The 279,904-nt window shown below is 48.9% G+C and overlaps 15 protein-coding genes and 2 pseudogenes across 23 annotated transcripts; 10 read left to right on the forward strand and 7 right to left on the reverse strand.

Annotated features, from left to right (window-relative positions):
* The first annotated feature begins 2,580 nt into the window (after positions 1-2,580).
* LOC308438618 (cyclin-dependent kinases regulatory subunit 2-like) lies at positions 2,581-2,809 on the forward strand (annotated as a pseudogene). Its single transcript has one exon. The product of its transcript is annotated as a cyclin-dependent kinases regulatory subunit 2-like (transcript).
* Positions 2,810-30,935: 28,126 nt separating this feature from the next.
* MSMP (microseminoprotein, prostate associated) lies at positions 30,936-34,750 on the forward strand. The gene is made up of 3 exons (XM_080940122.1): positions 30,936-33,927; positions 34,138-34,246; positions 34,565-34,750. Exons 1-3 carry the CDS (start codon positions 33,798-33,800, stop codon positions 34,743-34,745), a joined length of 420 nt encoding a protein of 139 aa, XP_080796248.1. The 5' UTR covers positions 30,936-33,797; the 3' UTR covers positions 34,746-34,750.
* A 15-nt stretch (positions 34,751-34,765) lies between these two features.
* Positions 34,766-38,878, reverse strand: RGP1 (RGP1 homolog, RAB6A GEF complex partner 1). Its single transcript, XM_080940120.1, has 9 exons — positions 38,788-38,878; positions 38,300-38,434; positions 37,798-37,934; positions 37,476-37,559; positions 37,229-37,378; positions 36,922-37,068; positions 36,675-36,802; positions 36,317-36,506; positions 34,766-35,182 (listed from the first exon to the last, which is right to left on the reverse strand). The coding sequence occupies exons 2-9, from the start codon at positions 38,413-38,415 to the stop codon at positions 34,959-34,961; spliced, it is 1,176 nt and encodes a 391-aa protein (XP_080796246.1). The 5' UTR covers positions 38,416-38,434; positions 38,788-38,878; the 3' UTR covers positions 34,766-34,958.
* Positions 38,879-38,925: 47 nt separating this feature from the next.
* Positions 38,926-50,105, forward strand: GBA2 (glucosylceramidase beta 2). Its single transcript, XM_080940119.1, has 17 exons — positions 38,926-39,762; positions 43,316-43,407; positions 43,511-43,626; positions 45,883-46,101; positions 46,401-46,640; positions 46,863-46,965; positions 47,109-47,262; positions 47,345-47,470; positions 47,654-47,826; positions 48,029-48,133; positions 48,319-48,426; positions 48,521-48,672; positions 48,789-48,895; positions 48,992-49,134; positions 49,207-49,322; positions 49,405-49,596; positions 49,847-50,105. The coding sequence occupies exons 1-17, from the start codon at positions 39,431-39,433 to the stop codon at positions 50,078-50,080; spliced, it is 2,712 nt and encodes a 903-aa protein (XP_080796245.1). The 5' UTR covers positions 38,926-39,430; the 3' UTR covers positions 50,081-50,105.
* Positions 50,106-50,112: 7 nt separating this feature from the next.
* CREB3 (cAMP responsive element binding protein 3) lies at positions 50,113-54,623 on the reverse strand. Its single transcript, XM_080940121.1, has 9 exons — positions 54,336-54,623; positions 54,094-54,253; positions 53,947-54,017; positions 53,768-53,857; positions 51,871-51,977; positions 51,706-51,774; positions 51,060-51,144; positions 50,888-50,972; positions 50,113-50,801 (listed from the first exon to the last, which is right to left on the reverse strand). The coding sequence occupies exons 1-9, from the start codon at positions 54,480-54,482 to the stop codon at positions 50,479-50,481; spliced, it is 1,137 nt and encodes a 378-aa protein (XP_080796247.1). The 5' UTR covers positions 54,483-54,623; the 3' UTR covers positions 50,113-50,478.
* Positions 54,624-54,901: 278 nt separating this feature from the next.
* TLN1 (talin 1) lies at positions 54,902-84,439 on the forward strand. The gene is made up of 57 exons (XM_080940114.1): positions 54,902-55,144; positions 60,341-60,503; positions 60,729-60,826; positions 61,128-61,257; positions 61,358-61,510; positions 61,692-61,834; positions 61,926-62,053; positions 62,712-62,772; positions 63,454-63,558; positions 63,829-63,984; positions 65,462-65,563; positions 65,708-65,784; positions 66,324-66,504; positions 66,630-66,743; positions 66,850-66,958; positions 67,143-67,351; positions 67,471-67,569; positions 68,495-68,662; positions 68,819-69,113; positions 69,664-69,830; positions 70,540-70,668; positions 70,765-70,881; positions 70,967-71,080; positions 71,262-71,396; positions 71,543-71,671; positions 71,825-71,927; positions 72,039-72,247; positions 72,570-72,689; positions 72,845-73,042; positions 73,195-73,334; positions 73,492-73,585; positions 73,664-73,753; positions 73,856-73,978; positions 75,339-75,482; positions 75,879-76,040; positions 76,231-76,371; positions 76,462-76,643; positions 76,797-76,929; positions 77,205-77,306; positions 77,379-77,549; positions 77,634-77,783; positions 77,882-77,983; positions 78,060-78,179; positions 79,082-79,228; positions 79,328-79,494; positions 79,575-79,758; positions 79,847-79,972; positions 80,060-80,176; positions 80,865-81,050; positions 81,134-81,241; positions 81,631-81,736; positions 81,902-82,026; positions 82,128-82,253; positions 82,363-82,425; positions 82,520-82,702; positions 83,172-83,300; positions 83,405-84,439. The coding sequence occupies exons 2-57, from the start codon at positions 60,374-60,376 to the stop codon at positions 83,528-83,530; spliced, it is 7,626 nt and encodes a 2,541-aa protein (XP_080796240.1). The 5' UTR covers positions 54,902-55,144; positions 60,341-60,373; the 3' UTR covers positions 83,531-84,439.
* Positions 84,440-90,978: 6,539 nt separating this feature from the next.
* TPM2 (tropomyosin 2) lies at positions 90,979-99,216 on the forward strand. 2 transcript variants are annotated; one of them, XM_080940221.1, is made up of 9 exons: positions 90,979-91,215; positions 91,567-91,692; positions 94,489-94,622; positions 94,721-94,838; positions 94,922-94,992; positions 95,491-95,566; positions 95,703-95,765; positions 95,883-95,952; positions 99,066-99,216. In XM_080940221.1, the coding sequence occupies exons 1-9, from the start codon at positions 91,102-91,104 to the stop codon at positions 99,146-99,148; spliced, it is 855 nt and encodes a 284-aa protein (XP_080796347.1). In that variant the 5' UTR covers positions 90,979-91,101; the 3' UTR covers positions 99,149-99,216. The 2 variants fall into 2 exon arrangements, with proteins under 2 accessions (XP_080796347.1, XP_080796346.1); XM_080940220.1 differs by lacking the exon at positions 99,066-99,216 and adding an exon at positions 98,076-98,392 and having other exon boundaries at positions 90,981-91,215.
* A 1,432-nt stretch (positions 99,217-100,648) lies between these two features.
* On the reverse strand, positions 100,649-106,196 carry CA9 (carbonic anhydrase 9; the record flags this gene model as incomplete). The annotated part of the gene is made up of 11 exons (XM_080940073.1): positions 105,872-106,196; positions 105,057-105,086; positions 104,686-104,856; positions 104,436-104,578; positions 104,262-104,354; positions 103,331-103,397; positions 101,747-101,904; positions 101,459-101,594; positions 101,326-101,352; positions 100,828-100,909; positions 100,649-100,715 (listed from the first exon to the last, which is right to left on the reverse strand). Exons 1-11 carry the CDS (start codon positions 106,179-106,181, stop codon positions 100,649-100,651), a joined length of 1,284 nt encoding a protein of 427 aa, XP_080796199.1. The 5' UTR covers positions 106,182-106,196.
* A 7,588-nt stretch (positions 106,197-113,784) lies between these two features.
* On the forward strand, positions 113,785-116,666 carry ARHGEF39 (Rho guanine nucleotide exchange factor 39; the record flags this gene model as incomplete). Its single annotated transcript, XM_080940004.1, has 9 exons — positions 113,785-113,922; positions 114,059-114,153; positions 114,380-114,500; positions 114,683-114,801; positions 115,328-115,398; positions 115,625-115,753; positions 116,024-116,250; positions 116,443-116,531; positions 116,624-116,666. The coding sequence occupies 9 exons, from the start codon at positions 113,785-113,787 to the stop codon at positions 116,664-116,666; spliced, it is 1,032 nt and encodes a 343-aa protein (XP_080796130.1).
* An 837-nt stretch (positions 116,667-117,503) lies between these two features.
* CCDC107 (coiled-coil domain containing 107) lies at positions 117,504-119,892 on the reverse strand (the record flags this gene model as incomplete). Its single annotated transcript, XM_080940350.1, has 6 exons — positions 119,738-119,892; positions 119,515-119,666; positions 118,134-118,197; positions 117,964-118,054; positions 117,775-117,887; positions 117,504-117,697 (listed from the first exon to the last, which is right to left on the reverse strand). Exons 1-6 carry the CDS (start codon positions 119,841-119,843, stop codon positions 117,504-117,506), a joined length of 720 nt encoding a protein of 239 aa, XP_080796476.1. The 5' UTR covers positions 119,844-119,892.
* A 5,998-nt stretch (positions 119,893-125,890) lies between these two features.
* On the forward strand, positions 125,891-126,814 carry SIT1 (signaling threshold regulating transmembrane adaptor 1; the record flags this gene model as incomplete). Its single annotated transcript, XM_080940296.1, has 5 exons — positions 125,891-125,936; positions 126,019-126,160; positions 126,251-126,309; positions 126,429-126,490; positions 126,581-126,814. The coding sequence occupies 5 exons, from the start codon at positions 125,891-125,893 to the stop codon at positions 126,812-126,814; spliced, it is 543 nt and encodes a 180-aa protein (XP_080796422.1).
* An 18,116-nt stretch (positions 126,815-144,930) lies between these two features.
* Positions 144,931-149,934, forward strand: CD72 (CD72 molecule; the record flags this gene model as incomplete). The annotated part of the gene is made up of 7 exons (XM_080940351.1): positions 144,931-145,012; positions 145,099-145,206; positions 145,777-145,848; positions 146,291-146,380; positions 146,809-147,141; positions 149,154-149,305; positions 149,830-149,934. The coding sequence occupies 7 exons, from the start codon at positions 144,931-144,933 to the stop codon at positions 149,932-149,934; spliced, it is 942 nt and encodes a 313-aa protein (XP_080796477.1).
* Positions 149,935-151,342: 1,408 nt separating this feature from the next.
* Positions 151,343-156,376, reverse strand: TESK1 (testis associated actin remodelling kinase 1). The gene is made up of 10 exons (XM_080940022.1): positions 155,476-156,376; positions 155,220-155,341; positions 155,041-155,089; positions 154,401-154,547; positions 154,014-154,096; positions 153,775-153,865; positions 153,558-153,641; positions 153,347-153,436; positions 153,098-153,227; positions 151,343-152,534 (listed from the first exon to the last, which is right to left on the reverse strand). Exons 1-10 carry the CDS (start codon positions 155,677-155,679, stop codon positions 151,648-151,650), a joined length of 1,887 nt encoding a protein of 628 aa, XP_080796148.1. The 5' UTR covers positions 155,680-156,376; the 3' UTR covers positions 151,343-151,647.
* An 11,814-nt stretch (positions 156,377-168,190) lies between these two features.
* On the forward strand, positions 168,191-170,034 carry CIMIP2B (ciliary microtubule inner protein 2B; the record flags this gene model as incomplete). Its single annotated transcript, XM_080940035.1, has 6 exons — positions 168,191-168,246; positions 168,807-169,030; positions 169,099-169,295; positions 169,381-169,432; positions 169,515-169,712; positions 169,946-170,034. 6 exons carry the CDS (start codon positions 168,191-168,193, stop codon positions 170,032-170,034), a joined length of 816 nt encoding a protein of 271 aa, XP_080796161.1.
* Positions 170,035-170,118: 84 nt separating this feature from the next.
* RUSC2 (RUN and SH3 domain containing 2) lies at positions 170,119-212,534 on the reverse strand. 6 transcript variants are annotated; one of them, XM_080940148.1, is made up of 12 exons: positions 212,420-212,534; positions 179,898-181,985; positions 174,796-175,440; positions 174,454-174,639; positions 174,225-174,365; positions 173,420-173,496; positions 173,094-173,268; positions 172,900-173,005; positions 172,258-172,304; positions 171,120-171,933; positions 170,893-171,030; positions 170,119-170,810 (listed from the first exon to the last, which is right to left on the reverse strand). In XM_080940148.1, exons 2-12 carry the CDS (start codon positions 181,915-181,917, stop codon positions 170,609-170,611), a joined length of 4,551 nt encoding a protein of 1,516 aa, XP_080796274.1. In that variant the 5' UTR covers positions 181,918-181,985; positions 212,420-212,534; the 3' UTR covers positions 170,119-170,608. The 6 variants fall into 6 exon arrangements, with proteins under 6 accessions (XP_080796274.1, XP_080796275.1, XP_080796276.1 ...); XM_080940149.1 differs by lacking the exon at positions 212,420-212,534 and adding an exon at positions 210,883-210,981; XM_080940150.1 differs by lacking the exon at positions 212,420-212,534 and adding an exon at positions 195,168-195,285.
* An 8,712-nt stretch (positions 212,535-221,246) lies between these two features.
* LOC308438840 (phospholipid-transporting ATPase FetA-like) lies at positions 221,247-274,489 on the reverse strand (the record flags this gene model as incomplete). The annotated part of the gene is made up of 22 exons (XM_080940352.1): positions 221,247-221,432; positions 221,534-221,664; positions 222,867-223,410; positions 224,743-224,826; positions 226,244-226,467; positions 227,867-228,050; positions 228,527-228,674; positions 229,024-229,129; positions 230,912-231,023; positions 233,475-233,639; positions 237,052-237,167; positions 238,380-238,568; positions 239,646-239,808; positions 245,180-245,223; positions 246,628-246,836; positions 251,801-251,997; positions 262,092-262,180; positions 263,309-263,467; positions 264,322-264,404; positions 272,930-273,000; positions 273,333-273,455; positions 274,358-274,489. The coding sequence occupies 22 exons, from the start codon at positions 274,487-274,489 to the stop codon at positions 221,247-221,249; spliced, it is 3,459 nt and encodes a 1,152-aa protein (XP_080796478.1).
* A 326-nt stretch (positions 274,490-274,815) lies between these two features.
* LOC308438841 (eIF5-mimic protein 2-like) lies at positions 274,816-276,674 on the forward strand (annotated as a pseudogene). Its single transcript has 3 exons — positions 274,816-274,824; positions 275,479-276,270; positions 276,461-276,674. The product of its transcript is annotated as an eIF5-mimic protein 2-like (transcript).
* The last annotated feature ends 3,230 nt before the right edge of the window (positions 276,675-279,904 follow it).

Genomic DNA, 279,904 nt, shown 5'->3' on the forward strand with positions numbered 1-279,904 from the left:
TGGAGGGGCCACAGAGATTGTAACACAGGAAGCCTGTGTTCTACCTAAGGTCCTGACACCACCATTTCTGACAGAGTCTCTAATTTTGATTCTCTTCTACCTAGACTCCGAAGTGTGTCCAGATGCCAAAGTAATCTTTGAAACAAAACCTAATTATGACATTGTCCTGTTTAAAATCTTTCCATGGCTCACCCAAAGAAAAGCTGTTCTTCAGCCTTTTGGGGTTTTTTTTGTTTGTTTGTTTGTTTGTTTGTTTTGCAGCAAAACCCTGCCTTTAAATGAAACAAACAAACAAGCAGAAATAACATAAAATAAACAACTAAATCAGCAAGTCCAAGAACTCCATATGGGCGACAAGAGCCCCAGAGCCCCTTACCCTTCCAACCTTCTCAGACAAGGACTCTCCAGGAACTTCGTGTAAACACAGTGCGTAAAGACGGTCTTAATGAGCCTTTGCTGTATGCTTCCCCAAAGCCATCTGTCTGACAATGAAATGCATTCACACTTCCCCATCATTTCTTTAAAAAAAAAAAAAAAAAAAAAGACATGATCTGGGCCTTGAGGGCGCAGGAAGCTAAGGATGAAGAACCCTGGCAAGTTCAGGGACAACCAGTACAACACCCCACCCTGCCCCTGCAACACCACCCTGCCCCCCCTTCACACACACCCCAAAGTCGGAATCAGAATCATCATCATTAGTTTGTGACTAAACTGCAACAAGAGGAAAGAGAGAAACCATACACACACACACACACACACACACACACACACACACACACACACACACACGTCTTGCCATAACTCACGGTGTTGACCTAAGAAGAATCGTGTGATCAGAACAAAGTCAAAGACAAGCACTAGCGGAGGGACAATGCTCGTGCGTGAGAAAACCTGATGATTTTTTAACCCACCCCAAACCAGCGGATCAATCACCTGCAAGGTCCCAGAAGACCTTTTACGAAATACAAGCTGATTGGATATTTCATGTGGGACAGAAGTGTGCAAGAACGTTGAAAGGGGCTGGCGGGGATTAGGGCTGGTGCACAGCAGCTTAAAGCTGTTCGTTTACTGTAAGGTGACCACCGTAGTTAAAACAGTGTAGTGTGAGGACCGGGGAAGGGACTTCTTTAGAGCGGACCACTGTGTCCAACCCCGCCCCTCCACCCAACCCCGCCCCTCCACCCAACCCCGCCCCTCCACCCAACCCCGCCCCTCCACCCAACCCCGCCCCTCCACCCAACCCCGCCCCTCCACCCAACCCCGCCCCTCCACCCAACCCCGCCCCTCCACCCAACCCCGCCCCTCCACCCACGCCCACTGGTCCCTATCTCTTCCCCACCTCTCCACCCCCCACTCACCCCTACCCCGCCCCTCCACCCCACCATTCCACCACCTCCACCCCACCTCAGCCCCTCCCCCGAAATAAAACAAAGAAATGGAGAAAAGCATCCTCAACCTCACAGAGACCCACCTGCCTCTGCTCCCCGAGTTCTAGGGCTAAAGAATTGGGGCGCCGTGTCTGTCCCTGGCTCTGTTTTACTTAAAAGGTTAATGTGTATATTTTGGTGTGGTTTTTATTTCTGTTTTTATTTGGCTTTTACTGTTATCTGATTACTTGATTTTAGAAAGAAAAGTCTGTTTTGTGCACTGCAAGAGTATCGAGCCCGGCAGTAACAAAATAATTACCTGCAGCCTTGTTTTCTTTGATGTTTTCATTAACATTTCTTCAATTATATGTGTATGCATGTTTTGCCTGCAAGTATGATGTACACCACGTGTGTGCCTAGAGCCCTCGGGTGTCAGGAGGGGGCGCTGGGTCCTCAGATTACTGTGAGCCAGACCTGGGTCTTTGATAAGGGTAACAAGTGCCCTTTACTAATGAGTCCCCTCCTCCTCTTCCTCCTTCTCTTCTTCCTCCTCTTTCTTGTCTTTCTTCTCCTTCTTTTCCTCTTCCTCTTCTCTTCCTTCTCTTCCTCTTCTAAGACAAGGTCATATTATGCAGCCCTGCCTGGCCTGTAACTTACTGGTGACCTTCTGCCTCGGCTCCTCAGTTAGCCGCACTAGCAGGCCGCACTAGCACACCTGATCTCAGTGAGGAGTCTAAAATGAATGGAGCAAAAGAGAACACACTAGTGACACATTTTCTACTAACTCCAGAGCACGGCAGGGTACAGCTCACCAGTGCAGCACCTGGCTAGCACGCTCAGAGCCCTGGATAGCATGCTCAGAGCCCTGGATAGCATGCTCAGAGTCCTGGATAGCATGCTCAGAGCTCTGGATAGCATGCTCAGAGCCCTGGATAGCATGCTCAGAGCCCTTGGTTTGACTCATGCACCAAGAAGAAAGGAACAGAACAACCAAAAACAAAACCAGCTTCTGACCCAGGCACCTGCCTGAGACTCAACACTAAAAACAGTGGTAAGTAGTGATCCTCAGTGCTCCCTCTCCACAAGCAGATTTACTAACCTAAAATAAAATTACGAGATGACACACCCGGAGTCTTCGCGCTGGCCCTAGGTGGACGTGGAGCTTCTTGCACCCTGTTTCCTGTTCCCGTTTTCTCCTCCAAGCGCCGGCAGGATGGCTCACAAGCAGATATACTACTCACACAAGTATTTCGACGAGTACCGGCATGTTGTGTTACTCAGAGATCTCTCTAAACAAGTACCCAAAACTCATCTGATGTCCAAGGGGAGTGGAGGAGACTTGGTGTCCAACAGAGACTAGGATGGGTTCATTCCATGATTCAAGAGCCAGAACCCACATTCTTCTCCTTAGACGACCTCTTCCAAGAGAACAACAGAAATGAAGTGCAGCTGGGATTGTCAAACCTTTGTCAAACCTAATGTATGTGTGTATATGGGGCAGTATTCAGTGAGGACTTGGAAATGTGCAAATCTTTCATTTGTACCTGTACGTGAGCTGTATGTATTCTTCACAGCAAGAGAGCTCAGTTAAATGCAACTGCAAGTAGGTTATTTTAAGTTGGTACAGATCAATTTTCTTGTAGTTTTTTTCTTAATATAAATGCCTGTTTTACTTTACCTGTTTTGTAAAAAAAAAAAAAGAGAGAGAGAGAGAGAGAAAAGAAAAGAAAAGAAAAAAAAAAACCTATCTATACATATAATTCCCATAAGATGACCTGAAGTGTGGCATGGAAGAAATAGGGCTGAGGGAGAGTGGGGTGCAGGAACGCTCTCCTAGCCTGTGCAGGGTTCTCCATCTGAGCCTCAGCACCACAAAAGCCCCACAAATAAGACACAGAGAGATAAAGACATTACACAGTGATGGGTACTGCAGTGTCTACGCGTCAGACAGCGATTCTCAACCTGAGGGGCTCCATCCTTTGGGGGTTGAATGACCCTTTCACAGGGGTTGCCTAAGACCGTCAGAAAACACAGATGTTAAAATTATGATTCATAACAGTACCAAAATGACAGTTGCGAAGTAGCAGTGAGAATAATTATATGGTCAGTCAGCACGGCATGGCGAACTACGCTGAAGGGTCACAGCACTAGGAAGACTGAGAACCGCTTTCACCTTAAGGAATAAATAAGAGAATCCGAGAGAAATATGATCCAAAGCCATTCCATAACAAAGGCTACTAGATTGTCATGGTGTTTGGATAGCAGAGATTTATTTATAAAGCCCTACATAACTGTTCAGTAGAACATGCCAAGATCTTTGCAAAACTCGGATAGCTAATCATACAAAGTGCAGGATTTTTTAATATCTAAAAGGTCAACATAAAAATCATCCTTTTGATGCATTCTTTTAAAAGAAGACTTGTTTGTTTTTGTGTATGCACATCTGTACCCTCAGAGGCGAAGTAAGTGGGCATCAGGTTCCCTGGAACTAGACATTTCTCCAGACCAGTGTTAGTTCCGGGAACCCAGCCCTGGTCCTCTGGAAGAGAAGAACGTGCTGCCGGCCTCTGAGCCATCCATGCGATACACTCTGAATTCTGAAGACTGACATTCAGAGTCCGAGCTACTGAACTTCCTGTGGCACCCACTTATGTCAGATTCATTAGGCAGGTGGCGCCCAGTGCATGGGAGGCTTCGGTGACTGGAAGAATCTGATTATGTTTCGTGTCAGCACTGGTGACACAAATTTAGATGTCAGATAACCGCTTCTGTTGGATAAACAAGGGTGCAGATGAAGGGATCCCGTTAAAGGAAAAGCAGTAACTCCCCTGAGACAGCAGGGCAGCAGGGGAGGATGTGTGATAAGTAAATATATATATTGAACATTACACTCAGTCTTGTGTATAAATACAATCATAGACTTCACCTACGCCATGACAGAAGTCTCAAGTGCATCTCTCCAAAGCCTCACAAACAGGAGCCACCACACTGCGGCCTGGCGTGCCGACAAACCCAGCCCAGTCAGAAGAGAAGCTTCCTTCTCAGGTTCAATGCAGAAATTGCTTCCTTTCCTCAGCCAGATCAGATGGAGCCACACCTGAAGGAGCCCAGTCTACCTTCCCCTCACCTAGTCTCTGGAAGGTTCTCGAGAAGGGCTCTCGGTTTTCAACAGCTGGAAATTTCAAGAATATTGGAGGTGGAGATGGAGACCGTGTGACCCGGATCAAGGCAAACTACAGCTTGCTGAGCACAAGAAACAACTTCAGTTTGTTTGGCAGATGTCAAAACGCTGGCTCTTCTGGGAAATTTCAGAAGGTACGGCGGGGCCTCTCCATTGTGTTGTGCCCTAATATAAAAAGTTTTGATCCAACTCTCTCTGTGTATGTGTGTGTCCAAGGTTGCAAGCCACTGAGCCCAGGGCCTGCTGCTCATGAGGCAAGTTCTCTGTTACCGAACTACATCCTGCTACACCCTATCCTTCCTTAAATTTTGCCTTGTTTTGTTTTTGAGACTGTCTCTCTCTGTAGCCCAAGTTGGCCTCCAACTGTCTAACTCAGCCTCCCAAATGCTGGGCTGATAGACACAAGCCACTATCCTTGGCTTTGTTTGCTTTTTTGAGGGTCCCAGCTGGCTTTGGACTAACCATGATTTGGTGCCATTGTTGGTTGGGTCTTTTTTTTTTTTTTTTTTTTTAATCACCATTTTTAGCTGGGAGCAAAGACTCTTACCTTTAATTCCAGCACTAATGAAGTGGAATCAGGAAGAACAGGAGTTCAAATCCAACTTGGGCTACATGAAAACTCATCTGGAGGGAGGGAGGAGAGAGGGAGGGAGAGAGAGAGGGAGGGAGAGGGGGAGAGAGAGAGAGAGAGAGAGAGAGAGGGAGGGAGAGAGGGAGGGAGAGAGAGGGAGGGAAGGGGGAGAGAGAGAGGGAGAGAGAGAGGGAGGGAGGGAGAAAGGGAGAGAGAGAGGGAGGGAGAGAGAGAGAGTGAGGGAAGGAGGGAGGGAGGCCTGGAGAAATAGCTCAGTTTGTACCATGCATAATATATGTGGGTGAGTATGAGGGGCTGAACCTTAGAACCCACATAAACATGAAGAGCTCATACCTGGCAGCACACATCCAATCCCAGTACTGAGAAGGGCTGATGAGCAGTCATGACGGGCAGACAACCTACTTGGGAAGCTCTAGGGCAGTGACCAACACACTCACACACACACATTCACACACACACACACACACTCTCACACACACACATACTCTCTCACACACACTCACACACACACACTCACACACACACACACTCACACACACACTCACACACACTCACACACACACTCACTCACACACACATACACACACACACTCACACACACACTCTCTCACACACACACATACACACACACACACACACACACACACACACACACGACAGCACCTGAGAAACAACTCTGAAATTCGGATTGTTTTGGAAACATGGTCTCACCTCACACCCCAAGCTGGCCTCAAGATCCCTGTGTAGCCCAGGCTGGCCTTGATTTCTTCTGTTCCTGCCTCCCAAGCACTGGGACCACAGAAAGGATTAGCCTTCCTGGATCCACACATGGGTCGTGGTAACAATTATCTAGGTTACTTTTGAGCGACCTGAAGGCCATTTTGTGTGGAAGCCACCACATTTGGGTCAGCTCAGGTGTTTGACATCAGAAGATCATATGCTATTTTTAAAGTGTACTAAAGGCCCTACTTTCTAGACATGCATCTTGTGAAGAGCCCTAAAAACTGCTTATGTGTGCATTTCCCACGATTATGTGACCTCTGACGGCCTTTCACTACATATTACAGACTCCACTTCTCCATCCCATAGAGATCTAAACCTTCGGTCAGGGAAACAGACTGGATACGTCTATGTTTGGTTCTTTAAGAACAACCTCTCATCTTTCAGGGACTGGCATACCGTGTGACACTCTGTGGTGCGCAAGATGAGCTTAGTTAAGAAATAAAAGCTCTAATAGGAAGATTAGACCCAGTTATAGGTTCGGGTGACATCAAACTAAAGGGGCTTTTCTGAAAACCAATCATTTGGGGTAAAAGATATTAACGAAACATCACAGAGAGTGTAATCTAAAATCAGTAGATGTAAAGAAGAATCAGGACCAAAATGTTCTATATAAAATAGATATTCCCCAGAAGTCACTGAACATGGTTTACACCGTTTCATATATAATACAGTAAGAACAAAACTGCAGCCAAGTGTCGTGGTGCACACTGTTAATCCCAGCACTTGAGAGGCAGAGACCGTTGGATTTCTAGGGGTTTGAGGCCAGCCTGGTCTACAGATCGAGTTCTACTCCAGCTATGACTGCATAGTGAGACTTTTCTCAAAATAACAACAGGGCTGGAGAGATTGCTCAGTGGTTAGAGCACTGGCTGCTCTTCCAGAGGTCCTGAGTTCAATTCCCAGCAACCACATGGCTCACAACCATCTGTAATGGGATCTGATGCCCTCTTCTGGTGTGTCTGAAGACAGCTACAGTACTCACATACATTAAATAAATGATTTTTTTAAAGCCTAAGTGTTTTCTCCTTTAAATCTGGTCTTTTAAATTAAGCTGACACAGATGAAGTAAATAGTTTCCCAGGAACCAGAAGGTGAGATCTTATATTTATAATAAAATACACGTAAGAGCATAGCACATATTGAATGCCATTATTTGAACGCTATTTGTGGTAACTATAATGGGTCTTCCTTGTAGAAAACTTAGGCAGATTCTACCATCAGCACTTGGGAGCAAAATCTATATCGAAGAGATGCTTGTTTGTTTGTTCGCTTGTCTGTTTGTTTTTTAAGGATTTTCAAGCTTTGATCCAAAGGTAACTTTCAGGGGCTTGGCCAATGTGTGTGAGGCTCTGGTTTCTGCCTTCAGTACCACTTGAAAAAGGAAAAAAAAAAAAACAGGGAATTTTAATGTTTTTATGTTAGTATCTAAACATTTTCGAAATTCCCATCTTTTCAGCTTTTCTATGATCGCTCCTGCTGGTAAATCCCTTTCCAGAGGCTGAGGCAGGAGAGCTGTGTAACCATGAGCTTTTCTACCCGGCCTCTTTGTTTCCAAAATAACGACTTAGACTTAATGATTTCTGAATACACGCCTAGGCTATGACTAGCCTGTGGCTTATGTAACCATTACTCTAACCCATGTCTGTCACATGGCTAGTTCTCAGTTCCATTCATATGTCTCCTGAGTCTGGGGCAAAATCTCCAATACTTGATTCTTTCCCAGAATTCCTCTTCCCACCCCTCTCTGGCAGATATCCCACCTCCTTTTTTTTTTAAATCATTTTTATTGAATATTTTATGTGTTCATGATGTCCCACCTCCTAATCCTGCCTCAGCTCATTGGCCATCAGCTGTTTATTGACAGGTGATCTTCCCCACAGTGCATAAGAGATCGTCTCTACAGGGTTACCTTAAGGCCAGTCTAAATCACAAAGAAAGACTCCACTGCAAGAAACACCCTACCCTGAGGAAAACCAGAAGTTCAGAACCAGCCACCATCCTCGGCTACATAGTGGTTGTATGTGCGTGAGCAAGCATGCATGCACTTGTGTGTGATGCACGTGTGCCCCTCCCCTCAGTGCACGGAAGTCAGAGGACCCCCTTAGGTGTCAGACTCACCTCCCACCTTGCTTGCAACAAAGTCTTTTTAAATGTTTTCTGTTGTGTGCCCTGGCTAGACGGCCTGAAAGCTTCTGAACTTTTGTTTTAGATTTTTTTATTTGTTGTTTGGTTAGTTGGTTTCTGCCCCCCATCTTCACATAGAAATGCTGAGATTACAGGTGCTGGAACTTCTGATTTTCCTGCCTCTACCTCCTGAATGCTGGGATTGCAGGCCCTGGAAGCTAGCTTCCTAAAGAATGAAAAAAGACTGTCTTTGAGAGAAGGGAATATCATAAGGTGAAAACTATACTTTAAAGGGATAATTTAAAGAAAGATATAGTAGGTTTAACCTGGAATACACTTATCAGAATACTTTTCAAAATAACAGAAAATAGGGGTGAGGGTTTGGCTTAGTAGTAACATGTTTGATTAGCTGGTACAAAGCCCTAGGCTCTATCCCCATCACCACAAAAATCCTGTATGAGGGCTGATGTGTAGCTTAGAGGTGAGTACTTGACTAGCTGAAGCCCTGGGTTTGATCTCCAGCAGCACATAAACCAGGCATGGTCACCCATCCATGGAATCCCAGAAACTGGACATTAGGGGCAGAAAGGCTACCAGGATCAAATTAAAGATCGTCTTTGGCTACACCGTGAGTTCAAAGCCAGCCTGGGATTCATGAGACCCTGTCTCTAAATAAATACATAAGAAAACATTAGAAAATAACTAAAAGTCTAACACTAGATCGTTATAGGCTTAAATCACTATATCTATATGTTCAAATCAAAACGCCCCATTAATCATTGTTTCAGTGAGCAAAGATTTCTTACTGTGCATCCAAGTCAAAAATGAAAGGTTGAAAATGAGCTGGGGACAGGGTGCATGCCTTAGATCCCAACAAAAAGATCTCAAGGAGCTGAGGCAGAAGTGAGTAGAATCTGAAACAAAATGAACACTTATCTCAAAAGAGAAAGGTTGTGTAGAACAAGTCCATTCTTGTTGTGAACACAACATACATATAGAAACCCAAACAATATGAATTAAAATGTTCCTAAGCTGTATTGAGTATTCCTAGAATGTGTGTGTGTGTGTGTGTGTGTGTGTGTGTGTGTGTGTGTGTGCTCCTCTAATAGGAAAATGCACATTTTTGAGAGCCAGGTATAGAGGTGCACTTGTTAAATCCCAGCATTCGGAGTATTTGGAGGCAGAAACAGCCTCTGTGAGTTTGAATCCAGCCTGTCTACATAGCAAGTTCCAGTTCAGTTGGGGCTATAGAGTGGGACCTTGTCTCAAGATTATAAGGAAGAAAAGAAAGAAGGAAGGAAGGAGGGAGGGAGGAAAGGAAGGAAGGGGGAGGGGAGGGAGGAAAAGGAAAGTCTGAGCTTAGCCATTAAGACTCTCGCACAGGACCCAAGTTCCATCCCCAGTACTCACACGGGATGGCTCACAGCCACCCGTGCCTCTGGCTCCAGGGGATCCAATGCCTCCTTCTGGCCTCTGCACTCCTTACTCGAGAGGCAGATCTCTGAGTTTAAGGTCATCTTGGTCTACATAGTGAGTTCCAAGTTAGCCAAGGTTGTATTGTGAGTCCCTGTCTAAAGGAAGAGAGGAGGGGGAAAGGGAAAGGGGAAGGGAGGGAGGACCTTTAATAAGAGTTTTTTTTTTTTTTTTTAGATTTATTTAATTATTTTATAAGTACACTGTAGCTGTCTTCAGACACACCAGAAGAGAGCGTCAGATTCCCATTACAGATGGTTGTGAGCCACCATGTGGTTGCTGGGGATTGAACTCAGGACCTCTGGAAGAGTAGTCAGTGCTCTTAACCACTGAGCCATCTCTCCAGCCCTTAATAAGTTAATAAGACCAAAAAGGTCACTCTATGATGAATTGCCCAAGACTATCACTGATGGGTGGGTTCTGAGAAAACCAGGAACTTGGTTTCTTATCTCTGTTCTCTGGCCCTCTCTTCCTTTTATTTCCCTGCCCTTCTCTCTCTTTTTCTTTCTGATATTCTGCCATGAGATGATGCAGAAAGGCTCCTTTCTGGACCCTTGACCCTTTGACCTCTTATTTCCCAGCTTTTGAAACTGCAGCTCTTTATAAACATCATAGTTTCAGGTATTCTGTGATAGCAGCAGAAAGAGAACTAAAATCTACCAGTTTAAAAAAAAAAAAAAAAAACAACAAACAAAAACCGGGGGCAGGAGAGATGGCTCAGAGGTTAAGAGCACTGACTTTCTTTCAGGTCCTGAGTTCAAATCCCAGCAACCACATGGTGGCTCGCAACCATCTGTAATGAGATCAGATGCCCTCTTTGGTCTGTCTGAAAACAGCCACAGTGTACTCACATAAAAATAAATAAGTCTTTAAACAAACAAGCAACCTGATATTGGGGCTGGAGAGTTGGGAGTGGTGATTAAAAGTGCTCCATGCTCTGAGGACTAGAGTTCAAATCTTAGCACCTACACTGAGCAGTTCACAGCTGCTTGTAACTCCGGCTCTGTGGGGGCTCCTGGCCTCAGTGAGTTCCCTCACATACACATAAAGCAATGACAAAACCCTGGTGAATCTTTTAAGGCCAGATTCATAGACTTATTCACAGGGACGTGGTACTTTACAATCCAACTTCATGGCCTCTGGTGGAACCCCACCGCTGTTTATATTAACTGACTAGATACTTGTTGAGGGTGGGTGTGACGGTACCTGTCAGTAATCCAAGATCCTCCAGTGATTGAGGCGGGAGATCCTGAAGTTCAAAGCCAGTTTGGACTACAGAGCAAGTTTACGGATAGCCTGAGCAATGTGAAGTGATCCTATCCCAAGATTTAAAAAATAAAAAGATGTTTTGAAGGAGCAGGCATGGTGGCCTGGTGGCTCATACTTGTAATCTTAGGACATGGAAGGCCAACACAGGAGGACTGCCCACAAGTCAAAGCCAAGCTACAGAGTAAGAAAAGAAAAGCAAAATAGATAAATAATTAAATACTTGACTAGGATTGGTTTGTCTAATATAGTTTTTTTTGTCTTTTTTTTTTTTTTTAAGATACTCTGTATTTACATTTGAGATGTTATCCCTTTACCCCACCCCGCTTTCATCCCTCCTTCCCCTAATGTGTTATTTTTACAAATGATCTAGGTCAGTGGTCCTCAACCTTCCTAGTACTGTAACCCTTTAATACATTTCTCCATGTTTCAGTGACCCCTGCCTCCAATCATAGAATTATTTTTGTTGCTACCTTATGACAGTAGTTTTGTTACAATTATAAACCATAATGTTAATATCTATATTTCCTTATGGTCTTAAATGACCATGCTATAGGGGTCACAAGCCACCTGTTGAGAACCCCTGAACTAGGTGAAGAATTCTATGAGTTGCTACCTTACAGATGACAGTCGGTCTCTGACACTGAACTCACATTTGGCCTTGTTGGTCGTCACTTCCTTCCTGAAACTCTTATCATGGCTTTTCCAGTAGCTCATGCCCCTGGTCACCTCTCCACCCCGAGTCCAGCTTATCTGTCACTACAGAATTCTTCCTCCTCAGACGTGGCTTCTCCCACAGACTTCTGTGTTTGGCTTTCTGCATCTTTGTGTCCGGGCTTACATCCCTGGTGAGTTCACTCACAGTCACCGTCACCTCACACAAACCTTCCGCCATGACTTGCTTCACTGGGTGTGAACAGACATCTGTTATTGCCTCGTAGATAAGGTATTTCGAGATTGCTGACTAGTGCTTATGTGTAGCAACTTCCTCCCGGAGGGAAGGGGCAGCCTCCTGAGACTCAGAAGTCCGGGGACTTCCAAGGCTTACAAAGCTTTAACCTTAAGATTCCAGAGGCCCCTCCCTAAGCTTCTGGATGAGCTGCCAGCAGGTTGTGCTAGAAGACATAGGGATGCAGCTGCCATGCGTCAACACAGTAGCCGGTGATGTGGATTCTGACTCACCTGCACTCTGTAACTAACCTCTCACCTAGACGCCAAGTAACCCCAGGAAACTCACTTGTTTATCTGGCTGCACCTGTATAGAACCCTCGCTTTGTTCAGTCTCTGGTCTTCTCTGGGCTGAACACATGTCAGTTCACATGGCCCCAGAAAAAGCCACAGGACAAAGGGTTAGATTTTACAGTCTTGACTCCACAAAGAAAAAAAGGCCACCTGGAGGAGGTGAGGAAAAGCTGACTTCAACGGCAATGAATTTATTTCCTTCCTCCCCATGAAGCAAATCAAATAAAAATAAGACATAAATAGAAAAGTCAGCAAAGTGTGTTTTTAAAAATTCTTGGGTTAAAAGGGCTAAAGATGTGTCACATACTTTGTTTGGGTCAGAAAAAAATAAATACATTTAATAATTAGCCAAAGGAAACAATAAATTAGACTTCAGAATTTTAAAACTTTGGCTCCTCAAAAGATGCCATTAAATATAGTTTTAAAAAACAATTTAAGGGCTGGACAAGTTGGCTCACACCTGTAAACCCAAAACAAATGAGGCTGAAGAAGGAGGACAGTGAGTTCTGGGGCTAGCCTAGACCACATGGGGGACTCTGTCTCTAAATAAATGAACAAATATGAGTAAAAGCTGAGCTGGCTGGAGAGATGGCTCAGTGGTTAGAGCACTGACTGCTCTTCCAGAGGTTCTGAGTTCAATTCCCAGCAACCAGTGGCTCACAACCATCTGTAATGGGATCCGATGCCCTCTTCTGGTGTGTCTGAAAATAGCTACAGTATATCACATACATAAAATGAATAAATCTTTTTTTTTTTAAAGCCGAGGAAATATTCTTTTTGGGGAAATGGGGTTGTTTCTCTATATAGGGTTTCTTTATGTAACCCTGGCTATCTTGGAACTCATCCTGTAGACCAGGCTGGCCTTGAACTCAGAATTCAGCCTGCCTCTACCTCTGCCTCCCAGGTGCTGGGATTAAAGGTATACACCCCCACTACCTGGCCTGAAATAGTCTTAATTTAAATACCCACAAAAGCCTTACAGAGTGAGTAAAAAACATTTTACAGAAGTTTTTAAATTTCATGAGGTCGCATTTATTAATTGTTGCTCTTAGTACCTAGGCTATTGGTGTTCTGCAGGAAGTTGCCCCTGTGCCCATGTGTTTCAGGCTCTTCCCCACTTTCTCTTCTATTAGATCAGTGTACCTGGTTTCATGTTGAGGTCTTTGAGCCACTTGGACTTGGATTTTGTGCAGGTTGATAAATATTCTGCATGCTGACATCCAGTTTAAACAGCACCATTTGTTGAAGATGCTTTCCTTTTTCTGTCGTATAGTTTTGGCTTCTTTGTCAAAAATCAAGTGTCCATAGGTGTGTGGGTTTATTCCTAGGTCTTCAGTTCTATTCCATGGATCAACCTGTCTGTTTTTATGCTGAAACCATGCAGGTTTTATCATTATTGCTCTGTGACACAGCTTGAAATCAGGGATGGTGATACTCCCAGAAGTTCTTCTATTGCACAGGATTGTTCTAGCTATTTTGGGTTTTTTGCTTTGCCATATGAAGTTGGGAATGAATCTTTCAAGTTTTATGAAAAATTGTAATTTTAATGAGAATTACATTTAATCTACAGGCCGCTTTTGATAAAAAAATTTTACTATGTTAATCCCACTGATCCATGAGCACAGGAGATTGTTTTTCTTCTTCTGATATCTTCCTTAATTTTTTTTGGCAGCTTACAGAAAGAGATCTTCATCAACCCTAATCTGACAGAGGACTAATATCCAAAATATATTTAAAAATCAAGAAATTAGACACCATCAAACCAAATTAAAAAATAGATTACAGAGCTAAACAGAATTCTCAACAGAGGAATAATGGCTGAGAAGCACTTAAGAAATGTTCCGTGTCCTTAGTCATCAGGGAAATGCAAATCCAAACAACTCTGTGATTCCATCTCACACCAATCAGAATGGTTAAGATCAAAAACTCAAGTGACAGCAGAGGTTGGCGAGGCTGTAGAGCAAGGTCAACACTCTTCCATTGCTGGTAGGAGTGCGAACTTGTACAATCACTTTGGAAACCACGTTGGTGGTTTCTCAAGATTGGGAAAGTTTCTACCTCAAGACCCAGCTATACTACTCCTGGGCATACACCCAAAAGATGCTTCACCATATCACAAGGACACATGCTCAACTATGGTCATAGCAACTTTATTCATTACAGTCAGAAACTGGAAACAACCAAGATGTTCCTCACCTGAAGAATGGATAAAGAAAATGTGGTTCATTTACACAATGGAATACTACTCGCCTGTTAAAAATAAGCAGATCATAAATTTTGCAGGCAACTGGATGGGTCTAGAAAATATCATTCTAAGTGAGGTAACCCGGACCCATAAAGACATGCATGACATGAACTCACTGATAAGTTCAGGATAACCATGCCACAATCTATACCAAAGAAGCTAAAAGGGCCCAAGGGAGAATGCTCTAATCTCACTCGGAAGGGGTTATAAAAATAGACACTGGAGGTGGAAGGAGGGAACAGGGTGAGAGAGGGGGTAGTGAGAGATGGGATCAGGTATGGGGGGCACAGGTGGCAGAAGAGGGAGTGGAAATTGGTGGAGGGAGCATCTCTGGGATGACTAGGAGACCCAGGACAGGGGCGGCTCCTGGTAGTCTATGGGGTAACTCTAGCTGAGACTCTGATCAGCTAGGGATGTGGAGACTTGAGTGGCCACATCCTCTATCGAGGAGGGACTTCCAGTGGAGGGAGGGGACGTCAATCCATTCACAAAACCTTCTATCCAAAAACTGTCCTGCCTGCAAGATGTGCATGGGTAAAGACTGGGAAGAGACTGAGGGAAAGGCCAACCAACGGCTGGCCCAACCGGAGAGAGACATCCCCTGACTGTTCATGAGACTCTGCTATGCTTGCAGACAGGAGCCCAGCCTAGCTGTCCTTTGAGGGGCTTCACCCAGCAGCCAAAGGAAACAGATGCTGAGACCATGGCCACACATCAGGCAGAGCTGGGGGACTCTTGTGGAAGAGTGGGGGACAAGAGTGAGTGAGTCAGAGGGGCCAAGGACACCACCAGAAAACCTATAGAATCAACTAGACTGGCCTGCAGGGGCTCACAGAGACTATACACCAACCAAAGAGCGCACAGGGGCTGGACCTCGGCCCCCTACACATTCGTAGCAGATGTACAGCTTGGTCTTCCTGTCAGCCCCCAAACAACTGAAGCAGAAGTTGTCTCTGACTCTGTTGCCTGACATTGGATCCCTTTCCCCCAGCTGGACTGCCTGGTCTGGCCTCAGTGGGAGAAGTCATAATCCTGTTATGACTTGATGTGTCCGGAACCGGTTGGTACCCATAGGGGTCTTCCTCTTCTCTGAGAAGAAGGGGAGGGGGGAGTCAGTGGAAGAGTATGCGAGGGTAGGTCTGGGAGGAGGGTTGCTGTGATGGGGTTGAAAAGTGAATTTACAAATAAATTAGTGGAAAAAAGAACATTTAACAGTCAATGGTAACTAAGCATTTGTGTTGTTAATGAGAAAAAGATTTCAATACACTTGAGTTTCTCAATTCTAAGGTTGTGGTAGTGGATAGGCCATGTGGAAAAATATATATATCACTGACCACTTAGGAAAGTCACAAAGAAAGCCTGCAGTGTCCCCAGTCCCTTGCTAAAACAACTTTTAACAACAAACAAACCTGATTAACACTGTGTTGAGGTGCAGAATGACTGCCCTAGCAAGCACTTTTAGAGCACCGACTGCTCTTCCAAAGGTCCTGAGTTCAAATCCCAGCAACCACATGGTGACTCACGACCATCTGTAATGGGATCTAACGCCCTCTTCTGGTGTGTCTGAAGACAGCTACAGTGTACTCACATAAATAAAAATAAACCTAAGGGGGGGGGGAAAGAACAGCAAGTTATTTGTTTATTTTGTTCTGTTTGTTTGTTTTTTTAAGACAGACTCTCAGTGTAGCCCTGGCAGGCCTGGAAACTGCTTTACAGGCCAGGCTGACCATGAGTTTGTGGAGATGCTCTTACCTCTGTCTCCTGAGTGCTGGGATCATGTGTGTGTATCACCAATTGTTTTGTTACACGCACACACACACACACACACACACACGCACAAATGAACAACAGGGTCTCATACAGCCTAGACTGGCTTTCAGTCATGCTGTACAGCCAAGGCAGTTCCTCCTACATCTCCTATTCCAGTGCTGGGAGCTTCTATTCTTTGCCAAGCAAACGCCTCCAACACTTTCTACAAGATTGTGGGTACAAAGTCTTCCACAAATCAAAAGCAGCTTCTAGAACGTGGCAGTGACCCGCATCACCGTAAAGAGCTGAGAGGAGAAACGAATCCTGGAGAAGTGTGCTCTCGCAGTCTAACTGCCCATCAACGTGGATAAGAAGAGAAGCTGCTGACATTCGCAAAGGCGTGAGGAGATGTGAGAACATACTCTGCTGAATTAAAGAAATCAGAAGCAGGTTGGATCTCCATGGCTTCGTTTATACGAAGGTCAACAACGGGAGAGTGGGGGTGAACCAGTGAGCCTCGTGGAAGAGGATGACTCTGACGGTAAGTATGGAGCTGGTACAGTGGCCCACACCTGTAGTCCACAAAAAAAAAAAAAAAAAAAGGCTGAGGCAGGAGGAATGCTTGAGTTTGGGCAACGTGTCAAGATTCCATCATACACACCAAAGGGAAGGCTGGTTAAGAATGCGTATTGCTCTTACAGAGCTCCCAAGTTCAGTTTCAAACACTCACATTGGACAGTTCTCCGGGGCATCTGATACCTTCTTCGGGCCTCCAGACAAACCTGCACCCACATACTCGTACCCACACACAGGAGGTGCACACATAATTAAAAATAAATTAATCTTTTAGAGAGAGAGAGAGACAGTGCTGGCATAGGACTTTAATCCCAGTACTTAGAATAGGTGTACTACTGTGTGTGGCGCCCATCCCTGCAATCCCAGCACACAGGGGCTAAGCACAGAAGGCCCGCTGAGTCTGAGACCAGCCAAGACATATAGTGGGTTCCATACCAGCCTGGATAACAGAGTGGGTGTTGCCTCAAGTCTCCCATAATGGGCAAAGTGTAAACTGTGTATCAATACAGTTTTGTTTTTAAGAATTCTAAGCTGTTAAAGAGTTACTTTTAAGTCATTGCTGTTACTCATTGTAGCTGGCCAAAGAACCCAGGAAATTGGAACGGTTGGCTCAGTGAGAACAATAGGTCAGGGGAATGAGTGGTAAGCCCTCTCAGAGTTGTATTTATTCATTTACCTACTTCTTTAGACCGAGTTTCCAGGCTTGCTCTGAACTCAGATGCCCATGGTTCCGCTCCCAGACTGCTGGGTCCACTGGCTTAAGCCATCAGATCGGGCTTTTTTCTAAAGACTATCCCCAAGCTTCAATGAGTGGGAATGAGACACCATCAGAACCGTCTGCCAGATGTAGAAGGAGACGGGCTTGAGTCTGCACAGTCACTAAGGCGCAGGGAAGAGCTGTTCGCCACTGGAGTGCAGTTGTTAGAACAGCTGGATGGATGTGGGGTTTCTTTGTAACTTAGCCAACTGTGACTGCCTGGCACTGAAAGGACCCAGGAAAGGAAAAGTGAAGGTTAATCTCCTCCCTCCCCAACCACTCGCTCACGTTCCTCGCTCATGTCCTTTCCCTTGCTGTTCTCAACCCTCAACACCACACCAGGGGGGCTCCGGCTAGACTAGAGTTTACAATAGAAAAAGCCTAGAAGGCACGGAGATAAGAAAGGGGAGTGGATGGGGTACAGTGTACTGGACACACCTGTCATTTTACATCACAACATGGAGGCCACCTTTCTGTGCCCTCCCCAGCAATTTCCTCCCCTTCTATGTACTATCCTTCTTGAAAGAGTGAAATTCTTGGCTCTCCCTCTGTCAGAACATGAGGACGCCCTGTGGTTCCTGTCAGTTTGTACTCTTCTTTTAAAAACATCTAGCATTTGTGTGTGTGTGTGTGTGTGTGTGTGTGTGTGGTGTGAGGGCGGGTATGTGTGTGCTGGCGCCCACAGATGTTTGAAGAGGGTGTTGGATCCCCTGGAGCTGGAGCTGCAGACAGATGTGAGCAGCTGGATGCTTCTATTTACATTACTGTTCCAGATGTGGGTGCTGGGAACTCCATGGCAGCAGCACATGTCACACTAAGCCAGCCCTCCCACAGGGTGGCATCTACCCACATCACCTGCTGGCATTTCAGGTTTCCCCCAGATAGAAAAATCCAGGCAAAAGTCAACAGTAGCAGGAGCCTGCCAGGCTACTAAGGACCCTGTTGTCCAGCTTCTTGGTCAGTCCTATGTCTGGCTCCTTAGGTCCTTCACGCTCTAAGGTAGTATCATGAATGCCTTAGGGCTGGAGACCTGGCTCAAAGGTGGAGTGCTTACCAGGCCCTTGGGTTCAATTTGTACCTGTAAAGACGACAATTTGAGGGCCCTGAGAGATGTCCAGCAGGTAAAGACACTTGTCCTGCAAGTCTGGCCACCCAAGTTTCATTCCTGAAACCAACTCCACATGGCACACTGTGGCATACAACCCTCCCCTGTAAATGACATATGCCACCTTACACACAGTAGCACTAATAAAATACTCCCAAATCTCCTTCTTTTATCTGCCCCCCCCCCATATTTTCTCTCACAAGAATTGATATCTGTGTTCGGTTTAATGTGTTCTCTTCCAGATAATTTTATGTCTCTGTGTTTGAAATGCATGTATGTTTGATGTGAGGAGAGCTAGTGATACACATTGTCCTGCAGCCTGTTATGAGTCATGATACTCATTTGCTCCGTTGGGGGTTGAGACAAGGCCTTGCTCTGTAGCTTTAGCTGGTCTCCTTATTTAGACCGCGCTGCCTTGGCCTCTTGCATTCTGGGACCATGGTCGTGTAACCATCAGATCTGGCTTATTTCCTATCTTCCTGTCGAATCGGAACAAAAACCACACATTGTACCCAAGGGACTGGAGATAGAGGTCAGTGATAAAGCTCTTGTCTAGCATGAATGAGACCCTCGTTAATCTCACTACTATACAGCCCATTGATTCATACCAGGATGGATTTTGGCTCACATTCAGCCAACAAGGAGCATTCTAAAGAATGCCAGGTAGGAGATGAGGTAGGGATGTGTGGCTTCAAGGCAGACAGAAATCTCAGGACTAGTTAGTAGTAAAGCTGAAGGTGGATAACTATATCTATATCTATAATGTATATCTATATCTATATCATATATCTGTCTATCTATATCAGTCTCATCTATATCTGTATCTACATCTACATCAATATTGGTATCAACATATCAATACCAATAATATCTCCATATAGATATTGATGGGGGTTTTCTCTGTAGCCCTGGCTGTCCTGGAACTTGCTCTCTAGATTAGGCTGGACTCGTGTTTAGATATCTGTATGCAGCACCATACCTGCCCTTAATAAAGATATTTCAATATAGATTTAATCATAGGGTTAAAAGGAAAGAACGTAGAAAGGTAAGACAGAGCTGTTCAAATAGGTATGGGCTGTGCTGAGTCACACAACTGCCTTCAACAGTCCCATACCCAGATCATATAGAGACCTTAAGCTTGATTCATTGCTACTTTAAAATTAAATATGGCTGGTAAGATGGCTTAGTGGGTAAAGGCACTTGTCTCTAAGCCTGATGACCTGGAACCCGCATGATAAAAGGGAAGAAGTGACTCCTCCAAGTCATCTTCTGGCCTCCACATGGGCTGCAGCTTGTGCATGCACACGAATGCACACTCTCACACACAACACACACATACACACTCACCCACACACACTAGACAAATTCATGTGACTTTAAAACTTTTTAAAGAACGTATTTATACAAAAATGTTATTTTTCTGTTGGCAGCCTATACCATAAAGGTCAACTGTACTCGTCAGCTAATCCTTGTCAGCTAATGGGAGGCTGGAGGGAGACTCCAGAGGGAAAGGCTTACTTTCCTTTCTATTCTGCCTCACTATAGACAGCTTTGCTACATTGTATCGTCATATTATTGTGAATTGCACGGGTACATGACAGGGGACACAAAGTGGCCCATGTGAAGTGGGGGGGGGATTAACTGCACACATCTTTAATTAACAAAAATTATCAAAGTAAAACATACAATAAACAACAGGGACCAAAGGGTTCCCAGAAATAACCTCATGATAAGTAGGGTTGGGCAAAGTCCGTGACAACAAATTTGGCAACAACACAGTATCTGGGGGGGGGGGGGATGTGCAATCTAGAGGCCTTGAACGCAGAACTAGTCCTGGGATACAAATATTTGTGTCTACATAGATCTTCAAAGCTGCAGCTCTTAAGGGAGCTCGGGCTGCTGATGGCCCTGTGAAGGGACAGGGAACTAGAGCGTTGGCTGGGCTGAGTCTTATCTCTGGAGCTGACTCTGATGTGTCTTCAGCTGCTACAGATTGAACTGGGTCCATGGATTTTGTTGATGAAAATGGGCCAGTGGTTGCTGTAGTCTGGGTACAGACAGCCAGCAGCACACCCAGAATGTTCCCCAGGCCTGATCAAGACTGGAGAAGGGGTGTGAAGATACCAGAGGAGTTGGGGACACAGGATCACCAATGGCTCCAGCATTAATGGGGACATGACTTCTGTGCTGGTGCAGTGAGCGTGGGATCTCCCACCTCGATGCCCGGGTGTTCCTAGACGTTCTTCAGGATGCCCCCTGAAGTATCCAGACCTCCGGTTCTTAAACGATATCCAGATCTGGTATTCCATCACAGAAATCTTTCCGGATGTGGTTCTTAAGCAAAGGACTCCCAGGTGAGGCAAAGTTTCAAGAACTACAACAGTAGCAGAGACTGAGGACCTGACATCCAAGCTCTGCGAACAGAGGCAGCAGGGCAGGAGGCCAGCCATCCTCACAGATACACAGTGACCTGCTTCAAAACGTGCAAAACAAAGATGGCGACAGTAGCTGTAATACAGACCAGAGGAGGTTGGATAGCAAGGACACCGGCTAGAGACTCTATTCCAATAAACAAACAACAGATCAGAAGGAAATACTTGTAGATTGCAGTGGCGGGCAGCAAACCTGTGAGTCATAAGGTAAACTAGTAAAATGAAAGAGGCGCTCTCTAATTAGAAGAGCTGAGGACTCGGGACACAGTTTAGTGGCAGAGCACTTGGCTAGCTATCATCTCCACAATCCCACAATCCTCAGCACTACCAAGAAAATGAAATAGGGTGAGACTTGAAGGCCACTTGTAAAATTTATTGGCTGGGTGGCTTTGGAGATAGAGTTTCCCTGTTCCATATCTCAGTTGGTCAATAAAATTATATTACAATATCAGAGGCTTTGACTTGTATTTTAACAGCCCCCCTTTTTTTTGGAAAAAAAAAAGTCTTGAAAGAAATATAATTTGTAAAACAAATAGGCCCAGTGAGACACTAGCTTGGTTAGTTAATTTAATCCGCAGACCCCACTAAGGGCAGGAGAGAACTGAGTATAGAAAGTTGTCCTTTGACCTCCATATGTGCACTGTGGTTCCCACACCCATGCAGCACAGAGATACACAATAAAAAATAAAATAGAGGCAAGATTGTTTTAGTTGGAGCAAGGGTAAATGCCCCAGAGCTTTATCCCACACCTCTCTGGCACTTCTAAGGCACTCTTGACCCATTAGGCAGCCTGGGGTGGGGTGGGGGATGGGGGAAAAGCTTAAGAAATCTCTAAAGACCTTTTCAGCTTGATTAGTCAATGGCCCCAGGAGCAATTTTGAAAGGGATACCTAGAAAAAAATGATTTGAGTGCTACTTGGCTCTGAATGCTTGAAAATATAGAATTGAAGCTGAACATGATAGTGCATGCCTTTAGTCTCAGCATCTCTGCAGGGGCAGGGTAGGGGTGGGGCAGGGGTGGGGGGAGGGGCCTGGCCTACCTAGTGAATCCCAGGTGAGACAGGGTTACATAGTGAGACCCTGTCTAAATAAATAAATAAATAAATTTAAATAGTTGATAAAGTCATATACTAGAAAAGATGAGTTGAGTTTTATTAAATTTGCCTGACTCTCTTTGTAACAATTTAATGCCCCCAAACTACTGAACCCAAGCAAATGCAAACTTTTTTATAAGCCACAATCTAATCTGCATATGTGGCCCACATAATCACTTCCTAATAATCTTACTCATTCTAACCTAGCATCCTTGTTCAGAAGGTCTTCCTTAGCAAGCCAAAATTCCTCCTCTTCACTGTCATTCACACACACACATACACACACACACACACACACACACACACACACACACATACACACACACCACACACATACACACACATACACACACATACACACACATACACACATACCACACACACACACACACACCACACACATACACACACATACACACACATACACACACACACCACACACATACACACACATACACACACACCACACACACACACACACACACACCACACAGACACACCACACATACAGAGACACACACACACACACACACACAGTGCTCTTGTTTTACTGTCTCTGGAGCTAAAACAAGAAAATCCACCCCATCCCGCATGCCTTCTCCGGAAGAGCGCCATCAGGTCTGCCGTACTTTTCTTCTCCATTGCCCCTTCCTGCTTTGAACAGTCCATGACAATCAACCTCCGATTTTTCATTTCAGATCCTTCAATCCACCCCTTCTTCACCCGCACACTAGGGTCTTACTCTAGTCCAGGCTGTTCTGGGATCCACTGGTTTTAAAGACACAGTGATCCTTCTCCCTCAGCCTCCTGAGTGAGTGCTGGGATTCCACGCATGAGCAGACCCAGCCTCACTTCAACATTTTCATGCATTTAAGTACAAGGAGATGTTCATTTTACCCGTGGCTTTGAAAGAACTTAAGCTCTTTAATGACCAACTCTGATAAGGATCTGTAAATAGAAGTCACATTTTATTATCTGGCAACTGTTCTTTTCAGGCTAAGCATTAGCTTCTCTCTGTGTATCAGAAGTAGACAGCAAAACTTTTGGGTCCAACGCAAATTATGAAAACATCTGAGTGGGGTGGGGTATGAAAAAAATGTTCAAGATCCAATGAAATAGGAATCAGTCATGTAGACAGAAGCATCGCGACTTCCAACTTGTGTTCTGAGCAGACTCTAGGGAAATACAACCCTTATCACTCCAAAATCTGATTGCTATCAAGGCAGCAGTGTTAGGACAACAGCTTCACTCACGGTCCCTCACCAGACCTGTTAAGTCCCACCACCTCAGGAAGGCAGGGTGTGGTGTAGGCTGAGGTACCCTCTAGCCTCGGGACTTAAGGAGACAGGGTGTAAGAGGCACAGCTTAGTCTCTAAGAAAAAAGCATAGTCATTGGCCATGATGCTTGTGGGACTGGGAACCTTTATGGTTTCCTGTGCTTTGGTTGTCTTGGTAACCTGAGGCCTCCTTATTTGCATTGGCATGGGAGGCCAAGAGCGGAAGAGAAGCTGGAGTACCAGGAAGATGTGCGGGGAAAATGTGGGCAGTGTAACAGTCATGCCACAGGAGGGTCAAGCCTAGGACAGAATCGCTTGGTTGAGGATCGAAGGGGGTGCCATATAAAATTCAGACCTGTGGATTTTACCTCTAGCCTTCTGACTGAGAACAAGCTCACGAGGTAATCACCTTCCAAGTATGTCAGAGACACTAGTTCCTTTTGTCTTATTTTAGACAGTGTCTGACTATATTACAATGACAGGTACTTACCATATAACCTAGGCTGGGTGAAACTGAGGCAACCCTCTTGCCTCAGCCTTCCAAGCACTGGGATTAGACAGTGTCTATCGCTGGCCTGGAGACTATTCGAGCAATTCTAACAATTTCTCTTCATTCCAGATCCTAAAGCTTAGACACACCCTGAAGCTACATCTATAGACAGTTTTTAATCTGTTGTGAGCTTTGCATTTTAAAAATTTTTTTAACATATGTATTTATTTAATATATGTGAATACACTGTCTCTCCCTTCAGACACACCAGAAGAGGGCATCAGATCCCATTACAGATGGTTGTGAGCCACCATGTGGTTGCTGGGATTTGAACTCAGGACCTCTGGGAGAGCAGTCAGTGCTCTTAACCACTGGGCCATCTCCCCAGCCCGAGCTTTGCATTTTTAAAAAAGGTTTCTTTTTATTTCATGTGCTGGAGAGTTTGCCTGTGTGTATACATATGCCTCATCCATGTACAGTGCCCACGGAGGTCAAGAGGGGATCTGAGCCCGTCCAACTGGAGTTACAGATGGTTGTGAGCTGCCACATGGTACTGGGAACAAAGTCAGGGTCCTTTGCGAGAGCACTCGGTGCTCCTGACTGCTCCTGAGTGCTGAGTCATCTCTCTGGCCCCTAAGTTTTCATTCTTCAACTCTGTCAGAGGTCTATCATCCCGTTGCTGGTCTTCTAAGTATGTGTGCTCTACCCACTGAGGACACAACAGTAATGTCCCTATGTGTCACCAAGTGTCTCATCCTCCCTTGATTCATTTTGTCTCACTGTCATCGTCTGACTCACGTCCCTCACATCTGCTTCCGAGGCCCTTTAAAGAAATTCACAAACAGTTTCTGGGGGGTTAGAGAGGTGACTGAGCTGCTAAGAGCACTGGCTACTCTGCCAGAGAACTCGAATTTGATTCCCAGCACCCACGTGGGTGCTGCCATCTCTAACCCAGTCCCAGGGCGTCCCACAGTCTCTTCTGGCCTCTGTGGACACTAGGCCCGAGTGTGGTGCACAGCTATACGGTTAGGCCAAAAACAACAACAACAACAAACGCCTATACATATGCAATAAAAAATTAAAATCTAGCTTTAAAAGGTAGATTTTATCTAATATTGTCTGGATTGGGAAGACAGCTTAGTGGGTAAAGTGCTTGCTAGACAAGTGTGGGGGTCCACATTCAGCTCCCCCCAGTACACTTGTAAAAGCGAGTTGTGATGGTGTGCACCTGTAACCCAGCCCTGGGGGGATGAGAACAGGTGAATCAATCCAGTCAGTCTAGCAGAAGCCCTGCAGAGAGAGACTCTGTCTCAAAAGTCAGCGATGCCTGGCATAGCACACACCTGTTAACTATAAAACCCCAGCCCTGGGGACAGAGACCAGGTGGAGGTCTGTGAGTTCACGGCCAGTCTGGTCAGTACAGAGGTTCTCAGCCTACACTGGGAGGCTGTCTCAAAACAAAACAAGATTACCACAAAAACAGCCACAGAAGCCATCATGTTGTAAAAATAATTCTCCCAAATTGTTTCCAAAAGAACTAAAGAGAAAAATGTAGAGATGAGCAAAACCAGACAGACTGGTATAGCAACAAAAGCTCTGTGCTGCAGCAGGGGACCTTGGCAGGAAACAGCCCTCCCGTGTAGAAGACAGCCCAGTGAACTGTTACCAGCAGTGAAGAGAATCATAAATCAAACAAAAGACTGGAAGCCTTCTTAATAATCTAGTTTTAAGTCTATTTTAAGAAATGGGGATGGGGTAGATCTGGAGGAGTTAGGGAAGGAGTGGAGGGGAAATGATCAAAATATATTGTATGCATATGTAAAATTCTCAAAGAATAAAAATAGAAGCAATTTACATACGTGATCGGCAACCTACAGATTGGGAAAAAATACTCACTAACCCTGCATCTAATAGAGTGCTAATATCCAAAATATATAAAGAACTCAAGAAGCTAACCTCCAAAAAAACCCAAACAACCCAGTTTTAAAAATGGGGTATAGAGCTAAACAGAGAATTCACAACAGAGGAATACCAAATAGCTGAGAAGCACCTAAAGAAATGTTCAACGCCCTTAGGCATCAAGGAAATGGAAACCAAAATGACCATGAGATTCCACCTCACACCAATCAGAATGGATAGGATCAAAAACTCAGGTGGTTCCTCAGAAAATTGGAATTCTACCTGAGGCATATACCCAAAAGACACTCCAACATATAACATGGGCACATGATCTACTATGTTCATAGCAGCCTTATTTATAATAGCCAGAAGCTGGAAAGAACCCAGATGTCCTTCAACAGAGGAATGGATACAGAAACTGTGGTACATTTTCACAACTTACTCAGCTATTAAAAATAATAACTTCAATGACTTCGCAGGCAAATGGATGGAACAAGAAAATATCCTGAGTAAGGTAACCCAGTCGTGAAAGAATACATGTGGTATGTATTCACTGATAAGCGGATGTTAGCCACCTCCCCCCCCAAAGCTCAGAACACCCACCACACAACTCACAGATCATATGAAACCAAGAAGAAAGAAGACCACACCAAAGTGTGGATGCTTCAGTCCTACTCAGAAGGAGGAAGAAAATAATCTCAGGAGGTAGAGGGAGAGAGGGATCTTTGAGAGAGAGGAAGGGAAGGAAAGGGGGGCAGTTCAGATACAAAGGAGATGAGGGAGAAATGCAGAGGGTCAGGAATTTGAAAGGACACTTCCTTTCAATGGGGGAGGAGGGACTGGGGGTAGCCACTAGAAAGTCCCAGATGCCAGGGACCCAAGAGTTTCCCAGGACCCAACAGGGAAGACCTTAGCTGAAATACCTAAGGGCTCTTGAAACCTGAGGCTCCAGCTGGATTTTTAGCAGAGGATTGCCTTATCTGGCATTAATGGGAGGGGAGCCCCTTGGTCCTGTGAAGGCTCCATGACCCAGTGTAGTGGAATGCTGGAGTGCTGAGGCGGGAGTGGGTATGTGGGTGGGGAGCACCCTCATAGAGGCAGGAGGCGGGGGGGGGGGGGGGGGAGGATGAAGGTTTGTGGAGGGGAAACTGGGAATGGGGATAACATTGGAATGTAAATCAATAAAATAACCAAAGAGAGAGAGAAACACATCAAAAAAAAAAAAAAAAAAAAAAAAAAAAAAAAAGAAAGAAAGAAAGAAAGAAAGAAAAAAGAAAGAGAAAAAAGACAGAAGGAAGTTGGAAATACATCTATCTGAAGACCCAGCTACCACTCTTGGGCATATACCCAAAAGATGCATAACACCACAGGGGCACGTACTTTACTATGTTCACAGCAGCCTTATCTGTGATAGCCAGAAGCTGGAAACAATCCAGATGTCCCACAACGGAAGAATGGATACAGAAAATGTGGTTCATTAAGAACTAGACATCAAAGTTTTGTAGGACTATAAGTTTTGCAGGCAAATAGATGGAACTAGAAAATATCACCCAGAGTGAGGTAACTCTGACCCAAAAGGACATGTACTAACATCACTAACAAGTGGATATTAGCCAAGAAAGTATAGAATACCCCGGGTACAACCCACAGAACTTGAGAACATTAACAAGCCAAAGGGCCCAAGTGAGGATGCCTCAATCCCACTTGGGAGGGAGAAGAAAGCAAGGGGGGGGTGCAGAGGGAGGGCAGGGCCTGGGGGGAGAAGGGATAGGGAAAGGAAAAAGAAAACAGAACTAGGTATTGGGGGTGGGGCAGAGACTAGGACTGAAGCCCTGAGGGCCAGCAGAAAGATTGAAAAACTAGCAGCTGTGGGAGGTAGGAGGTGGGGGGACCCTCCAGAATGTCCCCAGACTGGGAGGTAAGAGACTCTCAGGACTCAAAGGGAGGGGCCTTAGATGAAATGCCCAGCAGTGGGGAGAGGGAACTTGTAGAGCCCACCTCCAATAGAAAGACAGGGCATCAAGTGGAGGGATGGGGTTGCCATTCCACAGTCAAAAACTCTGACCCAGAATTGCTCCTGTCTGAAAGAACTGCAGGACGAACATGGAGAAGAGACTGAGGGAAAGGAGGTTCAGTGAACTGGCCCAATGTGGGATCCATCTCATGGGGAGGCCCCAAGGCCTGACACTATTACTGATGCTATGGTGTGCTTACAGTCAGGAGTCTAACATGGCTGTCCTCTGAGAGGCCCAACAAGCAGCTGACTGAGACAGACACAGAAACTTACACCCAACCATTGGGCGGTAGTCAGGGACCCCTGAGGCTGAATTAGGGAAAGGCAGGAAGAAGCTGAGAAGAAGGGTAACCCCATAGGAAGACCAGCAATCTAAACTAACACTGATCGGAGATCTCTTAGACACTGAGCCACCAACCAGACAGCACACAGGAGCTGGTCCGAGGCCCCCGACCCATCTACAGCAGAGGACTGCTGTCTGGTCTCAGTGTTAGAAGATTCACCTAACCCTTGAGAGACTCAATGCTCCATGGAGTGGGGCGGCCTGTGGCGGGGCATACTTTTGGAGATGGGGGAAAAGGAATGAGATGGGGAACTATGGGAGGGCATACTGGGAGAGAGGCAACAACTGGACTGTAAAAAAATAAAATAGTAATAATAATAGTAGTAGTACTGGCAAGTGGGGTTTTAAGTCTTTATTATTACAATCAGATTATGCAGCAGGGTAGAAAAACAGATAAGAAGAGGAGTTAATAAAGGCTAATGCTGGTTAGTTATTAGTGAAAATAATAATAATAATAATAATAATAATAATAATAATAATAATAATCAAAGGTGATTAATTACTGGCGTAGGGACTACTAAGAATGTAATAACTTACCAGCGGAAAGAAATAATGTAAATCCTGATAAGAAAGGCTCCAACGGCACAGAGACAGGAGGTAAATTTCCATGAGGACTTTTGTTTGGAGACAGGATCTCACGCTACAGCTCGGGCTGGCCTCAGACTTGTAGCAATCCTCCGGTTGTAGCTCTCATCACAGCCAGCTTCAGCGAGTCTGAACAGACAGATCATAGTTACAGTCGGGGCTGCGAGAGGATCTTCCACAGTCAGTCAGAACGATGGGCTGTTTGGAGATACCAATCATCCACCCTTACAAGCCGGTGTCCACCTCCGGGGTCCCTCCTTCACCACAGCCTTAGTAGCCATCTTACCTGAAACAGCCTCCTCAGGGAAGTTCACGGGAATGAATGACTTCTCTTACCTTTCTCAGGGCTTAGGACAGAACACCAAGTAGCTTGCTGCTAAATTTGTAACTATAAATTTAGCCAATGTCATTCCCCCATTCCCCAAATGTATTTTGTTTGACTTTAATGTGATATACTAAATACACATATTTTAATATATTCGCTTTGGGGCTGTTGTGTATTTGCACACAAAAGTGTTCACGCACATAAAGGTGGCATTTAGGATCCAACACAATTATGGACTCTCTACATAGTGCCAACTTCAAAGGCCCATCTTTTAACTGTCACTTGTGAGCTTTACTGTACCTGGGGACATGTGGCGTTGACAGTTTAGAAGAAATGTGGCTCTTAAAATGTCCTTTTTTTCTTTTGAGACAAGGTTTTACTAATCTAAGCAGTAGATGGAGAGATGAGGATGAACTTAAAACATCTGACCACCTGCTTCCCTGGATTACAGGCATGTACCACCAAGCCCAGGTGCTACCGGAGGAGCCTGAACCGGGGCCTTGTGCATGTTAGGCAATCATGTTGTTAGCAAATGAGCTGTATCTCCAGCCACTGAGAACTTTTAAAAATAATAATAATAGAAGAAAAGAAACACAAACATCTTTTACGGTATTTGGAGGCACAATTTTAATCACAGGGAGAAGTTACAGCTGTGGTAAAAAAAAAAAAAAAAAAAAAAAAGCAGTTTAGAAATGCTCTAGAATGAAAAAGGAAAACGGGGATCAGAGAGGAAGGAAGGCAGAAATGGACCATGCAGAATAAATAACCAAAGCGTAGCCTTTCAGAGACCAAAGGACACATCAAAGAAAAACAGAGCGTTTCAACAAGGGTGTTAAATATGGAAAAGAGCCAAAGAGGGCCGTGGGCTTTTAAAAAAAAAAAAAAAAAAAAAGGAAGGGGTTGCTAAGTAGTGGTGTATGTTGGCAAAAGGAAGAGATGAGGAAGGAGAAAATTTACAGCAGAGGAAGTTGGTGTGGAGTTTTCTTCTCAAGATTTCCAGCCAAGCAACCAAAGCACAGGCCACTGGGAAGGAGGCAGGGCTGGGGTTAGAACACCATGGACAAAGCCACGGGCCCAAAGAGGGGCATTTTCTTTTTTCCATTAACTGCCCCAGATTTTCTGGTTTGGAACCAAAGACAACTGCAGAATTAAACCACAAAGATCCCAACCCTTGCGATGGATGGCCTTTGGCGTGAGGTATCAGGAATGATAAGGCTCGTGGTAGAATTCCTGTCAGTTTCCGAGACAGCACAAACAACTCCCACTTTAGAAATCAGAGTGAGTGACCGTGTTGTAGGAGTACCGTTGGAGTTAGTCAGCTCATCACCACAGAGCAGACAGAAAGACATGGTTCCGTACCAGCCCACCTCAGACAGTCGGTAAGCCAGCAGTAGGGTTGTGACCTGCTTTTCTCTGCATACAGGGAACCAATGCCCCCCATCCCTTTTACTTAAGTCAGGATACACAGGACCGGCTAAAGGCTTGTGGAGCAAAAGTTAAAGCTAAAAATAAAGACAATTAAATAAAGGAAAGGGAAGCAGAAATGTCCTGCTGATAAGAACCAAAGCCTGGGAGCTAAACTCAGCAAAGGGAAAGACTCGACACAGCAGAGCCAGTTCTCCCTCAGTCTGCTCTGGCCCATGTGAGTTTCCCCCCTCAGCCTCCTAGCCCATGGGCTGAGATTACAGGCATGAGCCACTATGTTTGGCCACATAACCAATCTCTTAAAATGTCTTACGGTTACTCATGTGTCTAAGTGTTTACATCTGTGTATCTGTATACACCACGTGTGTGCTAGGTGCCCCAGAACAGGAAAGGTATCAAGACACCCTGGTACTGGATAGACGGTTAGAGACAGCCATGAGTTGTTCCAGGGGTATTGCTGGGAGTCAAACTCAAGCCTTCTGCAAACACAAGTGCTCTTAAACCCAAACTTGCCTTTCCAACCCCCATAAAGCTAATCTTAGTGACCTAAGTTTGAGTTTTAAATTAAACACTTAACACTGATTTTCAACCTTTATTCAAGACTTTAAGATTTAGTAAGAACAAAAAATAGGGGCTCACTCTGTAGCCCAAGCCGGTCCTCATACCAGGGGCAGCCTCCTGTCTCTGTGTCGGAATGGTTATATGGAAACATCCCTATCAGCCTTCCTCTGGGGGCCTGGTGGCAGGTTGGGTACCATGGGAGGCAGTGAACTCTGTTCCTACATCATCCACTATCTTTGCGGTCATGGGCCAACATGGTTCCAGTTTACCTGAGAAATCCAAATAACCATCCCAGCACAGAAAGCCTCTTCAAAACCAGAAACTACTGCAAAGATCCAAATAGTTTAACCCTTGCTACTCCCTGGACACTTCACAGGCCCTGGGCAGACCCTGCTGTCATACCTTCTCACTTGGATGGACGGTGGCCTCCTTATTCTCAGAAGCCTCAGCATGAGCCTCACCATCTGCCTCTGCTTCCCTGGATCCTCCACCCCAAGATTCTGTAGGGTCTTTCCTCCGCCCTTCCTCTCAGCTCTAACCTGCCTCGCTGTCTACTCAGTCACAAGCGATGAATCCAGGGGCTTTGCCTCTGCTGCCCACTGGGCGGAAAGCAGTCCATCCCATGATTCCCTTGGGCTCTTTCAAGACCTTTCCCTCCCCAGGCTCCTGTCCCCAAGTCTCCCTGAGCCACCATCTCCCATTTGGGCAGAGCAGGCAGAGCTGGGGTGACTCAGCCCCGGAATGTGCTCACTTCCTCACCATGCGCACCTGCCTGCTCTGCTGGAACACAGCCTGGCCCAGCTCTGCCGGATGTTTTCCTTGTCCCTGCATAGGTGGCCTATGCCAACCCCTCACCCCATCCCTGTCCTGCCCCTGGCCCCAAAGGTTACTCCCCTGGGACTCGGTGGGGCTGGGCTCTAAGCACTGATGCCCTACACACTCCAGTGCCCAGGCCACCAGCCAGTTCCCTGCTGCCCTGTCACCTCAGGAGGAAATTCTGCTCAGCTAGAAGTCCCCATAGACGCGCACCTCCACCTGCATCTCAGGCTAGTCCTCACTTTGCAGTTTGGTGTGGTCAGACACGAAAGTTCACCAGGTCCCATTTCCAGCACCTCCTCTGCTCCCAGGATTTCTAGCCTCACTTGCACCGACTCTGGTTACCACAGAAAATGGTCTATGCTCAGCTTTCAGGTGGGTTCCCCCAAAGGCAGTGGTAGAGCTACTAAGCAGACTTCTAAGCTTGATCCTTTCTAATCCCTTCTCCAGCCAAGTCAGCAAGGACTCAAGGCCATGTTCTCCCCTCCACGCCCCCAGAAGCCTACCTACGTGTTTCCTGCTAAGTTTTCCTTGTTTTTATCTTGATATCCATCTGAAAAAAAAATCTTTTCTTCCACTCAATTTTGGGGGGTGTTTGGGATGAAACTTGAGACACCAAGATGGTAAGTAAACACTCTCTCGCTGAACTACATCCCTAGCCAAGGCAAAGGTAACATGAAGGCAGCTGAATGAAGGCAGGGGGCTCCTGAGAAAGCCTGCCATTAGTACGTCGTATCTGCTGTGCTTGGGGAGTAAAGGAGACTTGGAGTCTACGTGAGGGGGGGAGGGGAAAGCCAGAATCCAAGAAAGAAAAAGCAGAGTCGTAAAGTTAGCTGAAAAGAGGGTAAGGCATGATCCCTCGTCCCAAGGTACGAAAGTGGGAAAAGCAGCTTCATCAGCACCACCGTCCAACCCAGATGTCAGGGACTGAAAGGGGCAGTAGGGCACCTGGGAACATACATGTGGGAGGCAGAAGCTGGCCCGGAGAGTCCACAACAGAAGCCCTCAGCTGTGCAGACACTTCCGGTTGTCTAGAGGATAGAGCACCACTTTTGTCTCTGAGCTTTAGCTCAGTAAGTGGCTGCCTTCCTCAGGCCATGGGCCCACGGTGGCTCCAAGAGCATCCATCCCATGTGCTGTCTGTCCCACGAGCTGGCTCTACTCTCCATATACAGGGGAGGAAGTAGGGTATCAGGTGAAGACCTGTGCAAGGTCAGCTAGCCAGCGAGTAGTCATGTGAATCCCAGCACCCATGCAGAATCTACACTCAGACCTCAGGAAGCTTTGTTCCATCATGAGGAAAGACGGGGCATCTCTGTGAAACTGGGGTAACTTCTGTTAGGGTATTTGGAGATGCTTCTCTTTGAGAGAGGTCAGAAACATTGCCAGGAATGGGGCAACCTTGCATCCGCTGTCCACTTGGCATAAAATAACGGTTACCTTTGGAGTTCTGAGGGCATTTTTCAGATGCATCAGGGAAACCTGCCCTAGGATCTGAAGGACACATTCTCCCAGATGCCTGCCTGCTCTCCTGGAGACTGGCAGCTGCACCCTTCTGGAGCTCCTTGGTTTGGCTGGGGCACAGGATTAGCTATCCCCAGGAAATGCCTCCCTCCGGTCTAGGCAGGGATCCCAGCACACACCCCTGCTGCTGGTGGAAGGAGGGTTGATGGAATGCTTCCTCTCTCTCTCTCTCTCTCTGCAGGTCAAGGAGATCTGGGGACCACCTGGGGCCTTCAACCCACCCCCTCCTGCTGTGGAAATGCCCAGTCCAGTGCCCCTTCCATAGCCACCTCCCTCCCCCTAGCTGTGTGGGGCATGAATCAGCTCTCACAGCTTGTTAAAGGCTGGACCTCTTGTTTTCATGCCCTCACCTCAGGAAATAGAGTTACAGCCAGTCCAGTTCTGCTCAGCAGGGGGCCAGGGTCCTCACTTTATAAACATGCCCAGCCTGTAGGAGCAGCGGGCACTGTCATGGTAAGAGACTGGAGCCCAAGGAGAGAGGCAGGAAGAGCAAGGGCTAAGAGCAGAGGAGTCTGAACAGACGCTGAGAGGTCTGAGAGCTGAGCTGCAGGAATGGCTCTAAGGATGCTCTGGGCTGGACAGGCCAAGGGGATCCTGCGAGGCTGGAGGATCATCTGCTTGGTGGTGTCTCTGTGCCTACAGCACCCAGGAGTGAACAGCAAGTGCTACTTCCAAGCTCAAGGTAAGGTGGACTGATGCTAAGGAGATGAGGGCAGTGATGAAGGCTCGGAGGTGCCTGACCCTGTGTCGGAATATCCACCTTCAACCTGTCAAACAGGGAGGTTCTACGGCGGGGCGGTGCGCGTGGATTCTCTCCCTCCCCAGACCAGAGGAGACTGATGCACGCGCTCCCAATTCTCATCTGCTGACAGCAGTTCTAATCCTCCCCTAGCCCCCTGCCACTACGAGGGCAAACACTTCACTCTGGGTGAATCTTGGCTCCGCAAGGACTGTTTCCATTGTACCTGTCTGCATCCTGTTGGTGTGGGCTGCTGTGACACGTGAGTAGCCAAGACTGACCAGAGGGGCCGTCTCTGGTGTGCCTAAGGGACGGCCAGGGAGCCCCTAGATTTCTGTGGGGCAAGAGTAAACAGAAGGCCATCACGAGACTGCAGGTGTGAAGACACCAACAAGAGGGGAGTCGAGGTAGATCTGCAGGGAAGTTCCTGCTTGGGAACACTACAATGTCCTTATGTGGGAGTAGAGAGCTTAGCAGGGGAGCTGGGACGCTAAGGCAGGGTGTGGGAGGATGGCTGAGTGGAAAGGGCAGGCCCTTAGTGGCTTTTTGCTGTACTGACTCCCAGTCTTTGGTTTGCTAGGTCTCAGCATCTCATCGACTTCCCTGCTGACTGCGAAGTGCTACAGGAGGCAGGGACCTGTCAGTTTTCCCTGGTGCAAAAAGCTGACCCTCGGCTGCCCTGCAAAGGGGGAGGGCCCGACTTAGAATGGGGCTCCGCTAATACTCCTGCTTCTGGGTCCCCTGCCCACCACTCCAGCTAAAGGCTGGCCCATCTGCTGACTGCTCACTGCTGCTGCCACTCCCAGGGAAACCACTAGGAGCTGCCAACTTCCTCCAAATAAATAAATTAACGCTACAGCTGAAAGCCCGGTTCTCATTGCCTGTGCTACAGGGCCCCAGGTGGGAAAAGTGGGCCCCACGAGTCCAGGTGTTGAGTTCTCAGTTTCTTGCCATGGTGGGCATGTGAGCCACTTTCAGATTGTTATGCTGCTGGTGCTAGGGCCTGGGGCAGCGTATGAGACCAGGGTGGGGCTTGTAGGAAGCACTTTGATGGGGAGGTCCCAGCTGAAGGTGTCTACAGGCACCTGTTCCGGTCCTGTCCAGGTCGCAGGCTCAGGCTGTTCCAATGGAGGCAGAAGTACCAATCCTGGTTCTCGGGATGTTACAAATTCAAAATGTAATCGCCACTTCAAGGACACTGCGAAAGAAAAGGACAGGCAAATGCTCTAAAACCAGGTTCTGAACCTGTGGGTTGTAACCCCTGGCAGTCAGACGACATTGGAAAACACATTAAGGTTATGATCCATGGCAGTAGCAAAGTTACAGTTATGAAGTCTCAGCAAAGATAATTTATGGTTGGGGGTCAGCACAACATGAGGAACGGTACTAAAGAGTCACAGCGTTAGGCAGGCTGAGAACCACTGCTCTAGAATTAAGAAAAGGCCGGGTTTGGTGGCATATGCCTATCCGCCAAGCCTGATGATCCGAATCAGGACCCAGGTGGTGTAAAGAACCAACTCCAGGAAGCTGTCCTCTGACTGAACACATATGGCAATGCATGTGCCCCGATCCACATGAAATAAAATGAGTGTGCACTGAAAACTCTCTGACCAGCGCTCTGGGAAAGGAGGCAGAGCAAGTGGGTCTCTCTGTGTTTGAATCCAGCCTGGTTTACATAGGAACTCCAGGTAAGCCAGGGCCACGTACACAGTGACAGATCCTGTCTTAAAAACAAACACAAAATAGTTTTTTAGAAGAACCAAACAAATCGTATCAATAAGAAGTGAAGGCACAGGTCAGAGAGCTTTGATCGAATCCTGTATCTAAGAAACCTGGTGGAGGCTGGAGAGATGGCTCAGTGGTTAAGAGCACTGACTGCTCTTTCAGAGGTCCTGAGTTCAAATCCCAGCAACCACATGGTGGCTCACAACCATCTGTAATGAGATCTGATGCCCTCCTCTAGTGTGTCTGAAGACAGCTGTTACAGTGTACTCATAAAATAAATAAGCAAATCTTAAAAAGGAAGAAAGAAACTTGGTGTTAACATGTTAACCAGAGATGCTATTAAGAATAGCGACTTAACCACCCAGTAACCAAGGATCAGGACAGTCACAAGGTGGTAGCCTGAGGTGAATGTGCATCACAGGGCAGGGACAGTATCTAGAGGTGGGCACGTCTAAGAAACAGGGCCCTGGAAAGATGTAGAGAATGCAGAGGATGGGACTAGATGTGGGTGTCCAGGATGCTTTCTGGATCAAGGCCCACTACACCCCTACCTAAGCCCAGCATTTACTTCCCCCTCTTCTCACTCCAGGAGTGGTCGGTTTCTCACCAATGGCAGTGCAGAAGCCAGGGGTAGAGCAGAGAGGGATGGGGAGAGAGAAGCTTGTTCTGGTAGTGTGTAGGCAGGACTCCTGGTGCCAGGCGTGAGTCACGTGGGACACTGAAGGGGCAACCCCGGTGCCGCGGCGGCGCTGGTATTCCGGCTGTACCCGCTCTTCGGTCTGCAAGCTTACTGAAAACTGGGAGCAAGAAGAGAGATGCATACCAGCAGCCCCAAAATGTGGACTGTAGGTTAGAGGTGGTTCTGAGGAACCCCGGTTTCCACTTCTACAAAGCACCGCTCTTTACACGGGCCCCCTTTCCCCCCTCACCCCTCGGGCTGAACACAATAAAGGTGCTTTCCTTACCTGCAGACAAGCCACAGTTCCTTCCCCTAAGTTTAAGGTCCCCACCACGTCCTCGCCAAGTCTGTACACAGACTTGAAGATACCGAATGTCCCAACTTTCCCTCGGCCATCACTGATACTGTACAGATCTAGGGAGAATGAGATACGAAAGGCTACAGTTTATACTGGGGAATATACAGGACTGAGTCTCAAAGGTCAGACAGGAATACATGGGGGGGACACAGGGCAATTCTGAAAGGCTTCTCACGGAGGCTGCGGCAGGATGTAGCAGCCATGAGGCGCTCCCCGGCTAGCTCAGCTAGCCATGAGTCCTTCTTCCCACCGTCATCCTCCTCTAAGAACGGACTGGAAGGAGCCACAGCCTCATCCTGGGGGAAGCGGACATCTTGAAGACCTAGAATGAGCGAGCGGAGAACCAGAGATGGAAAGAGGCTGAAGAGCTCTACATCGTAACTTACTCCCTATCTCTCGTCCCCCGGCACTGTCTCTTAAAACCGGGTCCTCTCGGCCCAGGCTTAGTGAGCCTACCCCATCCCTCCAGGAACCTAACTTACCAGTCAGCACGAGAACTCTCAGAGGGACTCGGAGTAAAGTGATTGGCGAGTTCACCCGCTGGCAGCCAATGGTTAGTTTGTAGACATACTTGACCGACTGACCCCGAAAGGAAGGCGGCCCCTCCGTGGGCAGCACTTCACTGTAGGAGTCTGGTTGGGAAACAGTAGTCAGAGCAGCTAGAGGCAGCCAGGGTCCTCCCTCCAGGAGACTTAGAAGGCAATCGGAGGTTAGGAGACACTCACTCACATGATTTGGACTCTCCAGGGTCTAGCCTCAGGTCGCAAAACAGAATTTTTGGTGGAGTAGAAAGGATACACTGGCCTCTCTCACCTGTGAAAAGTCAGAAAGGCTGCAATGAAATGACTCCATTGTCCATTACTGACCTGGGTCACACAGCAAGTAGAAGCAGGGGAAACCACCAACTCTTTCTGTTGTAATAGGGAAGTCTTATAACCCCAAATCAAGCTCCCTTCTCTCCACCACCGACATGTTGGTGACCATGTCATACAAGAACTTAACTTTACCCTTGGGTGGCAATGACTCTCCCCGCCATGACAAACACTCTAACCTCGGTGCGGCAGGAAGACGGTCTGGCTGTCAGGCTGGACATCCGGCTGACTAGAGTCAGGGGGTGGTAGTGCCACTCGACTCTCACTGGCATGGAACTGGCAGTGGATCTGAGCACTGGCCCAGGCCAGAGCCTCACTGTGGAAAAGGGATGAGGAGCTAGTTCCTGATTCACCAATGCGTTCTCTAGCATATTATCTAAGAGATCACCAAGGTTAGATGACTATCTTGGTGATGAGGGAATCCAGGACCCCGAAATAAAACTGTTACACAACGAGAAATATACTGAGTTCAAAAAGGAGCGTCACTGGGAGAAGCAAAGGAGGGTAAGGGGTCTTGTCATCCACATCTTTTGCTAAAAAGCCCTTCATTACAGTGAGAGCACAATGATCGAGAAGGTGGTGATGGTAGTGTAGTTACAGAACAACCAAAGCTCTTATTTAGAATGAGTGTATCAGGCTTCCTCCCGGAAGGGCCACCACCTCAGTACCAAGCATCCCCACCTGGATGCAGAAGTGGCGGTCGGAGGCAGGGGATTAGTGACAGTCACCACGCATTCCAGAGCTTCCCCCGCCAAAAATACAGGACCCCGGCTCAGCTCAGCTACCACTTCAATCATGGTAGATCCAGAACCAAATCTAGAAGGAAACAGAGTGTCAGAAGTCAGTACAGGGGGTTGGAGGAAGGAGTGTTTAAGAACTAGGGTTATGTCTAGACCTGGGTCGCAGGGGGCAAGAAGTGGGGTTTTGTCAAGTTTCGGTGAAGGTGGGAAGCACTGGGATTTGGGGAGCTGGTAGGAGGACGATGCTGACTCCGTACCGCCTGCGGGGGGCATCGCTTTAGCTTCAGACCCCGCCGCGCCCAGGGTTAGGCCCCCTTGCGCCGCCTCCCAGGCCTGCCTCTGTCCCCGCTTCCCTCGAGGCTAGCCCAGGACAGCGCCGCGCTTCACGATCCAAACTCAGACTTTCTCACACTCGGAGGTCGTCCTCACCTGCCCGCCCCTGCGAGACCGGCTCGGAGCTGGGTTGCATCCGCGGAGTCTGTCGCGCGGCGGAGGCGGGACTTCCTCTGTCACATCTCAGGGTTGAAGCGCCCCTTCCGGTCCGACCTGCGAGGTGCTTCCGGCCGGAAAGGGATCGGGTGGTCCCGGGGCTGCGGGTCACCTTCCCAGCGGTGGCACCGGAGCGCGGGCGGCGGGGATCCCGGCTGGACGTACCCGGTACCCAGCCCCGGAGACCCTGGAGCCGGGGCGGGGCCGAGGGTTGCCGTGCGCTCCCGGGCGGGTCCCAGGGGCGGTGCTTCGCGGGCAGGTACCGCGGCTCCGCCCCCGTCCGTGGCCCTCGGCTGGGCGAGCTAATCACCGCGACCCAATGACAACCAGGCCCAGCCCTTCCCGCCTTGGATCTAGAGACTGGACCCAAGGAGAGCCCGCAGCGACTTTATTGCTGTTGCCACTGCGGCTGCAGCCTGAGCTCTCTGACTTTGCCCAGATCCCAGCTTCCCACGCCTTTCCCCAGCATCGGGCCCTCCCGGACTGAACCTAACTGCTACTGACGCCGGCGTTTCGAAAGGTCGGGAGCGTGTCAGAGGGAACCGAGGCCACCGGGGTCGTGAGGACCCAGGATCTGGTGAACATGGTAACCTGCGTACCAGCCTCCGAACAGATCGGCTGCACCGAAAGAGATTCACAAGTTTATTGTGAAGATACTGGAGGCACTGAGGCTGTGCGGGTTACAGACTGCGACAGCCCCGAGGACAGTGGACCTCAGAATGAGCCAGGCTACTGCAATTCAGAGGACTCTGGACACCTGATGGCCTCTTACGAGGGTAAAGCTAAGGGCTACCAGGTGCCTCCTTTTGGCTGGCGGATCTGCTTGGCTCACGAGTTTGCAGAAAAGAGGAAACCTTTTCAGGCTAACAACGTCTCTCTTAGTAATTTGGTAAAGCATTTCGGTATGGGCTTGAGGTGAGTAGATTTCGTTGCCTAGAATGCCTTAACTCCTTTGTTCCCATTCAGACTTTCCTGCCTAAGTGGGAAAGGGTAGGCAAGCAGGTGGGCACCCGATTCCAGTCAAGGTTGCATATCCCCTGCATTCTTCAGCCCTGCAGAGTTTGAGAGTGGAGCTGAAGAACGTTTTTTTCCCATCCCTCTTTCCCTAGTATCTTGTCTTCTCGGCCGGAAAAAGAAAGCGTTTAGTCCTGAAGTCAGTCTTTCTTATAGGGTCCTCCCCCCTCACGCACTTCCTCTTTCCCAGGCTTCCCTTTGAGAATAGCTATGCTTTGTGACAATGTCAGAGAAGTCCAGTGTCTGTTGTGCTTGATACAGTGTTTTGTTTTTTGAGCAGGAGGTTCTCCAGTCTACACTACCCTCAGCAGCTGAGACACTCTGTGCACCTTATTTAAACGGACGCTTCTTCAGTCCCAGAATTCCTCTCTTTCTTCTTCAGTCCCAGAATTCCCCTCCTTCTATCCTCAAGCTCTGATTCTGGAATAGTTGAGTCTGGCTAATGTCAACCCTAAAGAGATGGTGAGAGGTTCACTGTGTTCTGTGACAGATGGCTTTGATACAAAAAAGCAAAATCGGAATTGGGCAAAGTCCTAGAGTGCCACCTACTTGGGAGGCTGAGACAGGAGGATAATTTGAGCCTTAGAGTTGAGGGCAAACTTAAGCACCCTCAAGTAACAAGTATGGGAGAGCTAGGGCTAAAGCTCAGTAGCAGAGAACATGCATTGTACCACGAACTACTTCCCACACCTCTAAGGATGACATTAGCCAGCAATGTTTTTCCTGGTCTTCCAGAGCCAGCCTCAGCTTTTCCTCCAGAGCAGGTACTATAGAAGCTTCTGGATTCCCCACTGAGTTCAAAGACTAGCGATGAAGATCCATTCCTATTAAAGGAACAGACTGATGTAAATACGGACAGAGAGCATCATTCTGAGTCACTACACACATAAACACAGTCCTGGGGAGGGAAGCATAAATGTTGCCAAACTCAGCCGGGAAAGCTTCTAAAGTAAGGAGCCCTCCTCTGGAACTGTGGTGGGCAGGCCACTTACCTAACCCTAGCCCTAGGCAATGAGGAGGGCCCTGTGCTGCCTGGACATTTGGCTCCTGTGGGTGGCCCATCTCAGAGAATCATCCCTCCAAGGTCTTTTAAGAAACTAGCTGTCTAGACCAGACAAAAGTAACTTAAGGAAGAGTTTATTTTGGCTCTCAGAGAACTAATGGTGGTGGTCACATGGTGTCACAGCCAGGAGCAGAGAGCAATGGGTGTGACAACCAGTCCAGGACTCTAGCCCAGGGAACGGTGTCATCCACAGTTAAGGTGCATCTTCCCATTTCAATCAGTCTACTGTAACCATTCCTCACAGGCTGGCCCAAAGGCTTATCTCTTTGGTGATTCTAGATCTGGCCAAGTGGTAAGAGAGAATTAACAACCATATTGTTCCAGCCAAACTCTTCAGTCCCAAAGCCCTTTGTGTCCACGTGGGATCTGACTACTGAGATGGGCGCCGTGGATCACATGTGATCAGGTCAGGAACAGGTATACATTCATCCAGGCCTCTTAGCCACTAAGTATGAGCTGAGTCACAGAGGCCCCAAGCTCTTGCTCAGCCCCTTGGACCTTGGCTTCCCATACGAGGCTAGGGTGGGAATGGGATGGCGTCCTACACTGAGGAGAAAGCAGAGGTGAGGATTCAGACTGATCATTTTTGAGCCGGAATTTTGGGGAAAAAAACAATATATCACAGATGACCAGAGTTGAACTGAGGGGCTCCCTGATGGGGTGCTGGCAGGGTAGTTGTTGGACTCTTAGCTTGAGCTCAGTTTTGATTGCCCTTCCTTTTGCCAGAGTCAGATCACTTAATATTTACTGCCAGAGAGTCCTTTGCTCTGCCTATTTTTGTGTCTTGTCATTCGTCTCTGATCCTCTCTGGCTTCCCACTGCTGTCCTACCTCCTCTAAATTGTCAGAGGGCCTTCAGCCTTGCTCCCACCCTGTCCTCCGGTTTCCTAGCCATTTGCCCGGCCCCCAGAATGTGCCACTCCTATTTGTTTTTAACAAATTTCTTCCCCTCCCCCAACTCCCAACCCAGTCTGTCTTTCACTTCGGTTTGTACATCCGTTCGTGTGTAAATTCATCAAATCTTGTGGGATGCAGGCTCTATACCTTGCTCTGTGCTTAGAGCTGTGGGTGACATTACTGGTCATTGTCCCTTAACCCAGGGAACTTAAAAATTTGTCATACTCACGAGAGGAACACTGACGTAACAAGGCAGCGTCTAATTAGGAACGGAGACTGTGTATGGCAATAGTCATATACCTGGCACAGAGGTTCCAGTTTATGACTTTCTTATCTGTTAGGCTATTTGATCTTTCCATGATTACACGAGGTAGCTCTGGCATAAGTTATCCCCATTTTGTAGACGAGGAAACAAAAACGAGGCTGTCATAATCTAATTACTTGTTTGGGTGTTGGACATAAAATGATTGGTTAAAGAGGAGAGTGGGCGTGGAAAGACTGGTGGGCAGGGCTCGACTAGTAACCCATTCTGAATGAGAATGGCTAAGGAATAAGATTAGAAAGCGGGCGAGGCTGATGTCCTGGCCTTGAAAATACAGACTCCTACTTCTGTGTGACATCCTGATCATTTTCCTATTGGCTGTAGAGCAGGGAGCAAGATCAGGAAAACACGGATTTTTAAGGATGCTTTACAATAGTAGATATTCTGACTTTGTTTTGTTGAGAAAGGTTCTCACTTTGATACCCAGGTTGTCCTGGAACTCATTACATAGCCCAGGTTAGCCTCAACCCCAAGTGTTGGTGTAACAGGTGTGAGCCATCATGACCAGTTAATTTATTGGGTATTTTGGAAGAACAAATCTGAAAACTGAAAATTAAATGAAGCAGGGATGAGTCTCAAGAGGAAATGGTCCAGGATAGATAAACACCAGTTATCTTCCGCTGAGATGGTTTCCCTTCTATCTGACATATTTTCCAATTTTTCACCTTTCATAATCATAAATGCAATTTTTTTAAAAAGAGGAAGTCCTTTTGGCAATTAGGGGATGTTTGTTTGGAGATTAGGGGATGTATGAAGGAGGATGTAGCTAGGGAAGACAACTGGCCCTTTCAACACAGACAAAAGCTCTGGGGTTTGGGCTAAAACATGGGTCGGGTAGTTAGAAGAATCACTTCTCTCTCACAGTGGAGAAATAAGGCATCCTACACTAGCACTTGGGCAACTGGGAAGATACAGGACCTTGAAATGGTGTAACTGGGAAGACAGCTTGGAAGATAATAGTGATGGTCCTCAGTTGTGTCTCACACAGTCTCACCAAGTAGCCCATGCTGGCCTCAAACTTGTAATCCCTCTGTCTCAGCTTTCAGGAATGTTCATGGAGCTGGGGACACTGAGTTGGAGATCACACTGAAGTGACAAGGGAAAGGACAGTGAGTCCAGCTTTTAAGAAACAGCCCACTCTCACCTCACACTCGCCTCACACTTGCTCCTCAGGTACTTGAAGTGGTGGTACCGGAAGACCCAGGTGGAAAAGAAGACCCCCTTCATTGACATGTTCAATTCTGTGCCCCTGCGACAGATCTACGGTGAGTCTCAGCTCAGCGCCCTTTTCAGAGAGGGTCCGAAGCTATGCTTCTGCAGAGCCAGGCAAAAAAGGCTTCTCCGCGAGCCATCCGATTCTCTTTCTAGGTTGTCCCTTGGGTGGCATTGGAGGAGGCACTATCACCCGGGGCTGGAGAGGCCAGTTCTGTCGATGGCAGCTTAACCCTGGCATGTACCAGCACCAGACAGTCATTGCAGACCAAGTAAGAAAGAGGGTGGGCAGGTGGAGGAGTGATTCTTGGCTAGCGTAGAAGGTGACAGTTCAATGAATGCTTTCAGGAGGCTATGTGCCCCATCCAGTCCTAAGATGAACACAGAACCCATGTTCCTTGAAAGAGTAAACAGCCGGGCTAAGTCTCGTGGTCATGTCTCCTGCCTCATCTTTTGAGCATCTAGCTCGGCCAGTACCCACCAAAGACTAGAAATTCCCGGATCATTTAAACTGGGAAGCAAATGTAAAAGGATCAGGAGTTCAAGGCTAGCCTGGGCTACTTAAGATAAAACAAAGGTGGTAGGCAGTGAGATGGCTCAATGGGTAAAGCCACACAGGTCTGACAACCTGCATTCTGTCCCTGGACCCACAGGATAGGAGGAGAGAACCAGGCCCTACAAATTATCTTTGATGCTTCATGCATAACTTCACTGTGGCATCTGCATGCTGAGCATTGGTGTGAGGTCAGAAAACAGCCTGTAGGAAGGGGTGGGTTCTCACCTACCATGTGGGCTTGGGTTGTTAGGCTTGGGGACAAGTGCCTTTACTTGCTTGAGGTATCTTGGCTGGCCCTCAATTATTTATTTTTTTTAAAGAACACTTGAAAAGACTGGAAGAGAAAAAAATAAAACCTAAAAAGTCATGGTGGAAAAAGGTGCCCAGCGCTGCGTCTCCTTACCTAGACTAACACTTTAGCCGAAGGTCAGTCCCCTGCTGCACATCTCTGATGGTCTGCCCAGGACTCTCTTTACCCCTTCTCTCTAGCCTTCCTCGCTTTTCTCAAGCTTCGGGTTTTTCATTTCTGTTTCTATATCATATCTAGGACTTAATTGACAGTATATGACCCATCCTTCACCATAGCTCTCAAACGACCTCCCCTTCTGAGTTAGGAAGTTCCTCTTTCCTGAGGGACACCTCCATCTTCCAGTTTGCCTCCAAAGGAGAGAAGACTGGCAGATCTCAGACCCATGATGACTGTTCTTCTCAGTTCAAGTTTAGTGGCTGTGCTCAAGATCCACCCTCCACCCAGGTCCATGCCTCAACCCTTCTGTAGTGCAAGCCATGTCTGGAAGCATGGGTCTGCCTGCGGTCATTATTGTAGTATATACTGTGTAAATACACTGTGTAGGCTTTGGGGATATTTATACTTAAAACAATACTACAAAGTACAGTTACCATTTTTTTACAGATGAGGAAACAGGATCCAGGGGGGCATTAGTAATCTGCTCAAAGCAACATGGCAGTCTTTTTTTTTTTTTTTAAGATTTGTTTATTCACTATATATATATAAATACACTGTAGCTGTTTTTAGACACACCAGAGGGCACCAGATCTCATTACAGATGGTTGTGAGCCACCATGTGGTTGCTGGGATTTGAACTCAGGACCTCTGGAAGAGCAGTCAGTTCTCTTAACCACTGAGCCATCTCTCCAGCCCAAGACTTGGTGGTCTTACCCATTTGTACTTTACCAAAAATATGAAAAATTATTTTATGGCTGGGCCCAACATTTGTAATCCCAGCACTGAGGCAGGAGAATCACAAGTTCAAGGCCAGCCTGAGTTACAGAACAAGACACTATCTCAAAAGACATAGGAGAAAGGGAAAGAAACCTTTTTATCAGTAAAAACACCAAGCATGGTTTGGAGTAACAGAAGAGTTTAAGCCTTCAGCACTCCTCCTCCTGAGAGCCTAAGGTTTTACTGGAGAAATAAGACTTGGGGAAAATGGAGACTGCCCCCGGGAGGTGGCATTCAGGAGACTGAAGGAACAGACAGTACCGCAGTCTTTGCTCGCATGGCAGCTCTGTGAGGTCCACCTCAGTAAGCTAGAAATGACCCCTGCCTTCAGTGAACCACGGTGACACAATTCACCAAATGTTAAAGAGGAACAGGGCATAATAGAGTGGCTTCCTGCTGGAGAGGAGGACGCGGTGTCTGACTGGATGGAGATGGGCAAGCACATGAAGAGGAAGTGAGGGATGCTCACAGGCTAGAGAATATGGCGTCACTAAAACACGCTAGCACAGAGGCAGAGAGAGTGAAAGTCTAAGGTATTGAGATCAGGCATAAAGGGAGGAGGACTAGGAACTGGCTGGAGGGGAAGAAGCGGGTGAAGCTGCTGGCTCACTGTGCTGGGAGGAAGGCTGGGAGACAACCTAAGCTGGTGGCGACAGGGTCTGGAAAGGAGTGCTTGGGGAAGGGGACCAAAAGCACTGTCTGCCCAGCCTGTCTGCTCTCTCCATCAAGTTTATAGTATGCTTGCGTCGAGACGGGCGGACTGTGTATCAGCAAGTTCTGTCCTTGGAGCTTCCGAGTGTCCTGCGCAGCTGGAACTGGGGCCTGTGTGGTTACTTTGCTTTTTACCACGCCCTCTATCCCCGAGCCTGGACAGTCTATCAGCTTCCTGGCCAGAATGTCACCCTCACCTGTCGCCAGATCACACCTATCTTGCCTCATGACTACCAGGTGAGGATTCCTCCTGTTTCCTCTGCTCCCCTCCCCTCCCCTCCCCTCCCCTCCCCAGACCCACTGCTGCTAACATGTTACAACCTATGAAAGGGAGAGGCTAGAGCGATCATCACACTGCTTCCCAGGCCATCCTACCCATCTAGACCTCCGGGTAGGCTCTTTTCCTGGGAATGGAGAAGATGCAGAGAACCTAGAAGGGAGTGTAGTGGGAATGTTTGAGGAGGTTCTCTGGCCAGTCCTGAGGAGTGGAGCCAAGCATGGGTACACTGAGCCTGAGTCGGGTCTCTTGTCCCCAGGACAGCAGTCTCCCTGTAGGCGTCTTTGTGTGGGATGTGGAGAATGAAGGAGATGAGACTCTGGATGTGTCCATCATGTTCTCCATGCGGAATGGCCTAGGAGGTGAAGACGATGCTGCCGGAGGTCTGTGGAATGAGCCCTTCCGTCTGCAGCAGGACGGGACGACCGTACAGGGGTTACTCCTGCACCATCCAACCCCTCCGAACCCCTACACCATGGCTGTGGCTGCACGGTGCACGGTAAGGGAAGTCCCCTATACCTCTCCCTGTGAGCCCCTGCCCTCACAGCCTGACCCAAACCTTCTTTACCCCTCATGGTCTCCATGTCATCAACTTCCAAGTCCCATCCTCATCACAGCCCTCAGCCTCTAGAACTTGGAGGTGGCCGTTTGTAAGGCGTAGACGAGCTACTCGGACTCCAGTGTGCCTGGACTTCCTTTACAGTCTTTGGCTTCTTAACAGGCAGATACTACTGTAACCTACACCACAGCCTTTGACCCTGACAGCACTGGGCAGCAGGTGTGGCAGGACCTACTTCAGGACGGACAGCTGGACTCCCCTGCTGGTGATGAGGGGCTGGACTGGGAGGTGTTGGGAAGAAAGGCTCTGTCTGTCTTAGGACCCGAAAATAGACCTTGTCTTCAAATTAAGAGTCCCTAGCTTTGGGGCTCAAGGTGGTGCCTGTGCTGACTCTTCTGTGTTCCTTAGGCCAAAGCACCCCAACACAAAAAGGAGAGGGTACCGCTGGGGCTGTGTGCATCTCTAGCAAGCTGCTACCACGAGGCCGGTGCTGCTTGGAGTTTTCGCTGGCTTGGGATATGCCTAGGATCGTGTTTGGAGCCAAAGGCCAAGTTCACTACAGGTAAATGCAGGGATCCAAAGGCACGGGGTGGGGGTGGGGGGAGCCTGGAGCTTCCATTCTTATGCCTTTCTTTCTATCCTAGGCGGTATACACGGTTCTTTGGTTCAGATGGTGATGTGGCGCCTGCCCTGAGCCACTATGCACTGTGTCAATATGCAGACTGGGAGAAGAGAATTTCAGCGTGGCAGAACCCAGTACTGGATGACAGGTGCCAGTAGCACCCTCGTGTAGTTTTCCCCAGGCACTTACTGCAAATAGGACTTGACCTATCTCCCCAGCAGTCAGTAGGGCAGTGCTGGCATTCACACAGTGCCCCTACACCGTTCAGCTCTAGAATCCCTTCTATCTTGGGAGGCTCATAAAGATCTAGTCCTTCCTTTTGGCTTCCCAGATCCTTGCCTGCCTGGTACAAATCTGCACTGTTCAATGAGTTGTACTTCCTGGCTGATGGAGGCACAGTATGGCTGGAAGTTCCTGAAGACTCCCTACCCGAGGAGCTGGGAGGGAGTATGTGTCAGCTTCGCCCTACTCTGCAGGACTATGGGCGATTTGGCTATCTTGAAGGTACAGTGCTGGTGGACAGGCGTGGGCCAGGCTTGCTAGTGTCCTCCGTAATGTAGGATGGCAGACTTTGCCTAGCCTGAGATACCAACAGGATAAGGATGACTTGGAAATACGGGAAGATGGCTGTGCCCTACTTGCAACTTTTGAAAAACTACTGGTGGAAGCTGGGATTCTGGCAACAGTGTCTCTCTCGTCCCTCCAGGCCAGGAGTACCGCATGTACAACACATACGACGTCCACTTTTATGCCTCTTTTGCCCTCGTCATGCTGTGGCCCAAACTTGAGCTCAGTCTTCAGTATGATATGGGTAACTTCTCGTAGTTTCCTCTTCCCTTGAACCTTTACTGTCTCTGATACTCTGTCCTCCCCTTCCTCCTGAGCAAGCCTGCATTTTGCTTGTTAGTTCTCTGGGGTCACACACAGCACCGTGCCCCACCCCAAGCCTGCCCATGCCCTGCTTTCCCTCATGCACTTGTGTCTCTGCTTCCCCAGCTCTGGCAACGTTCAAGGAGGACCTGACGCGGCGACGGTACCTGATGAGTGGGGTGGTTGCGCCTGTGAAGAGGAGGAACGTCATCCCTCATGATATTGGGGATCCAGGTAAGGCTCCACTCCCCAAGATCAAACTGTCAGTTTCTATACCCTCTAACCTGTCCACCGATGCAGATAAACCAGGTCCCCTCCCCTCCGACAGATGATGAGCCATGGCTCCGGGTCAACGCGTATCTGATTCATGATACTGCCGACTGGAAGGACCTGAACCTGAAGTTTGTGCTGCAAGTTTATCGGGACTATTACCTGACAGGTGACCAAGGCTTCCTGAAGGACATGTGGCCTGTGTGTCTGGTAAGGACTGAGAATGGTGCCCAGTGTACCAGGGCCGTGGCTGGAGTCTTGGGAGAACCCAGATGGCTAGTATCTTTCTTAGAACCTAGGTCTTCCATGTCTTGATCCCGCTCTAGGCTGTGATGGAGTCTGAAATGAAGTTTGATAAGGACCAAGATGGGCTCATTGAGAATGGAGGCTACGCAGACCAGACCTATGACGGATGGGTCACCACAGGCCCCAGGTCTGGGGGTTGGGGTTTGCAGGTCTGAGGTGGGGACCCAGCACATTGGGAGGGACTGGAGCTGCCAGTGTCACTGTAGCTGCTATCCCTCACCAGTGCTTACTGCGGAGGGCTGTGGCTGGCAGCTGTGGCTGTGATGGTTCAGATGGCTGCTCTGTGTGGGGCCCAGGATGTCCAGGATAAGTTTTCTTCCATCCTCTGCCGAGGCCGGGAAGCTTATGAGAGACTGCTCTGGAATGGTGAGTAAAAGCCACCGGGGGCATCTTAAGCCCAACCGTAGGATACAAGCGACTCTCCCTTCTCTATTCCAGGACGCTATTACAACTACGATAGCGGCTCCCAGCCTCAGTCCCGCAGCGTCATGTCTGACCAGTGTGCTGGGCAGTGGTTCCTGAGGGCCTGTGGCCTGGGAGAAGGAGACACTGAAGTGAGAGACTAGAACAGCCAGAAGTGTGGGCTTCCCTGGAGGTGGGAAACAAGTCTGAGACTCTGCCTTTGCTCCCCCCCAGGTATTCCCTACCCTGCATGTGGTCCGCGCTCTCCAAACCATCTTTGAGCTCAACGTCCAAGCCTTTGCAGGAGGAGCCATGGGGGCCGTGAATGGGATGCAGCCGCATGGTGTCCCTGATAGATCCAGTGTACAGTCTGATGAAGTTTGGGTGGGTGTGGTCTATGGGCTGGCAGCCACCATGATCCAAGAGGTAATGTATTCTCTTCCCATCCCTTCACCATTTGTACTTTAGTCCAGAAAACCTCCTCAGCATTGCATTTATTCCAAGAACACCCTTATGCCTTCTTCTCTGTTCAGAGAGCCCCTTTCCCGGATTTGAGTTCCACCTTCGGCCTTTAAGTTCTTGCCTTAAGGGCAAACGGCCTACTGTCTTATCTGCTCAGCTAAGGTAATTGTGCCAGGAGCCAGTTATTATGTGTGGCTTCTGCCTCTCCCCACAGGGCCTGACTTCAGAAGGGTTCCGGACGGCTGAAGGCTGCTACCGCACTGTATGGGAGCGCTTGGGCCTGGCTTTCCAGACCCCAGAGGCGTACTGCCAGCATCGGGTGTTCCGCTCCCTGGCCTACATGCGGCCACTGAGCATCTGGGCCATGCAGCTGGCCCTGCAACAGCAGCAGCATAAAAAGACCAGCAGGCCAGCAGTCACACAAGGCACAGGACTAAGCTCAACCTGAATGTGGACCACAGAGATCCCCCTGAGCTGTGGGGGCCCAGCCTCCACACTGGGCTTCCCTCCTTCCTCCCACAAGTCCTGCAGCCCTGAGCCAATAGGACAATCGTGCCCCTTCTCTTCCTACCCAACTGTGCCAGTAAAAAGGGGCTGAGGAACCACTTATTTATTTCTTACCCTACCGTTCCTTCCATGGATGAAGTATTTAAGGCTAGAAAATTTCTCCAAATCTATTCATGGGACAATAGATACACATTAAAATACTCATAAAACTAGTTAGTGTGGTGTGTGAGTTGTTGGATACCCTAACGGGGCACACGAGCAAAGGCCAGCTCTCCCTACTCCTTTCTACCTGAATACAGACAGGCGCCCTCAGGCTGAGGACTCCTCATATCCTCATACCTAACCTGAATACCTGCCCTGCAAGATGACAGAAGGGCTGTGGGTAGGTAGCCATCCCCCACTCTCTGAAAGATTTGCTTGCAGGAGAAGGTTGGAGCCTGAGAAGGGCATCTCTGAAGAAAGATCAAGGACTGGCCCATGCAGGAGCTGCTCTGCCTGAGGCACGTGGTACAGTAGGCAGGAAAAGTTGCCGGAGGCCGAGAACGTATGTTCTGAGCTATCCAGCTGGTCTGTGCTGCCCATCGGCAGCTCCGCCTGTAGTGCAGACAGCTGTGACTGATGCTGGTCCTCGCTGGGGAGGGCACGAAGCTTGCGGTGCAGCACTGAAGAGACAAAGACTGGTCAGGAGACAACACAGAAGAGGTCCTCTACCACAGCCCTCGCCTGAAGGTGGCCTGAAGCCTCTTACCAACATACTCAGCTGGCACATTCCCCTTCGCATCAGAGGAGTACATAGCAGGTACCAGAAGAAGGCAGAAAGAAAATAGCAGGACCTAGAACACAGGGAAAGGGAGATGAAGGGCTCTGGGTCACACACCCTGTCCCTGCCAAAGAAAGGATCTATTGCCCACCCTTCTCACCAGAACACAAGTGCTGCCGCTGCTGGTTTTGTTTGCTATCTCAGTCACCATGGCCTGAAGTTTCCTCAGTTGATCTAGCAGAGACCTAAGAGAGGAAACAGTAGTGGGCATGCTCCGGCCTAGCATCCAAGTCACAATGAAACCCTCCTGTTTAAGCCACCCTCTCCACTGATACTGTGGATCCAGTATCAACTAACTTCCTTGCCATTTTTTTCACTATATGACTTTATTGTGCACAAATGCCTGTGATTCCTTAAGAAATAAATAAAATTTCTCAAAAAAAAAAAAAAAACAAAAAACCCTGCCTTGACTTAAACAAACACCTTCGAGACAAATTCTCTAATACCTGCTCAACTATGCTTGTAATTCTCACAGTACTGTGTTCTCTACCTTCTGGGCCAACACCCCAGAGCTACACGGATCCAGCTAAGCACAGAAATTCTCTCCTCCCGGCCCCATCCCCGCAACTGCAACTGCTCTGCATTCAGTCTTTTCTTACTTCTTTATCTTGGTACTTAACTACTTGTAAGTTTATTCTCCATCACTCTGATGTCTGCATTTAAGGGCTATCCAGTTAGAAGTCGCGAGGAACAGAAGAAAGAGTGAGAAAACATTAAAAAGTGAGTGACTTCAAATGGCTGCTTACAGATTTTGTTCCTCTAGATGCTGCACCTTGTTCTGTAGCTCCTGATTCTGGGCTGTGTATTTCAAGACCCTAGAGGACGATATGGGTACAAGGACACGTGGATATAAAATCTGTGTCCTCCCTTCAAAACCTTAAGGTTTCTAGCTTTCCCAGGTCCGTTCCTACCTGCTCTCCAGCCCCACGACATACACCTTCTTCTTCTTGCGGCTTTCTTGAGCTGCTCTCTTGTTACGAATCTTCCTCCGTACTCGCTTTAGAACTTGTTCCTCCACCTAAGAGAAGACGGAGAAAAGGTGGCCCATGGTATATTATTATATTATTATTAATATACATATTACATAGGTGTGTTGGAAGGCAGCTAACCCTCCCAATCAAATATTCTCCACAGCTTCTCTGTCCATAGGCATTCACCTTCTGTGTGAGTATCTCCACAGAACAGGTGTCCCAACACTTAAAAGCCAGACTTTTTTATTATTATTTTTATGTGTATGGGTGTTTTGCCTGTATGTCTGTATAATGTATATGTATAATGTGTATGCCTGGTGCCCGCATAGGCTAGAAGAGGGTGTCAGATCTGGGACTGAAGTTACAGACCATTGTTAGCTGCCACGTGGGTGCCTGGACTCAAACTCATGCCCCATGAAAAAGCAGAAAGTGCTCTAAACCACTGAGCCATCTTTACAGCCTCTAATTAATTTTTAAAAATTCCTCTTGAGCTAGGTGTGGTTATACATGCCTGTAATATCAGTACTTGGGGGGTAGAGGAAAGAGGTCAGGATTTCAAGACCATCCTTGGCTAGGGTAGTTTTGAGGACAGACCATGAGCTACAGAAGACCATGTCTCAAAATTAAAAACAACAGTGACCATCCTTATCCTAAATCAACATCAATCTTCTTATAATTTCCATCCATTGGATTTTCTTAGACTCTCTAGAATAATATAGAATATATCTTTATCTTAAGGTACTTTAAACCTTTTTTTTTTCAAAAGTTACAACTGAATAAAGTTAACTCTTATATTCTCTGATAATAATGCCTGTCAAGCTTGGACAGTAGCCAGGAGTGACATCATACACTTGTAATCTAGTCCTAGGGAGCCAGAAGCAGGAGACTCAGGAATTCAAAGGCATTCTTTACCTACTACACAGTTTGAGGCCAGCCCAGCCCAGCAGTAGAGCACTTGATGAGTATTCATAACTCCCAGTGGATAGGGGAGTTATGTATGGTATGTTCTGGTTAGTGTAAAGGAAGACAAGACAGTTACTGTCCTGGGGCAGAGCCTCTACTGGTAATTTCCAAATTCTGTTTTCTGTCCTACTAACTAATACATTGCTCATTCACCTTGCAATGATAGTAGAGGGATAGGAGACGGTTTCTCATGTAGCTGAGAAGCTAAGTCTGACCTTTATTTAACTCCTGATCCACCTGCCCCCAAATAAGTAAATATCTGCGTAACAAAAGTAAGACAATATTAAAACATTCAACATAAAACTAGATGTCTGTAATCCCAGCATTCAGAGTGCTAGGGTTATAGAAGTGTAAGACATAGCGCCCAGCTTTGATGACTGTTGCCATTTGGCTGATTTGGACTCTCAAGCATTTCTGTCACTGAACAAGAAGCAAGGTCCCATGACAACAACTAAACCTGTCAATGCCCTTCATCAAAGTCATTTTCAAAGGCTCCATACTAAAGTTACTTGACATTTAAAAAATTATCGTTTGTACGCGGCTCTGTGCTTGTTTGGACAGGAGAGAACTTGTAGAAGTTGGTTTTCTCCATCATGTGGGTCCTGGGGCCTATGCAAGGACCTTTTCCTACTAAGCCATTCACTGATAATTTTGAAAGGAACACCAAAATGTATGTAAGACCACAAGATCAGGATCTATCTACCCTGGTATCTAGCCTACTATCTGTCCAAGGTTCCCATTCCCACAAATCAGCTTCCATTCTGACCTCAGTCCTTTTGCAAGTGATTTCTATGAAATAAACTGAATTTGCCTACTCAGGTTACACAATCCCTCCCCTCCCCACCAGCTTTTGCTCTACCAAGAGGAGCCTTACCTTAGTGAGAGGAAGTGTTGAGGGCAGAGTGAGCCCCTCCTTCTCCAAAAGCCTTTTCTCTTCCTCAGTCAGTATCAGCCTAGAAATTTCCTAAGGTTGGAGGAAACGGATGTCAGAGCAGTATGGGGGATTCTTGGCCGCTGAAAAACGAGGTAATCCTGAAAAATCAAGTCCAGTACCTGCTCTGCTGCTGTTTCCTCCACACGCAATGAAGTCACGCAGAACGCCTCCTTTTCAAAGCTCCCAGTATCTGCACAAGTGAAAGGAGGAGTAGCTAGCCCAGTGAGCTCTCTCTCCTCCCCCATAACTTAACATTTCACACTCACCTAGATCTATGGAGACGTGCTCAGGCGGAAGGGAGTAGTTGTGATCATGGAGAATAGAAGAAGAGCTGGAAGAACTGAGAACATCTCGCGGTGCCGAGGGACTGAGCAGAGAGCTCAGTAAATCCTCTACCTCCCAGTCGCTCAGTTCTTGCACGGAGTTCTGACAAATTCAAAGGCCTTGATTTATCTCCGTACTTGGGGTCTCGCGGACATCGCCAGCTAACCCCATTCAGAATACCCACCTCGGAAGGCGACAGCTCCAAGTCCTGGGGAGCCTCCACGTCCGGTTCAGTCCCAGCCCACAAATCCTCATTTTCCTCTAGCAGGAAGCTCAGCAGGTCCTGATCACCAGGATCCAAAGGTAGCAGGTCCTGACTATCAAGATCCATTTGGAATATCTATGGATAGAAATCCCTCCCCGAACCTTAGGCACGACCCCTCAGACCGTCAAATAGGCTCGACTTAACCTTAGTCACTCCCGGACGAGGGCCCAGCTGTCACCCTATACCACACCCGCCTCTCAGCTTCTATTATCCTCAGCTTCCAACACAACGGAAGTGATGCACATAGCCCCGCGGAATCCTGGGACTTGGAGTTCTCTCCAACTCGGAAGTGGCTCGCGTATTGAGCCACGTCCCGGGGGCTATGCAAATTATGGGGACGTCCCTTCAGCTTCCCACACCCCAGGGCGGGGATTCTAAGGATCCGGATCCGCCTTCGCCGGGAGCTATTAAAAAAAAAAAAAAACTGTCTAAAAGGAACTCCAGCCTCGTTCGGGCGTTCTCTCCAGAGCTCTGCACCCTCGCTTCCTGCCGGGGAGGGGCGGCCAGGCTTCGCCGGAGCCCGAGCATCGAGAGCCACGGCCAGACCAACTTCCTGCAGTCTCCGCGACCATAGAGCGCGGGCCCAGGGCGCCGCCGGCGGGTGGGGGACGTTTCCAGGACGGAAGTGGACGAGAGAGTCGAAGGGAGGGCGAGGCCGGAGCCCCAAAGCGACCGGGAGAACGAGCGGGTAGCGGGCCCAGGGCGGGGCGCAGAGTCGGGCAGCGCAGGTAGGCCGGACGGGCTGGGCCGAGCTTCTAGGTGGGGCTGCGGGATCGGGCCGGCCCGGGAAGCGGCGGGCGGGGCCCCCAATCCTGCACATCCTGTGTGAGGGAGGTCAGGGTCCAGTACCTTTCGATCTGGGTCTGGAATTAAGCTAGTCGTGTTGCGAGAGGCAGTTCCTTTTCGCGGGAGTAGACAGTTCTCTGTCTCGGCTGGGTTTGGGGACGGGTGAGAAATGGAGTGGCTAGAGGCACTGGGCGGGGACGGGCTTTGGTGTTAGCCGATAGTGAATATGTGGTTAGGAAAACTTCGGGTGAGTTTGGGTTAGGTGCGGTCGGGTTTAGGAGGCAAGGATCCCTTTAGAAGTTAAGAAACTGGGCTACATTTTAAACATTGATTGCACGAGTCAAGTCTGTTTCCTGCATGTGACATTTAAACTGAGGTCATTATTTTCTGGAATGACCAGCATAAGTCAGAGTACAGAATCAAGTTAAGGATCAACAACGGGAATTGGCTTAAAAGCCCGTTTTAGGGTTTAAAGGCCATGGTCATGGTCAGTATTAAGAACAAACAGTGAAAAGGTGAATTAAGAACCAAGGACTGGAGTGGGGGCAGCATTTAGGGTTAAAATTGGGGGATCTGGGTCTGATGAGTATGGGTGTCCACTAGGAAAAGGTGAATGTCAAAGTATAGGGAATTAGGAAACAAAGTCAGGACTGACGTTAGGAATTGGTGAGAGCATTAGAGGTTGAGCCACAGCTGAGCAGGTAAAATGTAAGAAGTGGGCAGCAAGTAGCTGTCTTTGTTTTGTAGTGTTTTTCTCTTATTCCTGTGTAGTCACAGGCTTCTCTTACCCAAAGAGGTGACAGAGCTCGACCTCAGCTAGAACTGCCAACATTTGGGACTCCTTCCACTTTATTCTACAGCCTAAGCCCAGGACTTCCCAAGGCCACCATCACTGGGGGGGGGGGGGTCAGGAGTTTCTGGGCAGTTTTACTAGGTGGAGGTGAGAAATGGAAAGAGATCCAGGAGTCAGACAAGGTCATGTGGGGAATAGGAAGAGGAGGCCTGTGACAGAGGGGAAGCTGACCAACTGAATGGTGACAGTTTTACCCTCCAGCCTCCCTCGTTCTCCACACACTGCCTTCTCTCCGTGTCTCTGCCCTCCCTGGTCCTACATTGCACACCCTTATACTTCCTCATAGATACTTCTGTGGTCTTTTGCTCTTCATCTGAACCATTTCCCATCCTCTTTCTCCATCTCTTTGTCACTCAAACCTGAGCTTTCCCATCATCGGAAAGCACTTTTCTCATGCTTGCATACCACCTGGTCAACTGCTGAGTACCCCCCCCCCCGCCACCCCAACCCCCACTCGCTCTTCCTATGTGTACCCCTGGTTTCTGAGCCTCCTTCAACTTCTAGGTCCAGTTGTAGATCCCCTTCCCCCACCCCCCAACAGAAAAGAGGAAATGATACCCAAAGAGGAAACTTGGTCTTACTGATCCCACGCCCAGCCAGGCCACTGACCACACCCCCATGTCACTCCCAGCTTGACCCTGCCATTGACCACAACACTGTCCTCTCCCCAGCCTGTTTGAGCCACTGACTCTACCCCATGCTGCCCCTCCTCCCAACCCAGTGTCGCTTAGACACCATCAGCATCCTCTTGCTCTCCCTCCCAGCCTAATTTAGCTGCTTACCACACCCCTAGCTCTTCTGAAGCTCCGACCCAGCCTCTGACCTCACTCTGTCACCCCCAGTTTAGTCAGCACCCACGGACTCACCACCCGGTTCAGTCACTCATCACGTGTCTGTTTCCCACCATCACCCTCCTGGTCTTTTCTTTCCTACACCCTGATATCCACGGTGACCCCACCTCTGTGCTCCTGCCTGCAAATACTTCATGTCACATCCCTTCCCCCACAGCTTCATCGCACATCCTAACTTAATCCCTGCCCCGTCCCTGGCTGTATTAAACTGAAGCTGTCATGGTTTCCTGGGATCTGACAGAAGATTCTCGTTTGTCAGCTCTGCTTCTCAGTGGCAGCTTCCTCCCCACGCAACTGTAACTGGCTTTGTTATCTCTTGTACTAATACAGTGTCCTCCTCACTTGGCACTAAAGTTGCCCTAAAAGTTCTGGGGATGTCCCTGTTGGAGGCCTCCTTGGCCTCCTGTTCTCCTCATACTCCTCTCTCCACTTTTGCCTTTCCATCTTAACCCTGACTCCCCACCGCTGCTCCCTTGCAGGTGCCCTGTGCCTCAGCCAGCTTGCCTGCTCACTTTCCTGGGTGTTCCTCCACGATCTCCTGCCTCTCCACCTTTGCTAATGCTATTCTCTGAGCCTGGGACGGTCCCTTTGACTCATCTTCGGCTGACCTAATGGAGAGAGCTTGGGCTTTGGAGGCAGAGAGACCTGGGTTCGGATTTTATTCGGACAAGTACTTTGGAAAAGTATTTAACGTTCTGGAGCCTCGGTTTCCTAATCTGTAACGATGGAGACAATGACACCTACCTTGCAGGGTTGTTGTAAGGATTAACTGGAATTATGTATATAATGCAATTAACATAGTCAATAAATGACACATCGCTGTTACTTCTTATTAGCTTCATGTTTTTAAAATTCTTAACTTCAGGTGATAGCTTTCATGGAGCCGTTGCTACCGTTTCCCCAGCCTACAGGGACCCCTTTTCTGAGTGCACACATTTTGGCTCCCTTCACAACCTGCCCACTGGTGTAGCTCTGTGTTTAGCTTTTCCACCCACCTAGAAGGCTGGCCACTTACAGAAAGCGAGGTCTAGGACTTGCTCATCAGGCTTCCTGGCCTGGGGCCTCCCCCACCCCCATCCCCGTGGCCATACAGAGGCATGGAGGGAGAGATGCTGGGAGCCAGCTGGGTAGGGGCTGGTGCACTGGTGGGGAAGCTTTGTGCAGGTGGGCCACCTACAAAGAGTTAGATCTGTGTAGGGGAAACTGAGGCCGGGAAACCCAGGCCAGATCCATACAGGGACAGCACAGGGAGTTTCGTGGGAACAAGTCCTATGTGTAAGCTCAGGGCCTTGGTGAAGAAGACATGTATGGGTATGAAGACAAACCCAGTGCTGGAGGCAGTCAGATCCAGCCTTCAGCTGCCCAGTCCAGCCCGAAATGAGCCTCCAGCAGCCTGAGGCCGGATATGTCAGTCTCACCCACAAACCCCTCCCCCTCCCAGCGGTTGAGGACTCAGAGGCCAAATTTGGTAACAGACTTAGTGCTATTCCCCCAACCCTCTTACATTCTGATTCTGCCTTCAGCTTTCTCTCTCCCTTTGTCCCCTGTAACTCCCTGTCTTTCTGTAGTCCCACTTGTAGGTACCTACACCCATGATATTCTCCATGTGCCCCAAGATTCCTTAGCCCTAGTATACGTGCATTCCATTCCTTGCTGGGATTTGACCTCCTGTCCTCCACACCCCCCTCCAATTGCCCAACGCCTCTGGAATGCATCTCAGGAATGTATTGAGGGAGGAGGAGTTCTCTGGGAAGGGGACATGGAAGGGGTGTTGTTGCTCTTCAAAAAACATGATAAAGAGGCACCAGGGTTCTCAGATCCAGACAGGAAACAGGTAGCTTCTACTCATAGTCCCAGGGTTCTTGTTCTTTGTCACTGCTAGTCCTGACTCGGTATCTTAATTCCTTGACTCCCTTCACTCCCAGTTAACTATATAGATAGCTACTCAGCCTGGAGGAGGACAGGCATGACTCAACTCTCTTATCGGGATCTCACCAGAGGAAGAAGTGGGTATCCATATGTCCGGAGGAAATGGGGTGGAGGGGCACACATGCCGTTTCAGCTTAGGCTGAAGTCCTTCAGTCCTGCTCTGGTTCCCTGGACTTGTCCTTCTCTGATCAGCCTTCACTCTCTACAGCCAGGTCTGTCCCACTGATGGAAAGGTTTCCTAGGAGTAAGGAGAAGGCAGAGAGCTGGGACTGAGGAGACTGGGAGGTGCTTTCATTTGGGGTATAGACGGAGAGCAAGCTACGCTTCTTTTCTCTGTAATCCTGAGCTGTGTGTATGGTCAGAAATGTCCTAGTCAGTGACCCTGGTATTTCCTACATCTGCTCTGCTCTCTCTAAAGGTTCCTGCTCTCCCACTCCATCTTTCCCAGTCTCTTTTTTCCTCTGCCCCCTCCTAATTTACCTGGTTCTCAAATGCCTTCTGTATTGTGATACCTGCCTGTTTCCTAGTCCTTCCCCAGTCCTGTTGACCCCCTTGAACCAGCGGTTTGTCAGGTTGGGAGTGGGGAGGCTGCATTCCCTCCCTGTTTAGTTAAGAGGCACCTTGTCCCATACCACACTGGGTCACATCATCAGCTGCTGGGCAGACCTGTTGTCTTGAGCCTGTATACCACCTGCTGCCTCTGGAGGCTGAAAGGTAGAGAGCAATGGGTTTGGCTTTGCAAATGCTGAAAGCGTCATCTGGGTACCTAGTTAAGGTGGGGGGCAGTCTAGGGCGTACTCGATGAAGAAGAGTGCAAGAGACTGCAGTGAGGCTCTTGGGCTGTTTGTCTTTCTTGCGTTGAAACTTTCTCCTCTCCAAGAAGTATTGGCTAGGTCATTTCTGAGGTTTCTGGACAGAGAATCATAATTGTACCGTGACTGCACAGCTCATTGGGAGGCCCTGCATGTACCATTCAGGTTGGAAGAAAGCAGGAACAAAAGTAGGTCTCCCTGACACGCTAGCCACAGGCAGTTTGCAGATTCAGGAGCCCTGGGACGCTGCGTTTTGCCAAGAAGAAGGCAAGAGCTGTGAGGGGGAAGGTCACATGATGGTCAGGGCAGTGCTCTAAAATCCCAGGACAGAATGGCAGACAAAGAAAAGGAAAACCTGACCCCGGAAAAGTAAAAATCAGGCAGAGGCGGGGCTGGGCAAAGAGGTGAGCAGAAACAAGAGGCACAAATTCCAGTGGTGCAGGCAGGACAGCATCCTCAGGTGACACTGCATTTCAGGCCTTCTGTTGTACTCTAGAGACCAGCTTCTCTCTGGGATGTCTTAAATGGTCTAGACTGGTCCATTTGATGTAAGTAATCTTTCACCTTTTGAAATTATTAAATAGGGCAAAACAACTTACTATTATTTTCCGTCATGGTGGTTGCCTTTAAAATCCTCTCTGGGACTCTGAGGCACTCCAGGGTGCATTCTAATGCTCTGATACCACTGGCCAGGCATCGCCAGGCTGAAGAGCAGAAGCTGCCGTCATGGTTGCGCTTTCGCTGAGGATCAGCATTGGGAATGTGGTGAAGACGATGCAGTTTGAGCCGTCTACCATGGTGTACGATGCCTGCCGCATGATTCGGGAGCGGATCCCAGAGGCCCTGGCTGGCCCTCGTGAGTCTGACTTCTGAGGGGGTGGGGGCAGGAATCCTCCGTCCCTTACTCTCTTGGTCCTAAGCAGTGTCCCCAAGTTTCTCATCTCTCAGGCCTGTGCTCCAAGGTTTCCTTTCTTCTTTAAGTCCAAGGTCATGGGAGAAAATAATATACAAAGCCAGAGGTATAGCTGTTTGGCCACAGTGAAGGTTTTATAAGTCTAAGGTGATCTACCATCTCTTTTAGCCAGCGACTTTGGGCTATTTCTGTCAGATGACGACCCCAAAAAAGGTATCTGGCTAGAGGCTGGGAAAGCTTTGGACTACTACATGCTCCGAAATGGGGTGAGTAACTCCATCATTGAACGCCCACTTGCTCTGCCTGCTGTCTCCCTTGTTTCCAGCCCCATGCTGGTGTCCGCTCCTCCTCTCTTCCTTCCTCATACGAGTTCTTTTCCCAAGCCCTAGGCCTTTCACATCCCAGGCCAGCGCACCCCTGTGTGCCCATGTGGTTCTCTGACACAGGCAGTCAAAATGTCCTCCTTTTGGATGAGCCACGATAGTCTTCCACTTAGTAATCTACCGTCTTTCTCCTTGTCTGGGAACTAGTTTAATAGGCCTCAACCCCCTCTCCCTGCCCCAACAGGACACCATGGAGTACAGAAAGAAACAGAGACCCCTGAAGATCCGGATGTTAGATGGAACTGTGAAGACTATCATGGTGGATGACTCCAAGACTGTCACAGACATGCTCATGACTATCTGTGCCCGAATTGGTAAGGGGTCTTGGTAAGGCAAAGGCCTGGGCCAGGAGGGTCCAACTCTGTCAAAAGACTTTTATGGTCAGGGAATTTCCAAACCTCCCCTTTTCCTTAGGTATTACCAACCATGATGAGTATTCACTGGTTCGAGAGCTGATGGAAGAAAAGAAGGATGAGGGGACAGGGACGCTAAGAAAAGACAAGACCCTGCTGCGAGATGAGAAGAAGATGGAGAAGCTAAAGCAGAAGCTGCACACGGACGATGAGTGTAAGTGGTAGACGCGTCCTGGAGGTGGAGGGAGGAAGGGCAGCCATTTATTTCCTGTTTACCCTGAATCATGGAACTTACACTTCTCCGAGGGAAGGCAGGCGGTGAAGAAGTAAAAACCCAGACACTAGGCAGCAGGGGGCCATGTGAGGTTGTGCAAAGGTCCTACGCTCTGTTCCAGTGAACTGGCTGGACCATGGGCGGACACTGAGGGAACAGGGAGTGGAAGAGCAGGAAACACTGCTGCTGCGGAGAAAGTTCTTCTACTCAGACCAGAATGTGGATTCCCGAGACCCTGTGCAGCTGAACCTTCTGTATGTGCAGGTAAGGAAGGTTGGCTGAGTGACGTGGGGGCAGGGCACAGTTAACACGGATATCCCTGCTCCCCATACACTGTTCCTTCTGTGTTCTCCAGGCACGAGATGACATCCTGAATGGCTCCCACCCTGTCTCCTTTGACAAGGCCTGTGAGTTTGCAGGTTTCCAATGCCAGATCCAGTTTGGACCTCACAATGAGCAGAAGCACAAGGCTGGCTTCCTTGAGTAAGTGACCCACGTCCCACATTCTGTTATAGCTTGGGACCCCTTACCACTGTGACCCAGTGGCCCCGTCTGCACCCCAAGCCTTCCTCTCCTCTTTCCTCTGCCAAGGTTTGAGGGTTGACACCCATGGGTCACCACCTTCCAGACACCATTGTGCTCTGTCAGAGTGGGAATGTTCAGAATCTGCACTTCCCCTGTAACTTGTTTGTGTTTGTTTTAGATTCTCTGAGGAATTTGTTCTATTAGCCAAAGGAAAATAGGACATCTTCCTTGTGGGAACCATTAAATCCAAAGGATCCCCAAATCTCATTCACTGCTATTTCTCAGGATTCAAAGACATTAATGAGACTTTCTTAGTTTTCCAAGGGCATGGTCCATCCTTATAGGGAGCTTCCTTTCTTCTTGGCTTCCTCTCTTCCTCAGAAAACTAAGCCTCCAATTTAAGTTTCCTCAGTCCCCTTCCCACAGAAAGCACAGGTCACTCAGGAGCTCATGTTGAGTTCCCACTCTTTCAGAAGCCAGTGCAGACCAGTTCCCTCAGTCTTTCTCAGAGATGACACTGTCCTAGGCATTTCCTCAGACCTCTAGACCCCACAGTTCATGGCCCACATGCCCCACTGCTGTCCACTCCATGCTGACCCTCCCTTTTCTGGTGTAGCCTGAAGGACTTCCTGCCCAAGGAGTATGTGAAGCAGAAGGGAGAGCGTAAGATCTTCCAGGTGAATGGGGCAGGGGAGTGTCTGGGATGGCCTGGGAGCTTGGCTGCTTGACTCTTCTGGCTGAGTGGACCCTACCTCCTCCATCTCTGCCCCTTGCTTCTGCCCTCCCAGCTCTTCTCTGCCTGTCTTGTGCAAAGGAAGCAGAAGATCCGAATGTTAGTCCCAGCTCGTCAGCAAGTTTGCTGTGCAATTTCCATCACTTTGAGGCCCATGCTGGCCTCTAGTGCGTAGTAGTCCTCTTAGCTCAGCCTCTTAAGACTTGGGATTGTGAATGTGTTACCACGCTTCGCTCAACCTAATGTTTTCCTTGCCTTTACTCTGTGGAAGCCAGATAGGAACATTTACACCTGAAATTGCTGTGAAATGTAACCTTTGTCCACATGTAAAGTGTTGTTCCCATTCTGAGCACTCAGCACCACAGGCGTCCTCTTTTGAGCTCTGATGGTCCTGACTCTCCTACTTAACTCTCTAGTCCCATCTGCAGAACATCTTCAAGTTCCTTTACTGAATTTCTTACGTTGTTGCTTCTGCTCGTTAGCCAGCCCACGTTGCATCTCGTCTCGTGCCTTCCTGAACCCTTCTGTGTACCAGTAACACTCTGTCGCTATAGTTGGCACCCTAGCGTGGCTCCTGCAGTGCACGGCTACCCCACATGGCTAACGTTCCCTCTCCTACTTGAAGGCACACAAGAACTGTGGGCAGATGAGTGAGATTGAGGCCAAGGTACGCTATGTGAAGCTGGCCCGTTCCCTCAAGACTTACGGTGTCTCCTTCTTCCTAGTGAAGGTGAGTTCTGACCCTTCTTGTTGTCTTCCTTCTGTCTAATTCTTGCTTTTGTCTCCCTGAGCTCCTCGGCTCGCTTCCATCTTTTCCATCATGGCTTCCTTTGACCATGTACATCTTGTCTCTTGTCAGTCCTCCATCGCCATTGCTCTGTTCCTAGCAGAGCTTTGTCCTGGCCACCTCAGCATCTCCTTGTGGTTTAGAGCTGATCTGAGAATTTGCCTTACATTTGACCTTTAACCTATGACACCAATTCCAACCTCTCTCTTGCAGGAGAAGATGAAGGGGAAGAATAAACTAGTGCCCAGGCTGTTGGGCATCACTAAGGAATGTGTGATGCGTGTGGATGAGAAGACCAAGGAGGTAATCCAGGAATGGAGCCTCACCAACATCAAACGCTGGGCTGCCTCTCCCAAGAGCTTCACTCTGGTGGGTGCTGGGATCCCAATGGGGAAGGGCTTTGGGGTTGTTCAAGAAGAGCAAGTACAAAGGTCTTTCGCCCTCCTTTCGGGTATGTGCATTGGATATGACTTCAGAACAGAGTCAGCTCTTGTGGGAAGGAGAGGACACCGGAAGCTCTTACAGAATGAGTGGCCTGTAGACAGTCAGGTGCAGAGCCTGGAGAGTTTCCTTCCTATTTATGACAGAACGACATGACCAGGCAGCTCACAGATGAGGGTTATGATTGTAGTGGATGGGAGCCTATCACCATCACCGTGGCAGTGGGGAAGCAGGCAGGCCTGGAGGCAGGAGCAGCTGAGGGCTCCCATCTTAAACTGCAAGTAGGAAGCAGGGAGCAAGCTGGGAATGCTTAGTCCTGAGTTTTCAAAGCCTGCCCCCAGTGGCATACTTTCTCCAGCAAGGACATACCTTCTAAGCACCCCCAAATAGTACAGCCAAGTGTTCAGATGCCTTGACTGTGGAGTGAGGTACCTCATTCAAACTACCTCAGAGGGTTGTATCCTCAGTGATAAAGCACTTGCCTAGCATAGGTAAAGGTGGAAGTTCAGTCCCTGGTCCACAAAATAAGTAAAACTATTTAAAAAAAAGAGAGAGAAAGAAAAGAAAAGCAAGTTGGGCATAGTTATGTGTCTAGTCCCAGCACTTAGCACTCTGAGGCAAAGGAGTTTGCTGTGCATTAGACCGTACTGAATAGTGAGAAGCAGACCATCCAGGGCTATTTAGGGTCAAAAAGACACAATGTAAGCAGCAAGCTGAGGCCTCAGGAATTGTAAGGAAAAGCTAACAGAAAGACAAGCCTCCCTTCTTTCCGAACCAGCTGCTTATAGCTGTTCTTTTCCTCCTTTTTTAGTTCTGAGGTTATGAATTGAAAATTGATACCGGCTTGATAGAGTGCCAGATAATGAAAATAGAAATGTTGATGCTGTTTTTCCACTTTGTATCTTTTTGCCAGTCTGCAAGGATGGTCATTTAATAAATGCTGATGTCTTCCCAATTGTATCCTCTGGGGGGGAGTAAAGAGTCTAAAGGACATGTATATGAAACTGTAGCAGAAAGGCCACTACTCAGAAATTACTCCCTCTAAAGAGGGAGGTAAACCAATGGTTGGGCTGGAGAGATGGCTCAGTGGTTAAGAACACTGACTGCTCTTCCAGAGGTCCTGAGTTCAAATCCCAGCACCCACATGGTGGCTCACAACCATCTGATCTCATGCCCTCTTTTGGTGTGTCTGAAGACAGCTACAGTAGACTCATATAAATAAGATAAATAAATAAACCGAAAGAGAGAGAGAGACACCAGTGGTTGAAGGACGGTGGGCCAGTTTCCTAGAGGGCTGGTGGCACAGACCTTGCTTATATCAAGTGGACTTGGTGCCTTTCTTCCTCCCCGTTTCCACACTGGGGAGATACTTGTCTCGTGCTCAGTTCCCACCTTGTCGCTCTAGGACTTTGGAGACTACCAGGATGGCTACTACTCAGTACAGACGACTGAGGGCGAGCAGATCGCACAGCTCATTGCTGGTTACATTGATATCATCCTTAAGAAGGTGAGTGCTTCCACTCAGCCTGAGCATTCGCACACCCTCTGCTTCCTACGACAGTCCTCTAGAAACTGGACCCAAGTTCTAGAAAATGGCTGACTGCCTCTAACTTAACGGCCTCAACTCTTCTTCCTTTTTTGCTTCTTACAGAAAAAGAGCAAGGACCATTTTGGGCTGGAGGGAGATGAAGAGTCTACTATGTTGGAGGACTCGGTGTCTCCCAAAAAGTAGGAAGGGAGTTGGGCTGATACCGTTCCTTGAATAGGGAAAGTAAGGCTTGACTACGAGGAATCACGGGTGTTGAGCATCCTTAGAGCAGGCTCCCTTGGAACTGGAGTCCCTTTGCCCGGGAACAGTGGTTGTACGCTGCCTGCTGTGTGTTCTTGGAACTAAACCCTGGTCCTTTCAGAGCAGCAGGTTCTGTTAACTGCTGAGCCGTTGCTCCAGCACATGGCTCTCACTGGGCTCAGGCTATAACACGACTTTATTAACCCCTAGATCAGCAGTTTCTACCCTACGGGTCATCACCCTTTCGGGGGGAATCACATATCCTATAACCCGTATTTCAGATGTAAACTACATTTCAATTTATCACAGTAGCAATATTACAGTTAGGAACTAGCAATGAAATAATTTTATGGTTGGGTGTTGGGGATATGGTGTTGGCATGGTAACCACACATGGGGAACTATATTAAAGAGCCACAGCATTAGGAAGGCAGAGAGCCAGGACTGCAGAGGGGTTGTAATTGGTCATGTGTGTCCAGGTCCACAGTGCTTCAGCAGCAGTACAACCGAGTCGGGAAAGTGGAGCATGGCTCCGTGGCTCTACCAGCCATCATGCGCTCTGGAGCCTCTGGCCCTGAGAACTTCCAAGTGGGGAGCATGCCGCCTGCCCAGCAACAGATCACCAGCGGCCAGATGCACCGGGGACACATGCCACCTTTGGTAAGAATGCCCCCACCCATGCCGTGACACGGGTCCCTGTCTCCTTTCCCCAGCCTCTTCCTCCATCTTTGCTTTCTTCTAGACGTCACTTTCTGGTCTCTGTTACTCTTCTCCCTGTCTTTTAGACTTCAGCCCAGCAGGCACTCACTGGAACCATTAACTCCAGCATGCAGGCTGTGCAGGCTGCCCAGGCTACTCTCGATGACTTTGATACTCTACCCCCTCTCGGCCAGGATGCTGTGAGTATGGGGTAGAGAAGAAGCCAAGTGGTTTCAGGCCGGGACTCTGAGGAGTAGAGGGTAATTAAACCAGAGCAGGCCCTAAGGTTTTGCCTCTTTCTCTCAGGCCTCCAAAGCTTGGCGTAAGAACAAGATGGATGAATCAAAGCATGAGATCCACTCCCAGGTAGATGCCATCACAGCTGGCACTGCCTCCGTGGTGAACCTGACAGCAGGTAGGCTGGATGCCAGCCTGCGTATGTGAAGGGGGAGAGCAAGTGTGCACAGCACAGTGTGTGATGTGTTCCGTGTGTGACTGCCGTGACCCACTGTAGCAGGTTGTGGGTGTGACCATCTCTGACTGCAGTGGTGTTTCCTCCCTGTTCCATCTCAGCGTCTTTCTCCGCTTCCTGTCCTCAGGAGATCCTGCAGAGACCGACTATACTGCAGTGGGCTGTGCAGTCACCACCATCTCCTCCAACCTCACCGAGATGTCCCGTGGGGTGAAGTTGCTGGCCGCCCTGCTGGAGGATGAAGGTGGCAATGGCCGGCCCCTTCTGCAAGCAGCAAAGGGCCTTGCAGGGGCGGTGTCAGAACTGCTCCGCAGTGCGCAGCCTGCCAGCGCTGAGGTCAGAGGCCACAGGGCTGTGGTGAGGGTGGACACGGGAAGTGTGTCCCAGGAGCTAGTGAGACCTGTGGGCACATGGCCAGTGTCAAGCAGCTTCTGACAGGTGTCCACTCTCCACAGCCCCGTCAGAACCTGCTGCAGGCAGCTGGGAACGTGGGCCAGGCCAGTGGGGAGCTGTTGCAGCAAATCGGGGAGAGTGATACTGACCCCCACTTCCAGGTTGGTGATAAACCCAGCTCCCAGAGCCCCCACTCCTAGGAGGTGATTTCTGATCCAAAATCTAGCCCTTGTCCCTCTTTCTGTGAATTGGCCCATCCAAACCAGGCCAATCATGTTTCCAGATACGATACTGAGAACTTCTAGTCTCTTGGGTGTGAGAGAGAATTCAGAACCCCTGGATACAGATACAGTCTCCTGGTTTACTTTGGTACTTACTGATGATGTTCTTAGCCCTGACTTCCCTGTAAATAGTCATGGCCCCAGCTTTAAGCTATCTCAGGACACCCTCCCCACACTGAGGATGATGTTCCTCTAGCTGTCCCCTTCCCTTTCCCCCACCCTAGGCAAGTTGCCTCAGCTGACTTTTTTGCCCTGGATTTCCCATACAGATGTGTGTACCCAGAGGGGCTGGGGCTCCATCTCCCCCCGATTCCCCTACGGTAACGGTCTCTGGCCTGGGCCTCCCAGCTTGGTCCTCTCTGAGCCGCATACACTCGCTTCCACGCCTCTTCCTCAGCCTCCTAGGGGAACAGACATGATGGGAGATGGGGAGGCCTAGACTGAAAGAAAATAAATCGGATAGGGTAGGACAGGGTCTTGCTCCGGAAACTGCAGATGATCCTTGCACACTGAGACTGAGCATCCCATTGAACCCCTACTGCCCTCCCCATCACCGTCCGAGTGTATCCGCCTCATGCACCTCTCCCTTTGGTATACATTCTATTTCTGTCGGTGAGGGTTCTCGGTGAGGGTCTCCGTCTGGGTGCTGGAGGTAGAGGGGCCTGGGATAGGTTCTCAGCGCTTGTGCATCTGCTGTCCTCTGATTGGATGACTGGAGTCAATGGGATAATGAAGCAGCTTATGCCTGTGAGCAGTGTCCACATAAGCGCAGTCTCAGACCTCACTGGCTGCTTTCTTCCCATAGGATGTCCTGATGCAGCTGGCCAAGGCTGTGGCAAGTGCTGCAGCTGCCCTGGTCCTCAAGGCCAAGGGTGTGGCCCAGCGCACCGAGGACTCGGGACTTCAGACCCAAGTAATTGCTGCAGCTACACAGTGTGCCCTGTCCACCTCCCAACTGGTGGCCTGTACCAAGGTGAGCCCAGATTTGCTGTATCCTTTGCCCCTGAATAATATATATATAATAATAATATTACCAGCACATCACCTCTCATTTCATCCCTGACCACCACAAAGACCCATCTCCCAGCTTCTTTCTCTTGCCTGCGTGTCTGAAATTCTCTTCCCATAGGTGGTAGCGCCTACAATCAGCTCACCTGTCTGCCAAGAACAGCTGGTAGAGGCCGGACGACTGGTAGCCAAAGCTGTGGAGGGCTGTGTGTCTGCCTCCCAGGCAGCTACAGATGATGGCCAGCTGTTGCGAGGGGTAGGAGCAGCTGCCACAGCTGTCACCCAGGCCCTCAATGAGCTACTGCAGCATGTGAAAGCCCATGCCACAGGGGCTGGGCCTGCTGGTCGATACGACCAAGCCACTGATACCATCCTCACTGTCACTGAAAACATCTTCAGCTCCATGGGTGATGCTGGTAAGAGTAATCGCCTCCAGGAAGACAAAGCCCCAGGGCCGGTGCCCCAAGCCCACTGTACATTTACCTTACAGACCTGGCCACCCAGGCTCTGAGGATCAGCACAGTAGCCTTTCTAGCTGGGTAACTCTAGGCTCATTGTTGAATCTAGAGCCTCCACTTCCCCACTGGCAAAGCAGAGTATAAGCCTCGTTCTGTCTTCCTTGGAGCATTTAAAAAGATACCAAGTTCTACGCAGTTAAGAGTTAGCTAGGCTTGTAAACAAGAGGAGGAGGGAAAGTAGCTTCTCTACTTCATCTTACCCCAAATCATTCAGAGACGACTGCCTCGTCCTCTCAGGACATGTACTAGAATACTAGCTGGAAACCGCCCTTCCTCTCATGGGAACTCACCAGGTCTGTCTTCCCAGATTTAACCCAGAAACCTGGAACCTAGAGGAAATCATTTAAGACCTTTGCCAGCCTCTTCTCTGTTCCTGACAGCCCAGACTATATTGTTTGCCTCTTTCAGTATCTCTAGCTTTCTTACTGGAGGCTATCCTGTGTTCTAGGGGAGATGGTGCGACAGGCCCGCATCCTGGCCCAAGCCACCTCCGACCTGGTCAATGCTATCAAGGCCGATGCTGAGGGGGAGAGTGATCTGGAAAATTCTAGAAAGCTCCTGAGTGCTGCCAAGATCCTTGCTGATGCCACCGCCAAGATGGTAGAGGCGGCCAAGGTACAAACCCTAAACTGGGCCCTGAAGGGAAGTATCAAGGTCCAGGTGGGACCTTGTCTGATGGAATGACCCAAGGAAGGCAGAAGGTAGAAGGGAATTGATGAGGAAACTCCCAGGAAGCTTCTGCCTTCCTGCAGGTGGGCCACCAGCCAGACGTCCAGTCCTATGACACAAGTGGACTCTGACCACAAGGGTCCACATTTTTTTCTTTCATGTGGAAGGTCTGCTGTTCTCACTTTCCTTGGTTGCTGCTACACCTGCTTGGCAGATAGCTTTTTGGTCCGGGGTCTCCAATAGCCATGTGGAATAAGATCACATTAAACATTGACACACAGGGTGTAAAGACCATCAGAAGGGATTGCCAAAGGTCCCTTGGGCTTTATGACTGCTACGCATTCCTGAGATCCCTTCTCCAGAGAAAGTCTTCCCCTTCCCAGCTCATCCTGCTCATCCTAGTTAATGTAGAATTCTGAGGGTTCTGTAGGGCAGGCAGAGGTCCACTGAGAAATTCACATCCGAGTGGAATCAAGTACCCTGGGGCTTCCTACAACTTATCCTTTCTGAAACAGTCTTCAGCTCTGCAGCGAAAGCCTCCGTGAAGGTGATTCAGAATGAGGTCAGGAAAGCAAATGAGCTTTAAAACTGGGTTTGGGAGTCAGGAAAGAGCATATTTTAGTTCAGAGTGATGATGGACAGTGAATCTCCACAGGGAGCAGCCGCCCACCCTGACAGTGAGGAGCAGCAGCAGCGACTCCGGGAAGCAGCTGAGGGGCTTCGCATGGCCACCAATGCAGCTGCGCAGAATGCCATCAAGAAGAAATTGGTGCAGCGCCTGGAGGTATGGCTGGTGATCTGGGAGGGGTGCCAGGGACGGGTGAGCAAGCAGTGTTTCCTTAGGGTGTAACGAGGGCCTTCTGACTACTCTGCCTTCCAGCATGCAGCCAAACAAGCTGCAGCCTCTGCTACACAGACCATCGCTGCAGCCCAGCATGCGGCCTCCGCCTCCAAGGCCTCTGCAGGCCCCCAGCCACTACTGGTGCAGAGCTGTAAGGTAAGTCTCCAAGAGGTGTGTGGGAGTGGGGAGGAGTGAGGAGAGCGACTCTCAAACATGATACTCATGACATCTCGACCTTCAGGCTGTGGCGGAGCAGATTCCATTGCTGGTGCAGGGTGTCCGAGGAAGCCAAGCTCAACCTGACAGCCCTAGTGCTCAGCTCGCCCTCATCGCTGCCAGCCAGAGCTTCCTGCAGGCAAGACACTCCACTTCCAAGACCAGACCCTCCCATGTTTCTATGGCCTTACATTTCCCACAGTCTGAACATCTGCTATTAGCCAAGACCAAACCTGAGTGCTTACTGTATCCTGATCAATGTCTGTTCAAGGGCTAGAGGGAGGGTGACATACCTCATTTGCATATTTATTCTCCAACAGCCAGGTGGGAAGATGGTGGCAGCAGCAAAAGCCTCAGTGCCAACAATTCAGGACCAGGCTTCAGCGATGCAGCTAAGTCAGTGTGCAAAGAACCTAGGCACTGCCCTGGCAGAGCTCCGCACTGCTGCTCAAAAGGTATGGCAGCCATTTCTAGCTGTGGAGCATGAGGCGCTGCGTAGACGCCTGGGATGGGGAGAAGTCACACAGCGTAGCCTCTGAGAGGGATGAGTGTAACCCGAGGCCTAGGAATACGGCCATAACTCTGTTGTTCACCGCCCCAGGCTCAGGAGGCATGCGGGCCTTTGGAGATGGATTCTGCACTGAGTGTCGTACAGAATCTAGAGAAAGACCTGCAGGACATAAAAGCAGCAGCTCGAGATGGCAAGCTTAAACCCTTGCCTGGGGAAACAGTGAGTAGTCTTAATAATGTGCCCTCGCTCAACCCTGAAAGTCTGCGCAGCCATGCTGTGGACCTTCATCGATACTGCCAGCCTTCCCCCTGAACCTTCTCAAGTGCCTCTCACTTCCTCCTCCACCTGAGCCTTCATCACCCTTATCTGCAGATGGAGAAATGTACCCAAGATCTTGGCAACAGCACCAAAGCGGTGAGCTCTGCCATCGCCAAGCTGCTGGGGGAGATTGCCCAGGGTAATGAGAACTATGCAGGTATGCAGGCACAGGGCTGGGAGTGGCATGTGTGATGCTGAAGTGGAGACAGAAGGGGAGCTGTAGAGAAAGAGGCTAATAGAGCAACCTCTGCTCTCTGTGTGTCTCCAGGCATCGCAGCCCGGGATGTAGCCGGTGGACTAAGGTCACTTGCCCAGGCTGCGCGGGGTGTGGCAGCGCTGACATCAGACCCTGCAGTACAGGCCATTGTGCTTGACACGGCCAGTGACGTTCTGGACAAGGCCAGCAGCCTCATTGAGGAGGCAAAAAAGGCATCAGGCCATCCAGGGGACCCGGAGAGCCAGCAAAGGCTTGCTCAGGTCAGGTGTTGGGAAGGTTCCTCCCCCAACTTCCCCTTGCTTAGGTCTCTTCACAAGGCCTGCCCTAACGGGGCACACGCTCTGCTACTTCGTGTGTTCTCAGTTAGGTGAAGGTACAAACCTGGCTAGGCAGCAGGTTTGGGATGTTTGTGGGTGTGTTGGGATGGGTGGTTACTGTTTGTGACCCTAACCTCAGCTTGTTCAGTTACAAAAGTTCTTCCTGTTTTAGTGCCAGGACAGCTGGGTATCTCCTGTGTCCCAGAGTAAAACGGGGCTCTCCCAAATTATTCCCTCTTTGGCAACCTGCTTCATCCCACTTCAGGTAGCTAAAGCAGTGACCCAGGCCCTGAACCGCTGTGTCAGCTGCCTGCCTGGCCAGAGAGATGTGGATAATGCCCTGAGAGTCGTTGGAGATGCCAGCAAGCGACTCCTGAGCGACTCGGTGAGAGGACTCTATCTCTGGGCTCAGCCTTTGACCCGCTGTCCCGGATCTGTACTTTCTCACTATCCCCGGCTTTGCGCCATTCTTCCCCATCCTGTTCTAAACTCTCCCCGTCATCTCCACTCATCTTTCTGACTTCCCCTCGGACCCTGCAGCTTCCTCCAAGCACTGGGACATTTCAGGAAGCACAGAGCCGGCTGAATGAAGCTGCTGCTGGATTAAATCAGGCAGCCACAGAGCTGGTGCAGGCCTCCCGAGGAACCCCTCAGGACCTGGCTCGGGCCTCCGGTCGATTTGGACAGGACTTCAGTACCTTCCTGGAAGCTGGCGTGGAGATGGCCGGACAGGCCCCGGTAAGAAGGGCAGAGGGTCTAGCTGACCAGAGTAGATGCTCAGAATCTGGGTCTGCTCCTGGCTCCTCTCTAGCCTAGTAGAACTTGACTGTTTGGAAAGGAGATCCTTCTAGAGATAGATTGACAGAGCAATGTGTGCCTCCCTTCAACAGAGCCCGGAGGACCGAGCCCAGGTGGTATCCAACCTGAAGGGCATATCCATGTCTTCAAGCAAACTTCTTCTGGCTGCTAAGGCCTTGTCCACAGACCCTGCTGCTCCCAACCTCAAGAGTCAGCTGGCTGCAGCTGCCCGGTAAGCTGGACCTGGGAAGCCTAGCTCTGGGGACCTGTGAGAAGGCCAGAAAGGAGACATTTCATGAGACACCCTGACTTGGCAGTAGTAAAGCAAAGAAAACAATACACAGTCCACGCACACGGGACTCAGTTCCACACTCCCCTCCCCCACTCAGGGCCGTGACAGACAGCATCAACCAGCTCATCACCATGTGCACCCAGCAAGCACCTGGCCAGAAGGAGTGTGACAATGCACTTCGGCAGCTAGAGGTGAGCCCTTAGCACGGGGGCTGGGGCTGAGGAGCTGGGGCTGAGGGAGAGTCAAATTTCCTGTCACTTTCCCTACAGACAGTCCGGGAACTCCTGGAGAATCCAGTCCAACCCATCAACGACATGTCCTACTTCGGTTGCTTGGACAGTGTCATGGAGAACTCAAAGGTTAGTGGGACGAGGAGCTCCAGAGAGGCAGGGACGGGAAGCACGAGTACATTGGTGCTCAGTGGACATGACCAGAGCTTCCTGATACCCGCTCTTCCTCAGGTCCTAGGTGAGGCCATGACTGGCATCTCCCAAAATGCCAAGAATGGAAATCTGCCAGAGTTTGGAGATGCCATTGCTACAGCCTCCAAGGCTCTCTGTGGCTTCACTGAGGCAGCTGCACAGGTAATTTCCTGAGGTGGAGAGGGGAAGGGGGAGAGTGTGTGAGTGCTCGAGGGACCATCATTGAACACCTACAGTCCAGGTTGCTGGGACTGTTTTGATTACTCTGACCTGCTGTGAGGCTTTTGTTGATGCTGCTGGGGGTTGAACTAGAGCCTCAACTGAGCTACACCCCCACCTAGTGAATTACTTTTATCAGTTACAGAGGAGGGAGTGTCGGGGTAGGTTCTGGTCACTTTAGTCTGAGCACCTGCCTGCAGGTGGAGCTCTGAGTTTGAGGCCAACCTGTTCTATAAAGTGAGTTCCAGGACAGCCAGGCTACACAGAGAAACCCTGTCTCAGAGGAAAACAAAACAAAACAAACAAACAAACAAAAAAAACTGTCCTGAGGATTTCATTAGTTTTTCTTTGCTAATCACCTGCCATTTTCCCTCACCCTATCCCTTCATCCAGTTTTCCTGTAGCCTACTCTGAGTGATTTGACTTTGCTTCTTTAAATGTGCATGAGTATTTTGCCAGCGTGTGTGTACCATGTGAGTGCCCAGTGCACAATGTCAGATCTCCTAAAATAAGTTACAGTTTTGAACCACCAAGTGCTGGGAATTGAACCCAGGTCTTTTACAAGTTAAGTGCTCTTAACTGCTGAGCTGTCTCTCCAGCCCAGGCTTGACTTCTAAAAATCTTCCTGTTTTTTTTTTCCCCTCTTTTCTTATTTTTTGGGAAACATAACAGAAGAAAAAGCAAAGCTATCACATGTTAATTGAAGTGTGAATTTAATATTATGATGTCTTCCCATTATAAAAATGGAAAACTTTGTATCCATCCATTGCCAAAGCTTGGAGGTACTGTTGGTGTTAAGTACCTTAACAGCCTTATACTTCTGGAATTACCTATCCTTTTTTTAGCAGGATAGTCCTTAACTGGCCGAGGCTGTCCTCAGGCACACCCCTGCCTCTGCACGAACATGCCTTCCATGCATTTCTGCTGTTTAACAATGCACTGTGATCCACAGACACACACTTCTACACTGAGACAAGCCACAATCAAAGCCTTCTTGGTGCTTGTTGTTTTTGGTTTGTTTGTTTGTTTGTTTGAGATGGTGACTTACTACATACTCTAGGCAGACTCACCATGATCTTTGTCTCCTCAGTATTGGGATTATAGGCAAGCACTACCACACCCAACCTGCTTACCTTTTTAATCTTCTGAAATGTTTGGGTCAGTTTTAACAAAATCAAAGTTTGTCTTAAGCAGGTGATTTAAGGTGGTTTCTTATTTCTGCTTCTCTCGGCACAGAACTGAGAAAGATGGGTTCTGTTCTCCATCTCCACCTTCCCCTCAACCGCTGTTTATGTCTTCGTAGGCAGCATATCTGGTTGGTGTCTCTGACCCCAATAGCCAAGCTGGGCAGCAAGGACTGGTGGAACCCACACAGTTTGCCCGTGCAAACCAGGCAATTCAGATGGCCTGTCAGAGTTTGGGGGAGCCTGGCTGTACCCAGGCCCAGGTAATGCAAGAGAACAGGTAACATGGGCAAGGCTGAGAAAGGGTGGGCACACTCTAAGAGGAAGGAGGCAGCGGAAGCATGTATGAGGAAGGCCGGGATGCATCCCCCACCTTCACACAGTGCTTCTCCCCCTCTCCGTGCTCTTCCGCATAGCAATGAGGGCACATCTTTAGAGATACCGGAGCCCGTTCCCCCACTGTCCCATTTTGATTTTTCTCCATTAATGTATCTGTTGTCCATTTCTCCCAGCTCACATCCAGTTCATCTTTGAGCCCCTTTTTTTCCAAACCTGCACTTCCTTTCCTATACAGACTGAGGTACATCCTCCACCCTCCACCTTAGGTTTGCATTCTTCCCTCTGGCTCTGTCACAGCTTTTCCATCTCTGTCTCCTCAGGTGCTGTCTGCAGCCACTATTGTGGCCAAGCACACTTCTGCACTGTGTAACAGCTGTCGCCTGGCTTCCGCTCGGACTGCCAATCCCACTGCCAAGCGCCAGTTTGTACAGTCAGCCAAGGAGGTGGCCAACAGTACAGCCAATCTTGTCAAGACCATCAAGGTTTCGAGTGTTTGAATTTCAGGTTCCCTGACCCACACCACCTTCACTGCCTGAGTCTCCTGCTCGTCTTCTGGGATTGTTTGTTAGGGTGTCTTATCCTTGCCTATCCAGACTCTGAGTCCTTGAGGGTGGCCTGGGTTTCATTTGTGTGCCTGTTCACTAAGTCCTGAGGGTCCCTGTTCGCTTCCAGGCACTGGATGGGGCCTTCACAGAAGAAAACCGTGCCCAGTGCCGAGCAGCCACAGCCCCTCTGCTGGAAGCTGTGGATAACCTGAGTGCCTTTGCGTCCAACCCTGAGTTCTCCAGCATCCCTGCCCAGATCAGCCCTGAGGTGAGGCATTGTCACCGAAACGCTGAGCCACCACTTCACCTTTGTGAGCATAAGTCATGAGACTCGCCTCTGTCCCTCCTCTGTCCTCAGGGCCGAGCTGCCATGGAGCCCATTGTAGTCTCTGCTAAGACAATGTTGGAGAGCGCTGGAGGCCTCATTCAGACAGCGCGGGCGTTAGCAGTCAATCCCCGGGATCCCCCACGTTGGTCAGTGCTAGCTGGCCACTCTCGGACTGTCTCAGACTCCATCAAGAAACTGATAACCAGCATGAGGTACATGTGCGGCTAGGACAAACGGTGTGGCAGACGACTGAGTAGGAATGATGGCGCATTGTCGGAGGACATTTATTCCAGATTGGGGAGAGTAGGATGAGTAACAGCCTTTAACGAGGTGGTGTTTATGTGGAACCTGTGATGTGTCTGCAGAGACAAAGCCCCAGGGCAGTTGGAGTGTGAGACAGCCATCGCAGCTCTGAACAGCTGCCTGCGGGACCTAGACCAGGCTTCTCTTGCTGCGGTCAGCCAACAGCTTGCTCCCCGTGAAGGGATCTCTCAAGAGGTGAGGAGAGATGTATTCCAGAGTAAAGATTTCAGGCTCAGGGAAGGGTGTGTAGGGAGAAGGAGTTCAGAGATACCTAGACAGACATCCAAGAGCCGGAATATGCCGGTGCTTGGTAAGGAGTTGGATGTGGACGGAAGCCTGGGGCTAGGGTGTAACTCAGTGCATCCCCACCAGCACCACGTACACAAACAGTTGGAAGGAAGAATGGGACCCTGGGCCCCAGAGGGCACTGTCACAATCACACTCAGAACTGGTGTCCACTTCCTCCCCAGGCTTTGCACACCCAGATGCTCACTGCAGTGCAAGAAATTTCCCATCTCATTGAGCCACTGGCCAGTGCCGCTCGGGCCGAAGCTTCCCAGCTGGGACACAAGGTGCGTGAGGAACCATGTGAGGTCTGAGGACACAGGTTAAGAGTATCTGATGCTAAACCCAGCTTGTTTCAGGTGTCCCAGATGGCCCAGTACTTTGAGCCACTCACCCTGGCTGCAGTGGGTGCTGCATCTAAGACCCTGAGCCACCCGCAGCAGATGGCACTTCTAGACCAGACTAAAACATTGGCAGAGTCTGCCTTACAGTTGCTGTACACTGCCAAGGAGGCTGGTGGAAACCCCAAGGTAGGAAGGGGTCGAGGGGTGGGGAGACTGCTAGCACAATGCAGAAAAGCAGGAGCTGCAGGCTCTCGTCCCTCGTGCCCATAGCAAGCAGCGCACACCCAGGAGGCCCTGGAGGAAGCGGTGCAGATGATGACCGAGGCGGTGGAAGACCTGACGACAACGCTCAACGAAGCAGCGAGTGCCGCAGGCGTCGTTGGCGGCATGGTGGACTCCATCACCCAGGCCATCAACCAGGTGAGAGCCCGGGTTCCTGTGGACACAGAGGCTGCCCACAGGGACTCGGCACAGAAGCGGTGACCCAGACAGCCTTTCTCTGCCTCCTCCTCCCTCAGCTGGATGAAGGACCCATGGGTGAACCCGAAGGCTCGTTCGTAGATTACCAGACAACCATGGTGAGGACAGCCAAGGCCATTGCTGTCACTGTCCAAGAGATGGTAAGTTTGGGACAGAAGAGGACAGCCTTTGGAGAGCCAAGCTTGGTCAGAACTTCAGTTCTTCCTTTATCACTAGGTGACCAAGTCAAACACCAGCCCCGAAGAGCTGGGCCCTCTTGCCAACCAGCTGACCAGTGACTATGGCCGGCTGGCCGCAGAAGCCAAGCCTGCAGCTGTGGCTGCTGAAAACGAAGAGGTAACATGGAGGGGGCTCCGGTTCATGGCCCTTGTTCCCAGGGCAGCTCCCAGGGCTGTCCCACACTCCCTTACTCTAGCTAGTCAGATAAAAGGCAGCACATTTTCAAGGCCACTCCACAAAGGGTGAGCAGGGCTGTGTGTAGACATAAAGGGTCAGAGCCTTCAGTCTCAGGGTCAGAGGGACAGCTCAGGATCCAAAGGCGTCTGGGCTCTGCTTCTCGAGTCTCTGTCAACCCTAGACAGACCTATGGCATCCCCTCTGCTAGGCTGAGTCTCCTCCCTCCCTAGAACCTCCATGTGGCAAATGCACGCTTATCCTTGCGTAAGCTCTTGGCTTTTCCTTCCGAGAACCTGAGTAACTGCATCTTGGTAGGACATGCCTAACCCCCAAAACCTCCACAAACCCAAACAGGCTGGAGCATAGTCCGTGGCTCTGACTCAGAGAAGCAGGCGTAAGTGTGCCTCCCTCCCCACAGCACTGTTAGCACAGTCCTGCCGTGTGGTGCCTTCTCACTGTTTGCCTGTGTACGAGGTGACTCCTGCTTGAATATGAGACCAAAAGAGGCTGTGCTGGGAACTCTTCCTTAGAACTGTTAGTCTGTGCCACATGTTTCTTTTTAAAGCTTGTTTATTACTATTATTATTATAGTATGTTTGCAGTGTGTGGGAGTGCAGGTGTGCACATTTAGCGGTCAGATGACAACTTGGAAGAGTCAGTTCTCGCCACTGACTCCACTGTGGGTTCCAGGAACCTAACTCAGGTGACCAGGCTCACACAGTGCTTTACCCACTGGCCCATCCCACTGCTCCGAGTGTTGAAGCATCTTCAGTGGTTCCTCTGGGGGTAGTGAAGGCTCCTGAGCACTCCACAATCTTCAGTGTTTCCTCTGTCATTCACAGATAGGTGCCCATATCAAGCACCGGGTACAGGAGCTGGGCCATGGCTGTTCCGCTCTGGTCACCAAGGCAGGCGCCTTGCAGTGTAGCCCCAGTGATGTCTACACCAAGAAGGAGCTCATAGAGTGTGCCCGCAGAGTGTCGGAGAAGGTGACTACTGATCTGGACTGCGTGCCTTCCCCGTCTCCGTGTACCCCAGCCTGTTTCCTTGTTCTCTCAAGCATGGGTGACTTTTCCCTTTGCCTACAGGTCTCCCATGTTCTGGCTGCGCTCCAGGCTGGGAACCGTGGTACCCAGGCCTGCATTACAGCAGCTAGTGCAGTGTCTGGTATCATTGCTGATCTCGACACCACGATCATGTTTGCTACTGCTGGCACACTTAACCGTGAGGGTGCCGAAACTTTCGCTGACCACCGGTGAGTAGGGAAGTGCCGGGAGGGAGGCAGGTTGGCGTGGTTGAGACTGAGGAGAGCTAACCAGGCTGGGGCCTCCCCAGGGAGGGCATCTTAAAGACAGCAAAGGTTCTTGTGGAGGACACCAAGGTCCTAGTGCAAAATGCAGCCGGGAGCCAGGAGAAGCTGGCACAAGCCGCCCAGTCCTCAGTGGCCACCATTACCCGTCTCGCCGACGTCGTCAAGCTTGGTGCAGCCAGCCTAGGAGCTGAGGACCCCGAAACCCAGGTGTCTACCTAACATCCCTAATTCTGTCCCAACCTCACTTCCTGTTGCCCTTCCCCCTTCACAGAGAAGAGTAACCTCTCCCACACAGGTGGTGCTGATCAATGCAGTGAAGGACGTAGCCAAGGCCCTAGGAGACCTCATCAGCGCAACGAAGGCCGCAGCAGGCAAAGTCGGAGACGACCCTGCAGTGTGGCAGCTCAAGAACTCTGCTAAGGTTGGGAGCAGGAGCAGCAGGAGGGATGACGAACACACCTCCTGCTTCTGCAACTGATCTCCTCCCCCCTTCCACTGCTACCTTCAGGTGATGGTGACCAACGTGACATCATTGCTCAAGACAGTGAAGGCTGTGGAAGATGAGGCCACCAAAGGCACACGGGCCCTGGAGGCAACCACAGAGCACATACGTCAGGAACTGGCGGTGAGCGCAAGCCCGGGGCACTGGGCAGCCGACGGTGGGTGAGGCCTCTCCTCCTTCCTCAGACTCTGCTTATCCAAACTCCCACACCATCCCAGCATGCACCTCTGCTGAGTGCGAACAGCGCTCTTCTCTATTAGCTTTGATGCAGGAGTATCTGCAAGGACTTGACCCACAGTAGCTACTCTACAAAAGCTTTTTACAGCTCACAGAATCAACTAACCAGGACTCATAGGGGCTCACAGACACTGAGCAAGTTCTGGGGAACCTGCATGGGTCTTACCTGGGTCGACCGTGTATATATTCTGGTTGTATAGCTCAGTGGTGGTTGTTTGGAGGGGTTCTAACAGTGGGAGCTGCCTTGGCTCTTTGGCCTGTTGAGACCCTTTTCCTTCTCCTGGGCTGCCTCATCCAGCCTTACTATGAGAATATGTGCCTAGTCTTATAACTTGATATACAATATTCAAATTTGGTTAATATCCTTGGGAGGCTCTCCCTCCAGATCTTGGGGAGAGGGGGGTGTAGGGAAGGGACTGGGAGGAGAGGAGGGAGAGGAAACTTCTGTTAAGATGATATGAGAAAATAATAAAAAAAGAAAACTGCTTTTTTAAACACATAGATGTGCAGACTGAATCATGGCTGCGTTGCCTTCCTGTCTTGGACGCTATAAAGTCTTCTTTTTTTCCATCAGGTCTTCTGTTCCCCAGAGCCACCTGCCAAGACCTCTACCCCTGAAGATTTTATCCGAATGACCAAGGGCATTACTATGGCAACAGCCAAAGCTGTTGCTGCTGGCAATTCCTGTCGACAGGAAGATGTCATCGCCACAGCCAATCTGAGCCGACGCGCCATCGCAGACATGCTTCGAGCTTGCAAGGTAGAAATGCTGGCAGTGAGGTGGTTAGACGACAGGGATTCGGGAGGCCTGACGCTCTAAAGCTAACCTGCTCTCTGGGACAGGAAGCGGCTTTCCACCCAGAGGTGGCGCCTGATGTGCGGCTTCGAGCCCTGCACTATGGCCGGGAGTGTGCCAATGGGTACCTGGAGCTGCTGGACCACGTGCTGCTGGTAAGGAGGAGCTGCGGCTCATCCCTACTTAAGCCCCTCACGCCCAAACCACTTATTCTCATTTCCAAGCCTCCTGTCTGTGGGACCCTCTTGTTATGGTCCTGGCTTCTCCCACTTACCTTTTCCTCTTCTCTTGTCTCCTTTCCCACCTGGCCTCCCTCTCTACCTTCACCTCTCACCTCGTCACTCCTCTGCCTTGTCAGCCGGTGAGTGGCACACCATACTCTTCACGGTGTGGCGCATGATGCGCGTGTGTGCCAGAGCAGGTGTTGAAGGGCTGTGCTGTGCAGTGCTCTGGGGACTAGGTCGGGAGCATGGGCCGCCCTGTCTCACAGATGCCTGTGAACCCTAGGACCTGACGCTCTTTGCCGTGCACTCTGTCCCCACAGACCCTTCAGAAGCCAAACCCAGAACTAAAGCAGCAGTTGACAGGACACTCAAAGCGGGTCGCTGGCTCGGTGACTGAGCTCATCCAGGCTGCTGAAGCCATGAAAGGTAAGAAGTAATGAGAGACAGGGAGGAAAGAGAAATTCTTGTCACGGTACAGTCTCTGCTGTCTCGTTGGCTGTGAGCTAGCCTGTGCTTCTGGTCCTCTGGTGAGACTCCCCGGTGTCTCTGACCTCCCTGCCCTGCCTCAGCCTCCCCGTCCTCATCCCACAGGAACAGAGTGGGTGGACCCAGAGGACCCTACCGTCATCGCTGAGAACGAACTCCTGGGGGCTGCGGCTGCCATTGAGGCTGCGGCCAAGAAGCTAGAGCAACTGAAGCCCCGGGCCAAACCCAAGGTCAGGGCCACGCCCTCCCCTTCCACCATCACATTGGCAACCTTCATCCCTTTCCTTTGCACCTCCCCGACTCCCCGCCCTCTGTAACCTCTTCCTTCCAGGAGGCCGACGAGTCCCTGAACTTCGAGGAGCAGATCCTGGAAGCTGCTAAGTCCATTGCCGCAGCGACCAGTGCGCTGGTGAAGGCCGCATCCGCAGCCCAGAGGGAGCTGGTGGCCCAGGGAAAGGTCAGTACTTGGCACCAGAAGAACGAGGACAGGGCGGCCACAGCCTTAGCCTCACAAGCTGAAGTAAGGGCAGCCTAGGTCTGAGAGCACTCACTTCTTTCTTCCGCAGGTGGGCGCCATTCCGGCCAATGCACTGGATGATGGGCAGTGGTCACAGGGCCTCATTTCCGCTGTGAGTGTGGAACGCCCGTGTGTCTTTCTAAGTTGGGTAGACCTGAGGAGGTTGAAACGGAACGGACCTAATCTTAACTCTTTGTCCCCATTAGGCCCGTATGGTGGCTGCGGCCACCAACAATCTGTGTGAAGCGGCCAATGCAGCTGTGCAGGGTCATGCTAGCCAGGAGAAGCTCATCTCTTCAGCCAAGCAGGTAGCTGCCTCCACAGCCCAGCTCCTGGTGGCCTGCAAGGTCAAAGCAGATCAGGACTCTGAGGCAATGAAGCGGCTTCAGGTAAGAAACTGACTGATCCACGGTCCGCCTGCTATGCTGCTTTGAACTGCCACGCTGAAGCCTTCTCATCTGCTGCTAGTGATAAAGACACCCTAACAAAAGCAGTTTGAGGGAGAAAGAGTTGATTTGGCTCACAGTTCTGGGTTATAGACCATCAATGCTGGGAGCTCAGCTAATAGTAAGTTGAAGCAGCTTCTTAAATCACGTTCACAGGCAAGAGCAGAGAGCGGTGAGGTGAGCTCCTGGCTCTATGCGAGTGTTCCGCCTTTCCTATTCACAGAGTCCAGAGTCCCCAAGGAGTAGCGCCACCTACAAGGGACAGTTCTGCCCCTCACAGGCCAGCCTGATCCAGACAGTCCTCCCTGGGTGGTCCCCGGCTGTGGGAGATGACGGTTAGCACTATGTGCCTGTGATAGGTCTCTGAACTAGAACCCTGAGTTCTCAGGGGTTGCTGTTTGCTCCTCCGCAGGCTGCTGGCAATGCAGTGAAGAGGGCTTCGGATAACCTGGTAAAGGCGGCTCAGAAGGCTGCAGCCTTCGAAGACCAGGAAAATGAGACAGTGGTGGTGAAGGAGAAAATGGTTGGCGGCATTGCCCAGGTGAGCCTCTCAGAGGACCCTGTTGGGGACACTGTCGCCTGCACTGTCCCCCTGCCTCTGCCCCTATGCACATCTTCCTGAGCCTCTTGACCTTCGTCCTTCAGATTATCGCAGCCCAGGAAGAGATGCTTCGGAAGGAGCGAGAGCTGGAGGAGGCTCGGAAAAAGCTTGCCCAGATCCGGCAGCAGCAGTACAAGTTCTTGCCTTCGGAGCTTCGGGACGAGCACTAAGGAACCCTGTGTATTTAATGCAGACCCAGCCCAGAGACTGTGCTCGCCACTACCAAAGCCTTCTGGGCTGCTCAGGGCCCAAGCTCCCCCAAAGTGCCTGCCAAACCCTGGGCATGGCCCTGCCCAGTCCTACTGCAAGCCGCATCCTCTCCCTGACTCCCAAGTGCCTTCGCATCCTAGGGCCCCTAAGTGCCTGCCCCCCTCCAGAGTATTACCGCTCCAAGAGTATTATTAACGCTGCTGTACCTCAGTCTGAACCTGCCAGGGCCCCAGCAGCTCCAGCCTGCAGCAGCTTGCAGTCCCCACAGCTCACCCTTTCCGTTTTTGATACAATATCCCTGCCCCAGCTACCTGTGGAGCTTAAGGGTTGGAAACCCAAACAGGTCATGCTCCAATAAAGGTGACTGTACAGCTGCGGCCTGGCTTTCTGAGGTGTTCCTCAGGGACGCTGGGGGGAAGTCGGGGGGAGTTGATGAGAGCAGGCTGCCCATCAGTACTTCTCCCTGCACCCAACAGTCGCCCTACTTGGGAAACTGCAGAGCCGCTCTCTGTCATCCCTTCTCACTGGTCACCTGAAACTCCAAGTGCCCTGGGACAGCACCTGTCGCTGTCCTCTGTGGCTAGCAGTCCACTTTATTCTTCATAGCCAGGAGCAAGTACATAAAGAGATTGCAGATTTAGTCCATGGCCAAATTCAGTTTTCAAAAGCAACTTTACCTTAAAAAAAAAAAAAAAAAAAAAAAGGACTAAAAGACTGGAGAGAGCTCAGCAGCATTGCTTTTGCAGAGGACACAGTTCCGTTTCCGGCACCCACACGGCAGCTCGTGATTACCCACAGCTTCAGTTCAGGGAATTCCCCATTTCTGACCTTGTGCTCCTTCACGTGAACTCACATAGACATACACATTAAATAAAGAAAGACTGGAATATAAATGCCTGCCTCTGGCCCCTAGGGTATACACAGATCCCTTTTAAAATATTTTGTGTGTGCATGTGTGCGCCAAACTTGTATGTGTAAGATTGTCTGATGCAGTTATCAAGCAAAAAATTCAGGCTCTGGCTTCTCCATTGGTATAATTATTGATTGGGTTGGACTGCACTTGTCAAAAACAGAGGTAAACTTGATCCACGGCTGAGACTTTATAGTTAGAGAGGCAGAGCGCCACCTAGAGGCCAGGCAAGAGTTAGTTACTGATTCTAGCTGCCTGGCTTTCCTGGAGGGAAGTCAAGGAAATATAAGTCGACTGTCGTCCATTTTCTCACCACCTCTGCTCAAAGCATGACAGTCCTCTTGTGTTAGCGGGTGTTTTTATGTGTGATATTTTTTTTAACCAACCCTGCTGCCCAGTGTATTTCAGTATTTCTCCAGGTAGAAAACATTTGCGGCTACTCTGGGTACTGTCACCGTCCGCGCCCTTCTGTTACACTAAGTGTAAAGTGGATGGGAATGCTTTGTCCTCCCCAGGGAAGCCCATTAAGGGCAGTGCCGGCTTCCTACCATCGCTCCTGTCTCCTGTGATTCATTCATTCAATATTGACTAAGCCATGCCTGTGCTAAGCACTGGAAAATCAAGGAGCATTATCACTTCTCTGACACACAGACTGGTAACTCCACTGCACACTGCTGCGAAGCCCGGACCCCAGATTCAATGTCACAATGCTGTGACTTGAGGACCTTGGAGATCCAGTCTCTTCCCACAGCCTCCCACATGAGCCGTAATCTAGACTGAGCTCCAGCTACAAGCCCGGAACAGCTGCACACTCCGCCAGCACTTCCTTGTGTCCTCAGAAACAGCCACCGATCTCGTATCTCCACAGCTGCAGCTTGGAAACCTGAGAGGGTGCTCCAGCAGCCCCCCACTGTTCTTCAGACGAGCTTCCCTTCTCATAGTTCAAAGGTCTCCAAGAGCCTTTGAACTATCCAGACGTCAAAATTAGTTTCACAAAGAAACTGAAAAGAACTTTGCACGGTCTCAACATCGCACAGTACAAAAATCTGAGTAAAACCATCTCAGCACAGAACAAGGTAATGGCCTCAGATCATACTGACGGTCATACAAGACAAAACTGCAGCTTCATTTACGAAGGTTCTCTTTAGTTTGCTTTGGTTTTTGAGTCAGGGTTTCACTATGTAGCTTTGGCTGGCCTGAGACTCATAAAGATCCACCTGCCTCTGCCTCCTGAGCGCTAGAATTAATGCCACACCCTACGTATTTCAAGATGTTCTTGAGCCCAGCAGTGGCAACACACACCTTTAATCCCAGCACTCAGGAGGCAGAGGCAGGCAGACCTCTAGGAGTTTGAGGCCAGCCTGGTCTACAGAGCAAGTTCCAAGTCAGCCAAGGCTACACAAACCCTGTCTTGGAAAAAAAAAAAAAAAAAAAAACTTGAGTATTGTACACATGTTGACACTCCTGGAATTCCAGTATGAGGCAGAAGACTTAAGAGTACAAAGCCAGCATAAACAATATACTATATAAGACCTTTTCTCAAAAGAAAAAAAGTCCTGATTAATTTTACTCTTCTAAATTTTTTGTGTATGCACTTAATATGTATAAATGTAGTGTGTGTTTGTATGTGCATGCATGCACATGTACAGAATGATGTGCATGTGAGATGGCCAGAGGACATGAGATGTTCTGCTCTGTCCCTCTCTACTTTATCCCCTAGAGGCGGGCTCTGTCACTGATCCTGACCTAGGGTGGTATCTCCATCACCCACAATGCTGGGGTTAAAGGTGCATTTAAGGGCCACATGTAGATTTTTATGTTGGTGCTGGGATATAAACTCCAAGCCTCATGCTGGCTCAGTAAGTTCTTACCATTAAGTCACATTCTCAGGGATGGGGAGATGCCTCAAACCTAAAGACCTGAATTTGGAATCCACAGGCCAGATGTAAAAGCTGTGTGTGTGTGTGTGTGTGTGTGTGTGTGTGTGTGTGTGTGTGTGAGTGTGAGTGTGTGTGTGTGTGTGAGAGAGTGTGTGTGAGTGAGTGTGTGTGTGTGAGTGTGTGTGTGTGTGAGTGTGTGTGTGAGTGTGTGTGTGTGTGTGTGTGTGTGTGCGTGGACCCTGTTGCTGGGAGTCAAAGGCAGGCAAGTACTACGGCCTCAGTGGCCAGCCAGTCTAGCCAAAACGCCAAACTCCACATTCATTACAAGATCCTATCTCAAAAATAAAATACGTAGTAAAAATAAGGTAAAGGGCAATTGATGAAGAAGCCTGGCATCCACCTCTGGCCGCCACACTCCATGCACAAGCAAGCAGACACATCCAAGTAAGCAGTCGGTCAGGATATCGTGGAACCCAGGCTGGCCTGGCCCTCACTGTGCTAAGGATGACTGTAAACTCCTGATGCTCCTCTCTCCAATTCTAAAGTGCTGGGGTTGTAAGGTAGCATTATACCCAGATTATTGGGCTCTGGAGATTGAACTCAATGCCTCGTGCCTCATGCATGCTAGTCAAGCGCTCTGCCAAGTGAATGACATCTTCAGCCCTGAACCATGCTCTTTTTATTTTATTGTTTTAAAGAAGGATCTCACTACGTAGTTCTGGCTAGAGTACAGCTTGCTATGTATACCACTCTGGCCTTGAACTCATAGAGATCCACCAGCCTCTCCCTTTTAGGTGCTGAAGATTTTTATTTAATGTTCATGTGTTTTCACCTCATGTGTATATATGTGCACTTCACATGTATGAAGTACCTGCATAGGACAGAAGAGGGCGCTGTGTCCTCTGGAACTGAAGTTACAGGCAATTGTGAGCCGCTATGGGAACCAAACCTGGGTCCTTTGCAAGAGCACCAAGTGCTCTTAACTGAGGAGCCAGCTCTCCAGCCCCGGATCTTAATTTTTTTTCTCTCCCCTTAAACTTTCTATGTGCATTGGGGGTTTTTGCTTGCATGTGTCTATGTATGTCTATGTGAGGATGTTGGATCCTGGAACCGGAGTCACAGACATGTAAGCTGCCATGTGGGTGCTGGGAATTGCACCGGAGACCTTTGGAATTGGAACCATCACTTTTAACTGCTGAGCTAGCCCTCCAGCCCCCGCATCTTAATTCTTAAGCAAAAACTTTTCTTTTCTCTCCTTTGCTCTGTGTGTGTGTTGTTATTGTTCTGGTTGTTTGAGACAGGGTCTTGTGTAGACCAGGCTGGCCTCAAATTCATTACATAACCAAAGCTATCCTTGAACTCCTCAACTTTCTGTCTCTACCTCCCAAGTGCTAGAACTATAACCACACTAACCCTTCCTTTTCTGCAATCCTTCTGATGAACTCTGAAGTATTCTCGGAGCACTTCTACTGAAGGGTGGGTGATGGCTCCCTGAGAAAAAGCAGAGAATTTTAAGTGTGGTCCATTTGGTATGATCATGTGTGGGGTGTGCATAATAGCTTGTTTACTTGGAGAATGTCTGACAAAGTGTGGCTCTCAGACTTGGATATCTGGTAGACCTGTTCTCAAAAAGGAGCAATGGCTTTGTCACCTCAGAGAAAAATCTGACAGTATTTGCTACCAATTATACAACTCAGCTTTTCAAGTGCAAATTCTATTTGTGAGTAACTTTTCTCTGATACCATGACTCTGCAGCATACCCAAACTTAAGACATATTTGTACACTCTCCAATGAGACAAATCAAGATGTTAAAGAATGTGATATTTTGATATAGTACATTTATTGAGATGTGTCAACATCTGGAACATATGTGTGGCTTGGTGAATCCGTATTTCCCAAATGACCAATTAATGACATACAAAATTATGTCTGAGTAAATAATTACCTAAAAAGACGGGATAAGAAGTTCAAGGTGAACATGGTAGCACATACCTTTGATCCCAGGCAGAGGAAGACGGCTAAGAGTTCCAGGCCAGGCCAGTCTACATAGCAAGTTCCAGGGTATCCAGGGCTACATAGAGAGACTCTGCCTAAAAATGGATGGATAGATAGATAGATAGATAGATAGATAGATAGATAGATAGATAGATAATAGATAGATGATAGATAGATAGATAATAATAGATAGATAGATGATAGATAGATGATAGATAGACAGACAGACAGACAGACAGACAGATAGATAAAATTCAAGGCCATCGTCAGAAATACAAAACCAGCCAGCATAGGTAGGCACATGAGACCCTGTCTCAAGCTTTTCCCAGATAACAAAAACATAATAATTTATTGCCAAATAGTGTTGATACACACTTTTAATCTCAGCACTCTAAATTTCTCTAAATTCCCCGTGTTGGTTGTTACATTTGGGTGCCTGGAAGGGTAAAAACCACATCTGCCAAATGTTTATCAGTACTGTCTTAGCCTGTTACTGTTCAAGGAAGGGGCTGAGGACTCAGAACCAGAACAATAGACCTTTCTCTGCAAGCCACACAAGACAAACAGGTATGGGAGTTTGTAGCAGGAGACTAGGCTGAGCAAGCTGTGAAGATCACAGGAGAAAACAAACACCTAGCAGAAGGAAGGGCCAGGGGGGAAGCAGCCAGGGAAGGCTTCCCAGAAGAGCTGACACTTGATCTGAGCCTTAAAGGCCACTAGGAATTAGCTCCAGGGAAGGGTGTTTTAGAGAGAGGGAACAGAATGCATAAAATGTGGATGCTGTTAAGAAAGGTATGAATGGCTATTTCCAGCCCATACAGTGCTCAGTGTGAATGTAAGTCAAGTACTGGAGTAAGGCTGGGAACTGAAGATAAGGCTATCGAAGTAGGCAGGGACCCAAACAGAGTGGTTCTACCATATTAAGAAATGTGAGTAGGTTTCTTCTTGAAGGCACAAAAGTAATAGGGAGGGGACTCTTGGAAAATTGGAGGATTTTCTATTCCACGAACTTAAAAAAAAACAATACACACACATTTTTGCAGCAAAAGCCAGGCGAATTAGAGAACCAGGAACAAGGAAGACCATGGCCCGGCTGGACGACGCAGAACTAGACAGGCACTGTGCAAGAAAAACAAGCCCAGAGCCCACATCGACTTCAAGGAGCCATCTGATTAGTAGCTAGAAGGATCTCTAGAGGTTTGTAAGGATGAAAAGTGAAGGACGAGGGGTGGAGGGAACTAAATCCTAGAGGTCGAGCATAGGATGAGACATCTTTGTCTTGCACAGAGTTTAGGGAACACACAGCAGCGGGCTGGAGTCCTCAGTGAGATCAGGTCAGACCTGCTCTAGTTACTGCGAGTCTAGGTGGGGATTCATCCCGTGTCCCCTTCACACCCGCCAGCCCCCCTTCCCAGGATTCCCATGGTGGTCCCCAGCCCACCAGCAAATCTCAGGCCTCTGAACCCACCCCCGGCCCCTCCGGGATGCTGCAACGTTCGCTCCTCTCGCTCACTCCAGAGGGCAGAAAGAGAACCCGCCACCCTCGCCCGGCCCCACCGCTGTTTTTAGGAAGCCTCGGAGGAGGGGACCTCTCACCGCCCGCTCCCTGCTCCCTAGGCCTGGTGGCTGCGTAATTCTTCCCCGCGTTGCCTTCGGCTCTCAGTGGCCCGGCCCCGCCCCCACCCACAGGGAAACATCCCAAAAAAGGGCAGAAAAGAAAATTTGGAGTCAAACTGGCCCGTTGGGGAAGACAACCGGGTCCGCTGGGAGAAAGGAGGAGGAGGGCGGGCGCTAGGGAAAGAGAGAGAGGCGAAAGGGGGAGCAGTCAGAGCCCGAGGAGGCGGGAGCGCCTTGTCCCGGGTGGGAGTGGGGGTGGGGAGAGCGCCCTGGCCAGCCGGGCCTCAGCCTCGTGGAAAATATGCGGGGCACGTGGGGGGCGGGGCGGGCAGGCTCTGAGGACCTGGCTCTGGGCACTGAGACTGGGAAGGAACACTAGGCTAATAGATGCCAGGCTCGCCCTCAGGGGCAGCAGCCCTCCTGCCTCAGTTTCCCCAAGCACACGAAAAGACTTAGAAAGACTTAGCCACCACCTCCACGTCGGTAGCGCAAACCTGGGGTCTGGGACCCGGGGTAAACTGAGGCACTTGAAGCGTGCAAGAGATCCGCCTCCCAAGAGACATTTAATCTGGGGGGATTTACAGGAAACTTCTAAATTAAGGGTAGCGGCTGCTGCTAGCAGAGGGAGGGCACGCGGTCTCTGTGCCCAGGCAGCTGCCGTGAGCTCACGCCCTGAAATAGCCCCGGGGGCCCCAGCCACAGCTGCCGCTGGGCCAGCTTGTCACTCAGAGGAAGCGCTGAGCCCCCGGCCCAAGGGTCTTGTGGCCTCTGCTGACCAAGGTTTTTACAGCCCGCAATGAGCTAGTTTTGCTTCCGACGGCTGGCTAGGGAAGAGAGGGGGCGGGGCTGGGGCCCGAGGGGGCGGACCCGAGGGGGTGGGCGCACAGGGTGACCGCGCCCCGAGACCGGGCAGTGCTTCTGCCCCTACAAGGTTTGGGCCTTGGTGGGGGAGGGTCCTGGTCCCCCGGCTCCGCCCGGCTCCTCCCCGCCTTTTAGGCGCCCGCGCTGCTGGGACATCACAGTCCCTCTTGGTCCTCCTAACCTGTCCCCGGTGCATCCGGTGCTCTTGGCTAGCCCAGTCTACCTACACTCCACCGCTCGCCCGCCGGCCCACTCCCCACTGCAGCCATGGACGCCATCAAGAAGAAGATGCAGATGCTGAAACTGGACAAGGAGAATGCCATCGACCGTGCGGAACAGGCCGAAGCCGACAAGAAGCAAGCTGAAGACCGGTGCAAGCAGGTGGGGCCCAGTGTAACCTCCCTTGCTCCCCGCCCCCCAAGCCTTGAGTCGGCTCTCCAACGCCTTCTTATCCGTGTGAGGGCTGGGCTTCACAGGACCCTCCAGAGCCCAGCCCAAACTAGAGCCTTCTCCCCACCCACCATGGCCTCGGGACTGACTGCCCAGTTACCATTTCTGTCATTACAAAGCTGCAATGGGTCTTAGCACTTTGAGATTTGTCACTTTCTTCCCAGGACTTCCCAACACACACACACACACACACACACACACACACCCTTCCCAGACCTGTTTCCCTTCCTTGCCTCTGGGCCCTGACCCAGAGCTGGCTGATGGAATCGCCCTCTTCCACAGCTGGAGGAAGAGCAGCAGGCCCTCCAGAAGAAGCTGAAGGGGACGGAGGATGAGGTGGAAAAGTATTCGGAGTCTGTGAAGGATGCCCAGGAGAAACTGGAGCAGGCCGAGAAGAAGGCCACCGACGTGAGTGTGGGCTTAGCGGGGCTTTAAAGGTGCCTGGACGCTGGTGAGGAGCCCAAGACATGGTTGAGGGGGAAGAAAGGGACCCAGGTCTCTCTCTAGTACCAGAACAGACAGGTTTCCTCTCTGTAACACCACCCAGGGCAGGTTTACACAAGTAAACCAAGACACTAGGTAAATCAAAACCACCTACTACTTCCCACTAGGACTCGGCCTTGTAATTCCTTCTGGTTCCAGCCCTTAGAATGTGCGGTGATCAAATGGTGAGTCATTGTGGAGTCACCATAAGGGTGGGAGGTGAGAGTTTACCCTCCCCCTTAGTTAATCCTCCCTCTGAGAATGAAGAGGAGGAACTGCAGCCGAGTTTGCTGTGTATGGGGGCTGGGGTTGAGTGGGATGAGCTAGTGGACAGGGGAGGCTCTCCAAAGATGGGGCTCTGATTTGAGTTGCAGCTAAGGGGCCTTCAGGAAGCCCCCACCCCTGACCTCTGGCACCAGTGGGACCGCTGCCCTGCAGCCTCAGCTCAGGTTCTAATGGCTCCTCATTTACCCTCATTAAGCTGTCAACCTCAAGCCCAGGCCAGGTCACAGGGCAGAGGGACAGGGCCACAGTTGCCAAAGCGGCCACCTTGGCAGGCTCTGCTTACCCATCCCCAGCCAGACTTTGCTACCTCCCAGCATTCCCAGGCAGCCTGGCCCTGTGACTTTAGATGCAGTGCTTTCCCCAGCTCTTGCCTCGGTTTCTCCTTTTACATTTAAGATGAGGCCTAGGGGGTGAGTGGTGTAAGCCATGGTCTGAACACCTGAGGTAGTGTTTGTACTGATCACCCCCTTTCTCTCCCCACCACCCCCCACCAGGGCTGGGCTTCCTTCACCTCCGATCTCCAGTTATGTCCCTCTGTGAGCTCTGGCACTTGGGAGGGAATTGACCTGCAGCTGCTAGCAAAGTTGACCCTGGGCATCTGACACTCTATAAATAACCTAGGCTCAGTGCAGCTGGAGGCAAGACTGGAAACCCAAGGAGCTTGGGAGGAGGGGGCAGGGACAGTTGGGGAATCGGTCGTAAATAGGAAATGCAGATCAAGTCTATAGTGTTACCCTGAACCTGGCGGTTAACTTAGGTGGTGCCTCGATTCGACTCCTTCCTCTGTTTCGTTTGCCTCGCAATGTGAACGGTGGCATCTCCCCTGTGTTGAGAGAACAGCCAGCATCCACAGCTCAGAAGAACAGTCATGGCAGACATGAGTCTTATAATGGCACCAAGACTTTTAGAGCTGGGCAGTCATTTGGTCCCCCAGCACCACCATCTCATTGGAATGATCCCTGAATGTCCCCCAAAGCTGTTCTTCCCTACGCTGTCCTCAGAGTGTTTCCACATGGAGTCACTGAGCCCTGTGCCCCTGATGGCCTCTTGTTCTAGGTGGCCAACCTCCAGGTACTGAAGGCACCTGGAGGACGAACTCTAAACCGCTTTCTATATATGGTGATGTGTTTCTCCTGCTCTCAGTGTTGCCCAGGGTCTGCCATCTCCGCCATCCCTCCTCCCCCAACCCCTCATGCTACCTACCACCCAGCTCCTCCTCCTCTGCGGTAGTCCAGCCCTTAAACCTCTTCAGGGGTCTATCCCTTTTTGTCTTGGCGAACAAGACAGGGCTATCCGACGTTTAGACAAGAAGGACTCTGAGCAGGCAATGTGTTCTCAGTGTTCTATCTGCAGTATGCGTCATTATTTCCTTGTGTGGCTTATCATTAGAACCAACTGGAGCTTTTTTTTAAAAAAAAAAAAAAAGTGGACAGGGAGCTAGACCGATGGTTCAGTGGTTAAGAGCACTTGCTGCTCTTGAAGAGGACCTGGGTTCAGTCCCCAGTGTCTCACAACCATATGGCCACTAGGCAAGCACTCAGTATACACACAGGCAGGCACCCCCAAGATTGGAGTTGAAACCCCGATTAGTTCTTAGTCTCCCTTGTGGTCCTGTGGATTAATAGTGCATTATCTCAGAACACATCCCGAGAAGCTGCGGTTGTTAACCCTGATCTATGAAGGAGGAAACTGAGGCTTCGGGAGGCCAAATGTGTTGCCCAAGGTCATATAACAAGAGGAGTAGCTGAGCCATGGCTCCAAGACGACAGACAGTCTGACTCTGAGCCAATGCACTTAAAAACTGTTGTCATCTTCCTTTATGGGCAATCCTGCTCCTCCCCTTGCCTCGTTCTCAGGGTAGCCTGGGTCTCTATGGACTTTCTCCAAAAGTTCTTTCCATATTCAGAGTCTGAGTATCATCACTTGCTCTCCCTTCCCCCACCGCACTGTCACCTTGGCAGGGAGCCCCTTGCTACAACCACGGTTCCTTACAGGCCTGGCTTGCCTCTCAAGTTCCTGGCTGGAAAGTCTGCCTGGCAACTGGTGATGTCATGGAACTTGATTTTGTGATTGGCTGCTTTTTTAGCAGCGGCAGAGTCTTGATTCTTGCCTATCCCACCCTTTATCTGAGCCAGGTTCTGCTTTGTAGGAATCAGATCTGCCTCAGACTTAGATGTTACTGTTTGAAGTGCACTCAGGGCAGCTACCTGGACCAACCACCTAATCTAACCCCGTATCGTGCCGCAAGAGGCATCACCTCAGGAGAATGGAGCCTGTGGAGAATGCAGGTTTTTACCTAGGTAGAGGATTGCTTACATGGGGAAAAGAAGTTGAAGACCTAGAAAGCAAAAAGCTAAGATTCTAGAGAAGAAATGTACTGTTCTTGGAGTTTAACGTATATAAAAAGTCCTTTGACCTCTGCCCTCTGACCCGCAGGCCGAAGCAGATGTGGCTTCTCTGAACCGCCGCATTCAGCTCGTAGAGGAGGAGTTGGATCGGGCACAGGAGCGCCTGGCCACAGCCTTGCAAAAGCTAGAGGAGGCTGAGAAAGCCGCGGATGAGAGCGAGAGGTGGGGAAGGGGGCCCTGAAGTAAGGCAGGGTAGGGACTGCAGAGGGAGGGACCCGGCTGGCACTGGCCCCACACGCTCTTCTGTCCCTGCTTCTCAGAGGAATGAAGGTCATTGAAAACCGGGCCATGAAGGATGAGGAAAAGATGGAGCTGCAGGAGATGCAGCTGAAGGAAGCCAAGCACATCGCTGAGGACTCAGACCGCAAATATGAGGAGGTGATGGCTTTGCCCCACTCACTTTCACCAGCAACCCCCAAAGTCCCGGGTGGTCACCACTGACCCCTCCCGCTTCCCCTCAGGTGGCCAGGAAGCTGGTGATCCTGGAAGGAGAGCTGGAGCGCTCTGAAGAGAGAGCCGAAGTGGCTGAGAGGTGAGGATACCCTGGGTGTGGCTGGAGCGGTGGGCCTGAGGGCTCAGCTGTGGGACACTGGGTCAGTGGTCAGGCAGTTCCCCAGGCCAGAGGCCACAGGAACAGGCTTTGTCTTCTGATATATGCCCGCTGCCCCCAGCCGAGCCAGGCAGCTGGAGGAGGAACTTCGAACCATGGACCAGGCCCTCAAGTCGCTGATAGCCTCAGAGGAGGAGGTAGTAGCCTCTCTGGGCCTTTCTAGGCAATGGCACCTTCTCTCACCTCTCACGTCCCTCCCCAGCTCAGCATCTCAGGCTACTGTCACTCTCCTGCAGTAGGCGGGGCGGGGGCGGGGCTTCCAAACTCGGCCTACTGTCACTCTCCTGACTTTGCTCTTCTCTTTTCTCCTCCGCCCCTCCCCCCACTGTGCCACCCTTTACCCCACCCCCCTCCCCGCCACCCCCACTGTCTCACCTCACTGTGCCCTCACGCTCCATCCTGCCACACACGCCCCTGCAGTAAATGTGGGGACCTAGAGGAGGAGCTGAAAATTGTTACCAACAACTTGAAATCCCTGGAAGCCCAAGCAGACAAGGTATAGGGGGGACGGGAGGGCTTAGGTCGGGAGGGCTAGGTGCTTAATGAAGGTCGACAGGAGCCTGAGGGGTTCAGTGTTGAGGCTTCAGGATCACTGAAGCGGTTCGCTGACCGTTCGTGTATGTCTCTTAAAGTATTCCACCAAAGAGGACAAATACGAAGAAGAGATCAAACTTCTGGAGGAGAAGCTGAAGGAGGTGAGAGCACCTGTGGCGGGAAACTGAGGGCTAGGGATGAGACAGAAGGATGACTTAGGGGAGACTCTCTGGGAGACCTCTTTCTTGGACACGTCTTCTACCCCTTCTTGATTTCAGGCTGAGACCCGAGCAGAGTTTGCCGAAAGATCTGTGGCGAAGTTGGAGAAGACCATCGACGACCTGGAAGGTAATAGCTCCTCCACACCTGTCAAGTCAGCCTGTCCCTTACCTCATTGGTGTGAAGTGAGTCAAGCTACCCAGGGCTCTGCCGACTCTGGTGGGCCATGCCCACAACCCAAGAAATTGTGTCAGGCTGCCCAGTGCGTCAGGCTTTAGAATAGGGAGGATTATCTGAAGTATTAAAAACAGATTGCTGGGGGCTGGAGAGGTGGCTCAGTGGTTAAGAGCATTGCTGTTCTTCCAGAGGTCCCAGGCTTAAGTCTTAGTTCTACACAGTGGTTGACATTCTGTGACTCAAGCTTTAAGGGATCTCACACCCTCTTCTGGCTTCTGTGGGAACCAGACATGCATCCAGTGAACAGACATGCAGACAAGACACCTATACATGTGACATAAAAGAAAAAAATTTCAAGACAGGGGTTCTCTGTGTTTCCCTGGTTGTCCTGGAGCTTAATATATAGACCAGGCTGTCCTCAAACTCAGAGAATCTACCTGCCTCCTGAGAGCTGGGGCTAAAGGTATGGGTCACCGTCACCTGACCTTTTAAGATGTATTTTATGTATATGAGCACACTGTAACTGTCTTCAGACACCAGAAGAGGGCATCGGATCCCATTACAGATGGTTGTGAGCCACCATGTGGTTGCTGGGAATTGAACTCAGGACCTCTGGAAGAGCAGACAGTGCTCTTAACCGCTGAGCCATCTCCCCAGCCCAACCTGACTTTTTTTTTTTTTAAACCAGGGGGAAAAGGCAACATATTCCTGGGCTTGGAAGTAGCTAGTGGGTAAAAGCCCTTGTCCCACAAACATGACATGAATTCTGATACCCAGAAGCTGGATACAGTAGTCTGTGTCTGTAATCCCAGCAACAACTCCTATCACCATAGCAACAACTCCTATCACCCTAGCAATAACTCCTAATATCACAGAACAGGAACTGGGTGGTGAGACAGGAGAGTGGTTAGAAGCTCAACTGGCCCTGACATTTGAAGTACTGATAAGACCCTGCTTCATACCAGGTGGAAGGAAATTAGGACCAAACACAAAGCTGACCTCTGACCTTCCCACAGACAACCACAGCATACACATACCTGAAAGCACACACATGCATACACACACTATACATATCCACAAAATTAAGTTGAATTTCTGAGGGCTGCAGTGGTAGATCACACAGGAGGCCCTGGCTTTAAAAAACAAAACGAAACGAAACAAGAACCCACATACTCTAAAGTAAGTTCTTACTGACTTTCACTGGACATGGTCTTACAGTGTAGACCAGGCTGGCCTCAGAGTTACAGCAATGCCCTGCAGTCCGGTTCCACAATGCTGGACGGAGGTTTAGGCTACAAGCTCCTTCCTTAATGCTGGTACAGCTAGCCTGGCATGACTAACTAACGTAGTAATTACTATCGGAGCACTGCCCCGATGCAGGGGGATGGAACCAAGGCCTCATGTGCTTTTGGCAAGTGCTCTATGACTGAACTGTCTGCAGCCCCAAGACTTCTGGCTGAGCTGTTCGATTTTTTTTTTTTTTTTTTTTTTTTTAAATTCAGTGCTGGGAATTGAACCTAAGACCTAAGGCAAGTTCTCTGCCACTGAGGTATACCCCCAGCTGCTATTTGATCAGATATGGGGATTTACACAATACTGTTCACGGAAGATACTGCTTTGAGTTAAACCCGGCAAAAACAGAAGTGCAGGTGTTTTCTGGTCCGTGGTAGGATAATAATTTCTATTATCAATGAAGGTGGCCTCTCCCTTTCACTCTGACAAACGTTTACTTTCATTACTCCGCATGCCTCCTGCTTCCAGTCTTCTTAGGCAGGCAGGAATTTCATCTCCAGCGTTAGGACTTTAGACTCCTGGTCAGCACCCTTCCTTTCCCTCTCATGTCTGCTCATCTGCCTGCACAGAGCACTGCCCACAGGCTTCTGGAAAACTGCAGGGGGAGGGGACTGAGAAGCCGGGGTGCCCTGACTGTGATCTAGCCTCCCTCTGGCCTCTCTCCTTTGTCCACTCCTCTGATTCCGTTTTCTATTTCATCATCCTCTCCCTCCTTTCCTCCTCCCTTCTCCACTTCCTCTCCCCCTGCTCCCTCTCCTCCTCCCCCTCTTCGGACTCCCCAGATGAAGTCTATGCACAGAAGATGAAGTACAAAGCCATCAGTGAGGAGCTGGACAACGCACTCAACGACATCACTTCCCTCTGAGTTCCCACTGTGACCTTTGTGTGTGTGGGGGGGTCTTTCCATTTCTTTCCATTTTCTCTGAGGGGAGGGGGCGGCCAGGAGAAGCACAAATGGGCCACGCTGCACAGCCAGCCTGAGGAACACGTCTGCCACCCCTGCCACCCACTCTGGCACTGGCCTTCTCCGGCCATCTATGCACCACCATCCACTGACCTCTACCCTCCTCTACTTAATAAACTCTGAACTTGGTCTCCATGCTGTTTTCCTCCAGAGAGCTCACCTCCCTCTCAAAGCACGGTTCACTGCTGAGACTCTGGCTTACACTGCCGTCTGTCTCCATCTGTGATGCTCAGCCCTCCTCCCTCGGCACACTGTGGCTCACACAGACCCTTCTGCATGGCACTCCCAGCCTGTCACTTTCTGATAATCAGTGCACGGTCACCTACACCCTTCCCCCTCGGTAGTCTATCACCAACTGTGGCGCACTTAACTGGGTTTCCAGGCTGAAAGGGAAATGGGGTGCTGGGATCAAGGGAGGGGCCAGAAGGTTAGGAAAGGTCTGGAGCGAAGATCGTTAAAGTATTGGATCTCTACAAGAGGGGCTTTCACAGCAGCTGCAGGTCTGTTTTCTGTCCCAATTCCGTCTGTCTGACCTTCCCTTTCCTGGATGAACTGTTGTCTTTCCTTTTGTTTCCAACTTTTCTAACCTTCTAAAGGAAGGCTCCCCATTGACAATACAGGTCTCCCCTTCCCATTGTCACTACCCCTGCCAAGACCTGGAGCAAGATTTGTGTCTGAACAGTCCACCCATTTGCCCCTACCATAGGCCCCAGGTCTCCTAACATGTCCTTTGTCTCCGTCACGTTTCCTTGTCCGCGTTTCCCTCCTGTTTACCCTCCCCAACCTCACCTGCTGCTTCCCCTCACAGAGACTTTGGCTAGTGCCAAGGAAGAGAACGTGGAGATTCACCAGACCTTGGACCAGACCCTTCTGGAACTCAACAACCTGTAAGGGCTGGCCCTGCTGCCTACCAGACTACATAGTTGCCTCCTCAGGCCAATAAACTGATGTTACTGGCATGCCAGGGCCCTTTAAGCCTTTTTGTTGTTGTTGTTGATGTTGTTGGCGGTGGAGCTGGAAGGACCCTGACTGAGCAAAGCTTGGCTCCCATTCCTGTAGTGCAGTCCCATTTTCAAAGGGAGCTATGAGGTATAATACCGGGCTCAGCAATTGAGCTGTGTGAAGGTCGCTCAGTGTGAACTGAAGTGAGTTGTGGTCAAGCCAACCTCTTAACACACACTGCCAGGTGTTCTTGTCCCGAAAAGGGTCATATTCTAATCCTGGGAAATGCCACGTTAGCCAGAAAGAGGGACTATTTGGATGAGCACAGAATTTGAAATGAAGGAGATTATCTTACGTTAATAGTCAGGCTCAGAATAATCACAAGGTCCTCAAAGGTTAGAAAAGTGAGCGTGACAGTGCAGACCTGTAATCCCAGCACTTTGGAGACTAAGGCAAGGAAGGACTGAGTCTTGATCCAGTCTGGGCTACAGAGTGAGGCTGTCTAGAAGGCAAAAGAGGAAAGAAAAGATTGTGGGGGTGGGGATAAGGTCAGAAGCAGTAGGGGAAGATGTGACAAAGGAAGCAAGGAATTGGAGTAATAAAGGGGCCGGGGCAAGGAATGCTGGGAAGAGGCCAAGAGCGAGGAATGCAGGTATCATCTAACATGGAAGTGTTCCACTTGAGAAAGTCAGGGAGAACACAGCCCACGCACACCTGGACTAGCCATAAAGTTCATCTGGACTCCCACATCTGGGACTGTAAAAGTTAGAGGAGCTGGACACCCCTGAGCTTACAGAAGTTGTTCTGTTTTCCCAGCAGCCATAAGAAATCAATAAAGCAACTATTCGAGCTTTATTAGGAAGATTTATTTATTTATTTTAAATAATTGGGATGAGCCAGGCGTGACGGCGCATGCCTGTAATCCCAGCATTCAAGAGGCTGAGACTGGAGAATAGAGGGTTCAGGAAAGGAACCGGAGGCTTAGGTCACTGATAGAACACTTGTGTAGTAGGAACAAGACCCCGGGGTCAAACTTGATCACCATACACACAGTTCAAGGCCGGCCTGGTTACACAGCAAGATGTAGGGGTGTATAGCTCAGTGGTAGAGCATTTGACTGTACAGTAAGAGCAAGAATTTCAGGTGGTAGTGGTACACACACTCGGTCCCAGCACTAAGAAGGCAGAGGAAATCGGATCTCTGAGTTCTAGGCCAGCCTAGGCTAAGGAGTGAGTTCCAGAATAGCTAAGCGGAGAAACCCTGTCTTTAAAACCAACAAAACCCAGCAAGAAATGAGTCCAATCTTGCCTTTTTGCTATAAGTCCTTATCACAATAGTTTAAGGAAAAGAAGAAAGTTAAAAAGATTGGGGATGCTTTCTTGGTGGTTAAAAGGAACCTGTAGCTTGTGTGGGACAAGGTTCCCAGGCCCCTTTAGCTGTGTCTTTTTATCAGGCTCCAGTTTCCGTCATTTCTGCCGGGCTGTAGCTAACGCTGTCTTTTGTCCCACTTCTGTGCCTATAACATAAGGGACGAGAATCAGAAAGCCAACTCCAGCTGAGAGCTCATTTGCAGTCCTGGAACTCTGGGTTACACAAAAAAGACTGTGCCTAGGGAGGGCCATTGATACCTGTGCTGCTTCCTCAGCTGTAGGAGGAAGGCAATGCTGGTGGCAGCAAAGAGAAGGCCAAACACCAAGGCTAGGATGTCACCTGGAAGGGAAATGGGGCTGCCTCAATGCCAGCGGTTTCCCTCCAAAATGGCGTCCCATACTCCTGTCTGACCCTTTCCCCAGTGAGTGTTCAGGCAGCCCTCAGGGCTTTGGTCTCCAGAACAGGCCATCTGGAGGATGGAGACTCATAGTGAGAAAGATAAAGCAAGCACTGTTCTTCCTCCCAGCAGCTAGGTGAAAGGTGTGTTTTGGGAGGGGCTTCACAGGAGATTTCTGGAGTCTCATTCTGACAACTAAGACAGAAATACCAGTCTCTTACCTGACCTATCACATTTATTTGGGGATGAAACTTATTCTACAAAAGTAAAGGCTAGCCCTTGGACTAAAATACGAAAAGGGTGTGCTCCTGGGCCCCCTCCCCCCACCGATGTCAGGAACAAGAGGGACCAAACTCACCAGTGGCGAGGCAGGAACTTATGTGCACTGAAGAGATAAAAGACAGCATTAGAACCAGGGCCCACTGGTACACAGGAAGGGCGGGACCCCTGGCTGGGGATGTGGCGACATGGGCTATCAGATAACTGGGCACCTGGTTCAGGGCTGCTGTCCGCTGCAGCAGGGAAGGAAGCCTCAATTATTCGCCCATTCAAGGGTTGCGTGGCTCGGAAGTTCAGCTGTAGCCGAGAATCACGAGGTCCCCACAGGGAAACGGAGAGAGTATGAAGCTGGGGGTGTGGGGGGTGGTCAATAGATAGACAGAAAGAAACGAGGGGCCCCCAACCCTTCATCTTCTTTACGGCACGTTCCCTTCCCTCATTCCTTCCCACATTCCTATTTTCCAACACCTTGAGTCAATAGGACCCCCCCCCATTCCTACCTGTTTAGCGCTCAGCTTCACTGTCTCATTGAACACAGTCCAGATTACACCCTGGCTGCAGGGAGGTGTGGTCAGAGACCCTTCATATCGGTAGTAGCGGCTGAGGTCCGAGGGCAACAGTGCAGATACATCCAAACCTGGGATCTCAGTCTTGGAGCCTACGGACAGGGTCTGTGTCGAGGTCTCACCTAGATCACCCCCAACTTGGAAGCTTCTGGACAAGCATAGTTCTGCTGTTTCTCACGATGTGTGATTAACGCACAAAGGAAGTAAAGGGCTTTGGGCAACTAGAGGAGGCCTTGCACTACTGAGCCATCTCTCTAGCCTCAAGAAAAAAGCTCCCAAGCCCTCCTTTGGCACCTTTAGTCATCTGAATACACACACCATGCAGGCCTGCTGACTCAAGCCCAGACTGGAGTAAAGCGGAATTGGAATTTAGCTCAGTGGTGGGGCCTTTATTCTATCTAGTGAGCACACTCCTCTGAGCACACACACAAATAGAACACTTTGTAAATACATGTAATATTTGCAGCGATAACAGACGCAAACACTCTTTGAGTTCCAGTTTATAAGTCTGGTAAAGTGAGGTTTAAAATGACCCAGTCACTGGGAAAGGAACAAGCTTTTTTTTTTTTTTTTTTTTTTTTTTTATGTATGTGAGCACACTGTGGTCTTCATATACACCACAAGAGGGCCTCAGATCCCATGATAGATGGCTGTGAGTATTCATGTGGTTGCTGGGAATTAAACTCAGGATTGGAAGAGCAGTCAGCGCTCTTAACCACTGAGCTCAAGAGGAATGAGCTTTTCAACTAAAGTGTTTGTGCAGCTCTGAACCTAAGGCTTCATGCATGCCATGTTCTTGCTGTACTCGAAGATATAGCCCTAGTCTTTTTTTTTTAAATAAAATTTATTTTATTTCTATGAGTCCACTGTAGCTGTCATTTTAGACACACCAGAAGAAGACATCAGATCCCATTACAGATGTGAGCCACCATGTGGGTGCTGGGAATTGAACTCAGGACCTCTGGAAGATCAGTCAGTGCTCTAACCACTGAGCCATCTCTCCAGCCCTCACCCTAGTCTTTATGAAGACATGATCTCTGGTAGCCTAGGCTGGCTTGGTGAGTAGCCAACCTCCCAAAAGCTGGTATTATCAGCATGCACTAGCGTGCCCTGCTCCAAAACACTCATAAATATAAAATATTTCATGTTTATAAACGGCAGACAGTCCTCCAAAAAAAGAGTTTAGCTTTTCACACTCAGTCCTATAAGTTTTAAACATTTTCTTTGGCTCGTTTTTCTCTGTTTTGCCTTTTGTTTTGTTTGTTTTTGAGACCAGGTCTTACCATGCAGCCCTGACTGGCCTGGAACTCACTGTGTAGACCAGGCTGGCCATCTTGGCCAGGCTCAGCTTAGCTTGTTTTGTCTAATTTTATTTTCCATTTGGCTTGGATCTCTAATTGCCAAGCCCGTGGGCAGTGGTTTCCCTCTCTCCATGTGTGAGTTTACCTGTCACCAGTCTCAGAGCTAGTCCTCCCTCAGCTCCTTCCATATTGTTCATTGTGCAAGCCACCAACTAACCTTCCTCTGCGATTTCTTCCAAGTGGGACAGCAACTGTTCATAGGCACTGTTTTCTTCTGGGCTCTCCTGTGGGGATACGGCACAAGGCAGATTGATACCCATTTCTAGGACTACAGCTGGAGGCCTGAACATCAGATGGGGTTCTCATAGTCTTTCCCCATTCCTCGCCTCTAAGAATGCTGGGAAATATACAATCTTATTCAGATTCTGTTACTCTTGCTTTGGAAAGGAATTAGCAACGAATGGCCAACTGAAGGAGGAAAAGAAACTTTACTAAGCTGCCTGGCCCCTCTCGATCTAGGCCCTGTTAGTTTTCAGTTTACACGCACGCACGCATGCACGCACGTGAAGAAAACCATCATGTGTTTTACACTTGTGCTACCTCTGTGTCCACTTTAATAATTCAGGCCTGTGCACCGTTCCCGAGGCACTTCTCTGACCTTTGTGCTGTGAACGTCACACTGCTGAGCCTTATGGGCGCCCTCACTTCCTGGCCTCCTCCTACCGTGGCATGTGCGTTCTTGGTTATTACAGGTACAAAAGGGTCATGGAATACTGCCCTTCATGAAGGGAAATGAGGGGCCACAGAAGGAGCAGAGAAGTGACTCTTCCTGGCTTCGCTTGTTGCGTGTGTCACTCCCTGACTGGTCTTCACTCGAGCTGTGCTCACGCTGACCTCTCTCTGTGCAGTACTGCTCCTCGTTTTCCACCAGTGAAGGATTTACGTTTCACCTCCTCTGTGGCCACTGTTTTTAGTGTTCTTCACTTATAACTGTCAAGCCAGCCTTCCTCCTAAAGGAGAGCTGGTGCCTGGTGGTGCCTTGAATGAATGGGGCTGACAGCTAAGTGCCCAGTCTGAGCTTGTGCTGGGATGGAGTCTCCATTAGTGAGATGCATAAACCCACAGGCTGTGAGTGTCAAGTGGGGTACCTGCAGAAAGGCAGCCAAAACCGCCAGGCCTCCTGGGCGACCCAAGGCTTCGTGAAGTTCTGAGAAAGCGGTACTGAGGTGAACCACATGGATCTAGAGAGGATGTAAGGCTCAGACAGCGGCCAGACCTCTGATCACACCCCTTTGTTCCTCTTGGGATAGCCTAGTGCCCACCTCGGCAGGGAAACGGTGGCCGTTGACTGTGTGTTCTGAGCCTGGGTGATCGGAAGTGCCCCAGTGTAGGTGCAACTGCAGGGCCCGGTATTCCTGCCCGGGTCCCAGAGCCATCTTCAACCCTGGCGGCAGAGTCAGCTGTACTGTGTGGGGAGCGGCAAGTGAGAAGTCTACCCACCTGTGAGCACCAGCAAAACTCTGAAGCACAGCTTGTCACTCCCCTCCACAGGCCCCGCCCCAGAGACCTCACCCGTGTGGCCATTGTTGCAGAGGCTCAGTTCCGGGAGAGGCTGGAGCTCATAACCCAGTAGTTCCAGGGGTTGCAGAGTTCGGCAGAATGCAGTGAGCTCCAGGCGGATGTCTACGGGGGACTGAAAGCGGCCAGCACAGGCTGGGGCCACCTGGGGCCAGAGTAGGGTTCCTGGGATGAGAGGAAAAGGTGGCTCGAATAGGACAGGAATCCTTAGGACAAGTGAGGGGTGGAGTCCAGACGCTTGGAGGCGGGGTTGGGGTGGGGGTAGAGGACCCGGGTCCCGTCTAGAGCTAATACTGGGAATGTCGGTGCGGCGGATCACCAGGGCTGGACTCCAGATTGGGTCTGCGTAGCCCGCTGTGTCTTACCTCCATAGCTCCAAAGACTGTGGCCACCCCCTGCATAAATGAGAAGAATTAGTAAGCCCACTCTTACAGCCCAACCCACTCCCAGTGCCCACAGTGAAAGGGATCCCCTCAAGCTCTGGCAGGGGTCCTCAAAGACTTAGAAGAGTGTTACAGGTAATAGCAGGAATGTGGCAAGGCTACTACCAACCGTGACTCGGCCACGGAGAGAGTTTGCAAACTAGGGTCTGGAGCGCGGCTTCGGTTTGAGACCCAGATCATTGTTCTCGTTCCTTTACACACCCACCTTCCCACTCATCCCTCTTGCTAAAAGTTCCTGGCTTAGAGCCGAGCAGGGTGGCACACAGACCTGAAATGCCAGAACTCGGAGGCAGAAGCAGGTAAATGTCAGAAAATAGTTCAGGGCCAGTCCCGATCCGATCTACCGATCTACGCAGTAAGACCATCTCCTCCTTAGCCCCCAAAGCTCCTGTACCTGCCAATTCCTTCTTCCCACACTGCCAGTCATAGGTGAGTTGAAGCTGTGATCTCTCTCTCTCTCTCTCTCTCACACACACACACACACACACACACACACACATTTCCAACCCTCTGTCCCTTCCTCAGTGCTGTTTCCTCTCCAGTTTCCCTTTTTTTTTTCTTTCTCATTTCATCCGACTATTCTCTGCTTTTGGCTTTTTTTTTTCCTCCCCCTTTGGGGGAGGGGGGAAGCTGCCTATTAGAGTAAAATTGCTGAATGCTCTCTGCTAGGGTTGCGGTGTGGGGAATGGAGGCATGAACTTACCTGAGCCTAGATTCGGAAGTTAATGATCACTTACCTTTCTCATCGTTGTGGGAACCTTGACTGTCCTCGGGAGTCTTCAGGGTCGGTAGATCCTCTAACTCCAGGGAATCCTCCTGTCTGGATTTAGAATTAACTTCGGGAGGATCCTCCCCACCGGGTGGATCCACCTTTCCAGGTGCATCCTCCACGCCTAGATCGTCCTCCCCAGATGAACTTTCTCCCAAGGAGGGCTCCCGCTGCATCCCGGCCAGGCCCTGGGGATGAACAGACTCAAGGAGCAGCAGTAACAGCAGCAGCTGCACAGTAGGGGCTGGGGTCCAGGGGCTGGGGCCCAGGGAAGCCATGCAGCTGACTGGGGTGTCCCAGGACGCGGTGTGGACGGGCTGTACGTGCATCGGAAATAGGAGCTGGGGAGGGGAGGAGCAAGCCTTGAGGGGAGCAGGCTGACTCACAGTGCCCTTTTGTAGCGATGGAGCCAAAGTCCCACAGGTTCTGTCTGGCCCTATGCCCCCTCCCCGATATCAAAGCCTGGACACTGGTCCGGTAATAGGTAGGGTTGGGGTGAGGGGCAGGTGTGTTCATAAGCAGAAGGTTATCAGGATCACCAGCTCAGCTTGGAACCCAAGGCACCACCTGGCACTGTATAGGTTCTCCCTGGCACCACCCAGCTCCTGGCCAGTCTCTTCTAGGCCTGGCCTGCTTCCCGGTCCTGGCAGGGAAGGGGAAAGAAGGAAGCTGGGCCCCCGAGTAGTTGGGCTGAGGAGACAAGAAATCCATACATATATCCTGGCCTAGTCAGGTCTTGGGTAAAGGGGCAGATAGACACACCGGAGGAGCCTAGGGTTGAGTAGGTGGAGGGCCCACAGCGAAGTAGAAGGCGAATTTGAGCATGAATGTTTGAGTATGCATGTGAGAGAGACCTCTAGGGCTTCCCCCACTCACGGACTGCCAAAGTATGACCACATTCTTTTCCGACTTCTAGGTCTCCAAAACCTCACCAAGAAATCAGTCTTGTCTCTTGCTTTCCCCCTAATGTTCTTTCTGGTCAGATTATTCGTGTGTGTGTGTGTGTGTGTGTGTGTGTGTGTGCACTCTTTTCCTTTGTTTGTTTGTTTGTTTTTCAGTGCTAGAGACTGAATCCAGGGTGACCTGGCTACCCTGCAAGCTTTCCTTCACTGAGCTACACTCCCAGACCTAAACTATTCATTTTTCTCTCCAAACTTTGAACTGCCTTTGTTAATCTCAGCCTTGGTGACTAGGATGCCTTTCGTGCTTGCACACTGTATTTGTTTAATACCTGCGGTATGTTAGGCACTGGGCTGGACTAGGGATACAGACACGACAATGAAGACTATCTGAGGAACCTTATTTGAGGGGCCCAACCAGATTTAAATTTATTTTTACGTGCACTGGTGTTATATTTGTATGAGGGTGTTCTGGGAATTGAACCCAGGTCCTCTGGAAGAAAAACCAGCGTTCTCAACCTCTGAGTCATCTCCCCAGCCCTTCATTTTGTTTTGTTTTTAATATTTATTTTATATGAGTACACTGTAGCTGTCTTCAGACCCACCAGAAGAGGGCATCAGATCCCATTACAGATGGTTGTGAACCATCATGTGGTTGCTGGGATTTGAACTCAGGTCCTCTGGAAGAGCAGTTGGTGCTCTTAACCACTGAGCCATCGCTCCAGCCCCTTCACTTTGGTTTTTAATGTTTCCATCATCTTACTTTCCTAAATCCCTTCTGTTCTTTGACTCAGTTCCCAGGCAATTTTTACAGGAAGCTTTTTTCTTTTCTTTGGAGTTTAATTTTTAAGTGTGTGTGTGTGTGTGTGTGTGTGTGTGTGTGTGTGTGTAGGCCAGAGGACAACTTTATGGAATCAATTCTCTTCTACCTTTATGCAGAGTCCAGGGATCAAACTCAGGTTGTCATGGACCACAGGGGCAGAGAGGACCATGGGGACCACGGGTAGAGCACAGAGCTTGGGAACCGCATGGATACCTTTCTCCAACACCAGTCTCAGCTCTTACTCATTTTCCTTCTTTCTGAGTATTCGGAACACTTCAGTCTTCTCTGGAGTTCTGTATATTTCTGCTCGCACGCGATCCCACACCTTTAGTGCATCTCGTCCTTCCTTTGTAGGCTTCCTGCCATCTTGTCCGGCTTGCAGGAAAAGTGGCTTTATCTGCTGAACCAGCCATCTTGCTAACCCAAGGAAGCTGTTCTTAACCAACTCTCTGCCCCCTTCTGCCTGGAAGGATTTAGTGATGCGTCTGAATCACCACCATTCCATGTTAAACCTCGGTTATAATTTTGCTCCCGATTTAATTCATATTAAGGTGATTTATGACATCTTATCTGTTCTTACTGACCTTGTGCTCCATGAGAACAGAGCTCATGAACTCAATCTTTTATTCAACAGCTATTATCAGATATTTTCTCCCTGCAGAACACCTTGCCAGGTACTGTTATCTTAGGGGTTCATTGTCAATGACTTGTGCCAAACCACAACGACACAAACAACCCCTCAAAGCCCCCATATGTTGTTGTTTGGGACATAATCTCACTCTGTAGTCCAGGCTGGCTTGGAACTCCCTTTGTATTTTAAATCATCTTCTGGCCTCAGTCTTCTGTGTACTGAGATTTCGGGTATGTACGATCATGCCTAACATGGTACTTCATGGTACTTCCAATTGTCTGCCAGTCATCTTGTACATCAAGATTTCTCTTTGTATGTATGGTCAGTGCCATAGCCAACATTTTGATGAATCACTTGCTCTGAACAGTCGGCCGTTTTCAGAGCCTTGCTTAGACTCTGGCACATGGAAGAAACCCTGCAAGATCTGAGTTGGATGGACATGTCAAAGGCAGCCTGTGGTAATAGCTAGTCCAGTCTGGGATGGAGAGCCACAGGAGCGGAGAGGACCATGCTGTTAACTGGCGCATGGGGACCTCTCTCCAGTGATGATCTCACTTCTTTCATTTTCCTTCTTTCTCAATGTTCTGAACATTTCGGTCGTGTAGGATTTCTGTATGGTTGCTGGCAGCACCATGACCCTGCGCCTCTGGATGCGGCTCTCCCCCTAACCCCCTTTGCAGAGCTTTGTCTCTATGCTTCAGAGCACATAGGTGTAACATTTGGTTATAGTTTACTCACTTCCCAAATATTCTTCCCTATAGTTCTGTGTCCCTCCGTCCTCTGTCTGTCCATGTGGCCGTTTCCCTGGTTTGGGTGGAGATGTGGACTCTGGTCCTGGATCACACCTTTGTAACTCTGGAGTCTGCCAAACCCTAGAACAAGTTAGAACTCTCAGTTCTTGTATCCTGAATCTAACCAACCGGGACACTCCCTGCCTGGCACAGGGCACCTCCACCATTGTTTAAAGTCAAATCTTTGGTTACTGAGATCTGTGTTTTTAAAACCTGGGTAGCAGAAGATGGCGTTACTTATTGGTAGACGAGGAGAAAAGTTCCCTTCTCCCTAGTCATAGGCTAGAAGCAAAAATCAGGGCAGGCAGTGGTGGCACACTCCTTTAACCCCAGCACTGGAGGCAGAGAGAGGCAGAGAGAGGCAGAGAGAGGCAGAGAGAGGCAGAGAGAGGCAGAGAGAGGCAGAGAGAGGCAGAGAGAGGCAGAGAGGCAGAGAGAGGCAGAGAGAGGCAGAGAGGCAGAGAGAGGCAGAGGCAGAGAGAGGCAGAGGCAGAGAGAGGCAGAGGCAGAGAGAGGCAGAGGCAGAGGCAGAGAGAGACAGAGGCAGAGAGAGGCAGAGGCAGAGGCAGAGGCAGAGAGAGGCAGAGGCAGAGAGAGGCAGAGGCAGAGAGAAGCAGAGGCAGAGAGAGGCAGAGGCAGAGGCAGAGAGAAGCAGAGGCAGAGAGAGGCAGAGGCAGAGAGAGACAGAGGCAGAGGCAGAGAGAGGCAGAGGCAGAGAGAGGCAGAGGCAGAGGGAGAGGCAGAGAGAGGCAGAGGGAGAGGCAGAGGCAGAGGCAGAGAGAGGCAGAGGCAGAGAGAGGCAGAGGCAGAGGCAGAGAGAGACAGAGGCAGAGAGAGGCAGAGGCAGAGGCAGAGGCAGAGAGAGGCAGAGGCAGAGAGAAGCAGAGGCAGAGAGAGGCAGAGGCAGAGAGAGACAGAGGCAGAGGCAGAGAGAGGCAGAGGCAGAGAGAGGCAGAGGCAGAGGGAGAGGCAGAGAGAGGCAGAGGCAGAGGCAGAGAGAGGCAGAGGCAGAGGCAGAGAGAGGCAGAGGCAGAGGCAGAGAGAGACAGAGGCAGAGGCAGAGAGAGGCAGAGGCAGAGAGAGGCAGAGGCAGAGGCAGAGAGAGGCAGAGGGAGAGGCAGAGGCAGAGAGAGGCAGAGGCAGAGGCAGAGGCAGAGAGAGGCAGAGACAGAGAGAGGCAGAGGCAGAGAGAGGCAGAGGGAGAGGCAGAGGCAGAGAGAGGCAGAGGCAGAGGCAGAGAGAGGCAGAGGCAGAGGCAGAGGCAGAGGCTGGGAGAGGTAGAGGCAGGTGGATCTCTGTGATTTCAGGGCCATCATGGTCTACAGAGAGAGTTCCAGGACAGTTTACACAGAGAAACCCTGTCTCAGAAAAACAATTTTATAAAAGAGGAGGAAGAGGAAGCAAAGATCAAAGCTGTTTTGAGCTGACCTATAGTTCTAGCCCATTTCTAGGGCTACCATAAAAATTACCACACACCCATAAACCAAATTTCTTACGGCAAAGGACTTTTTTATTTTATTTCAAAGTTTTATAGGACCAGGTTACCTCGGAGGCTCTAGGGAAGCCTCTCTTGTTGCCACTTCTGGATTCTGGTGGTGCACACCTTTAATTCCAGCACTTGCTGGGCACAGGCAGACAGATCTCTGTGAGTTTGAAGCCAGCCTGGTCTACATAGTGACATATACAGTAACAATAACGATAAACAAATGTGACAACAGCAAGCATTCTCAGTTGTATCTTGAAGACACTTTTTCCAGATATGGTTACACTTGCAAGTCTGGGGGTTGCCATGGATACAGAAATGGACATGTCATTATGTAGCCACCATTTAGTCCATCAGTGCAGAGAAACTAAAGTGGATGTATTTCAAAATGTCCTCAGGGTGTCTCCTCAGCCTCACCGTCTTCTACCAAATAGACAATGTTGTCAACCCCAGTTCACAGTGGGCTCTGTTCCCAGCCCCTCTCCCACACTCCTAGAGAATACTCACAAGTTGGTGACATACTCAACTTACCCAAGACCAACTGTGACTCAGGCATTGACCGCCCCACCTCCCCCTTATTCTTCCACTTGCTGTGTGTGTGCATATGTGTGTTTGTGTGTGTGTTCGTGTGTTCATGTGTGTGTGTGTGTGTGTGTGTGGTCTTAGTTATGTTAGTTATGGTTTCTATTCCTGCACACCATGACCAAGAATCAAGTTGGGGAGGAAGAGGTTTATTCAGCTTACACTTCCATATTGCTGTTCATCACCAAAGGAAGTCAGGACTGGAACTCAAGCAGGCCAGGAAGCAGGAGCTGATGCAGAGGCCATGGAGGGATGTCACTTACTGGCTTGCTTCCTCAGGCTTGCTCAGCCTGCTTTCTTACAGAACCCAGGTCTACCAGCCCAGGGATGGCACCACCCACAATGGGCTGGGCCAGGGATGGCACCACCCACAATGGGCTGGGCCAGGGATGGCTCCACCCACAATGGGCGGGGCCCTCCCCCCTTGATCACTAGTTGAGAAAATGCCTTACAGCTGGATCTCATGGAGGCATTTCCTCAACTGAGGCTCCTTTCTCTGTGATGACTCCAGCTTGTGTCAAGCTGACACAAAACTGGCCAGTACAGTGTGGGTGCGTGCGTGCATGTGTGGCCGTGTGTGTATGTGTACCACAAGCTGCTTTGTGGGTGATAGGAACTGAGCCCAGGCCCTCTGCAGGAGCAGCCAGTGTTTTTCCCTCTGAGCCACATCTCCAGCCCTGCTGTCTGTTGCTACTGTTCAGGTTTCCATGACCCACACGTGAGCTCCGCAGACTGTCCTTCATTTGCTTCTCTTTTGTTTTGATATTTTTGAGACGGGGTCTCACTAAGTGGCCCAGGCTGGCCTCAAACTTGCAGCAGTCCTCCTGCCTCAGCTTTCCACGCACTGGGATTACAGACATAAGCAACCAGGCCATGCTTCCTCCATCCACCCAAGAGAGTGTCACCAAACTGAAGACAGTCTAGTCCAAACACTCCTTTTCTCCAAGGCTTTCAGGTTGTTCTTCTCTTGTCTAAGTGAAGCATTTTAACATTTTTGGGATTCTTAGAATGTCAGAGCTGGAGGAAGCTTAGAACCCTGGCAGTCCCCTGCCTCTTGGCTGGGAGCCCAGATTCCTAAGAGCCCAAAATGGATCTACTGTTTCTTACAGTTAATTTTCCAGTATGACATGCATTTTATAATTACAAAATAGCACATGCTCAAAGCAGGAAATGTGGGGAGGTGGAGAAGAGTCTTGGGGAATGTAAAATATCTCCCCACTTGTCCTGTTCTTTCTTAGACCCCTGACCTCAGCATCCCACTGTCTGGTGTAGGGAGACACCCATTTGTTCAACTGTCTTCAGTCTCATCACCCCGAGATTAAAAACCACAACCAGGGCTCGATAGCTCAGCTTTCCAGCCTTCTGTGTTCATTTTCATGCAGAGGGAGTCACATTACACACAGCTCTGTAGACTGTCTTTTCTTTCTCACTTGGCATTATATGTACAATAAGTGTCCCCCCATTTTGATAGTTTTTAGAACTTTATATTTAAAAAGTTATTTGTATGCCTGGTGCCTAACAAGGTCAGAAGCCGGTATCTGATCCCCTGGCACTGGAGCTGAAGATTGCCGTGGGCCACAGTAGGGAAACTGAACCTGGGTCCTCTGGAAGAGTAGCCAGAACTCATAGACAACTATTTTTCCAGCCCCTACCCGTATTTAAGCATACTTATTTTTATTATTTTAAAATTATGTGTGTATCTATACGAGATGGCTAGGCAGTTGAGAGTGCTCCCTGCTTTCCCGGACACACAGATTTGATTCCACATCTGGTAGCCATAAGTGCCAGACTCCTCCAGCTCCAGGGAGATTCCCAACACCCACACTGAGTGACCACAACTGTCCGTGACTCCAGCTCCGTTCCTCAAAGTCCTAAGGAAAACTTAGAGCATCCTTTTAAATAAGGTAATGCAGTTAGCACAGCGAAGCTTCTGTCTTCTAATGGAATTGGAGAAGGAAAAGATTGTGGGGAGAGGGACTGAAGGGAGTGGAGAGAGAGGCAGAGACAGAGAGTCAGAGACAGAGAGGGAGAGACAGAGGGAAAGAGAGGGAGGGAGGGAGGGAGGAAGGGAGGGAGAGAGAGAGAGAGAGAGAGAGAGAGAGAGAGAGAGAGGATAAAATCAAGGTCATGCTTGAACACAGTTCAAGACCAGCCTACATTATAGGACCCTATTTCAACGATGACAGAAAATAAAATGAAGAAACAAACATTACCTTAAATCTTACACACTTCTGTCCAGAGCTCAAAGGCTCGTAGTTAGTGATAGCACTGGGAATGACTGGCCAAGACTCGCTTTACTGTCTGGCACGGGCTCAGGACCTAGTATGTACCTTAATTATCCCCACATTCCCAATTCTTCAGTTAGACACTGAAGCCTTGTAAAGTCTGCATTTTGGAGTCTCCTGTGTTCGGCGTTCAGACCCTTGAGTCACCTTAGCGCCTGGCACCGATGCCACACCTGGGGTCACTCGACCTCACTGCACCTATATAGTCGCCCCGATGGGTGGGGCGCACACAGGCTGACCAGCCCCGCCCCGCTAGCCGCTGCCCGCGCATGCTCTCTGCTGCGCACTCGGCTCCTGGGCCACACCCCCGCGGCCCCGCCCACCGAGCGGTTGGAATTTGAATCTCCGGCGCGACGCTTTGGGAAGCCTGAGCTCCTGGGGTCAAGCATGGAGAGTCCCGGTCCCGCCGCATGCTGCCCGGTGCGACAGCAGCGTGCCCGTTGGGAACGGAAACGTGCCTGCACCGCTCGGGAGCTGCTGGAGACCGAGAGGCGCTACCAGGAACAACTGGGGCTGGTGGCCACGGTGGGGCTCGGTGGCGGTGGGGGGGTGTCCCAGACCTTGCTTCAGGAATTCAGACTGCCATCTACAGACTCTGGCTGCACCTGACGTTGGATTCCTTTTGCTACAGACTAAAAAACTTGTATTCCACCCACCACAGTACTTCCTGGGGATCTTGAAAGCCAAAGGGACACTACGACCACCAGAGCGCCAGAGCCTGTTTGGGACCTGGGAGCTCATCTATGCCGCCAGCCTGTGAGTGGAAAAGTTGCAGGGAGAGAGAGGTAGCAGAGGAGTCAGAAAGGCCAAGTTCATCTGCCAACTTTCTCACCTGTGGGGTTGGCCCGATGCCTTAACGTGCCCGCCTCTCCAGCTGTAAAATGGGATAATAGCACTACCTCCGAGGCAGGGTTACGGGAAGTATCTGAGGGAGTGTAGAGTAGTTGTTGGCTTGCTCTTTCACTGCCCTTTGCCCACACAGAGAGCTGCTTCCCTACTTGGAAGAAGGACAGTGGGGGCCTGGGCTCCACGGCTTCTGCCCCCACCTGGAGCTCTACACCCAGTTTGCTGTCAACGCAGAGAGGTCTCAGACTACCCTTCAGGTAACCTGCATTCTGTCTCTTCCTCCTTCCCCCTTAGTTTAGAGACCTAATCAGTTTCTTGCCTTCGAACCCAGCTTCTTGCTAACATCTCTAGGACCAGGCTTCCCGCAGGAGCGCATAGCTTGCCTATGGTAATAGGGGTGAGTTCTCTCCCCTGATAGGAACTCTCCCTCTTAACCCAGGAGCAGCTGAGGAAGAATAAGCGTTTTCGGAGGTTCGTGCGGCTTCAGGAGGGTCGCCCTGAATTTAGGGGTCTTCAGCTCCAGGACCTGCTCCCTCTGCCTCTGCAGCGGCTCCAACAGTGAGTAAACCCTTCCAGGCTGGAATCAGTGGTCTCCGCTGGATAACTGAGGGCTGCAGCTTTGTGGGGATGCAAGGGGCTCTACCCCAACTCTGCTTTTCGGGGCCAAATTGCTTCTAAGAAGAGAATGTGGACCCCCAGGGGTGCCCAGGGCCTCAAGCGACAGATCTGACACCATATTCTGAACAGAGGAAACTTGCAGCAAGGTCTGAGACAGGCTCTCTGGAAAAGCTCAGGGAGACGAGGGGTTGGCCTAGTCTTGAAGCTCTGTGCCAGGGCTCATAGGTTGTCTGTGGTAGCCTCCTTGGTTTGATTTGGTTTCATCTTCTGACTTAGCCTCCTGATTCTTCAGTGTAGGGGAGGCAGTGTAATGTGAGCCCAGATTGGGAGGCGAATGTTAGAGGGACAACAGAGGAGCCAGGCCCTTCCTGATTGACAGTTGAGAAGTGAGTGTCAGGGAGCTGATCTTCAGGTCATATGGATCCAGGACATTTTGTCTCCTTCACTTCCAACCGTCCACTTCCAGGTATGAGAATCTTGTCGTGGCTTTGGCTGAAAACACAGTTCCCAACAGCCCTGACTACCAACAGCTCACACGTAGGTTCTAGTTCCTCAGTCAGGCAGAGGCTGAGTGCCTCTCTGGTTCTGACCTCCAACAGTGTCTGGTATGTCCCTGTCTTCCCTCAAATGTAGTGTCCCTAACTGCCCTGCCTTTTCTTCCAGAAGCTAGAACCTGGTCCAGAGCCTACCCAACCCCCATCCCCAGACTAGCTTGTCTTTTACTACCAAGAGCCATTCACAGCTAACCGTTCCGTTGTTCCAGGGGCTGCCCGCCTGGTAAGCGAGACTGCCCAGAAAGTCCAGGTCATTGGCCAGAATCAGAAGAATGACCAGCACCTGATGCGTGTTCAGGCTCTACTCAGTGGGCGCAAGGCAAAAGGGCTTACTTCAGGTAGACTGTAGACTTTGCCCTTTGCTTGTTCGTTTCTCTCCCTCTACAATGCCAGCATGTTGGGCTGGCCAGATGGCTCAGTGGGTAATGCAATCGCTGTATGAACTGAGTTAACCCCAGAACCCACAAAACAGTAGAAGGAGAGGACCGAAGGGTTGTTCTTGGACCTCCACAGATACACACAATAACATTACCCCGCCCCAACTTCCTGTTTCTTTTGTGTTCCTTTGGATTCTTGAGCTGTACAATAATGACCCTCCCATTTTCAAGGACGCTGGTTCCTACGACAGGGTTGGCTTTTAGTAGTGCCTCCTGCTGGGGAGCCTCGGCCCCGGATGTTCTTCCTTTTCTCCGATTTGCTCCTCATGGCCAAGCCTCGGCCGCCTTTGCACCTGAAGAGTGGCACCTTTGTCTGCAGAGCCCTGTACCCTATGACCCAGTGCCAGCTCAGCAGGGTCTTTGGCCATTCAGGAGGACCTTGTGGTGGTCTGCTCAGTGTAAGTAGTTAAGTGGGAAATCTTGAAGTTGTTGTAGGCCAGCCCATCACTTTGGGCTAGCTCCCTTTTCGTGAGAATATGGGGATTGTTGGGGCTCAGGTTTCATACATAGTCGTAGTCTTATCCCTAGTTAGTATTGTGAAACCCGAGGTCCCCAGCCAGGCTGCTCTGAACTAGGTGGTTCCTCCCTAGCTGTCCTTTCCACACGAGAAGCTACTGCTTATGTCTACTGACCAGGAGGAGCTGTCACAGTGGTACCACAGCCTCACTATGGCCATTCGGTAAGCCACATCTCCCTGGCCTCCCCCATCCCTGTAGGTGACTGAATACAGCACCCACCCATTCCAGTGCCCAGACTGTTTTCTTTCCATAGAAGCCAGAAGAACTCTACCCACAGAAGTGTCCCTGCAACATGATGTCATCTACAAATGTGCTGGGCCACATTCACAGCTATCCTGGGGTACATGTAGCAGTTGGACATGCCGACCAAGACTCTTACAAATGCCAGAACTCGGGAATAGGGCAGAGCCAAGAACAAAGGGGATGCACTTCAAGTGAGCCTCAGCTGAACAAGCCCCTTTAATGCCACGCCACTTGGCGGCCTAGAGAGCTCCTGCTGCCTGTGGTCAGCTGTTTATTCTATCTGCAGCTTTGTAAAGGAGGCTGTTTTGTCATTGTTGCCTATGGTTTCTTGTTTAATTTATTTCTGAGAAAGGATCTTATGTGACCCAGGCTGACCATGAACTTGAATTACTCTTGCCTCGGCCTCTCAGATGTTGGGTTTACGGGTGTGTGCTGCCACACCTGGCTATTAGATCTTTTCTTGGGACAAGGTTTCATGTAGCCCAGGGTGACCTTGAACTCCAGACCTTCCTGAACTACCTCCTGTGTTGTAAGTTTCATAATTTGTTTCTTCACTGGATTTTAATAAAGTGCTGTTTTGTTTTTGCAAAGACCTTTCTGTCTAAACCATGAGGAAACAGTTTGAACCTTGGTGGCTGGCACATGGGTCACCTCAGGAACACAAGGGAAGAACTGCAGCTCCCTGCGTGTGTGTGTGTGTGTGTGTGTGTGTGTGTGTGTGTGTGTGTGTGTGTGTGTGTGAACTGCAGCTCCCTCTGTCTTCTCTGTTCATGGGAAGGCAGTATCTCTCTCCTAATAAGCTTATGTGCTGTGCGTGCGTGTGTAAGTTGTGTGTGTGCGTACAATGGGAGGGAGAAAAGCAAAGAGGCACACCCAGTTTGAGACGACCTTCAGTGGTCATTTACTGCTGGACACTTTGTCACAGTCTTGTGCCATCTTCTCCTTGGTCCCTGGTCCACCTCCCAGGAGGGAGCTGGGCTCCATGTTTCTGAGCTCCAGCTTCTGGATTCTTCCCAGGCCTGACTGTTTGCAGCTTCTTCTTGGTCTTCTTTCCCCAGGTCCTCAGGAAAGGGTATGCTGGCCTCTGAGGGAAGACCAGTGTCATAGCCATTGTCCCCGGCCACCATTGTCCCCAGCCATCAGATACCCCCAACCTTTTACCTGGTTCTGGAACTTCCACCCCTGAGCCTGGCTTGCAGTCTTGTAGAAGGTGATGGATGGTCTTTAGTTTTGTGTTTAGAAGTTCCCGCTGGGTTCCAACCAAAGTAGTCACCCTGCAGAAATACCCTCTCAGGGGCTGCTCAGTCAGTCTCCTTGGCTCCCACCTCACCCATCCCCACAAATTCTCACTGCTCAAAAAGGGGATCCAGCTGGGTCATCAGACTGTTCAGGTGCTGTTCCGTCTGGGCCAGCTGTTGCGTCAGCTGCACCAGCTGTTGTTCTGGGAGTGAGATAAATGGCATGGTCACTCCTACGGTCTCCTGATCTACTCCACCCCCAGAAACCATCACTTAGCACACCTGACTTCGAGGATTTCTTCTTGGTTTTTTCCTCTTGGAGAACAGCAGCCTCATCTGGGCCCTGCTGTGGAAGAAAATAAAGGCAAAGCTGCAGCAAAGGTGCCAGCACTTCAGAGCCAGTGAAGAGAGGAGCCATAGAGGGAGCTCTGGACATCACCGCGAAGAGTCACGGTTGTTTCTAACCCTAACCCTAACCACCCAGAACATGAAGCGACACGTGAGGATGCCCACACACGGTCAGACTGCTGAAGCACTCTGAGAATGTGAAACTCTACAGTAGGAATCTGAAGCTTGCTCGGTCCCCTGCCTCCCTATTTAGCATCCTACCCTTCACTGTCTTTGAGATAGTCTTGCAGAATTGTCCAGACAGGCCTTGGACTTACAATCCTCCCCCTGTGTAGTGTCACCAGTTTCTGTCCCCTCAGTCTTTGCTGGCAACAAAAAATCCCCAATCTGTTCAACTCACGTTAACACCCCATTACAAAAAATAAAAATAAAAAACCCCAAAAAACAAAAACTAACTATATAATACTCTTTGCTCTTAAAGGCAGTGCCCTATGGTTTATTTTTAGGATACAGTTCTCCCAGTGTTCTGATGGGTTATTATAACACACCGTGAAACTGTGGTTGCAATGCATCTCTTCCACAGGTCCTGCACCTTTTCTTCCCAACTGCTTAACTCCATGCATAAGACAGGAATATGACATTTTTGTTTTGGTTTTGAGACAAGGTTACTGTGGGTAGCAGCTCTGGCTGTTCTGGATCTACCTATGTAGAGGCTGGCCTTGAACTCACAAGCTCTTCCTGCCTCTGTCTCTTAAATGCTGGGATAAAACACTACGCCCAGTTAAAATTTATTCAATTTTCATTCTAGTCTTACCAAATCTGCCCGGGCTCGTTAATCTCATCTAATTTTATGATACTAATGAGTTCGGCCACTATTTCCTAGTGCAAGTAATTGACCAGAGTTGAAGACACAGCACTGGATGGTAGCTGCCACTTTCCATTTCAACAGTTTCAGGGCTTTCTCCCCAAGAACACGAAATGACTCCGTTGCTGCAGCGATTAACCCCTTGGGCCAAGGTTGGAGGCTCAGCAGTAACTTCATTGTTTGCATACTGACACTAGTCGGGTTAAAAATCTCACAGACACCAAGTGGATGCGCTCCAACATGGAGGGAGGAGTCAAAGTAACGGTCATTAGCTACAATTCCTCAGCCCCCTTCCATCCATTACCTCTCTGGATACTCGAACGCCCCAATCGCGTGGAAAAACCAAGGCACTAGTCGTTTTTATAAGTAGCCGGGAAACGGTGTTCTGGGCACCGTGGCGCCCCAGGAGATTAAGGCTCAGGGCTCCCACAACCCACCGCCATACGGTACCTGCAAACACTTAAACAGCACAAAAGCCACGACGGCCGCAGTGTACAGCGCGCCCAAAGACAGCGATCCGGCCCGGGCCCGCTCGCGCTGGTCCTTGGGTGGCGGCTCCCGCCGAGGTTCGGTGGCCCCGGGACCGACCTGGGAGCGGCGTTCTGTGGGTGAAAACTATCGGTCAGCTTCTACCAGGCAGTCCCAGTCTCCCTCCAGCAGCTCTCGCTGGTACCTGGGCGTGCCCCCAGATCCGGGCTGGGGCGCTCTCCGAGGACTCCAAACAGCGCAGACACAAGCAGCAGCCCCAGAATACTCAACGGGGGGCCAGCGCCCACCATGCTTGGCCCAATAGAATGGCTCTCCCGGGTCCCCGCGTTCCGGCACAGGTCCGCCAGTCGTAATGCGCACGCGCAGGAGACGACAACCGCTCGGGTTCAGGGTCGCTCACGATGACCACGCCCACATCAGGGTGGAGATAAGCAATATTTTGCATGAGCCACGCCCACCGAGCGTTTCTACATTAATTCATGCCTTATCTATTTATAGCTTTCTTAAATAATTATGCCTTCCAGAATCTTTCAGCCTAAAGTATCTCGCATAGAGACAATAGCTTGTTGTTTTTAGACCTAAAGAGAACAATTTTCTCACCACAATCAAAAAATAAAACCGCTCCTGGAGCCATAAAATGGCGTCGCCTAGACCTTGCGGGTATCTCGCTCTGAAGGCCTGTTTCCTAGGCTACAAACGGGGGACCTGTTCCTTATCCTTCCGCCTAGGGGAAAGTCCCCGGACCATGGGCAGAGAGTGCCGCGTGCGCACGCGCGCAGACTTCCCCCGCTAGTCACTGTTAGCCCGCCAAGAAGCGACCCCCGTCTGGGGCGAGCCGAGCGGCGTGCGGCGGGGCGTCATCCGTCAGCTTTCCTAGTGACGCAGGCAGTGCGACCTGGTGCGCACCAACCACACGGGGCTCATTCTCAGGGCGGGTACCCTTTTAATTTCTATTATAAATTATATAATATATATTTATATATTATATTTATACATTTTAAAATATTTGTATATTTTAAAATTATATCTATATATTATAATATTACATTTATATATTTTATATATTTATTTAAGTGTATGTATGTGTATGTACACACACACACCCCGGACTTTTGTCTTTTATTTCTCCCATTTTACTGTCCAAGCCTAGTCACTTCTTGCTAGGGGAACTTGAGGAACTAAATGAAATTAATGAATGAATGAATGTTCACAATGACCCAAAAGGCAAAGAGGAACGCAGCTAGGTTCTTCTGGCCTCATCCTCATGTATCTGGGGCTGGCCTAGAACCCCTGACCTCCGTGCTTCCGTTCCTCGAATGCTGGAATTATGTTGCAGCACACAGGATTCACAGAGCTGCCAGACGTGGCACCACACTCCTTTAATCGCAGCAGTGGGGAGACAAAGGCAAGCAGATCTCTATAAATTCAAGGCCTGGTCTACACAGTGAGACCCTCTCTCCAAAACAAACAACTAGGACAGCGTGTTGCACTGTCTGCTCCACGCTGTGTTGTTTGAGACAGTCTCAGCAGCCTTTCCTGGGTTTGCCTAGAGGCAGCCAGCACGCCTCTCTCTCCTCGTTATCTTTGACCACCTTCCCACCTACACAGACAGCCGAGGGAAGGAACACATCCTCCCGTCAGCATCTCTGACTCCAGGCAACCACCAGGCAAGAGGTACGCGTGTTAAATAAATGAATAAAACATGGGCGGCTCATCTTGTTTTTCTAAGGGCAGAAGGGCAGGGCAACAGGAGTGTTAAAGTCTGGTTGCTCCGAGATTTCGGATGGGGAAGAGGTACAAAGCTGGAGTTGCTGCCTAGCTGGCTTAGTGAGTGTAAATAAATTCAGGTCCATTCTAATGGGATAAATGGCCGCCTTTTCCTTTCTGGAGTTTTGAGTCAGGTTGGCCCTGTGTATACAGCCAAATGTGCTCTAGAACATCTGTAACCCCTGCTTTTTCTTCCTGTGCACAGGACTGTAAGTGTGTGCCACCAAGCCTGGTCTTGGGAATAAGGTTTGGTTATTTTATTTTGATGGCACAGAGCCATCAGGTGCACCACTTGACTGTAGCCCAGCTGCTTGTCTTTGTTTTACTTTTAGTTTGATATATGGTGCCATTCTGGAGCCCAGGCTGGATCCAAACGCATAATCCTTCTGCCTTAGCTTCTGACCTGTGTCTCAATACCTGGCTCAGACTGCTACTTAGAGAGCTCTTGCCCACTATGGCCAGATCTTCTAAATCTGCCCCATCCCAAAGAATCAGTCAATTGAGATTTTTAAGAACTGTCAGGGCACAGTGGCACGTACTTTGAATCCCAGCACTCTGGAGGCAGAGGCAGGTGGATCTCTGTGTTTGAGGACCAGATGGATGGTCTAGAGCAGGGAGTTCCAGGACAGACAGAGCTACATAGAGAAACCCTGGCTCAAAACTGTAAATAAATGAATGAATGAATGAATGAATGAATAAATAATAAATAAAACTTGAGAATTTTATTTATTCATTTAAAAAATTTATGTCCTCTCATATAATACATTCTGATTGCTGTTTCCCCTCCCCCTCTTCTCTCCGAATCACCTCCATTTCCTTTCAGAAAAGAGCAGACCTCCTAGGGATGCCAACCAAACACAGCATCACAAGATACAATAAGACTGGACACAAATCAAGGCTGGGTGAGGCCACCAGTAAGAGGAACAGGGTCCCAAGAACAGGCAAAGGACTCAGAGACACCCCCACTCCTGCTGTTAGCTGCACACAAAACCACCAAGCTAGTAACCATAGCATATGGACCTAGACTCTCATTTCTACTTCACTCTCTGTGAGCCCGTGAGCCCTGCTTAGATGATTCTGTGGGCCGTGTTCTTGTGTACTGAACCCCTTTAGCTAATACAATTCTTCCCCCTCTTCCTCGGGGTGGTGTGGGGGGTTCCCTAATCTCCAAGGGGAGGAACTGGATAGATGGCACTGATGTTTGGCTGTGGGTCTCTGCATCTGCTCCCATCAGCTGCCAAAGGAAGTCTCGAAGAAGACAGTTAGTTAGGTGTGTGATAATTAGGAGTCATTTTATTGACTCCCCTCCCTGCATCCTAGGTCTGTGGGCTATCCAGCCTCCAGTTCCTGGTCACCCAGGCAGTGTGGGACATGGGCTCCCTCTCATAAGTGGTTCTCAATTATGATTGTCACTGTCACAAAGTCTGTGCCTCCTTGTCCCCTACCCCTGCACAATTTGCAGGCAAGAAAGACACAGACAGGGAACGTAATTTTAAAAGTATTGAACTCTGTAGATATATAAGCGTGTTAGTATAAAGATGTATACAGTTAGCATTTTTCAATTAATTACAGAATAAGAAACAGTATTAATAAGAAACTGGACCTTAATGACTTTAATAATTACATCATTACGGTTAATCCTCATGTTGACACTGTGGTGAACCGTGTCTTAGGTCTTGCTATTTTAGAGTTTGTTTCTTTGTGTGTGTAGTGTATGTGGGTGTGTGCTCCCATGCACATGTCCAGCCCGGCAGGCCGGAGAACCTGCGCCCGACATTGGGGTGGGTGTGGAGGACTCAAACCTAAGTTCTCATACCTCAACAACAAACACTCTCACTGAGCTACCCCAGGCCCTTCCATTTCATTTTAAACAGTTTCTCTTAGGGGCTGGAGGAGTGGCTCGGTAGTTAAAAACATTTCTTATTCTTCAGAGGATCTGTGATCAAATCTTAGCATGTACTTCTGGTGACTAAAAGTTACCTGTAATTCCAGCTTCAAGGGATCTGATGCCCTCTGGCCTCCAAAGGCATATGTTCACACACACGCACACACACACGTGCAACACACATATGCACACATATGCACACACACATAATTTATTAAAAAGTTTCTTTTATATGAAGCAATAGATAACGACTAGAAAATGTCTTAAATATCAGGAAAAAATCAGCAAAAATTCATATTTCAGAACAAATTTCAGAAAAACCTTAAATATAAATTAAAACACCAAGAAATTAGGAATTAACAGGTTTATTTTTCTTTGTAATCACTATTTCGTAATTTTAGTTCTATTTATTTACTGGCTCTGGGGATTGAACCCAGGACCTGGTTTTCCCTGTTCTTTTGTTTGTTTGTTTGTTTGTTTGGGTTTTTTTTTTTAGATTTATTTATTTTTATATAATGTTTTCACATATTTCTGTTTTTTAAGAGTTTTGAATTTTTTTTTAATAAATGGCATGGGTGTTTTGCCTGCATATCTGTCTGTGTATGTCACTTACATGTCTGGTGCTCAGAGTGGCCTGAAGTGGGTATCAGATCCCCTGGAACTGGATTTAGAGATGGTTGTCAGCGACCATATGGGTGCTGGGAATCAGACCCTGGTCCTCTAGAAAAGTAATCAGGGTCTGGAGAGATTGCTCAGTGGTTAGAGCACTGACTGCTCTTCCAGAGGTCCTGAGTTCAATTCCCAGCAACCACATGGTGGCTCACAACCATCTGTAATGAGATCTGATGCCCTCTTCTGGTGTGTCTGAGGACAGATATAGTGTACCTATATATAATAAATAAATAAAACAAAAAGAACGAAAGAAAAGTGACCAGCACTCTTAACAGGGCTGAGCCATTGGAATTTTCTGCTTGCATGTATTCATGTGTGCTTGCATGACATGCGCCTGCCTGGTGCCCTTGGCAGTCAGGAGAGAGCGTTGGGTCCCCTGGAGCTGGGGTTACAGAGGGTCCTTAGCCCCCTGATGGAGTTACAGATGGTTGTTGGCCTCCAGATGATCGCTAGGAATCAAACCTGGGTCCTCTGCAAGAGCAGCAAGTGCTCTTAACGGCTGAGCCATCTCGCCAGCCCCCATTTTGTTTGTCTTAACTTTTGAGCTGGTGCTGGGGCTGGACCAAGACCTTGAACACACTCGGGACAGCTATACTAATGAGCTGGTGTGCTTAGTCTGTCACTATTTATTTCATGGATGTATGTATGTTCACATATAGACAGTCTCATTTTGTAGCCTGGCCTGGCCTGGAACTTTCTACCACAGACCAGGCTGACCTTGAACTCATAAAGAATTGCCTGCCTCTACCTTTTGAATGCTAGGTTTAAAGGCAAAAGACATCGTGCCCAGCTTCGCTTAGTTATTTTTAATCTACTGGTTAAAGAGTAAAAATATTTAGTTATCTGTGGTGTTGAAGACACTGTGCCCAAAACAAAACCAAAACCTAACAATTTCAAACTCTAAATAAACACACACAGAGGGACCTGCTTGTGCCAAGGCCCCGTTGCATAAGTAGCTGCTCTCTAAATCAGCATCTAGAGCCAATGTTTTTATTTTATTTACTTGGTTGTAGCTCCATGCTGCTCTCTCATTTAGAGTCTCGGGGTTGTGGGCGTAGCCACTGTTTTATAGTGTCTTTTAAAAAGATAAGTGTGTTCGTAGCCTGGAAATTGACTTCTCACGTCATCTCTGTTATTCTTTAAGACAGGGTCTCTCACCGTACAGAGAGCTCACTGACGCAGCTAGACTGGCCAGCCAGTGAGCTGTAGCGATCCACCCATGTCTCCTCCCACCACATCCCCACCCCCACCCCGAAACAGAGTAGTTCTGGAACTCCCTACTGGTTTCTCTAGCAAGTGAATAGCTTCAGAGACAGGCCCAGTTTGCCCGAGTTGGCCTGGGTCAGAGATTCCTTGATGCAATGAATGTAGGGACAGTTTGGATGAGGTAGGCTGTGAGGAAGGACTCCAGCCTCCTCTATCTTCCTTTCCCTGATTACAATACTAGCAACAGCAACAGCAATGTGCAGATATTTCTCCACTGCGCATAGTGGTTTTCTATGGCTGTAATTCCAGAACGTGGTAGATGGGAGAAGGAAGGTCTGGAGTTCAAGTTCATATTGAGATGGAAGCCAGCCTGGGCTACAGAAATAAATGCAACCATTTCCGGTAGTGGAACTGTGAATTCTAAAGCCACGCTCCCTGAGGAATATATGTCCTTCATGGCAATGTGAGCCAGAGAGAAATGGCGGACATTCCGTGGCTAAGGGCTCCTGTCCTTGTTAGTCCTGTCTCCGTGGACTCGGCTGCGGGCGGTACAGAGCGCCCAGGCCTGCGTCTGCTCCCCAGTGCAGGGTTCTCAGGGTTGAGAGCTCAGGGTGAGCAGGTGCAGGCACAGGGCGGGGTCTTTGTTCTGCTCATCCTTTCTCTCTGCCTTCCTCCCCGGAAACCAGCAAGTTTGACAGTCAGTGCTGGCGATGCCGAGCTGTGGAGGCCAGGTTTAAGGAGCTACTGGGGTTGTCGGGGCTGGGCCATCAGTGGGACTGACCCCCGACCCTCACACCAGCAGCAGTCATGAGCAGAGACAACAACTGTACAACTGCTCATCTACTAGCACGGGGTAAGCTGGGCGGGGCAGGGACTCCTGGGGGAGGGGTTATGCGGTTCCAGGTTGTAACAGCTCCATCCGCTCGCATCCACAGGGATCCCCTCCATAACTCAGGCGTGGGGTCTGTGGGCCCTCTTAGGGGTTGTGACAATGCTGCTTCTCGTCTCATTGGCTGCACTCTTGTCCCAGTGGACCCGCGGTCGGAGAAGGAACCAGGAGGGACAGAGGCCACCACCGTGAGTGATGAATAACTGGGATGGGTTAACTGAATAATCCCTCTTAACCAAAAAAGCCCCCCACTCACTCCCACAAACTCTGTGCCGCAGCTCCGGAAGGTCGATGGAAGAAGTTCCACTCTACGGGAACCTGCACTATTTACAGACAGGTAGGCAATGCGGACCGGGAGGAGCAAGGCCCAGGGGTTGGCTCCTAGTTCAAACGTGATGGAGATGGAGACGCCAGGGGCAATCAGAGGCTGACGAGATTCCTGTGCCTTTGTCCCAGGACGGCTTTCTCAAGAACCGAGGTCAGAAGAGCAGGACCCATCCTCTGGAGGCCTTGCCAGGGTGAGTCAGATGGCTGAAGAAAGGGGGAAGGAAGGAGATGCAGATAGTTCCCTAGGGTGCAGAGACCAGCTAACAGCTTCGCATCTCCAGGGGACAGAGGAGGCCACGTGCTACACTAGCCTGCAGCTGCGACCAGCTCAAGGCCGGATCCCCAGCTCTGGGACCCCCATCAAGTACTGCGAGGTGGTGCTGGACTCTGAGCCAAAGCCCCAGGCCTCAGGTCCTGAGCCAGAACTTTATGCCTCCGTGTGTGCGCAGACGCGCAGAGGCCGGGCTTCCTTTCCAGATCAAGCCTATGCCAACAGCCAGCCTGCACCCAGCTGAGGAGGACCTGGAGCCGTGGGCACCCGTGGCTCAGCTACTGGGTCAGGGACTCCTGCTGACCCGGCTAGCACATGTCTAGTTTTTAACCACCTCCAGGACATTGAGACTTTGCTGAGTGACAGATAATGACCTACTCTGAACTTCCTAAGATGCATCGTGACACACGTACATCTCGGAGCGTGACAGCTCCTGGTTTCCAGAGGATAGAGCTGCAAAGCACTTACCTTTTCTGTGTGCTCCTGTAAGCCCCCAAACTGGTCACACCTTTCCCTTCTTTTAGGGTTTAACCAGGTTCCCCATGTCCCCTCTAAGCTTACCCAGATACCTCATTGTCTCCTCAGACACAGGAAGTGGGCAGGGAGGAGTGGGTAAAAGCCAGAGAGGATGTGGGTGGGTATCATGCATGGGAGCCCACAGGTGGAAGGCTCCTTTGGTCCCACGTTTGGTTTCTGATCTGAAAACCCGGGACACATGCCTTCATGCTGCTGCCTCTGGGGTCACCTGGGTCTCAAATAAAGCATCTCAAAAAAGGTTTGTCTAAAGGGTGTGTATGTGTGGGGACGAGCTTTGTTTGGCACTGTGTGGAGCATTTCTGAGGGTACCTAGCCGAGAAAAGCTTGAAGATGCCGAGGTAGCAGGGCTATTCCTGATTCCTTCACCCTCGGCAGTGTGCTTGTATAAATGATGTAAATAAATCTAAAATAAAGTTTAGGGGCTGGAGGGATGGCTCAGAGGTTAACAGCACTGACTGATCCTCTGGTGTGTCTGAGGAAGCTACAGTGTACTCTACAGTGTACTCACATATAATAAACCAACAATTTTTTAAAAGTAAAATAAAATAGAGTTTAAAAATCATATTATTGGGGCTGGAGAGATGGCTCAGTGGTTAAAAGCACCAGCTGCTCTTCCAGAGGTCCTGAGTTCAAACCCCAGCAACCACATGGTGGCTCACAACCATCTGTAATGGGATCTGATGCCCTCTTCTGGTGTGTCTGAGGACAGCTACAGTGTACCGATATATAAATAAATAAATTTTTAAAAATCACGTTATTGTTAGTACTAATGGTGTTTGTGGACAAGTGCTTTACCCACTGGACTATCTTTCCAGCCCTTTAGAATTCATATTATTCTTATTAATATTTATGTATATGGGAGTGCTGTTTGCATGTCTGTCTGGGTACCACTTTTGTTCTTGGAGTCCAGGGAGGTCAGAAGAGGATGTTGGATTCCATGACATTGGAGTTACAGATGGTTGTGAACTACCATGTGGATGCTAAGAACTGATCTAGTGCTCTTGACTGCTGAGCCATCTCTACAGCCCCTGAAACTGTTAATTTAACCTTTATTATTATTATGTTTATGGGTGTTCTGCCTGCATGTATATATGTGCAGTCCCATAAACGCCAGAAGAGGGCGTTGCTTCTCCTGGAACCAGAGTTACAGATGGTTGTGAGCCACCATATGGGTGCTGGGATCCAAACCAGGGTCCTCCTCAAGAGCTAGTGCCCTTAACACGGAGCCAATTCTCCAGAACCTTGTTCTAAAAAAAGAAAGAAAGAAAGAAAAGAAAAAAAGAAAAACTGTTTTGTGGTTTAAGTTAATTACCGTATGTAAATCACTAGGCCCGTGAGTGTTCGGTAACGCTAGGAATTATTAAAATGAGGTAAACATGGAGTCCTGTGGAGGAATTCACAAATGAAATGACTCAACCGGTACCGAGAAAAATGGAAAAGTAGAAAATAGTCCAGCAGAGGGCACCACAATGCTAAGGAGAAAAAACTTCGGTCGAGTTGGGGGCGCGCGCAGAGGTGAAGGTGTGATATTAAGGAAGGAGCAAGATGAGTCTGATGGTGTGACAGAAGCCAGTGCCAAGGATCTTGGCTTCCCTGCTTCTGGTGAGGTGAAAAAGAGTCACTAAGTAAAGCAAGGAATAGGCTCCAGTGGTCACTGTGTGGGTCGCCTGTAGGACGGAGCCGGACAGGGTCCTTACAAAGATGTCAACCAATTCTTGCATGACACTGGCTGCGCTCCTCCAAATTTTCTGTAGCCCATCTATGATGGCAAACTCCACTCTGATAAAACAATCCTACTTGGTGGGCCCCTTCTTATCTCCAGCTTCTCACAGCTGAAGGTGGGGGAAAATCCCCTTCAGCCTGAGCTCCAGCCCGACCGACCTTTTTGGGGTTTGAAGGACAGAAGAAAGAGGAAGCAGGAGTTTTCATTTTCACACTTTCCTACTTTCCATTTGCAAAGTCCCAAAGACAGCCAGAGAATAGGGAGCCATGCGCTTGGTAGACAAGGGGTGTCCGTGAGAAGGGTGGTAGTGGGGTGCTTCTGGTTTCTGTACCTTTGAGGATGCCAACGTGGGTCTCTCTAAGGGATACCTAGGTCACAATCAAGGACAGGCAATTGTGTGGGAGGGAGGAAAGGAGATTTGGGGGCAGATACCGGATGAAGAGAACCACAGCATCGGGATGTGGGCTTTTGAGGGGGGCTGTGCTTCTGAAGCTGGTTCAGAGTCCGTACCCAAAGAACATGAGAGAGTTTAGACTTCGAAGAAGAGCTGATCGGAATAGCACACACGCACAAGCAGGAACCAGGGCTGAGTGCTCCAAGGAGCCAACACAGGAAGCTGATTTAGAACCCTAGACTGGGCTCAGCCTGGACTCAAAGCGCTCAGAACAAGTAAGCTCCAGTGCCCCCTTCGGGCATGAAGCGGCATCGCTACTCCCTCTGCGCAGGCGTGATGCGGCCTGGACATAGCATCCTGGGAATTGTAGTCCGCTGATTTGGAGGCGCACATGACTAAACCGGGACCGTTTGGAGCTGGCAAACATCGCTCATAAGTGAGCTTCTGTTTATTTTTGTTTGTTTGTTTGTTTTATGTGTAGCTCCAGTGGCGTGTGATCTGAATTTTATATTTGTCTTTCAATCCCCGAAGCCTGTGTTCTATGCGTTCTCTTTCTTATAGCCTCTCAGTGCTAGGGATCAAACCCAGGAACTGCATTCATGCTAAGCAAGTGATGAGATCTACGGCTGAACCATGGCCTTCCTCTTTCTTTTTTCCTTCCTTCCTTCCTTTCCTTCTTTCTCTCCCTCTTTCTTCTTCCTTCCTCTCTCCCTCTCTCCTTCCTTCCTTCCTTTCTTTCTTTCTGTTTTGTTGTTATTTTTTCAAGGGTTTCTCTGTGTAGTTCTAGCTGTCCTGGAACTTGCTTTGTAGACCAGTCAGGCCTTAAACTCAAAGATCCACCTGCTTCTTCCTCTCAAGTGCTGGGATTGAAGGCGTGTGCCACTATGTCTGGGTTTGTGCTCTGGCACAAATTCCAAGCACTTAACAAACAAGGACCATAACCACACCTCTCTGGTTAACTCACCTCTCCTGACAGCACAAGTCTACAGTTCCAAAGTTCCTTTCTTCGTGGATTCCTTTGACTCCCTGGTGTATCTTTTTAGCCAGGGGGCAGATGTTTTTGGGAAGTCACCAGAGCCTTCTGCAGCCCCAGCTTTCCCTCTTACAAACTTTGGAGTAGAAGAAGGGTTTTGGACGAAAGATGAACAACAGGGAGTTCTGAACGTCCTTAGCACTTACCGTGAGGGACTGCAGGCCATAACCGCCCTGTGTATGCTAGGCCTTACACCACTAGCCTGGCCTTTTCGGTCCATTGAGTGGGTTTAAATTCCAGGATGGTTTTGCTTACCAGGAGAGAAGCAGAGCTGGGTGGCCATGGTAGGCGTGGTCTTGATGCCGTCATCACGTAAAGCCTTGGATCTAACCAGGGGCAGAACTAGAGCCTCCTTCTGGGGGTCTTAACTATGTAAATGAATAGATTCCCCGTCCTGTTTTTGAGTTAGGCATGTGACCATCCACTCTGCGATCACACGAGTTCTGGACGATTCTGTGGGAAGACCAGCAGAGCAGGGCTAAAGACGTGGGACCTCTGACATCTTTGCTCGCTGCAAAGGAGCCACTGTGTTCTGGGCTTAACGCACTCTCACGCCATTTGGCCTGAGTTATCTCTCCCACCATATGTGTCCTGGGGAAAGGACTTAGGTCCAAGGCTTGGTGGCTAGTGTCCTCAGGTGCTGATAAGATGTGGGAAGATAAGATATTGAAGGAGGCACCAGATAAAACCAGCTTGTTCCATTCCACTCTAGCTTTGCCTTCCAGCATTTTCCCTTCTGAGTCTCTTTGTCCCTCTTGTGAGTCTCACAAAGCTCAGGCCAGCCTTGAACTTGGGTTCTTCTTGCCTCTGCCTCCTAAATTTCTAGGACTAGAGGCCTGTCCTATTTGGCCTAACATCCTGGGCTACTCTCTCCTGCCAACACCAGGAAGGAGAGACTAATCGAGAAACATCTTTATTACAAGGGGATAAAACTTGCAGGGCACATCGCCCCTCTCCTGAATAAAGTCAGTCGCCCATAGTTTGAGGCTGCAACCTAGAGACAGACTTCAAGGGAAAAAACACCAGCAACAGCTTCTTCAGAACCCACTGGAAAGCCATAACCGAGACAGTGATTAATCAGACCACCCCCACCCCCCACACTACCCCCCACACCACTCCCACCCCCCACACTACCCCCCACACCACCCCCACCCCCCACACTACCCCCCACACCACCCCCACCCCCACACTACCCCCCACACCACCCCCACCCCCCACACTACCCCCCACAACCCCCTACACCACCCACACACTACCCCACATACTACCCCCCACACCACCCATCCCTGCCTGAGGTGCAAACCCTGGCTACCTTGTTTCCTTTAAAAGTTCAAAGTTACCATCAGCTCCTTGAAAACGAACTTGTGAGTCACTGAACCACTTCATTTGTTCTTGGTTGTGTTGGTTAAAGCTGGTTTCAGCTTTTTTGTCCTCGGACTCTGATAACATTGTTTTAATTTAATTTGTGCTTGTGTGTGTGTGTGTGTGTGTGTGTGTGTGTGTGTGTGTGTGTGTGTATCACTTGTACTAGAGGAGGCCAGAAGAGGGTGTTGGATCCCCTGAGACGAGTTATAGACAGTTGTGAACTGCTGTGTGGGTGCTGGGACTTGAACCTGGGTCTTCTGAGGAGTGGCCAGGACTCCTAACCACTGAGCAATCTCTCCAGCCCCTGGTAATAATAGTTATGTTTAATGTGTTATGTATCTTGTTCTCTAGCTTCATTTATCTTTTTCTAGGCTTATTTGGTTAGAAAGAGGTCGGAAGATCTCGTCTAAACTTATGACATGTAGAGGGTGAGTCTCCAAGCCTCTCTGTGAGCATGTCCAGGGGTGAGGACACCATTGCTCAATGAAGTACTTAGTTCCATTCTTTGGAATCATAGAACTTTCGGGATTCCAAACCAGATCTGCCTCCTTGTTATTTTTCTCTTGCTCTGCTAGATGAGCTACACCCATGTAATCTTCCCCTTTCCTCCTGTAAGTAACAACCTGCGGGTGCTGAGGAGCCACCCTAGAAAGAGAATCTCCTAAAAGGTTTTCTGTTTTGTTTTTTAATGAAAACCTCACTCTCTTTGTGCTCAAGCACTCGAATGTGCTCGAGTGAGGTCAGAGGACAGTCTCAGAGTCAAGCCAGTTCTCTGCCTCTTTTCTGACAGGGTATCTCTGTGTAGCCCTGGATGTCCAGGAACTGTCTCTGCAGACCAGGCTGGCCTTGAACTCAGACATCTGCCTCTGCCTCCTGAGTGCTGGGATTAAAGGTGTGTGCCATCCCCACCATTCCCTCTCCCCTCCCTCACAGCCATCCCCTCCCCCACTCCTCCACCCCAGTCATCCCCTCCTCTCCCCCACCCTTTCCCTCTTCCTCCCCCACAGCCATCCCCTCCTCACCTCTTCCCCTTCCCACACCCCTTTCCTCCCCCACTCCTCCCCTCCCCCACCTCTCCCTCACCACCCCTCCCCCTTTCCTACCCCTCCCCCACCCCCACTTTTACCCCCTCTGCCCCTGCCACCACCTGGTCCTGATCCCTTGTTCTGATCACTGTCAAGCACTGAGTGAAGCCAAGGCAGGACCCTCCCCAATTTCCTTTTCCCCTCCCCCCTTTCCTCTCCCCCTCCCCCTTTCCTCTCCCCCACCCCCTTCCCCCCCAACAGGAACCAGGAGGCAGGAACTGAAGTGGGTACCAGGAAGTCTGCTTACTGACTTGTTCAGCTTGCTTTTTCACACAACCCAGGATCACCTGCCCCGGGGATGGCACTGCCCCTCAGAGGTCTGGGCCCTCCCACATCAATTATTAATCATGGAAATGTCCCACCAACTTGCCTACAAAAGCCAATCAAATGGTGCAATTTCTCATTTGTGATTCCCCCTTCCCAAAAGTGTCAAGTCAACAAAATGGAACCAACATAGTTATCCTGTGAGCCCTAGATCAGAATCCCTCCTGAAGAGTGGTTTTAAAATGTGACCAGGGTTCCATTCCCACACTCTGATTAAGAACAAAGACAACAGATAAAAGGCCTTTGCAGGAATAGGCTACATAAATGGGACTTATATGGAAAGGACAGTTGGGCAGATTGGAGGCCTGATAGAATGGGAGGTTAGACCTGAGACTGAGGTTCGAGACACCTGCAGTGCAGGCCTTCAGGCTCCTGCCCCGCCCATCCCTTGAGGCAGGAGCTTTCTTCATCTCTGATTCTATACATCTTACTTCCCAGTATACAAACCTGCCTTGCCCCCTTCACCCAATGTCTGCTCCCTCTCAACAATATTTCCTCCTTTGCCTCTGGCTTCAGCTGAATATTTGACGGTAGAGATTATGTGCACACATCCTTTCTCGAAGTTAAGATAGAGCCAGGCAGCATGGCACACGCCTTCAGTGCCAGCCCTGGAGGCAGAAGCAGGCGGGTCTCTGTGATGAGACTGTGATCTCTGTGACACTCCCTTCTATCCCCCTTTGACAACCCCCAATAGGAGCTAACCCAGCAGGGACAATTCTGGAGGACAGCCTCAGCCAAGGCTGCCTGGAAGAAAGCAGATCTTAGGAGAATTTTGCTTCCAATGAGAGCCAGTACCTTGGTTGGGTCTCCGTGGCTTCTCCCTAAACTACTGACCTTGAATTTCTCACACTTTGTAATGAGGAAAATGCAAACAAACCAGAGAGCAGAGGGGCCTCCCAGCAGAGATGGGTGAGTCCCTGCCAGAAAGTTCTATGAGTTTGGAAGCTCACACATGAAATACTTCCTTGAACTACGAATGTGATCTCAGAGTTAACAATTTCCACAGGTAAAACAACAGAGCATCTTTGCTGAAATTCCCTAAGCAAGCCGAGGAAACTAAAAAGACCTATTTTTAAAGCATGAAGCAAAAATACAGACATGCAAATTCTGTGGTGAATGATGGGGATTGGAACAGAACCAGGAAACTCTCCATGCAAAGACTGTGGGTTCCCAGAGAGAAAGGAACACCATTTACAAAAATGATAGCTGATGTTTCTCTGGGCTGAATCTCCAGACCAGCTTGATAGGAAAGAAACACACTCAGCCCTGTACCAGTAAAAAGAATGTTTGTCTCAAAACTCAAAGTTTATACCCTTGCAACCAGCAAAGCAGGTTCCGGTTCACCAAAACTGAATGTGGGCTAATGAGAGAAACAGCCTTCAACACGGACCCAGGCAAGGATGGTATGAAAGATCTGTAAAGGCTTGCAGACGTCCCAAAGTACCCCATCTGAGAAGTGGTTTTAAGAAAACATGCTAAGCAAACAAGATGAATCAGAACAGAGATGTCAAGACGGAAAATGGGGAGGAGGGCTGGAGAGATGGCTTAGTGGTTAAGCACACCAACTGCTCTTCCAGAGGTCCTGAGTTCAAATTCCAGCAACCACATGATGGCTCACAACCTCCTGTAATGAGATCTGATGCCCTCTTCTGGTGTGTCTGAAGACAGCTGCAGTGCACTCATGTGCATGAAATAAATAAATATTTTTAAAAAAGAAGATGGCGAGGAAAGAGACCATGCAGAGGAAGCAAACCATGACTTATATATTTGTATCTAAATCTATTTATAAACTCAAGACAGGAAATCACTATGGGGGAAATTCTAACCAAACCTAAACCATCTCAATTAAATTGGAATCAGGTGGCAGGGATTACAGGCAGGAAAAATACACCCCAGATGTGTGAGAGAGGAGAGGGTGAGGAGACAGAGAAAGGTAGAAAGTGAACATCCTCTAAAGGTCTCATTTCATGAGAGGATAATGGTAACATTGTTGGAATGGCTGTATCTTTATTTACTAGAAGAGTTCCTGTGTGTCTGACAGCACAGACCCAGACTGTAATTAAATGAAAATTTCGTTGTTGTTGCTGCTGGTTTTTGGGTTTTTTGTTTGTTTGTTTGTTTGTTTTGTTTCGTTTTGAGACAATGTCTTGGTATGTATCCCATCTCCGTTTCTATGCCTCAGTCTTGTGAGTGCTGGGAACAAGAGAAGACAGTTGATACAGAGAAGCAAACACATCACACCAGAGCAAACCCAAGTGGAGGGAATTCTGCTGCTAGAAGACTACTTGTTCCGTAAATCAGAGTCAGATGAATATTTACCTCAGAGAAACACACAGCCAAGTGATAAAGTTTCCAAATAAAGATATGGGTGACAGATACGAGGGGAAAAAAACAACAAAAGCAAATGTCCACTGATTTCAAGCCAGTAGAATTTAGTCTCTAGCCAGGCTCAGGGGTCAGGGCGGTCAGGGGACAGGGCGGGACAGCCCTCAAAGAAACCAAATGCAATCTGGAAGCAATAAGAATTCTCTTTTCTTTCTTTAAATGCTTTTTTCATTTCATTTTCTTTTTAGCTTTACGTTTTACTTTATTTTATGTGTATGAGTGTTTTGCCTGCATGGACCTATGTGCACCTTATATGTGGCCGGTTCCTGCAAAGAACAGAAGAAAGTGCTGGCTCCCCGGGAACTGCAGTTATGAATGATCATGAGCCACCGTGTAGGTTCTGGGCACTGAACTTAGGTCCTCTATAAGAATAGCAGTGTCTGGCATCAATGTGAGAAGAGGCCTTTGGTCCAGAGAGGGCATGTTTTCCCAATGTAGGGGAATGCCAAGGCGCTGAGGGGGAGAGGGGGATTGGGAGCAAGTGGGCCTTCCTGAAGACAAGTGGAGGGGGAGGGGGAATGGGAGCAGTGGGCAAAGGGGATAACATTTCAAATGTAAATACAGAGAGCATCTAATAAAAAAAATTAAAAAAAGAACAACAAATGCCTTTAACCACAGAACTAAGTATCCCCCCCCCTTTTCTCTTAAAAATGAATTGCATTTATTTATTTATTTTGGAGGGAGGGCTGTGGCTCAAAACCCAGAATGAAGTGTCAGAAGGAACAGAAGGGCATTTAAAGCAAAGTAAAACTGGGGGCTTGAAGCTCAACAGCCCCAAGGGTGAAAGGAATTTGGGATTAGCAGTAATTTATGTGCCAAAGTTCAAGAAACTGGTTATGGTGGTGCGCACCATTGATCCCCACTCCTGGGAGGCAGAGGCAGGCAGGTCTCTGTGAGCTCAAGGGTGGCAGAGTCCACACAGTAAGCATGGTACAGTGGTTCTCCAGCTTCCTGATGCGGTGACCCTTTAATACAGCTCCTCATGGTGACGCCTAGCCATCAAAGTGTTTTCATTGCGACTTCATAACTGCAATTTTACTACTGCACAGTGTCTGCATTGTCAGGAAATCAGCAGCTCAGTTCACAGATCACAGCAGTGGCAGCTCGATCCACTCGCAAACACTTCACGGATACACCAGCAATCAGTTCAGTAGTTGGGTTAGCAACCTTGGTGACATGACCTAGCAGAGACCTTGGCTTGAGTCAGCAGGAGGGACCATCCTTTGACATAATGAACTGTCCGAAGAAACCAAAAGTCTCCATTCCAAATCCTCATTGTCAGGACATCGTCAAACAGCAATTCAGAAAACAGCAAACAAGCAATCCAGCAAATGCAACAGCAGGAGCCAGCAGCAGCAGAAGCGGCTCTTGCATTTATACCTAGAATACCAAATATAAACTATCTGCATCTGGAAAAAAAATCACTCTCCTCCTAGAGCAGAAGACAATCACAGCAGCCGTGCATAGCCTGAACCTCGTCAAGTCCCACACCTGGAATTAACACAAAAACATAATCACATACTGTAGCTGGACTTTTGCAGAAACCAAAATTATCACTACATTTCTCCCTTTGGTCCAATAAGTGGCCTTGTCCCTTACATCAATCACCTATAGACAATAAGAACAATTATTCAGATGAGAGTTACATTCACAATGACTGTGAAGCAGGAGTTTTGAAGAATTGGTCTGTCTTGTCTTGGCAAAGTTGGCAGTTGACTCCCAGTGTTTTGCTTGTCCACAGTTTGGACAGCATGCTGTTAGCAGTTGAGGTGAGGGGCGATATTTTATTTTATTTTTATTATGTATGTGTTTATTTATTGTTTGCCCAGTGGCCATCTTTGCTACCATTAAAGCAAACTCCAGGTGGAACCCATCATCTTCTTTGAAGTAAAATGGGGTGCTGTCAGGAGCTTGGGTGACTCTCTGTCAGAAGCGCCTTTTACTATTAAAGCATCTTAAATGAAATATCCTGCAGCTCTCTAAAGTGTTTGAGGATCATCTATCTAAGGTAAACCTGACTAGACAAAAACTGCTGGTCTCTTACTATTTACTTTCTGCTTAACTTTGAAAACATACACAGGAGGCGAAACAAAGCTTATTTCTGTAATGAACTAAACTAGGACCTAACAAGACTACAAGTCTGATAACTTATAGGTGACCAATTCTTAATTATCCTAGACAGTTTGCAGTAGTATCTTTCGTAAGACTATAACTTTACATTCTTAAATGAGTTGCATTAAAAATATATGCACGTATACCTTAAACAAGAGTTGAATCATACATAGAGTATTTTGTAGCAGATAAAACCTGAAATTTCTATCAATACACACTAACCCATACCGATGTAAAATATCTGAGACTTTCTTAGTCTGAAAGAAGATAGAATAACCTACCTTTCTTCTTTCTTTACAAGGAGATACAATAATTTATTTATTTTTTCTTTATATCACTACTGTCCATGAAGGCAAAGAACCACAGACACCAATGGTTACTTTGTAACACTGGGTTCTGGGGAGAGAGCAGGATGTTTATTTGCGGCCAAATGTAGAACATCACTGCAAAAGATCAGCAATACTTAGTTGAGGCTTTTCTGCCTGGCTGACCAGAGGGAAATGCTCCTAGTTTTTGCTACAGGGCCTTGAGCTGGCTGGGACTCCACTTAATTTCCTGATGGGAAGAGTTTACCTTCTATACCCCTCCTAGACCCGCTCTCATTAGTGCCCTTTTCGACAATATCCGTGTGCCCCGGGAAGCCTAGGTGTTCTTTCTGGTTTATATCTCAGAAAACCATTGCCACCAGAAACGGCTTGTTCCCTTCTCTGGCAGAAAGTACTGAATTTTTCACAATTACCACACTGGACATTTTGAGCTCTGAGACTTTAGCAGCTTGGTCAATTTCCTTGTAAACGGCCGAATTCACTGCGATTAAAGAGCCGGGTATTTGATGTCTGAGACCTCTAGTTATAGCTTGTCCTCTGTGTTGGCATGGTTGCCCGTGAGAGACAAAGTCATCATGTCCCTTATCCACTCGTTCACTGGTGCTGCTCCAATAACTCCTACATTTGGTATATGCATCTCAAACACCCGGATCTCTATCAGCACCCGTCTCACATCAGGGTCTGGTATGGCTTTGTTTGCAACCCTCTTCTATCCTGGGGGAAGCTCTGACTCACGGGCATCAGGTCTGAACGTTCTTTGTTCCCCTTTCTCTGGCACTACGCATTGTCCAAGCACTTCCATTTTTACCCATAACCTCTACAGTTGCATGGCCGATTCTGAAGAGAGAGCAGAGCGACCATTCCGGGTTTCCCTCTTCACCCAGGTTTTGTTTCGCAGACCTCCCAGATCTTCTTGTAAATTTTCAAACAGCACAACCATTCTCCCAACATTTTTTGAGACAGAATAAAGGAGGAGGAAGAAGGGAAGAGGAAGAGGAGGAGAAAGAAAGGGGGGGAGGAAGAGGAGGAGGAGGAGAGGGGAAAGTCACTTTTGGGAATCAAGCAGGGGAAAACCCAGTTGCAGCCACAATACGTTTTGCTGACGGCCAGACACAGAATGTCACTCCTTCATACCCTGCCGTCGCCTCCACAGCATAGGCACCTGTCCCCACTCTGCCTCGCCCTACTTTGGACACCACTTGTAGGTGTGCTTTGTTGAGCTACTTTGTTGGGTTCTTATATCCACCACCCGTCACTCCAGTCCTTTCCAACCCCCAACACTAGGTAGGTGAGGAAGATGGACAGAAGGGGAAGAGGGCCTGGCTCTCTTTAAACTAATTTCTGCTGATTAGGGGCTTCAGGTTTCGACGGGAAAGTGCAGTCTTCATCATCAAGTTATTCCCCAAACAGCAAACCAGAAACCCAGTAAATGCAATAGCAGGGGAGCAGCAGGGAGCAGGGGAGCAGCAGGAGAGCAGCAAGAGAGCAGCAGGGGAGCAGCAGGGGAGCAGCAGGGAGCAGGGGAGCAGCAGGGGAGCAGCAGGGGAGCAGCAGGGGAGTAGCAGGGAGCAGGGGAGCAGCAGGGGAGCAGCGGGGAGCAGGGGAGCAGCAGGGGAGTAGCAGGGAGCAGGGGAGCAGCAGGGGAGTAGCAGGGAGCAGGGGAGCAGCAGGGAACAGGGGAGCAGCAGGGGAGTAGCAGGGAGCAGGGGAGCAGCAGGGAACAGGGGAGCAGCAGGGGAGCAGCAGGGAGCAGGGGAGCAGCAGGGGAGTAGCAGGGAGCAGGGGAGCAGCAGGGAACAGGGGAGCAGCAGGGGAGCAGCAGGGAGCAGGGGAGCAGCAGGGAGCAGGGGAGTAGCAGGGAGCAGGGGAGTAGCAGGGAGCAGGGGAGTAGCAGGGAGCAGGGGAGCAGCACTGTCAGCACTCACCCCAGGCCCTCTCAGGGGTCTCACATTTATACCTTCTCCCGAGTCCCCAAACATAATTCCAAATACAAATTCTCTGTCACTGGCAAAATCATGCCCCTGCTAGAGCACAAGACAAGTCATATTGGTGTCTGTGGACAATCTAAGGCAGCCCCATATCTCACCTCTGGGATCAAAACAAAATCATATTCACATAACATAACTGGGTTCTTAAAGAAACCAAAGTTTTCACTGTAGCTCAACACAGCAAGTACAGTCAGAACTACAGATAGACCCTGTCTAAAATAAAATAAAGCAAAACATTTAAGAAGATGAAAGAAATCAGTTAAGCCGCCATGTTTATGACAGCTTGTTTGTATTTGACAAAAGAACATGATTCTATAGATACAAAGGTCAGCTCTGCACTTGTCCCTGTGAACTGTCACAGTGAGGGGAGGGGGAGGAGACAGGGTCTCCTTAGCCCAGGCGGGCACTGAATGTCGTCCCGTTTCCACAGCTACCCATGAACTCCTCCTGCCTGTACTAGCTAGGATTATACAGTTACTCTTTCTTATCTGTAAATCACAGTCTAGAAATCAATCAAAGCTTTACTGGAAAGAGATATAAACTTTAATAAAGGCCTGTGTGTAAGTCACACCCAAGACAGGCAGTGGTGACATACTAACTCCAGCACTCGGGAGGCAGAGGCAGGCTGATCTCTGAGTTCAAGACCAACCTGGTCCACAGAGTGAGTTCCAGGACATCCAGGGCTACACCCAGGGCTGTCTTGAAAAAGAAAATGACATCCCAACATTGAGTCAGGAGGATGACAAGTCAACTTGGTGTCTGCAGGGCTGCCTAATTTGTAGGAACTATAGAACATCATGCCCTGGTTTTGCTGGTTTCTAGAGGCTGCCCAGACTCCTCGGCTCACTAAGCCCCTTCCCTTTAAACCAAGGTTGAGTTCTTGCATCTCATCTCTCTGACCCTTCCTCTTCCCTGACTGTTTTTTTCTCTTCTCTGGGAAAGGCCTTCCTTCCTTTGAGGTCCCCTGAAATTAAAGTGGATGACCAGCCTAGGAAGGATGCTCGTCCACCTAAAGGGACTTCACTGAGCTTGTCTATGCCCTGTCAGGTAAACTCATACTGATAGGCAGCTGGAACTAGTGTATGTCCTTGGTCTGGCACGGTCGGTAGGCTAGGGTTTCCCAGAGCCAGTGATGATGAAGGTACAGCTATCTTAGAGTTTTCTAATGGCTGCTTGGTACTTGCATGACCAAAATGAGACAGATGAACCCTTTCTACATAACAAATTCACGGCTGAGCTCCTTCCCCTAGTCAACCTCGATAACCCATAATAAACAGAGGACGGTCAGGGCAAGGCAAGGCTTTGCCTGTGGTTCACCTTCTGTTGCTTCTCTCAAGGTGTCCAGACATCACAGGACACTGGGCTGGAAGATACGGCAGAGCCCGGAGTGGGTGGGGCTCCAGTTCAGGAGGGAGTGCTGTGAGGGGGAGGGGGAGAGGCCCTCTCTAAGGATGTTAGTGTTACAAACACTGTGTGTGCATACGTGTTATTCGGCGTGAACTAGGGCTATATATGAACTTTTCGGGAGTGGGAAGGAGTTTTCAGGGTGAATGTAAATCATTGGCTGGAGATTAAAGTACTGTGAATGCCTCCTTTACTTAAAGAGGTGTCTCAGGGACCCAGGTTCTTATCTGGAAAGGGGGAGTTTAACCCGGAGTTTTGTCAAGGACAGCATGACCTTCCTCAGGTAGAGGATGTGGGGTCAAGCAGAGAAGACGAAGCCCTGCTGGAAAAAGGAGGCCTCCATTTGTGCTGTGCTCAGATGAGCTATCTAGACACGGAAGACTATGGATGAACTGGAACAGCAGGATCCAGCCTTTGTCCTGCTATCAGACCGTAGGCGATGCCATCGTGGTCCTGAAATGCACAGCTCTGGTCTCTCAGTTCTTAACGCCCCTAGTGTTTCTGACATTGGGACAGTGTGGGTGGAACTGGGGTCCAACTTCGAAAGGTAGTAATAGGAATGACAATACAGAAGCCTCCATGCACCCAGGGAGGGGGGACTCACCCCCACCCAGTTCCCATCTGTAAAATACAAGACCACCTAGAAATCAATCAAGGGATATAAACAGGCGCTCTCTTGGGCATGCTCAGCCTACAGGATCAGTTACATTTCCTCTGCCAGGGGTGCCTGGATGTAGAATCTACAAGCTGACCTAAGACTGAAGAGAACAGAAAATGTCATGAAGAGATAGATCACCATCACCAAAAGGGGCTAAAGAAGAGGCTCCAGACCACTCCTGATGAAGACTTCCAAGGCAATGTGGTGAGCCAGGCTTCTCAGCCCAGCTCCATCTAGGGGCCACTTTGTTAAGACTCTCACGGATGCTGTTTTCCAGCTTGGGCATCTTACATCCAGGTCACGTGTGCCGTATATGCCGTATATTGGGGTTCTGAGAACCGAGACTGTACCAACGGCTCCCTACACGAGACATTGTCTCTGTCCATGGAATCCCTGCCAACCTCCTTACAATGGCTTTCTCTGCCCGCCCCCACACTCTGTGTACCACAGATGCCATGCCCCAACTGTCCCCACCCATCCTCCACCAGCTGCTCTGTGCCCTCCTACTCACTCTCACACACCCCACAGGCCCCCAGGGACTCACCAGTCCACTGCCTAGTCTCTGGGGGAGGCCCTGCCACAGTGCCTAGAGGAAGGCCCTGGGCCGTTGGAAACTTTAATCAAGCAGGGACCGGTAACAGCTGCAGAGAAGCCTTAGGAAACTAATGAACCCCCAAAAGGAAATAATTTGTAAAACCTGTTGTCTTGACCTGTGATGAGTTTTCTGACAATGTCACATCAGTCGCTGCTATGGCAAAGATGATGACAGCTCTCAGCAGCGGCCTCAGCCTGCGGGATCTGTAGTGTTTCCTTCTCCAGGGGGGCACTTTGACAGGCACTCACCTCCCACAGACGCCCCAAAAGGTCACAAGTGCAGGGGCTGTGCACACAGGAGCACACACGTAAGCGTGTGCCCACCCACCTCTCCTCCGACACCTTCCTCCAGTGACGGATGATGCGGATGATGCGTTTGCTCTCTAGCTTCAGGGCCACTCTCTGGGGCAGACTCCACAATGCCACTGCAAAAGGGCTCTTCTAATGTCCCCTGCCCTGCCCAACACCACCAGTCACATGAGCTGGTAGCCTGTGGTGAGGAACTTTAGCTTTCTTTCTTCCTCCCCACAGCTGTTGGGGGGACGGATGTGGCCCAAAAGGGGGGGCGTTCTCACCTCCATATCTCATCCGGTTTTAGCTCACTGCAACCCTCAAGGCATGAGGGCCTTTTGGGATTCTGATGAAAGTCTACATTGTGGTAAAAGACTTTAGGGAGCATCTCTGGGCACTCAGCTCAACAACCCTCCTGCCACGGTCTCCCCCTTTTCACCTCTTCACCTACAATAACTTGAGCTTGTGCTCTCCTCTGCAAATGCATCTTCTCATCCGTGTTTCTCTGTGTGTCTGTATCCCTCTCCCTCCCTCCCTCCCTCTCCCCTCCCTCCCTCTCTCCCTCCCTCTCTCTCCCTCCCTCCTTCTCTCCCTCCCTTCCTCTCTTCCCCCCTCCCTCCTTCCCTCCCCTTATCCCCCCCACCTCTCTCCGAGAGACATGGTCTTGCTACATAACCCAGGCTTGCCTAGGACTCATGGTGTAGACCAGGATGGCCCTCTGACTTCCAGGGATTTGCTGTGCCTGCCTCTGCCTCCTGATTGCTGAGATAAAAGGTGTGCACCACGCATGGCCCAAGCGTTCACTTTTGTGGGGGCAATCCTGATGGGACAATGTTTGGACTGTATGTGTATCTGTGTGTGCTGGGAAGTGAGGTCAGATCATCACACTCCCTCTGGACCACTGAGCTACACCTCCTGCCCCCGGGACCTTCTAAGAGAAGAACTTAGCAAGAATAAGGGGAACATTCTTTGCCTCACTTCTACCTAGGAAAACATGGCCACCCCCTTCTTGTTTTAGTTTTTGTTTTTTAGGTTTTATTTTATGCATACATGTTTCTTGCCTGTATGTATGTCTGCACACCAAGTCTGTGCCTGGTGCCTGAGGTCAGAAGAGGGCATGGGATCCCCTGGAGCTGGAGTTAAGATGTGGGGATCCAGCCAGGGCTCTGAACCACTGAGCCAGCTCGCCAGCCCACCATGTCCTGCACTAAATCTCACACTCACTGTTTCCTTCCCTCTCTAGAAGGGTAAGTGAGAAGTACTGTTGCTCCAGGCTAGTCCTTTAGCCCAGCCAGAGCTGCTCCAAGTGGACCCTGCTCCCTGCCGTGGCTCTGAGAACACAAAGGACACCACAGGATATCAAGGGAAAGATGGATGGGGAGGAGAATGCCCTACTCACAGGCAAGGTCAGGTAGAGAGCAGAGAAGTAGGAAGCCAGTCTGGGATGCTCACAGAGGAAAACTAGCTTGTTCCTGCCTCCCTTACATCCTCCCCAAAAGCTGTTAGATTCCCAGGCATGGCTTCTGGGTGATGGCTCAGCAAGCAGGAGGGAAGGACTCAGGTTTATCTAAGGATCACTCTGTAAAATGGGGCAAAAACGTAATCTGAGCTACCAAATTAAGGAGCCTTTCCTGGTAACCCATGGACCTACTGGAAACCCCAGAATGAGGAGAAGCTAAGGCTCCATGGTAGGAACCCCAAACCTGATGGCTGAGGATGAAGCTGCAACCTGGAGTAGTGATGGAGGTGATGTCCTGGGTCAGTTAAGAGCCAGAGTCCCAACTATACATTGATGGATCTCGGTGATTGGCAGTCAGGAGGGCGTGGCCAACCAGGAACACACAGGAACTGGTGGGAGGATCCAAAGTGGGTCTAGGATGCTTAAGGAGGGGGCTCTGGCTGGACACGGGTCCAGGCTGGCTTCAGCGCCCTCTCTAGCCCTCTGGCTCCAACCCAAGGACTTCTTCTGCTCCACTGAGTCCATCTGCCAGAGACCTTCCTCTTTTGTAACTTGGTGTCACAGCGCAAGGGCTGAGCCTAACAGTTACACAGAGAACTCAGTGCCTGAGAGAGGAGAGGGGCCAGGGAGGTGTGGACCAGTGGATTAGCTGGAAGTCTGTGAAGCAGAGGTGCCCAGGGCTATGGCTGACGCCATTACCTATGCAGACCTGCGCTTTGTGAAGGCACCCTTGAAGAACAGTGCATCTAGCCATTTAGGACAGGGTAAGTCCTGCTTGCTCTCCTTAGATTCCACCCCGACTCCAGAGACCTCACTCCAGACTCCGACTTTGGAGCTTTTCCCTTTCCAGACTGTGAGGCCTATGAGGATGGGGAGCTCACCTACGAGAATGTGCAAGTGTCTCCAGTCCCAGGAGGACCATCAGGCTTGGCTTCCCCTGCACTAGCGGACAAAGCAGGTATGGAGGACCAGGGACGCCTACAGAGGGTGTCTTCATCCAGGGAGTGCAGAGCAGTCTTGGAGAAAGAAGCAGGGCTGTTTCTGAGAAAGAGGTATCAGAGGGCCGGGAGATGAGTGGGAGGTAAGCTGGGTTCAGGATGGGGCAGCCGGTGTGAGACCGGTTCCAGTGGAAAAAGTGGGAAGGATGTGGAAGAAGGACGGAGGGTCACAAACAAGGGACCGTAAGAAAATGATAAGGAAAAGATAAAGGGAGCTCCAGGAGAGAAATGAGGTACGTGAGGGGAGTGTGGATAAGGCGACCCAAGAAGGGCTTTTGATGGAGGACCTCCTGGAGTGGCACTGCTGGGGACAAACTGGAGGTGAGCTGAGTTCATCTCAAAAAGCCCCAGGGGCAGCAGATGAAGCCCAGAGAGTGACGGCTGTTCCACGGGCTGTTCCACGGGCTGTTCCACGGGCTGTTCCACGGTACTTAGCTCAGGACAGACCAGGGTCTCAGCGTGGTGTGGGCTGGAGAAAAGGGAGGTTACAGGGACTTTCCATCCTCATTTCGGGTGCTCTCCTTCCGCAGGGGTCAGGTCAGAGCCACCGACCGCATCCTGGAGCTCCGTGAAGTCGTCAGCTCTAGGGCAGATTCCCCGCTGTGCGTATTCTAGGGCCCCCCCCCCCCATCCCCGCAGCCTCAGCGTGCCACTCACCAGCTGCCCGGCCTGTGGCGCCCTGCGGGTTTATCAGACACTAAGTACCTACGTGCATGTGGGGGTGGGGTGGGGGTGGGTTCTGCTCTGTGCTAGATGAGCCTTTGGGACAGCCCAGCGTCCCACTACCTACCTCATCCCCGTCGCGATTGTTCCTACATGGAATCCCAGATCACAAGTCCCCAGTTCAGATGGTCTCTAGTCATGTGACTCCTGGTCCCTTCCTTGTATGAAATTTAGGTTTTTGAGCCAGGTAAGGCACCCTCAACCCTTTTCACTAGTTTCGGTGCTACTCCCTGCAGGACAAAACCTGCTTAGGAGTGCTGCTGTGTGTTTTCTCTCATTGTCTTCCCTGGGACTGACTGTTCACCATCACTGTCCCCTAAGGTCCCACAGTCTGTTTGCAATACTCCTTGCTTGGTCTCCTCCTGGCCTGTGTGATGTTAGTGGCAGCTGTCATCTGCCTGGGAGTTCGCTGTGAGTACGGGGGTCCCCATCTCCCACTCATTCTAAACGCCTTCCCTTCTCTTCTGCCAAGTGGCCTTTCCTTAAGCAAGACTCAAAAACATCTTGGGCTTTTGGGTCTGGTTTCCAGCCGTGACTACCCTGGAGTGTTCCTGCCTTCCTAAATTATCCTTATCTAGTTCAGGGTTCCTTAAACTCCAGGCAGGCAGATCTTAAGTTCAGGACATTATACAAGAAGTTTCATGAAGAGGAAAGGTTGACGCTGAAGTCTTCGAGCAGAGTACAGCTGGAGGAACTGTCCTCAAGTCTCCCTGCAGCGCCCCTTACCCCCATCAAGAGTTTCCATGGCCTCAAATTTACTATCCTCCTGTCTCAGCCTTCCCTGGATTGGGATACGAGTGTGGTGCCACACCCAACCAGTCTCTCCTATGGCCAAACAGATCTGCAGGTGTCCAAGCAGTTTCAGCAGGCGACCAGGATTTGGGAAGCCACCAACAGCAGCTTGCAGCAGCAGCTCAGGGAGGAGGCACGCCAGCTGAAGCAGAAGGAGGTGGACCTTCAGGAATCTCGGAGAAATCTGATCTCCAGTCAGGACACATTAAAGAAGAAGCAGAAAAGCTATGAGGACACTGAGCAGCAATTACAGGCCTGCCAGGCCGAGAGACAGAAGACCAAGGAGAGGTTGGAAAATGAGGAGCAGCAGAGGCAGGCCCTGGACCAGACGTTGATGAGTACTCGGGACATACTGAGACGCTGTTCCTCCTGTTCATCAGGTACCTGCTCTGGGATCAGGGAGACTGGGGTGGGGGGCTGGTGAGAGATGGACTGAATCTAGCGTCTGACCTGGGCTATGTGAACTTGGTTACTGACGAGGACCAAGCTGCACACTGGATTTGGGGGGGGCGTGCACCCAGCTTTGTGGCAGATCATGAGTGGGAAGAGAAGAGGAAGCTGTCTCCAGCAATTCACATAGTCTAAATCTTTCTGACTCAGGGGCATCTAGATGCTTCTGCGAAGCTTCAGACAGCAAGATTACAGGCACTCATCCTTAGCTCTCACTTCCTTAGGCTTCTGTTTTCTCTGCATGCATATGAATAAATGTATGCCTCTCCTCTCCCCCACCCCCTCTGTGCATGCACAGGTTGATGAAGAGACTCTTCACTGAAGTAGGGTATCTCAAACCCAGAGCTCATCAGTATGACTAATGGCTAGCTTTCTGTGAGGATTCTCTGATCCCGCCTTCTACTCACTTGGAATTCACTTGGTGTCTTCCTTTTCTATTGCTGTAACAAAACACCAAGGCAACTTATAGAAGAAAATGTTTAATTGGTTTGTGGTTTCAAAGGGTTACAGTCTATGATAGCAGAGCTGAGGCACCAGGAACAGCTGAGAGCTCTCATCTTGATCCACAAGCAGGAGACAGAGACACTGTGGGTAGCAGGAATCTTTTGAAACCTCAAGCCTAGCCTGGCCCCACCTCCTTTCCACAAGGCCACGCCTCCTAGTCCTTCCCAAACAGTTGTATCAACTGGGGACCAAGCATTCAAATAGATGAGCCTGTGGGGGCTATTCTCATCCAAGCCACCACACTCAGGTGCTGGGATCGTAAGTTTGGTCTTCACGCTTACATGGCAAGTGCTCTAACCACTGACCCAACCCTAGTTATGGGGAAACCCTTCAAAACCACAAATCTCATCATGCTGTCCCTGCCGAGGCCATGGCATTATTATCTCAGCAGTAATGAGGCATAATACACTGGCTCAGACACACTGAAGATAACAGTGTGACAATGACAGTGAGGTCACAATGAAGAAATGGAGCCTAGCCTAGGCTACCCCCCTTCTCTCTCATTAACATGTTTTTCAAGGCCCTGCCTACCTTTGAGCATGTTTCTTATTCTCTCACTCTCCTCAAATCAGTTCCACCAAATTAAAGAAAAATGTTTCCTTCAAGTTGTCACAATACAGAGAAATGGCAGAAGCTGGATGGAGATGTAAGAACATGTAGATGGGGTGGGGGGAGAAACAGAGAGACATACATACACACAGAGAGAGACAGAGAGTGTCAGGCGGTGGACAGGGATTGACTTCTGAGTGCTGGAGTTAGGTCTGATAAGAGGTGACTGTGACATTGTGATCAAGAGCAGGGTGGAATGTGAGGCGTTAAAGGATTTCATTTCTTAAACATAATCCAGAAAAGAACAGAGGTAGGCATTTTTAAGTAGAGATATGGAAATGGAGAATATTCATATATTATTACAACTGTTTGGGAAGGACTAGGAGGCGTGGCCTTGTGGAAAGGAGGTGGGGCCAGGCTAGGCTTGAGGTTTCAAAAGATTCCTGCTACCCACAGTGAGCTCTCTCTGTCTCCTGCTTGTGAATCAAGATGAGAGCCAAGTTTGTCTGCTTACAGAGTCGTGGCCATGGGGCTGGAGCAGTGTGGCAAAGCTCTGAATGTGTGCAGTGGAGATGTGTGGGATTAAATGGAATGAATGAATGATTGAGAAGAAGCCCACTGGTCAATGTAGGAGCTAGGCAATGTTGACTAGTATTAAGGCAGATTTTAATCTTTCAGAAACCAGGGATAGTAATACTAACTCCACTAGAAAAATCGTCCCATATTGTTAAGAAGTAAAATGTTTCCAGAAGAGGCAACAAGATTGCAAAGACCTGGGACTAAAGCAGATGGAGGGATCACTGAGAGGAGACCTTAGAGACTATTATTAACCAGCTGGTCAAGTGGTTTATCCTAAGGGTGTGGCTTTCATATTCTTTCTGCTTTGTAGACACCTGTTGTCCATCTGGATGGATTCAGCAAGAGAAAAGGTGCTTTTACATCTCATATACCCTCAGAAGTCTGAAGGAAAGCCAAGAATACTGCACAACTCTGTCTTCCAATCTGGCTACATTCAATGAACATTTTTCATATCCCTATCAAGTGAGCATGGCCTTATCTGTATTTTGAGGTGGGGGTATGTAATGGGATGTGTGCCATCAAGTCAGGAATGGCACTGCACCCCTGCTATGGTTTACATTGCTTTCCCTAGACAGATACGGATACGGCAGTCACACTGCTTACACTATTAGTCAGTGTGGTAATAGCTTTGGCATCTTCTCAGGCCCATGTTATCCCATGGCTCCTATTGCTTAGTATCTGTGAGAGCTGAAGCGTCTGTGTCTTGGCTTGCTGGCCTGCCCCTTGACTGCTTAATTCTTCATTGGCTCCTCTCAGGCAGTGCCAAACCCCCGACACTCTAGAGACTGGAAGTTCACAGGCTGACTTCAGATTCTTACCCTGCTTGGAGGTGGGATGGAGAGTGAGCACTGGAAGGATTTGGGGAGCAATTAATTCACGTACTAAATGGGCATGGCCTCTTGCTAAGTGAAATTCACAAGCCCCTAGGGTACCCCCATTACTCCATATCCTCACTGTTCTTCACGTACCTCTCTGAACCCCCTCAGGTTTCTCTGCCCGGGAACTTAGAGGAGTTGCTAGATGGCTCAAAGACATATTGGATTCAGATGAGCCGTTCTACAGACAGTCGACAAGGCAAGAAGCAGTGGTAAGGTCAACTCAGTCTCTCAGAAAGGCATAATATTGCTTCCTTAAGCTGTGCTCCCAAAACTCCTCCACAAATCAGTACTGTGGTTTCTTGTTTCTTCTACTTAAGTGTTTAAGATACCTTTAATTAAAAATGTGTTGTGAAGGGGCACCATGTGGCAGACAGAGGGCAGCTTGTGGGTCCCAGGCTGTACTGCTACCTGCTAAGCCATCACACTGACCTGCGTTTTCACTCCATGTTCCGTCCATCGTGCCTGGAAGGCTCTAGCATACTTAAGAATTACTATGGCATATTCCTGTAATCCCAGCACTCAGGAGGCTGAGGTAGGGTTATGAGTTAAAGCCAGTGTGTCTACACAGCAAGACCCCTTCCCACATTTCTAAAGACAATATATATATATATATCAGGCTGAGAGAAGAGGTTTCAGCAGTGCTAGAGGGGAGTCTGGCATTGACCTAAGCCCTGACAGGCTGCCCAGTCTGAGATAGCCTGCTTAGTGCATGCCAACTGGGGCACTCAAGGGGCACTCAGACCACCCCGAGACAGCAGAGTAGCTGCAGTTTTGCTCCCAGAACTCCAAAGCAGGGTGGCTACTTCATACTTCATGGAGGGGTGCTGAGATTAAAGGTGTGCGCCATCACACCCAACTCTATGTGCGGTTTTCCTCTTAAGACTTGGGTGAGCTTTTCTCTGACCTTAAGGCCTGTGGGAGCTGAAGATAAGGTTTGGACTAGGTTTTGCAAAGAGCAAGGGGAAGAGAGGGGCTTGCAGAGGTCTGAAGTATATCCCAACTCTGTTCACCAGGTCTGAGTCTGACTTTTATCAAGGCTCATATTGTCGACTTCTAACAAAGTATCACCGCCAGCAGTGGGAAAGATCATTATCATACAAGTGTACAGAACCTCGCTCCTGCATTTGCGAGTTGGAGGCTTTCAGGTTTCCTGATGGGATCCATCCGAACTGAAATGGGTAAGAGGGAGATTAGGCATGGGTGTGTGGACAGAGGGGAAATTTGTTCCCTCATTTGCCATAGGCACCACCCTCAGTGGCTCAGTCTGCTTACACAGGGCCAGGCTAGGCAGGGATGGGGCCGGATATGGCCTGGAACAGAAGAGGAGCTGGGGAGAACATAGGATAAGGCCTGATGAAGCCAACAGGAGCTCACTGATGCTTTATTTTTCCAGACACTTGCACAAGACCTTGTGACCTACATCCATAACCTAAGGCCTGCCAATTGTAAGCCTGCTATCCCTCCAGCACTCCCTTGCTCTTGGGCATGTCCAACTAAGGGCCGACATGGTCTGGTGACCTGCTACTTGAAACTGGAGTATTCTTGGGAAGAGTAAAGAAGCCTCCAGAAAAGACTCTGACCTTAAGAACTCCCCAAACTAGAGATGGGTCAGGGGAGGGTGTTCCGCTGAGTGGATGGTTGGCCCGGAGCCAGCCAGGCAGTTTTATTGAAACGTTTTTAAATAATTTGCACGTGTTAGTCTTGTGTGTCAGCAATGCTGTGTCTAGTTTGGTGATCCCAATGGGACAGCGAACCCAGGGGTCGGATAGGAAGTGCTCTGTCCATTATGACCATGCTGAGGCTCCCCTACACGGGGAGAAGAGCCAGTCAGCCCATCTGGGGCTGGCACTGTCCACCAAGTGCACTCTGTCCTTACAGGGTATCCCGAAGGCCAAGGTTGGAAGCCTGAGATCACAGGCCTCACTGCTAAGAGCGTGCCCCAGGCAGCTGCAGGCTGGGTGTGGGTGGCTTGGCATGATGCCCTCGGTGGCAGAGAAGACTGCCTGCCTCACAGTTCAAGTTGCGGTAGCGAGCAACAGCTGGGGTAGGGCGGGGGCACATGGATAGGAAACCAAAGCTGAAGGGGCCAAGGCAGCAGCCAGGGCAGGGCAGCCCCTCCTCCTGCTCCCGGGGAGCTGATGGGGGCGGTGAGGGTTCTGTCCGCTCCAGGGCTGCTGCCCGGGGAAGGCTATGCTGTGCCCGGTTCCAGGGCTCCCTAGCCCATCCTTGTGGGGAATTCACCACCACAGCAGGGGGGTTATTATTGAGAGGAGGTCCTGATCTAGAAGACCAGGGCTGAGAGGCTGAGGAACAAGTACTGATGAAGTTGTCAGTGGCCACAGCCAGAGGCAGCTGGGGAGCCAGCCCTGGGGGCTCTGGCTCAGGGCTGCTGCCCTCACAGTCCATCCTTTCCTCAGCCGGGGGGCCCACGGGGGAAGGGCCAGGACCTGGCAGTGCAGTCTCCATCCGTCGGGGGAGCTCAGGGGATGAAGGTAGTGAGCGGCAGCGGCGGACAGGGGTCTCAGGCTGGACCAGGGTGTCTGGAGTGGTCACCAAGGGCAGCTGGGCAGATGTCAGTGGTGATGGCGGCACCAGGGGCAGTGGAGTGGCCGGCTTGCAGGGTGTGTCCAGGAGTTTGATCTTGCCACCCCTGAGGTCTTCCCGCAGTGAGAAGGGGTTGACTCGTGTTAGATTATCCCCCCAGCTGGGGGGTGACTCTGGTGAAGGTGGCAGGAAGAGGTCTGACCGGCTTCGGGAGAGCCGGGGGTCTGGCCTGGGAAGCGTGGCAGAGGGACCTCCTCTTGGAACAGACCCTGTAGAAAGAGGGGTGTGAGATCACTGTTCTCAGCATCTGCTCCGAGCTGAGTCCCTGAATCTCCAGGAAGGTGGTGGGACAAGAGCTTAAAATAGGGAGTCCTACAGGTGCTCTGGAAGGGACAGCTGCTATTTCCAGCTACCCTGATTACTTAAAAAAACAAAACAAAACAAAAAAAAAACAAAAAAAATTGACGTGTCTGTATGAACACTTGTGTGTAACACAGGACACTAAAGTTGTCAATGGAGGTCGGAGGTCAGAGGACAACTTCCAGGAGTCAGTTTTCTGCTCCGATGATGTAGATCCCAAAGATGGAACTCGGGTCCTTATGCAAAGGTCTGAACCCACGGAGCTATTTCACCAGCCCTCCGGCTACCTTTCTACCACCTTTTCTTTCCTACCTCTGCTTCCTTGGGCTCTAGCAACAGACCCATCCTCTATGAGACGCCTCTCCATCCTACCCGACTTCTCACCTTAACTCATAGATCCAATTAGCCTCCTCCAGATAACTGATTCTCAGGAGAGGTGGAACTCCTGCCGGTCAAGGCCGTGCTCACTTACCCTGACTGTATGTCAAGGGAGCCTTGGCAACGGGCGTCTTGGAGAGGGGCATGGGCTCCGGCAGCTGCTCCAGGATCTGTTGCAGGTGCTGGGTAATTTCAGTAAAAGGCGCTCGGGTGCTGGGTTCCATCTGACGGGTAAATCAGGGCAGCTCCACTCAGGGCCCATGCAGACAGTGTGTGCCCTCATCATCTCCACGGACTTAGCAGACAGCTCATGGACAGGGGTCAGGAAAGGGGTGACACTTACGCTGCAGCAGTGGATGGCCAGAAGCAGGAACGGTAGAGGACAGTCACTTCCTACCAGAGTTCGGAAAGCAGACACATCCAGGCCAAAGTCCTGTGGAAATAGAAGAGGGGCCACCAGTTAACCTTCAGTGGCTGTCCTTGTGCCCCACTGTGAGGCTCAAACCCCACAGAGCCCTTCTTGGCTGAGGCACCCACAGTGGAGGTTACTTCACCTCAGTGCGGGGCAGGTAGTCCGGGTCTGCTGGTACTCGGGCGATGAGCTCACAGAGGACAATCCCAAAAGCGAAGACGTCGGCCTGGAGGTAGGTGGACCATGCCAAGGGGGAGGAGTCAGCAGTGAGGGGCAAGGGATGAAGCTGGGGGTTCCCAAATATATAGCAGGGTTGTTGGATGGGGCTCTATCTCAAGGTGGGGGGTTGAGGCTCTTACCTTCTCATCATACAGCTCTCCCCGCAACACTTCAGGAGCCATCCAATATGGGGAGCCCACCACAGCCAATGGCTCCTTCCTTGCCCCTTCCCTGCAGAGGCAGGGTGGTCAGGATCTCCAGTTCAGACATCTCCCCTAAACTAAAGGGCAAGCCTCCTCTACACCACAGATACCACGGGGGGTTAGCTCAGGAGCAGGCACCTCCGGGAGGCTTGGGGCATGAAGGGCATTCGCCTTACCTATACACAGGGATCTTTTCAGCCAGTCCGAAGTCACCCACAACAGCTGTGAAGCCTCGGTCTTCCCTTCGGACCAGACAGTTCTGACACACACACACACAAGCATCCTCACACACCTGTCTCTTGCTCGCTGGTCTTCTAGTATACACCCCAAAGCCCCTGCCACTACAGCACTAAGCACAACCCGAACCTTCCCTCCCAGTCTCCAAGGACTCAGTGTGACACTCAGGTCCTCGGCCCTCCTGCTGTCCCCAGTCTTTAGTAATTTCCAACACCTTGACACCCGACAGTCTAACATATCTACTACCCACATGCCAATATCCACAGGCCAGTTACAATGTAACAGTCACAAACCCTCTTTCGTCCTCCGTCCATTGGCCAGCCTACCTTGGATGTGAGGTCTCGGTGAAACACACCTTTGGCGTGTAGGTACCGTAGGCCTTGTGCAATGTCCAGCGCTAGTTGGAGCCTGACTGGCCAGGAGAGGGGTTCCGGGGAGCTGAGCAGCTGTTCCAGGGTGCCCCCATTCATATACTGGGACACGGGGAAAGAGAAGGGGAGAGAATGTTGAGGCTTCAGTCTGTAGTCCGTGTCTGCCACTCCTGAGACAGTTGACACTCAGGAGGCTCACAAAGGTCAGGGTGAGCCTGTGCTCCAAGGTTCCCTCCCATTTATAAACTAGGGGGACTCTCACGTCATCCAATACATTTAAATACAATCAGACTTTCTTCTGCTATGCCAGCTCTTGCTTTAGACTGCTCCCGAGTTGGACACAGATACACAATATCTCCATCGTGGCAGAAAGTTCTATGGGCCTGCACTGTTCCCTGGGATACACAGTATACCTCCAGCTGAGGAGTCTAATAAGTGGTTTGCCCAAAGGGACGTTCAGGAAGCCTCCAGTTGGAGGAGGTCCTGGGCAGGCAGGTGGCTTATTTGTAATTTCCCAGCAGATCCACCAAGATCACTGACTTTCACTTGGAGGTGTGCTGCCTTCCCTCTTCACTGGTCCATGCTTAAAGCTTACCTCTGTAAGCGCGTGCAGCTGCCCTTGGTGCACACAGACCCCCATGAACCTGAGAGGCGACAGAAGGATAGAAGGGTAGGCTGTAAGACCTCCGGGCTCCACCGCATCTCCCTCTTCCCCGACCTTTCCTTTCCCCTCCTGCCCAGCAAGCTGCCCCAGCAAGAGGCTAGGCCGTTCACCTGAGGATGTTAGGGTGCCGGAGCCGGTTCATCAGCTGCACCTCCCTTAGCGTGTTGCTCCGGTTACTGGGGAGCTTGTTCATCTTCAGCACCATGACTTGTCCCGACTGTCGGTGCCGAACCTGGGGGAGGCAAGGATCGGTGTGTACCCCGCAGGCTGCGTGGCTAGCTCAAGTCGGATCTCTGATCCCGGCTGTGGGCCCCTAAGTTCTAGCCTCCCGTCCAAGGCTCGGTCCCGCCCCTCTGCGGGTCCTACCTTGTAGACCTCAGAGAAGAAACCGGCCCCGATCTTCTCTGCGCAGTCGAAATCGTCCACACGCGCCAGGCTGGACACGGCGCTGCGGAGGGCCCGGTAGGAGGAGGGCCGGCCCCGGCCCGGGCCTCCGCCTGAGCCCCCCGGCCCCTCCCCCGGAACCTCTCCGGGCCCGGGGCCCCGCAGCGGTGGCCGTTCCCCGGCCATGGCCGGGCCCCCAGCCCCGGCCTGCTTCACATGGCGGGATCCCCGGGACCTGGGCAGGCCGCGCTCGCCATGGGCGCCGGCCCAACCCGATCCCGGGTGCCGGGACTCCGGCCCGGTGGACTCGGGGACCTGCCGAAGGTCCTGGGCCCGCCCCCGCCGCGCCGGCGAGCTGGGCCCGGTGGGACGCCGCGGCTCTCCGCTCCGCGCGGGGCCTGGGCCTGGGCCGGGCGGCGGCGCTCCGGGGCGCCGGCGGCGGGCTCCCCGCGGGCGGCTGCTGCTCCGCTTCGCCGCCGGGCTCAGGCTGCGCGGCCTGCCCGGGGCGGGGCCGGGCCCGGTCTGCGGTTAACCCCTTGGAGCCCGGGCTGCGGCCCGGCCACGCCCCCTCAGGTGCGTCCCCCGCGCGTAGGCCGGGCGTGAGAAACGGGAGGACTTAAGGGTTGACAGCCAGAGCCAGTTCTGCGCCCCGAGCTCCACGGACGAACCCCGCTGCCTGCCCGGTCTGCGCCCCACTCCGACTGCCCATTTCAAGGGGCTTCTGGCCCCTGACACCCTAAATCTCGGGGCTCGCTAACACCTGTCTTCTCCGGTTGTGGTACCCAGGGCTCCGCATCCCTGACCTGCCCCGACCCCCCTCCTCACTCCGTCTCCGTTCCCCTAAGTAAAGTTGAGATTCCGGCGCTCCGCCCGGCGACCACCCTCTCACTTCTTTGTCCTAATCACCCTCCCCGGAGACGCCGGTACCTGCAAGGGAGCCCCGCCCGCCGTCACAGCCCACCCCTCGGCAGGATCCCGCCCCCTCAAAGGCCGCCGCCTCTCGGAGCCCGCTCTCCCTCGGGGGACCTTTCCTTGGGATGACACTGCTACATCAGTGTGTAACCAGAGCCCCTCGGTGCTGCACCCCCTCCTCTTTGTGTTCCTCTCACTAAAAGAGACCGCTCAGAGTGACTCGGCTAGTCGTTGTGACCCCTCCTCTCAAGGTGACTCCTCCCCTCGCTGTCGCCCAGCGGTGTGACCCCTTTCAGGTTGCGCCCCGCGTCGTTAGACGCGAGAGTGCCCCCTCAGGCCACAGGAGGTGGTGCAGCGGCCTCTACAGCGGTTGGGATCCGCGGAGTGCGCACGCCCGGTCTCGGGACGTGGCTTTCGCTGCTCCCGGTGTTTCCGGCTCAGCCACTGACTCCTCCCCTCAAGGTCTTCGGTGAAACAGCCAATCAACGCTAGGGCTGCGTGACGTCACTGGATCCCCGCAGAGGTCTCCGGGCCTCCGCGAGCCTCCCGCCACCTCGCGGCGGATTGGAGTGAGGCAGGCTGGATGTGCACCGCAGTCTCTGGGTGCACCGGGTAAGGGAATCATACAGGTTTGGAGAGAGATGACTTTGACGCCAGTCTAGGCTACAGAGCAGGAACTTTTTTTTTTTTTTTAAATCAAACCAAACCAAGCAATAATTGCTTAATATCAAGTTCACATTTTTCATTATGTTGGATTTTCAAAATTGTCTATTTTAATCAAAATCTAAATGGGATCCTTACTTTGCTTCTGAAGTAGCTCTTAATCTTTTAAAACCTTTTATCCTCCATCTTTTCCCATTATTAAACAGTTTTCATGTGCATGGGTGTTTTGCCTGCACGTATGTCACTGCACAGTGTACGTACCTGCTACCCACAGAGGCCAGAGAGGATATTGGGTACCCTAGAATTGGAGTAACAGATGGACGTAAGCCGCCATGTGGCTGCTGGGAATCGAACCTGGTCCTCTGGAGAAGCAGCCAGTGTTGAGCCATCTCTCCAGGCTCTATTTTTATTATTAAGTATTGGAGCGTAATAGTATATACATCTAGAACACCAGCATTTAGGACACAGAGGCAGGGCGATTTGGGGACTAACCTGAACTATACATTAAGATACTGCCTCAAAACAAAAATAAATAAATAAATAAATAAAAGAACGAAATGTTTTGGGCTGAGTGCATATAGCTGGGTAGCAAAGTACATGTCCTGGGTTCTACTTTTCTGCAGGTGTGGGGCATGCAAGATGGTTAATTTTGTCAACTTGACTGAAGTGAGAAGCACCTTAGGCTGTGTCTTGACTTCCAGAGATTTCCATAGAAAGGCACACCTAGGATGTGAGAGGCACCATCCCACAGTCTGTGGCCTCAGTGATCAAGGGAAAGCCCACAGCATAGGTAACCCCGCCCCTCAGATGATGCTGTTGTGGGAACTGCACAGTCTCCTCACCAGAGAGACAGAAACCACCGAAACCTGGAGCTAGAATAAATCCTAGAGATGGGATTTCTTCAGATACTGTTGGTTTCCTAGCCTCTTTCAAGGGAGCCAGGGAAAATTGAAGTCATAGTTGAAGATGTGCCATGCTCAGGAGTTGGCAGCCGAAGTGTTGGTGCTTGGGCCACCTATTTCACGTTGGTCACTGGGAACCTCCCCAAGTTGACCAGGTTCTTTTAACATGAGCTTCACTATGGTGTGCGTGTTACCTTGGGCATGCATGTCAAATTTTAATTGCCATTAAATTGCTGTTGAGAGGAGGGATGGACACTGGAGAAGATAGGGAGGATCGGCTCTCGGTGGTACTGCCCTCACGGATGTCCTGATGCTGTCATCTGAGGACAGGTTCTCCACGAAGGACAGATCCACTCCGAGTTTCCTGTGTTCTTGCTCTTCAGCATGTTACAGAGCAGTAAGATGTCCCTTGCCCGAGGACGACACCATGCTCTTGTAATTCCCAGTCTTAGGGTTTACTGCTGTGAACAGACACCATGACCAAGGCAACTCTTATAAGGACCACATTTAACTGGGGCTGGCTCACAGGTTGAGAGGCTCAGTTCATTGTCATCAAAGCAGGAGCATGGCAGCATCCAGGAAGGCATGGTACAGGAGGAGCTGAGAGTTCTACATCTTCATCTGAAGGCTGCTAATGGAAGACAGTCTACCAGGCAGCTAGGACCAGGAAATTATAGCCCACGATCACTGTGACAAGGCCACACCTCCTAATAGTGGCATTATCTGGGCCTAGCATATACAAACCATCACACCCATCTTTCAGATCCATGAGGCAAATAGTCTGCTGTAGTCAATGGCAGAGACAAAAATAAAAGCCTAATACAGTTTTCCAGATTTCTTACTGTTTCCTTTCATCTCCCCTCCTTCCTCCCCCCACCCCTGCACATTCTCTGTCTCTTCCTGCCCTTCTTTCCTTTTTAAAATGACAGGGTCCTGTATAGCCTAGGCTAGCCTGAACTTGCTATGACATTGAGGCTAGCCTTGAACTCTTGATCCTCCTGACTTCCTCCAGTGTGTTGGGATTAGAGGCACACCTTATCACTTTCAGCTTCTTGCTGTTTTATATGTTTTATCTTTGAAAATATTTATTTTGTACATATCTAGACTAGAACTTTTATCAGTATTTCTACAGTGATTTTCCTTTGTTAAAAAAGAAATATCATTTACAACCAAAGATTTACTAGGAATTGATGGTTATTTGACGTTAGAAAGAACAGGTAGCTGAATATAGTCAATGGCTGCCTCCTTCAAAACAATCCCTCCCGGCATCTTTATTCTGGGAATGTATATCCTTCACCTAGATTAACTGGTGCTAACATGCTGTTTCACTTCTGTGTTTGATATGATGGGGAATGTTAGATAATGCAGGTTAAAATATCACGGCAGGGAGAAACCCCAGTGGTTAAAGAGCTGGCCTGGAGAGCGTGCATATGGGACTTTGTAGGGTCTGGAATCACCTAGAAGACAAATCTCTAGGCACACCTCTGAGGTGTGCCCCTACTCCATCTGGAGAGAATGAAAAACCACTTGAATAGAAGGTGACATCCTTCCCTGGGCTTGGGTCCTAGACTACAGGATATTCGATCACAATGTGTGAACCCTGAGATTATGCTGCATCCTGGAAAAACCTGTTTCTAGTTGTGGTGCGGCTCAGCCCTTAGCAAATACCTTTAATCCCTCTGTCTGGAACAGACACACACCTTAGTACCCATTTTTAATCCCAAACAATGAGGGTAAAGTTAGTTTGTAGAAGGGAGCACCATGTTTGAAAATGATGTCTAATTGAGGGGCAGACAAAGTGATGAGTCAGAGAAAGATTTGACAGAATAGGATGTGCCCAACTCCCAGGAGAACAGAGGAAAGAGAGGCTACTTAAGAGAGAGCAGTGCAGAAAAAGGAATAAAAAGGAGAAGGGGCAGTTTTACGGGGAGAGTTTTACAGAGACAGGTTGCAGAGAGAACAACCAAGACACACAGGTGAAGACTGAATGAGCTAGAGAGTGAGAAGGAGTCAGAATATCAGAACATACTGTCAAGGTTAGTTTGAGGACAAACAGAGCAATTCAGTGAGAAGCTGAGAGAAGCCAGATTGAATCAGTCATCTTGGAGGACTGAGCACCCAGCCAGAGCACAAAAGAGTGAGCCTATTTAGCAGCAAGTCTCAGAGGCAGAAGACATTCTAGACCTATACTAGATTTTATGGAGGCTAGAAGCTTCCAGGACAAGGCCTAGGTTAGCAGACAGAGGCAGCAAGCCTCAGAGAGGACAATTAAACAGGAGAATGAAAGTTCCTATTACAGACTTCGTAAGGAAGAGGAAGGTTTGTGGGCACAAGCATTCATGGAGGCCCTCTTCCTGATCACAGACACATGTGGCCACCTGCTTCTATGTCCTGCTGCCCTGACTTCCTCACCACAATGGACTGCACCCTTGCTGAGCCAGAATAACCCCTTTCTCATTAAGTTGTCTATGCCAAGGTACACGACCACAGTGGTGAGGGAGGTGACCCTAGCATTCCATTATGTAATTATGCCATAGGTACTGTCATGTTGTGTCTTGACTTTCTCCATTGGCTCTTGGCAGTTTTCATAAGTCATTGCCATCTACCTCCGTGTGTTCTTTGCTGTGTTTTCTTCACCCCCTGTCCTTCCGATAGGAGCACCCTCATTTCTCTGTATGTGCACAGCAGGCCAAGTCGCTCATCCCTAAATTAAAGACTACTCCTATGTTGAAGAATCCCAGCTCTTACTGTTGGCCTGCCCCGGCCTCTGCACTACAGACTGTTAAATTAAATTACGTTGCCGACTGTACTGGCTGGTTTTGTGTCAACTTGACACAAGCTGGACTTGGTAATGTGTAAGAGTCACCCAGGTGGTACTGGTTTTGAAGGAATGAAGGGGTCATGGAGAGCAGCTGAGGCTCCGCACCGTGAAAGACCATGGAAGGCCATTGGTGAAGGTGCATCCTCAGTGGCAAATAGTGCCCCAGGACTGACAGTGTTTTGGAGATGCCAATACCATGAGATGACCACCAAGAACAGGCAGCTGGAGCCTAGAAGACAGGTGTGTGCTACAAAGGGCAGAGCTGGAGAAGTGACCCAAGCCCTTGGAGGAGCCCAGAAGTTCATAAGTGAATTCCCAGACACTGGATGGTTAGAGATTGATTTTGCTTTCACTGTGACTGTGCCCTGATATCTTTCCCTCTTGAAGGAAGAAGAGGAGCCCGCAGTTTAGAGACTTTGAATTGTAAAAAGACTGATTTTTTGAAAGAGACTGAATATTTTAAAGGTATTGCAATTTTAAGTGGTAAGAATTGGTAAAGACTGTGGGACTCTTAAGGTTATCTAGATCTTGGGGATGAACAAGAAAGTAAGGGTTGAAGCTTAATATTGATTTGTTTACGTGTCAAGTTGACAAGGGGTCAGTTGTACTGGCTGATTTTGTGTCATCTTGACACAAGCTGGAGTTTTCACAGAAAGGAGCCTCAGTTGAGGAAATGCCTCCATGAGATCCAGCTGTAAGGCATTTTCTCAACTAGTCATCAATGGGCCCAGCCCATTGTGGGTGGAGCCATCCCTGGCCCGCCCATTGTGGGTGGAGCCATCCCTGGACTGGTAGACCTGGGTTCTATAAGAAAGCAGGCTGAACAAGCCAGGGGAAGCAAGCCAGTAACATCCCTCCATGGCCTCTGCATCAGCTCCTGCTTCCTGACCTGCTTGAGTTCCAGTTCTGACCCCTCTGGTGATGAACAGCAATGTGGAAGTGTAAGCTGAATTTTTTTTTGCTCCCCAACTTGCATCTTGGTCATGATATCTTGTGCAGGAATAGAAACCCTGATGAAGACACCGACTCATTCATTACCTTCACCCGAATGTGTGTTTTTAAAGAATGAATAGGTTAGTCCAACACTTGGAAGATGAAGGCATAGGGATCAGAAATTCAAGGCCATTTCAGCTACACAGAGGCCAGACCGGGCTATCTCAATCAAAACAGACAAAACAGAACAAATAGTGGGTACAAAAATTGATTTTTTTAAAAAGACAAGGTCTCTCTGTGTAGCCTTTAGAACTTGCTAGGTAGACCAGGCTGGCCTCACACTCAGAGGTCTGCCTGCCTCTGCCTCTCAAATGTTGGGACTAATGATGTGCCACTGTGCCTGGCACAAAAACCTGATTCCACATCACACCTCTTGCCTGGACTCTCCCAGTTCCCTCTGTTTTAGGTCTCATGCTAATTAATGCCTTTGCCTTGGGTAATTTTTCTTTACTGCAGTGGCTCTCAACCTTCCTAATGGCGCAAACCTTTAATATAGTTAGTTGACCATGTTGTGGTGACCCCCCAACCGTAGAATTATTCCAGGCTACTCCATAACTAATTTTCCTACTGCTATAAATTGTAATGTAAATGTATGTGTTTTCAGATGGTCTTAAGAGACCCACGTGAAAGGGTTGTTTGACCTCAAAGGATCCTGACCCACAGGTTGAGAACTGATGCTCTACAAAGAGGGTTTTGTCTTTGTGTGTTGGTTTGTGTGTTTGTTTGTGTTTGTTTGCAGTTCTAAGAATTCAACCCAGGGCCAGGCAAGGACTCACCAGAATCACACCTGCAGCCCCAGCTCCGCCCCAGAATATTCTTTATAAATGGTTTAAGTCTGATTATATTACCTGTGTCTACAAAACCTGTACTCCAAATGAAGTTAAAAATCTTCCCCATATTCTTCTTTCCTTCTGATATTTATGAGTCTGATTTCTAACTTCTTGCCTAAGATCTTCAGTCTAAGGTGTAAGATGGTGGTAGTGGAGAATAGATCATCTTACGTTGCTCCTGGATGTTTCTTAAGGGGAGGGCTCATTCTACAGCCCAGGCTGCTGCCTGGGCCAGTCTCCTGGGAGATGGGATGATAGGTTTTTGATCCTGTGTGTGTGTGCGTGTGTGTGTGTGTGTGTGTGTGTATGTATGTATGTGTGTGTGTGTAAATGTGTGTGTATATGTGTGTGTGTGTGTGTGTGTATGTATGTATGTGTGTGTGTAAATGTGTGTGTATATGTGTGTATGTGTGTGTGTGTATGTAAATGTGTGTGTATATGTGTGTATGTGTGTGTGTGTGTAAATGTGTGTGTATATGTGTGTGTGTTTGTGTGTGTGTGTGTGTGTATTTGGAGGTCAGAGGACTACTTGTTGGAGTAGAGTAGGCTCTCTTCTGTCGTGTGGGCCCCAGGCGTCACACTCAGGCCCATTAGGAGTGGAAGCGAGCAGCTTTACCTACTGAGCCATGTCACCGAGTCTTGATCTTTACAGCGACGATATCGACATTTACGTGTAATATTTACTGCTATGTCGAACCTCAGTCACATAGCCAGGCACAATGGTGCATATCTGTGATTGTAATTTCTTGGGAGGTAGAGGCAAGGCCAGTCTTAACCACACAATGAGCTAGAGGCCAGCTTGACCTACATAGAGACTGTTTCAAAACCTAAACCAACCGAAACAAAATACTCTCGCTCCAAACTCTGCCAGAAGACAAACCACTCTGTGGGTTGGCGGAGGTTGGCTCTCTAACATGGGGCTGGTTAGAGCTGTTGCTCTCTCCAGCCAGATTCCCTTCTGTACCGGTAGGTTATTCAACGTGCTCTCACAGCGACCGGAGGGAAGGACAGTGTACTGTCTGTGGAGCTTCTTTGTGCACCAGCTTGATTGTGTAGAAAGATGCCTAGGTCAATGAAGTACAAAGCTCAGTGTGTCAGTGAATGTGTTTCCGGAGACTGGGTCCCGAGGGCTCTTCTCCAAACAATGCTTTCACCCACTGAGAGATTCAGAACCTGACTCTGGGAGTTGTAAGGTGGGGCCTGGATGGGAGCAATAGCTGACTCCTTCTGGTCCTTTCCGGTTAGCAGCTCTGACTCCATACCTGTGGACTCCTCCTTCAAACGCTCGCTGCCGTGATTGGCTAAGATCTGAGAAACCACAAACAAACAAACAATCCTTCCTCCAGATGTTGTCTCTGCCAGGTATTTGGGGAGGAAAACCCTGTGTGTAGCTGCTTTTGGTGTCTACGGCTCACAACTCCTACCCAGACTCCAGTGATCCAAGTTCAGCTCAAGGTAGACCGTTGACATAGGTGTTGGTTAGGAAAGCATGTTCTAAGCCATGATGTATGAAGTGGTTTTCTACTGTAACACCAATGTGGCACTTACAGATGAACCTAATATTACGTGTTAGGTTTTCAACCTAGGACAAATGGCTGAGGTGCCTTTTTTAACATATCAGAGCCGATGCTGGTGGCCTGGTTTCCTGGCATCCCTGTTACAGGGTCGTCCTGGCTGGCATACTCAGCCCCTTCCCCTGAACTCTCCAGCCCCGGAGGTTGGGCTGCTCTTCTCTATACAATCCAATCATTTTGGTTAGCTGCTCTCTTTGGGCCTCCTGCGGCTGCGCCCGGTCCTCTCTATCGCCTCCCCTCCCCCACCCCTCATGGCTCAGGGTCACATCCACTCTGGACTCTCCCAGATGTCCCACCTGGGGGTAGTCATCTTCCCTTTCCATTCCTTTTTCTTTTTTCACTCTATTTTGTAGCTTCTCAGGGGCTACAGTCACAGTCAAACTGTTGAAGGCCAATATAAAATTTGTAAGTAATCAAACTTCGATGCATTCTGCCTGTGCTGGCTAGTTTTATGTCAATGTGACAAGCTAGAACCGGCTGAGAGGAGGAACCTCAGTTAAACAATGCCTCCCTAGGATGGGGCTGTGGAAAGGCCAGTGGAGCAAATTCTTAATTAGTAATTGATAGGAGGGCTCAGCCCATTGTGGGTGGTGCCATCCCTGGGCTGGTGGTCCTGAATTCTGTAAGAAATCGGGCTGAGCGCGTCAGGGGGAGCAAGCCAGTAAGCAGCTCCCTTGTCTCATGGCATCTAAGGTAAAGAAATATCTGGAATCTAAACTATCATTAGCTTTTCTTTTTAAAGCAGCTCAATTTTATCCATACTGTATGTTTTAAATTGACCACTAGGCTTACCTTGAACTTGCTACATAGCTGGGGATGTTAAGGATGATCTTAAACTCCCGGTTCTCTTGTCCCTATCTCTCAGCTCCTGGAATTATGCCCTGGGAGTCTATACTTTTTTTTTCTTTTGATGATTTATTTTTTTGTTTTATGTGCATTGGTGTTTTGCCTGCATGTATGTTTGTGTGATGGTTTTGGATCTCCTGGAACTGGAGTTACACACAGTTGTGAGCTGCCATGTAGGTGCTGGGAATTGAACCCCAGTTCTTTGGGAGAGCAGCCAGTGTGTTCTTAAACACTGAACCATCTCTCCAGCACCTTTTTTTTTCTTTAAACTAATAAGTATTGTGTTCTAGGTAATTTTGAGGTGGGGGGCTTTTTACTTGTTGCAATTTTGGTAGAAAAATTTCCAAAGGTCTTATATCTTCTATTTTTTTTTCTTTCTGGGTGGCATTAATGGCTTCATTCTGTAGTCCAGGCTGGCTCTGAACTCTTGGGAATCCTTCCTCACTCTCCGGAGCGCTGGGATTACAGGTGTGAGTCCCCATGTCCCACTTTTACTCATCCAGGAGATGTAAGCTTGGTCAAGCGATGAGCCTGGGAGCCACATGAAACCTAAGAGAGGATCGAGGGAGGACAGCGCCGTGCCCAGCGGGCTGTGTGGCACAGACAAGCTGCTGTAGGTGGGCAGCCACACCCAGCACCAGTAACTGGTATGGTAGCTCCCTTGTAGTCGTGTTACTGTGGCGACCCCTAGTGGACGGAGGCACAGAGGCAATGAGAGTTCTCACAGTTTTCCTGGGTTAGAATACTCTTCAAGGGCTTAAAATGATCTTCATACAGACGGAGTGACAGGGCTATCCCACTAGCTGGAACACACTTTCTCACATAAACAACACAAGTCTAAAAGTCTAATGTTTTGTCTTCCATGTAGCCCAGGCTAACCTCCCTATTCAGGAAAGGATGACTTTGACCCCTCCCCACCCGTTCTGCCTTCTCTTTCTTCTGTCTCCCCAGCGCTGTGATTATGGGATAGGGGTGGCACTACATACACCAGGAACACCAGGGCCTAAGACACGACAGGCAGGCACCGTGACAACTGAACTATGTCCCCAGCTCCTACCTGTTAAAAAAAAATGTTGGCCCAGGGCCTGTGTGTACAAGGTAAGTGATCTGCCATTAGGCCACTTTGCTTAAGCATGTGGCTTTGCCTTAACTCGTACCCTGACTCTAACTTCGGGTCATCTTCTTCTGCAGAAAAATCTTCTATCTAGGCGGGTTTGGTGGCCCATGCCTGTAACCACAACTCAGGAGGTGGAGGCAGGAGATCAGCAGTTCAAGGCCACCCACAACTACACAGTGAGTCTGGGCTACACAAGACTGTCCTCAGCCACCTTCCCCATGGGGAGGGAGCAGGAAAAGACCCTTCCCTACGCATCAACTTTGAACTCTAGCCTGTCCAGTTTTGTATTCCATGCTTTTCCATATGCCACATCCACGGCTGCCCTTGCCTCCTCTTCCCCATTCCCAACAAACATTATGGGCTGCTGCTAAGTCAGGCACCGAGCGCCTGTTTGTCCCCTGCGGTCCGCTTTATCCCATGAAGCAGTAACATTCTTCATCCTGTGTTACAGTTGAGAGGGCTGAGGTGTAATGGGTGTGAGCGAGCTCAATGGAGTGAAGTCGAAAATCCGAACCAGCTGTGTTTTAAGACATGGTCATGCTATGTAGGCCAGGCAGGCAATCCTCCTGCCTCAGCCTCCCAGGTGCCAGCATTAGAGGAGTGTGTTGCCCTGTTTAGCTATGCGCCTGTTTGGCTTTCAAAGTCTTTAAATAATGATACTTTGGCTCTAAGGAAAGGAAAGTGACCTTAACGATAATGGGATAGAAAAGCAGGTTAATTTAGCTGCTCAGTGTTAGCCGTGGAGACGCAGTGTTACTCTCAGACACTCAGCCTTTCTACTCCAGCTAATCCACCCTGATGTTCTGAGGCCATGGCCCTGGTAAATGTCCCAGGTAAGAGTTCTCAGGGGTTCCAGATGTCTGCTCAAGTTTTCCATTTAGAGGCAGAAAGCAACCTCGTTTCCTCTTGTGCGTCTCCGTCTGAGAAGCTAAGGCTATCCACCTTCTGGGTGCAGCATACTTACTCCCTCTGTCTTGGCCACAGTGCCAGAAGCCCAAGCTAACAACCTAGACCATTTTAAAAAGCAAAGTTGGCTTGCTTGCTAGTCTTAATTCTTTATCCTTACATGACTCTCCTTCCCTGAACCCTCTGAGTGGGAGCACCCCTTCTGCACTCCTACGGGGTTACTCACCAACAGTCCCTGCGTCAGGAGCTGAGGCATCTTCGTGAGGCCTTCGTAGCTACTTCTTCCACTTACCTCAGCGAAGCCGCTGACCCTCAGAGCCTTAGTATGCTCAGGTATTTTAACTTTCACACTGGAGTTTGGAGAAGTTGGGGCCGGAGGAAGTTAAGGTACCTGCTCTAAGACGTTGAGGGCCTCAGACAGAAGTCAAAGTCTGCTGGGCCTCATGCCCCAGTTCTTGTCCCCACTCCACAATTCTGGCTTCACATTCTTCTGAGTTCCTATCTCTGGGGCATACACACATATACTTGAGTGGGACTTGCCTCGCACGTGGAGCGTGGCCTGCGTTTCCAGCTCCAGCACATTGGCGTACATTAATTTGAGCTTCAGAGCAGACAGGGTAAACAGTATCGCCCGCATTTGCAGATGGGGACGTTACTAGTGAGTGGGTGGTTCGGAGAACAGCAGCTATCCAGTAAGTAACCCTTGTATTACTGCAAATCGTCTTACCGATCATGCCCAGAATCTCTAGACTTGTCCCCCTGCCCCATTTCCTCCCTCTAGACAGCTCAAGCTCTTCTTGAAGCCTCTTTCCACACCTCACAGGGCACCATTGCTCCCTCTCTTCAGCCGGGAAGGGCCTTACACAGGAAATCTTTTGAGATAGAGCCAAATGGCCTGGCAGGCCTCATCCCCTCAGCTCCCACCTACAGGCTTTTGCGGGATGGAGGAAGGCAGCCTCTGCCCTGCTCCATGTGATGGGATGGCAGACCAGGGCACACCAGGAAGCTGCCTTCCAACCACTCCCGGGCCTTCACCCTCCACCCTCGGCCCCACCCCCTTCCTCCGGCCCCATAGCCCTGGACACAGTACACAGGACCCAGAGTCCCTCCTGGGAGGAACTGCTCCAGTTCCCATGGCGGTGGTCAACACTTTCACCCCAGGGCTCAGCCCTCAGCATTATATTCCCGGGTAAGACACCTCCCCAGAGCACTTTCCTGCTTGCTTCTGGGACCGGGGCTTGGGATATAGATGGTTCACTTAGCGGGGTCAAGCTGATTTGAGAGCTGGGGTGTCTGTGGTGTGGCACGGAAAGGGAATTCAGCAGCTTTAAGAGCCGGGTCTAACAGAGCTTTGTTTGTTGTCTTCCCCATGGAAACGGGGTAAAAGCAGGAAGGACTGGACCCCCAGGCGGAGGGCTCAGGAATGCGTGTTCCAGGGCTGGGGGGGGGGGTGTTAGCTTCATTGATTTAAAGATTACCTAGCACACACAAGGCACTAGGCCCTGTCCCCAGCAGGTAAAAGACACAAAGACGCTAAACAAGCTCAAGCTGGGGTAAGGAGTGGTTGGCACCTGCCTGATCGGGGTAGAAGGATCAAAGGTGGTCAGCCCAGGCTGCAGAGTGAGACCCTGTCTAAAAGTAAACACACAGACACTTGCTGCCAAGAGCAGGGCGTTGCTGGTTGTGTCAGAATGGTGGCGGCGGTGGCAGGGTCCGTCCTGAGGCTCAGGGACGGACCCTGTACCTCAGGTACACTGGACACTGCCCGTTACTTCGGTTCAGCATGGGCCAGACCTATGGGCAGGTGACTGGCCAGCTGCTCCGAGGCCCTCCTGGTCTAGCCTGGCCTCCTGCTCACCGCAAACTTCTGCCTCCCATCCAGTCTCCGAGCCCTCCTGTGATCTCCAGGGGGAGGCCACTTCCCAGGCGGGGGCATGAAAGGCTTGGCGGCAGCATAATCCCCGGCTACACAGGTCTGTATAGAGGTGCGCATGGGCGTCCCTTTGCAGAGACTCCCGACGTAACGCATCTTCTCCGTCAGGCTTCGTACCACGGGCACAGTTCATATTTGCCAAGAACTGCAACCAGGTTTGGGCTGAAGCGATGAGTGATTTTACACAAAGGCTCGGGGGGCAGAAGTGCCATGATCCGCCAGAGGGGGCCAAGGGAGAGGAAGAGGTGGAGAAAGACCAAGGGCCCGAGGCAGAGGAGCCACAGCTGAAGCAGAAGTTGGCATCTGTGAGATGGGGCAGGCTGGTGGGGTGGGGCTTGGCTGCCAGCTGTCTCCGGGGAGCCTGAACTTAGTTTCTCCTTTCATCACCAGGCTTCCCCCTACTCCATGGATGATACAGACCCCCAGAAGTTCTTCATGTCAGGTGAGAGGAAGTGGGTTGGGACCAAAAGCCTGAGGAGACCCCCAGGACGCCCAGACTCAGCATCCCCTCCCCCACCCCCCAGGCTTCACCGGCTATGTGCCCCGTGCCCGCTTCCTCTTTGGCTCCAGCTTCCCCGTGCTCACCAACCAAGCGCTGCAGGAATTTGGGCAGGTGTGCTCACGGGGCAGGGCGCAGAAGGACCCCAAACCTCTTTCCCCGCGCCCTAGGCCCAACTTTGAGAATCCGGGTCTCCTACCTCACTACGGAGGCTATGTCCCAGGTGAGAAGAGCCCCGTGAGGGGCTTCAGGAACTGTGATGTGTGTGCAGGTGGGGTGCTTGGGGAATTGGAATAAACAGATAGGGAGATGTCCGATCTGTGATTTAGCTTTAGAGAGGAAGCTTTGAGGCAGCTCTGCGGGGAGTTGGGAGCGAATTTTAGAGGGCAGTTTGGAGAGCCTATGCAACTGGCTGAGAGTTAGCGGGCTATACATGAGACTTTCTTGGCCACACAGGATATAAATTCCGGTTTGGTGGTACATTTGGGCATCTCACCCATGATGCCCTGGGCCTCAGCAATACCCAGAAACAGCTCCAGGCCTGAGTACCTAGATTTCAAGTCCTTCTCATCCTAACCCAGTGATCCTTTTGGAATGAAGAGGCGGGTGGGGGGAGGGGCACAAAGAAGATGGTTTGGAGGCTGAGCACCTTTTTTATTATTAGGTGTAATAAATAAATAATAAATAAATAAATACACAAACAGAAGCCTGGGCTCCTCCTCCCTATTCTGACGACCAGGCACTGGCCGCTGCCTATTTACAGCATGGGGTAGGGGGGCTTAGGACTCTGGCCCCAATACTGTTCTCCGTCTTCATTATCGTTCAGCCTAGAGAACCTACAAATGACCTCTGGGCCACCTCCCTCCAGACTTGTCTACACCCATGGAAATGCTGGCCCATGTGGGCCAGGAAAACTCTTGGCAGCCCAGCAACTGTGCCTCTCCTCTCCTTCCCGGGCCGAGGAGGGCTGGCTAACACTGAGCACGGGAGCGGAGTCAGCACTGAGACACGTGGCCCCCGACTCTCCGCTTACTTTGTAAGCCAAGCCCAAGGGCTTGGGAAAGGCTCTGAGTCTCGGGGGATACGAGGGTCCCTGAGGCCACCAGCATGCACAAGGCCTCAGTTTTGGCTGCTCCCAGGAGGTGAACCTGGAGTTGGGGTCACTGTCACATAGGCCAGAGGTACCAAGCCAGTGTCGGGGCCACGGCTGCAGCGCAGCCAGTCTCCTCCAGCTGGTCCCAGCACCCGTAGGATATCTCCTTTGTGGAAGCTCAGTTGTCCGGGGCCTGTAGCCAGATGGTGGCACAGCGCCTGCACCTCGCTGGAGAAACAACAAGCGGGGGTCGGAGAAGCCCTATCGACAGCCAGTCTGCTTTCCCAATATTCAATTCCCCTGCGCGTACCACGGAGGTTTGGAGGGCACGGCTGGAGGGTGTGACTCTTGCGGGTTCTCCCTGGGTTCCGGCTCCCGACGGGCCCCCATCGTCTGTGCCACTAGCTGGAACACAGATTTGTCCAGGCTCAGCCAGTCCGAAGGCAGCCTAGGGGAGAGCACAGACGGTGGTTCTGCCTGTGTCCTCATCCGGACCAGACCTACCACACCACTGTGGGCACCAGCAGGGACTCTCACCTGTTTGTGGGCCGGGCTTCCCGCTGAGCTTTTCGAGAACCAAAGAGATGTCCCCACTTGATGCCTCCAGGTGAAGGCTCTGCGGTCCCTTCCTCATTTTCCGTGGGTGGGACAACAGGCCCTTCCCTCTCTCGACTGCGCCTCAGCTCAGCTAGCACGGAGTCTGGGGGGCTTCCCATCCAGAATGGCCAGCCCCTTTCTTGGCCAAGGGTCTCCTCAGGGGCTGGGCAGGCCTCCGCCCCCTCTACTACACCTTCCCGAGGCGGAGGGGGTGGAGCCTGGGACAGCCCCCCACTGCCGGCTCCTTTCTTCTTCTCACTGCTGCTACTGCGAGGGAATCTGGAGCTCTCTGCAGTGCCTTCGATGTAGACCTGGGAGCTCTGCATGAGCTGGTACCACCAGCCAGCCTGCCCCCCTCGGGCCCACTTGCCATGATCCGAGCCCCCCGCCACCACTGCCACCTCTTCCGAGTCTTCTTCGTCCTCTTCTCCACCTTCTGAGGCACCCACCCCCTTCACCCGCTCCCCAGGAGCCACCCTGTCCGCGTCTCCGGGGCCCTCCTGGCCCCGCTCCCTGGCCAGCTGCAGTGTTGAGTGCGCAGACAGCAGCAGGTCCTGGGACACGCGCAGCAGTTCCTTGTGCTGCCGCTGCTGCCGCCCGCTCTGCAGCAGACGGTGCTGGAACAGCAAGTCCAGGCTGAAGGGCAGCAGGGCTAAGGGCTGCAGTAGCAGCAGCAGCTCGTCAAAGAGGCCAGGGCACACCGTGTGCGCGGCCCGCAGGAAGCCCCAGGGCTGGTAGTGGGTTTGGATGATATCTAGGAAAAGAGGGGGGCGGGGGGGGACACTGAGAAGCGACCCGGGCAGCCACTGCATGCACACCACACAATGCACAGGCTGCGTGCTCTGCTCTGGTCTGCACGAAGCCTGCTGTGCATTCCCGCACACTTCACCTGAAATGGCAGCTCTTGAGTTCAGAGAGAAAGGCTGGGGTTCATGGCCACCCTAACTGCTAGATTTCCCCAAGTCTGCTGCTGCTTCAAGGTTCTAAGTCAAGCAGACACCCCCAAACCCTGAGAATGAAGGTCTGGGTGGTCCTCCCCAATATCCCGTACTGAGCGGTAAGGCCCAGCAGGCATTACCTTCGTGGTCGTACAGGTGATTAAACCAGAACTCCAGGGACCGGATGCTGTAGGGAGACAGGGAAAGCGTTTAGTACTGGTACAGCCAGGTAACGAGGGGGCAGGTGCTAGACGGCCGACAAGGAAGGAGATACAGACAGACATCTGTGTTGGGTGCTGCCTGGCTCACCTCGCTTTAACCTGGAAAGTCAACGGGGCTTGTGGGGAGTGGAGTGAACCCAAGATTCTCAAGTCAGTCAATTCTTGGAATGGACACAGCCTGCACGTAAGTCAGGGTGACTACTGACTGAGGACAGGCTGCTGGGGGCACAGGGAACAGCCCGGCCGTTACCACTGCTATCAACCACTATGACGTGTTCTAAAGGGAGCTTGGGTCTGAAGCAGGATTTAGAAGCAGAGTTGGAGTTGAGGCACAGTTTGCAGACCCTGAACACGGAGAAATGCAGCTCATTTCTAAATAGGCCAGGCTGTGGCCTTTGAAGTGCAAGAGCCTCTTGGTGGGGCGGGTGGGGTAAAGGGCTCCCGAGGCCTTGCAGAGACACTGCAGACGCACCTCTGTCTCCTTCCGGGCAGCCAGCCCCTTAGAGGAAGCAGAGCTATGGTGGAGCTCGATGCCCACCTCTCACTGTTCTACACACTCACTTGAGCAGGCCGAGGATGAAGGCGTTGAAGCGCATAGTATGACTGGTGAGCTCCGGGAACTGGCTGACTTTGTTGTACAGGCTATGCAGGACCTTGGTGGATGGGCCTGGGAAGAAGATGGGGTTGGAGATCACATTTCTCATTTCCGGAGCCCTAAATCCAGTCCGGAGTCAGCGCTGCAGTCTAGCACCTACCTAGCTGCGTGGAAGCCTCAACCACACTCCAAGGCATGTTTTTACGTTGGCCAATGATCACATCGAGCACGAAGGCCTTAAGCCCATCCTCTAACACAGCCTGGACCGCAGGGCACAAGTACTTCAGAACCAGGTGGCCCACATTGGGGCTCACAGAGCTGTTGCCCAGTTTTGCCTGCAGATACATAGGGCAGCCGTGAGAAGCCTGGTCTTACTCAGTCAGCCCTCCTGGTGGCCATTTCCACCCCCGAGTTGCAGCTCTGCTCTGGAGTCAAGAGAGCAAGAGAAGGTGACCCCCGGCTCAGCTCTCGACAGTGTCCGCATACCTTGATGCCAGGATCCCGGCTCGTGCCAAAATGGGCCACAATAAGGTCCACAGCGGTGTTGACAGCTTTTACCAGCCCTGTGAGGAAGAAGTTGATGTGACAGGTCCCTTTTTCGAGACTCTAGCCCACCTGGTGGAAGGGAAGAGGAAGTTGTCCCTGCCCGTCCTTGGTTCTCGTGGTCCTTTCCTTCCCAGGGGGGTTGGCTGCTCTCTCCGCAGACGTTTTCCCTCTCTGAGCTTTGTGTTTCACTTGGCTCTACAAGCAACTGTGCCTTCTCCTTTGGAGAGCTCCTGCCCCTTGGCCGACTTAGTTATTTACCCCGAAGTTGTGCTGACCAGCATGTTCCTGTCAGTCCTTGTCTTCTTGGATGTCATCAACATGCTCACCCAAGGTGGCTTCAACTACAGTCTTCAGCTATAGAGTATGGGGGCTTTCTGCTTTGTTTGTGTCTTTTTGAGATGGCCTCACTATAGAGCCCTAGCTGTCCCGGAACTGACTAGGTGGACCAAACTGGCCTTGAACTCAGAGATCCACCGCTCTGCCTTCCGAGAGGTAGGTTAAAAGGTATGCACTACCATGCTGCGCTCTAGTAAATATTTATAAATTATGTATCACTGTATTTAAATCTCTCTCATTGTACTTCATTTGGTGAGGGAAGGGGCTGAAGCTTGATTCTTAAGTTCCTGACATATGGCCCTCGCTCACGCAGACACTACACAAACTTCTACCTCTTGCCCTAATGCTCATGGGCTCCTTGCTGGTAGTTGGGTTTTAAGACACGGGGCACCATGGGTGTTGTATATACCTTTTTTCTGAAGTAGGTCAATGGAAACGGCCTCTGAGCTGCCATCTGGGGACAGACAAAACTCAGCTGGAGGCTTCTCGGTTAAGGAGAAGGGGTCCTGCAGGTCCGGGCAGGTCAGCGATAATGGCTTTGCAATCTGACCTGGAAGGAAGGAAAAAACATCCTGAGAAGCTCTCCCCCAGGCCCTTCCCAGCTTGCCCTGGGTACACCGGGGACCTCGGGCACACACCATTCAGCCGACAATTCAGATGGCTGGTTGTGCCGAAAGATCCAGGGAACTCAAAGATGGGGTTCCTGTGGGCCAGCCGGGCTTCCTGTGGCCTTCGATCTAGGCTTCCTGACAAACCAGGTGGCCCTAGCGGGTTCTTCCTCCTGTATTCCCGCCACTTGAGGGCCTGAGGGGACAGGTGGTTGGCTGGAAGCAGATGAGAGGAAAAAAAATCAGAAGGCAGCCTTTCATCTCTACTGTGTAAAACGCTAGGGCTAGGCAGATGTGTCAAACATCTACAGATGCTGTGGGTGTGACGCCTGCTGAAAGCACAGGAAACCACCCAAAGGGCGAAGTTCATACCATTGTTGAGCCTGGAGGCCACGTTGCCTCCCTCACCACCTCCTCGAGCCAGACTCTCTGCCCGGGTGAAGCCAGATCTCCAGGAGCCCAGAGGTGGCAAGCTTCCCGTGCCATGAAGCCTGTACTCAGCCAAGGTCGGAATCTTTTGGTCCTCCTTCTGTGGCAGCTGGGAGGTGGCAGGGCGCACAGTAGGGGGACAGGGGTGGCTCCATGATGGTAGACTTTCTGGTGCTGTGGCCTGCTCTGGAGGTGGGGAGCAGGAGGTAGAGGCAGATGAATCAGTGCTAGACCCAAAGGGGCCGGCACTCCGGACTGGGGAGTAGCTCCCCAGGGGTGATGGCCTTGAGGTCTCTGGTTCAGACCCGGTGTTTCTAGCACCTCTGCCAGTGCTCTGGGATGTGAAGGCCTGCGGCTCTCCTGAGGGAGCTGCGGCTGGGCCTTGTGTGGTAGAGATAACCAGCGGAGCAGGCTGCGGTGCACGGCTGCAGCCTGAGAGGCTGTAGAGCTGGGAAAGGCTGTGGAGGGCCCGGGCCTTGGCCAGCTGCTTGGGGAAGTGATGCTGGAATACGAACGGCTGGATAGGTAGGGTGGTCGGCCTCTGTTCCTTGCTGTAGCGAAGGACTGGTCGGCTTTCGGTGCCACCCCCTGTAGCAACAGCGACGGAGAAGGACTGAGACAGAGAGACACCGAAACCCACACACGAGAGGAAGAACCAAAAGGAACTAGGTGATACCCAATGGGGACGATGAACTGGCCTGGCCTGCAGGACTGAACAGGACCAGGCAGGCTCCCCGTTGGAGGAGGGGATGGGGCTCCTCCCTGTAAGCCGGTCCTGTGCTTTATGACCTAGACTGCCTTCTGCCTCTCCACTTTCTCACAGGTGTCAAGGTGTACTTGGAGGCTCCGAGCATGCGCTCCCTTGCAAAGCTACCTGTATTTCAGATTTGGACGTAGGTGGCTCTGGAGCCCGCAATCATTGTTCTTAAACCACGTGCCCGGGTTCTCATCTATAGGCTCTGCCCGGGTATCTTCCTGATACCTTCCCTTTCTGTCCATATTAGAACTACCTAGGGCTGGAGAGATGGCTCAGCAGTTAAGAGCAGTGGCTGCTCTTGCAGAGGTCATGAGTTCAAATCCCAGCAACCACATGGTGGCTCACAACCATCTAAAGGGGGCTCTGACGCCCTCTTCAGGGAGGCAGTCGTATGTACAGCAGAGCACACAGACATTAAACAAACAAAAAACCACCACCCTGTCTCATTCTCACACTCCCCTGTCACTGAGCAAATTCAGCAGCTATACACTTGCAGCCAAATTGGCCAACTTCTTATCTCTCTGCACAAGCCTGATTTTCCATGATATCCTCATAAGAACTTCAGAATCCACTTCCTTCTCTGAACAGGGATGCTTTCAAACTCTGGGAGTTTTTTTCAGCCACTTTTCAGGTCAGTGCTCTTTAAATCACAGGTCTCAGAACTAAACAACGCAGGGTGCCAAGGTATTTGTTAATGAACTGTTATCCTCAAGAAGCCACTGTTCATGCTGCAGATATCTGAATGAACACAAGGTGGCGCCAAATACACTCACAGGGCCTCAAGTCCTGGGTGTGGCTCAACAACTAAGAGGCAAATTTCTCCACAGATCACTTTTGGGTTTGTTTTGTTTGTTTTTGAGACAGAGTCTCATGAAGTTCAGACTGACTTTGGGGTTCCAATCCTCGTGCCTCAGCCTCTAAGCTTTGGCTGTGTTACAAGTATCCTACACACAGATCAGGGAAGTTTAAACTAGAGACATTGAGTCATTGTCTCAAGTTCAGGTCACTCAACTGGGAAATAGCAGAGCCCAGAATGTTGCCCAAGCTGGAGCCTGGCTTCTAGAGTGTTCTCTGCCACACCTCATTACAAAGTGATGTCAGGCTGGGTTTGTCAGGCCATCCTCCTGACTCACATTAGTGAGTCCTGAGAGAATAGGTACACAGGTCACAGAGAAGTCTCAGACGCACACTCGGGGGATTGTCGGCGCGTTCCCTGCCAACCCCAGTGATTAGAGGACACTGTCTTCCTTGGTGTGTTCTAGACACCCACCACTGTGTACTTAATCATACCCCACCCTGGGGCTTCTCTTCCCTGCTGTGCTCTGCCTGAGGTTCCGTGTCACATCTTTCCCCCGCCAGACCTCTGGCCTAGGAGCCCAAATTCCTCAGTTGCTGTGCCTCTAGAGTCGGGGCACGTCCTAGGAAGCGCGTCCTACTTCCGATTCAGCCTGGTCTCCTCTATCTCAAATTGCCTTACACAAGTCTGGCCTCTTGAAAAATAAATATGCCTGTGGTCACTGCTCTAAGAATAAAGCTCACATGTGTTGTGTACCCGGGAAGCAGCCCCAGTTCCTGGGTTCCTTCTGGAAATGAAGCATCTGGAGTTTCATGGGAGGCTGGTCAGGGCTTAGTGTCTGACGGGAGGGAGGGACCGTCGGCTGCTGGAATGTACCAGCACACGTCAGCTTACCTCCGCAGGGCTTTGGAAATGGCTGACGCACATTTTGCAATCTGTTACTCGCCCGAAATCAACTCAAGGAGACTTTACAAATCAAATTTCACTCTGGCCCCCGCTTCATTAGTTTTGGTTTATCAAGATTTGGCAAGCTCCCTTTCATGACTGCTGACCCCGCTGCTCAGGTTCTCTGGCTTCTTCCAGGCTTTTCCAAACTGGCTTTTCCTTGGCTATCCATAAATTTAATGAACTCTCAGCTCATTTGTTGACTTTAAAAAAAGAGTGCACAGAATCAGGGGAAAGCCTGGTGACAGGTCACTGGAGGTTGCCTTGGCAGAGAAGTCACACTGGGACTGGGGAGGAAGCTCTTCTGGTAGAGCCTGCCCGATACGGGTAATCCTAAGGGCTGAATACACCTAGAGATTCATTGCTATAATCCCAGGAGGCAGAGGCACCAAAAATTCAAGGTCAAAAAAATTTCAAGGTCATCCTTGGCCACACAGTTTGAAGAAAACCTGGGATGCACCAGAGCCTGCGTCAAAACCGTTTTAAAAATAAATGCAAGCCTCATTTTGTGTGTGTATATGGGAACAGGCATGTAGGAATCAAAGGTCAAGTTCTTCCTTTTCCCATTTAGACTTCACAATCAAACAGCCTATTGGCAAATGTCTTTTACTGGCAGAACAGTCTCCCTGACCCAAGAAAAAATACTTACATTTTAAAAAGTATTAGAAATTAAAAAAAAATTAGTATAATGAAAATACTTTAGTGGCTGGCCCTCTCTTCCTTTCTCCTCACCTTTTCTTTTGTTCCATTTTCTTGTATATGTGGTGTGCATGTGTGTACACACCTGTGCATGTATGTGAGTACTTGCAGAGGCCCCAAGTTGATATTGGGAATCATCCTTGATCACCCAAATCTCTTGGATATGGTCAGTCTTTATAGCTAGTATGTTCTGGGTGTCCCTACCTCTGCCTCCTGAGCCTGGAATTATGGGTAGGCTGCCACACCTTCCAGGTATTGGTGCCATCTACAAGTTTTGAGGGTGGCGACTGTGGTACTGGACAAGGTGCTTCAATCACTAAGCCACCTCTCCAGACATCCTTTAAAATATTTAAACATTTTGAGACAATATAGACCTGGCTGGCCTGGAACTCATTATGTAGAACAAAAACTCACAAAGGTCTACCGAGCCTCTGCCTCACAAGTGCTGGGATTAAATCAAGCCTGGCTGAAATCTATTTTAATGGTCACTGTGGATGTGCTCATGCCAGTGAGGGAGTCAGAGAACAGCTCTGTAGAGCTGGTTCTTTCCTCTCACAGACGTCCTGAGGATTGAACTCCGGTTGCCAAGCTTGAACCACAAGTGCCTGTACCTGCCGGGCAACTCACTGGCCCAGTCTTAAACTTCTGATTGATTTTGCAGCCTCCGCTTCCTAAATGCTGGAATTACAGATGCGCCCGTCAAGCCCAGCCTCACCTCCAACCTTGAGGGTTGCTCGGCTAAGCCCTTAAGTCACAGTATCCCTCCCAGGTTCTATTCCTGTTTACTCTGCAATTCCACACATTCCCCCTGGATGACTAGTTTTATTTAACTACCACTCCACTCCTCCCCTCTCCCTCCCACCCAGAGAGGTCACGCTCTGTAGCCCTGGCGGGCCTGGGGCTCACCAAGTCCAGCTTGTTTAGAACTCGGAGGCCCACTCCCATTCCTAACCCAGGAACTTCCCACTCTACACAGCAGCCTCTACACAGCAGCCTCTCCGGTCGGGAAGTCACTTGTCCACATTTTCTACCCAAACTACCAAGGAGCTTTCTGAAATGCAAGACGAAACATGCCCTTAAGCAAACAGAAAACCAAAGCAAACAATACCAACAGGGCCACTCTCGCAAACCCTCGGCTGATTCAACTCCCGCCCTCAAGGCTCTGGTCGGCTGCAGTTCCTGGAAAGCACCAGATTCTGCGCCTGCGTTCTCAGAAGAGAGTCTACAAAACCTAACCCTCACCTTCCTTCCAGGCTGAAATGTAAACTGTCAAGTCCCCTAACATGGCAGACTGGCAGAGCCACTCTTCTGAGTTACACTGCTGCCTTTGCGGGGACATTTTCTGCTCTTCGCCAGATTCTCTCCAGCATGGCTTCAGGACAGACCCTGCTATCTAGTAATTACTTGGGATGGAATAAACCAGAAAGCACTGACTTGGGAGTCCATGCGGATCTGAACAGCCCCCTCGTTCAGTTCTGGGGTTTTGTTTGTTTTTCTCTTACGGAAGTGGTCTCTTTTTGTTGCCCGTGTTGGCCACCCTCAAGCAATTCTCCTGCCTCAGCCTCCAGAGGCACAGGCCATCACATTCAGCCTAGGGCCCAGGCTCTTCAGTGCAGGGTCACATCACTGTTCAGAGAGCAAGCTTCCCTGCTGGACATGTCCCCGTGGATTTACAACCGACCACATGCCTACTTCTGTCAGTGATTCCCTCAGCGTCCCCAGGACGCTGGTCTCCAAGTCCTAGTCACCCACCCACCCCGCCCCCGGGGCAGCACATGCGCTGGACCAGGAAGAGAGGTCCAGGCTGGAATGGAAAAGGCACAGCCTGGTCTTCTCTGAGTTCCTTACCGTCAGCTCTAGCTCTTGCGGCCCTCTGGGTAAGGCTGGTGGCTGGGCTCCCTAGGAGAGCAGGCCCAGGATCCATCAGCTGGGCCAAGGGTCCCTGCCCAGAAGCTCTGAGGCTAGGAAGTGGCATCTCACTGGACTGGGAGCCCTGACAAACCTGGGCGGACCAGGGTTCTGGGCCAAGGAGGTCCAGGCTTGGCCCCAAGGGCATGGACGGCAGGCTGTGGCTACAACGAGCGCCCTCATCAAGTGGGCCTGCCCTGTCTTGCTGGGCTTCTCGGATGGGGGAGAACTCCTGGGAAGACTCTCCGACGCTCACCCGAAGTGGCGGGGAGCCAGAGCCTGTAGCTTTCTTCCGGCCTTTGGCCAATTCAGCAAAAGAGGTAACCCTCCTGGGTGGGGAAGCAGGCCCGGCTAGGGCGGCAGAGCCCTCGCTTAGGTGTACTGGACAACTTAGCATGCGCTCCAGTGAGCCCAGGCGGACAGGGGGGCTGCGCTCCAGGCTTCGGTCATAGCTTCGAGAGCGCGGCCGGCCAGTGCTGAGGTTGGGGGGGGAAGTGTTTGTGTACACTTGCCCTTCCAGAACACTGGGGCCCGTGGTGGTTGCTGCTTCTGTTGAGGAACCCCCTGCTTCTTGTTCCTCTGTCTGCATGTCTGGCTTCTGGAAGAGGTAATACTCAGAGGGCTGGCTGGGGTCTGGGTCTGAGCCGGGGCCTGGTGGAGGACTTATCTTGGTGTGTTCTTCAGAGCAACTGGTGATGGACGAGCCTGCAGGGCTCGGGGAGGACTGCGAGGACAGGTCGCAGGTGACAAGTTTATAGTAATTTTGTGTGGCCACTACAAGGCGGGCCTGGCTCTGGAAGCAGGCTGTGAGGTCAGCCACAGCCGGGCAGGGTTCACAGTGTGGGTGGTAGGCGTTGCAGTTGGCATCGAGCTCAGGGGATGAGGCACGAGGGCATCCACAGCCCTCTTCCCTGTCCCCGCTCTCAGGGTGGTGGGACTCGCAGGACATTCTGGACTCAGCGGGGGAGGGCTGCAGGTCCAGGTAGAAGGCTCCAGGATCGGCGTGGCTGCAGAAGGAAGAGTCGCTGCAGGACTGAGGGACAGAGTTGAGGTTGGCACGGGAGCTGCCGTGCATCTTGTTGTAGAGGGTGCTGAACGTGACCAGCACGCCGTCGGAACTGTTGCAGGAGGAGTCGCTGACGTAGCCCATGGACTGGTCAGCTGCCTCGGACTGACTGGACGTGCTGCTGCAGTGGTAGTGCTGAGCTCCGGAGCCGGAGCGCCCGTGGTGTCTTGGGGACTCATCGGAACTGAGCTTCCACTCTTGTTCAAAGGAAAAGCCAGAGATATCGCTGGCGCCCCCTCCGCTGCCACTCCCCCCGTGTCCCCCACACTCGTCCAGCTCCATTGTCTCAGCCTCCAGCTCAGGTCGGCAGCAGCGGCTGGTGCTGCACTGGGTCCCCAAGGTTGTCACTGGGTCCTGTTCCTGCCCCTCCACCACTCCAGGCCGACTGTGTGTTGCACCCCACGGCCTGCCCTGTCCGGGGCCATCTGGCGGCAGCTGGAGGGAAGACAGCCGGAAGGGCTGGCTGGTGCGATGCAGGTGGAAGGACTGCTGGGTGGCACTGTCACCCGGGCTGCCGTCATGCAGGTCACCGAGTCCTGTCTCACCCACACCTTCCTGAACCAGGAAGGGATTGTGCCGTTTGGGAGCTCCAGGGCCTCGTCCATCCCGGCTCCTACTCTTGATGCTCTCTGAAGACCGTGCGGGTGCCGGAGCGGAGCGCATGCTGGTGTACAGAAGAGAGTCAGCCTGGCCCAGGTCTTGGTCAGGCTGAGTGAGGCCCAGCTCCGGGGGGCAGAAGGGATTGGCTCTGGTGCCCCCACCGCCTCCGCCTGTGCCCCCGCAGCACTGCCTGTCTGGGACTTGGCAGTGCACTAATGGGATATGGTGGACGATGAGGGTCTCTCCAGTCAGCTTAGGGGGGCTATCCATTCTGGAAAGTTCCAACAAGGGCATCAACAGCACCAGATACTGCCTTGGGAGCCCAGTGGGGCAGAACACATTTCATCAGGAGAGCTTGGCACCTGGAAAAGAAAGGGAACCTAATGTCACCTCCCTGGAAATCAGGGACAGGCCCTTCCCCAGATTATTTTCAGATGGACAAGAATCCACCAGGAGTGAAGGCTTAGGGCTGAGGTGGGGCTCTGACAACACAGGCTAACAGCATACTCGGGTACCACTACACGCCCGCATCACACAGGTCCAGGCTCTGGGGTCACTGTGTACCCAAGTTCAGTAAAAGGCCAGGCCGCTTTTAATGCCACACATGTGTGTGTACAGAAGTCAGAAGACAACCTGTGGGAGTCTGTTCTCCCTTCACCATCTCAGACCCAGGGATGAACTCAGGATGCCAGGGGTTGGTGGGCTTCACCTGTTGAGATACCTCTCGGGCCTTCCTATTCCCCTCTAAGCGGTAAATAATGACACCCCTCACCCACACACACCCCCACGGAACAGTGACATAACTTAGAAATGTAGGATGTCTGGAGAGCACAAGGTGCTAAGGGGAGGGACAGCTACGGCATGCAAGTTTACAGATGAGGGGAAACCAACTAGATACGTATCATATATGCATAGAAATCAGCTATAATTTTATACTACACCAGCTAACCAAACACTCCAGCACTTACCCCTCTCCCCCACGGATCCCAGAACTCTAACCCCCCTGGTAACTGTGGGCTACTATTGGGGTTTTTAAAATTATTTACATCCCTAATGCTGCCCCTCTTCCCAGTCCTCCCTCCCCTTCTCCCGAGAGTGGGGAGCACTCTGGGTATCCCCCCCATCCTGGCACGTCATATTAGGCACATCCTCTCCCTCTGAGGCCAGCCGCGGCAGCCCCAATGGGGAATGGATCCCACAGGCAGGGCAGAGCTTTAGGGAGAGCCTTCGCTCCAGCAGGGCCCTCATGGAGACTGAGCCACACATGTCTGCTACATACGTGCTGGGGGCCTCGTTCCAGCCCCTGTGTGTGCTCTGGTTGGTGACTCAGTCTTTGAGAGCCGTGTTAATACTGTAAGAGCTTCATAAACACAGAGGGGACACTGGATAACCGCAGGTATGGCTGACACCCACTCTCACCCCAGCCCGTCCCTCTGTCCCACAAGACCTGGTACACATGGGGCCTAACGCAGTTCTGATGCTTGTTAAGTCAGGGCTCATAGAGAACCTGTATCCCATTTGGCTTTGTCTTAGCCTGCAGCAATAGTTCTCAGCCTTCCTAATGCCCTTTAATCCAGTTTCTCATGTGGTGCTGACCCCCAACCAAAAAACTATGTTTGTTGCTACTTCTTAACTGTAACCCCACTGTTTTGAATCATTATGTGATGCTGTTTATTTGACCCCTGAGAAAGGGCTGCTTGACTCCCAAAGGGCTCATATGCATCCATTAAAAACCAGTAGCCTAGAACCTTCACTACTGGGATTTCCTGGAAAATCTCTATCCAAGTTTTACCTCTGAAAGGCTAAAGTTCTGTCAGCTGTGAGGTCCTCTGACCTCTTGGCCCTGTGCAGAAATGACCTCTCAAACTCTCTCTGCCTGGGCTGTCAGACTCAGGTCCTCTTTCTTCCAGCTTCTTCAAGACTAATTTCTTCTGATCCAGCAACCTCTCTTCTCCCTTTACCTACTCTGCCTCTAAATCCCACACATACTGTCTCTTAATCATTTTACTGAACCTTTGACAGCATTTGTTTAAATTTACTCATTCAGGCCAAAGGGCCAAGCTCCTTTTTTGGAACACGGTAAAGGGCCAGTGAGTTATATATGCCTAAGGAAATGCATTAAAGGAAAATGTATGCATGAGGGACAATTATAATAAGTTATAATTAAACATGATTATATATTATAATTATACATGTTAAATCACATTAAAATTAAGGACGTCTGACAGGAAGTCTCCTTTATTGGATTTGTGTTGTGTTGAGCACAGATGTGAGAAGGCAAAAACTAAGAGAAGTTAAACTGAGTTATAAGGTTAAAAGAGTTATAAAAGAAAAATATGAGAAATTAAAAAAATTGAAGGCAGGGTCTCACGTATCACAGGGTGGCCCCCAAATCCACATTTAGCCAAGGATGACCTTGGATTCCTGGTCTTCCTGCCTCTACTTCCCATGTGCTAGGGTCACATGCATGTGCCAGTGTGCCCAGTGTATACGTATATGTACCAAGTGTATATGTACTAAGGACTTAACCCAACCAAGCACTCTACCCACGGAGCCCATTGTCAGCTCTAGAGTAAACTGTGGTAAACCAAACCTAACGGTGGTGTTTCTTACCTCATTAACCGAAAAAGTGAAAAGTGAGCCAGGGGACGGGTCAGATGTAAAGGGCTTACCATGCAAGCATCAAGCCTCCAGTGTGGTCCCCGGACTCTGTATTAAAAGGCAGGGCAACAGTGGTACACAGTTGTAAACCCACCACTGGGGAGGAAAGGACAGGCAACTGCACAGGACTCTCTGGTCAGCCAGCCTAGCCTGCCCGGTGAACCCCAGGCCAGTGAGGGACCCTGTCTCAAAACCAAGGTCCTGACACTGACACGCATTCACTCATACATGAACACACAAGAGTCACCCGCAGAATTCGAGAAAGTACTTTCAAATCATACTTCTGACAGTGGTTCCTAATCAAACCATACACAAAAATTCTTACAACTTCTTTGTTTCTTCCATCCCTCCCTCCCTCCCTTCCCTTATATACCTCTGGATGGCCTTGGACTCACTATGTAGACCAAGCTGGCTTTGAACTCACATTAACTACGTGTCTTTGCCTACAGAGAATCAGGATTAAAAGTAAGCACCACCATGGCCATCACTGAATAATGTTTCTTTAAAGAAGACATATGTGTGGTTTAGCAGGATGAAAAGATGGACAACATCATTAGTCACTAAGAAAATAAGAACCCCAAGGAGATACCACTGCTCTCCCAACAGGGTCCCCAAACCAAAACCATGGCAACCACAGCCTTGGTGATGTCATGGAGAGATTACAACCCTCACACATGGCTGGGGCACTGTAAAATGGTACAGGCACGAACAAACTGTCCGACTGTCTCTCAGAATGTTACACAGGCTGGCCCACAAGACCCGGCAACCCCACTTCCAGGACTGTACTTGGCGGGGAGGGAGAGCTCTGCCACAGAGAAGCCACTATTAGATGTGCTCACAGCAGCATCGTGCATGCTAACCAAGAACACGGTAAGACCCCCAAAGCCTGCCAGCCGATGAATAAGAAAAATGTAACACACCTCCCATTATCTTATACAGCAGCTAAACATTAGCACAATGTGACATGGGCATGTGATGGACTAGTACTTGTCACCAGGACAGGCTACGAATGAGCCCAACAAGATGACATTAAGAAAAAGAAGCCATGATAAATGACTCCTTTGTGTAGTGTATGATTTATAGGAAATGTCTAAAACAGGAAAACCAACTGAAATGGAAGGTAGGTTAGCAGTTTCCAAGGGCTGGGGGGATGTGGAACAGCTGCTTCATGGTTAAGGAGAATCTTTGCGGGGTGATAAAAATATATTAGCATCAGACTAATGGTTACACAGTAAACAGACTGGTTTATGAATTGTATTGAGAATAAGGCTATCCCAGGTTAGCCAAGACTACACAGTGAGATCTTGTCTCAAAGAACAAGAGCAAAACCCACAGAAGATTATGGTTCTGGGAAGAGGGGAGAGGCAGAAAGCCTGCTGCAGAGGGCAGGAGTGGGGTGTGCTGGGCATTTGCAGAAATGAGAACAAGTTAGGGAATGGGGAACAATGGCTAAGTGACATTTTGAGAAACAACAATGGACAGGATTTTTTTAGGATTTTGATATAAAAAATACAAGGCAATTTCCCCCTTACACACACACACATACACACACACACACAAGATGTCAAGACTCTAAAATTCCAACACCAATCAATCAATCAATCAATTGAAAACATACAGTCAGGTGCAGCGTGTGCCTTTTGTCAGATCTGCCAGGGCCACTAAGTGAAACCCTGCCCACCACCAAAAAATGTGCATGAGAGCACAGTGTGTGCAGTGTGTGTGTGTGTGTGTGTGTGTGTGTGTGTGTCGTGAGTACGGTGAGGTGCTGTGGTCCCAGCTACTCAGAAGGCTGAGGCAGAAGAGTTCCTCCAACCCAGGATTTGAAGCCAGCTTGGGTATACAGTGAGGTCAGGACTCAAAACAATGCTAATGTGGTGATATGAGTATTGACTTAAAGAGGAAATAGAAGACAAACTGTGGGGACTGGAGAGGTGGCTCAGTGGTTAAGAGCGCTGACTGCTCTTCCTAGAGGTCCTGAGTTCAAATCCCAGCACCCACATGGTGGCTCACAACCATCTGTAACATTAATAAGTAAATAAATCTTTAAAAAAAATAAAAGATGAACTGTATTATATATGTAAATGTGATGTTTTTCTAAGTTATTTTTATCTTTCATGTTTATATGCGTGGGAAACACAAAATATTCACAGTGCTGATCTCTGTTGAGCAATTCTGGATGATTTTCATTTTTTTTTCTGTTTCATCTGTATACAATACACACCATGTACATAAATAATAGTTTTCTCTAAGTAAGGAGCTTCTCCTTACATATATTATTGCATCCCCCCTAGGATTCATAGATACGTTCAGGCAAAACATTTCTACACATAAATAATTTTTTTAATCAGAAAGAGAGGGGCCTGGAGAAACAGCCCAGTGCCAGACATCACAATTAAGTGGACAAACCAGAGGTGGGCCAGGCAATAAAATGAGAGCTGGGGGCTGACAGACACCTCTAGGCCCTGCATCTTTGGGGCAGAGAGAAAGATCAGGAGTTCAAGGCCAGCCTGAGCTATAGTCAGTTCGAACTAACCTGGGCAGCATGAGGCTCTGACTCAAACAAACACCGGGGAGGAAAAATGGAATACACTACTTGACTTTGCCTCAGACTCTGCAGAGAACACAAAAAGTGCCTCAGAGACTTCCTTCCTGGGAGTGGCTCGAACTAGCCTCAGGACAGATTTAACGCTGTAGCCATAGGTAAAGAGAACTCTCGAATGAGTGAACTCACCTCATAGTTTGTTCCTAATTAAATGAAGAGAGGAAGAGGAAGCTCTCACAGGAGATGAGCCTCCTACCTGTATCTAACTCGGCAGACAGAGTAGTGGCTCAGCCAGCGCACAGAGGCTGTGTACAGGTTTAGGGAACCTCCAATTGCATTTCAACAGCCCCAAATAGTCACAGGCATTTTCATTGCTTGTTTTTTAGATAGGGTCTCTCTGTGTAGCCCTGGCTGACCTAGAACTGGCTCTGTAGCTGAGGCTGGCCTTGAACTCAGAGACCTGCCAGATTCTGCTTCCTGAATACTGAGATTAGAGATGGGTGTCCTGATACCCATTTAACACATGAGGAAACCAAGGCCACAGGGCATAGGCGGTTTACTAACAATCTCCGTTAAAATGGCTCCAGGCCCGGGCATGTCTGACTGTCAAGGGCGTCTGCCACCACTCAGGTTTTGGAAGCCACTCCTCTCCCTCAAGTCGGGTCATGACCCACACCTGTTTCCTACCTCACACGCACGCACTTCCATGGCCACTTACAAATGTTCTACCCACTAGTCTGGACCTGAAGCCCCTTCCACGCTGTCAACCACGTTCTCACACTGGCCAGTCCTGCTTCCTTCCCGACCTTCAGGCCCCAGTTCCCAGGTTTCGTTTGCCTCATCCTGGCCCATTCCTGGGTCTCACAGTACTTCCCCCTTGGCTCCTTGACTTGCTGGGAACTAACCCGCAGTCACAACACTCCCGAAATGCTCAGTCACTCACTGTAAAACTCCTGTCTAGTCCCTACCAGGGTGAATGGTGGGGACAGAACCAAAGATCTGTCTGCCTGTGGGCAAGACAACTCCTGTCTTTGTTCATCAACAGCGTCCTTCTGTTGGTCACTGAATCTAGCTGCTGCTTTTCTGGTTTCTTCGGAGCTAGCAGGGAGGCAAAGGCACTGGCTGCTCTACCTTAATAATCTGTCCTTGACCTGAGGTCCTGCTGAGAGCCTGTGGGGCTGACTGTCTTCTCTAGGGCGGGATGGTGTATTGGAGCACGGTAGTTTAGCTTGTTTAGGTTCCTTCCTGCTAGGAAGCTGCTGAGTATAACAGGTCGGGTGCCTTCAACACCGCAACGTCCCTCTCTCCATTCACTGTGAGGCATTTGCTCAACATCTGTCCTGACTGCATCCAAACCTGGAGCTTGACAGCTTCTACAGGGGAGGATGTCTGTGTGCATACGTGTGTGCATGTGTGGGGAAGAAAAAGACACCCAACCCTCTCCATAAAAATGCGTGGCTTTTAGCATAAACTTCCAAGAGCTGGAAGGGGTCTCCACCCATTCAGCCTTTGTGTTCAGATCTGACAACTGCAGTGACAGCAGCTTCATTACAAATACCCAGAAAGAAAGAAAGGAAAAAAGATCGTTTCCTGACCGAACAGCACAAATAGCATTAGCTCAAGCCTCTTTCTTTCCTGGCCCATGCATGCAGAGATGAGTTTGTTTGCGCATGCTTGCACTTTTCCTTTCCGAGAGACAAAGCCACCCTTCAGGAACCAGAGCCCAGATGCTAATGATGATCCTGCCTCTGCCTAGTTACTACCTCCCACCCCCTCCCCCAGAGCCATACCTCTGCAAAGAGCCTTCAGCTGGACCTGACGGCTCCCGCTCCTTCTGCAAGCCGCCGAGCTCTACCCGGCAGTCTCAGCTGAATCACTGGTCCTCCCGATTGCACAGAGGCATCGGGCTGACAGTCTGAGATCTGATTTTTGTTAATACAATGGCATTCTAGCTGATGCAGGGAGGCTGCGCAATCTCAGCCTGTCTTCTCCAGGCTGCTGCCACGGCTGCTGGGCTGCGGTGACGTTGCTACAAAGGGGGAGGGATGGGGAGGGAAAGGAGCAGGCAAGCCCACAGTGCAGCAACTCAATTCCTGGTCGGTCCCTGCGGCCCGTTAGCCTGGGGGCGGGGCATAGAGAGAAGTCAGCCACAGAGAGCAGTAGGTGCTGGAAGCCGGAGACAAAAACAGGGAAGGCTGAGCCCAGCCTCTCTTGGGTCTTATGTGTTGGGAGAAGTCTTGGGCAGAGCCTGGGCGCTTCCTTCCTTCCTTCCCTTCCCAGGCCGCCCCTTTTTGACCTTGGCTAGAAGCCCCTCCCTATTCTTGTCTCCACAGTGAATGACTTCTTGTTTCCCAGCTTTTCCATTAGTTAGGTTTCCTGCAGGGTTAGGGGAGGGGCAGCCTGGAAGGAGATTTTGGAAGCCCCACCCAGAGGCTACAAAACAAAACAAGACCCCCAACTGGGATCAGCATTCCCACAGCAAAACAGCAGACGCTTCTCCAGAAGCTCAGAGCTGGGTGCCTAGGGTTCCTCAGGGTTGGCTTCCACAGGGGGCTTCTCTGAGCAGGTTGTGATGCTCCAGTGGCTGCAGACCACCTCCCTAACCCGGGGTTCAGCTGGGTCTCCTGGCTCTTCAGAGCCTAACTGTTGAAACAGAGCTGGGCCTGGCACGTCAGTTTTTGGTTCTTTCTGACTTGGGTCCGACCAGGGTTGTAAGGAAGTAAAATCTCTTTACATAGGCAGAGAGTCTGCAAAGTGCCTTCTAGAGAAGGGGAGGCAAAGGAAAGAGACTGGTTTCTTAAAGTTTTGCTTTGCCTGTAGACCTTCGGAACCACCCACCCTTTCCTTGCTCTGGTTCTGCGAGAACACCCGGAGCCATAGTGGACCACACACACGAGACAGATGAGCCGGAAGTGGACTTGGTGCTGCTGCTCACGGATGCTACCCTCCAATACTGCAGCTTTCAGGACAACCACAGTAGCACTTGGGAGGCAAAGGCATGCAGATGTCTGTGAGTTCAAAGCCAGCCTGGTCTGCATACAGACTTCTAGGGTGGATGGAACTACCTAGGGAGATCCTGTCTCAAAAACCCCACAAAAACAAACAAACAAACAACAACAACAACAAAAAAAAAACCCCAAAAAAACCAAAAACCAAAAAAACCCAAAACATAAAAAACAAAACCAACCAAACAGCTGCCCTTCTGGTGGGCTCGGTGATTCCCACTGAGTCTTGCACATTTGATTTTTGTTCTAAACTGTTTCCTTTACTACCTGCAACACAACTTTCAGAACTAGGGGTTGAACTCAGGCAAGCCCTCCTCCCCTGAGTATTTCCCCTCCACAGTTGGTTGAATCTGTCGATGTAGAACCCATGGTATAGAGGCTGACTATGCTATCTCGACTGCATCATGAAGACTCTGGATTTCGGGTCTCAAGGTGTGGGCCTTCGCAGTCAACTACTGTCCTTCCTGCTTCTTCCTGGCCTCATGAGACTTGTGTTCCCTGACTTCCTGAGCTGAATTATACAGGTGGGAAGTGGACAATGGCCAAAGACTCGTGCCTAACCTTGACTTGTCCAAGGATCTACAGCCCCTGATCCTACAAAGTAGCAAACCACGAGAAGGGGAAGAAGGGAAAGGGAGAAGCTTACAACCCTGAGCAGCCATTAGCAGCCCTCGGAAGGGATGAATAGGTATGGGGGGCTTGCCTTTTCTGGAGCTGATAGAGACCACTTTGGGGGCTTGCTGGAGGCTAAGCAATGTCATCTGTGATCAAGTCATCTGTGATCAGGCGCATCAAGTGATCAAGTACTGAGTTAATTCCCATGAGCGCTCTGGGCCCAGGGTCTTTCCTGGAAATGTCTGTGAGGTAGACGACCCCATGTCTGCAGGGCCTGTGCCTCCTTTACTTCAGCAGACTACGGACCGCGCTGTTACTTACTTCCCAACCCTACGGCATGCCTGGTGCCTAAGGAGCCCGGCACAGTGACCCTAGCATCTGGGAGGCTGAGGAAAAGCATGTGAATCTGTGGTCGGTCAGTCTGTATTACACAGCACGACCCTGTTTCAAAGACAGACAGAGGAGACTGTGCAGTCTCAGTGTACCTCTGTCCCTGATAGTCACTCTGCTGACCCTTCACCTTAGGGAACTTATTTAGAAATAAGGGAGCACTTTTGTTTCTGCTACTTCATTCAGGTCTATCTGACATCAGCAACAACCCCGCCTTTGGCCATCGGTCACCCAAACGGTATGACTGAATCTAATAGCAAATGCTCAAATTTAAGACAAATCAAATCACAATAAACTGTGATCTAGAAGCATCCTGAGGCAATTTTCTTTGTTTATATTCAGGGGTGAGTGTGGTACATATATGCCATGAGTACTACATTCAGGTGTGCATGATACACATACAGGTGTGTGTGGTGCACATACAGGTGTGTGTGGTACATATACAGGTGTGTGTGGTGAACATACAGGTGTGTGTGTGGTACCTATTCAGGTGTGTGTGGTACCTATACAGGTGTGTGTGGTACCTATACAGGTGTGTGTGGTACACATACAGGTGTGTGTGGTACACATACAGGTGTGTGTGGTACTTATGTGCCACGTGTCCATACAGAGACCAGAAGACAACTTTCAAGGAGTCAGTTTTCCTCTCCTCTCACGTGGGTTCCAAGAACTGAACTCAGGCTGTCAGTCTTGGTGACAAGCACCTTCACCTATAGAACCAACTTGCTGGCCTATCCTGAGACCTTTCGATCTCCGTGAATGTTGTATGCACGTGTGTTTGTGTGCAAGGTTTGGTGGGTACATGCTCATGTGTCACCAAGTCAAGCAAAACTAGCTAGTCGGCAAGCCATGGCGACCTTCCTGTTTCTGCCATCCCTACTTGGCCCAGCCTTTACACAGGTGCTAAGGGTCTGAACTCAGTTCCTTATGGTCCCAGGGCTTGTACTCTACCATGCAAGCCATGTCCAAGATCGCACCGAAAGCATCTACATGACTCCGGCATTTAAAAGGCATTGTGGGATGTTCTGGAACCCTGATCAAAGATAAGAGTCTCACAGTTCTACGAAGATCACTGCCAGCATGGCTCTGGGGTGGGCAGGGCAGCGCCATGTTTGGGGAAGTGAAATCAGAGTGAGAACATGGCTTTCAATTTTTTTTTTTTTTTTCCCAGCCTTAATGCACAGAACTGATCTGCTCCTGGTTGAAGCTGGGACGCTAAACCCCCATGTTTGACAATCCTCCTTCCCCACTGTGGGGGCTCTGACTGCAACTCAAAGGGATTATACTCCTTAGGGGGAAAACTCCAGAAACATCTGGTCAAAGGCTAAGTTAGGACTGAACATGGCTTGTTGGGACTTAGGAATGTCATCTCTGGGGGCCATGAGACCCCCGGTGAGTGAACTGCAGGTCTGAGGGTCTGGATTCAGATCCACACATTTATGTAAAAGGCTGAACACGATGTCTGTGATTCCTGAGCCAGGGAACCAGGAGGATGGCTGGGGCTTGCTGAATAGTCTAGCTTCCAGGTTCAGTGGAAACCCTGCCCCACCCAACAAGGTCTTCACCTTATTGTGATTGAGAAACACACCAGAGACAGATCTCTGGGCTCTACATAAATGTGCACACATGCATTCTTCCACATTTGTACACATAAACACATTCAAAACCAGAAACCATCTTTCTTCCTGGCTCCTAAATCAATTGTTTATAAAAGAGCCACCTTCCCTGGCTTCGAGGTTCTGTGTCTTCAGAGGCCATGAGACCAAATGAAGGTGCTGACTTTCTGATATGAGACACACTCAAAAAATGTGCAGATTCAGGGACTGTAGTTGTAGTTGGCTGTGGTATCAGTGACTGCATTACAGGAAGAATAAACAAGCCTCCAGATGTCTGAGCACACCTGGCAGTGACCTCAGGAGTCTGCTTTTACAAATGGAATGGCAGCCAACGCCCCAAGATTGTCTGGCTTCCCTTTGGGCAGAGAGTAGGGGCTCCTAGCTGACAGGGATACTTACTGTTCCTAACTGGTTTCGTGTTATTTTGGATGCTAAACAAGGCTGGCCAGAATGCTGGGAGTGTTCTGGAAGGGCTGCCCCAGACACACCAGCTGCTTCCCTAATAGGACTCCCTAATATAGTGTCCTCTTTCGAAGCACAGACGTTGTTCTGCTTTGGGCTTCTTGTAAGTTGCCGCCTCTAAAAAGTCAAATCCTGCAAAAGGCCTGGCTCTGTAGCAGAACAGGACAACCTGGTGTGCATATGCCTTCCTTCCCACAAGTCTATCTGCTCCTTTATCAATCAACAGTGTACAGGCAGCTTTGAAACATCGCTGACAGAACCCGAGGAAGAACTCACGTGGGTAGGTTTCAAGCCTGTCAGTTTCCGCAGAGACTAGAGCTCCCAAGGTCCCATCAATGAATGGAGACTGCAGCCCTGGGCAATTGTACTCAGGAAAAGAACAAACCACTGGTGGGTGCTGTCAGGAGTCAGTTTTCTTTATTTCATAAAAACCCAATAATAATCTTAGCTTTGCTCCAGAGTCTCTTGTTGCAGGGAAGGGATTTTTACCTAGAAAACCAGCCAATCTAGCCAGTGTGTATGACTTTCTCTGTCAGCCCATTACCCTTCCTTAGCTCAACTTCTAGCCCCTGGTCACTCTTAGGGTCCCTTTCAGGATAATTATAAAGCAAACCAAAAGCAAATCCAAATCTAGGGAAGGTTCCCAGGCAAGGTTAACAAGCAGGCACTTTCCGGCCCTCAGCATCCCGGCATGAGTGTGTAGACATGCCCTCCTCATTCCCTAGTGCCAGCTTCTAATGTCACAGTGATGCCTGTAGAAACTGGGAACCTGCTGCAAATCCTTCCTTCCAAGCATAGGTTAAAGTGGAAAGGTGGCTATCGGGAAAGTTGGCAAGATTCGAGTCCTACCTTGACAGACTGGGCTCTTCAGATGAGGGGTGGAGAGAACAGCAGTTAGCAAGGCTTCAGGATAAACTCTCCCAAGGCCAGACGCAGAAGTCAGGAGGCAAGAGACCACCGAGGCCAGAGACAGGAATGGGGGGGTATGCTGAAGCCCAGTGTGGCCCGCTTTGCTTGGAGAAAGTTTTGAAGGACTAATTTGCAGGAGAGTAAGGCAGCCGGATCAAATAAGGCTGTCCAGTGCAGTCAACACCTTGCTAATCCCTTGGCAGTGCCTTCTGACTCCTGAGCTCTGGGAAGCCAAGTCAAAGTGTTCTTTGCTCCCCCTCCTCCCAGACAGTGGGCTGAAGCCTGCAGGATGCCGAACTGCTAGCCAATCAGTTTGTCCAGAGCTGTAAATAACAGGACACATAAGCCCAGAGAAGGGGCTATGAGAGGAGCCTAGATTGAATTACAAACACCATTTGTGAGACCAGGGTGGGGGAGGTAGCAGAAAGAGCAGAGGGAAGCCTCTATGCCTTTCAAGGAAATCTCCAAGTAACACACACACACAGACACACACACACACACACACACACACACACGCACGCACACACACACACCCCTCAGTGTGACTACCATCTCAGGCTCACTGCCCTAAGGAAACAGGTTCCAGTCTGGTGATATTCTCAGCACTGGGATCAGGGGCTCTGCGACTTTCCTGGATATGCCTTACTTTGCCATGTAGAGTTTAGATGGCACCAGCTTCCAAAGCCCAGCTCTCCCTGCTTGGAGAGAGCTCTGGGGATGCTTTGTGTAGCAGCAAAGATACTACAATGCTGTCTGCTTTAGTTACAAGTCCAAGGTTAGCCTAAGTTGTTTTCATCCACTTATCGAGCTCTGTCCCGAGGATTCAAGAGGTTAGGTTCTGTAATACACAGAGCAAGGAGCTGCTGTCAGATGGTGCTGTCAGATGAGCCCGAGGTCCAATCTGACGCATGGCTTCGCAGCTATGGAACTCTGGGAAATCAGTGAACCTCGGCCAACATCAGACTGTAAACTGCCGTGATATTCCCTCAGAGGCTTGAGGTAGGACTAAAAAGCAAAGGCACGTCATACCTGCCATACGTGCTCAGCGGCACGTCACTGTTACTCTGTCTACCGCAGATGACTTCACTGTTACTCTGTCTACCGCAGATGACTAGTGTGGTTCTTTCTTTCTTCTTTTCCCTGTCTCCAGAAAAATCTAAAGCTTTTAGGTCTAAGGCGTTTGTAGCAAACCGAAGGAATACACTGGGATAGTGTTACATACTTGCAATCCTTCCCCCCTGCACAAGGCCAAGTCCATGATCTGGTGTCCACCACATCTACACTGGCTCTCATGGCTCCTCAATCCATCCCTCAGAGCAAGCATTCCATCTCTAGTGTTACCTGCTATCATACATGTTCCCAGACTTCTCATGAGCCTCGGCCAAGGGGAGGAGCTGTCTGATCCCAAGATGGCAGGATAGGTGTATCCAGGCTGTTGTACGCCCATCACAGCTGCCTGTTCAGCCTACAGACTAATAATAGCAGATCTGACGGCGACGGATTAAGACAGAACTGTACTTGGTGTTTATTTTTACACTCTGGCGTCAGTATCAAGTTCTACTGGTTACTGGCCAAATGTAGGGCAGCTTCCTACTCTAGGAGTGGCCGCAGGCTTCTCCAGGTTGCTGCTGAGCTCTGGGGGAGCTAGCTTAGTGGAAAACAGTTCGGCATTAACAGACAGGTAAGTGGAGCAAGCAGATGTCATAAACAGGCGTCTAGTCTAGGCGCACACACACACACACACACACACACATACACACAGGCTGCATTGAAAGGATCCGAACAAAGTCAGGGAGGATTGCTTCAAAGCTTGACCTTGTCACACGTCACAGGCTAGTGCCACATGTGCTGACGAGGGAAGAAAGGAAATACTTGGGAGAATATTACAGGGCCTGGGGACAAAGGCTGAGAGCGTCCTCCTCTGATTTGCATAGTTTCCAATAGGAACATCAGATTTCTTAGAAATTTGTGCCAACAGAGCTGCGCTCCTACAGCCCACAACTGGCTAGAGCCAGCAAGGAACCAGCTGTCTGGCCAGAAGCCAGCGCCCACGTCACCTCTTTAAAGGCCTATAGAGCCGGGCCCCAGGAACTGCATATGCTGACTACAGCAGTGGAGCCCCAAGGCAGCTCCTGACAGCTCACTCCAGGCCCCAGCAGCCTGACGGGAAGCAGACAGCTGCTCATGTAAATAGTTACAGACTTGCCTAATGAAGCCACTCACCCCAGCAGCCTGCTGGAGAATGACAAAAATGTGGGACGTCAGGTAGGAGTGCTGAGGTGCAGAGGTCAGACAAGCACATAGGAGCCACTCCTGCACTGCTCGACTCAGAGCCACTTCAGTGACACCATTCAGTGACACCAGCTGCCTTAAGGAGCCAGAGTGTGAACTCAGACAATACATTCTTTTTTGGTCACTCAAGGCACACCTTCCTCATCACCAGAACAACAACACAGCCCCAGAGACAACCAGATTTGATCACTGGTGAGGGAGGTCAGAGCTCAGCTCCCTCTGGAAGCGAATGTGCCCAGGATCATGGCAGGCTGCCCGAGGAGAGGAACACTGCTTTCATTCTCGCCGGCTCCTCTGATGTGCGGGGTCACATGGAACAGGTACCTGTCCTCACAAGCTCCAGGTTTGCCACCTGGAAGAGGCTCTACGTGTAATTAATTATCTTCTGGTGTGAAGCAAGAACATGGAAAAAAACCAGGAAATGTAAATGTCAGGAAATAAAATACTTGAACCAAAGTATCTGAGAACGGTAATTATTCACGCAGTCAGGTAGAGCTTCCTCCTGGGCTTCTCCCTCTTCTAGGACAGTGGCCATACTGAAAACTGGGCTCGAGAAGCAGGTGAATAGTTAAGAATCGCTTAGCAATGAAGGCAGCGATTCCACTGATGTGTAAGAAAGAAGACAGAACCACAAGAGCAGCTGGGGACGCACCCCTTGCTCTGTGGAGGACTCACAAACCTAACTCTCCTGATTGTGACCCAGATCACTGGCTTGAGGCTAATGTCCCACTGATGTACATTTGGCAGTGAGACTCACTGGCCTTAGTTAAAAGGTCCCTGAGCCCAGCACAGCCTTTGCTCTTTCTGTCTATAACTCCCAGAGACAGAAAAAGAAACCTGTTCTTCATTGACACTGATACACTTTTAGACCGTGTGAACCTCTCTAATGACACCCACCTGCCTTTGTAGAAGTGACCCTAGGGACCAGCAAACTCAACCCAGAAAGGACCATAGAGCAGATATTTGGTTGCTACAGGTAACATAGTTATGCAATGTGCTCCTGGGTTTTCTTTTTTCAAAAAAAATTTTTTTATTATAAATTGACCATTTATAGTCATAAACTTATGGGGTTCAAAGTGATGTTATTATGATTTATGAATGCAATGTAGGAAAAGTAAATCAAATAAACTAATATCACTCCAAATACTTAATCTTTGTGGTAAGAACATCTGAAATTTACTGTCAGAAATTCTGAAATGTACAACCCTTTAAAACTGTGAGTTTTAAAGTGGAAGAAGCTCATCCCTTTAATCACAGCACTTGGGAGGCAGAGGCAGGTGGATCTCCATGAGTTAGAGGCCAGGCTGGTCTACAGAATAGGATAGACAGGTCTACACAAAGAAACCCTGTCTTGACAAAACCCAAAACAAACAAAAAAGTAAAAATTACTCTTAGTAAAGGCATAGCAAACCCATCAAGGCTTGGAGTATAATTTGCTGGTCCCAGATCTAGAGTGAGTATGCACATGTGTGAACATACATATGTATGTACGGATGAACATATGTATGCATGCATATGCGTATGTAAGTATACACGTATGTTGTCTTAGATCCTAACAGTCTCACTATGTAAGGTGGTACCTAGAAATTCTGCTTGTGCTGGATGTGCTGAGAAACTTTCTTTCTTCCTCCCACATGGCTGACAGCAGATGTTACTGAACTATCATTTTAGAGTTCAGAAGGGGCCTAGACCATCTCTCTAATTCTGCTTAGTAACGCCAACCTGTGCTCCTGCAGGGCCTTTCCCTCCACTTCCAGTTTTCAAGTCCTCAGGGACCTACCTCTCCCTGACTTCCCTGTATGCTGTGGGAAGGGGGTTCAATACAGCAAATTCGGGCCTCCTGAGCAGAGTCAGGACCGATCAAATGTAAGAGCTATCACAAATAGTTCCAGACAGTGCTATAGAAATAGCCCGTGAATGATGTGGAAGTAGCTATGAATCTTTGGAATTTTATCTCCCCAGGTACTGTGTACTGCAAAGAAAGAAATGTCTGACAGCTAAATAGTTAATTCTTATAGTATTAACCATGACTTACTGGATACCCATGCTAGCTGTTGGTCATAAATACATTTCTAATTGTCACAATAACTACGCAGAGTTATTCTAGCCCTACTCTGCAGCTGAGGAAGCCAACACTGGGCTTAAGTTCATCCATGATCAGAGTTGGGCTTGGGGCTCTGGTCTGACTCACTCCAAAGTTCTCTCCTCACCAGGCTAACATGCTGCTCAAATCCTTGGGAGAGAGGAACACTACGAAAATGCCTTCAGACTTCCTTAAAGATTTTGTTGTAGAATAGCAGTAATCTGTTGGTTTGCCTTTCAAATGACTGTTAATGAATAACAAGATATTAAAAATCACAAACATGGAAATTTCCCATGGTAGTGACTGACCTCAAATCAATACGGTTACATTTGAAGTCATATTCCAGAAGACTAAAATGTAAATATAGTCGTGTTTGCCTTGTGGCTAAAGAAGTCTCTCCAAGCGCTTCCTGTCACCTCTGTTACTTTGTAGACACTCTGGGCTGAACTGTATTCATCCCCTACCTTCCCAGCACCCAGAATGTTAGCTGACAATTACATATTCATCCTCTTTCTCAGCCTTGGTCACCTGGCTGGACAGGATGCTGTCCAGGTTAAGTTCTGCGCTCCCACTTCCCTTGCAGCCCAGAGCATGCTTGCGGGAGGAAGCGTGCAGCCTTTGGGGCAGTCTCTGCAGGATGGATGGGATGCATCCTTCCTCTCTTCCTTGCTCTGGTAGGGCAGGGTGATGAGTATGCTACCATTGAGAGCTATAAAGATGGCCCCGAGGAAGCAGCACAGAACGCTGCTGGGGCCAGGACTGGGGTTTTGTAGCTGCTGTGTAGAAGTGAACTCTTGTCAAAGTCTCACAGTTTGGGTTCCTGTTACTAACATCTGTTCTACTTCAGATGTCCAACCACATCTCAAGAATCCAGTCTTTCTGATCGTGTCCACCCTTCTCCATCTTTATTGCCACTGAAGCGTAACCTATAATCATCTCTTGTCTGAATCTTTACAACATCTAGCTTGGAACCTTGAGTCATCCTTTTAAAATGACAGCTATTGCATTACTCTCCTGCTTAAAAACTCTTAACAGAGTGACTGGCTGTATGTCACAGTGACTGAGAGGACTTTGGCAAATGTTTAAGGTGACAGGTATGCCAATTACTCTGACCTGAGCCTTTTATAGTGTGTAAATACAGAGGAATACCACACTGTGCCTTGTAAATTGTACAGTTATGTACATTTAGAGGTTCTTATAAAATCCAAACTTCTCAAGGTATACTTGACCCTTCACAATCTCTTCAGCCTCACCCTTTACCCTGTGGTTTCTACTACCTCTGTGCTATCTAGAAACTGCTCTAGAGTTGTTTAGATAACTCCTACTGCCCTTCACAGTTTCCTATAGCTTTGTTAATTCTTGATTAGCACAACGGTTTGAAGATTAACACAACCCTGGTGGTCATCCTTAAAACAGAAATAAAGCCGTGAGCATCCATACAGCCCTAAGGGCTGGAAGCCATTTGAACAGTGTTCTTTAGGGGTCTCTTCCCTCTTCATCTTTGTCACTACCCAACCTAGCCTGAAGCCTGACACACAGTGGATGCTTAGAACACGTCCTGACCTTATACGTGCCAGGCTGGACCTCTCTAGACTGGAAGGATGTCTTTCTCCAGACTGGACTGCAGCTAGCACAAGTGTAGACTGTTCAGTCTGACTCTCGGGTTCTCCTTGCTGGGGTGTGGAAACGCTGGAGGGAAAACACGTACACCAGCTGACTTCTGGGACCTACTTCCACGACCAGGCCGGGAGCTGCAGTGTGAGACCCAGAACAGCCTGCTCTATGTCTCTGCCTCCTCCTGCCCTCTTCCCATCTCACCCTTTCACCTCGCAGCCTTCAATTCTGCCATTAGCTGTTCGCCTGGGCGCTGAGTAGCAAGGAAGGAATGTTCGTTGAGGAACAATTTGTTTTTTTTCCTTAAAAGGGCAGGGGGAAAGAGGGCAGTCTATAAAGTTACATAAGACCGCTGTCCTTGCTGGGAGCTATTCCAACTCCATCTGGAAGACTCTTCAGACTGTTTCGAATTTTAAGGAAGGGCTGGGCATTTCCTGCTTGGTTAACTATACTGGGGCCATCTCTAGAGGTTCTGGCATGGGGGAACATGACTCTTCACCCCGCTGCCAACCTCAGTCCCACCAGGCCTCATGTGGGGACAGAATATTGCATAATCTGCTTACAGACAAACCTCACCACAAGGACAAGCCCCTTTGCCAAAACAAAGTCCACTAATGTCAGGACTTCAGTGTCCTCTCCAAAAGAGGCGGGATCGTGGGGATCCAACAGCCCTACCCAGCAGCACAGCAACTGGAACCCAGCAAGGACATAACATCCTTCCCATTTCGGAGGATTCAGGCGTGGCTAAACCACCCGCTGTGAATGTGCTGAGCAGCAGGCCTACCTGAAACATGAACATGCAAATTACTCCTGAAACATGAATATGCAAATCACTCCTGAAACATGAATATGCAAATTATCGTTTAGGCCTTGGGAATGTCTGCATTCCAAACAGTTAAGCCTTTAAGAGTCACTGGGAGAGAACTGAGGGAGAGAGAGAGAGGTCTTGCCTGGCATGTATAAGTTTCTGGGTTCAATTCTCAGCCATTAACATGCACAAATATAAAGTAGGCTGGAGAGGTTGCTCAGTGGTTAGATCAGTTGCTATGGAAGACCTGGGTGTGTTCTTAGCACTGACATGACAACTCACAACCATCCACATCTGCAGTTCCAGGGGATTATCTGATGTCCTCTTCTGGCTTCCATTGGCACCATGCCCATTCCATACATACTTACACGATGCACTCATACAATTAACATAAACAAATCTTTAATACACACACACACACACACACACACACACACACACACACCACACATATATGTTAGCTCTGGAGCTGTGGTGGTGACATTTCGGTCCCTAAAGTGCTTGCTGGACAAATACGAGGACCTGAGTTTGATGAAACCCACAGAAAAAGCCAGCCAAGCGAGTGTGCATTTGTGATCCCAGGACTGGGGAGGGGAAACAGATGGCCTAACCTAACGGGTAAGTTCCAGGCCTGTGAGAGACCCTATCTCTCTGAGGAGAGACAACACTCTGTCTCACACACAGACATACACACAAACATACATGCATGCACAGTGGTCTCGTGTGCGCACACTCGCACACTGTCCAGCAGCTAACTAGGATATTTTAAAAATACATCTATTTTGGGGGGCACAGGGGTATGTCATGGGTTGCTTATGGAGGTCAGAGGAGAACTTTCAGGAGTTAAATCTCTCCTTCCAACAAGTGGGTTCTAGGGGGTTCAGTCCCTGGCACCTCACAACTCTTTGGCTTCCATTCTTGGCAGCAAGAGCCTTTACTCACTGAGCATCTGGCCACTCCAGCTGACATCACTTCCTAGCCCCTCCCCCCTTTAAATTTTTGTTTTCCGTGCATTGGTGTTTTGCCTGCATTATGTCTACGTGAGGGTGCTGAAAGCCCCGGAACTAGAGTTATAGACTTTGTGAGCCGCCGTGTGGGTGCATGGGAACTGAACCTGGGTCCTCTGGAAGAGACTCCAATGCTCCTGAACACTGAGCCATCTCTCCAGCCCCAACATATTAAAAAAAAAAAAGAATTATTTATTTAGTATATATAATATGATTACACTGTAGCTATCTTTCTTTCTCTTCCTTCCTTTATTTCCTTTTTTTGTTACTTTTGAGACATGGTTTCTTTCTGTAGCTCTGGCTGTCCTTAAACTCTGTAGACCAGGCTGGCCTCAAACTCAGAGAGATCCACCTGCCTCTACCTCCCCAGCGCTGCAATTAAAGGCCCGTACCTCCACACCTGTTTTTTTTTTTTTTACTTTTTCTTAAGACAGGATGTTGCTATATAGATGAAGCTGAACAAAAACTGTGATCCTCCTGCCTCTGCCTCCTGAGCAGCTGCAATTACAGTTGTGTACCACCATGTCTGGTTTCAGTTCTAAATAAGGGACAATTTCCATAACACTAGGCAAGTGATATGATCATTCTCAGTATCACATTATTTAAATTTGAGATTTATTTATTTATACATTTTTATGTATATGGGTGCTTTACCTACATGTATGTCTGTGTACCACATGAGTGTCTGGTACTTCTAGAGGCCAGGGGAGGGGCATCAGATGCCCTGTAACTGGAGTTACAGGTGACTGTGAGCCACCATGTGGGCGCAGGGAACCAAACCCAGGCCCTCTTTAAGAGCAGCCGGTGCTCTAACCACTCAGCCATCTCTCTCATTTTTACAGTGGAGACACCTTTCTCACAGGTGGAAGAAGAGTTAAGAGACAGCGACTGTATTTAGTGAGGGCTCCGTAAATTACAATATAAGTGAGGAATGTCCTTTGCTCGAATCCAAACCCCCGCTCCTGCCTTTTGATACTAACTTGGAGGGGGACCATGTCGCTATCGTGGCCACTGTTTTCTGCTCAGGAGGTGACTGCGTCACACTCTTTGACCTTTCTTCACAACTCTGTTCTTTGTTCCTCTGTAAATTGTGAAGCGAATCTCTCATGGGAAGTATCCCAAGAGAACACAGAGAAAGAAAGGTACAGTGAATTTGACGCTATCTGAAAATCAAGAACTCTCCATCCAATAAATACTGCTAGGTACATGACCACCTGAACTGCCCACTGTCAGCAGAACACAGTGAGTCCTTCACATGAACCCATGGGCTGGCACACAACCCCTACTATTCTCACAGCACTGCGTTAGAAAGCTCTGGCTTTAGCTCTGGGTGGGGGTGGTGACACATGCCTTAATCTCAGCCTTCACAAGGCAGAGCCAGGTAGAGCTCTGCAAGTTTGAGGCTAGCCTGGTCTAAGTTCTGGGTTGGTCAAGGCTATCATAGCAAGGCTCCTTCTTAGAAGAAGGAGAAGGGGGAGAAAGAAGAAGCATTATTTATCAATGCTTTAATTTAGGACCCTCAAGCCTCAACAATTCTTGCAAAAGATAAAAGTTTATATTCACGTAGAGCAATGATTCTCAACATGTGGGTCAAGACCCCCTTGGGTCCAATGAGCCTTTCACAGGGGTCGCCTAAGGCCATTGGAAAATATAGATATTTACATATGATTGATAACAGTAGCAAAGTTACAGTTATGAAGTTGCAATGAGGATAATGTATGGTTGGGGTCAGCACAGCACGAGGAACTGCATCAAAGCTCTCGGCATGAGGCGACTGCCAACCACATTCAAATATAAACCACGGTGAAGGAACAGGCGCAGAACCTCGTCAGGAAGGAGCACCAGCCGGAGGATGTTTAAGCTGAGGCCTGAAAGGAATTTAAACAGGTAAAGGCTCAGAAGTGAGACTCTAGGCAGAGGAGGAAGAAACGGGTTTGACCATTTAGAAAATGACACTATAAGGGCTTTTCACAGTTCTGCCAAAGACTTTAGGGGAGAATCAGGAACAAGTCTTATAGAAAACTAAGAAGAGAGAGACAGAAAGTACTAAAAATCACACAACAAAGAACACAGTAATAACAAGTGTTCACAGACCTCTGAGTCTCACAGAAAATGCAAAATATTAACTTAATTGGAACTCGTGAAGAAGGTCATTTATAAATGCCGAGGCTTTTGCTTTCCATGCTAGGAAGTTAAAAAGCATTTAAAACTCAGAGATTTGGGTGGCAAAGGACCACCACACCAGCATTTGGGAGGCACTGGTGGGAGGGGCTGGAACTCAAGATCTGATACGCAGTAAATGGTGAGTTCTAAGTGAGCCTGGGCTACAGGCCCTGCTCACAAATAGACGCACGCACGCACGCACGCACGCACGCACGCACGCACGCACGCACGCACGCACGCACGCACGCCATCCTGAGGAGGTGCTGTAATCTCAGGGCCCAGAGGAGGCAGAACTGCCGTGACCCGGGCTAGACAATGAATAAATAAGAGAAGGAAAACATAAATGTATTGTTTAGAAACGGGGACACAGCTAGTGAAACAGCGAGGGGACCTGACCGCGGTGACACACGACCTGGAGTCCACGGGTGATCTTGGAAGAAACAACCAGAGGACAGGAAGTAAGATTTACAGTCCTAGCACTCATGAGGAAGAGGCAGGACATTCCTGATTCTGAGACAGGCTTGGTCAGGCGGCACAGTAGCTGGGGACGGCTGCTTCTCATCAGAACTATTGCTACATGACTTTATAACTACGCTCAATGTTCATTACTATTTATCTGCTGACGCCAACAGGTGGCACCGACTAGGCAGTCTCCATGTTTCTAGGTATCTAATTTCTCATTTGACACTTACTTTCCCTTCCCACTTTGAGACAGAATCTGGTCCTAGAGGCAGAACTGGCCTCTATAGTCCAGATTGGTTTTAAACTCATACTCCTCCAGCCTCAGCCTCTTAAGTGCTGGTGACATGTGCTATCTCCAGCCTTCCATAAACTCTTGATTCAGCCGACTGTCTGGTTTCATTTCCTGCTACTTCTCCGATATTGTTTGTCCCAGTATCTCAGTGAACTCCAGGTTAGCAAACATTGGTGTGGATACTTTCAGCCACACCAATGTTTTCTTCTGAAATACCGATCATTTTCCTGCCTCGGGACTTGCACAAATGTTCCAGGCATTTTTGTATGAGAAAAAAATTGTTAATGTGAATATTTAAAACATTCCTCAATAACTATAATCCAGGCTTGAACTTCAATCATTTAAACATTTAAAAAAAGATTTATTTATTGTATGTGAGCACACTGTTGCTGTTTCAGACACACCAGAAGAGGGCATCAGACCCTATTATAGATGGTTGTGAGCCACCATGTGGTTGCTAGGAATTGAACTCAGGACCTCTGGAAAAGCAGTCAGTGCTCTTAACCACTGAGGCATCTCCCCAGCCCTCATTTAGACACTGAAAACAGTGTTATTTTCTCTGTCTTACCTGCATGTATGTCTGTGTACCATGTGCATGCATGGAATTCATAGGGGCCAGAAAGGAGTGTCAGATTCTATGGAACTGCAGTTACAGATAGCTGTGAGCCACCACATGGTTGTCGGAGGTTGATCCTGGGTACTTGGGGTGAGCAGCCAGTGCTCCTAACCACTGAGCCATTTTTCCAGCCTCTCAATCATTTTAAATAACTAAAATTTAGAATGTCAAAAACCGGGAGAGAGTAAGTTCTTCCTAGGTTTTTGAGAGACCTTGGGTTCAGAGACCCCCACCATTATGGCCAGGCAGAACATACCTTGAATCCCAGCACTTGGGAGGAAGAGGCTCATAGATCTCTGTAAGTTCAAGGCTGGCATGGTCTACACATGAGTTCTAGGCCACCTATGGCTAAATAGTGACTGTGCCTCAAAAATTAAAAAAAAAAATTTTTTATGTGTGTGAACATTTTGTCTGCATGTATATATGTGCACCATGTATGTATGTATGCAGTATACCATGCATATATGAGCACCTCTTCATGGCACCAGGAGGCCAGACAAGGTGTCAGGTCCCCTGGAGCCTAAGGTTACAGGTGGTTGTGAGACGTAACTTAGGCGCTGGCCCTGAACCTGGGTCTTCAAGAGCAGTCAGTGATCTTAGCAGCCGAGCCATCTTCCCACTCTATATATGGATTTTTCCCCCAATTTTTGTTTTAGCTGGGTATGGTGACACACACCTTTGATCCAAGCGCTTGGGAGGAAGGAGAGGTGGACCTCTGCAAGTTTAGGGCTAGTCTGGTCTACAAAGTGAGTTCCAGGTCAGCTAGGGCTACACAGTGAGACCATGTGTCAAAATAAAACAAAGCAAAACAGTAACAGTAAAACCAAACAAGAAAACCCCTTACCTTGATCAGAGATGAGGTCTGCAGGGTTTAGGAGTCAAGATTACAGATAGCAGCACTTCCTAAAGAGTGGTCCATGACCACAGAATCTGCCCTTCCTAAAGAGTGGTCCATGACCACAGGATCTGCCCTTCCTAAAGAGTGGTCCATGAACCCACAGGATCTGCCCTTCGTAAAGAGTGGTCCATGAACTCACAGGATCTGCCCTTTCTAGGGATATTTTTTAAAAATTATTTTAAGCCAGGCAGTGCCCTACCTATGGATTAAAAAAAAAAAAAGATTTAAGTTGGGCAGTGGTGGTTCACACCCAGAACTTTGGAGGCTGAGGCAGGTGGGTCTCTGAGAGTTTGAGGCTAGCCTGGTCTACAGAGTGAGTTCCAGGACATGGTGGGGGGGGGTGTAGGGGGTGGGCACAGAAAAACCTAGTCTTGAAAGACAAACCAAAACAAAAAGCTTTATTTTAACATATATGGGTGTTTTTACATCCATGCACCATGAGCTCTCAATGCCAGCAGAGGCTAGAAGAAAGCGTCAGATCCCCTGGAACTAGAGTTTCAAATGGTTGCTAACCACAAGAACATGGGTGTTGGGAACCACACCGTGCTCTCTGGAAGAGCAGTCAGCACTGTTACCCGCTGCTGAGTCCCTTGCCTAGGAATGCTTCTAGGCAGGTAAGCAAGCATCTGGGCCTTATGCTAGGCTTCCCAACAGGAATTTCAGGAGAGATGCAGGTGAAAAAAAATTTTTTTTTCATCTTAAAATTTGAAAGCACATGCTTAGGTAAAATGAGAGGAAGAAAGCTCTAATCAAATGAGATGGGGTGCAGAGGCCTCCAGTTTTTAGTGATTATATGTACATACATATTTAAGCTGTATATGTAAGTATTTATTCCAAACCCCAAAGTTGTCATGCTGCAAACAAAGTATGACTAGAAAAACATTTTAAACTCTGGCCTAAATAAAACAAGTTGACAAATGAGTTCAGGCCTTTAGTATAAGGAGAAAAAAATCTACCGTTTAGCCAATTCTGGCAGCTCACGAGACATGTTTCTAACTACTGTGGCACCGCTGTCTCTTAACTTCCTGCTAGTTGGGACCGTGACTCAGTGGGAGAAACAGACAGCTTGCCAGAGCCTGGCACTTGCTGCAAACCTAGCAATTTGGGTGGCTGAGGCAAGAAAATCCTGAGTTTGAGGCTAGCCCATGCTACAAGGTGGACCATGTCTCAAAACTAATAGCAACAAATGTCCTAGGACCCTTAGAACAGACGCGGCTCCTAAGACTCCAGCTGTAGTAGCTGTTGGTTTAGTTCTACAGCAAATAAACGTAGCCTTTGGAGCACAGGATACATTGTAGCAAGAGGGCAGGTGGGTCAGACTCTATTTTACCCATTTTGACAACAATTTCACACATTTACATAAGGCACACCCATCACTCTCCCTCCCCCCACCCTCATCTCCTGGGTTGAGAGCATGAGCAGGTGACCAGTTCCCACACCAACATGGCAATTTACAACTCTGATGCCCTCTTTTGGCTTTCAAGGGGTACTTGGAAGGGTACTTCCAAGGAGTACATGGGGCACACACATATACATGTAGGCAAGACATTCATGCATATAAAATAAAAATAATCAAATCTTTAAAATATATAAAAGAAAACAAAAAGCCTTAGCTATTTTGGCATACAAATCCTTCTAAAATATATTACATACTTTTGTTCTATTTAGACTACATAGGTTATAATGTAAGTTTTCTTTGACAATTCTTTTTTTTAAAGATTTGTTTATTTATTATATATAAGTACACTGTAGTTGTCTTCAGACAACCCAGAAGAGGGCATCAGATCTCATTATAGATGGTTATGAGCCACCATGTGGTTGCTGGGATTTGAACTTAGGACCTCTGGAAGAGCGGAAAGTGCTCTTAACCACTGAGCCATCTCCCGACAATTCTGTTTTTTACAAATTAAAAAACTACATGTCTGTAAGTAAGGGTGTCTGTGTGTATGTGCACACATATGTGCAGGTGTTCACTGAGGCCCAAAAAAGAACATTAGATCTCTTGGAGCTTCAGTGACAGGAACTGAATTCCTCAGACAGGGCACCAAGTGCTCTTAATAGCTGGGCCACCCTTCCAGTCCCATAATTCTCTACTGCTAATTAATGGACCAGTTTTTTTCTAGGTGTCAACTGAGGACTCAAATACCAAATCATCAAATCCTTAAGGATTGTAGAAGTAACTACATTTTACATTTTTTACATTGTTTTTACACTGTTGCCAGCTCTATGCAACAGTTACCAGGAGGCCTAGCCTAAGAAGTGAGGCCAATGAATAAGGAGATGACATCCGAATTAAGAAGTAAGTAAAAGTATCTTTATCCCCAGATGAAATGATCCCACAATCAGAAAAACCCCAAAGTTCCCCAAAAAGCAGTTAGAACAAATTCTGTAAAGTTGCAGGACACAAAATTAACATGGAGAAATCACTTGTGTTTCTACATACTAACCAAAAAAAAATGGAAATTAAGAAAATGATTCTGTATATAGTAACATTAAAAAACAAACAAAAACATAAATAAACAAACAAACAAATAAATTTAGCCAAAAGAAATAAAAGACCTAAACCTGTAAAAGCCAGCCTGGGCTAAATAAACCCTGTCTGAAAAACAAACACCCAAAAGACACCCCCCCAAAAAAAAACCCCAACTATCAAAAACCAGCTTATGGAAGGAGAGAAAACAGTCACAAAGCACTTATCTGATTGGCAGGTTAATGTTTAAATACATAAGGAACTCAGTAGTTTGGCCATAGAAAACAACCCAGTACAAAACGGGACTCCGACTTAACTAGACATCTCTCCAAGTCAACGCACAAAACCACGTCCTACCACTCAGCATCGGTATAAATCCCCATGGAAGGAGCCCGGGAGGAAGGGGCTAGTTCAAACCATTCACAGCGGCAGATGCACACAATGCTGTAATAAAGCAATGGCAGCCACCCGAGAAGCTGAGGCAGGAGGATCACTAGCTCCAGGCCTGCTCTGACTACATCCCAAGGCCAATTCTAGTAAGCCTGTCTCAGTGGGGAGCAAAGAACCCTTCACTGCAGTTCCTGAGGCTTTGGATTTGATCCTAGGCATAAGACAGTAACAGACAAGACCTGGCATTGTGAGACAGAGACCTACAATGATATTACTTTATACTCCTAAGGACAGCTACTTAAAACCTATAGGATCACACTTGTTGGCAAGGATCTGGAGAAAGTGGACTCCTAGCACACTGAAGGGAGTGAGGAAGGGTACAGGGTTTGAGAAACTATGCTGGTTCTTGTAATAACAAAAACTCACACAATATATATAGCCCAGCGACTTATTTCTTGGTATACAACACAAGACTTAAGAGGTCTCAAGCACATCTGCACACGGGCATTCATCCCAGCATTATTCAGAACCGATAAAGGTGAAAAGCAACCCAAGTATACACCAACAGACAGACAAATGGAGTGTAGCATCCGAGTGTGTGCACGCACGCTCGCATGCACGCATGCACACACACTCGCGCACACACACAGTGTTATTCAGCCTTAACTGTGAGGAAATTTCTGATATGAGCTATAACATGGATAAACTTGGAAATATTATGTTCAGTAAAAGAATCTAGTTTCAAAGGGATAAATAAGATTCCACTTCTGTGGGGCACCCACATAAATCCAGAGGTATAAATGGGATGCTGAGCCCAGGAGATGAGACGTGGGGGAGTGAGGAGTCAGTCTCATTGGTGCAGAGTCAGTTTAGAAGATGGAAAAAAAAGGGTTAAAGGGATAACTCAGTGATTAAGAGCACTGGCTGCTCTTCTAGAGGACCTCGGTTCAATTCCCAGCTCCTACATGCTGGCTCACAACCATCTGTAACTCCAGACCCAGGGGGATTAGACACCCTCTTCTGGCCTACAAGGGCTCCCAGAATACATTCGGTGCACAGACATGTGTAGGCAAAAACCCATACACATAAAAATTTGTTTATAACAAATAAAAATGTAAAAAGATGAAAGTTCTAAGAACAGATAAAGACGGCTGAGCAACAGGAAGTTTTACCATAACAAAGAGGAGAGTGATTTTGGTTCACCAGGGAATGCATTGTCTGTTACACTCTGGTTAGGATCCCACACCTATCACTCTGCCGGAACGCCCTGAGCCAGCGCCTTAGAGCATTAATACCCAAAAGATGCTCCAGTGTAAGACAGACTCAGTAGACAGGAAGAACAATACTGCAAACCACTGTTGGCATGGGCACCTTCTGAGCAGTCTGAGCATTTCCCAGAGCCCGTCCTTAGCCTAGCGCGTACCGAATGACCTCTTGGTCAAGTGACTTTTTGCAGAATGCATAGTCATTGTGCATGAGTAACAGGAAGACAGGAAGAAGAGGGTGAGTTATTGTCCTAAATTTGCAAGCAAGCCCTGAGAGGAAAATAGAACACATAGGCCTCCCTGCAAACTATGGTTGCCAGCTTTAGCAAGTAAAATTATAGGGCTCTGTTGTTTATCAGAAATTCAAATTTAACTGGGCAACAATTTTATCTGGCAGTGCTCTGACATTTTGGGATTGAGGAGAAAAATCAATAATCTAAACTGTTCTGATCTGGGGTTACTGAGGTCCCCACAGAACCAAGGCCAGAAAAGGTAGAAAGTTCTGTTTAAAAAAAAATACTGATTACACAAAAGTAAAACAAAAAGTCATATCGCTTAATTTTGCTCATGAGCCCCTCCCTACGCTGAGTTTCTGTGATCTACAGTTTGATTTTACAAAGACACATCAAAGGCTGAGACAATCAAAGCAGACACAGACAAGAAAAAACAAACAAAAAAACTCCAAGGTAGGCTTACCTTCAAACAGTGAAGGTCAAATTGGGTGTGGTGACCCACACCTTTAATTTCATTACCTGAGGCAGAGGCAGGAGGATGTCTCTGAGTTCAAGGTTTGCCAGAGCTACAAAGTTAGACAGCACAAAACAAAATAAGCCCACCAAACAACCAACAACAACCACCAAAGTGCCGTCCAACATCATATAGAGAAAACAGAAAAGCATCAAGGAACACAGTTTTAAGTGCCCAAAGCCAAGCAGCAGGAAGGGGTACTGGATATAGTGCTTAGAGGGCTTCCTCCCCTGAAGCCACACTACTGCTTGTCTACAGGGCCCCGGAAGGGACGCGTTGGAATGTTACCATCAGACACAGTTTCCGAGCTCATGAACGGCCACCATTTCTCAGCTCTACTGCCTCGCCCAGCAACACCGCCCGCTTTCCTTTAAGTCTGGGCCCAAAACAGATCCCCGAACCCGAACCCTAACCAAGGTTTTTCACTCCTTCAACCTGCCTGAAGCCCCAGCTACAGAGTCAGACTCTAGGCTGGCTCTAGAATTTGGCCCCAGGGCGAGCGTCTAGTCTCCAAGGAGGAGGAGCTGTAACCCTGGCAAAGCTCTTTCAGGATTATCTGGGTAACCTCTAAGGAACTATCCAACAAGAATCTCTGCAGCCCTAAGACTGCCTTCAAAACAAAAACATGAACAGCAGATACATAGACGTCCTAGTACAAATGAATCTGGAAGAACAAATGATGTGTGTTCCTAGGCCGAAAGACTGAACTAATCCCTCTTCCTGATTTATGTAACTAGACACACCTATCCTGCCCTGCAGCCCCTGCATTGGACTCATTCATTCATTCATTCATTCATTCATCTGCCCGTAAAGTATTTAGTTCATGCTACTATGTGCCAGACACTGTGCTAGGGACTGGGGAAACAGGCCCTCTCCGTGTCTGCAGGGCCACCTTGGGAATCCACAGCTAGTCTATAACAACTGGATCACCTTGTCCATTGGCAGGTGAGGGTAGTAATGGGGCAATGGAGAAGAAAAGGTTTCCCCCAGATAAAAGTAGGTGAGAACGAGGGAGGAATGATGCTGGCGCTAGGCAAGGACCAACTTGGGAACCAGGATTCAAAGGCACGGAGGGCGCAGAGGACCCATTGAGGTCACTGCGGGAGATGACAGGCAGCTGTGCTCCCACCGTAAGGACACAGATGTGGGTTCCGCGATGGCTGGCACGAGCCGGTCTGGGCGTCTCGGGGGTAAGGGGGTCAGTTTGAGGAGACGGTTGGGGGTGGACTTGGGATGGTGCCCGAAGGGCTGGCTGGTGCTGGGTTTCTGGAAGGTTCCTTGGACCTCCCAACAGCAGGGTCTGCAGCAGAGCCAGGGATCAGAGGGTGCAGAAGGGAGGCGCAAGGGCGGGGCGGGCAGGCAGGCAGGGCGCCCGGCGATGGTCAGGGTGGGTTGGCAGGCCGAGGCCCGGTCCCGAGGGACCCCTCGCAATGGGGAGGCAGTGGGTGTCCAGGGTCCCGGTTCGCCTCGGGAGAGACGCGCCTACCTTGCTTCTCGCCTCGGCCGCGGCTCCCGGCGCAGGCGGCGTTGTCTCGCGCCTCCCGGCGCCTGCAGGGGTCGCGTGGCAGCCCACGCCGGCGCTGCCCTGCGCTCCCCTCGGCTGCGCGCGTTGGTAACGCCCGGCGCCCCCTGCAGGCGTGGTGCCGATGGTCCGCTCTGGGCAGCCCTCGCGCGGCCCCTCCGCGAGGCGCGTTGGTTCGGCCCGCCAAGCCCGCGGGCGCGCCCACCTCCCCGGCTGCGGCGCTGCGCACTGCGCGAGTCACGCGCACAGCTTTGCCCGGAGCCAGCGGGCGGCGAGTGGCGCCGCCCTGCGCTCGAGCTGGGGGAGCCGAGTGCGCAGACCCGGGGAGCAAGTGCGTGTGGCCCCCCGAGCCACGCCGTGGATTTCAGGAGGACGTCGTGAAGAAATGCTTTAAAAAATGTTAAAAAAAAAAAAAAAAAAAAAAAACAAGGACAAAAGGCGAAAGCCTGGCCTCCCTTGAGACCAGTGGACTCGGCCACTGGGGTGTGGTGTGGGGCAGGATGGCTCTCCGGCTTTGGTATTTTCAAAAAGGACCTCATGCACAGTCGGTGAAATCTGGCACCCACACTCCTGCTGCCTCGGAGGGCGGCGCGTGCCGTGCTGGGTACATGAAGGATACCGGTGCCTCCTTGATGCTTCTGGTGGAGCGGGCAGGGACAGTCATTCTGAGGGAGTTATCGGAAGCCCACTGAGCAGCAGCCATTCTAGAAACCGCAAGCTTCTGAGAACCCCGACCTTTAGGAATCGCAGCCTTAATAGGCCAGCCAAGGAAGCAGGTTAAAGTCACACTGCCTTGCAGTCACAGAAATGCTGGGAATTGAGTCTTAAAGAATGAGTGAGAGGTGAACATGCGTTGGGCACAGTGTCACATGTCTCTGTGAGTTTGAGGTGTTAGGCTGGACCCTCTGCTCATCCCCTACACAAGCTGGGCACCCCCGACTCTTTCTCCAACCCTGCCCTCCCTCTACTTGGAGAAAACTCCGGGCTAATATGTCATCTCTGTTTCCCGCAACCCACGCAAGAGCGCCCACCCAGGGGCTCGGTGTTTGCCGTGTTCGGACACTCTTCGCCTAAGCTCTGTGAAACCCCCTTGCTTTAGCCTGCATGTGTGACTTCACTGAGCTCCGTCTGTGAGGTCCGTAGACACACTTGAGAACTGCCTCCTAAAAAACCCGCCTTTGTCTAATTTTAATCTGGTCTAATCTGGCCTATATCCGAGTAACAGAGAGGTGGGGGCGGGGAGAGGGAGGGAGAGAGAATATATCTACCAGTAAGCCTGTTGTATGCGGTGGGTTCCAGTCAGATAGAAGCTACAGACATAGTGTCTCAAAAAGCAAACAAGCAGAAAGCAAAAACAGCTGTAGAAGGAAGGAACCAGCAGGTGTGAAAAGGCAAAGGGGTGAACAGCTGATAACACTGAGGGGTGAGAAATGGTAGAACCCTGGAAGGGACCGCTGGGCAGGCTCGGACGATAGAGACAATGAACTGCTGTCTTGCTTTGTGTTTTCTGAGACAAGGTCTCACTGTGCAGCTCTGACTGGCCTGGATAAGGAGACTAGGCTGGCCTCTCCAGTGCTGGGATAAAATAGTGCCACAACCCCCTGTCCCAAAGTCACTGTGATGACTTTGCACGAGGGTGAAGTGGAGAGGGGTAGCTCTTCCAAAAGGGGGAGGCAAGAGGAGGCACCTGGGGCCTGAAGGAGCCAGAAATAGGCATCAGATCCCCAAGCACAGGTTGTGAGATACCTCGTGGGTGCCAGGATTCGAATCCAGGTCTTTCTGCATGCACATGTTCACAGACACAGGTGTAGGCAAAAACCCATAGAAATAAAAATTTTAAAGCAATTAAAAATAAAAATAAGTGGTCATGTACTTTCAAGAATTGAGGCCTCCATTCTCTCTCTTTTCTTCTTTCTTTAAATTTATTTAATGCATATGAGCACACTGTAGCTGTCCTCAGACACACCAGAAGAAGCATCAAATCCTATTACAGATGGTTGTGAGCAACCATGTGGTTGCTGGGAATTGAACTCAGGACCTCTGGAAGAGCAGTCAGTGCTCTAACCACTGAGCCATCTCTCCAGCCCACATTTTTCTCTCATACATTATATCTGACCACAGCTGGCCTCCCTCCGTTCTTTCCAGACCCTCTCCCCACACCTCTCAGATCTGTTTTTCTTCTTTTCCTTCCTTCCATCCATCCATCCATCTATCCAAACAAACAAAAACCCAAACAGCATCAACAACAAAAAATCCCCCCTAAACAAAACTCCCAAACAAAACAACAAAAGAGCAGAACTTCCAGGGACATCAACCAACGTGGTGTGGCTTCAGTAAGACCAGGTGCAAACCCTCGTATCAAGGCCGGACAAGGCCATGTGAGGGCGTTCTGAGTTGGGTTCCCTGGAGACAAGCTTGTCTGAGTAAACTGGGAACGTTCTCCTCTGCTGTGGCTAGTCAGAACATGGAAACCGCTTCAGTTTACGCATGCTAGGCTCCTACTGCGAACAGCCCCTCAGAAACTTGGAAAGGTCATGGGACCAGAGCACTCTGTACCCTTCTCTTCAAAACCTTACTCAACACGGACATGGACCAATAAATAGGGGACACTTCCCTAGCCTCTGAAGTCCTAACATCAAGTATTTTAGGATACTTACAAAGTGGTTTGGGGGATACACAGCATTTAGGATCCTGGGAGGGATCCTAGACTATTTCCCCCCATTTAATCAGTAAGTTCTGCAGGTTATATACCTTAAAGTTAAACCAGACTCAGGTTCTCTTGAAGTCGGTGCTCTGACCCGATCTGTCCAGACCTTACATGGCTTTCATCTTGTTACTCACTGACTGGGTTTCTCAGAGTTCCAAATCTAATTACCAGGGACAGAAGCCACAGTGAATTACATATCCATCCCGGCCAGGTATGGCTGTAGGCGGTAGAGTCAGGCGGTACAAAGACAACCAAACAGGCCTTCCTACTCACTGGGAACTGTGTGGGAAGGCTAGGAGTCAGTGTAATCAATACTCTTTATTACCAGAGAGACAGGGATTGAACAAATCAGCGATATTGATAAATTGTTACCTATATTTTCCATAGCTAATCCTCAAAGGTCTTTGGCTCTGTTTAAAATATATCCTCTATTTATGAGGGCTGAAGAGACGGCTCAGATGTCAAGAACACTCTTCCAGAGAACTGGGTTTGAGACCCACAGGCAGCTCATGTACCTCTGTCATTCCTCTCCTCCCCTGAGGACCCAGCATCGCCTTCAGCCTCCATGGGTACCAGACACACAGTGTGCAAACATGTAGACAGAACACCCATAAACATAAAATTATAAAATTGAAATAAATCCTTTAGCTATTGATTTCCCACCATGGCTATGGCCTTAGCTCACGCCATTCCTGTACCATACAAAGACAACCATAATTGCCTCACAGTGTACCTGATGTCACCTTTGTACCCTGTGTTCCCAGTGTTCCAACCCCATCTAACCACCCAGCCCTTTGCTGTGTTAACAGCTATACTAGGGTCGTTACACTACCTAGTTATTCTGCACAGAATGCCTTTCCATAGTTTTTGTTTGTTTTGTTGAGACAGAGTCGCACTCTCTCGCCCTGGCTGGCCTGGGACTTGCTATGTCAGGCTGGCCTTGAATTTACGGAAATCTGTCAGCCTCTGCTTCCTGAGTGCTGGGGTTCAAAGCATGCACCACCAATTCCAGCTCCTTTCCATAGATTTGAAAAGCCGTGTGTGTGTGTGTGTGTGTGTGTGTGTGTGTGTGTGTGTGTGTGTGAGAGAGAGAGAGAGAGAGAGAGAGAGAGAGAGAGAGAGGCATGCCATGGCTGAAGACGGCTTACAGAAGCAGTTCTGACTTCCAGCTTTCTAAGGATTCCAGGGTTTGAATGAACTCAGTAGGAAGACTTGCTCGGCAAGCCTCCTTACCCTCCATCGGATCCTGTCACCGTCTCAGGACACCCTTCTTGGACCACTAAACATAAAGGGGCAGTTTATCACCCCATAGCCTCTCGTTATCAAGAGTGGCAGCTGTGGGGCTGGAGAGAATTGATTGCTCTTCCAGAGTCTGGGTTTTGTTCCCAGCACACACATGGCTGCTCACAACTGTCTAGAACTCCAGTCCTCTTCTGGCTTCCACAGACACTGTATATGTGGTGCACAGACACACAAAATCAGAGCAGCACCTATCTGCTGAACTTTGAATAACGGTATGTCCCCCAGAATTCATTACTCTCCATTATGAGGTATTAGGAGATAGACCTATATGGTTAGGGCTCTGCCCTCAGAAGTGGATTTTAATAATTAATGGGTTAATAATTTATCTCAAAAATGGATTCCCTATGAAAGCTAGTTTGGCTAGGTCGCTGGAACACTCCCTGGCCCTGCTGTATACTGTTTTGGCTTCTATTAACAGGAAAAGCCATTACTAGATGTGGCCTCTCAGTCTTTGGCCACAACTGTTCGGCAGAATAAGGCCCCCCCATATTTTTTACATTGTGTGTGTCCTATGCTAATTTCAAACTAAGCTTTGTTTAAAACAAATGGAAACGTACTCGGTTTGGGCTATTACAGTGTCAGCAGCAGAACCCAGACGTGGGATGATGTTTACATGTCCTCGTCCACTACAGACATGCTCCCTGGTGACAGACATCCTGCTCCTCCCTTCACTGTGTCTGCAGAGTCTCAGCCAGCACTCAGATCTTGGTGCTCCCACATTTATAGGTCTAACTAGCAAACTATAAGAGAGTGACTATGTAACTAGAACCTTCAGAGAACAGAGTTTCTGAAGTGAGGGATAACTATAAAACCATTTGATGACTAAATATAGGATCACAGGCCTATAGGATCACAGGCCTACAATTCCAGTACTTGAGCCATTGCAGTAGAAGGTTTACGAGAAGCTGGTAGGACTCCATCTCGAAAAAATTGAAAAGATGTTTGTCTCTGACTATATCTTTGGCTCTGAATTCCACGAATGACCTGGTGTATGCTGTCACAAAGTGCTTCTAGACCCCAGCAAGTATCTACACTTAGCTTTTCCTCAGGGATGGAGAGATTGCCATGACAGGGAAGAAGAAAGACCAGACCTTAAGGCCCGCTGACATGTGAGCAGATGTGGCCACTTTCCCGGTTGTGTTTGGGGTAACAGAGATGAAATATAGATTCTAGAAGATGTTAACTCAGGAGCAGCTCAGGAGGACCAGAGGGAAGTGTTTTCGAGCAGTGGGAAGGATTAGAAATGCTAGTCATTAAGCTAGTTGCAACATATTAAAATGAACTGGTGTGTGTGTGTGTGTGTGTGTGTGTGTGTGTGTGTGTGTGTGTGTGTTTGGGTGGCTGTGCATGTGACCTGTTGGGAGTACAGAGCAGTCACACTTCCTGCTCTGGCACAGGGAAGATTACTAATCTATTTTGCTTTCTAAAAGACTTTCTAGTAATAAGTAGGTTGTCCATATTTTGTGCTCCCTGCTCATATCTATCGATTGTATCTACACTCTTCCCAAATATCTCCTCATATCTTTCTCAACCTGGACTGAACTGAGGACTAATTTAAAGCCCACTAATTGTTCCCCCCCAAAGATGTGACATCTCTGTCCCTTCCTCAAAGTACTCAGGGCAGTGATGAGTCACAAACTTTTTTGCCCACACACTCCTGAATGTGGCACTTGACATCTGGCTCTTCTTTAGAGACTAAGGCTTGAAGAGCTAAGATGCATATGAAGTACCAAAAGGGGGTGCTGACCGCTCAGGAGCTCTGAGGATAACACTGGTCCAAACTCTACTTTTACAGATGCTCATGTGGGAGGTCGTGAGTGACCACGTGCCACCAAAAAATGACTGGAAACTGCCTATAGGATGAGTTTCATTTTGGAAGGAAAATGCACGAATCAAGTTTAAGAAAAGTAAGCAATGAAAAACATGAAGTGTTTGGCTTCTGTAGGATGGTGAGAATCAAGCAGTACATAAAACAACCCTCTACAAAACCAGCATGCAGTTCTTTCCCCTGGGAGGTCTTTCATGGCCTAGGTAAAAAGCCTGAGAAGCAAGCCATCATTAAAATAGGTCTATAAGCGATCAGTTTAACGTGTGGGAAAGTTTCTTCAACGTAAGGATCAGCCCAAAGAATAGGAGATTGTGCTGACAGTGAAGGTAACAAGATTGACCCAAACAGAGCAGGTAAGTATTAGCTAGACAAAGGATGGGCTTGTGGTGGTTTCTCCTACTCATGTGAGAGCTTCAACCTGTGAGTTCAAAGCTGTCCTGAGCTATAGATTTGGTTCCAAGTCGGCTTGGGCTAGAACGAGATCCTACCCCAAACAAACAAACAAACAGAAATAGGTCTGGTGAGTGGGCTCAGTTGGTAAAGTGCTTGCCTGATAAACATGAAGACCTGACTTCCATGCCAGAACCCATGCAGAAGTTCCAACCACAGCTGTGACAGTGCCTGCTTGAGATGCTAGCCTTAGGGTACTGGAGACGTGCTGAAACCTGGGGCTGGCGGGCTAGTCAGCCAAGCTTAACCGGGGAACGTCAGGCCAATAAAAGGTTGCAAAGGAGTTGGACAGCATGGCTAAGAATGACGCCTGAGGCTGTCCTCAGGCCTCCACATGCAAGGGTGCACGCTGCGTGCACACTTCTCCCCCGGCGTCCACACATTAAAAATACACAAGGCGGGGCAGCGGCTTCAGTCACCCCCCATCTGCCCATTCATCTGACAGGAAGCAAACCATGAATACAATGTCTTTTGATAAGTACCACAGACAAAGGCATGAACAGAAACAAAGAGGACAGGGATAGAGTCACACCAAGAAATTAGGGCAAGTGCTGGGCTGGGAACACGCTTATATTACCAGCACTTGGGAGGCAAGACGATCATGAGTTTAAGGCCAGACTAGGCTAGTTTAAGGTTCTAGACTAGCCTGGGAGTCCCTTAGTCAGCTGAAGTCATGTGATGGACAACTCAGTGGAATTTAATAAGCTAACAGATTATATCTGGTTCCAGTGAGTCCGAGTTTGTAAGGAGAAGTATTAAGTTCACTAGGTAACAAAGAGGGTGGAGAAAAGCATTTGAGGGTACAAACACTATGTTCACGATGACAGGGAACCAGCAGCGGCATGAGAGGCAGACGGAGGAGGGATGGAGGACAGGGCTAGAGGAAACTGACATCAGAGTATATATTTAAGTTACGCAGAGAGCTAAGATGGGGATACGTATGAACAAACTCTCTTTTCAGGAAGATGAATCTGGAGATAGTAATGGGGATGCTTTAGATGGAGAAGAATCAGAGAAACAGGCTGTGTGTGTGTGTGCATGTGTGTGTGCATGCATGTATGTGTGTGCATGTGTGTGTGTATGATGTGTGTGCACGCTCGTGGACACATGTGCTTGTGCGATAAGAGGTGGTATAATTCTGAGCAAAGGTATTAGAGTAACTGGAAGGAACAGAAACCAAGAGATGAGGATGAGGACTTTCTGTGCCCTGATGTGAACGTCTGACTTGGGCGACAGGTGATGCTCACGGTGTCCTGGCATTTGTGGGGGAGGGTGGGGAGTGGTCAGTTTAAGTTGGGCACGTTGAGTTTACATTTTGACTAAGTAACTAAGGAAAGGTCCTCAGATTCAGTTCACTAATATCTAGGGAGAGATGGGGACTATTGAGTTGAGGATATTGTTCTATTGGCATGGGAAGTCACAGGTTTACTTAAGATACACAGAAAATGTAAAACCTAGGGTTGAACTCTCAGGACACATGTTGAAGCTGTGTGAACAGGATAGAACTATGTACTTAAAATGTGTGGTTGGGCTACGGCCACCATTGATTTTAGGGGCAGAAATGTGGAGTGGGGCTGACAGAGAGGGGAGGGAATGAGGCGCCCGTGAGATGTCCTTATATTCATAACGCTTCATGATGACGGTCCCCAGGTTATGTTGTTCTCACCAGGGCCCCAACAGAACATACACATGTCTCCGCTTCAAAATGAGCGATTTATTTCTCCATTTATTCCGCCACAGACTTCTTAGGAACAGTTTCTCAAGTACATACAAAGCATGTATAATTGCTTTTCAAAATAACTTTATAGAAGACAAATGGTCCCTTAAGAAATGATTGTTTAACCCCTACATTTGTTCCACATTTATTCCCCTTTTGTTCCTAATGCCTGGATAAGCATCAGTTCTTAGATCAAAGGGGTCAGAGGGCAAGAAGGCAGAACATTGAGCTGTCCTATCCGGGCAGGACCTGCCTTCATTTTCTTCCTTTCTTCTTCTTCTTTTTCCTATTTGGTCCAAGAAACTCTCATTCAGTTTCTTACAGCCAGCTCTTCACCGCTACCTCCTTCTTCGATACTCAGAGCCAACAAAATACTCACCCTGGCACCCCGAATCTCCCAGGTAAGTCTGAGAATAGTGCCAGGTGGGAACAGGGTCACCTGGAGTCTGGGAAGGGCTACGGTTGCTCTGTGTATGGGAGAGACAGGGCCCAGACTAAGGTTCTTATGCCCCATCTTCCTGTTTCTCTTCTACCCCTTTCCGTGGCTTCTGCATGTGCCTGTCTGGGTTAAGAACGGGAGCAAATGCCGGAAGGCTTGGACTCGCTTGTTCTTGGAAAGCTGTAGCCCTGGCTGAGGGGCTGTCTCCTCTTTACTCACCTTTTCTGGGGAACAGAGAAGCTGAAGCCCTGGTTTCCGAAGGGTCCTGATCTCTTTTTACTAAGATGCATAAATAAAAGGGACGGAGAGCAACAGTTTGTGGAGGGTTTCCTCAAGGGCATCTGTGTTTTACAAGGCCTTCTTGATTTTTTCCAAGGCACTGGATTTCAGAGTCTTGCCAGATGTGATGAGAGCCCCAAAGCCCTGTTTGTGGGAGAATGCGTAGGCAGAACGTCGAAGGCTTGGGTGTTTTACTTTGATCAGGACTGGGGGTGGCGTTGGATGTTTCAAGCAAAAATGGATCCTGTTCAGAACCTGTATCCAGAGCATTGGGGAGCAAGGTTTTCAGACATGGAGGCCAAGGCAAAGGGGATGGCGAGGTGCATCTGTGGAGGCTCCCTTCTTCTTCCACTCACCTTGTCAACGTTGACAGGCCAGAGTAGTGGCCTGAGAAAGTTGTAGCCAATCAAAGGAATCAAACAGAGGACGGTGCTGAGGATGAGGCATAGCCACATCTGTGGCTGGATGAGATTGTTCCTGGCCACACCTGTGGGCAGTCAACCAAGAAAGAAGAGGCTAAAACAGCTTGGAGAAGGAGGTGCGGTCGAGTGGGAGAAATCGGCCAGCCCACAGCTACACCCTAGTCCCCAGAAGGAAGGTCCTGAGCTTCAGAAAGTGCACTGTCCTGAGAGGCACTGTACAGTCCAAGTGACAGTACATTTCCCACTCTTCACGGCTACTCAGCAAGCGCAGCCTGTCCCTCTCTGGCAAGAAGCTGTGATGGTTTGTGTGCCCTGTCTCCCTCTAAAGGCAGGGCTGGGCAGAGCAGGGCTGGGCAGAGCAGGGCTGGGCAGAGCAGGGCTGGGCAGAGCAGGGGCGAGAGGGTAGGTTATAAGGGCACCCTTGTGCACTTGTGCAGAAAAAACGAGAAAGCACTGTGGCCTGCAAGACAGTTCAGAGGACAGCATGCCACCATGCCCGGTGACCTGAGTTCTGTCCCTGGGATCCACACGGTAGGAGGTGAGAACCAACTCCTTGGTTGTTATTTCTGTCTGCCTGTCTGTCTCTGTTTGTCTGTCTCTCACACACAGTAAGTAAATAATTATATAATAAGTAAACAAATACATAAATGTGATAAAACTAAACGGTAATAGAAAGCTTTGGAGGAAAAAAAAAGAGCTAGTGGCAGCAAGGGGGAGAACCTGAGCACACATGTCGATACTCTGACCTTTCTGAGAGAGAAAGAGGCAGTGAGGCACGTCGTCCGAAAGGACTGCACTGGAATTTCAGGTCATTTGTTTGAACAAGCAAACAAACAGGCTGGAGAGATGGCTCAGCGGTTAAAAGCACTGGCTGCTCTCCCACAGGACTTGAGCCTCATTTCCACCACCAACATGCATGGCAGCTCACAGCGGGAGCCCCGGTTTCTGAAGGGCCATCACCCCTTTTTCCCAAGTTGCAAAAGAGCAATGGCTGACTGGAACTGCAGGACTGGGGGTCTGCTACCCTCACACAGACACACATCCAGGCAGCATGAACCAGTGTGAGTCATTCTTGCCCTGTTGCTTGGGAAAGTCAAACAATCTAAAATACTTGAAAAAAAAATGGGTAAATTCTAAAGTTAAATGTTTTCCTGGAGAGGTTCTGCACCCGTTTTCCAAGCGTCATAATATAGAGTTTCTCAGTAGACATTAAATTAGCATTCCACTAGTCCCTCCCCATGCCAAACACTGGCTGGTCAGGTCTTACCTAGGAAATTGAAGATGCTGGGGAACAGCAGACACAGGCCATCACTGCACAGTAAGAACAAGATGCAGAAGTAGAGCCCCAGGCTGCCCCACGTGAAGGCGTGGTTTATCAACGTCCAGGAGGTTGTCCTCAGGGCGATCTGAAAAGCAGTAGTCCATGTGTGGTGCTGTTTGATTGACAGCAGCACCCCTGTCCTCGGAGCCTGCAGCCGAGGGTGCTCCCTGTCACCCCTGTCACCCCCCTTTCCTACCCCCGGGCTCCCCGCCCAGTCCCCGGGCAGCGTTTCGAGGGGCCACACCTGCATCGTCATAACCCAGATCAGGGTGGTCTGCACTATCAGGGAGAAGGACTGGAAGTCGGAGATGTCCTTCCCGTCACTGCGCTCTGAGTTGAAGACGGTCCCCATGGGGACAAAGAACAGCACGAAGGAGCTGTAGATCCCATGCAGCAAACACTTAATGAATTTCTTCTTGTTGAAGTACAGGTTGCGCTGTCCTGGCTCATACAGCTCTGGGTAGCAGAGACTCCATGTCTCACTCACGTCCTGGAAAGCCCACAGGAGAAAGGAAGGTCAGGGCCCGCCCACAGGTCCCGTCCATCCAGCCTCAGAGTCTCAGGGCTTTCCTCACAGAGTGCCTGGAAACAGAGCCTGGGAGCAGAGCACTGACCGCAGTCCTCTAGGTGAGGCTCTGCAGGAGAAGGAAGCTTCCGGATGGTCTCAGAGACTGGAGGCACTGGGAGGCAGTTAGGATTTGGGAGAGGCAAAGGGGGCGATTTGGCTCTGGGGCAGGTAGAAAGGAGGGCTGAGCTTGGGAAAGGGGAGGAAGTAGGGTTTAGACCCTGAGAAGTAAGTGTTCCTTTGGCTTAATGCTTTGTGTCAAAAGCCAGTGGGCAGAGGTTGAAAAATCCATTAGGATTAGCAAGTCCTCATCTATTGTGTTCCTCTTTGGAGACTTTTCTACCAGCGTGCCCAGAAATGGAGGTTGGTAGAAGAGTCAGGGAGAGAGGTATCATGACTCTTACTGCAGAGGTAATTTTTAAGAGACACTATTCTGTAAACCCCACCCCTCAATTACCTGGCAGTAGCCAGGTAGGCTCCGCCCCAGTGACCTGACACTATAAAAGGGGCTGCTTGCCCCCTCCTCTCTCTCTTGGCCTCTCTTGCCTCCTGGCTCTCTTGCTCTCCCACCCCTATCCCTCCTCTTCCCCTTCCCTTCCCTCTTCTCCATGTGCTCATGGCTGGCCTCTACTCCTCTATTCCTCTCTCTCTCTCTCTCTCTCTCTCTCTCTCTCTCTCTCTCTCTCTCTGCCTCTACCACCCTCTTAACTCTCCCATGACCTGAATAAACTCTATTATGTACTGTACCATTGTGTGGCTGGTCCCTCAGGGGGGAAGGGATTCCCAACATGGACCCCCCAGAGGCATTCCCCTTACCCCCAGGCCTTGCCTCACCTCCATGGGCCATATGCCCCCCACTCTCTTCATCCTTCCCCTAACATTGGTGCCGACTTGGAGCTTCTTTTCACAACATTGGTGCCCTGTGACTTTTCCTTTCATTGGTGCCCCGTCATCTTTTCCTTACACACGGTGCCCCAGGTTGGTTTCCTGTGTCTTAAGATACTATGCCCACAGCACCACAGCAGGCCTTACAAATAGCCCTGAGGTCTTTCAGCAGCTGTCTCTCCCTTTCTCAGTTTCTTGCTTTACCAAGTCTTGGCTCAATGGCCGTGTTCCTCTCACCCCACTCTCCCTAATGATACCACCCAGGGATCAGTTCCCCTGCACTGGAAATGCTCACCTTCGCACCTGCCTCCTTCCCTGCTCTGTGAGACCAGGATCTCAGCCCCGTCTTCAAGGCCTGCTCCTGGGTCTTACCTTTTCAAACAGACTCAAGCCCAGGACAGGGAGGGAGGTGTAGACGAGATTGTAGAAGGTGATAAACCAGATGTCGTAAACTGTCTGGAAGAGCATCAAGGAGACTTTTTAGATTACTCTCTGCACGAAGCCCCAGCTCTGCCTCTCGGGTCCAGTGCAGCCCTCTCCTGGTCCCCCACCACCTACAAATCTAAAGAGCGCTTGATTAGTTTCTAGAAATGTAATGCAGAGTCCCAGTCTTTCTTTTTCTCTGCTTGGTGGCGTCCAGTGGCTTCTGCAACCCTGAACATTTGCAAAGATGCAATGACTCTTCTCCAACTTGGTGCTTCACCCTGGCACCCACCGAGGTTCCTTTCCTTATTATCTACAAGGCTCACACCTTGGCCCAGAGTAGGACTGGGGTGTATCATTCCATGCAGTCTGCTGGTTTGATAGTAAACCCTCAGGTTTTTCTCCCGCTGTGGTGGTTTTTATGTGCTTGCTCCAGGGAGTAGCACTATTAGAAGGGGTGGCCTTGTTGGAGTAGGTGTGTCACTGTGGGTGTGGGCTTTAATACCCTAGTCCTAGCTGCCTGGAAGCCAGTATTCTGCTAGCATCCTTCAGATGAAGATGTAGAACTCTCAGCTCCTCCTGCACCACGTCTGCCTGGATGCTGCCATGTTTCCACCCTGATGATAGTAGACTGAGCCTCTGAATCTGTAAGCCAGCCCCAATTCAATGTTGTCATTATAAGAGTCGCCTTGGTCATGGTGTCTGTTCACAGCTGTAAAACACTAAGACGCCAGGGATACCTTGAAAGACTCCCAAAAGGCTTCTCACAGGAAGAAGGGATCTTTTATAACATAAAACCCCACATTTCCTCTAGGTTGTGATTTCATCGTCAAGTGTGAAATTCATTTTTTATAGGAACAATTCAGTATGTGTTGGGGCAGACCTGGCAGCTGTAGTTCTGCTGTCATGGTCCAAGAGGCTCCTGGAGGCTAACCCAGTATTTAGTCTACGCTGTATGGATGATGTATCTGGAACGCTGCCATATTCATCGACAGACTATTTAAGGACTGTGGGTGTGCAGAATGTAACTATCATAGCTTTATAATCCTGATGACTTAAAAATAAAGATCGATCTCCCAAATTATAATCATAAAATTAAAAATCAGTATTTAAAAGGGGTGAAGCCCAGTTCCTGAGGGCCTGACACCCTCTTCTGGCCTTTGAGGACACAAGGCATGCACAAGGTACATATACATACATGCATGTACATACTTATGCATATAAAATAAAACGTCTAAAAGTATCGGGAGTGGAGAATTAGTAAGGCATTGTAGAGAACGACAACAGGAGAACCTTCTCAAGGCAGCAGTCAGTAACGGAACCGTTATGACCTGGAGATGCAAGGCCAATGGAGGTTTGGGATTCACGCTGGGCGAAGAGATGGGTGGCAATGCTTTCTATACAGGCCTCTGGAAAGCGACTATGGACGTCTGGCTAGCTGGCCTCTTACCTGTGCAGAGAAGCCATTGAAGAAGGCGTACCAGAAGTGCACCAGGGTGAAAGCAAAGTTTTTGTAGAAGAAGTAGCTGAGAAACTTGCACATGCGGTTGTACGACCAGCGGCCGTGCACCAGGAGAAGGCGCTGAAGATACCGGAACTGGCAGAAGGAAAAGTCACTGCTGACTGTGGCCTGCATCCCTTCGTGGCCGCTGATGCCGACCCCGATATGGGCAGCTGAAACGGAAGCCCAGGCGTTTCTAAGACATGAAGGGTCTGCTGGGTTCTTACGCCGGACATGCAAAGGGAGCGTGGAGATGAGGTTGTGCAAACCTTTGTTTTACATTTGGCAAATGCTGCTATGCCCAGTTAGAGCTGTGCCTTCTTAGTGGGCTCTCCTCGGGACTGACTGCTCTTTCCCCACACCCAGGGAAACAGCCCCTTTGTTTTGGGTTCTGTCGTTTAGACTGCTGGATACTATACAGCCAGCGCCAGAAGGCTGCCCTTCATCCCACCTGGATTCTTTCCTACTGTTTAAATAATTGTGATTGAAATTCCTTGTTATTCACGGAAGCTACTTAAATAAATTAAGAATCCGGGATGAATGCTGATCCAACACAATATTTCATTACCTACCGTTATCTCGGGGGCTAAAAGCCAGCTGTTCAGAGAGACAGGCAGTATACACATGTTGCTAGTGAGAAAGAAACTTGCTAGATAAAGCAAGATTGTTTTTGACAGAATATAAGACCGAATTTCCTGAAAGTTTTAATTACTTGGTGGCAGTTCACTCTTGCGCTCACATTGACTGATTTTTCTCCAGTACACCCACATTTCTGCTTAACAGGATTAACTGAGTTTTCCTGTCCTTTATTCTTTGCCAGAGACAGGGTTTTTCTGTGTAGCCCTGGCTGTTCTGAAACTCACTTGGTAGAGCAGGCTGGCCCTGAACTCAGAGATCCACCTGCCTCTGCCTCCCGGGTGCCGGGATTAAAGACATGTGCCATGACGCCTCACCAGGATGACTGAAATCCCCCAAACCCCAGACACTGAACCAGGACCTCTTTCTAGGGTTGAAGCAGAGGCTGGGCTATCCGGCCATCTTTCCTGCATAGTGAGGTTTTACTCACGCCTCACCGATCAACACATTTCTGGACATGCACTTGAAATTGAAGCAGAAAAGTTTAGCTACTTGCTTTTACTGATATGCATTTTAGTAAATCACCGCCTCCCCTCCCGCAAGGGGAGTCATGGCAGGTTTTAAGGAGCACAGCCCACAGACGTCAGATGAAGGAAAAAGGCTCTGGCTCCTACGCAGAGGCGCTTTCTGTGGACCGGAAGCTGTCTCAGTGGTGTGGCAGCTGTAGGGCCGGCTGTGAAGCCAGGTATGCCCGGACTCACACACCTTTGTGACGTACCTCCCTTTATTGTGTAAGTGAATGAATCTCACTGTGTGTGCCTGTGAATGCACATGTAAGTGAGAGTCTGGAGTGCAGGAGTTGCAAACAGTAAACACATACTTCATATGACAGGTAGAGTATGAGCCAACGCCACAGGACCGTTCAGGTCAGTTTGCCCACGAAGGAAGGGGGGGTAAGCCATGAATGGGGACTATAGCCCACCTCCCCTCACGTGCCTTTGATCATGCCGATGTCATTGGCCCCATCCCCAATGGCCAGTGTCACCACCTTCTTGTATCTCTTCACCAGGTCTACCACTCGGGCCTTCTGAAGGGGTGTCATTCGGCAGCAGACCACCCCCTGGCACATGCATGCTGTTCGCAGCAGCTCGAACTCCATGTTACTTTCCAGAGCATAGGCCTGTAGCACCAGAACACACTTACTTAATATGTTACCCCAAAGTCTCTCCGGGTCAGACCTTCCCTTTGTCCTCTCCTGTCTTTTCTAGGGCAAGGTGTTCCTCACAAGGTGCTCTACCCACAAGGGGCCCACTTCCTGAGTTAGTTCTGGGTACCTCACATCTGGCTTAGCCTCCAGTGGGAAATTCTCATTAGGTCAAGTGACTTTTGAAGGGTCCTGATCCCCTTTCCCCTGAGTAGCAAGCCATGTTAGTAGAGAAAAACTCAAATAAAGAAGGAATTTTCTTGGCTTCTCTTTCTTATACTCCTGCCTGGATGGAGTAGCCTGGGAAAAGATGTCTTCCAGGTAAGGGTTCCCCAGGGAAGGGGAGTAGGGTCACTCATAAAATAGGGAAGGGATAAAATTTCCCTGAATTAGGTTGGATCTAGGGACAGTGATCTGGAATAAGGAAACAGTTGTGGCTCTGTGTTGCCCACCAGACTGCGGCCATTGATGACCAAGCCGTAGCAGCCGTTGGGCACCTCGTCAAGTGCTTTGAAAGGCATTTTGGGCTTCCTGGTGAGGTAAACGTTTATGGGATCTGATTCCAGCATAGACTCGGGTTTCATCTTCTTTCTTGCTGTCCTAGGAGCCAAAAAAGCAGTGTCAGAGTCTCATCAGAAGCTCTACAACTTGGGAAGAAAAAACTCATCCAAGGGAAAGGTGGACAGGGAGGGTCCTAGGCTCCCACGGAACAGCAGCCAGCGGAGCTCGTCTCCCGAGGCCTCTGCGCCCTGGGTTACCACTGGCCAAGAGTTCTCTGCTCACACTCTGAGTCCTTCAGAACAAGAGCTTCTCTATATAATCACCTCAACTCTTCTGGGTGTTTTGTTCCCCTTTGCTATTTCTTCTCAGTCCCCCGTGGAGGGGACACTTCTGGGGGAAAGGTGAGTGGAGAGCTTGGGTCCCCACTGCAGGTGTTTCCCATGTGCACCTGAGTTCCTGCAGCACTGTTTCCCTGTCTGTGCCTTCCACTGTGAACACGCCATCCATTTCGTCCTTGAATATCCTGCAGGAGTAGGCGATGTTCACAGCAGTCTCTATGGAGAAGGGAATATGGGTCTCATTTTGACTGGTACTCACCATGCAAGTTCCTTGGGCAGGAATAGCAGGCTCGGAGCCACTTGTCCATGTTAGCCTTGGATACAGTTAAAAGGCAGGGTGTTTTTTTTTTTTTTTTTTTCATGAACCATGACAAATTGCAGTCAAACATTAACAGGTGCGTGTCTACTTGGCTTTGCCTTAGGAGTTATTTATGAAGAGCAGAGGGGTTGCTCAGCCTTAGTTGTCTCTGAAAAGCTTCTTTGTGAGGTGTATGAGTACGCTGTGTGCACGTGGAAGTCAGAGGACAGTGTGTGCTGTGTGTGTGTGTGTGTGTGTGTGTGTGTAGGTCGGAGGACAGTGTGTACCGTGTGTGTGTGTGTGTGTGTGTGTGTGTGTGTGTGTGCTGTGTGCCGTGTGTGTGGAGGTCGGAGGACAGTGTGTGCTGTGTGTGTGTGTGTGGAGGTCGGAGGACAGGACAGTGTGTGCCGTGTGCACGTGTGGAGGTCAGAGGACAGTGTGTGCCGTGTGTGTGTGTGGAGGTCGGAGGACAGTGTGTGCCATGTGTGTGTGTGGAGGTTAGAGGACAGTGTGTGCTGTGTGTGTGGAGGTCGGAGGACAGTGTGTGCCGTGTGTGTGTGTGGAGGTTAGAGGACAGTGTGTGCTGTGTGTGTGGAGGTCGGAGGACAGTGTGTGCCGTGTGTGTGTGTGGAGGTCAGAGGACAGTGTGTGCTGTGTGTGTGGAGGTCGGAGGACAGTGTGTGCTGTGTGTGTGTGTGGAGGTCAGAGGACAGTGTGTGCTGTGTGTGTGTGTGCCGTGTGTGTGTGTGTGTGTGTGTGTGTGTGTGTGTGTGCTGTGTGTGCACGTGTGGAGGTCGGAGGACAACTTGCAGGAGTCTGTTCTTCTGCCCTGTGGGTCCCAGGTAGTGATGCTAGGTAGTCACAGTTATAGTGAAGGCACTTTCTGGGCTAGCCTGCTGGCCTGTGGATGTGGGGTGTGTGTGTGTGTGTGTGTGTGTGTGTGTGTGGATGTGGTGTGTGTGTGTGTGTGTGTGTTTTGAACAGTACTGCTACTATCTCTATACTACATTTTATAAGAATAGGCATCAAGTTATATCATTTCTTTATATTAAGAAATCTGGAATTTGGAATAAATTAATACTAGAGAAAGAATTAATATCTAAATCCTGGCTACAAATATGGTGAGAATTCAGAAAAGAAATGTATTTTTTCCCCAGAAATCTCTTCCTGGCAGTCCTTGAAGGATTCACAGGACAGTGTAGGAGAAGCAAAGGTGTCTTGAGTAGGGAAACAGACCAAACCCGTTGGTAACAACAGATTATCTGGCCCTTGACGGCCAAAGGGATGTTTACGTCACGATGTCACCATGGGTCTCTGAGTGAAGGGTAATATGGAGTCAGTGTGTGTGTGAGGAAGATTAAGTCGATGGATGTAGGCTACACTGAGTTAGTAAGGACAAGATGGGGACAGGAGACAGGATGGACGGCTGCTGAGCTAGTGTGGCAGTGGCCAGGATTTTCAGGCAAGAAGGTGGTATTTGGTAAGAACAGGCCTTGGGGACAACAGGAAGGGTGCTGTTAAAAACCCTGTTATAAAGGGACCACCACAAAGTAAATGACAGACAAACTATACAGAAGCGGAAAGGAAGATAGGCATCTGCTTAGGCCTTGATCAGACCTGCTGGTATCTGTCAAGCACAGAAGCAGAGACATTTCTCCCTGGGCAGGAGGAGGGCTGTCTGGGATAACGCCGTCCTTTACCTTGCTTATCGCCAGTCAGAACCCACATTTTAATTTTGGCTTTGCTCAGGGTGACAACTGTCTCAGGTACTCCACTCTGAAGCTTGTCTTCTATGGCTGTGGCCCCTAGTAACTTCAGACAGGAGACATGGGTAAGTGAGGTCAAGGATGAGAGCTTCACCACGAGATGCCTAGAGAGTGTATGGGCCCCAGTGTTCTGAGCTCCCGGTCCTGGACCCGGGAGAAAGACTCATCACGCTCTGCCCTGACACACGGCTGTTTGCTTTTTTTTTTTTTTTTCTTCAGACAGGGTCTTGAAAATGTATCTCTGGCTGTCCTGGAACTCATGCTGTAGACCATGCTGACCTTGAACTCACAGAGACCAGTCTGCCTCCACTTCCCAAGTGCTAGGATTAAAGGCGTGTACCACTACGCTGAATAATACAGTGTTTTAACTACACACTGAAATTTAGAAACAGGAGAAAGAAGACTCTTGCCCAAGTCGTACATGAAGCTCTGCGCCCACACCAAACCATCTTGGTACCGTCACCTGCCCCTGTACCATGGCTCGCTTCTCTGCACCTCATGTGAGGGACTTCCTGTTCCCTTCAATCCTACAAGAGTTCGAATGTCCTTTATGTTTTGATCCTACTGAGACCATCTGAAACTTCTGGAACTTTCTACCTCTCTGGATTACAAGAGTAATATTAATATTAAACCTGTTTATAGCATCCCCAAGGTGCTGACATGGGATTTAGCCCCACAGCTAAACTGAGACACTGGGAGAGTCTTCAGAAATCCAGACAGGATCTTGGCTTTCTTTTGCTGTCATTAATTTATCTTTTTACAGTAGAGCTAGCCTGGTCAGTCTTGTAACTAACACACACACACACACACACACACACACACATACACACACACCTCCTGCAAACTCTCCTGACACTCTCTTTAAGAGAACAAAGCACTGTGCTCCTGCATGCCCTTTTCCTTGGTAGCTGCTCTGTGTGGTGTCCAGAGTGGAGATAGCAGAAGCCGCTATGTTACTTCTTTCCCTGAAGCCTCCTGTGGCTTCTCACCCTTTGTCATCACACTGGCCCCGGAGGACACTCACCTCCGTCCCAGGGCTACCCTGTCCCAGCTGATCTGATCTTTAACTAACAGGTTAAGCCTGCCCTTGCTCAGGTCTGTTCTGCTACCATCATTGTGTGTGAAGAGCTGTTTGTGCAGCTACACAGTAGAGAGCTGCTTAGCCTGTCATCTTCCTGAGATGTCTTCCTCACGATGCAGACTAGCTGCCTTGTGTAAGACGCAACACACATATATAGGGAACAACATATATGTATGTATGGATATGCATATGATTTTATGTGTATGTATGTGTGTATACATATGTATATACAGACACACACATGTGTCTGTGTATATATATATATATATGTGTACATTGTATGTACATATATATCGGTAAATATAAAAAGTTTTCTATTGTTACCCACCCCCGTTCTGCAGACTCACTCCGCAGGGAGCATGCCAGTAGCCACTCCAGTGTGGAACTGGAACGCAGTCCTCTAAGCGGTTAGTTCCCAAGCCTGGTACCTACACATCTTGTTCCACCGGCCCAGTAAAAACATGACTCCGCAATCGTTAACTTATCCAACAGGTTTATATGTCAAATTCTCAGTCCACAAACCCTCTACACAATAAGCTTACACCCAAATGACAAAGATACAAGCTGCCCACCTAGATAAGATAAACTGACCCATAGAAACCCTTAAAAATAATCATAACAACCTTATCCATCTAGAGATGCGCCAGGAGAAACATCCATGGCTGCTTCCATGTTGTCTCCACTCAAATCTCGCTTTCTCCACCTCCTATCTCCTGACCAGAACTCTGTCTCCTCCCCCACTCTCTACTGTCCAGTCATGTACCATCTGGACATTAATATATATATTTATATATATATATATACCCATATATATAAATGCATACACACACACACACACACACACACACACACACACACACACATATATATATATAATTTGCTCAGTTTTTCTACTGGTATAGGACACAGTAGAATTTAGGCAGCCCTTAATAAATATATTGAGTGGAGGAAAAAATTATTTTTGTCAATTCATTCTGGATTATTGAATCTGTACATTCAGATCCTCTTTTCTTCTGGATTAACTCCTTCCTCCTCAATTCCTTTCTTCCTTCATTTTGAGACAGACCCTTGATGTTGCTATGTAGCTGAGAATGAGCCTGAAGTTCCAATCCTCCTGCCTCCCCCTCCCAAGTGCCGTGATTACAGGCACCTTCTCCCCTGCCCAGTTTCATGCCTCACTCAGGATGGAGCCCAGGGCTTCGTGTGTGCTGGGCATGTTCGACCAATCTGAATTTCTTACTTAGTCTCCCATGCACAGAAGTTTGGGGCTTTCCTGTGGAGCCTGCCTACCTTCCTCTCAGAGAAGGCCGCGTGTGCTGGTCCTGTGGCCGTCAGTGTTTAAAACCCTGCTCAGTTCACTAGCTGCCGTCCCAACCACCTCTGCCCTTGGTTTGTCTCTGGCTCTTTCATACTCACCATCAAATCTCTTTCTATTTCTTCATAGACCAGAGCTAGTTTTCTTTCCCGGTCCTGTACAGTCAGCCTGGCTTCACTATGCTTTTTAATCCATGTCTGGAAAAATGCTTTATCCAACTCTCGGTAAGCTACCATGAGGGTGCGAAGGCCTTCGCTGGCAAAATCCTGGAAGATAAAGACACGTGCCAAGTCTGAGCTGGGTAAGGCTGTGGTAAGGGTTGGCCAGACTGACTCCATAGACCCTCTCTGCCTGTGAGCTAGGATTTCCTGCTTAGTGCTGTGGGGCTAGTCTTGTACTTTCTAAGGCGTGTCCCAAGGAAGTCAGGGAAGGGACGCATGTATGGGAGACCGAGACAGGCAGATCCTAAGTTCCAGGCCAGCCGAGACTATACAGTGAGGCTGTACCTCCAAAGTCAAAACCAAACAATGTCAAAAATGCCCCCAGAAAGAAGGTTCTTTAGCTATAGTTTACCTAGAATTTGTTATGTGACTCAGGGAAAGACTAAGGTCTAGGTTTTTTTCTTCTAAGATTTGGGTGGTAATGTGGCCTTACACAGAGGACGGTGACTATGGTGTGAAAGTGGAGGGAATGGTAAACTAAGGAGGGGTTTGTTATAGGTGATAAGACATAAAAAGGCATTACTACTTTTTGCAAATACACGCCCTGGTTTTCCTTAGGTAGCACATGCTTGCAGTCTTCAGCTGAGATGCTACAGACAACGAAAGGAGATCACAGCAGAAACCTTCCTGGATAAGTTACTTTATGTTCATTCCTTGGCCACAAATGTATCTCAGCCATGGGCAGCTCTGCTGCGGGGTGGGGGGGGATGGGGGGGTTGGGGGTTGGGGTGGGTGGGGGGTGGAGGGGGGGTGTGTCCCCTTGGGCATAAGGAGCCCTGAGTGAGAATGTGGGCTCTGGCGGAGAGAGCAGAACTCATCCGTCTAAGGAGGGGTCAAAAGCAGGTTACTGTACTAAGACCTTAAATCCAGCAGCAAGTCTACATTGTTACTGCTAGAGCAATTATGAGAATGATGAGGACTAACTGGCATTATAGGATCAGAGAAAACACACGTTTGTTTTTATTCCCTGTATAACTTCTCAGTTGATGCTAACTCATAAACAACGTCAGACAATACACATAGGGAACGCCGAGTCCTAAGTATTTGTCCCGTTTCGGCAGAGATGATCTCAGGACACTTGAGAAGGGATGAACATCAGAAACTGGTTCTCTCGTTGATGTAGTTTAGAGGACAATACAGTAACAGATTCGTTAATCCATCTGCCGAATCACTTTACAGAGCCTACTAACATCTCTTATCCCTACCTGTGTGGTTTTCTTTCCTCTCAGCATGGGGCAAACCACGGCCCAGTGCCCAAGTCCTTCCCACTGCCTGCTTCTATGTGACCTGTTTGCTGACCCGTCTCAGTGGCCGGGAGCTGCGCTTCTGTGTGTTATAGCTCGACTTGCCATCGGTGGCTTTGGTGTAGCTATGTCCCATTGTAAGTGACTGCTGTCAGGAAACATGTCAAAACAGTTTCATTTTCCAAACCAGGTCTGAAATAGTTTTTATGAGCATCCTTTGAAGCCACACTGGGGAAATACTCTCGGGAAAGTAAGTAAATCTCTCTCGGTAAGAGAGCAAGATATAAGAAACTACTAAGGCCTTCATAGTAAGAGATGGAAATGCTGTCCTGTGGGGCACAAACTGACTTCTTAAAACTTGATATGGGCTGGCAAGGCGGGCCCTTGGGTAAAAGCACTTGCTAAGCCTGACAACCCGAGTTAGAGCCCTAGGACCTAGACACGGAAAATTTCATTTTTGAAACTTGATATATAATTCACATGCTGTAAAATTCACTGTTTGAAGACACGCAATTCAGTTTAGAATCCACCAGGTTTGTAGGCGGCTCACCAGAGCATGTCTGCCAGCCTCCTGTCAACATGGCCGTTAGCAGTCACCCACAACTCTCAGCCCACAACCACTAATGTCTGGTTTGCACTTAAAACCATCTATCATCTATCTATCTATCTATCTATCTATCTATCTATCTATCTATCTATCTATCTATCATCTATCTATCTATCTCTCATCTATCTATCATCTATCTATCTATCTATCTATCTATCTATCTATCTATCCATCTATCTATCTATCTATTGTATGTATCCCTCCACACTTAAAACCATGTATTGTATGTGTGTATGTATGTGGTATGTATGTATGTAGTATGTATGTATGTATATATGTATGTATCCCCCCACCCTGTACTTCTGTGAACAACTGTTCTATCTTTCTGCTATGTGGGCCCTGTCTCTGATTATCATCTGCTTATCTGATTATTATCTGCTGAACCTAGCCAGCATTTACTTTCTTGCCCAGTGGCTTTGTAAGCTGCATCAGGAAATGCTATCTCTCAGGTCTGTCACGTAGCATTTTTTTTTCAAGGTTCATCTGTGAGCATGAGCACCGCATCCCCTCTTATTACCAAATATTGCTTTGCAGACAAAAGAAGAGCACATTTTATTTACTGTCTGCTGATGGACATTTGGGTCACTCCAGCCGTTTTACAGCCATGAATAATCTGCTGTGAACATTCACGTATGATTTTTCTTTGGATGTGTTTTCATTTCTCCGGAAACAGAAATAGGAATAGAACTTCCCAGTCGTGTGGTAACTCTGTGCTTAATTTTGCGAGGAAATGCCAGATAGTTTTTCCAAGTGCCTGTACCTTTTTACCTGTTTATCAGCAACGCATAGGGCTCCATTTTCTGCATCTTGATGACATTTATTATGGTCTGGTCATCTGGGTTGAACCAAACTGGTTTAGGGAAAAAAGCAGTGTTTCATGGTCTTTTATTTGCATTTTTCTAATAAGTAGTGATGTCAAGCATCTGTTCATACGTTTCCTGGCTATTTTTCTCTGACTTCCAGCTCTGTGTTAGCGCCTAGTAAAACAGATTTTTCCCTACAGTCTATTTTATGGGATATTTTACTGATTTGTTCCTCCTTCCCTATCCACTCCTTTGTATCTTTCCTTAAGCTTCTAGCCTTTCACAGGTACATGCAGAGGGTAGACGTCTCCCAGTGTAGCCATTTTGTTTCTCTTTCTTATGACAGCAAGCGGAGGCTACTCTCTTTTATATGACAGAGGAGGAAGGCACCCTTGGGGGTTGGGTACCAGAGGGAGGTATCAAACACCCTGGTGCTTGCTTTCTTTCCTTTACCCTAGAGGTAACATGTCTTGTGGAGAAGGGCTTCTGTATCAGCAGACCATATTCTGAAGCAAATACCAGATCTTTAGGACTTCTGGAGGCAAGACTCACAGTACCATTCTGAGGGCTGTATGTGCTCCTGCAGACAGGACCCTTGTTATACCTCCAGAGTCTTGTCCCACTTAATTCTTTGACATAGACGTTGGAAATGTGTTAAGCGAGACTCCAACAAAATAAAATAGCTTTAGTCTTTGGCCAACACACACCCGTATTGAAACACCTTACAATAGGGGCATTTCTGAGCATGTGTCCAGAGGCAAAGAACCACCCACTGCTTCTGTCTTTTGGATCTTAACACTTACGTCTAAATGGTCCATGGTCACGTCGCAAAGGGATGCATAAGACGGATGCAGCAGCTCACAGATGACGGTGTCTGCTCCCTTGCAGAACAGCATGACCCGGTCTTCAGGTGTCTGGACTGAAGAGGAGCAAATGAAGCAAGGTAACTGTGCGGGCCCACTGACGAGAGCCGGCTTCGTCTTCTCCGAGGAGAAACGTTTGGTAACAATCCTTCTGTGGGTTCAGTATCCACCACGAAAGATTCTGATGAGGAATATTAGGTGTTTTTGTTTTGTTTTGTGAGGTAGGGTCTCACAACTATTCCAGGCTGGTCTGGAACTCATGGTCCCACCTTCTCTCTCTGTCTTTCAACTGACAGGAGTGCGGGCATGTATGACCGCACTCTGCCACATTCACATTCGTAGTCTCAAGGTCCAGACCAGGGCCAGGGATGACCTTCTCCTCAGTCTGAGTCTAAATCCAAGTTAAAGAGCAGATGGCATGAATTTCCACTGTATGTCAATCAGTATCCTAGAGATGGGATACAACCCTATGTATGAACCCTGTACATTCTAAAGCATCTGTAAAGATGCTATTTCATGTAGCTTGTCTATACCTGCTATATACCTTAAATCAGCTTTAGACTACTAATACTACTGAATACCATGAAAATGTTACCCTTGTGTGTGTTTATATTAAGAATCAATACAGTGATTCACACTCTAGGCCAATATTCTACCACTGAGCTACATCTCTGCAAGTAACTGTAACCCTGTTTAGAGAATAATAACAAATATAAACACTTACACATGCTCAGAACATATATAACTTTGATTTGGGTGATGCTTCTAAATACCGAACATGTCCTTCACAACTGAGCCATATACTCGGGCCACATACAACTGCTTTTTCAAATATTTTTGATCACGTTGGAGAGATGGCTCAGAGGTTAAGAGCATTTGCTCTTCTTCCAGAGGTCCTGAGTTCAATTCCCAGCAACCACATGGTGGTTTATAACCATTGATAATGAGATCTGGTGCTGCCCTCTTCTGGCATGCAGGCATACATGCAGGCAGAACATTGTGTGTGTGTGTGTGTGTGTGTGTGTGTGTGTGTGTATGTGTGTATGTATATAAAATAAATGAATTAAAAAATACTTTTGATCTACAGTTGGATGAATCCTAGGGTGAAGAGAGCCAACTGTAATATTTGCTCCCATCTCTTATGCCATGTTCAGGATTTATAAATTCATTTTCTGTCCTTAATTATTGGACTCGAGGGTACTGGAAGAAACAGAAAGCATGCAAAGGACAGGAGAGAAGAGACCGGCTGACTCGGAGTGAGCACCCACCAATGACAGACATCCTTTTGCGCTCATTGCTGAAGTCCAAAATAGCCAGCAGGCGGTAAACTCGGACATCCCCCATTTCGATCACTGTGATGGTCTCAGGTGTACGGGAGCAGAACACAAAGCCAAAGTTCCTAGTGGCCGTCACCAGGGCACCTTCATCTGGTGACTGAGCCTGGTATACCAGCTCACCTGACAAAGAGAGGAAAAGACAACAGCAGAGAAGTGAAACCAAATTTCAAGTGACTGCCATAAAGGAGCCCCGAAGGTGACATAATTCTCAAAATTTCCTTAAGTGCTGAGCCCTAAAAGGCCAGGCTATGTAGGCCATGCAAGTCTATTTTTTATTTCCAGTATCTCCAGCTGATTTCACAATCTTCAGTCAGCCTGACAGTGCCCCTGACAGCAGAGCAGGTGGCTACTCTCTAATTGTAGTGGTAAAGATGGGTCGGGGAGCAGTTCCTGGGTCCCATCTATGTACACGGAGTCCAGAATAACAAATCTTGGTAGAGGGAAACCGAGTTGGATATGTATGGCAAAAAGATCAATGATTTAGTAAATAATAGAGACTGTTTATGAGTGTCACCCGTTGGGTCACCCTAAGATGGCCGTCACTCACTACTTAATGAGTCTTTCCCCACTGACGACTCAGAAGTCATGGATCTCTTCTTTAAGGCTATTATAACTGAGGTGCTGGGTTACTTTCTGAAGGCCATTTGCTTTTTTAAAAGGCATCACCAGAGACGTATTTTTGTGAATAAACTAGGTGAACGTATTTTAAGTCAGACGTAGATGTATCTGCTGAACAACAAACGCCAGCCTTTCTCCTTTAAACATCTGCTTGCTGGGACGGCAGTCTCGGTGCGGTCCTTCTCACCGTAAGGTTTTAGGTGAGTGACACGATCTCTTTTTAGCTTTAGCTTCCTCAGTAAAACTGGGGTCATTTCCCCCGTGTGCCCACCTCAGGTGATGCTGTAAGGATCACAGACAACACATCAGAAGCGACTGTAAAACTGAGGTGATAATCACGCAGGGTGTGACTGGGATAGAAACTGTATCGAGTTGAGAGGATATGATTCATTTGGAGGCCCAAAGACTTGTTTGCAAAAATTCTTAGGGCTGGAGAGATGGCTCAGCAGCCAACAGCGCAAGGTGCTCTTCCAGAGGACCCTGGTTCAATTCCCAGCACCCACTTGGTGGCTTACAACCACCCACTTTTAACCAGGCCTGACGTGGGAACATGAGTCCGTCCCCGAGGCCCCTGCTCACCTTCCGCCTTCTCTTCCGACATCACCGTGTGGCACAGTGAGAGGCAGAGGAAGAACAAGCAGACCAGCGGGTCTCCGCTCTTCACTGCATCCACCAGTGTCTTGTCATAGAATGAAAACTTCGGGTCGGCCAGGCGGTTGTAAGAGAAGTCCACCTTGTCGTTCTGGAACAGAAATCCCAGGACAAGGCTCTCAGCCACAGGTGCACATTTTCCAGACTGTCACACTGGGGTTGCTTCTGGAATGTGACACAGTCTATAAGGAAACGAGAAGGGGAGAGGGAGCGAGACGGCGCAAGCACCACTGTGGGATTCTGACACGAGGACCTGGGCTGTTTATTTACACACACACACACACACACACACACACACACACACACACACACACAGAACCTTCCCAAGGGAAGCCTGTGTGGCTTGGCGGGCTTCTTGCCTAGGTGCACCCGTTACTGTAAATGCTCAATGGCGACCTTCAAACTTGACTTTTCCAGTTTCCAGATCCTATCTGCTAATCAAACCAGAGGGGACCCAAGGGCTAACTGCTCCCTGTTAGTAACCGGTGTGTGGGAAATTCTTATTTCTGGTTTCTTCTGTCTGGTTCAGGGCGCTAAGACGAGGAAAGGCCCTGCACACAATGTTATTAATGCACTGGATCCCACAGAGAAAGTCTGGGCTGGAGACTTATGCTGGAGATGCCACAAGCTTCAGCCCGTGCACGTTACATACTTAATACTGTCTGACCCATAAGCACCCCTGGCTCCTCTTGCCTCTACTCTCCTGGTCTGACCTAGTGGTCTCTCCAGTTAGTCCTGGCCTCGGTCTGTGGGTTTACGATCTGCCTGGGACCTTCAGACAGGCTGTCTTCTCCATCCATTCATGCGGTGACTGCAGAGTGTTAACACACTTCCCCGGTCCAGATCAGAATTTCCGCAGGTCTTTCTTCAGCTCTTCACCATTGTACTGCCACTTGTGCTGGGCCCCAGTATTCGGGCACACACACTTCTCCCGCATGGTGCATTGTTGGAAAAGGGGGGAGGGTGTAGTAAGCCGTGTTGGCTCTTTCGAGTATCTCATTGAGCAAAGAGCTTTGCCAAACAAGTCCAGTCTCCAGATCCTTGAGCCCCAGACTTAGCCAGTCATCAGGGTATGAGCTCTTAGGAGTTTATGGGTTCAAACGTTTAAGAAAACCCATTACACAGCATCCCCGGAGGCATTTCTAGAACTGGCCTCTTAACTGGCACGTTCTCTGAAATGACAGGCTGGGGAAAAGGTTGGAGAGGGAGGGTTGGCTCCTGCATTACCTCGTTACTTGAGATAAGGATCACAGCAGCTTCCTGCCAGAAGTGACCAACCAAAACTGTCAGAAAGCCTCCAGCATCTGTATACAGAGAACACTGAAAGTAGCCAGATGAAACAGGACCGGCTAGGGGGTGATTTAGGGACTCAAGAGAAATGGTGAAAGGCTCATTACAAGTGTTAAATCAAAGATGAACGTGCAAACACAGCGAGCTGGAATTGGCGTAACATCTCAGAAAACTAGAAAAGAGAAGGGTCGAGAATAGTTTTATATTACCCCATTGAGCCACTGGATGGAAAGTGGGACCTTTACCACAATAGGACTCAGTAGGCACAGAGTTTGTACAGCGAAATAGCTGGGCACACAGGTGCTCGTGCAAGTAGCTGGTGCACACATAATCTTGAAGCTCAGGAAAGTGATACAAGTTAAGTTTTCAAAAGAATCTTGGGCTGGAGAGATGGCTCAGTGGTTAAGAGCACTGACTGCTCTCCCAGAGGTTCTGAGTTCAAATCCCAGCACCCACATGGTGGCTCACAACCATCTGTAATGGGGTCCGATGCCCTCTTCTAGTGCGTCTGAAGACAGCTATTGTGTATTCATATACCTAAAGTAAATAAATCTTAAAAAAAAAAAAAAAACTTTCCTCCTAGAAAAGTAACATGTGATAACAGAAACCAAGCTGGTACTGACCCAGAAGCTTCCCTCCTGCTTCACAGCTTCATTAGCTGTGAGCTGCTATGCACACGGCCAGGGGACAGAAGTATTTGTGCGTCTCACCCATCTGCTAACCCTGCCAGCTGCATGACAAGGACACAGATGCTGTGACAAGGACACAGATGCTGTGACAGTGACCAACCACTTTCTGCCTGGATTTAAGGCCTGCTCTGTAAGATGGACATGTCTGGTACTGTTGACAGGGCCAAGAATCTTAGGCTAGGCGGGTCACCGGCCACAGGGGAGCACCTACCAGTGTGAGTCTGCTAACTAAACACAGAGTTACACTAACGCCTAGAGACTTACCGTTAGACCCAAGGATTAGTGTGCTGCTCAGCCCTCATCAGGGAAGCCTCGCTCTTCAGTGCATGACAGTTAGTATAGAGACTCAACTGGAAGGCTTTGCTGTTGTTGCTTTGGTAAGGCATGGCTTGCTTTTCCATTCCCTGCCTTAGCTCTTTGGATGGATGGAAACAAGATGGCTGCTGGCAGTTAGAGTTAGCTGTAGGTAAGTCAAGTGGCTAAGGGTTTGGGACTGGGTCTAGCCGGCAGAGATAGGATGAGAGATACCCTTGAGGCAAAGATGGAGATTCTAAGAAGAGATGTTTAAAATCAAATCCATAAATAAAAACTGAGTTCCAACACTGGGGAAAACAATAAAACAAACCAGCTTGAGATATATTATTTTATAATGATATGGGTTAGGAGTACACTGTATGCCCACAAAGGAAAAAGGTCAATATATTTGAAAATAAAGTCAAAACTCTACATGGTAAAACCATCTGGATTTATGTCATGTGTTTGAGTGTTTTGCCCGCATCTATGGAAGTAGAGCACATGCGTACCTGGTGCCTGCGGAGGCCGTAAGAATGTCAGAAACCCTGGAACTGAAGTTGCAGATGGTTGTAAACCACCATGTGGATTCTGGGAACTGAACCCAGCTCCTCTGTGAGAGCAGAAAGTGCTCTGAGCTGCTGAGTCGTCTTCTTCAGCCCCCACAGTAAAATATTTAAAGGCATTAAAGACTGAGCCAAAGAGATTGTTCAGCCACTTGAGTTTCCCAGGGACCCACATGGTGGAAGGAAAGGACCAGCTCCTGGGAGTTGTCCTCTGACCTCCATGTGAACACGGGGGCAGCTCCCACTGGATAAATAAAAATGTAACAAAAAAGTTAAAAAAAAAAAACCTTAAAGATCAAATGAGAACACAACAAGTTAGTGAAGGAGGAGAGTTATTTTTACCATATAAATAAGAAAAAGGACAAAGAACGTGGACAGACCTCAAAAATAAGTGTTCAATGGGGAGATGTGAGGGCAAAGAGGAAACACGTGGTCCCACCTAACTGTAAGTCACAGCATGTGACTAAATAGTGACATCCTGTACGGGAGCTGCAGAAACCAAGCCACAGGGTCAGGTACAGAGCAAGAACCATCAGCGTGACAAATCGTGCTATAGAGCTCAAAAAGGTGGAAAAAGGCATCCTGGATATTTTAAAAGATATTTATTGATTCTTTGTGGACTTTGTTATGGTCTGACCCGCCCCCCATAGCTGTGGCCATTTTGCTCCATGCCTGCCAGCGGTTTCATATTGTTGCTGTAACACGCGTGCCAGTCACTGACACAGAAAAGTGACTTGGCTCAGAGCAAAGGCAACGCTAACCATATGCCCTGTTTTGCCCTGAATGTTCTGTATGAGGTTTCCTAATCTTCAGAAATCCCACAAAGTTTTATGTAGGGCCCGTCAAATCAAAGGTCAATATGAACTGTTATGTCTAAAATAGCTAGACTCAGCGCTGACCACTGGGCAGCCCTTCCTGCGCCCGCGTGTGAATGAGCTCACTGTGGGTTTTGTGACTGGCACTGAAGAGACAAAAAATTATGATATGTCCTGAAATTCTCCTGTTCACTACCTATCCACCACCCTCTTTACCTTAGGACCAATCAGCTGAAGGGTCAGCAGAGAATACTTTGCATTCAAAGCCAACTTCTGAACCTTGTTTCTCATATGAAAAACCTACCCTGAGAGCAGACTAGTGCTACAGTTGGGCTTCTGAGTCTCAGTCTCTCTCTCTCTCTCTCTCTCTCTCTCTCTCTCTCTCTCTCTCTCTCTCTCTCTCTCTCTCGATGTCCTGAACATTTGTTATTAAGGAGTGTATTCAATACTCTTGCTTAACCGGGATCGGTGGGGCTTTCTTGGAGTGTGTTGCTGGGGTGGGGGTGGGGGCGTTGTTCTGAGGTTTCAAAAGCCTATGTCAGGCTGAGTCTCTGCTCACTGCCTGTGAACAGGATGCCAAGCTCTTGGTTACTGCTTCCATGAGATCTGTTTTCTGCCTTGATGATAATATACTGGATCTCTGCAACTGTAAGCCAGCCTCCAATTAAATGCTCTTTTTAATGTGTCACCAGGATTATGGAATCTCAATAAAACTCTGACTCAGACAGAAGTTAGTGCCAGAAGCCTGAACTTGCTGTTGTTTGGAGAAGTATGGAAGACATTGGACTCTGAACTAGAAAAGCACCTTCTAAGATGAAAGATGAATTATTACACCTAGCCCCTCCACCACCAAGAAAGAAGGACAATGCACAGTGGGCCTGTTAGGGTTCTAGAGACAGAACATTCCTCACTTGGGTATGTTAGCAAGTGACTCAGAAAGCTACTAGCTTTGTGTGGGGCCTGGAACAGGAGAAGGCTCTTCAACAGATTCAGGCAAAAGCTCTCGGATGCTGTTCCTGCGCCATGCCTATCTGCCTCTTACCTCGGTGATGGCAAACGAACCCTTGGAAACCGAGTCAGCTCCCAGTCACACGCTTACTCTCAGGGTTGCCCTGGACACGGCGTCTCCCAGTAATAAAACAGTGACTAAGACAATGATCATGAATTGTTTTGAGAGAGATTGAGAGAGAGAGAGACAGACAGACAGAGAGAGAGACAGAGAGAGACACAGAGAGACAGAGAGACAAACAGAGAGAGACAGAGAGAGACAGACAGAGAGAGAGACAGAGAGAGACACAGAGACAGAAAGACAGACAGAGAGAGACAGAGAGACAGAAAGACAGACAGAGAGAGACAGAGAGACAGAGAGAGAGACAGACAGACACAGAGAAAGACAGAGAGAGACAGAAGAGACAGACAGACAGAGAGAGACAGAGAGACAGACAGAGAGAGAGAAAGAGAGAGAGACACACAGGCAGAGAGACAGAGAGACAGACAGAAAGAGAGAGAGACACACAGGCAGAGAGACAGACAGAGAGAGAGACAGAGAGACAGAGAGAGACACATAGGCAGAGAGACAGAGAGACAGACAGAGAGAGAGACAGAGAGACAGAGAGGTGGGGGAACAGAGTCAAGATACTGCCAACACTGACAAAACTACTTTCACAAAAATTTCTCAAATAAAGACAGGCCATGAGTATAATTTTAAAAAGACCTCTAACATCTTGTTTCCGGAATGGAGACGGAATTGTGTAAAAGATACATCTGTCTTTATTTCCCACGTGTAAGTCACAGAAGCTGTGATTACTCACTGGAGATTTTGGCACACTCTGTCCTTGGTCGTCGTAGGAATAACCTATTGGCAAGTCAAGGGAGCAGAGCTTCAGTGAAGGGATAAGGAACATTTTAAATCTTACTGCGTGTGTTACAAGCCTGCCACCTTTAAAATCCAGCACCCATTCCATCCACAGCGCCGGCGTTTGGCAGTGCTGGGCTCTCACCCCGGGGTCCCTGCATGCTAAGCGGTCATCTTCCAGTGCCCAACACTCTGTGAGGACTTCAAGGACAAGCTCCCCACCCCCTCACCATTTCCTTAACACACTGTCCTTAAGGCTTGTCTGTGCTGTACCAGGCACCGGACACCACGACTGCTGAGGGGAAATCATGCTCCGTGCACTATGGCCTACTTCAGAATGTCAGCTCGCCTGCCGGAGTGAGTGTGTCCTTCTACCACCGAGCAGTACCGCTGAGAGGAGTATTGGCAAAGACCTGCTTTCCTCTCATTTTCTGCTTTAGGGGGGTATCTAGGAAGGGGATTTCTGGGTAATTTAAAAGAAGGTGTTCTTTTATTAATTTTTTTGTGTATGAATGCACACGCACACACACGTGTGTAGAGAGGACAGACAGCCTTAATGTCATTACTTAGAACACACCATTCATAATTTTCTTTTCTTTCTTTACTTTGTGTCTGTGTCTGTGTCTGTCTGTCTGTCTGTCTCTGTGTGTGCTTGTGTGTGTTTGTGTTTAAACAAGGTCTCTCATCAGCTTGGTGCTGGAGGTATACAAGACCTCGCTGTTGGCTGGGGTTAGCTGCTATACTCTACTATGGACTCAAAACTTACTCCTTCTCAGTGAACAATTTCCACCTCTTCACCTATATCCATTTGATTTCGTATTACAAATAACTGAGTGTATTATTCTTCTTCAAGATATTGGGAACCCCTTGAGACTAATTTACTAAACAATGTAAAATTTGGTCTTCTTGAATTACAAAACAAAGGATTTCATCTACTAAGTGCTAAATAAGTGTGGTTTTGTTTAGAACCATTTTTTTTGAGATTATAATACAATTACATCACTTCTCCCTTCTCCCCTCTAGACATTTCCATATAACCCTCCCAATTTCCCTCAAATTTATGACCCCCTTTTCACTAATTGCTGTTGAATGCATATGTATTTTTATGTATACACATAAATCTATGTATATATTCAAAGTATATATATATATGTACATATATATTTATGTGTAACCACATATATACAAACACACTCAATATCCTATTGAGCTCACGTAATGTTACTTGTATGTTTTTAGGGCTAATGGGCACTGTGTGCTCTTCCCTGCGGAGGGCCGCCTCTCCCATTCCCAGCTTAGTTAGTAAAGGGCTGTGAGAACAGAAGGTGAGTAGCGTTTCAGAGGCTTCGCGTACTTGGAAGCTGCCTGCCAAGCAGACTCACTCAGAGAGCGCAGGAGACGCACCATAGATCTTCCCGTTGATAGAACATTTGTTGAAAATCATCACGTTCTCAGTCAGGGTTCCTGTTTTGTCAGAGAACACATATTCAACCTGGCCGAGCTCCTCGTTAAGAGTGGTGGTACGAGCCTGAGCCGGGGTGTTCTTTGGGGCGTAAAACATCTTCCGATCCCAGTTGATATAGTAACTGTTGCCCAGCCTTATTATTTCCACACTAAGAGGGAAGAGAAGAGGGTCGTGGTCAGAGCAGGACAAGCAGACACATTATCCTGGTTTGCCTCTTCTATGTCTGTGACAGATGAGGGTCTGCGTGTGACTCTACCCTCTAGGGGCGTTCCCACACTACCATCCTGACTCTGGTCTGGCCACTGTTACGGCAAGGTTACACCAGAGCTCCAACAGAGCTGATTAATTTCTCTGAGACATACTTGCTCCCACTTACCTTCTGCAACGTGTCCAGAGAGCCAATTAAAAAAGTACTTTTGGAGAAACAGTTAACTTACAAAAGGTAAGATTGTTGGTGTAATTAAAAAGATTATTACTGTAGCCTTGTTGGAGAAACTTCCAATGCTAAGATATTCTTTGCTTCAGGAAAAAGAAAAAAAAAAACTGTGAATATCAGAGACAGTTTTAGGTGCTCTGTCTTTCCAGATGACCTCTCTCTACACCAGCGAGTCTCATGAGTATCATCATATCAATTTTAAGTGACCATGCATCCTGGTGGTACATTCTTTTAATCCCAGCACTCAGGAGGCAGAGTGTGACCTATGTGAGTTTTTGAGGCTAGCCTGGTCTACAAAAGCGAGTTCCAGATTAGCCTGAGCTACACAGTGAGAGCCTGACTCAGCAAATTTGAATAAGCACACAAGCAAGGGCTTCCACGAGGCATTTTCATGAGGTTTTCCTCTTCTGCACCTGCCGCATAAGCCTTCCTCCTGCCCTACCTTCCGGCTAGCATCCGAGCATACCGACTTGTCCGTTTGCATTCAAATGGATTTCATTACCCCCTTTTTTGGCCTCCTCCCTTAAAATCTCTTTTCCCCCTCACACAAACACACAAACAGACAAATTTAAATCTAGGTTCCATGTGGAAGAGAAAACACACAGTGGTTATCTGGGTCTGGCTGATTGTCTACCTCAGTGACTTCCCTGATTTTGGAGAGTCTGTCATTTCTCCAATGTATGTTTTTGGCGTGTTTTTAAGACTGGGTGGCTGTGGCTGGCGGTTGAGAACAGGTTTTCTGCTTTGTTGTGTAGTCAGTATATCTAACTCTGTGCCAGTGCCAAGATGTTTCTGTTACTGCAGATCTCTAGGATGAGGTCAGACTGTCACTGGGATTGTGTTGAGTCTGTAAAACTGCCACCAACAATTCATATTGATTCTGCCACCAAGGGGCACGGGAGGGACTTTCCATCTTCCAGTGCCTTCTTCTGTTTAATTTACTCAGTGTCTAAAAGTTTTCACTGTACAAGTCTTTCCTCCTTGTAGGTATTTTGTCTTTGGAGCTCCTGTGAATGACAACTCCTCCCTCCAATTCCTTAATCGAAAACGTCATTATCAGTATATCGCAAAGCTACTGACTGTTGTGTGTCTGGTATTTTAATGTGTTTTTAAAAAATCAGATGCAAGACTTCTCTGATGAAGTCTTTAGTGTCTTTAAAATGTATGATCATGTCATCTGCAGATAAGGATCATCTAATTTCTTTTTCTGATTGTATTTATTTCTCTTTCCTGTCTCATTGCTCTAGCTTAGACATCAGAGACGATGTTGCTCGAGAGTGAAGGACCAGGGTAACAGTTTAATAAGTCATTGGCTACGTTATCGGAAGAATTGGAGGTGTGCACTTTGGTGACCTGCTTGCACTTCCAGTACTGAAAGGTGAGGACAGATCCCCAGGGTGAATGGGCTAGCTGGACTGGTCTGTGTCAGTGATTTCTGGGTTCTACTGAGGTGGTTCATCAAGAGACCCGTCTCATGAAGAAGATCCCTAGAACGTACATTTGATTTCCACACATGTGCACATATGTGCTTAAGTATCCTCCCACATACATATAAAGAGACATATGTACACACGCATACACACCATATACACATACATATTCGAAAAAGAAAAACAGTAGAGGGAGAGCAGGCATCCTTGCTTCACTCTGGGCCAGAGGAAATGTTGTCAGTTTATAATTCACTGTCATTTTGGCTATAGGTTTATCACATATACCTTTTATCATGGTGAGATATTTTACTGTTTTCTTCAGGGCTTCTATCATGGAAAGATGTTAAATATTCTCATTTCCCCCTTTTTTCAGTAATCAATAAGACATTTGTTTATGTAATTAAACAGCAGATTCAATAGGAAAGGTTAAATATTCAGGCCAATTTTTCCTCCTGGATAAATCTTTCCTTTCCTTCTCCGTCAGCTTCGAAAAGTCTAATACCAGGTGGTGAGGAGCCTGATTCCCAACATAGCTCCTAACAGCAAGTTCTGGGGGTGGGTCTGAGGTCTGGGGAGCTATGTGCTGATCTTCAGTGTGCTCTCGGTGTTTGGGGTCACTGTCCCACGTAAGCCACACTTGGCTGGGTCGAAGGGACTAGAAGGGTGGCTGGGGCACAGGATTCTACTTGGGAAGGAGTGTCTTGGTCCCTGGAGTAAACTGTACCTCCAATCTTCTCTGCCTCTGCTGAGATGATCTCGTGGTTTCTGTCAAGTGTGTTTCTACGCTGTATGACAATTATTGATCTTGTATATTGTTTGGATCAACCTTGCATCCCAACTTAGTCATGATGTCTTATTCTCCTCTTTCCAACTTTTTTGTCTTTTTTTTTTTTGCTGCTTTTTCTTTTGATCATTCTAAAAAAAGTTATGTTTTTCAAAAAGTTTATAGCATATTAATGTTTTGCCTGCAGGTATGTATGTGCACCATATGTGTCTGGTGTCCTCAGAGGCAGAAGAGGACACCATATTCCCTGATACTGGAAATACAAATCTTTGTGAGCTAACATAAAGGTGCCAGAAACTGAATGTAGGTCATCTACAAGAGCAACAAGTGCTTAACCACTGAGCCAGCTCTCTAACTCCCATTTTCAGGTCATTTCAAAAGTACACAGAGCCGGAGACATTATGTCAAATGCAATATGAGCTTATTATAATCTACCATATCGTGTAATACATAAACAATATATCATATAATCAATGTCACTTATTATATCTATAGTGTATGATTAATATTATAGAGTTGTACGTATTATATTAATAATTCACATTCTTTCTTAGACACTGGTTGGCTCAGTACTGATTATAAGATATAATCCAAACTCTTTTGCTTGTACTTTTATGTACTTTTGGATCTGATACTTCGGTCTAATTAGAGAAAACTTCCATATCTTCTATCTGAAAAACTGCCCACTCAGCATTCTTCACTCTCATGCTTTTCCTGCACACTGTCCGAAGCCTGCCTGGGCACAGCTCACCGACGTCTCCTTAAAGCGCTTACAATACGCACGCACACTTTGACTACAGAAAGCTTGTATTGTACTACATTTCTTCATTGTTTTCCACAGCTACAAACAAACTTCTCTAGATAAAGTGATGTTTACCATTCAGTCTTTATCCCGACTACCTAGTAAAGGACGTGGCACATACTGGGCCGTCACTTATTAAATAAGGCAACTCTGTTCTGGAGAATGCTTTCAGGGTTGGGATGTCAGAAGTCAGGCTTTAGGAAGGACCTGGAAAGGAGGGAGGGGCATACACACATACACACAAAATTGGTTCTTTAAAAGACAGATGAAGTTTACAAACCCACACTAACCAAAGGAAAGAGAAAAAAAGTCAAATTAATAAAATTAGAGGTGAAGAAAGGTCAACACACTCCAATGACAGCCAGAAAACATAAAACTTGGAGAACTTAAATTCACAATAATAAATAAAATAAAGTCATACATTTTAAAAGAGAAAACATATAGTTGGAACTCACATTATAAAGCATGTGCCCTTCGTTTTATTTTTATGAATTAAGACCATGACGGTGGTAACCCTTGCAAAAGAAAGGAATTAACTGGGGCTGGCTCACAGTTTCAGAGGGTTAGTCCACTGTCATCATTGCCTGGGGCTGGCTCACAGTTTCAGAGGGTTAGTCCACTGTCATCATTGCCTGAGGCTGGCTCACAGTTTCAGAGGTTAGTCCACTGTCATCATTTCCGGGAGCATGGTGGCAGGCAGGTAGACATAGCCCTGGGGCAGAGAGTTTTACATCCCGATCCACAAGTAACAGGGAGAGAAAGAGACACTGGGTCTGGCATGGGCTTTTGAAACCTCAAAGCCCACCCCAGTGACACACCTCCTCCAACAGGGCCACACCTCCTCCAACAGGGCCACACCTCCTCCAACAGGGCCACACCTCCTCCAACAGGGCCACACCTCCTCCAACAGGGCCACACCTCCTCCAACAGGGCCACACCTCCTCCAACAGGGCCACACCTCCTCCAACAGGGCCACACCACCTCCAACAGGGCCACACCTCCTCCAACAGGGCCACACCTCCTCCAACAGGGCCACACCTCCTCCAACAGGGCCACACCTCCTAATCCTATTAGGCCTTAATTAATGAGCCTGTAGGGAGCATTCTTATTTGAATGACGACACCCACTTTTCATTCTTCTTCATCTTCTTCTTTTAAAGAAAAGACGTTTTCTGAGCTGTGTGTAACTTATGTGAGTGAATGTTTAGAACCTATTGCATTGGGTACAGAAATGCTGTCTGGCATAATTAAGCAGCGACAAGTTTGTGTGTCGTTTATTAACTGCTTTACCTGCTTGCATGTCTTATATGGTCACTTACAGGTTACTTAAGGGGACGGACAATTATCCTTTTATATAAATCACGTAATGTGTAGCACAGTGTTCTAGATGTGAAATACATTCATGCAACCTCTAGATATGCCTCGGAGTGTTTCACACACCAAGCCCGAGGTAAAGAGAGAAGTTAAAGCACACGTGGTGAGCTTTGGCGGAACGGTGAAGCATGCCGCTCATCCCGGTACTGGATGGGACGTCAGCTCGGGCCACACAGCAAGCTCCCGTCTTTAAAAAGAGAGAGTACGTAACATGGGCTTTCTAAAGTGCCGTACTCTAGCTGGCCGTCAGTGCAGGAAGAGTTGCAGAGATGGTCAGAGATGCCCACCTGACATAGAGAGAAATGGGAACCATGGTGTTGAGCACTATGAAGTAGGACCAGAAGACGAGGGCAGAACTCGCAGCTGATGAAGTGATGTAGTGCTCCCATGGGAGAAATGCCTGGAACTGGTAACCTCTGTTCTTCTCCCAAATGCCGTGTCCAATGGACAGCAGAAAACACATTCCGCCCAGAAACATGAAAATCTGTAAAGAAAACAAAACAGAACAGCAAAGCTGAATGGATTTCCTCAACCGTCCTCGGCGGTCTTAGCTCCCACAGGTCTTTCCCCTTGGAGATGGGGGACTAGAGAGGTGCACAGGGCGAAGCCAGGCCAGCAGGAGCCTGTGAGAATCCAAGGGAGGTACCGACAGCCAGAACACACCAAATACCAATTCACAGGAGCTGCGCCGGGTGCTTTATGTTATGTTGCTTAATATTGACGAAAACTTTTGACAGGCGAGTCTTGGTATTGGGGGTGGGACAATCACTCAGGCACCAAGTAGGAGAAACAGGTTCCTGATCACTGCAGCGGTGCGGCGGGGGAGGGGCTGCCACTTTACCACACTGGGTTGTGTGGCTTCTGTGCACCTGGAGGGAGGATGCTGAGGGAACTGACAGAGGTGAGGAAGATGGCGGGTGTGTAAGAGTTCAGCGTGTGGTGAGGGTGGAAGGGAGGCCTCGGGCCCACTGAAGCCGCAGCTCTTCAAGGTCAGTGGCTGGGAAGACCGGCAGTTGTGTTGCAGACTGACTTTGATTCCTTCAAGTTTATACTAGGAGTGGTTCAGCCATGCCTACTTTTATTGCTTTCACAGCGGTTGTACTGATTTATATTCGTGCCAACAGAGCAAAAGATTTCTCCCCCCCCCCCCCCCCCCCAGTCCCTGCTATTCTCTGTTTTCACGATGATAGCCATTCTGACTGAGGTGAAATGAAATCCCAGTGTGGCGCCCTGAACCACTGATATCGTTTGACTTACACTTCCACGGTGGTCAAAGATACACAAAGGTGCTTCTTCACACTTCATTTAGAAATGGATTTTATGTGTATGGTTGTTTTGCCTCTACATATGTTCTATGTACATGTCTGGTTCCAGCAACAGCCAGAAGCCATCGGATCCCCTGAGACTGAAGTTACGAATGGTTGTGAGCCACTGTGTGGGTGCTGGGAACTGAACCTGGGTCCTCTGGAAGAGCAGCCAGTGTCCTAAGCCACTGATCCAAGTCTCCAGAGTCTGAAATTTGATTTTATATTTCATTATTTACCTGGTCTTTGGATTCGAGGCTGCAGTAGTTTCTGACAGACTATTGTTGATATGGACCTGCTGCTGAGGCAGTCTGGTACTATTGATTACTGACTCCTCTCTGGAAGCTGAGAGTCTGCTCCTTTTTCTGGGGCCTTCTCTCCTTCCCCTGTGTTCCCCATAGATAGTTTCCCTTCTTTTCTATAGCTTGCCCCTTTTAAGTCATGGTCTTGCTTCGCAGCTCTGCTGGCCTGGAATTCACTATGAGACTGTTCTCAACTCATGATCTCTGCCTACAAGCTTTTTAACTTTATAATTTCTTCATATGTGGTTGATATGCAACCCTTTTATTTTATGCATATGAGTTTACTGTAGCTGTCTTCAGACTCACCAGAAGAGGAGGACATCCGATTCCACCACAGATGGTTGTGAGCTACCACATGGTTGCTGGGAATCGAACCCAGGAACTCTGGAAGAGCAGTCAGAGCTCTTAACCATGGAACCATCTCTCCAGCCCTGATATGCTTTTTTTATACTAGATTCATCTGTGTATACGCTTTTAGGTTTTCTTACACAGACGCGTGCACTGAGCGTGTCTCCCGCCCTGCCCTCTCACTGCTCTTCTCTTATTTCTTGCCTTTATTCTTCTAAACAGTTTCATCACTTTTTTCGAAAATGCTTTTACATGTGTGTGTGTGTGTGTGTGTGTGTGTGTGTGTATGTGTAGTGTGTCTATGTATCTGTGTGAGCTAGCACACACTTATATATATGTGGAGACCAAAAGAGGGCATCAAATTCCGAGGCTGGAGATACAGGCGGTTGTATGCTGCCTGGTTCGAGTGCTGGGGATGAGAAAACAGCAGTGATCTCAGCTGCTGATCCATCTCTCCAGCCCCCATATCTACTTTTATTTATTTTCATATACATACATGCTGTCTTGGTTAAGGTTTCCATTACTGTGAAGAGACCCCATGACCAAGGCAACTCTTCTAAAGAACATCTAATTGGGGCCGGCTTACTGGATCAGAGGTTCAGTCCATCATCATCAAAGCGGGAAGCACAGCAACCAACATCCAGGCAGGCATGGTGCTGGACGAGCCGAGAGTTCTACATCTCGAGGGCAAACGGGAAAAGACTAGCAAAGCCCACCTCCACAGAGACGTACTTCCTCTAACAAGGCCATACCCATTCCAACGAGGCCACGCCCCCTAATCGTGCCACTCCCCACGGGCCATGCATTCTAACACAGGAGTCTATGGAGTCAAGCCTATTCAAACCACCACACATGCAATCTGCAAACGGGACTTGATGTGCATTCTAACTTTTCTCTTCCCAGGAATATAAAGTATAATAAAAAGAACCTTCCTGCTGAAAAGTTTTATCTAGCTGGATAGATGTGACTATCTCTAAATGCATGTGTATTTGAATACATACATATTTCAAATACAGAGGATATGTTGGTGTTAATGTGTGTACACATGCATTTTTTAAAAATTTAAAAAATTTAAAAGAACAGCCAGAACCCTCAAGGCTGTCCCAAAGGGAGTCAGGTCTTCCAAGCAGCCTGATAAAGGTTCTATAATGTCCCCAAGGTCAGCAGCAGGGCACAAGGTGCTCAAACACAGGAGGCCTCGGGGGACATTTTACATACAAAACATAACGTGCAATAACATGACCTGATTGATCATTTTTTTCCTGTGTAATTTTATAATGTTTACCACTATTATGTTTCAATTTACATATTTCTGATATGATATACAGGCACAACATGTAATTAATGTGAAAACACTCTAAAAGTTAAAAATCCCACTGCAGATGTTAAATCCCAACGGTTCCTGCTCTTCCAGATGCACAAACCGCTCAGCGGTCCAGGCTGACAGGAGGCGTCCTGCTTTGAAGATGGCCTTTGACCAGCTGAGCTAGCTTACTGGGTGATGTGACCTGCTCCTGATGCTGTTGAAGGCCCCTGCTTACATCACTTTCCTTAGTTACTTATGGTGATAATCCGTTTTATTAAAAAAATCGGAATATGGAATTCCGCTTACTGCAAAGGCTCAGCTACAAGCAGTAGAAAAAGAGACGGTGGACGCTTGTTGCTGCTCTTAAGGCTCAACGGCCTTCCTAGTTTTCAGTCTATGTGTACTCCATCCGAAAGGGGTTTGGGAAAGGAGCTGCAATTTAAAAACTTTTCTATTTCCACTTTTTTTGCAGTGCTGGTGGTCCCTGCCTTGAATGTTCTATGTGAGCGCTGTACCAGCTGGGATCTAGTGCCGCCCTCATAAGGAGAGAGAAAAGACGGTTTATAACTTAGACAGCGATGAAAGGAACATTGAAAGAAAGGGCATTTAAAGGTGTTTTCAGATTCCAGCACTAGGAAATGAAAAGCTAAGGAATTAAGTGTAGATGTTACCAGAACGGCTCAGTTATGCATACAAGTTATCTGAATAATGACGTTAGTTTCCATCCAATAAGAACAAAACTAATCTGTGTTGCTAGAATAGACATAAACTATTACTAGTCTTCAATTTAAGCTCTATTATCAATCAAAGTGATCAGTATACGCTATAGTGCTTTTCAGATTTAGATTTTCTCTATTTCATGACATAAAAACTTTAATACACAAAGTAATGCAATTCACTGTGGCATGTCCATACCTGTGCGTCATTATATCTTGTTACAATATGTCTTCTTTCTTACACTCCCTCCTCCATCCTCCCCGCCCTCCTCTGCCTGGTTCCCTTCTTTCTCCATAGAGAGTTAGTGCCCTGTTTAACTTTCACATCACGTTCAATCCTATCACCTTCTCTTTTCTCTCTTAAGATATTGCTTCCCAGGGCCGAAGATCTCCCCTGTAGCTCTGACTCTATCAGTCTCTCTCCCTAATCTCTCTCCCTAAGTATCCGCAATTCTCTCCCTCCTCTCTCACTGCCTGCCAGAACCTGGAAGTCCAGCCTCTTTCTTTCCACCCAGCCATTGGCTGCTGGCATCTTTACTGATTGATCAAGAACCAATTGGGATAAGAACCTTTAGCATCCTTACTCACAGATTCCTGATTAAGTCAAAGCATCAGAACTGCTTATCTACAGAGGACGCCAGGAGAGCCTGGTCCACTGATGAACGAAGTCAGGCTCACATGGGTTCGCAGAGAATAGAACCGCAAGCAGTGGGCGCACACGGGCAGCACCAGGCCCTTTGCATGTGATGGCTGTTTGTGTTTTTGTGATATTCCCAACAGTGTAAGAGGAAGATGTGTACCACTGTTGCCTTCACACAGGTTAACTCAGAAGACAAGGGCGCTCTGGCTAAGCTGGTGGAAGTTATTAGGACCAATTATAATGACAGATATGACGAGATCCGCCGCCACTGGGTCCTAAGTCTGTGGCTAATATTGCCAAGCTGGAAAAGGCAAAGGCTAAACTGGGTTAAATGTACACTAAGTTTCCTGTACATAAATATAATCACAAAATTAAAAAAAAGGAAAAGATAGTATCTTCAGAAGATGGTGCTGATCAAATGATACAAGGATGTAGGAAAGACAAACAGATCCATGTTCGTCACCCTGCATAAAGCCGAACTTCGAGTGGATCAAGGAACTCATAGAACAGTATAACCTGGATCCGACAGAAGAGAAAGGGAGGAGTAGGCTTGAACTCATCGGCGCAGGAAAAGATTTCCTGACCAGAGACCTGCACAGGCACTACATCAACGCTCTAAATGTCCGTCAACTAGTGAAAAAATAAGGAAAGTAAATGTTCATTTGCACAGTGGAATATTACTCAGCTACTAAGAAAAATGAAATTGTGGAGTCTGTAGGTAAAAGGAAGAAGTTGTAAACAGTCATGCCGAGTGAGGAAACCCAGACAAAAGACAATCATGTTTTTCCTTCTATGTGCATGTTAGCTTTATATGTGTTCCAGTCGTATAACCAGTAAAGAAGGGCTGAACAGGAGGATGGGAAGGGGTATGGGGGAGCAGGGTAAAGGTGGAAGATGGGAGAGATAGCTAACGTTAAAGGCCTTCTGTAAGCCCTATAGAGCTTCTGTCGAAAAGAAACAGGGACAAAACTGGAGCAGAGACTGAACGAATGGCCAGCCAGTGACCAGCCCAACTTGAGGTCCATCCCATGGGCAGGCACCAAACCCTGACCCTATTACCGATGCCATCTTGTCCTTATAGACAGGAGCCCAGCCTGGATGTCCTCTGAGAGGTTCTACTAGCAGATGGCTGAGACAGATGTAGACTCACAGCCAAGCATTGGACTGAGTTAGGGACCCTATGGAAGAGTTAGGGGAAGGACTGAAGGAACTGAAGGGGACAGCAACAACATAGGAGAACGACACTGTCAGCTAACCTGGGTCCCTGGGAGCCCCCAGAGACTAAGCCACCAACCAAAGAGCAAACACAGGCTGGCCAGAGGCTCTGGCACATATGTAGCAGAAGACTGCCTTGTCTGGCCTCAGGTGGAGAGGATTCATCCAATCCTGTAGAGATTTGCTGCCCCAGGGAGAGAGGATGCTAGCAGGGGTGGGGGTGGCGACCTGCTCAGAGGTGAAGGGGGCACCGGGGAAGAACTCTTTGAGGGGGGATTGGGAGGGGGACAAAATTTGGAATGTAAATTAATAAATAAACTAATTATTTTAAAACAGCCATATAGAAACCTACTACTATAGAAGCTTCCTAAAATATATACACATATGGAATTTCAATAGATTCACCATATAATGAGGGAGACAATACCCCAACTATATAGCCAATGCCACCAAGTAAAACCCCCAGTGCCAAGAATGGGTTACTCTTGGTTGAGTTGTTGGCCAAAGGGGCCCACAGACATTAGCTCATACATCATAGGCTATTGCAAAGGCTGTTAGTTCCCCTCTAACCTGATGGCAGAGCTCTGTTGCTGAAGACACCACTTACTATGGCATCAAACATGAGAAACTGAGCTAATGCCTAACCAGAAGCTTCATCTCATGGCTCAGAGGTTAAGAGACCTGTGTGCTCTTCTAGGGGACCTGGGTTCAATTCCAGGCCCTCACATGGCAGCTCACAACTGTCTCTAACTCCAGTTCCAGAGAATCTGATGTGCTTACACAGGCAAAACACTAACACACATTTTTAAATGTTAATTAGAAGCTTTGCTTCTACTGGTTAGCATGCATGGTGCTGGGAATCACTTTGCCTACACCAGAGGAGGAAGGTAATCACCAATGCCACCTAGTTACCTACCCTGAGACCTACAACGACAGCCAGCAAGATAGTGGAGCAATAGTGGTACAGTTGTTATGGGGACAACAAACCATGAAACTCATGTCTGACACTGCTAAAGTGGTCAGAGCCCAGGACTTGGCCAGGGTCCCTGGGCAGAAACCCACTATTATTCTGACACAGTAAGATAATGGAACACAGTAAGATAATGGTTTCTAACCATACACTGCTACTCCTATGGTGCTGTGTGTCACTCATCCCTCATACAAACTTCTTCCAGACCAGATCATTTGCATTCAGGATAGTATGGCCACACAGATTCCAACTCAGTTCTTCAGAGATGAAAGAACAACTTTCAAATTTATCTGGAATAACAAAAACACTTAGGATAGTGAAAACTATTCTCAACAATAAGAGAACTTCTGGGGCAATCACCATCTCTGAACTCAAGCTATACTACAGAGGAATACTGATTTAAAAAAAAAAAAAAAAAAACCCATGGTATTACTGAGACAGGCAGGTAGAGCAATGGAATAGAGAAAAGCCAAAACCATCCAGTGGAAAAGACCCAGCATATTCAACAAATGGTGCTTATTCAACTGGCGACCAGCATGTAGAAGAATGAAAGTTGATCTATTATTATCACCTTGTACAAAGTTCAAGTCCAAGTGGATCAAGGACGTTTTACATAAAAACAGATATGCGGAGTATAACAGAAGAGAAAGTGGAGAAGAGCCTCAAACACACGGGCACAGAGAAAACTTCCTGTAAGACCACCCATGGCTTATGCTCTACGATCAACAATGGACAAATGGGACCTCATAAGATCGAAAAGCTTCTGTAAGACAAAGGACAGTGTCAAGAGGACAAAACAGCAACCCACAGTTCGGGAAAACATTTTTACCAACCCTACATCTAATAGAGGGCTAATATCCAAAATATACAAAGAACTCAAGGAGTTAGATTCCAGAGAACCAAATAATCCTATTACAAAATGGTGTACAGAGCTAAACAAAGAATTCTCAACTGAGGAATATCAAATGGCTGAGAAGCACCTAAAGAAATGCTCAACATCCCTAGTCATCAGGGAAATGCAAATCAAAACAACCCCGAGGTTCCATTTCATACCAGTCAGAATGGCTAAGATCAAAAACTCAGGTGATAGCTGATGCTGGCGAGGATGTGGAGAAAGAGGAACACTCCTCCATTGCTGATGGGACTGCAAGCTTGTAAAACCACTTTGGAAATCAATCTGGCAGTTCCTCAGAAAATTGGAAATAGTTCTACCTGAGGACCCAGCTATACCACTATTGGGCATATACCCAAAAGAAGCTCCAACATGGACACGTGCTTCACTATGTCTATACCAGCCTTATAATAGCCATAAGCTGGAAACATCCCAGATGTCCCTCAACAGAAAAATGAATACAGAAAACGTGGTACGTTTACATAACGGAGTACTACTCAGCTATTAAAAATAATGACTTCATGAAATTCTTAGGCAAATAGATGGAACTAGAAAATATCACCCTGAGTGAGGTAACCCAGACACAAAAGAACACACATGGTAAGTGGATATTAGCCCAAAAGCTCAGATTACCCACAATACAACTCACAAACCATATGGGGCTTAAGAAGGAGGAAGACCAAAGTGTGGATGCTTCAGTCCTTCCTAGAAGGGGAACAGCATAATTGCAGGAGGTAGACGAAGGGAGGGAACTGGGAGAGAGAGGGGGAAGGAGGGAAAAGTGGGGGCAAGATCAGGTGCAGAGATGAAGGAGAAGTACAGAGGGTCAGAAAATTTAATAGAAATATGTAACAGTGAAGGATGGGGAACTGGGGGTAGCCACTGGAGGGTCTCAGACACCAGGGTGAGAGAGGCTCCCAGGATCCAATAGGGATGACTTTAGCCAAAATATGCAACAAAGGGGAGATAGAACCTGCAGAGATCACCTCCAGTACCTAGGCACAGCTCCCAGTTGAGGGATGGACCAACCATCCAATCTCAAAATCTTTAACCCAGAAATGTTCCTGTCCTAAGGAAAAACAAGAACAAAAAAAAAAAAAAAAAAAAAGGAAAGGCCTGCCCCACCTAGGGATCCATCCCATCTGCAGACCCCAAACTCTAGCACTATTGCTGATGCCAAAAAGTGCTTGCTGACAGGAGCCTGGTATGGCTGTTCCCTGAGAGGCTCTGCCAGCACTTGACCGATACAGATGCAGATGCCTGGAGACCCCAATGAAAGTGCTAGGGGAAGGGGATTGCAACCCCACAGTAAGAACAGTATCAATTAACCGGGCCGCCCAGAAACTAAAGCACCAACCAAAGATGCATATGCAGCAGAGGATGGCCTTGTCTGACAACAATGGGAGGGGAGGCCCTTGGTCCCCAGCAAAGGGGGACGCTGTAGCAGTGAGGCAGAAGTGGGTGACTGGGTGGAGGAGCTCCCTTTTAGAGGCAAAGGGGAGGGGGGAAGAGGGAGGATGGGATGGGGGACTCTGGAGGGGTAACAGGAAGGGGAGTATTATTTGAAATGTAAACAAATGAAAAAACTTCTTAGATGAGGAATAATACAGAGGCACACAGCTGGACAAGGGTGAGGATCTATGCGGGACAGGAGGCAGGACAATAGAGACATCCGCACTTTCACCCACAGGCACGGTGGCAGCACACAGACCTGCACAAGTTCAAACCAGACAGAACATGGCATGGAGGAGGGGAAGTGGGCACAGTGACCATCCTGACCCAGAAGGTATGTCCAGTGGAATGTTCCCGGGGATGCCAACCGTACACCAGGACACAGCCTATGCCCAGGGACAGTTGGCCAACACAAAATGGACTCCATGTATTTTTTTATGTGTACAGTTTTTATGGAAATTTTTAAAATTATATTTGTCTCCTATCAGTTTTTTGGTTTGATGTGATCTTTGTTTTTTGCTTTTGCTATACTTTTACTTTTAAAAGTTGGGGGAGGAGCATTAAGTTGAGTGGGTAGAGAGGTAGGGAGGATCTGGGAAGAGTTTGGGAGAGGAAAATACTATTTTTATGCTGGTGGTACACGCCTTCAATCCCAGCACTCTGGAGGCAGGTGGGTCTCTGAATTCGAGGCTATCCTGGCCTACAGAGGGAATCCCAGGACAGCCAGGGCTACACAGAGAAACCCTGTATCAAAAAAACAAAACAAAATAAACAACCAAAAAAAAAAAAAAAACCACCCAAAATCTTAACCAACCAACCAACCAACCAACCAACCCAAGTCAAACCAATCAAAACAAAAACAAAAGTAAAAAGGCAAACAAAACAAACCAAACAAAACCCATTTTCCCTTTCTCAAGATTCCCTTTATTAGCAATTTTCAGATTTTTAAACAGAAGATCCTGTTTTTTTTTTTTTTTTTTTTTTTCAATTGAAATGTTATAAAACAGCATAATGAGAAACTGCTGTCTTTGAAGCAGGAGCTCAGGTAAGGCCAGAGCAAACCCTATCAGATCTGTCTCCACTGCAGACTCTTAGACCCCTTTGAGGAGTACAACTTTAAAAATATTAGATTAAAAAAGGCATTCTATTAGGCTATCTGACGTGTTATCACAGGTCACAATCAGATCTGATATGAGGAAGTATCTTTATTTCTAAAGTCGGGCCTGATCCACTCTCCAAAGGCAACCGTTTCTGTCACCATCACACACAGGAGAAACCGAGGCTCTTGTACAGTGTATCTGTTCTCTACTGGTTCTCATCTTAGCTTTTGGGGTCATAAAGCTTCCTGTGATTTTTAAACAGCTATATTCTGACTTGGAAAAACTGACTACTGCTGGGGACGTATGTCTATGCAAAGGAAGTGTGTGACTCACCCAGACCACAAGGACATCCAGGAGACGGTCTGTATGTGTCCGTTTAAAGGTGAACCGCCCACTGTTCTGCATTAATTTGGTGTCCGGCCCTAAGCAAAATGGAAAAATCCAGATTTTACAACCACTGAACATACTTGGGGCTTCAAAGTGTGTTGACATATGTCTTTGTGTCCAGTTATTCGAAACTCTTATGGACACGCAATCAACAACCACACAGAGAAACATGTGTTTCCCTACTAAGTGTCAATACCGACTCATTGGTTGATGCACCTCAGCGAAGTCTTGATGTTCCCAAGAGTTAGGTCAGAACAAGCCTCTAAAAGTTCATCTGTTGAGAGCTTGGTCTCCAGTAGGTGGTGCTTTTGTGGAGTTGTAGAAACTTTAGGTATGGAACTTCTTTGAGGAAAGTTAGGTTCTTAGGGGCAATTCTTGAAGGCCCCCTCCTTTCTCTTGCTTTTCAGCCACTGTGACATGAACAACTTTGCCCTGTCATGAATTCCCACTTGGATAGCTAGTCTGAAGGGACAGCACCAAGCAAGCCTGGACTAACATCCCTGAAACTGAGTAAAAAGTCAAGTCCTTCCTCCTTTTAAATTGATTAGCTACAGGGACAGGAAAGGGGGAAAAAGGTTATCAATGTCTACTGCTACTCAGGGTACAGGGGGGTACAGAGGCCCTGTTTCCTAACTAAGCCTTGACCAAGAAAACCTCTCACTACATGTTGTGGGTTGTGATTCTAAGTGACGTCTCAAAATGGGCCACTAATGTAGTACTTTTCTCTTCGATGAAGTCTCAACACTATAGTTTAAATCCGTTTTCTTGGTGAACACAGTCAATCTTCCCTTCTTACGGGAGTCACTATGTACCATTTCATTCATAATTTCTCTGTAGGAAACCCCCTCCAGTGTCTGCATACGCTGTAGTGTTCCATGAATGCCTTATGGTTGAAACACAAAGCCATCCTTGAACAAACCGGTGTGGTGTGGAACTGGTGTGTTGTAAGCACACACTGCCTGGAGCAAAGTCCCCCCTCAATTTCTTCTCAAATTTCCCATCCGGCCACCTGTTACACCTCCCTGTCAGCTTGGCACTAGGTCACCATTCTGACATACAGTTGGATATTGTATCCAAATCCTAAGGACGAACTGTCCACAGCTGGACGGTGGGCAGGCTCTAACAGGCTGGGTCGGGCTGTGGCTGCGAGGAAGCGAGCATACCCGTGTAAATGACCAAGCCGTAGCACCAGTCTGTGTTCCGGATGATGCAGCCTCGGAGCAGAAGCCTTTCGGGGTCCAGTAAGTAGGTGTCCCCCATGTAGCTCAGTGTTCCGGAAAACTTGTCCAGCTTGTTGTTGGGAGGCTCACACCTAACTTCTCCTGCAGAAAAAGTGGGAGGAATGTTCTCTGTAGGAGGAAGCTCAGTGGAAAGGCAGAAACAAAACCTCCTTGTTCTAATGCTACACATTTTCTCTGTCTTTTCTCAACTGTTCCCTATCTGGCACTACACTCCTTTAGGGAAAGCACAGGAAGTTTAGGACTGTAGTGAAAATTTTTTAAACACAGAAATAGTAATATGTTTTCACTTTAATCCCAGGTGTAGGATGCGGGGCTTCACACGTGCGCAGCAGCTGACTATGATTTGCCTTGTGCTCTAGCAGGGGCGCGATTTTGAGAGCTGCAGATTAGTTTCTGAGAGCGTGTGGCATTTGGAATTCTGGGGACTCTTCAGAGGGTGTATAAAAGCTAGGACCTCGAGGGTCAGGGAGCTGTGGGCAGGTTGTTGATTGAGGTTTCTGAAGTAGTCACGTGCAAAGAAGAAACCAGAAATTACACATCCTGCTGGTGAAGATCAAACCTGCCTGAAGCGAGGAACTCAACACCTAGGCCAGTAGGAAGTAGTTTACTGATTGTTGCCCCTCCCCTCTATCCTTTTTCTCTCTCCTCTCTAGTGTTAGGTGCTTGTAAAGGTGGAAGAAAAGAGGTGGAGAAGGATGGAAGAAAAAACATGGCTCAGAGGTTAAGAACACTGACTGCACTTCCAGAGGTCTTGAGTTCAAATCCCAGCAACCACACGGTGGCTCACAACCATCTGTAATGGGATCTGATGCCCTCTTCTGGTGTGTCTGAAGACAGAACGAACTGTGTAACATTCCTGTGTGGATATGCCATACTTTGTTTAGCTAGTCCTCTGCTGGTGAGGGCTTGGGTGGGCAGCCTGTTTTCTAGCTCACCATTAAAGGCGGACAGCAGCTCCAGGTTGTCCTCCATGTCACTGGTGGCGGAGATGGCCTGCTTCACTTTCAGATTGGTCTCACTAGAGTAAAGGTCACAGGGTAAAGGTCACAGGGTAAAGGTCACAGGGTAAAGGTCACAGGTCCATCAGTGTATTGGGCCATATACACAGCAGCAGGGCCAGCTTGTGCGGCCTCCTCATCAGGTCTGAGAAGATAAATGCACCAGCAGCATACAGGCTCAGGTCTGAGTTGTAGGATGCCTCACACTAGTTACCGCGTGTTCTCATGTGCTGAGTGGGAGGTCAGACACTGCAGGCAACCCTTCCCCCCCTGCCCCCCACAACTTTAACCAACACAGAAAAACTAGCTGGTCAGATATGTTAGTGAAGCTGAAGAGACATCACAGAGCAACCCAGAGGTGGCACCTGCTTCCTCCAGGAACACAGAGTAGGTTCTGGTAAGAAACCACTTAAAATTCTGAGGATACTTACAGGGCTCATGGAAAGACCACAGTGAAACATTTTTGGATACAAGAATGCACTGAGATAGTAACAATAGATTTCAAAAGCTTTTGGGTGCAGGATTAGTCAGGTCTCTGTAGAGGAGCAGTACTGATGGAGTGACCATATACATATACATATACATATACATACACACATTTATAATGTGTATAACCGATTTATTGAGTGACTCAGAGGCTATAGTCCAGCCAGTCCAACAATGAAACTCCAAGACTCTAGAAGCTGTTCAGTGCACAAGGGTGGATGCCTTCAGTCTATCTCAGAATCTCCGAGGACCAGGCTCCGGTGCCAGTGAACGGAGGGTAAGGGCAAGCGGCAAAATGCTAGCACTCCCTCCCTCCATGCCTTTCACAGAGGTGGTCACCAGAAGGTGTGGCCCGGTTTAAAGGTCTCCCTTCTTACCTCCAAAGATCCGAATCAAAAATGGGTCGTCAGACTTCAAATAATTTAATAAAGAAAGATCCCTCACAGGTGTGCCTAGCCACTTGGGTTTAGTTGATTCTCAGTTGGTGTTACATTATATGACAAAGAAATAGAGGGAAAAAAACACAATTATCTGCACAAATGCACTAGTAGGAAAATATGACAGACACACTCCTGTCGAGCACTCGTCTTTGCAACTGGTCAAGTGGCCTTAACTGGTATTTACACCTACCCCCTCCCTGCTATTCTCTCCACCCACAGCAAGAGCTCAGCAGGCCTTGGCTCTTTTCCTGGAGGAGTGGCCCATATCTTCATTCCTTACATGTCTGTGTCCTTTGTTGTCCCGTCTGGACTGGGTTGTTGTGGCTTCCTATTGACTTTAATCACAGGACATGTTAGCACCAAGAGATGCCTGCCCTAAAGGATCTCTTAGTTGCTTTCAGACATAATCTTAGTTGCTTCCTATGTGGAGAATCAATCCCGCTTCCTGTTGATAATCAGGACCAATGACTCCTCCTAACACTCTTACTCCGTTCTCAGGCTGAATTAAGGGCGTGGGAAGCCCAAAGTGGCCAGGGAGAAGTCTGAGCTTCCAGTTCAATGGAATGTTTGCTGTGGCTCCTGGCAGTAGTGCCTCCTCCCCTCCCCATGCAGGAAGCAAGAATGTTCCTAGTGGGGCACCAGAGGTGATGGTGGGGAGAGCCATTCCCTTCCCACTCCTCGATTCCATCAATGCTGGCTATGGGAGAAATCGTACCATATACTAGATGCTGATTCAAGCCATATACCACCTTTACAGAGCCCTGCCCAGCCTTCCAGGCTGCTGCCACTTAATTGGCACTTTAACTATGTCTTCAAAAGGCTATTCCATCTTTCTACCAGACCAGATGCTTCTGTTGGTGAGGAACATCATACAGCCAGTGGATTCCGGATTATGGGCTCACTGTCAGACACCTCTGGGTGTGAAATGGGCTCCTTGGTCAGAAGCAATACTGTGTGGCAGATCAACCATTCTGTATAAGTTCACAGATGGTGCTTTTGGCAGAAGCGTTACATGCATTAGAAGTATCTATCTAAGTAAAGACAAGGCTGTCCACGAGAATGTGGTTCAGTAACAGTCAACCTGACACCAGGTTCCTGGCTGGTCACCCTGGGGAATGGGGCCATAACTGGAATCTTGTTAGTCTCTGATTCTGGCAGATGTGGCATTCAGCAAGTCGTAGGCAGGTCAGCCTTGGTGAGTTGAACTCCATGTTGTCGGGTTCACGTATAACCACCTTCTTTGCTACCATGGCCATTCTGTTCCTGGGCCCACTGGGCAGTGACAGAGATGTCTGGAGAGAGAGGCTGACTGTCCACAGAAGGAGTCAGCTTATCCACCAATTATCGAGCTCCTTCCTCTAATGAAGTTATCTTTTGATGAGAGTTTATACGAAATACAATATCTTCACAGCCATTGCCTCTTCAAAGAGATCTATCCATATACGTCTTCCCCAGATATTCTTCTTACCAATCTTCCAAGTCTCGGACCATCTAACCAATCCATTGCTTACAATCAATAAACAATTGCATGTCTGGCTATTTCTCCATCCAAGAAAAATATACAAACATGTGTACTGCCTAAAGTTCTGCCCAGGGTGAGGCTTTCTCTTTGCTGACATCTTTCAGAGTTGTCTCAGAAAGGGGTTGTGATGTTCCAGCTGTTCGCTTCTGCGTGGTACATGCATAACATGTAAAGTAGTCTGTGAACCAGGCCCTCGCTTTCTCTTTCTCTGTCATAGGGAACATGTGACCACAGGGAGTGTTCCAGGAACCTGAGAGCAGAAGGCAGTGGGACAGGAGTAGACACCACAGGCATCCGGGCAACACTTTGGTGTAACCTGCTTGTGACTTCAGGACCTGCCTGGACTGGATCTCATGTAAACTAGCTCTGTTTGATAATGGGTTGCTGCTGTGCACACCCTACTTTATGACTCTGTGAGTCTGATAACACCCACCCCATGATGGGCAGCTCAGGTCCAATAGTAACTTGGTGGCCCATCGTCAAGTGTTTAGTTTCCACTAAGGTCCAATAGCAGGCCGGGAGCTATCTGTCAAAGGGAGAATAATTTTTCTACAGATGCTGGTTGGGCCCTATTCCAAAATCCCAAAGGTCTCTTCTGTGATTCACCTACTGGGGCCTGTCAAAGGCTCTAAACAGCATCCTTATCTTCCACCAACACAAGTACCACCAGGTCTGCTGCATCACATGGTCCAAGTAGTTGATCAGCCTGTACATCAACCTGGACCTGTTGTAGAGCCTTCTCCTGTTTGGGGCTTTGTTCAAAACTAGCAGCTTTTAGAGTCACTTGGTATATGGGTTGGAATAACACACCCAAGTGAGGAATGTGCTGTCTCCAGAACCGAAACAGGCCCACTAAGCACTGTGTTTCTCTTTCTTGGTGGTGGAGGGTCAGGTGCAATAACTTACATTTCACCTTAGACTATCATGCATGCCCCACACCACTGGACTCTTAAGAATTTCAGAGGCAGAAGGCCCTTGAATTTTGTTTGCCGTCCTCTGATGTGCATTTGTGTTAGAAGTCCAAAGTGGTCGCTACCTCCTGCTCACTCGGTCCAATCAGCATACTGTTGCCAAAACAGTGAACAAGTGTGAGGTTTTGTGGAGGAGACAGAGGATCAAGATCTCTTATAACTAAGTTATGACACAGGAAAGGAGAGTTAACATTTCCTTGAGGAGGCATATACACTGCTGGCCTTGCTAACTGAGAGCAAATTGCTTCTTGTGGGACTCGCAGAAAGTACTAAGAAAAAGGCATTTGCTAGATCAACTGCTGCACACAACATACCAGGCCACCACGCACCAGGAGATGTGCTAATCTGCTGGAGTAAGGACACCACATACGGTACAGCAGCTGCAATTAGAACCCTCACTTGACTGAGTTTTCAAAGTCAACTGTCTTTCTCCACGATCCAGCCATCTTCTGCACTGGCTAGACAGGAAGTTAAAGGGAGATGTGGTAGGACTGTCCACCCCTGCATCTCTCAAGTCTCTGATGGTAGCATTAATTTCTGCAGTTCTTACAGGGATGTGATACTGGTTTTCATTTACTGTTTTCCCTGGCAGGGCAACTCTAATGGCTTTCCAATCGTAACAGCCCTCATTCCACAGGACATAGAACCAATGTGAGAATTCTGCCAGCTTCTAGTTATATTTATCCCAATTATTCATTCTGGGACTTGGGAAATGACCACAGGATGAGTTCAGGAACCCAGTGGACGCACTGTGAGCTCAACTTTAGCCAAAAACTCCATTCATCACCTGAAGTCCATAAGCCCTGAACTGTAGGATGGTGCTCTGTGGAGTCTCCTGGAACCAGTACCAACAGACCCTGGAAAGTCTGGTTGCTTTCTCCAGTATACAGTGTACAGTTAGAAGTTAGTGTACAGTATACAGTTCCCTTAGAAGAGAGTGCAAGTCCTTCTGGGGAGGATAGAAGGAAAGCTAACAGTACAACCCAGGTATCGTCAAGGCCGCCCTCAAAACCTGGCTGTCCTTCCATCCAAGGGGGTCTGGGCCCTGCATACTGGTTCAGTCTGGACATTGCTTCATCAGTTGAGATTTGCTCTTGCCATGATCCAATGTAGCATTTTTTGGGGGGCGGGGGGAGAAGTTTTCTGCCCATACAGATCAAACAAAAGTGCAGCAGGCTTCTCATCAATTTCATACCTGGAATCTTCATGATTTCAGTACATGATCAGTACCGTACGTCCATTTGAGTCATGGCATTGTAAGAATCACTTTGCCTAAGCCACTCACTATGGTTCATTTCGATAACTAACTATTATAACCATTATCACTTCGCCTTTGTCGATCCAGCGCTGCCACATGGCCCCTGCTACCTGGGGTCCAACTAAGCCACTGCGCTTAATTTATACAACTGAGCAGCAGTGTCTCCAACCCTAAGGTCTGTGCAAGGGAAATAATGGTGGTGACAGAGCTCTTCAAATGTGCTGAGATGAGAATTCCTCAACAGAAGCTGTGTCTGCCAGTGAACAGAGTCCCGGAAGGAGCTTCTGTGTCTGCAAAGACCAGACTGATGGAACAATTGGAATTTCAGTACTGCAGAGAGACTGAAAATCTAGGTTCTGGGGCTACTGTATCATGAGCTACTTTTAGTTCTCTGAAGAGCCATTCTTGTTCCACTCTGGTCTGAGCTAATATCTAGTGATAATGAGTAAGAACCTCTTAGGAGCTATTGACTTAGCAGAACACTAGTTTCTGCCAGTCCAAGAGCTAAGAATGTCATCAGCAGCATCTTCAGCCTATAGATTGAGCCTATAGATTGGCTAGCTCCCTGCGCCTCCCTGTGCCTGCCTCTATGGGGTACCCACAATGGGTTTTTATTTTACTTTTTATTTTGAAAAAAAGGTCTGTCTATATAGCTTTGGATGTCCTAGAACTCACGATATAAAGACTAGGTTGGCCTCAAACATACGGAGATCTGCCACTCTCTGCCTCCTGATGGCTATTAAAGGCATGTACCACCATGCCCAACTCCATCAATGTGTTTGACTTGTGAAACTGCTTCCATGTGGGAACATGGAATTTGGGGTAATCTAATCTGTGTTCCTGAACCATGGTCACTCGAAACGACTCCAAAGTAAACTATCTTCTATTGCCTTTAATCTAAGAGGTATGGTTTTTACATCATGTCTGACAGGACTGGTGAAGGGCTTGTCTTCTGGGCCATCCATTGTGGAGAATTAGTCTTTTATAGCATACCTACTGTAGCACTGTACTTTCTCTGAGCCTTAAAATCTCTTCGTTGACACTAAGTCAAGGGGCATTAGGCATCTCTACTGTTTTTCAGTAAGCCATCTTTTGACAGATGCTTCAGCCAACCATTCAAACAAACGTTGACAGGTGTTGTTTCATATTAGACCCAGAATCTCCATCCACTCTCTGAGTCCATAGCAATGAACTCAGCCTGATCGAGTTTTCTATTCTTCTACTATTATCCCTCACTCTTAAAATCCATTTTTGCACACCTAAGATTTCCACTTGAATGATTTAGACTCATTAAGTGGTATAGGGCAGCTCCTCACAGACTAAACTTTCTATTACCCTCCTAGGAGCCTGCTTAGCCTTAAGTCTAGAGACCACTGGAGGGCCCTGAGAGACAGTGCAATTATCTTGCTTGGAGTCTCCTGCAAAGAAGATTACTGACTGTTTAGCTGACTAGGAAGAATTATTTTCTTCAGGAGGTGGTGGTTGGGATGCATCCTCACAAGTGAGAACAAAGTCTCTAGACTCAGTAGGGTCTTCCCACACATCTCCATCCCAACCTGCAGGATCCCAACTCACCAATCCAAGGTGAGGATTTGAGTTTTTGTTGGAATTTAGCCCAACTAAATGGGGGCTTCCATCTGGTTTTCTGCAACTTGCGCCCTACGGCTGCTGGAGAGATTCTCCTAGGGCACACTTAGAACCTTTAGACTGTGCGGATCTGGAGCCAGACGGTCATTTCATTCTTTGCCTTTGCCGATGTATCCTGAGGTTCTAGAAGCTGATTAAGTTTATCTGTGAATTCACTCTTTTCAGTTGTCAATTTATCCAGAAGTGTTGGATACAACCAGCAGTATTATTTTACTCATTTCCCCACAGAGTGTCCAAAGTTTTATGCACAGAGTCACTTAAATTCTTTATTCCATAGAGCAAGCCTTTTAAATATTTTTAACCACGGGCTTTCAACATGCCCCAACCCTACCAGGGCGTCTTCAGTAACTGTAGATGTTAGCGAATTGGAAGCCTATTCCAGAAATTTAAACAAAAAATCATGGTTATACTTCTTTTGTTCCAGAACAGTCATTTTCAACCTGTAGGTTATAACCCCTTTGGGATGGGGAGTCAAACAACCCTTTCACAGAGGCCACTTAAGATCTTTGGAAAACACAGATATTTACATTATGAAGTGGCTTACAGGCTGTGAGCCAGCGAATCCAACAATGGCTGCCTCTCAACAAAAAGTCCAAGAATCCAGTAGTTGTTTGGCCCCCAAGGCTGGATGTGTCCACCGCTCTTCGTATCCCAGAATGCTCTGCTCCCAGAGACTTGAGAGTGAGGGTAAGGAGGCAAAGGGTGAGCATGTCCCTCTGCCACGTCCTTCTGGTAGGCTGTCACCGGTGCAGCTCAGATTAACCAGCTCCCCACCTCAGATGATTTCATTAAGAAGAAAATCCCATCCCTTCATGGGTGTACCTAGTAGCTTAGGTTTTGGTTTATTTTCGATGTGGTCAAGTTGATGACCAAGAATGGCTGTCACAAGCACATCAACAGCACGAGTCTCTGAAATGGTCTCCATCTTCCCAAGTAAGACCTTAGCTTTTGTGAGTAAATGAAGGGTCCATTTTAAATTCTTTTTAGATAACAATTACTTTGCTTAAATTCCCTCCTGGAAACTTTGTAAGCCTGTTCTGAAATTTATAATCCTGTGACTATCTTTGTGCCAGTCAACATCCTGGAACAGAGCCTCAGTGTCCTTCGGTGTCTTCAGGTAACTGGTTCTAAGACCACACATGAAACAGCCAAACTCATCAATGCTTAGCCGTCTTTTATAAAAAACAGTCCAGCATTTGCATAGAACCAACACACACTCTCCTCATACAACACTGTGGGACTGGGAAAGGTATCCTGGTTCCCGGTCGAGAGAGGATGAAGTCCCAATGACCTTAAGGAATTGTAGGCGTTTCCCCAAAACTCCCAGGTAAACTGCTGTCACTAGCCACAACACAGATTTGTGGCCACCAGTCACATGGGGCAGTGCCCCAAGCCTCTCCTCTACAGGTGAGTATGTGACCACAGGCTCAAGACAGATCTTCATTATAATGAGAAGCCTAAAGGCCTGGAGGCTTAGCCAATTAGCCGTTCTTCCCAGACACTCCTCCCTACAGAAGGTGTTTAATCTCAGGGCCACCCTGAGAAGTGGGGTACGGTTCTACACATCCACTTTCTGCCATGTCAGTAAACACCTAAAAACCACGGACTGTCTCCTTTCCATTCGGACCTGTAGCTGGGAGCTGTTAAAAGGCCTCCCTGAGGTCCTAGCCACTGCTGCCAGCAAACCAGGCTGGCAGCCAACCACTGTCAGGGCAAGGACTCCCACCACAGGACCAGCCAAAGCCCCCCTTCCCCTAGATCCCCCAGGCTAGATCTCGGGACTCCATCCTTTCTCAGCTCTTCTTCGACATCCAGTGGTGCCTAGGTGTCCAAGAGCCTGGAAACCAGACAACCCCGGGCCTCTTTGCAGGCCTGGGGACCCCAAGCCAGCTCTGGCTGTTAGTCCCTGTGCTCCAAATGGTGCTTCCCCACCCCCAGAGCCTGAAACCCACTCACCTGGCAGTGGTGTGGGGTGTGGTCAAACTTCCTGTCTCCCCAGTGGCAAAGCAGACATGGGATCCCACACCATTTAACCCAACACAATACAAATACTATGTAAAAAAAAAAATCTGTGCATGTCCAGTTCAAGGTAATTTTTAGATATTTTTAGTTTTCTGGAACATAAACTACTTCCACGTGAGAACAATACTGGTTTCTTGCATCATATTTGCCCTCCGATTGCCTAGATTTTCTTAACGTAATATTGGGAGGAAACACTTACCCATCCAGGTCTGCTGTTTCAATGTATGTCAGGCCGTAGGGCTCACTGCTAGAGAGTAACAGTACGTCTGCCTGCAATCAGAAAAAAAGAGGGAAGCAGGCGGCAACTCCTCACATTACAGTGTGAGGGGACAGTCCCTCAGAAACAGACGTTCACTTCAGGAACTTTACAGATCCTTGGTTTACGCTTATTACTGATGACCTGACACCTCGACCACACACTTCTCTCAAAACTGCTCCACTTCCCCTGAAGCTACGATGAGAGACGGACAAGAAAAGCTTCTTGCCTGAGGAGCTGATGATCTCCAGAGGCAGCAGAAAGAGAGGTGGAGGCAAAAATGCTATAGGACTCCCCGATCCTAATTCACGGAGAGCAGGGGGGAGGCCACGCCAGAGGTACTCACTGTGACAGGACGGTCATTCTCCAGCTTGATTATGTCTCCCACCCGCACATTGCTCCATTTGTCCTCCTCCACCCTGTAAGAAATTGGGCCTTGAATTTCTGCTCTCAGAGTTTCTCCAAAGTTCTGTTTTGACAAAACAAAGCAAAAGAAACAGGAAGGGCCAGGACGAAGGAAGACATGGTGCGGAGGGCTGAGTGCATTTGAACTTCATGCTCTGGGCAGTCTAGAGCAAGCTCTGCTTCTTTGACAAATCTCCTTCCCTAGCGTTTAGCTTTGTAAAGGTAGCCACTGTATTTTAAAAATGTTCCAAGAAATGATCAGTTCTTAGAATCCTGTACCCCACATATACTTCAAAGTCCCACAGTAAGTCCTCCCAGTGCCTGAGAGGCAGAGGCAGGAGGACATTTGTATGAGCAAGGCTGGCTTGTTCCATATGGAGAGTTCCAGGCCAGTAGGGTTACACAGTGAGACCTTGTCTCAAATAAATAAATAAATAAATAAATAAATAAATAAATAAATGTGAACAATAGATAGCTTACTTTATTTTTTATTTAATAACATACCTTAGAGGACATATATAGATGTGACTCATTCTTTTAGTAAGTAGCTAAAATGTATTCTATCATGTGACTTTACAAGTTTTATTTGCTTCTTTGATTGGGTTACCTTAGACCCTTATTAAAGGGAGTTTGGTAGTGTGAGTGGATTCAACATCAATACCAACTCTCTCTCCCCTCCCCCTCCCCTCTTCAACTTTCTAACAGAATTCATAAGTCACTTCCTCTCTGTAAAAGGATATAGATATGCTTGCACACACATGCACATGGATATGCTTGCACACACATGCACATGGATATGCTTGCACACACGTGCACATGGATATGCTTGCACACACGTGCACATGGCTATGCTTGCACACACGTGCACATGGGTATGCTTGCACACACGTGCACATGGGTATGCTTGCACACACATGCACATGGGTATGCTAGCACACACGTGCACATGGGTATGCTTGCACACACGTGCACATGGACGCTACCTTGGGCTGGTAAACTGTGCTGACGCCTGGTTGAAGGGCGGCGGTAGTATGGCCAGTGGGCCTCGGCACAATCCACTGTCCCGAAACCAATCACTCCCACAATCGTCACTGGCATATTAATTTATCAACTGCTTGGGAGATAAGGCTTATTGTTTCCATTCTATAGCACAGAAGCCCAGAGGCATCCCAGTTAGTGTGGACACTTCAGGGTATTCTAGAAACATCTACAGGCAAGTTCTTAGAGCTCCTTCCTGGCACACATCAGTGTTAAGGCCTAGGTAAAACAGCAAGGCCTGGGTGGGATGTTAAAGCCCAGGTAACTGTTACCTGGCTAGCCTGCTATTATAAGCAAACTTTCTCGTATGTTTCTGTTGTTACTAAACTTTCTAAAGCCAAGTTGATTACATATTCTGTTGTGTTTTCTGCCCTTGGAAACCAACCATGATAGAAGTCAGTTGAACTGTTTTGTATAGTTACAATAAGCTTGGACTTGAATTATCCACCCAACAGTACCTCCTGCATCTGTGTCTAAGCTTTTATGATATTTGCTTTTATAAGCTGCCCCTGGATGAACGCCAACATAAGAGATAGAAGAAACTATTTAAAATAAGAGTTTCATTTTGAGTAGTGGTCAGGTAAGGTTTAAGTTCTGAAGACTTCCTGGGAACTGACAGCCTGCTCTGCAGAAACAGACCCGTATGTGAGTAACTAACATCCTGGTAGACAAGTTAAGACATGCATGTTAGACAAGCCCCATCTTGGTAGACAAGTTAAGACATGCATGTTAGACAAGGCAAGTCCCCGCCACAGTTGAGTGCCCTAACCAATGGGAGCAGGATAAATGTATATCAAAGACATAAGGAAATCCCCTATCCTTAAATCTGATTGGTGGAATAACTTGGCACAGATTTTGTAGATCTCAGGCTTGAAAAGGACTGCAGGGGTGGTGCCTCTTCCTCTCCTCCTCTCCCTCCTCCTCCTCCTCCTCCTCAGTTAATTCTGGTCACAGAGGAGACAGCACCACAGTGGCCGCCAGCTCAGGGATCTCTAGCTCTTTTCTCTTCACTTTAAATTTGGGTGTCTTTTATGAATAATTAAAAGCAGCAAAACCCAATGCTATCAGGCCAGCATTTTAAAGTCAGAAAAAGAGACAAAAAAAAGAGAGGTTTGACCTACTCAGTTTCAAGACTGTATTATTCAAGGCTTAACTGAAACTGGTACTGATTTGGAAGCTGTAGCTAAGTTTCTTGATGTTTCTAGAGCAAAGCTTGACCACTGCCGCCATGCAGAAACACTCTGATGTTCCGGTGCCTGGCGGGATGCTGGCCCCCGGTGGCACACTGGCAGATGACATGATGCACACAGATGTCTGTGCGTTTGCAGCACAAGAGGACCTGGAGACCATGCGAGCATTCGCTCGCGTTTCTAACAAGTTAATCAGGCGCTACAGATACCCGGAGAAAGGTTCTGAAGATGAAGTTCGAAAGTTACTGCTCTTCCTGAGGGGAACAAGCTCACCACGTTGACTGGGGTCCTTCTGGCTACTGGAATCTTTAATACATCCATTCTTAACAGCCTTTATGAGAGTCTGGTTAAAGGCAGGGTCTCAGCAGCTTTTACTGTAAAGCTCTCAACCATGGATAAATGAAAAAGACATCAGCACAGTTGCTGCGAGTCTTCGGAAAGTCAGCGTGGACAGCTGACTGACTGGAGCTGCGGACGGGCAGAGCGTTGAGCACTTCACTAAGAACTTCACTGAGGCAGGCCTGGAAGAGCTCCCGGAGCCTGTCGGCAGCCAGCAGACCATTGGGGCTCGGAAGGCGCTTCAGGAGCAGGTGTCCCAGGTGACCCATTCAAGGACATAATTCTGTATGTTAAGGAGGAGATGAAAAAATAAAATAATGTCCCAGAACCGATGGTCACTGGGATAGTCTGGTCAGGCGCGATGATCATGGAGTGGAACAAAAAAGAGGAGCCTGTGGGGGGGGGGGGGGGGAGCCGTCAAGCGCCTGAAGCAATGCGGCCCTCTACTTGCTGCTTTCACTACGCAAGGTCAGTCGGAGCTGACTCTGTCACCGAGACTCAGGAGTATTGCTGTAACAACATTCATGAAAGCCTTCCAGAAAACAGTGGTGCTTTTTATAAAGCTGAGCCCTGAGTGAAGAGCCCCTTCCGAAGTGTTACAAAGATGCACAGGGTGCAAAGGGAAAGGTGTCCTCCTTGAGCAAATGAAGAAGTTTGTAGAATGGCTCAGAAATGCTGAGGAGGAGTCTGAGTCTGAAGCTGAAGAAGGTGACTGAAGTTTGGAAGAGCATCCTCAGTAAAGCAAACAGGAGTTGTGGGTAAAATGTCATGTCTCATGTGTCCTGGTTCTGACATCTTCCTGCCTCCCTTCATCAGGCATGATAGAAGGGCTTTCATGGCAGTTTTTATTTTAACTGTTGTTATGGTTACTGGAAATGTTGGGTTTGGTTTCTGAAGCCACATGTAAGGAGCTGCAGGAGCCGTAGCATTGAACCTGATGTTGTGTTGGTTTTCAGTTACCTTCCACCTCCCGTATTTTCTACTGGAGTAATGTGAGTGAGGCCTTCACTTTATTCCCTGGGTTTTCCATATAAACAGTTTTCAAGATATGATTTGGTTAAAAATAATTTGTTACAAGAGGATTGTTTGCAAATTAAACTGTAAAAGTATCCAAAGTCTCAAAAGGCAATGATTTGTGTTAACTTAGTGTGTCCAGAGCCTGCTCCTCAGCAAAAATCCTGTAGATGACAGAATCCATAACCTGAATCCCGATGATGGTTATATGTAAGCATGTTCTTATATTTTTAACCCTAGATGTTGTTTGATTTCTGGGTTTCATCCTTAGTAAAGCCATGGAGAGCAAATTTAAGTTTGAGAATGACACGCGGCAGAGGTAGGAAGAAGGAAGCTGAGCCTTCTTCCAGAAACTTCCAGGTTCATTTGCATCTTTCCAGAAACTTCTAGGTTCATTTGCATCTTTCCAGAAACTTCTAGGTTCATTTGCATCTTTCCAGAAACTTCCAGGTTCATTTGCATCTTCCCAGGTAGAACAAGCAGAAACTCCTCATACAAATGTCCCCAGTACGGCTTAGACTCTTAGGAAAGAGTTTTCACAAGGAGTGAAGCAAGGAAATGTCACTAACCCATAAGATTGTTAGGAGTGTTTTGGGTGTGTTCTAACGGGATCTGGGCACGGCTCCATTTCCTTTTGTGAAGGTGAAGGACAGTCATTAGCGGCACCCCCATTCAGTTGTCTCGACCTGGCCTCATTGTAATACCTAGTAGCTCACTTCAATTGATTACTCCATTTATTTTACTGGGTACCTTCATTGCTTTTCTTTCTGCTATCCATTTACAGTTAGTTGTAGGGGAAAATGATTTTGGGAAAGGGTAAAAATTTTGAACGTTGTTTTTTTTTTTTTTTTTTTTTTTTAATTTGTAAAAGAAAATAGTAAGAATAATGCCACCAGAGACTCAAGTGGAAATTGCCCATTTTGAAGGGGCCATTCTTAGAAGCCAAGAATTTGGTATATTAAGTTTATCTTGAGAATAACATGTAATACAATTTGAAATAAAGGTATAGCAACCTTAAGAGCATTATGGTGAAAACACTGGCGGGTGGGATGAATTTGTAAAATGAATGACTTTGATAAAGTTTTATGCACAGGCAAATGTATTCATGAGATTCTGTGTAGTGATTGGCTTCCTTTGTAATTTGTAGACCTAAAGAGATTTAAAAAAAGACTGTAGGACCTCAGCTTGGGGTTAGGGTTCAGTTCCCAAACCTGGATCTCGGCCCTGGTTGATCAGTCCTGCCGGGCGTGTGTTCAATGAGCTGTCCGTGTCCTTGTGTGAATGAAATCGGTGTTCCTCTGGTTTATGAGGTGATTCCTGGAACCCATTATTGAGGTCTTAGGTTTGAACCCCAGCATCTCAAAAAGAAAGAACTCAATGAAATAGAAACAAATTATTTTAAAGTTTAACATGAAGCCCTTTTCATTGTCATGAGTTACCTCTGTTTGTTTGTTTGTTTCTTTTCTTTTGTTTTTGTAGCAATGGGGCCGAGGGTTCATCAATCCTCTTGGCTGCCAGCTCCTCCCGCTTTCTCTTGGCAGGGACGTGTGTGCCCACCCTCTTCTTGATGAACTTGAGTGCGCGCTTGTTCTTGGGCACTTTGAGCAACTCCATTCCTCGCCGCACACCTCCCGGATCACGTCCCGCACGAACTTGGTGTGCTTGGTGCCGGCTGTGTCTCTCTTGCTGATGCTCTTTGTCACCTGTGGCCTTTGTTGAGGCCCAGGGCCATAGGGTAGCGAAGGGTCATGGCTGCTGCTCTCCGATGGTGGCTGGGACAGGAAGTCTGAACTACCTTCCTAAGTACCCACCATAGGTTTAGCAATGGTGACATCTTACTGGACTGATCCTACCTAACCTGGCTTTTCTAAGATAACATACCTGCCATTGACCAGGATCAAAACGGGGCGGTTGTTGACTTGCCGGTCACTTTGGTGTCTTTTCTAAAATCACACAGCAAATATTCAGGAAATAGACAAATAGAAAAATCACATGTACAACTTAAATGTTTAAAAAGTACTACCCAGTGTAGTTCTTGTTTGTGATTCGCTCTTCCATATCCCAAAGTCCCACCTACCATCAAAACCAGTCTAAGAGGCTAATGCTCATTGGAAACTAGAAGGAAGGCAGGAAAAGAACTCAGGGAAAAGAAAGAAGCCATCTTTGGGTTAAATATAAAATACAAACGCTTAGGAGCTTAAAATAAATGACCCAAAAGCCGAGAGAACAGGGCGCATGACTGACGGCACCAGGGAATACCCCCCACATGTGCTGCACCCCCCAACAACCGGGGGGCACCTGGAAGCATCTGCAGCAGATGTGGGGAATACGAAGACCAATATTCAAAGACCTAAGAGCAAGAGAACAAACACATCACACGCCCCAGTGACAGGACGCACGAGAACCACCTCCTTGGAGATGGAGCTCTCCCCCGGAGAAGCGTAGGACTGAGTCGAGCAGGCAGAATACTCAGGTTCTCCCAGCACGTATTCTAAAGAGACGGGTTCTGAACCAGAAGGAGCTAGGTTGCCGTACATCGGCAAGCTGAGTTTTCAGTTCTCACTAGAGGGAAAAATGGTAGCAGGGTCTGTGCGAGGTCCTGAGCTAAAAGGAGTTTATGTAGCTCGGTTTGAATATCTGAGCTGTGTCTGAAATCTAAACCACTATGTGTGGTAAGCCTAGATTTTACAAAGTTAAAAAAGTGTTGTGGGAAATGTCATACTCTTAAACTTTAGCACATATACTGTCTCAACATAATCGGGCCTCTTAGAAGACACCACAAGGACAGCTTCCCAAAGCATTGGCTGTGACGGGCCAGTATCTCGTTCCAATGGCAGGAAGTTGAGTGGGTCTTTGATCACGCCACAGGGTTTTCTAGAGCTCCTATCTGTGCATGCCAAGTGGTAGTGGCATCTGGGAAAGCAAACAGAGA

This window comes from Micromys minutus, assembly GCF_963924665.1.
Source record: "Micromys minutus genome assembly, chromosome: 28".
Taxonomy (NCBI): Eukaryota; Metazoa; Chordata; class Mammalia; order Rodentia; family Muridae; genus Micromys; species Micromys minutus.

Bases quoted from the DNA above. Each gene is read 5' to 3' on its own strand.
- MSMP (XM_080940122.1), top strand. From the start codon at position 33,798: ATGGCTCTAAGGATGCTCTGGGCTGGACAGGCCAAGGGGATCCTGCGA. The intron at 33,928-34,137 runs GTAAGGTGGACT...ATCCTCCCCTAG, and splicing joins GTGCTACTTCCAAGCTCAAG to CCCCCTGCCACTACGAGGGC. The intron at 34,247-34,564 runs GTGAGTAGCCAA...TTGGTTTGCTAG, and splicing joins GGTGTGGGCTGCTGTGACAC to GTCTCAGCATCTCATCGACT.
- RGP1 (XM_080940120.1), bottom strand. From the start codon at position 38,415: ATGATTGAAGTGGTAGCTGAGCTGAGCCGGGGTCCTGTATTTTTGGCG. The intron at 37,560-37,797 runs GTTAGAGTGTTT...GACTTTTCACAG, and splicing joins CGTCTTCCTGCCGCACCGAG to GTGAGAGAGGCCAGTGTATC. The intron at 37,379-37,475 runs GTGAGTGAGTGT...TTTCCCAACCAG, and splicing joins CCCTGGAGAGTCCAAATCAT to ACTCCTACAGTGAAGTGCTG.
- GBA2 (XM_080940119.1), top strand. From the start codon at position 39,431: ATGGTAACCTGCGTACCAGCCTCCGAACAGATCGGCTGCACCGAAAGA. The intron at 39,763-43,315 runs GTGAGTAGATTT...CTTGCTCCTCAG, and splicing joins CATTTCGGTATGGGCTTGAG to GTACTTGAAGTGGTGGTACC. The intron at 48,427-48,520 runs GTAAGGCTCCAC...CCCCTCCGACAG, and splicing joins TCATGATATTGGGGATCCAG to ATGATGAGCCATGGCTCCGG.
- CREB3 (XM_080940121.1), bottom strand. From the start codon at position 54,482: ATGGATCTTGATAGTCAGGACCTGCTACCTTTGGATCCTGGTGATCAG. The intron at 54,018-54,093 runs GTGAGTGTGAAA...TCACTTGTGCAG, and splicing joins GCACGTCTCCATAGATCTAG to ATACTGGGAGCTTTGAAAAG. The intron at 53,858-53,946 runs GTACTGGACTTG...CTCCAACCTTAG, and splicing joins AGGAAACAGCAGCAGAGCAG to GAAATTTCTAGGCTGATACT.
- TLN1 (XM_080940114.1), top strand. From the start codon at position 60,374: ATGGTTGCGCTTTCGCTGAGGATCAGCATTGGGAATGTGGTGAAGACG. The intron at 60,827-61,127 runs GTGAGTAACTCC...CTGCCCCAACAG, and splicing joins ACTACATGCTCCGAAATGGG to GACACCATGGAGTACAGAAA. The intron at 68,663-68,818 runs GTGAGCCCAGAT...CTCTTCCCATAG, and splicing joins AACTGGTGGCCTGTACCAAG to GTGGTAGCGCCTACAATCAG.
- TPM2 (XM_080940221.1), top strand. From the start codon at position 91,102: ATGGACGCCATCAAGAAGAAGATGCAGATGCTGAAACTGGACAAGGAG. The intron at 94,623-94,720 runs GTGGGGAAGGGG...CCTGCTTCTCAG, and splicing joins GCCGCGGATGAGAGCGAGAG to AGGAATGAAGGTCATTGAAA. The intron at 94,993-95,490 runs GTGAGGATACCC...ACGCCCCTGCAG, and splicing joins AGAGCCGAAGTGGCTGAGAG to TAAATGTGGGGACCTAGAGG.
- TESK1 (XM_080940022.1), bottom strand. From the start codon at position 155,679: ATGGCCGGGGAACGGCCACCGCTGCGGGGCCCCGGGCCCGGAGAGGTT. The intron at 155,090-155,219 runs GTGAACGGCCTA...GTCGCCTCTCAG, and splicing joins CGGCACCCTAACATCCTCAG to GTTCATGGGGGTCTGTGTGC. The intron at 152,535-153,097 runs GTAAGTGAGCAC...CTCTTTCTACAG, and splicing joins TCCCTTGACATACAGTCAGG to GGTCTGTTCCAAGAGGAGGT.
- RUSC2 (XM_080940148.1), bottom strand. From the start codon at position 181,917: ATGCCCTTGTTGGAACTTTCCAGAATGGATAGCCCCCCTAAGCTGACT. The intron at 173,006-173,093 runs GTAGGTGCTAGA...TCTTCTTCCCAG, and splicing joins TGAGGCTTCCACGCAGCTAG to GCCCATCCACCAAGGTCCTG. The intron at 171,934-172,257 runs GTAATGCCTGCT...CTCTTTTCCTAG, and splicing joins TCACCTGTACGACCACGAAG to ATATCATCCAAACCCACTAC.